The sequence below is a fragment of the Phodopus roborovskii genome, unplaced genomic scaffold, assembly GCF_943737965.1.
Source record: "Phodopus roborovskii unplaced genomic scaffold, PHOROB, whole genome shotgun sequence".
NCBI classification, from domain to species: domain Eukaryota; kingdom Metazoa; phylum Chordata; class Mammalia; order Rodentia; family Cricetidae; genus Phodopus; species Phodopus roborovskii.
The window spans coordinates 53,204,737-53,485,473 of record NW_026126418.1 but is presented as its reverse complement, the minus strand read 5'-3'; the positions used below and the strand labels follow the sequence as shown (position 1 = coordinate 53,485,473).

The window sequence follows — 280,737 nt, the reverse complement described above, 5'->3', positions numbered from 1 at the left end:
CTGCCTCCCCTGTCACCAGTTAACTTAGGAAACCCAAAACTTATTCCTTGAGGTACTGATTTTTCTCAACAAACCCATCACCTTCATTTATTGGTGGCAATTCATATCAGTGAAAACATGTTCTTCTCCAGCAACTCTTCTTCATCAAGCAGCAGAAGGGTGGACATGTGGTTTATGGTCCTAGCAAGACTACATGGAGTGAAGAAAATCTCCAACACTTGTTTGTAGCATATGAAAGTACTAATTTCATCACATATTAGTGAACAAAACAAAACAACAAACAAAAAAAGCATTGGTTTTCTTATATTCAACAGTCAATGCCTTTTAAAGCTGCTAGTTCGGGGGCAGTGCTGCCAAGCTTTCCTTGGTGGTGAGAATGATGAAAAGCGGGGGGCTGATCAATCCAGCTGCCATCTAGGACCAGAACCAGGGCTATGAATTGGCACACCCAAATACTTACTTTATCTATGAACTGCTGGGGCACAGATTAAAAGCTGCAGGTTCTCCTTGACACAGGGCAAGAAAAGGATATCTAAGAGGAATCCCGGTGAGGACTCAGTATCAATACATCAATACGGCAACAGATGCCAGAGGCCTCGAATGAAGCCAATAACTAATCGCAATGAATACTTGTAAATAAAGATGCATAATCTAACAGGTATATTATATGACTCACTGTGTCAAAGTACACAACAAGAGTTTTTTTTTTTTTTTTTCATTTTAAATTTTATTTTGCAAGGGCAGAGGGTGGATAAAAGGGATGGGGAGATGGATGGGATTGGAATGTATGATATGAAATCCACAAAGAATCAACAAGAAGTTAATAACTAACTAAACAAATAAACCTGTTTTGATCTTGTTTTTTAAACCTCGGAGGAAGACATTTATTTCCTCTTTTTTTTTTTTTTTTTTTTTGCATTACTGTTCCACTCTTCTCTCTGTTAGATTGTTCTCTCTTTTTAGCTTAAATTTCTATCAGAATATATCTCTTTCCATTTTAGCTTGAATGCAGTGTGTATATTTGTATATATACTTGAGACCATGAATAGAAATCTTGCTGTCCCGCTTCTCTGTCAATATTTGGAATAAACATAATATTCTGACACCTCTAGCTAGTAAATCAATTAATTAATCAACCCCCTCATTTGTGCAGTCATTTCACAGATAAAGAATGAGAAGTTATCATTCTAGGCATTGAAAATACTCCCTTGTCTTAATTACTTTTCTATTGTGATAACGACCACAGCCAATAGTAATTTGAGGAGAAAGAGACTTACTTCAGCTCACAGTTCTACATCACAGTCCACCATGTTGGGAAATCAGGGCAGGAAGTCAAGGCAGGAACCTGGAGGCAGGAACTGATGAAGTCATGAAAAAACACTGCTTACTGGCTTGTTCTCATGGCTTGCTCAGCTGCTTTCTTATAGCATCCAGGGCCACAGAGCCCAGGGATGGCCCTTCCCTCAGTGGGTTGGGCTCTCTCACATCAATCATCAATCAAGAAAATACACCACAGGCCTATCTGGTGGGAGTTTTCTCAGTTGAGGGTCCCTCTTCCCAAAGACTCTAGCTTGTGTCAAGTTGACACAAAGTACCCAGCTTGCCTCCTATGTGGAACTTCCATTGTGATGGAGAAAATCCATTGTGAACAGTTAAGTAATGCTTGCTTATTTCAGACACCAACAAACACCTGAAGAAAAGCACAGCTGGGTCAAAGGATGCGCTTTTAAATGTGACATCAGTGAGGTATTTACTTATCCTGCTGGACCTATACCCCCCCCCAGTCCTCCCACATCTTCTCCATGCCTTTTAAAAAGGGGTCTCACTCACTTATTGGCCTCACTCTGTAGACCAGGCAGGCACTGAACTTGTGATCCTCCTTCTAGTCTTCTGACAGGCACCAGGCGCAGGAATGGAGGTGTTTTAAATACCAGCCATTTAGTCTTACTCTGAACATTCAGCTGCCTCCTGACATAGGAGTGTCTTGTCCTTCTGTAGCCCTTGTTTCTTTCCCTGGCCTTCATCTTTTCCTCCTACCTGATGCTGCTGTGACTGGGATAGATGAGACAGGGTCAGAGGCCAGATGAAGGGGTTCCTTTTCATTTTGTTCATGACCAAGTCCATTTCTGGTGGGTATTTTATTATCACTGTCAAGACACTATACCAACCTTGGTAAAACTGGCTTAGTCTTGAAATGAAAAACATCTTTGGGTCTCATCATTCCCTTTCTTCACTGTGCAATTTACAGAGGAGGGTGAGGGGAATAGTACATGTCCTCAGACATTTTGCATTAACTGGCTCCATCAGCAAGCCTTTCCTTGACCTGTGTGCATTGGCTTATCTCCATTTCTGAATAGATACATAATTAATTTACAAGTGCCTGACTTGGTTCAACTATGAGGCTACCGATGTTGAGAATAAAAAGACTTCTGGAATGAAACTCATGCCAGGCTCTGGTGTCCACCCCTTCTTCAGGATCAGCTTTCCTTTTGCAGCTCACTTCTAAACAAGCAGAAAACTTGCTTTCATTGGTCCTGTTTCATTTTTGTGGTGCTGGGCTTTGCATGTGCTGGCCAAAATCCCTACCCCTGAGCTACAGCTACAGCCCCTTTTGTGTTTTTGAACTCTTAGAGTAACTGGCTCATAATGGCTCTAATTTATCTTGCCTATTAAGTGAAAACCTTCCAATTCCTTATACTTAGTTTATATATTTTTATGTATTAAAATGATGTTCTCAGTGATTTCTTGACCCCTAACTTTTCCCCAGAAAATTTAAGACAGGCTTTTCTGCGGTATCTGTAGACAGTGACTGCCATTTATCATGATCCTTGAAAGCAAAAGTCCAATTCACATTATTAACATCAAATAAGTTGCTGGATGCTAACCCATTGTCTCCTTCCTTAAGACTATAAGATAATAGAACAAGATACAGTAACAAATGCAAACACCCTAGACTTCTGCCTTTGTATTGCTTTCCTAACAGCATCTTTAGTATTATAGGATTACATGTGTTCATGGCATCAGAAATAAAACAAAATTCTTTTTATGGTTTTCTTTGCTCCCATCTGGGTCAAGTACTTTTTCCAACCGCTTTTGCAGTCCTTCCTATTTACAGTTAAACGCTGACCACCAGTCACTGATATTACAGCGGCAAATAGTTTAAGAGTGTTCTAACCCAAGACAGGGTAAACCTAATTTTAAGATGGACTTTAGTGCTTTCATTTTAATATGGCCTAATGAAGGTGAATGCTGCTTTCTTCAAGTGTGGGTGTCTATTGCAACACTGCTGGAAGCCAAGCTGAACAGGGTAGCGATGTGGGAAGAGTGTGACAGCAAGGAGACAGTCAGCATGGCTGCACTCAGTTCAACACCCTTCCACCTGAGACACAGGCGACCTCGGGCAAATCGTTAAACTTGGAATGGTGACAGTACTTATGCCACGGGCCATTTAGGAAGATTAAAAGAGTAAGAATCTACTTAGCAGGTAGTTCAGTGTATGGCGCTCCCTCAATGCTGCTTATGAGGTTGCCATTACTGAGTAAGTGCCATTACTTAGGCACCAGGTTTTAGAAAGTCATAGACTAGATTTCATGCTGAAATAGTTTGAAGATAGCTGACTTCAGCTGGTATTTTAGTTACATTGTTTCACTAGTGGTCTTGTGGTGCTGGCAGCACCCTAGGGGCATAGCTTTAGGTGTTCAGACATGACATGACTCCTTATAAGGAACACTCCTTATAAGGAAGAAGTTGGCTCACTCCCTTGGGTGGTAGTCTGGAAGAACAGAGACTGCATCTTCAGGAGCAGGTAGACCACGGAAGTTACTTACCATAGTTGTGTAAGTGCTTCTCTAATAAATACCTGTTAATCATTCATCTGGGACTTGTGGACTCCTTTAAACCCACCTTCATGTTACTTACCAAGGATAAGAAATCAGGTAATTACTGAGGTATATAAAGTAAGAATTGAATGAGTACATCTCTGGATGACCAAGGCTCACCCTGAGGTCACAAGGGAATTATTGCCAGGTTCATTCAGTTTTGCAATTATTTTGGAGGTAGGAGTAAAGCACCAAAATTTCCAAGTGTGCAAACAGAATCAGAAACTCTAGGAAATGTTACTATGGATTTATGTTAGGAAGCTCATCTAAGCTCTAAAATTGAGGCAGATAGGCCTTAATTGGGCAAGCACAAGTAATGTTTTCACAACATATGTGAGAAGTGAGATAACAGCCCCGATCCAGACCAGTGATGGCCATCTTCCTTGAAAATGCCAATGAGGCTATAAGAGACTGTGAATGGAATGTTGTCATCTGACACTCTTCCTGGGGAAATATGAACAAACATTACTCACCCTAAATGGGGAACCAGCAACAGGTCAAAGTGTGGACACCACCAAAGTCCAGCATGGTAAACCGATGAGCTTCATGGTAATTACAGGAATATAGACGAGGGGGTTACACACAGGGGCAGAAATAACAAAAGGTGTTATCAAAAGCCCACCCCAGCATGGGTGTTAGTTCATGAAAGCTGGGAAGCCAGCATAAGACATAATCTTCAGACAGACCAACAGGCCATAGGGTATCTTTTCCAGGTATTTCTGATCCTTTTGCAGGCAGTTCGGCCAGTCTCCGATTCTTCCAGGCTGTTCTGCCTATCTGAGAGTCTTCTAGAAAGCTCAACCTGTCTGAGGGTGTCTTTCAGCAGTCCTTGCTGCTCATATATACTTGTGGAGGAATAAACCTAGTGAGTCTTGTCAGTTTCAGTGACTTCCTGAAGCTAGTGAGTTGTTTACTTCCGGAGAAGCCTACTTGCAGGATGGAATGTTTCACCTTTCCTTAGACCATCAGATTGATTTACCTCCATATAAACATCTTAGTGAGCTTCCCTTTGAGATTGGAGGTTTTAACTTCAGAGAAAACTGCTATAAACAGAACAGATGGGTCAATCAGGGATTGCTCCTAGTGCATAAGCACCACACTGAGACTTTAGGAAAAATAATTGGTCTGGCTCATGTCCAGAGGAAGCAACTAAGATGACTAGAAAGCCAGAACACAGATAAAAAGAAATACCAATTAAAACGACAGAACTATTGAATCTGAAAATCAAAGTTTATAGAAAATATGCAAAATTTTGATAAATTTATAAAATGTGGAAATAAAGTTGTGAGTTAAATTTGAGTCTGCTACTAGGCAGCAGTCAGTCCAGAAACTCGTGAGTGGTCAACTTTAGGGAACTAGTCAACACCAGGGAATATTTTAGAGGAGACAGAAAGAAAATAGGAGCAGGAGGTTGGGGGACAAGTGCTGTAGAATGTTGTCTTTTGGACATTGCATGGCTATTTCACTCACGAATTCACAGCAGCTGTAGTTACTGCACAAAGCAAGCCAGCCAGAAATTTAGCTGAGATGAAAAATGAGCTCCTAAGGCCCCAGCCCTTCCTGAGGAGTACCAGCAACTCATGGCTGCTGAGGGAACCAGAACTGTTCTTTGATGGTGCGGGCACTTGGGCACTGGTAGGTTACCCACACTCCAGGGTTGACCCCACACCCATGCACATCTGGACAGCACCGATTGGACTCTGGTTTCCTGGAAAAAAAAAAAAAGCCACGAAGTTGGAAGGAGTATATTGGTATTTGAGGAAAGCTGAAGGTGTGTGTGTGTGTGTGTGTGTGTGTGTGTGTGTGTGTGTGTGTGTGCGCGCGCGCGTGTGCGTACGCGTGTGTGGGTGACCTTATTTCATTGCCCTTCTTCATCCTTCTGACTTAAGACAAAAGCCTGGCAACTTAAAACAAAGGCCTTATAGGCTTCTGTCTCCCACCAGCAGGACCCCTGCTGATGGACTGGCTTAACAAGTTCAAGGCCTGCACAGGATAACACAGAATAAAACCTAAATTAGGATAGAAAAACTTCAGAGGCTTTAAACCCCAGCCCTCAGGAAGAGACTGGGGCGTTCTTGTGTTTTTTTTTTTTTTTTGCTGTGTGTGCCAGCTGCATGTGTGTTTTCTCATCCCTGCCTGACATACTTTTCTTCAACTTAAAAACAAAACAAACTAACTAACTAACAAAACCCATCAAAGAATAAAAAATAAAGCAAAGCATTTTTAAATATAGAAACAAACAGATGAATAAGTGAATGAATAAACAGACACATAAATTTGGGTCTGCTAAGATGGGCAGGACATTCTTTGCATCTTAATAGCTTTTTGATATACATATGTATATATATATATCATATAAAGAAGAACATATTTATTATAGCTATAATGAATAGACATTTATTTGTAAAGTCAAATAAAGTAATACAACTTCACAGATTTAATAATAAATTATTGGGTATGAGCTTCAGAATAAGTTATTAGAGGAAAAAAAAACCCTAAAGTTTAAAACAATGCTGAGGCTACAGCTAAGTCCAGTATATCTCTTAGTTTCATTATAAGAAATTATACTGAAGACTAGTGAGATAGCTCATTGGGTAAAGGCACCTGCTAGGAAACCTGACAACCAGAGTACAGTTCCCAGAATGCACATGCTGGGAGCAGAGAGCTGATTCCAGCAAGTTGTCCTCTGTATTCCACAGGGGCCCACAGACACACATCAGAGAATGAGAGCATTTATGCATTCACATACCCACAAAGAAAATATATGTAATGCATACATGTGATACATATAATATATATTATATATGTGAAATTAGAGGAAATGATCCATTAGTTCATTCCAATATAGCCATTTCTCCCTCCCCTCCCTTTTTGGTATTAATTCACTTGAGGAGCAGTCTGCATTTTGTCTGGTTTTGTACAATGATCAGTCAGGTTGGCCACAAGAAAAAAACACAAGATCAGTGCAGGAAAATTGTTATGCTCACAAATCCTACAGGTGTAGCTTTCATTTAAATGGAATTAGTTATAAATGGTTAATGACCACAACCAATCTTTTTAAAGGTAAAAAGGGGATTATGGTAAAGATATGAATACTTTGTTTTGGAATGGATTTTCATTTATTGATACAATTTAAGGTCAATTTTTGATATGTATATTTCTCCTCTTGTTTAGGTATTGTGTTTATAAATCACATTTTTAGAAATATAGTGTATAATTTAGTACAGATTATAGGTAACTACCTATGATAGTCAAAACTTAGAGTTAAGTTAGTTAGGTTTTCAAGATGTATTTGAGATGGAGTGGCATTCTTCAAACCTTTCAAAGACCTACAGAATATGGCATTTAAATGGTTTAGGGTTTTCCTTGACAGTGAGACATAAATGCTCCTGGCAACACCACCTGCACCAGAAAGGAAGATGGAAGATTGACATCAAAGAAACGCATTATGAAGTTACTTCCAATATTGCAAGACTAGCCATTTGGACAAGATACTGCTCTTGTCTGGACTGTTTGACTTAGTGCTATATAAACTGGACAGGCAGGACCTACAGAAAAGTGACTGCTGATACAAGATGGACATTGCTACAGGGTTCCTGCTTCATGGTAGAGTCTGCCAGACATTCTGCAGGACACAGAGAAAAGTGACTTACAAACTGCCAATACAGGTAGACAGTTTAAAGTTTCCTGCTTTGCTGAGGAGTCTGCCAGACACACTATGGCCTATAGGCTGAAGATGGAACATTACAGAAGAACTTTGGGTGACTGACCAGATGAGTTGTCTCTGTCATTTCTAGAGTTTATATATTATCCTTCTGTGGTCTTTGAGGGAATTGAAGACAGATAGTTATGGTTATAGTTTTCCTTAGTTAGGATTAAAGATAAGTTACATAGACTTTAGACACACAAGATAGGATAGATGATGGAATATTTTCTTCAAATCTTGCTAAATGTTAATGGACTAAATATTGTTAACTGTTATTTTTTCTTGATAAGTGTTGTATTATATATTTTGTCTTGTTAAGGTTAAAACCCCTTTTATTTAGACAGAAAAGAGAAGATGATGGGATATGTCATTCTGTAAATATGTTTCTCATACTGGTTAATGAATAAAACTCTGTTGGCCAATAGGAAAGCAAGATAGATGGGACTAGGAGACAAGGAGGATTCCAGGAAGTAGTAGGGAAGAGTCAGCATGTAGAGATGCCAGCCCCACTCTCTGGTAAGATGAGACCACATGGAAATACTTAGATTAATAGAAATGGGTTAATACTTAAGACAGAGTTAGCCAATAAGAAACAAATAACTGGCCAACAGAGTTATATCAAATACAGAGTCTCTGTGTGTTATTTGGGGCTGGCGTGGCGGTGGGACCAGACCAGCTATAGGGAAAAACCTATTCCTAATATACATGTGATACATATAATATATATTATATATGTGAAATTAGAGGAGATGATTCATTAGTTCACTCCAACATAGGTAATTTCTCCTTCCCCTCCCTTTTTGGTATTAATTCACTTGAGGAGCAGTCTAAATTTTGTCTTTCTTTGTGCAATGATCAGTCAGGTTGGCCACAAGAAAAAACACAAGACCAATGCAGGAATATTGTTATGTTCACACATCCTACAGGTATAGCTTTCAAGCAGGGACAGTTGAGGAGAGCACTGGACACTCAGAAGCATGAGATGGTGCCCAGGGAAAGGGGACATAATCTCTCTCTCCTCTCCTCTCCTCTTCTCTCCTCTCCTCTCCTCTCCTCTCCTCTCTTCTCTCTCTTTATCTCTCTCTCTCTCTCCCTCTCTCTCTCTGAGTGCATGTGTGCATGTGGAATGTTATGGTATCAGGAAACTCTATGTTTGCCAGGCTTCTGGCTTGAGGAGGATTACCAGGAACTCAATCCTGTAGGATGTACATGCCAGGGGAGGAGGCATGGCTCTTGGTTGCCTTAGTATATGTGAAAGTCTCACTAGGCTGGGCCCTTCACTCTCTTTAAGAATGGGCCACCTCCAGGAGAGATGGTTTCTCTCCATCCAGAAAAACATTTTAAGATGTCACAGAAAACTTAAGACATAAGTAATACAGTGAAAATTAATTTTGGTAAAAAAATGTTAGCCACAGTATAATATGATTATAGGAAAATGAAGAAATCAAACTGACCATCTTATGAAGCAGATTTAAGCCAACACATGTATATTTTACCTATTCATGGAGAAGTAAAATATTCCCAGGATGTCAGAGCTGGCTGACACTAACTTGGGACCTGTTCCCTCATCCCCAGTAAGGGTGAATCATCTCACAACTTTCAATACCACAGACTAGGTTGGTACAGTTTTTAGACTTCCATAAAGGCAGCTGTAGAGTATATTTTCTTGTGTAGACACAAGTTAGGGGGAAAAAGTGGTTTTGGATAAGCCTCTTTCCCTATATCAGTGCCAGCATGTTTTTGTTTTGCTTTTACCTGCAGGTAGTTGTCCTGTATGTCAACCAAAGCAGAGATCTAGAGGCTGTACCTGTGTCAGCAATGAGAAGATGCACTTGGGTCTGATGCCTGTGGGTCATGGTGTGTTGAGTAGTGAATTTGGAGTCTCCTGCTGCTTTTACATCATTTGCCTTCTTCTGACTACTGAGCTTGCTTTCACATGTGGCTAAGCTTGCTTCTTATTAACAACCTTGAAAATGTTTGCCATTCCTCAGGAATCGGTAATATCTAGAGTGGACTTTGGGTTTTTTCCTTTGTCAATAGATGGATAACTAATGAAAGATGAATTTTCCCTTGACAGTTTCTGAGCCAGGCTATCAGGGATGGTGTTTTAATGCTGAGTGATCAGACTCTGGTAGCCAGCCATCCTTTCTTCTGCAGTGGGGGGGCAGCATGGGTTCTTAGCTGGAGGTAATGATGTCAATACTTTCACATTCTTTGAATGGAACCTAAGCAGTGCTTTTATAGAACACTTCACATCTTGTAGAGGGTATCAGCTGGCAGTTCATTATGTGAGCTTGTCCATCTAGTCTCAGAAGATTGGTAAGCAATGAACAGTTTGTAAAGACCTCATTGAATATCTCTACGTTGTGTATGGTTAAGAAGTAGAAACATAATACTAAACTTCATTTTCTATGTGCTTTTCTTTATCTTGCCTTGCCTCCCTTCTCATCCCTCCCTTCTTCATTTACCTCCTTCCCTCCACTCTCCTCTACCTACTTTTCTATCCCTTGCTTGTTTTCTCCTTTGTTCTCCAGACAGGATCTCATATAGCCCAGACAAGTCTCAAGCTTGTGATCCTCCTGCCTCTGCCCCTTGTGTTAGAACCATAATTTTGAGCACTTGGTATTTTATTTGTATGACCATATGTTTTAGTTTTCTTTCTATTGCTGTGACAAAATGCTCTGACCAAAATCAACTTGGGGAGGCAGGTGTTTCGGTCAGCATACACTTGCAGTCACTGTCCATCAGTGAAGGAAGTCAGGCCAGAAACTCCAGTGAGAATGAAGCAGGGCCCATGAGGAATGTTGCTTACTGGTTTGCTCCCTGACTCATCTTTAGCCTGCTTCTTAGGAGCACTAACCCAGGGGTAGCACTGCCAACAGTGATCTGAACCCTCCCATATCATCAATAAGCAAGATAATTCTTCACAGACATGGCCACAAGCCAATCAGATCTGCACAGTCCCTCAACTGAGACCCCTTTATGTAAACCTGGGTTGTGTCAGATTGACAATGGAAGCTACCTAGGAAACCTCATATAGTTTTTGCAAGCATCTATGAGTTATTTGATTTAGATATTAGGATTTGGATATGTAATGCCCAACCCATTCCCCAGACTCATATTAGTGAGTCTTGATCCTTACCCAGCTGTTGAGGATTTGGGGGGAGGTTCTGGAAGCTTTAGAAATAGAACCTAGTAAAATAAATTAGGTCACTTGGGAAGGGTCCTTAGGAGTTATCTTGTTCCTTGTCCTGTGTTGTTGTTTTGCTCTCTGATATCTATCTAGCCTGAAGTGAGAACACTCTACCACCTGCTTCTGCTGCTATGATATTTTCCCCAAGTGCATGGGGCTGAGTGATCAGGGACCTAGCCCTAGGAAACCATGAGTGAAGTCAGTCTTTCCTCCTTCAAGCTGTTTTTGCCAAGTCCTAGGTGTGCCAAAGGAAAGCTGATGCAGATAGAAGATTGATAGAAGAGGCATGTTCTACCCAACAGTAAGTCAATGGCAGCAGTTAGTGGCAGAGTCAAGAACTCAAATGTAAGCTTTTCTGGACTCTCCTGCTGAATACATGTGCCATTTACAGGCTGGCTCTCCATTCTCTTTTCAGCTGTAACAAATTTTTGGCCCCTTCACTTGTGACAAATATACCTTTGCTTCTTGGTTAAAAACTTGGCAGCTGGTAGGTTTCTCTCTTATAGGACCATCATTCACCATTTTCATCACCATCTTCCTTATTTATTAGTTCCCAATCCTCTCAGCCAAGGAGGTTAATGCTGCCTGGGTTCCCAGCTCCATCAGAGAATACCTGGTACTTTTGGATAAGGATATGTCTAGCATATGAGTTCTCCTCTAAGCTTTGCATGCTGTTCAAAAATGGTGTAAACTATACCACGTTGATGCATTGCAGTAGCATGGCTATTTTACATGGCATGTTGATGCTTGAGGATGCTGTATGATGGGAGACAGATAGGGAGGAAAACAAGGAGGTAGGCAGCAGCTAATTACAATATGGAGAGATGTGCTTGCCCATCAATAAAGATGGAAAGATAAGTGCTTGCACAAGGTTGCTCTTAATTGTTCTTGTGTTGTTCATTGTGTACTAAATTGCTTGAGTTGACAGAATGAATACATAACAGATTGACTTGGAAAAAACAACATAAAAATAATTTCAGGAGGACACAAACCAAGGATTCTAAGTGGAACTTACATTAGCATAGTTTTGGGATCACATTTACAGCCCATCTGCATATATGTTCAGGTAGAGCTCTGTAAAAGGCATTACAAAGTAGATGAACAGCCATCGTCTACCTCATTTTTACAGACTAGAATGTTTCTGATTTGCAAAAGGTCACAAATTCTATGACCAGATTTCCCAACTTAAAAATCAGTCATTTATTGAAAAACAGGCAGGGAGAGGCGGGGGGGGGGAGCTCATGCAGAGGCATATGCATGCCACAGAGAATGTGTTGAATGGAGGTCAGAGAACAACTTGCAGAGTCAAGTCTCTCTCCTGCCTTGTGTGTCTAGGGTTGAACTCAGGTCAGTAGACCTAGGCACCCTGGGTACAAGTGCCTCTACCAACTGAGTCACCTGGCCCCCAAATTCAAATTTGCTGTTCTTTTTATCACATCAAATTGCTTTTCATTTTATTTTTAAATCATTTCTTTATTTATCTTATTTATTATTGTTATTTTATGCATATGGGTGTTTTGCCTGCATGTATATCTTGCACATATTTGTGTGTGTGGTGCTCAGACAGGCCAGAAGAACATGCTGTAGCCCCTGGAACTAGAGTTAGAGACCATTGTGAGCTGGCATGTGGGTGTTGGGAACTGAACCTGGATCCTCTAGAAGAGTCGCAAATGCTCTTAATTGCTGAGCCATCTCTCCAGCCCTTATTTTATTTTTTTAACCAGAGGGTAGAGCTACTTGCTTTGTCTTCACAAAAATAAGACCATGTGATGGGAGATGTCATTTTGTATATGTTTCTCATACTGGTTAATGAATAAAGCACTGTTGGCCAATAGGAAAGCAAGATAGGTGGGACTAGGGGACAAGGAGGAAAGAGAAAGTGGTAAGGAGGAGTCAAGATGGAGAGACTGGGGAGACGAGATGCTGGTCCCTTTCCCCGGTAAGAAGACCACGTTAGACCATGTGGAAATACATAGAAATGGGTTAATAATTAAGACAGAGCTAGCCGATAAGAAACTAGTACCTGGCCAATAGCATTATATCTAATACAGAATCTCTGCATGTTAATTGGGGCTGGCACGGCGGCAGGACAAGAGCGGTGGTGGGAGGAAAACCCTTACTCCTTACAACCATGTACCATGTATAATGTCTATTGACTGAAACCAAGGTCAGTTCACTACTTCCAACCATGTCTTTAAAAGCATCACCATCTAAGAAATTCTGGCACAACCAAACTGCCATTGAGTGATTTAATTCAGCTGTGAAAATGAAAGTATATTATGTGACTGCAATCCAGTTGTCCTTAATTCATTATTTGGGGCTATTACATATATTTTCAAGTATACATACATATTAATATATATTAAATTTATTTCTTTTACATCCCAACAAAGTTTTCCCCTCCCCTCCTCCAATTTCCTCTCCCTGCCCCACTCCAATCCACTCCTCCTCTGTTTCTGCCTCCCATGAGGGTCAACAAAGCATGATATATCAAGTTGAGGTAGGAATAAGATCCTCCCCTGTTATTAAGGCTGGACAAGGAAGGCAACCCAGTATGAGGAATAGGTTCCTGAAAGCCAGCAAAGCATTAGGGACAGGCCCTGTTTCTACCACTAAGAGCACAAAAATAGATCAAGCTATACAATTGTCACACATATGAATAGGGCCTAGGTCAGCCCCCAGATGTTGATTCAGACTCTGTGAGTTCCTATGAACCCAGGTTACTTGTTTCTGTGGGTTCCCTTGTGATAACCTTGACCTCTTCTGGCTTGTACAATCCTTCTTCCCTCTCTTCAACAGGATTCCCTGAGATTGTCCAAGTACTTGGCTGTGAATCTCTACATCTGTTTCCATCAGTTACTGGATGAAGGCTCTCTGATGATAATTCAGGTAGTCACCAGTCTGATCATGAGGAGTTGGTTAGTTCAAGCTACCTATCCACCATTGCTAGGAGACTTAGCTGGGTGTCATCCTTGTAGATTTGTGGGAGTTTCCCTTGCACCAGGTTTCTACCTGACCCCAAAATGTTTCCCCACCAAGATGTCTTTTTCATTACTCTCCCCTCCCTCCACCCTCCCCCAATCCAATCCCTCAGGTTCCCATCCCTGCTGGCCCCCAGTCTACCCAAGAGATCTCTTCTATTTCCCATTCCCATGGAAATCTATGTGTCTCTGAACCAAGAAGAGGAGGTCCAGCTGACAAGGTGCATGAGGGACAGCTGTACTGTGCACCATCCACCCCTTCCTGCCAGACCTGGAGGATCTTGGTGCACTTTCCTAATCGTGACAGCACCTTCATAGGTAGACTGACTGAACTTTATGGCATGGAGTGCTTTTACTGGAGGAGCTTTGACTGTTCTCCTCAGGTTTAACTGAGGCTCTGAAAATTTGGGACTATGGGACAATATGGTAGATACAGCACAGAAGACCAGGGTGGGTGAGCAGCCCCGTGGCTGGCCTCCTGACCTTGGCTAGACGGTGTAATCAGAAAATCTACAGAAAGAAGTCTGGCTTGCTGATTTGGGAATGCTGAGAATGGGATGCTGCCTTTGATGATGCAAGGGGCAATTTGCGATGAGACAAGGGCTTATTTTTCACGTGCCTCCTTTATGTTTTGTATCTGTTTCTTTACATGTGGCTCAACCAAGAAACCACAGTGACTCACACAAGATACTTCAAACACAAAGACACTGTAGTGATAAGAGAAGGTGATAAGAGGAGAAATAGGAGAGAAAGGAAAAAAGAGAAGGAGGAACAAAGAAAGGAGAGAACAGCATAGAAGTTTTGTTTTGTTTTGTTTTGTTTTTTAATAAAGGAAAAGAACATGTGGGACCAGGGAGATTGAGTCAGGGGAGGAATAGATGAGAGCAAGAAAAGAGATACCATAATAGAGGGAGCCATTATAGGTTTGAAGAGAAAACGGACTCTGGAGAAATGTCCAGAGACCTACAAAGATGACTCCAACTAACAATCTGAGCAACAGTGGAAAGGCTACCTTAAATGTTCTTCCCTGATAATGAGATTGATAACTAACTTACATGCCATCATAGAGCCCTCATCTAGCAGCTTATGGAAACAGAAGCAGACACCTACAGCTAAACACTGAGCGGAACTCCTGGAATCCAGTTGCAGAGAGGGAGGAGTGATAAGCAAAGGGGTCAAGACCAGGCTACAGAAACCTGCAGAGGCAACAGATCTGAACAAGGCAGAGCTCATGAATCCCCAGTCTGATATCTGGGAAACCAGCATTGGACTAACCCAGACCCCCTGAACATGGGTCTCAATTAGAAGGCCTGGGCAGTCTAAGGGATCTCTGATAGCGGAACCAAGATGTATTCTTGGTGCACAAAAGGACTTTGGGAGCACATTCCCCATGGAGGGACACTCCCTTAGCCTAGACAAATGACTTGACAGATTTTGATGATCCTTCCTGGAAGGCATCACCCTCCCCGTGGGGGGGGGGGATGGGATGGGAGGAGTGTAAGGGGCATGGGAGGATGGGAGGGAGAGGGGACTGGGATCGATATGTAAAATAAGAAAAACAAAAACAAACAAACAAACAAACAAAAAAGAGGAAGAGCTAACAGGAAAGTCAAACATAATAAAATAAAAATTAATACAGAAAACTCTGAAAGATTCAAGATGGGGAGAAAGGGTGCTAAAGAGGTGCTAATTAAAATATAATTACATAATCCATCCCTCCCTCCAATCCCTCCCATGCTTCCCCTTCCTTTAAAATGTATGGGCTCTGAATTTGAAGGATAGTGGGAGGGTCTGGAGGGGGGAAAGGGAATGGAGAAATGTTGTGTTATAATCCCCAAAATATAAAAGCAATTAATGATCTCTTATTCTTTAATTACTATTGTTATATACATCTACATATATACATAAATATATAAATGTAACCTGCTGCATTTGTTGTTTAGGATTGCTTGTATGCATACATTTTAGGGCTGACATCTTAGGATCAGATTACCATTTAGGGCCCTCATCCCTGGGGAGAACAAATTCATTCTCATATTCTCTCTCTCCCCCCTCTCTCTGCAGTCTAGAAATGGAGTTCCATCTGATTTCATCCATCCACCGTGGTAAATCAAATGGTGTTGTCATTGTTCAGGTCTTGTTCAAGAAGTCACATTGTTTACATTTTATGGGTGTAAATTTTCTGTTACATCTAGAGGATTCAATCTTTCCGAAGACCTCCTCCTGGTCCTATGGCTCTAAAGTCCTGGCCTTTTTTATGTTTTGTTCCCCAAGCCTTAGGTGTATGGGCTGTATGGTAGATGCATCAAATGGGGATGGATACCCACAGTCAGATGTTCTTTGCATTTCACCAGCTGTGTTCTGTGGTAGTCTCATCTACTATGAAAAAAAGATGCTGGGTAGGGGGCGAGGGTATAAGGGTGTTTTGAAAGCAGTTAGGATGCTTGGAAAAGTGGAAGTAGAAGGCTCTTCCCTGGGGTCTATGACCTCACTAGTCACAGGCGGCTGGTTAGGTTTCAAATAACAGCTATGATTTTCCTCCCGTTCTTCCAGAGTTAGAAGCTTTCAAGTGGCTACTTGAGGTTAGCCATCAGGTACAGTGGTCTCCCATACAATTAGTATGAAATCTGTACTTTTCACAACTCTTGTTCTGTTCTGCAATCTGTGAGTCACCTATTTTGTACATTCATCCAGAATTAACCAATGCAATGAAAAAAAATTAATGTGTTGAGTTAGCCAACCCTAAGCCTCAAATTCTTCCACTCCTCCTCACTGTTTAGTATTGCCCCCTAAATAGTTATCCAACCCTAAGTGGCCAGTCCTAAAAATTATACTCACAAGCAATACTCACTCCATCACTCCTAATGATGTATCCCTCCCTCAGAAACCAGGCACCCCCTTAACTCTTGCCCCTCAACCAGCATAAAGGATCACTCCTGTGGCAGGAGTGTCTCAGTTTCCTGCTCTGGCGTCTATATTTTTTTAAATATTAAAATTTTAAATATTAAAAATAATTGTTAATCACATTGGAATACTGAGCACAGCAGAATTTTTTTTTCTGGGTGTCAGCCACACAGATTAGTGTCATTCTGTTGTACAAGAAATCAGAACAGGACACAGGCAAGTTATGAAGGCCAGGGATACCTGCCTCCTGGGTTAAGTGAAAGATAAATTGCAGTTGACAGTACCAATGTCTCCTGTGTATCAGACAAACACTGAGATTAGACTGAGATACCACCAAGCAGGTGAAGAAAGTCAACTCAGTTGAGCATAGGCTGTTTGTTGGTGGCACTGGTTCTGGAGAACAATTGTTCTCTTCTTGCCTGAGGATTTGATCTCTTTTAACCAGTCAAACTTCTGGTCAAACCTTTCAAATACATTTCTTCAGCAGAGTTGTGGACCCGAGGAAAGACTGTGTGTGAGAGGGACACGGAAAGTCTCGGGCATGTGCTTCAGAAGCCCCACTAATTTTAGGCAGCTGTGATGGTGGTGGTTTGTTAGTCGCCTTTCCCTCCTCTGCTAACTAGATGTTATAAGTAAAACTTAGCACTGATCAGTATTTGAGTGGAATTAAAACTTGCTATTTTGTTATATTCACATACCTGTAAGCACTTGGATGTTGCTTGGGGTTTTATGTTTTGGATCTTAGTCCTTATATCTTTTCACAAGAAGTTAGCACTTTTTTATTTTTATATGACTCCAAATTCACCTTACATACAACTTGAATTACGACCTTGCCAGCAAGCCCTTTTCTTTCTTTTGAAAGGACGATGGAAACCTGCTATTAGTTACCTAGTTTCTGGTGTTGGAATTTTTGGCCTCTCTTTCCTTTACTGAAGTCTCGTTCTCCTCAGGCAGTTAGCTCTGTTTCCTGACTGTTGCTGTATTGTAATAGGAGAGGAATCTTGACGCTGTGTGTCTCCAGCAGTTACAGTGCTTCATACTGGGATGTGGGCTGAAATAGCACTTTCATGCCCATGTAGAAACATAACCCGTAGGGGGGCCTCTCTGAAAGCTGGAGTCCTGTCTGAGGAATCCTGGTGGTGATCACAGTAGTTGAGGGCGTAGCAGTTCCCACCTATCGCTATGTGGGACACATGTCTACTGACATGATATGCCAGGGGCACAGGTGCGCAGCCTTTGTGTATCTTCTTGCTTAGTCCTATTGTCCAGGTAGCTGGAACATTTAACAGTCCTTCCTGCCTTCCCTTCAAGGATGAACTGCTTGAAAAGTCACAATGCTCTACTCTGCAAGGGGATTTTTGTTTGTTTGTTATTTTTGAGAACGAGATAAAGATCCTTCAACAGCAAACTGTCTGTATAGCCAAAACAGACACCTGCCAGTGGGCAAGCTTACTGGAGGGAGGAAGGGAGAGAGATAGAGAGACTGAGAGAGCCCTGAAAGCCACCAGGGCACCACTGTAGAAATGATTCTGCCTGTGTGTGCTACTGCACTGGTCAAGGGTTAGGCGGCTGGGTGCTCTCCATGAAGCCTGGACGTGCTGCAATGGAAGCCTGCTGAGAGCACTGCCCAAGCTGCCCTGCAAGACCAGAGAGAGAGCTTGTTTAGGTTCAGACTTCAAAGTACAAGCTTTTATTACATTTTAATGATTAGAGTCATATTTTATTCATATAACTCAGGCTGAGTACCCTGGAGCCAGTAAAATGTAAGGTTTCCATTTCATACTTAGGCAATCCCTGAGAAGTTTGAAACAGGAAAAAAAAAAAATCCAGATTTGTGTATCCTTATTAAAACTGAATACAGAGGGTTGGCTGAGCGAGCACTGGTATAAATATCTAGGGAACTGTGGAATACACAAGTAAGTCACATCTCATTTGGTAGAGAATTACTCCTTCATTAACCTGCATTCCTGAACCTTATGATACACCTCCAGGAGAAATACAATTTCTCCTTGAGATTCCTTTCTGACTTGGAAAGTTCTAGAACATTCTGTGTTTGTGTTTTACATTTTGGGGGAGAAAAAGAGGGTGGCATTGCTGGGTTCCACATCTACATATAATGTGGAGAAGCCTGAGAGAGGCTCTATTCATTTTCTATGAAAGAATGAAGAACAATTTAATTTCCTCCTTACCCTGTTGCTAGATACAAGTAATGCTAGAGGTTGATTAGTTTCTATGTCTCTGAAGCATTTTTTACATGAAAGTAATTTTCAAAGAAATAACAAGTAAGCCTGGGATTAGAGTTTGCTTCAAAGTGACATCTGTATTTGGAGATTAAGACAACACCAATAGGTAGATGTGTGTGTGTGTGGGGGGGGGGAGGACACTCAGATGTATAAATGATATTCAGTTGGAAAGATTTATCTTAAAATCTACTTCCTGGCAAAATGCAAAGCTGAAGTGTGTTCAGTGTTGACTTTTCTGTCTTTTGGATTTTTGCATCTCCACTGGAAGATCAAAGCATACCTCTGGGAGGAGGCCTTAGGTTAATGCCCTTCAACAACCATTCAACATCATTGGTTTTCCATGCTGTTCCTTAATTCAGGGCCATTTTCCTGTGTATTGAGCAGGTTCTCTGTAATTATGGAGCAAGTAAATGAATGTGTAGAACAGAAAGAAACAACAACAGAATACCTCCTAATTAACAGATAATCCAAAAGCCATTTTCTTGGCTGTTACAAAGCCTATATGATTTTGCTTTTTTTTTTTCTACTATAGATTTACTTCCTTAATTACATTTTGATCATTTAATATGGAATGCATATTTTTAGTACTTTCATGCTTATTTCATGAATTTATACATCTAGAGGGTATCCAGAATAAACTAAATGATAATTGTTAAGTGGATAAATACATTCACAATTGATTTTTCTAAATGACAGAAAAAGTTATTACAGTATTACACAAATTGTTGGAGCTCTAACAACTTAGACTTTCATAGAAGTGTGACTTCTCATCTATGGTTTGTATGTTGCTAGTGAAGTATTTAAAGCTACTTTTTACGGTGTCTTCATTCTTGAAATGCTGATGTTCTGTAGATCCATCAAAGGCTGGTGGCAGTTGGTTTTCTCCAGGGTATTTGTTTTTTTTTTTTTTTTTTTTTTTTTGTGAAATTGATATAAATAAGTTGTTTTAGGGCTTAAGGAAAACAATGCGGGTAGAGATGTCTGGAGAGTTGTATCTGCTAACATCCAACACTACCTGGCTCTTTGGTTATTTCTACTGTTACTTGCTGTGTAGAAACCCTGAGTGCTACCTTCCACTTTCTTCTGAAAGTGTCAATGAATGGGCTTGACACAGCCCATGTCACTGGTTCACAAACTTTCTACCACCAGAGAGCTCTCATTCTTCATAGCACATTAAATTAATTCTCCTTGTTAAGTAATTTTTAAAAAATCAGTCAAAGGTGTTTAATGACCAGTTGGAACTTTTGATTAACATGGCATACTAACTACTAAAAGAGATTAATGTAATTCCAGTTGTTTTGAAAATTGATATGAATTTTTAATTAGGCATGAGATACTGTGACTTACAATAGGCCAAAGAGCCTAATTATTTTCATTAGTGGATATAGCCCATTTCTTTTTCAAAACATATGGGTTTTGTTTGTTTGTTTTTAAGTCGAGGTCTCACACAGCCCAGACTTGATATTCTCAAGCTCAGTATGCAGTTGAGACTGGCCTGGAACTCCTCATCCTCTAGCCCTAACCTCCAAGCTCAGTGACTTGTATTTGTGTACCACCACACCAGTGAAACAGCTATGTTTGAAAGCTCACTTGTTTATTTTTTACATTTCTCTAGAGCATGATATTAGGCAGAAAGAGGTGATGTAATAGCAGTTGAACACTGAGTCCTGGGGCAGGGGTGTGAGAGGAGATAGGTGATTCCTAGTGTTAGTGGCAATACTGAGATCAGAAAAAGATCTTCTGATAACAAGTACCACACCACACTTTCTCCACCTTTTATTAGAAGAATGCCCCTAGTAATGAACTGTTATCCTCTGATGGTCTAGTCCATTTTCAAGGAGGAGTTGATGTCCTTTGTATGTAATAAAATGGGAACCCATAACTTAGTAGTTCATGTCAGTCATATAGGAAGAAACCTTTATAGATTTGAGTATTCATAGTAACTTTATTGCATAGATAATTTTATGTATTATCTATGTATTCTTGAATTAAAGTTGGGCAGGTGGAGCTCAGTACTTTTAAGAACTCAGATTGTAAGGTGTGAGCCAGGATTGCAAGTGAGGTAGTTGTTAGTCTAGAGCAGCTTGAGTCCTTATCCCTCAGTGTGTCACTGAATCACCTCAGAAAACCTATCTACCACAGACACAGGAACAGTTTTTGGGTATTTTCATTTTCAATATTTATCATTATTTTCTATGTACTAAGAACATTAGGAATATTCTTCACAGGCTGTTTTGAAATATACAATTAATTACTGTCAGCTGTACTAGACTAGTCTGAATTTTTATTGTATGTGTTCTTAATTTACATACATTCATGCATTGCTGGGCTAGGTTTCTAGCTTCCCGGCCTTTAATAAATTACAAGAATAAACTCCAAGGCTGTTAGAAAGGAGAAGGAATACATCAAAAAGGTGACTGTGGTTCACCTGACTATACAAGGTAGGAGATGGAAAGCACTAGAGAGTGCTATTAAAAATTCAGTATAAGTTATTTGGGTTACTTAATGTAGATCTAACTTTTGAGAACTTTAAAGATTTCAAAAACCCTGAGACTTCCACTAAATGGTTGATATTTATAAAGATCCAGTCTGTAAAATAAATATGTGGTTACTCAGAATCAAAGCCTGTCCCCTTGGACTGAACTGGGTCATGGTGAAAGATGGAGAAAGCCTGGACTCAATACTATTGTGCCTGCTAGAAAATGCATTAAACCTGAGTCTGAATTTATTGTGTTTTGTGAAAAAAAAAAAAGAAACACAAATTTAAATCAGCTCATGAAATAGTTGAATTAATTATTTGACAAATATAGTTTCCTTTGGAAAACTGATTGTGGAAGCATTCAAATTTGGGGTTTTCCTATAGCATGCACAATACTCCAAAAGGGTTGTTTTCACCTTGGACCCAGTAGAGACAGCTGAAATACTAGAATAAGCAACTCATCTTTGACATATCTCTAACAACTAATTCTACCTCCTTTATGACTCATCCTCTTCTTTCCTGGCATCATCATAAGGATTAAGAACAATTTCCTGCCCCAGTACAAGTTTGGAGGAATCCACTTAGCTTGTTTATTTATTTGAATGCTCTAAAGAGACCCCTGGCCCAGCACTGGGAGAACAGGGAGCTAATCTGCTCATGCAGATGAGCCCAACCATGGTCACTTGCATAGATGAAAATCAAGATTAGTTCTCATTTGTCAAAACATGTAAACCAGGGCTGGAGAGATGGCTCAGCATTTAAGAGCATCCGTTGCTCTTGCAAAGGACTTAGGTTTAGTTCACTGGTTACTTATAACCATCCATAACTCTAGATCTAGAAAATCTGATAACTTCTTCTCACTTCCACAGGGATCTGGCATGCATATGCTGTACATTCATACATGTACAGAAACCACTAATAGAAATAACATAAATAAATCTTAGAAAACTTGTGGATGTTAACTGAATACTTTGTGGAATTTTATTACTTTTAGTATTTACTTATTTATTCTTTGAGACTTTCATACATTTATACAATGAAATAAGATAACTGCATCTTTTTAGTTCTTACATCCTTCCTGCTTCCTCTTCTTCAATGTTCCCTGGGCCTTGGTGGGAGTGTGACTGGAGGGAGTGGATCAAGATATTCCATTTAGGGCTGAGCACTTATAGACACTTGTTCTCTTTTACCATTCATTAGTCTTTACACTGATTAATGTCCAAAGGAGAAAGAAGCTTCTCTGACCAAGGTTGAGATCAGCCTACCTCTACAGATTTCAGAGATAGATATGTAGGTGAAAATTTTACAAAATAATAATAGCAAGTTCTACTGTTTGACCTATGAAATCCCTGCCATGAAGTTTTAAGCAGGCTTACCAAGCATAAAATTCTCTCATGTGGAGTAGGACTCAAATCCAATCTGAAAGCAATTGGTTGCCCAAAAACACTTATACCACTATTGCCCTTGTGGACCCATCTTGCCTGGCAGGTCAGTATTGTAGCATATAAGACTAAGTGTGGGCAAGATCACTGATGTCTTTTTTTTTTTTTCCTCCCAGAAGCCAGCATAGAACCTACTGGCATTATAAAAGCTAGCCAGCAGGGTGGAAGTTTCCTGGAAGGCATAAGATCAGTTTCTCTATTCCTTGTTGCAAGTGTGTAATATCATCAGCAACTGGGTGTTACCATGTAGTTATGATGGGTAATCAAGGGCAATGACAAATAGCCTGTGTTGTTTTAGAGGTCTCTCTGTGGCTACCTTGATCAACATCTCATAGGGAAGTATACCATGCTCATCAATGAAATTTTCATTTAATAATGTCAATGCTAATGAGTATCAATGCTCATCCATGTAGAATACCTGTCTTCAAACTCATTTTTTAAAAGATTGTATTTTGAAATTAGCTTAATAACTAGTGGATTTCCAAAAGCTTTTTCAGACACATATTGACTTATCCATTACATCCTCCCATTTCCCAATATGCTTGCTTAGTCATTTAGTACCTTATCATTCCCCTTATTCTTTCAACTCACATCTATTATATCATCTCTCCAACTATATTTTTTAATTGAGATGTAAGATGGTAGGCTTCTATACAACTTTGTCATGCATACTTCCTTCAGGTGAGTCCTCCCCACCACCCCTGACTTACCCATCCTCCTGCTCCTCACTCAGCTTTGCTTTTCTACCCCCAAGATTTCATCTCTATTTTTGTCTTACCTAGAGACTGCTATTCCAACTTCTTTAATGGATCTCTCCTCTCCCATGACTCCTTTCTAGTTTCCTGGTTTCCACTTGTGTTCCAAGGCAAACACATAAAACAAAATATCTGAAGCTAGTATATATATATAAATATATATATATATATGTGTGTGTGTGTGTGTGTGTGTGTGTGTGTGTGTATGAGAAGGAAATATGAAGCATTTTGTTTCAGGGCTCAGGGAGGTCCCTCACTCATAATTCCTTCCCAATCTGATACATTTACCTATAAATTTCATGATTTATTTTTGTTACAGTGGAATAGTATTCCATTGTGTACATGTATCTTATCCATTTATTTGCTGGAAAATATCTAGATTCCATTTCCTAGCTATTGTGAATAGAATATCAATAAGCATGGACATGTATGTGTCTCTGTGATAGGGTATAAAGCACTTGGGCATATGTCTAATATGGATATAGCTGCATCACAGGACACTTTTTTCCTAGTTTTTTGAGAAACCTCTACACTGATTTCCAAAGTGGCTGCACTAGTTTACACACCTGCCAACAGTGTAAGAGAGTTCACTTTGCTACATCAACACCAACATTTCTGTCTCCAGTTCCTTCTATTTAGCTGCAAGTACAAAGATCTTCCTGATGATGGTCATTCTGACTGGAGTGAGATGGACTCTTAAGAAGCTTAAATCTGCATCTCTCTGATGACTCAGCCTATTGAGTACTTTTTCAGGTGTTTCCAAGCCGTTTTATTTATTTTCAAAATTTTTCTATTCAATTCCATAGCCCATTTTAAAATTGGTAGTCTATTTTCTTCCTCTTTAAAAAAAATTTACTTTAATTTATGTGCATTGGTGTGAAGGTGTCAGATCCCCTGGTACTGGAGTTAAAGACAGGTATAAGCTGTGATGTGGGGGCTGGGAATTGAGCCTGGGTCCTCTGGAAAAGCAGCCAGTGGTCTAGCACTGAGCCATCTCTCCAGCTCTGATTGTTTTCTTAATGTTTAGTGTTTTGAGGGTTTTTGTTTTGTCTTGTTTTTTTTTTTTTAGTTTTGTTTTTGCATATTTCAACATAACTCCTCTGTTGGATGAATAGAGGTGATTTTCTCATGTTCTGTGGCTTGCCTCATCGAAGGCTGGAAGATTCCTCTGCTGTACAGAGAAGCATTTTCGTTTCATGAGATTCCCATTTGTTGAGTGCTGGTCATATTTCTCTGGACCACTAGTATTATTTAGAGCAGTGTTTCTCAACTTCCCAATGCTGCAACCCTTTAATACAGTTCTCCATGATGTGGCAACCCCAACCATAAAATTATTTCCCTTGTGAATTTGTAACTGTAATTTTGCTACTGTCATGAATCATAATGCAAATATTTTTAAAGACAGAGGTTGCCAAAGGGATTTCGACCCACAGGTTAAGAACCACTGCTTTAGCACGTTCTGGTATCAGGTCTTATGTTAAAGTCCTTAATCTGTTTGGAGTTGAGTTTAGTGCTGGGTGAGAGATAAAGATCAAGTCTTATTTAATATTTGCTGAGCTAGAGCTTTTCCAGCAACATTTTCTGAAGATGTTGGAAGTGTTTATCAGCTTTAAGAGATTTTTAGTGCCATCTTTAGTGTCTCACATATGCGATCATGTCATCTGCACAAATTAATACTTTATTTATTTATTTGTATCTTTTTCATTTCTTTCTCTTGACTTCTTGTTCTACCCAAGTCTTCAAGAACTATATCAAATAGAAGTGGGGAGAGTGGGCACCCAGTCTTGTTCCTAATCTTAGTGAGAATGTTATAAGATTTTTTCCATGAGGTATGCTGTTGGCAATACCTTTGTTGTATGCTTGCTTTGTTATGTTGAGGTATGTTCTCTCTGTTCCTTGCCTTTCTATGACTTTTATCATGAAGGATGCCTATGAAGTTTTAGCAAAAGGAAACATAAGAATGTCCATGCTACCTTGAAGTAAGCCATATATCCAGAACCCAAGACATGGAATCCACACATAATTTCTAGTCAAATCTGTTTTACTATAGGCTTTCTAACATCACTCACAGTTTTCTCTATTTTAATCCCACATGATATGACTCATGTTAAACTATGTGCTTTTTTTTAAAGTCTGGCTTCTCTCAGTCAGGGAAATGTTTTTGATATGGTATCACTCACATTGTAGCATTGAAACAAAACAAAGAAAAAAAAACTACTATAGGTAGTAAGTAACTTCACCAAAATCTCTCAATTGTGTTCTTTAAACTACTAACAAAGTTAGATTCAGAGTGAATGAATAGTAAGTTTGGTCTCAAAATGTTAGAAAGTGTTTGCAATATATCTGATGTTATACATTGTACGGGTATTGAGCATGCAGACTGCTTTAAAGTGACATAATGAAATGACAACAACACAGTTTTGAAAGGACAAAAATTTTCATTAAAAGCATAAGAATAAATAGTAAACACTTGAAAATGAGATCAACACCATTAGTTATCAGAAAAGACATAACCACAGTACCCAGGAAACACTGCTTCATACTCAAGAGAGACTACAGTTTAAAAATCTTAGAAGAAGAGGCATGGGAAATGGTATAAACTCTCTGTTTGGCTGGTGAAATAAACTGTAGTGATTTCCTGCACTACACAGAACCATAGTTAAAGTTTACCAAGAACAAAATTTTAACATTCTTCACACACACACACACACACCAGATTAATGAGTACATTTTTTTCATTTGACATAATGCCATTGATACATGTTATGGTGGTTTGAATGAGAAACTCCCCATAGACTCAAATGTTTGAATACTCGATCCCCAGTTGGTGGCACTGTTTGGGTATGTTTAGGGGACAGGGCGTGGTCTTATTGGAGGAAATATGCCACTAGGGGTGGACTTCAAGGTTTCAAAGCCACATGCCATTTGCAGTGCTTTCTCTGCTTCTTGCTTGTGGTTTAAGATGTGAGCTTTCAACCTGCTACTCCACCCACGATGCCTCTCTACTGCCACACTTCCCAGTGGTGATAGTGATGGACTGCTATCCTTATGGAGCCTTAGTCCAAACACACCCTCTTTTCCATCAGTTAGTTGTCTTGATCCTGGTGTTTTATTAAAGCAATAGAAAAGTAATTTAAATACATATACTAACACCAACATATCATATTACAAATTATAAATTACCATGGTCAATTACAAAATAAAATAAATATCTAACCTGAGAATGTCAGTTTTGGGAAAGATGGGAAACACTTGCACAATCCTGCACAAACATTAGGATGGAAAGAAATACAGTAAGAAATTATGACAATAGTTTATCAGTTAAACATACATCTGCCCATGAACAGCAATCCCATTGGCCAATACTTACCCAAGACATACAAAAACATATTCCAAAATTGTCATATGCAAAAGTATTCATAGCAGCTTTTTTAAACAAAAAATCCATCCAAATGTGTGTCAAGAATTATAAAATATTTGTAGTATATTCATAAAAGAAAATACTATTCAGAAAAAAATGGAATAAATTATTGTCACATTTGACAATATAGATAAATATTCAATATTTTGCCTACTCAGAATTCCTAAGCCAAAAAAATGGACATACATAGCATGTTTCCATTCACATATATTTGAAAGAGAAAACTGCACTATGAGAAGCAGCTGCCTCTCCACTGAGGTCAAATTGACTGGAAATGATACGAGGGAGTTCCCTGAACTGACAGCAATATTCTCTGGTACTGGAGACATGAGCTAATTTATGTGGCAAGGATTCTCCCATGCTTCCTTTAGAATATTTAAAATTTTTACATTAAACGTGCTCTGTCTCAGATTAATGTGTATGAGACATGACTCAACATTGTAGATATTTTCCCACAAAGATCTTTCAGTAATATTTATGAAAAATTACCTTATTTCTCTCAGCACCTTTATACAAAATTAATTGTTAATATGAGGGGCTGTTTCTACATCTTTCTCCACAATTCCCAGTTCATATATACAAAAGTTCTGCTAAATATTGCCAGTTGGCATCTAACAGACATCTCTAACTCGACATGGATCTGCACTAAATTCCTTCTCTCCTGTCATATAACTCTTTCACATGTAGTCTTTGCCATGTTTTCTTTTCTTAATTCCATCCTTCTGATTGTTCCAACCAAGAATCTTGGTTTCATAAACAATCTCCCTTATACCTGGCCTCTCTGCCTGCAGCCACGCACTGCTTTCTGGTCTCATCTTGTTCCCAAGGCTATTTCAACACCTCGGGGATCAAGAAATTTTGACAGCTTAAGTCAGACCATTCTAATGCTCACATCCATTCAGGAACTTTTCCTCTAGAAAAAGGTTCAAGTCTTGAAAGAAGCCTGAGTGCCCTACAAACACTTTCTGGCTTCATTTCATACATGTCTGCTTTCCTCTGGCTCAACAAAAGTGTCCTAGTGCTGTCCCTATGTGGGAGGTAAAAGTCTACCACAGGATATCAATAGCTGTTGTCATTTTTTGCCTGACATACTTTACCCTCCAATTACATATTCTTCTCTCCTTCATTTCCTTCATGTCACTGTTATGACTTTTTCTAATTTGCACTTGAGGCCTCTCTTGAGAGAGGCCATTAGCAAGATGATCTCTTTCTAGGAGTCTGAGGTGGTGTGTGTCCACTGATGAACAATGAGGAAGTGTAAATAAAAATACATAAAACATGGGCCAGGGAGATGGTTCAGTGGGCAAGGGAATTGGCTCAGCACTGATATAAAAGCCCAACGGTCTCAGTTCAGATTCTGACAGTCCTGTAAAAAAAAGCAAGGACAGCTGGAACATTGGTCCTAGAAGGGGTTCAGAGACATGAAGATCAAGTTGCTGGGGTTGGTTGCCAGCTGAGCCAAAAATACAGTAAGTTTCAGTTTCAATGAGAGACCCTGTGTCAAGGGAATCAGGCAGATGGAGGACACCTCATGTCCTTCTCTGGCCTCACACAGGTATGAGCATTTGCACACACACATACTCATTTTCATATACCACACAAATACATACAATGGAAGAAATGTATTATTTGTAGCTCCCGAGAGATTAGGGGTACTAAGAGGAGGCTGACTGGAAGTCTAAAGGCATATGGTGGAACTCAATTCACAAGAGAAAGAGAAAGGCAAAACAACAACATAAAACCCTCAAAACAATAATAACTTTATAAAATCCAAGGGTTGTTAGCCTCTAGGCTTTCCTTTTGGAGGGTATGGATTGATTAACTTAAAGAAAACATATGTGGAAGGGAGACTTATTTGTGTGTCAGCCATTCTTGCTGACAACATGGGAGATGCTAGGCTAGACCTGTGGAATGGAGACTGAACAGGCTATACCTGAACTGACCACATGTGGAAAGGCAGTTTTAACTAGGTCCAAGGTGAGTGGATGTATGCATGTTTCAAGCACCTCAATGGTTTGTCTAAAACTGAATGATAAAGTGGTTCACTATCTTAAATCAATTTATGACAGTCAGCAAGTAGCACTTCACCCGGGAACTAGCCTGACCTATTTACAAGTACAGTTCTCTCCATTCTTATAATCTTTATTAACTTAAAAGAAACTTTTTTGGCTTACTGAGCACAAATTCCTACCAAAATGTAAGTTCCACAAGAACAGGGTTTTGTGTTTTATGTCCTGTAATTCATTCATCAGTAAAGACACATGGTAGACACTCTTTAACTAAATGGAGAGAGTAGGAGTTGGAGAGATGACTCAGTGGTTAAGAGTATTTACTTCTCTTGCAGAGGGCTTTGGTTTGGTTCCAAACACCTATAGAATAGCTCAAACCAGACTGTAATTCTAGTTCAAGGGGATTTAATGTCTTCTTCTGACCTCTGTGAGCATGAGACACACACTTGGTAATTTTAAGCAAAACACAAATAAACATAAATACCCTTCAGGAGCATCACAACATTGATAGTCAGCTTGTGACTGAATTTCTCAGGCTGACTTTTAATGTGATGTTCCTGAGGTGTGTGTGTGTGTGTGTGTGTGTGTGTGTGTGTACATGTATGTAGATATGTGTGTATGCATATATGTATGTATGGTCATAGCTCATGATCTTGTTCAGATCATTTAACCTTTTGAAGAATCAAGTCTACAACTCAGAAATGTAGAAAATTATGATGTCATATCTTGCCTCATATTATCCTGGGGACTAAGTAAGATTGCATTTGCAAAGTGCAAAATACATACAGTATGGGTGACTTCAGAGGAGCTGCAAAAACTTGAACATGTGTAGGGTTCTGTTAGGTATAGTGTTGCTTTGTAATATTTGTAATATCATGTGTTTTATAAGTGACTGAAACCCATTCTTGTGTTAGAACTTTTCATTTTATTTTTGTTAGTTGAAAATATTGTTAAAAGTGTCCCTAAATTTGTTATCTTCTTAGTTATACAACATGAGAGCTGCTCTGCTGGGTACAAAGCACAGAGGAATCTAGAGAAAAGATGTACATTCATGTATATCTCTAGAATCTAAGTTATTGTATATCCCCCAACGTTAAATCCAAAGGTGACCCAGATATGAATCTCAAAATAACAATGCCAACATTTCCACAGTTCTGTGCTCAGTTAGAATTTGGCAGTCTAAGACTGCTGAGACTATTGCTGAAATGTAGCTGTTCTCTAGAAAACTTAGCCTCAAGTTCTCACTACTAGCGGCAAATGTTGGGTTATAACAAGAGCTTCGTGGCAGTTTCTTCACACTGTCCTCTACTCCAGAATCAGTAGCAAGATCAGTTTCTTTCCATGCTCTTTCAGGTTTCCATACAACTGAGTGAAAGGATGTTGTGCTTCAGAAAGGAAAGAAGAGGAAGAAAAGGTGGTTCTAAACCAGCTAGAGGAACCATCCTTAACCTGTACCACATGTCCACATAAGCAAAGATGCTTTCCTTCAGTGTAGAAACAGTTTAGTTACATGCATTATAAGCTTGATCAAATGGGCCACTGCAACAGGAGCAGTTATTTCCTCCCTTGGTCCTCTTGCAGAACCAACTCTGGAAGTTTCTAGGTTGCAGTGTGGTAGCTGATGGGGTTGCATTCTGTCCCTTTGACCCTTGAGTGCTGTTGCCCATGGGGAAAATTAGGCTTGATTCTGAGTCTGAAAGACTGGACTCATCTAGCAGACACAGAAACCTCTGCAGGGAGCTCATCAACTTCAGATATCTCTGGTGTCTTCCCAAAGTCCCAGAAATGATCTCAGGCTTACTTCCCTGGAAGGGTAACCCTGGTTGAAGCACTTTCCATCAGTCATTCTACCTCTTCTCCATCCAGAGGACTCAGTCGCTGGGAGGAGGGATTTTAGATCTGATGAAATAGGAGAAGCTCACTAGAAATGTTGGCACAAGAGAGTGAAAAGATGAAAGCAATACCACAAAAAGATTCGTTTGGCTGTGAAAGTGTGTCAAATGAATTTGAGGCAGGGAGAATGCATTTAACAAGGTTTCCTGGCAGCAAAAGAACAAATATCCATGGATCAGGGTTATGGCAATGAACAGAAAAAGGTGGAACTGGACACTGAGATGGCCTAACAGGTAAATGTGCTTGCCACCAAGTTTAATGATTGGAGTTAAACCCCTCACTCCCACATGTATGGTGGAAGGAGAGAGCCAGTACCCACCCACCCCCCACACAGAAACACAATAGGTAAATAAAATGTAATACAAACATTTATCTATTCATTATTTATATTATTTTTTGAGACAGGGTTTCTCTGTACCTTTGGAGGCTGTCCTGGAACTCTCTCTGTAGACAAGGCTGGCCTCAAACTCACAGAAAATTGCCTGTGTCTATCTTCTGAGTACTGGGATTAAAGGCGCATGCCACTACCTCCTGGCTATACAAACATTTTAAAAAGGAAGAGGCAAACTCAAGAAATTCTTTAAAGGAACAATAAGTGACAGCAATAGGTAGACATATATGCTTAATAACTAGGAGAAAGTGCCTGGAAATACAGATTTATAGTCTATAGATTTATATTTAGATATATACTCAATTCTTCTTAATCATGAATGAACCACATATATCCATGTTTAAAACCACTTTTGCTTTCTGGTTGTTGATAGCTAGACTATGAGCACAGGCATGCCATGAATACCCAAAGCCCACACTATTCAAGAAGAAGCAAATATATCTTCCCTACATGCAGGGGCTAGAAAGCAGTGATATTAAAGTGTAGAGATGATTTGGGTAGAGATGTAAATGAGCCTTAAGAATTAAAGATACTAAATGATTTTTTAAAAATGTTTCTTCAGCATGCACACTCATGAGATGACTTGCTTGCCCTGGCTTGTCTGGGAAAAATATATGGCGGGTCATTAAAAAAAGAATGTGGATTTATTATGGCTCTGGCTTAGAGAGAGGATAGATTGGAAAGTCTTATTCTGTGTCTTAAACAAGTAGAGTTTGGTTAGAAGAAGAGCAGCGATGGAGTGTATGATAGACAAAACAGCTATTTTGAAGTCAGCTGGGTCTGGCACAAATCTCCCTGTTGCTCTTTGGCAGGTTTGTGATTTGTGCACACTAACTTTACCTGGGAGGTGGTCGACTTTTTGTTTTCAAAGTAGGTATAAGCGTACATAATTCATGAGGCTGTTTGCAATAATTAAGTGAGTTAATGTGGCATAATGACAGATATACGAGAGGTGCTTAGTAGATGCCAGCTCTACTCTGTATAAAGCCTCAAAAGACTCATTTGCTAGCCAAATATGGGAATGTTTATGTTTGAAACCTCGGGAACTAGTGCAGGATTAACTTGACTTCAAAGAAATGTGTCCATAGCCAGTGCCATCTAACTCTTATCAAGTCAGTGTAGGCCATTGGTTCCAGTAGACAAAGAGGGGTAAAGACAGGTGTCAAAAGTCACCCCCTGCTCTTCAAATGAGAAGTGATTTGTCTGAGTTACTTTCTATTGCTGTGATAATACACCATAAGGGCAACTTACAGAAGAGTTTATTAGAGCTACGAGTTTCAGAGGGCAAGTCTATGGCCATCATTGATGGGAAATGTCACTCTGTAAATATGTTTCTCTTATTGGTTAATGAATAAAGCACTGTTGGCCAATAGGAAAGCAAGACAGACAGGACTAGGAGACAAAGAGAATTTGGGAGGAAGAAGTAGGGAGGCGATTCAAGATGTAGGACTGAGAGAGAAGAATTCCAGGCCCTCTCTCCGATAAGATAAGACCACGGGGAAATACTTAGATTAATAGAAATGGGTTAATATTTAAGACAGAGCTAGCCAATAAGTAATGCTAGTAACAGGCCAACAGCATTATTTTTAATACAGTGTCTCTGTGTGTTATTTGGGGCTGGTGCAGCTGTGGGACCAGGCAGGCTGGTGGAAAACTGCTCATAACACATCATGGCTGGAAGTATGGCAATAGACAGGCAGGCAGGCAGGCAGGCATGACACTGGAGGAGTAGCTTAGAGCTTACATGCTGATCCACAAGCACTAGGAGTCAGAGGGATGGGTGGGGATGGTGGGAATACACTTCTTCAACAAGGCCCTGTCTTCTGATTGGTCCCAAACAATTACCTCAACTGGTGATTGAGACTTTGAGTATTTCAATTAGCCTATAAAGGCCATCCTCATTCATACCACTACACTAAACAAGGAAATCAACCAAAGAAATAAACTATAATTCTGAATTTTTTGGAAGATTTGTTTTCATTTTTGAAGGAAAGTTGTCATATAAGTGAATAGTTTGTAAGGGTAGATAGTATAGAGAAAAAGAAGGGGGCAAATAATAATGATGAGGCTAGAAATCTGGAGCTTCTAGAGAAGCCATCACTCAAATATCTATGGTCAACAAAATCAGTGCCTCCAGCTTAGTCTGGAGATTTGGATGCTCTTGATTGTGTGTGAATGGTCATGGCTTTTGCTGCATAAGAAATGCTGATTTAATATTCAAGAGATTTTTATTAAGAAACTTAATCTAAGTCTGGTAGAAAACAAGGACAAATGATTAATAATCAAATTCAAGGATAAAAAAAAAGGAACGGAAGTTTGAATAAAGGAAGAAAAACGAGGCAGAAATTTATTTAAGGAAGCCTGGTTAAATTATGACCTTCAAGCCCACAGGAACAGCTCTAAACAAAGACAGCAATTAGTGAGGCAATGGGCTGGTATTCAGTAAGCTAATATCTTTCTGTGTATGTTATGTGTGTATATATGTATACTGGCATAATGCTATGAAAAAATTCCTTGTCAAAACAGAATGAGTCTTACCTCAAAGGAAGGTCCAAAAACGAGTCAACTAGCTTAGGCATGTATGTGTAAATTGTATCATTTCATTTATGCATGAATCCAATTTGAGAAGAAGAAAGCAACACTAAATGACCTTGAGAAGCCTGTAGCCCATGGGAGAAGCAGAACATAAGAGAGGCAGGGAGAGTGTGAAGCTATCTAAGGAGTAATTCTTTACTTTGTAGGGATGGAGGGAGGATGTCAGATGCAGGTGTGAGTCGAGGAACTTGTACAAATGCTCTCTGAAGGTTTTGTGAATCTTAGAGCAACCATGCACTCCTTGAGGCAGGAGCTTGTTCTCTTCTTTGTGTATCTGTGTCCAGGTGTACTATACAGAGTTTTAGTTGCAGTAACTGGAACTGTAAATAGATGCTGTGGAGTGGAACAACATTCAGTTCCTTATAATTTGAGTCATGCCTGTCATGATGTGGATTATAAAATTGAGGGTGGTCTTAAGAAGTCTCCTAGCTATCCCAGATCCCTGCCCCATGCTTCTGGTATATAACTTTTTCTAATTTCTTTGTCTATTTGAAACTAAAAAATTGGTTAAGAGGACCACTTTCTAGACTCACATTCATGGCTTCATCTGCAAATATAGGGTTACATCTGTGGCAGTTTGTGGCAGTTTATTCTTATATTTTAAACATGGAATTAGTAGGTGGAAAGCACCAAGCAGTTACTCTTAGGTAAGCCCGATGAACAGGGAATGAATGGAAGTATTTGATCTATAAGTACCAACCTCTGTGCCCTTGCTGTTCATCTAACCAGACATACAATCCTTTGCTGTTCATGGGCTGACCCATGTAAGTTCTTACCTATGAATAGATGAGAACTTGTAAGCAAGTCACAGGTAGCCCTTCCTCAGGTAATAGAGATTTGACAGGGGTACTCTGTGTCAATCTGTAGACCACAACGTTTATGGATGCTAGCCTGGCCTAGAACCAAACCCTCATGGAAACTTCCCTCGAATCATTTTATGGATCTTTCTGGAGACTCCAGGCAGCCAGAGAAGAACAGGTTTCATGATAAACAATGAACCCCTCAGGGTCTGTAATATACATCCACAAAGCAGGCCAGAAAAAGACTTGGCACAAGAACCAAGCAGTGTGTCTTTCAAGAGCAGTTCTGCACAACCCTAAATTCCAGAAGATATGGCTGTTGAGTGCTGGCTTGTTCATGTGTCATGGGAGTGGTCGTGTATTTTCTTCCCCAACATTAGCCATGGATATTATACATAGAACTCAGCAAATTCTTCATAGTAGGGGAAAAGCCCCCTTGCTTTGTGGGGTAGTACATTCCCTGTCATCAGTTACTAAAACCACTCACTAAGGGGGAGGGGCTGTAGAAATTAGCGAGCCCCCCCCCCCTTTCCCAAGGCAGATAGGCCTGCAGCTTCGAGCTGACCCTCGTTGTTGCTGCTTCTGCCACAGGGCAGTAACTCTTCCCGGAAGGCAGACAGCACTCAGGTAATTTCAGAGAGGGCAAAGGAGCAGAATTATAGGTTGTCTGGGAAGGGTTGAAAGATTAGGCCCCTGGAGAGAAAAAAGTAAAATGAATCATGTCGAAGGAAAGGTCAAAGTTGAAGAGTCTGTAACCAGTGTTTTTCTTTTACTTGTTGCCTGGGTAATTCGTGCTCTTGGGTCTTAGACTAATTAATGATAAAGAATTACATACATAACAGATGAAATCATTTCAAGAAACAAAAAGATACTCATTCGAGCTTCCACCTATCAGTGACTGAAATGATCCATACACTACAAATGGCCTACCTTTCCTTTCCTGAAGTAACTTCCTTTTTATTCTTTTCATCTGCACCGATATAATGGCTTTGTTTTAGGTCAAGAATGGTGCACTGAGTCACAAAAATAAATTTACATGCATTAAAAGGAACAAGGAGAGTGGAGTAGGGCTGTGATAGGGCTGTAGTTTCTTTCCCCTCCTCTGCTGGCAACCTCATCTGTATACACTTTAATGCTTTGGGTTAAGTACTTGGGAAGAAATGAGATGCCTTTGATCCTACTGTCTGAGAAGGTGGCTGTGGACAGCACCCTGGAGGTGACTGGACAGGAACAAATGTCAGGAACTTGCCTTGTGTACACATGGGTGGCTAACTGAGTTGGATGGCAGTTAAGGTTATTTTTTCCCTCAGGAGTAAAAATATTCTAGTCGCATTTTTAACAGTCTACTTGGACAGATATTAAATCTGTCTACTCCTCTAGAAATATTATGTTTGATGCTGAGAATATAAATATTTTTGTCAGATAAAAAAGATAATTTTTTTCTTCATTCTTCCAATAATATGAGTATTTAGATCCTTGTCTCTGATCTGATTGAGTTATACTGAGACCATAGCGTTTACACTGGTACTTGGTATTGGTAAACTGAAAATACAAATCTAGTTGACATTGCACATAGACTTCTGAAAGTTTCAGTTTGATCTGTTATAAATAAAAGCATAACACAGAAGTGACGTTGAAACCCATGATACAAGAAGATGTTGGTGAGTGAATCCTTGAGCAACTTAAACACTGTTCGTTATTTTAAGGTTCTTACTGGATATCAGGGTGTCGTTAGGGTTCTACCTAGTTTTTTTTTAATTCTATTTCAAGCCTTATTTCATTTTACTATAACCGTCTTCGATGAATCTAACAGATCTCTGGCTCTGGGAGATTTGATTAACCTGCAAGTTGTGTCTGTTGGAAGCTCACAGAGTTAAGCTCTCTATGCTTATTAGAGTTGATTGCTCACATGTACCTTCTGTGTGTGCAGCAGGAAGCCTCATGCCAGGCATAGAATGGTGTTTAAAGGAATCATTTGATAACATGATTATTGAAGATTAAAAAGTAATTAAAATGAACTGCCATGGCAATCATTGCATGAACAACACAGAAGAAAGCCTGCTTTTTAAAGGTATAGAAATGTGTGGCAAGGACTTGTAGCTGCCTGGTGTTCTGAGGTTTGTGTGAATGGTTAAGCCCTCTCTCTCCCAGAGTGGGGGATAATCTCATTTGGCTGTATGTGGGTCTTTAATTATGGCGAGGCTGCTCAATACACTCAACAGTCTCACCCCCTGCTCTTTCCCATTAATTTTGAAGTTGTAAACCAAGTCTGGAGCTGTTTCAATGCAACCCTGAGGTTACTTGAGTTTTCCATTTGTATTTCAGTAAATAATTGTGATTAGTAATTTCCCTCTGGAACCCTTAGAGTATAGCAATTACATGAAGTTGCTTGGTTCTCTCATGTATACTCAAAGTTAGAAATGAGCATACATGACACTGGGAATGATAATTTCCAAGATATGGCTGTGCCCATCAATAGCTCAGTGCTCTCTTTGCCTTACCAACATTCTCATTGCCCCTTTAAACCACACAAACTTGGGTACTAGTAGACACTCCTTAAACCCGGAGAAAGCATTCTTCTAGGGTCTCCTGCTTAGATAGCAATACTTTTTCTCTGAGTATAAAAGCTAATGCTTTGGGGCTGGAGAGATGGCTCAGTGGTTAAGAGCACTGGCTGCTCTTCTAGAGGATCTGGATTCAATTTTCAGCAACCACATGGCAGCTCACAACTGCCTGTAACTCGAGGGGATCCAATACCCTCATACATATACATATACATATACATATACATATACATATACATATATATATACATACATACATACATACATATATATATATATATATATAGGCAAAATACCAATACAACACATTAAAAATAATAAAAGTTAATGCTTGGCATGATGATTTTATTGTTTCACTTTTTTGGATGAAAAAAGTGTTGATATTTCTAGGATAAACTATACAGCAATTTGCTAGGAGACATGCTACAGTCTAGAAATGAATGAGATAAAGTGTTTTGTCTGAGTACCCATTTAGAAGACTATTCACATTTGCCAAAGCTTTCGGGAAAGGCAATCATAATCGATAATGATGTACTATTTGGTTCTCCTAAAACCAAGCCCTCTGTGGGAGGAAAACACAGTTTTCTGAGAAATCAATGGACATTAATTTTACAGAACCACAAGTCAAACATTACAAGTGGAGAGAAATAAAAATCTTCACACATTATAGTCACAGAAGCAAGGTCAGAGTTTAATTATGTAGCCTAGTTTACCACTACTGAGAAATTCTAGAAGGTTCTATGTTTTGGAATACAAATAGCACTATACAGTTTTGTAATGACTAAACTATAAACTGGTGCTATAAACTCTGATAATTTAAGAAATAACAAAACATGATATAGTGGATGACAAGTAGTAAAGTAGGAAGGGTCTAAATTTGCTAATAAAATAAAAAAAAAACCTGCCAAATCTTCACTGTACAACTTACTAACCAAGAGACACTGAGCAAGCCTTTTAATATCCATGAACTTCAATTTCCTGATTTATCAAATAGAGGCCCCAATATTTTAGTCAGGTCATGGGGTTGCCGGGAGGAAGATGGGATTTCTATGGCAGTGCATATGACTCTGAGAACAAACACACCAATTCTTATTTCACATCTTCCCTCCCCATTGTCCATTTCCCATGAAGATCATATTTATTCTGATCAGCTCTCTAGGGCTAGCAAAGGGAAAATCATCCCAAACTAGGAACTGTGTTTAATTATGTAAACTTCCTATCAAAATACACACCAGCCATGGGGAGGAAAGTTAGAGGTTTGCTTTGTTTTAGAGCATCTCTTATACCCTAAAAGGTGTCCAGAATTAGTGCTCTTCAAAACTAAATAGCTTGTGCTGAGACATGACACATCTGAGAGCCACATTGCAACACTTTGTACAGTAATTGGCCTTTGTTTCCTGCTTATGATCTGTCCTCCATTTGTTTGTGCACACTGTGAGTGAGATGCCTGCTCCACTTACTACACATCCCCAGTGCTTGATTCATCACAGCTTTCAGTAACTATTGTTGGCAAGAAAAAAGAATTGTAAATACAGTACAGCTTTGAAAATTCCTGGGATAATGATACCTATTTAACATGCGAGTTCACTGTTTCTTAAGTGAATTTAGACATAGGAAACTTGCCCCTTAGGGCTGCCTCATGAAGCCCCCATCTGGAATACATCATGAGAAATGTTATATTAATCTAGAAAAGACAGAGAAGCAGAGGTTAGAATTTTATCTTGATGTAGGTTGTGACTGCACAAGCCATTTCCTTGTTAGCCTCCCCCAGGTCCTTCTCTCCTCTCCTCAACCCAGACTGCTATAGGCACCATGATGCAGAGGCATCTCCACCTTCTGGCTTCTGATTGCATTTGGAGGAGGTGAGGTAATGCAAATCAAGAAGCAGAAAGAAAGAAGGCACAGCATGCCTTTCCTATTCCCTCTGCTTTGACACCTAGAGTGCTCTAGCACAGCTGAATGCTTCCATGATGATTGATTTTCCCTCCACTTTTCCAGCTCTCTCAACAGCATGTCCTTTTCTTTCCCCCATCAGGTCTGAGGTTGAGAATGACTTCCTCTAACATGGTCCTAGAATACTCAGCATTTTCTGGATGTTTCTTGGATCACACCAAAGCATCTGTAGAGTCCTTCTAGTTCAACCTTTCCAGGACCCCATGGGAGCACACCTTATATAAGCCGCCTGATTGACTTTTCCATGATTCTCAATCCAGGATGTACACACAGCAGGAAATGGCTGTCAAAGCCTCACTTACGGGCTTTACTTTTTATTGAAGTTTTATGAACTCCCTGAATTTCAGCCAGATCTATGCCAATTCATAAACAAAGTTAGACCTCAGACTCAAAAGTAAAGCATTCTTATGAACATGTACTTTTCTGGTTCACAATGGAGAAGTGATCCATGTACTAGATAGTTTTAATCTATTCCTCAGACAAGATTAGGGGATTCAAGGAAAACATGAACTTCTTCCCCAGAGCAATCAATCCACATTTCAATGTCATTCTGGACATGGTGCAGACTCATTGCACATTAATTCAATTCATGTGTTCATTTAAGTGATGGACACAGCTGCTGAGGAGAGATGGAGTGGAGGCATCCAGCCATTAGCTTCAGGCTAAAGAATAGCATTTAGCATCTCTGAAGAAATGTAATGAAAGATACATTTGTGAAAAGAAAGAGCCAATCCCCAGGTGTAATTCTTAGCCTCTTCCTGCGCTCTCTAGATATAGCTAATATAGCTACTATTCATTTTTATAGGCCTCACAACAGTTAGGATCTTTGTAAGGGTGCAGAGTAATGTCTAATATTGCATAACAGCATGTGTCCTGTGGGGTGATTATGGTATTGTATGAGGAAATTAGTTTTTTAAAACAGTATTAGTAGTTTCTCTGCTTCAGAAACCAATTCATATACAGAAGATAATGCTGTAAAATAAAATTCCCTAAGATCTATGGATAGAAAAGTTCCCATTCTGATGCAGTTAACGATATGGATGCATTGTAGAGGTTCCTGGGGGTGCTCTCCTGAGCAAAAGGAAGGCTACAACAAGGGGAACAACCTACATAGGCTTGACCCTGCAAGCAAGTTCCCAAGCTGGTCAGGTAACAGTGGAGTAGGCTCATCTTAGGGAGACTCCAATAGCATTAACAAAAATTCTTGAGTATTGGTTAGGGCCAGTCTTTCCTATTAAAGACTTTGAGAGGCTCATTCCTTTATCCCACTTTTTCTTGGCAGCATTACCATCAGCTCGGAAAGTATCCTTCAGGATAAATTGGTTGCTTTTTAGTTGGGTGGATCTTTGATATGCATTGGGTGTTTTCTCTCTGAGGAACCTGTTCATAAGATTTTAGGCTAAACCTGTTCAGGCACCTAAACTTGTGATGCGAATAATAACAACCCATCTCTCCTGGTCCATCTTATAATTATTTCTTTTAATAATCATTTGTTTATATGATTATCTTCTCACAGTATTAGTTCCTTGAAAGCTGTTCTCTAATATTTATCTTGTCCTAGGAGCTGATGCTTTTCTGGATGCCTGAGAGTAGGCACGACCTGGGGAAAGCCTCCATCTCCCTTGTTATTTTCTAAGGAAAAGTGTTTTTTGGAATACACGTAACATTCCAAATACCCAATTGGCTCAGCTTAAACATCACCTTTAGGACATTGGTGGTCAAGGTTAAGCTTTAGCCAACCTAGTTGCTTCTTCCCAGCAAATTTAGGATAGTGGTTGACACCATACACATTTCACACTCTGTATTCCTAGCCCTGTTTTCTATTCACCATTCTGTGCTTAACCCTAGGGAGCTTTTGGAGACTTTGGACACTATAACCAAAGAATCTGAAAGCTCTTATTTGTAGCCATGAGATCTGTGCTTTGTGTGAATCAGTGGTTAATTCCAGGAATTTTCTCCTAGGAAATGATGGAAGGTAGAGGGAAGGAGCTGAAGGTAAACTTGCTTTTCATCTCTACTATGGTCTTAAAGATTCTGTGGATAACCTTTGAAGAGAGTACACACTAGGCTTCCCTTGCGCTCCCTACATAGTAACCCTTGCCATTGAAAAAATGGGGTTGATCGTGGCAGATTACAGTGGATGGCCATAATCTCACACAAGCATCAGTTTTAATCACAGCAGCTGTGCTGGATGCACTGTATTTACTAAAACATACCAACACAGCTACCTAAATACAGGCACTAGCTTATACATATGCCCTTCCAGTTGCACCCAGGAAGCAGGATCAAGAGTAGTTTCCTTTCACCTTTCCTTTCATCTACTCAAAGTCCTGCCCCAGTGCCATGTTATTGTCTGGCACAAGATAATCTGTAGAACGTTTCTTATTGTGGTCTTGCACAGAACATCATATTAATCTATAGTAGCCATGTTATTTTGTCTTCTCATTCTACCCTTTCATGTACTGCTGATCTGAGATGAAGCTAAGAGCAGCTATCCCAGCCTGTAGCTCGCTATGTGAAAATGGCACAGAGGTGCCAGAAGAGTCAGCTACTGGGCTATTACAGGGAAGACTGCTTTGGAGACACAGACACAGGTATTCTAGGGTTGGTACTTGTCCATTGAAGTGAGAAACATATGTTTGCCTGGTGATGGAGAGGATGAGAAAACACCAAACAGTACAGAGGTTATTCTAGTCTAGAAAATGGAGGAAATTAATACTTCCACATCTCCCTTGCCTTCTCTGTAAATCAGCACAAATGATAGCTTCTGAAACCAAATGCCAAATTCAGGGTTTGGATTCCCTAAGGTGGAAAGTGTGGGACCAACTGCCATGACTCCAAGCGTATGCCTTTTGTTTTCCTCGTGGATCATAATATTTACAAAGAAGACTATATTCTCTGATTCGCATTGCAGTTTATGTTCTCTTGGGGAGTCTCTTTTTTATAGCACCTGGGATTGTAGACATTCCAGATCTGGAATTTCCCAGCCCTCATCAGAGTAAGTCATCTTTAATGTTTCTTAAATATAGTGTCAGAGCATTTAATTATATTCTACAAAATTGGTAAACAGCCATTTCAAGACATGGGGTTATTAAAAGGGATCCACAAGGTGTGGTGTTTATTAGTATATTTTCAGAACCAAGTGAAACAGTGTACCAGCTCTTGCAGTTGAAGAAAGAGAAGCTCCCAGAAAATGATGACACAGATGATGGCTGGTGTTTAAGTCGCAAAGATGGTTTCTTGTAAAATTGACTGGTCCCCTGAGGGACTGGCTGAAAGATAAACATCTAAAATAAACTCTCTTCCTTTTTCTATTCCCATCTCTTATCTAGCCCCCTACATGTTCTTTATCTAGATGGTTTGTGCTTCTTCATTTATAAACATGTTAGATGTCCTGTCAGTTGGAAGAGGAGCTCTGCGGGAGGAACCCAGAGCTGTAGGAAGATTGTCTGGGGCAAGGAGATGGATTATAAAAGGATGATGACCAGAGAAGCTGAACATCAGGCACCTCCCTTGTATAATGCCATCATCATGTGTCAGAAAGAAATTGCTGGCCATTGTGTGCCTTATGTACAATGTTCAATACAAACTACTATCACAAGTTGTGTTGGGGTGTTCATAAATAGAAGCTGCCAAGTACAATGTATTCTAAAACTCTTCTTTCATCCCTGCTTCTGTCTTTGTGTTCCTCCTTATCTGTTTGTCCTTTCCTATTCTTAAAATTTTGAAAGTATTAAGTTATATACTTAATACCAGATAGCTTGTAAAATCTGCTCTGACTACAGCTATTTATCTTTAACAAGAAAGCCATTGACCCAGAGACTTCCTGGAGATTCAGTTGGACCCAGTTGGGTTCTATATCCTAAGGCCTTGGCTCTCAGAGTCATTTGTATATCTTCTTGAAATTGTAGATGCGCTTGTGCATGCGTGCGTAAGGATAAACTCTCTCTTCTTCTTCTCTATTATTTTATTTCATTTTTATTTTAACAAATTCATACATATGGATAGTGCATTCTGATTTGGTACACTCACTTCCTTCCTACAAGTACCTTCTTTCCTTTGTATCTCTGTGTGTGTATGACTTACTGAGTTTGACTAGGGCTGTTTATGTGACTGTGGGTAGGAAACTGTCTATTGGAGGTTGGTGGGTTCATCAACTGAAAGAATGTCTGACTGTCCCCTAGAATGCATCAGTAGCCCATAGTTCATCAGGGAAGGGTAGTAATGATGGCCCCTCCCTGATCTGTGATTGACTACTGGCAGGTCCAGTCCTGTTCAGACCTAATGTACATAGCCACTACTACTTTGAGATAATGCTTGCATTGGCTGTGTCATATGGAAATGATGGTATTTCATAATCCTTCTCCTTATTTTCCAGCTCTTACATTTTTTTCTACCTTCTCTTTTGCATTGTTACTTAGCGTTAGATGGGGTGGTACTAATGTTTTCTTTAGGACTGGCTGAGCACTGGACCATCTCTTATTCTCAGCACCTAGAAGAATATATCTCTGCATTCACCACTATTCCTTGCAAAGAGAAATTTCTCTGATTAAGACTGAGTGTAGTATCTCTTTGCCTATGGGTATTAAGTATTTAGAAGGCAGCTTGGCCTTGTGTTAATTTAGCTAACCAGTAACAATAAGTTTCCTCTTTTTCATATAATCCCTTCAGCCAGGGTTTTTTGTTTGTTTGTTTGTTTTTTATTTTTTTCTTTTATTTGTTTTATATAACCAAGTCCATTTAAATGAAAACAAACATTTATAGACAATATTTGGGAATTTGGGCTGCTTACCAGCTTCCTGCTGGTAAGGGGCACTGTCATGGGGGATTCGAAGAAGATTCAGAAATCCTCAGCCAGGGGTTTTTAACCAGGTTTAATTTGTACCAGACATGAATTCCCTCTTATGGAATGGACCTTGAAACCAATTAGAGAGCTCTTGATTATCCCCCATAACAGTCATGCCAGTATTACATGAGTGGGCACATATTGTCTCACAGGTTAGTTTTGCAGTTCATGGAGGTCTCAGCTGAGTTAGAGAGATGCCCTTAACCTCAGTAGACTGCACTGTACTTCCCAGCACTCTGAAAACTGACCAGCAGGAAGGAAGCTTACAGCTCAGTTTCAGTTTGCTTTTTTCTGTGTTTTGTACCATGGTATGCCGTGTCTTCAGCAAGAGGGGTTTATCATCTAATTCTGGTGGACAACCAAGACTAATGTTGAGAGATTATGTGTTAGTTGGAGCCTCTGGGGCTTTCCTGAGTTATCTCACATCTGGTAGAGAGACAGTGTTAATAAGAGTGGCTATTGGGTGTAGCATTATTTAACCATTCAGGTTATTTTATAGCTGAATATTTTTTAGACAGTTCACGAAGTAGTAGGTTTCCCTATGGCTTTTTCATGTACCCTTCATATTAGTTAGCCCTTCCTTTATGCCCATCTTTTCCATCTCTCTAAACCCATTCCTGCGTAAACTCCCCCAGTATATTTTTTCTGTGCTTGCTGTCACTGCTGCTCCCCATTCCTTCAGACATCTTCTCAATTACCTTTATCTTGTTCCTAGACTTCTGTCTTTTGTATGTGTTGTTTTAGTTTTTCTCATTGGGAGTCTGCCACCCTGCTCCCAAATAAATATGCAAAGACTTACTTATGAATGACCAGCCTTAGCTTGGCTCGTTTCTATCCAGCTTTTCTTAACTTAAATCATCACATCTAGCTTTTTGCCTCTGGGCTTCTTACCTTTTTCTATTCTATATATCTTTCTTTCCTTCTTATTCAGTGGCTGGTTATATGGCTGGGTGACTGGTCCCTGATGTCTTCTTCTATTTCTCCTTTTCTCTCACCTCCCTTTTCTCGTTCTTCTATTTATTATTTCTACCTGGCATCTCTGCATATCCCTGTTCTGCCTGGTCAGGATGGTTTCTTTAAGTTCCATCCACTTGCCTGGGGATTTCAAGATTCCATTGGTTTTTTTTTTTTTTCTGCAGAGTAGTATTCCATTGTGTAAATGTACCACATTTTCTTTATCTATTCTTCAGTTGAAAGACATGTAGGTTGCTTCCAGGTTCTTGCTATTACAAATAATTCTGCTATGAACATAGTTGAACAGATGTCTTTGTTGCATAGATGTGGATCATTTGGGTATAAACCTAAGAGTGGAATTGCTGGTCCTGAGGTAGACTGATTCTCATTTTTCTGTGGAACCACCATACTGATCTCCCACCATCAGTGTAGGAGTGTTCCCCTTTCTCCACATACTCTCCAGCATAAGCTGTCATTGGTGTTTCTGATTTTAGTAATTCTGACAAGAGTACGATGGTATCTCAGAGATGTTTTGATTTGCATTTCCCTGATGGCTAAGGATATGAAAATCTATCATTGTGATCCACCATATAAACAAACTGAAAAAGAAAAAAATCATATGATCATCTCACTAGATGCTAAAAAAGTCTTTGACAAAATCCAACACCCTTTCATGTTAAAGGTCTTAGAGAGATCAGGGATAACAGGAACATTCCTAAACATAATAAAACTAATATATATTAAACCAACAGCCAACATCAAGCTAAATGGAGAGAAGCTTAAGGTGATTCCTCTAAAATCAGGAACAAGACAAAGCTGTCCACTCTCTCCATATTGTACTTGTAGTTCTAGTAATAAGACAACAAAAGGAGATCAAGGGGATACAAATTGGAAAGGAAGAAGTCAAACTTTTACTATTTACTGATGATATGATAGTTTACCTAAGTGACCCAAAAAACACCTTCAGCAAATTAGCAGGATACAAGATTAACTCAAAAAAAAAAAAAAAAAAAAAAAAAAAAAAAGAAAGAACCAAATAAAAAACCAGTAGCCCTACTATGTACAGAGGATAAAGGGGCTAAGAAAGAAATCAGAGAAACACTACCCTTTACGATAGCCACAAACAACATAAAATATCTTGGAGTAACACTAACAAAACAAGTGAAATACCTATATAGCAAGAAATTTGTGTCTTTAAAGAAAGAAATTAAATAAGATACTGGAAAATAGAAAGATCTCCCATGATTATGGATAGGTAGGATAAACACAGTAAAAATGGCCATCTTGCCAAAAGCAATCTACAGATTCAATGCAATCCCCATCAAAATCCCAGCACAATTCTTCACTGACCTAGAAAGGATAATACTCAATTCTATATGGAAAAACAAAAGACCTATGATAGCCAAAACAACCCTGTACAATAAAGGAATGTCAGGAGGCATCACCATTCCTGACTTCAAGCTCTTCTATAGAGCTATAGTCCCGAAAACAGCTTGGTATTTGCACAAAGACAGGTAGACCAATGGAATGGAATCAAAAATCCTGATATTAACCCACATACTTACAGACACCTGATTTTTGACAAAACAGATAAAATTATACAATGGAAGGAGGAAAGCATCTTTAACAGATGGTGCTGGCACAACTGGATGATGGTGTGTAGAAGACTGCAGATAGACTCATGTCTATTGCCATGCACAAAACTTAAGTCCAAATGGATCAAAGACCTCAACATAAATCCAGCCACACTGAACCTCTTAGAAGAGAAAGTGGAAGGTGCCTTTGAACAAATTGGTACAGGAGAGGGCTTCCTGAACATAACACCAGTAGCACAGACACTGAGACAGACAATTAGTAAGTGGGACCTCATGAAACTGAGAAGCTTCTGTCAACAAGACCAAATGGCAGCCCACACACTGGGAAATGATCTTCACCAACCCCACAACTGACAGAGGGCTGATCTCTAAAATATACAAAGAACTCTAGAAAGTGGTCACCAAAACACCAAGTAACCCTATTAAAAAACGGGGTACAGAACTGAATAGAGAATTCTCAATATAGGAATCCAAAATGGCTGAAAGGCACTTAAGAAAGTGCTCAACATCCTTGAGATATTTATACCCAAGCTTTTAAACTGTAAGAGCCTTTGCAAGTACGAGGAACAATGAGTTTCATCTCTTTCTGTCACAGTATCTGAAAGACCTAACACAAAATGTCAGTTAAAAGCCTCATGAATGTTACCTTAAACATGAGAGCACCCACGAACCTGAAGGGAAAACTGTGATATCATGGATATTAACAGATTACGAATGAGAGGGGTTAGATTCTGGTCATATGGGAAGTGACGAAAAGAAAGCAAAATGTCTGCAGCTACCTTCTGTCCAGCAGGGTGCTCTCTCATTACTTCTGAAAGAAGTTGCTGGCAGTCTTTGCTCGTGACCATACAGCCACATCACTCCTGTCACTTTGTCTTTGTCTCCCTAATGCCATGGCATCACCACCAAACTGCCTCATGGGCCTGGGCCAGGGTTACTTTGTGATTTATAATTTCTTCTCTGAACTGGGACACCACTGCTGATATGAAAGTATAATTTACCAATGTTTTTAGTTGCCTATACCATTAGCCTTCAAGTTCAGACCCTCACTGGTTGATAAAAAGAGCAGAGGCCAGGCCAGCCATCTCAGCTTCTTCAGGAATAGTTTTCCCTCTGAGCCTAGACCTAGGGAAGAATTGTAATTTGTACACCCCCCCATACCCAAAGAAACCTGTTCTCAAATTAGTAAACAATTTAAGTACCTTCTTCATGTGTCCAAATACTGCTCATAAGGTATATTGACTTTCTTCTGTGTCCCAACAGGGTAACTCAACATGGTAGCCAGCAGAGCATCCAGTCTTCAATAATGCCTCAAATGTGGCAAGTCCAGTCCATCCCTGTTGAATTTCTCTTACCCATGTCTCTTACCACAAGACTTGAAGGTTGCTTCTTAATACACAAGTTGCCTAGTTAACACACACTTCTGAACACTACCTAGAATTCAGTTCAAGATCAGGTTGTGCTGCTAAGGAGCTGTGTGACCCTCTAAACGGGCCCTTACCACCTACAGCCTTGTTTCTTTTTGTTTTTTGTTTTATTTGTTTGTTTCCAAATGTAAACCACTGGCAAGTATAGTATTCACCTTAGGGAGGACAAAAGAGAAACTGAGGCACTACACAAGCAGATTTTGGTCCGGTGCCTGGCTTTAAAGGTTTTTATGTTTTCTCCTGCTCTTGGCTTATGCATTCTCATGGCCTTGGTGTGGTGAGCCACTTTTCTAATAAGAAAATATATCCAGACCTTCTGAAAAACAAAGCAGTTCCAAAGTGCAATATGTAACCTGTCTGCTGAAACCTAGGTTTTCTAAGCCATAAAATGCTGGTGTTTGTTAGGACAAGTCTCTCATTAGGCTGAGTGGCTTATAGTTAGTAGAACAGTTAGCACCCAGGCTAAAAATATGTGTTTATGTTAAAGAGGGCTTCAGAGTTCACCCAAAGGAACAGTGGAAGGGACTTGCTTTCATGAGAGTAAAGGGTCCTTTTAATAACTCTTCCAAATCCAAAAAACGACCTCCTCCAAAGATTACAGCAATCTTCTACCTCCTGAGAAATGTATTCTTTCTTGCAATCTTGCTATTTTATGGTGTTTTTCCTATTTCTGTCCATCCCAGTTTCAAGTTCTTGCTAAGTGTTTATAGTTAGTTCATCATACTCAAATCATTGTTAGTGTGAAAGAAACAGCCGTTTCGTTGGTGGCAGAGTGGAGAGAGTTTTATGGATGAACACATTTATCATTCGCTGACTTGGTAGTTCTCAGTGAGGTGCTAAGCTTGCAGTTCACAGGAGTAAAGTAGAGGCTGCCTCTGCACTCCTGAGGGTTCCAGTCTAGCAGGTAGGCAAGTGCTAAGTAAGTATGTGAACAGGAGGCACAGGAAAACAAAAGCAGATGCTGGGGGCAGAGTGTTCAATTGTAACAGTTAAAGGTTCCCTGAGGAGGACACATTTCAGTCAGTCCCTCCAACATTAGAATGAGCCAGGAAGATACAGTATGTTTCCAGGTGTAAAAGAGACTCAGTGTTTTCGTGCAATATGAAGAGAAGTCCGGTATAGAAACAGGAAGGGCGAGTGGGAGGCAGGGAAAGGGAGAGGCCAGGGTAGAATCACCTGCTTGTAGATAATGCCATTTTATTCTAAGTGCAGTTGGTCATTGTCCAGTTTCCCACAGTTCTGATAAGTCATCAGAATACTCTCAACTGGCTGCTGTAGATTCTGTGTGGAGAGACAGCGGTAGGCAGGGGGGAAATCTGTCAAGATGGAAGGATGGTGAGGAACACTTTGTGAAGCTTCAAGCTAAGAGGCAGCAGCTCTGCTGGTGTGATGAGATGGTGTGATCTGTTGGGGAGACAGGAGAAACAGTTCACACTGGAGGGACCGGGGGAGTTGTTAGGAATGACTCCTAAGTCCACCAAGCTGGAAAAGACTTGGGGAGGCTCTGGGAAAAGTTGTAAAAACCAGATTTCAGTTTTAAACATGACTTTGAGACCCATCCAAGATTTTTACATACAAATATCCCCTAAAAAGATGAATGCGTCAGAAAGGAATTCGGGGCCTGGAGATATATCTGGGAAACCCCAGCATAAGTGTGAGTGGTATTTAAAGCTCTGCGATAGTATGAGACCATGTAGAGACAAGATGGGGAAGAAATTTAGGATTAAACTATGGAAATCCAATAATTAATGATGAAGTACTACGAGAAGTAAATGACACTGTGGATGAAAAATACAAATGTCCATAAAGACCTTATACCAAAGCGAGAGAACCAGATGTAAGGGACCTAAAAGAAAATCAGAAAGGCAAAGTAAGCCTTGGATTTTGTTGCAGAGAAGAAAATGTTGCAATTCATTTTCTCACTACTAAGCTAACACCTGAGATTCCCATTAGGAAAGCAAACAAACAAACCAACAACAACAACAACAACAACAACAAAAAACTTAGAGGAGCATGTTATGGCTTGACTAGTGTCTACCACAGACGCATGTTCAGTGTGCTGATTTCCTCCAAGTCCTGGCATGATGTTGAGGCAGAGGATCTTTAGGAGTTGGAACCTGGATGGTAGTAGTAGGTCACTAGAGACGGGCCTTTTAAGGTTACAGCTCCTGGGTCTGGCCTGGCTTTCCACATCTTTCCCACCACGTTGTGATGTGAGGTGCCCCTGCCATCCGTCCGAATTCTGTGAACTCTGCTCTCCCCACTCACTTGCCACAAGGGGCTGAAACTCGGTGACAAGGTAAACCTTTCTCCCTGAAGCTGTTCTGCAAGAAACTGTGGTCGCAAAGGTGGAAAAAAACGATACAGATACCATGCACATGGAAGTTTGCATAACACAAGTGCCTTAAGAAATAAAGAGACAAAGGAAAAAGGGTAGCCATTTTTTAAGCTAGACCTAAGGAAGAGTGGGCAGTCATGAAGAAAGAAGACCGACCTGGGGCCAAGCGTGTCTGATGCAGTGGTGGTACACTGGAGGGAAATTGGAAAGATGGGTCTGTTCTGACTCTTCTTTGTATTCCTGTGTCATCAGAGGGAATGGAGGTTTTATACCTTACCTAGGGGAGAAGGGACTGAGAATGTCAAGTGACCTTCTTGCTTCTATGGGACTCTCAATATCCTTCAGCAGAAAATATCCTGGATGTGAAGATACCAGATGTTGGAGGAGGTTGTTGTTCTGAAGCTTGTAATCACCTACATGGAGATAGTGAACGTTTTTGATTGGATTATGAGTGACTAGGAAAGAAGAAAGGGATGCGTACCTGGAAGATTCTCCCAAACTTATAAGAAATAGGGAAGTACTCACTGACAGACATACAAGCCTTGGAGCGTTTGGGTTTTCCAAGAGAGTACAGACAATATTCACTAACTGATAAGACTTAAATGTTTTATCAGTGGGGAAAAAAGATGATTTAAGTGAAATGAGGAGGCATGTAATGCTTACACACACACACACACACACACACACACACACACACACACACACACACACTCATTCAGACGCACACAGTACTCAGTGGTATAGAATTTGCCCAGAATTCCTGTATTTGGCCTCCAGCATTACAACATAAAAAAAACAAAACAAATGAATAAATAAATACAAAACACATGTGATCTTCACTCTCTACCACTGCAAGGAGCTTATGACCAGACACATTCCAATTCTGTGCTGATCAGATGGTCTCTGTGAGTCTCCATTTCTAGTATTTTTCCAGGTGCTGCTGGTCCACAGAGCATATTGAATAGGGGGAGCTTGAATGGCTATGCCTTTGTCTAAAGCAATAATTGTTTCCCAGTTTTCAGAGAATAGAAGACAGGGAATGGGCACCTGCTGAGGAAGCCACAATAACTCAAGTACACTATGAGGGTAAAGCAAGATGGGGTTAAGTGGGGGGATTTGAGAAGTATGTGTTATGGAGTGGGTTAAAGAAAATTCGATTTGGGGCAGAGAAGAGGAGTCATTGGAGGTCTGTAACTATTCCTTAGTAGGAAACCTGTCTGTAGTGAGGAGCAGGGAGGAGGGAAGGGCTTGCTTCTCTGTTGCTGAGGTTTCACCAGAAACAGTGGGGCTTAAAGGGGTGAAGGGTTTGTTTGACCTGCCATGATGACCACAACCTGTAAGCTAAACAAGAATGGAGGTGGACTTACTACTCCTGCCACATGTGTGTCAGTTGGGACAGGAACAGTAGTTTCTGTGCAGAGACATCTGAAGGTCATTCTGAAAAAAAAAATACAGCTTATTATATGAGACATGCTATTATCTTCAAAAAACCTGCGATTCTAATCGAGCAAATGAGAAGGGTGGAATGACTGTGGTTATTGTGTGACCCAGGTGTGTGAAGTAAGAATGCATTTTGCTAGAAGAGCAGATTATTGAATAAATATTATTTTAAATAGCAGCTAATGTAACCAGAACCTTGGAGATAAAAAAAAAAAAACATTGCTATCATTCCTTTAACTGCTTATTGATGCCATCTTGGACACAATCTTGTCCATCCCTTTTGTCCTAATAGTTATAGCCTTCTCCTTAGAAGACGTTGCTGCTCCAGCTGGCTTCTCTCTGTTCAAGTCAGGATGAAAGAAATGAGGGTGATGTTAAGCGTGGTTCCTCCCTCTCCCTCTCTAAAGTCAGAAAAATCAAAAGCTCTCTTAGAAACCACTGGAAGAGCTCTGCTTACATGTCACTGGAAGAAAATTCATCAGATGTCCACTCTGTAAGGGAGTGAAATGGTTCTTTCACAGCTTCAATGATCTGGATTGACAAGAGAAACCAGGACTGGGTAGGGGTATGGCTCAATCCACCACCAACATATCTTATCCAGTACTCCCTGGGCAGTTAAAGTGTATCTTTAAAGCCATGAGACTGTGAGCAATGTCTTCTTAGAATAAGTGTACAATAATCTGTATTAAGGCCAGCCTTCTCTGCCTCATGGGTTTTCTCTCCGGCAATGTAAAGGTCTGAGTGTGAAGTGGTGTATGGGGTAGATTGGGACTCAAACAATTCTTTTCTTGGTTTGTGCTCCCAGACAAAGTTAGTGGTTATTTGCTGGAAAGAGAAAGTGAGAAGTAATGCCCATATTTTATTCAGGGAGAGCAGTCAGTTCTGGGCCATCTGTCCTTAGACAGTTTGGCCAAGGAGTGCCCACAGAGTACACACGCTGAGAGGCGGAAACCTCTTTTTCTAGCTAAGTATTGTGCTTTCTCTCCTAAGAATATTTCATGGGATTCTCAGCAAAACATGGAGGAAAATCTGTAACCACACAACTAAGCAATGCATACCCTGTGTTCTACAATTCAGAGGCAGGGAGCACCTTTACTCAAGGCCACCAATTCTGAAGAAATCACTAGAAAAGCCCCTAACATAAACCCCAGGGGGCATTAACAGAGTCTTTAGGATAAAGCATAATGCCTCTGACACATAAGCCATGAGATTCCATGAGACCAGACCTTTGAGCCCTCTCGGCTGCAGCTCCCTGCTCTGATTCTTGAGCTCTGTCCCTTTACATCTCTTTTGCATACACTGATATGCCTGGGGTGCTGTGTCATGCAGGGTCTCAATGGGGGAACAGATGGAGCACCCAGAAAAGTGATAGGACATGATTAAGTGAGGGGACTCCTTCAGAGGTTTGGGTAGGAATAATGAAGCCAGGAAAACAGGGCATCTCTCTCTCTCTCTCTCTCTCTCTCTCTCTCTCTCTCTCCCTCTCTCTCTCTCTCTCTCTCTCTCTCTCTCTGTGTGTGTTTTCTGACCTTCTGCTGGTATCTCTGACTAATACAAAAATGGAAGGCAGAAAACAAAGGAGGACTTGGTCCACATAAATCCAGCAGTCAAGATGCACAGATGAGAGGAGACAAAAAGCCTGGAGATGCTGGTGGGTGTTTCCATGTGGCTCTGCAGATCAGATCCATCATGTAGGGCTGCCCAGATGCCTATGCAAACTTGCTATCACCTACTAAGACCTATGTAGCTTGTTTAACTAAGAAACCATCTTCAGTGCCCATCAGTCCTTTCCTCTGCATCTACCTTCGCATAGCCATCTTATCACCTGCACACTTATCACTCAGCATCACACTGCTGTTTGCTGAGGTCAGAGCCTCCAGGAAGCTGTGAGAGTGCGGAGACTAACTACCTCAGGTTTGTTTTTGTGCACGCAGTTTTGTGTTTTTCACCTTGACTTAGTGCTTCCAACAAATGCTCACAGAACTTGCAAAGATGAAAGTGGGAAAACAAAAGGAAAAGGTCCAGAGACATCTCTTTCAAGCATCACTCTATGAGTTCTCTTCTAAATAATAGAAAGTTTACATTCATCAGCTCAAATGTTATATAAGTATCTTTTTTTTTTTCCAAGACAGGATTTCTCTGTTAACCCTGGCTGTCCTGGAACTTGTTCTGTAGACCAGGCTGGCCATGAACTCTCAGAGATCCACCTGCTTCTGCCTCCCCTCCTGAGTACCGAGATTAAAGGCCTGCCCCACCACATTGTATAAAGGTTCAGGTTGCTTAATACAAATCACTAGGGTTCCTCAAGTAAAGTTTATTGGACATCTTGTTTATATGTATTTGAGAACTCTGGGGTTATTAAGGAGTGGGCAGAATGTCTACAATAGGATGCTTTCTGCTTAGAAAATCCACAAGAGTAGCTGGGAAGATGCCTGAGTCTATAAAGCACTTGCTTCACACACATGAAGAACTGAGTTTGGTCTCTAGAATACTTGTAATTTTTTTTTTAAAGTCAGGCTTAATGGTGAGTACTTGTAATCTCAGTACTGGGGAGGCATAGACAACTCTCAGGGCCTGCTTGGTAAGTTCCACCAGTGAGCAATCCTGGTTACAATAAACAAGAGATAGCATCTCTGAGGAATGATGTTCACTCTGGAGACCATGTGCAACACGCATACACACACACACACACACACACACACACACACACACAGAGAGAGAGAGAGAGAGAGAGAGAGAGAGAGAGAAAGGAAGAGAGACAGACAGAGAAACAGAGACACACAGAAAGAAAGAGAATTCAAAGACTTTGAGAAAGTGGTGTGTTTTAACTTCACAGTCTACTGAGCCCTCTCACTCAGCCCAGACAGGATACTCAGTGACACCTGGCAGCATTATAACTTCTGAAGTCTACAATGTAATAGTAAGGATTTTATCTGTCAGCACAGCAGGCTGTAGCCAGGCCAGCCACAGATCCAGTGATACATAAGTGGGGCTGGCGCTGCAAGCAATTCTCTATATGGTAAAGGGACAGCACCTGCACATGCAAAGGTCCTTCCTGGCACATGTGTCTATAAGCCCGTGGATATGAAGGCTCCAACATGGCAGAGCCCTTGCTCCTCACTTTGCACTCCAATCACATATGTGTTATTTGCTATCTAGGTAGGAAATGGAAATGCAAACCGTCTTAAATAGAGACAGACCTGTATTGAGGTTTAATAAGGATCAGGAGAAACAAATAGGCCAAATAGATGTTTATTCAGGGAGAAATAACTTACAACATAGACAGATGAACACCAGCAGGTTCCTGGACCCAAGGATGCCTCAGGATATTCTCCTGTCCCTTGCTGCAAGCAAGAGAGCTCCCGGAGCCCCTTTCTCAGACTTAGTTCCCCTAGGTAACATCTGTGAGTCCCCACCCCACAATGGGCGTGGTCTGTGCCACAGGTGTGGACAAAGTGAATATCTCACTACAAACCTGCCATTCTTGCCTATCTTCCAAACTATCTTCACAGTCCTTGTCCCACCTTCCCATGTCCCATGGGAAGCTCTGTGGGGCATGTTGATGAGTGAAGGAGATGTAAATGTTTGGGTATTTCCAAGTGGGCAAGAGCTCTGGGTTCAGCATGAAGCAGGCAAAACCACAGGACTCAGAGTGGCTGAGCCCCCAGAACTCGCCTTGCACTGTTTTTATGACCCATGAACTAGGGAGGAAGCATCTGTCCCTTTTCCACATTTTAGGCTTTAGATGACAGAGGGTTTGGAAGGGAAAAGCAATGTTTTGGAAAATGGGGATATAGCAGAAGACATGGAGTCACAAGCAGGGTAAGAGAACAAAGTGCAAGAAAGGGGTGTGTGGTATTAGTAATGCTAATTAGAGACATTAACGAGCAAATTTGGTCAACTCAAAATCTTAGTCAAGATCGACATTCCTGGGAAATATTAAGGATATGGCCTTGACATTGAGATTGGTGTGGGTCAGAATGCATGAGGAAAGGAGAAAGGGCTGGCTCAGTGGTGAAGAGCACTGAAGACCTGGGTTTGCTTCCAAGCACCCGTTGGCAGCTCACAACTGTCTGTAACTGCAGTTTCAGAGTACTCAGTACTACCTTCTGGCCTCTGTGGGCCTCAGGTACACACACAATACGCAAGCATACGTAAAGGCAAAATACTCAGTATAGAAAATAATAAAAAAGAATCTGTCACAGACCCTTATTCACTGACGTAAATCAATGAGTTTCTTAAATCTTCAGCTTTTTCAAGGATGAAAAAATGTTTACCCTAGAAAACTTGTGTTTAGTTGAGGATAGTGATAGCATACTATACTTGACAAAGAGCAGGAGGTAATTGGTGAACAATTTGAGAAGGAAAGGCACAGCTAGCTGCATTTGTCATGAAGCCCTTTATGATGTTCAGAGATGATGCAGAACTTAAAAGGTCCTCAAGCAGACACTTCTCTTTGGTATTATAAATGAAGAAAGAAGAATACAGGTAGATCCCAAGCAAATGCAGGCAGAATGCTAGTTAGGGAGCTGTGCTATTCACATCCAAAGCTCAGCTCTGCTGCTTGCTGGATATAGAACTGTGCAAACTACTTGACATCTCTGATCCTGTTTCTTCGTTTGCAAATGATAATTGATGGTCATATCTATCTTTCCTAGAGTGCAATTTACATGAATGAATGATAAAACAGGTGTAAAGTGATTTGAGCAGCATCTGGCTCTTAGTAAATCATGCTATTGCTACAATTATCACATATACATTTAAAATTAAATTTGTTCTTTGACACCCTCCCCCACTGTGTGTGTTTGTGTGTGTGTGTGTGTGTGTGTGTGTGTGTTTCAATTCCAGGTAGTATCTTGGATGTAAGAACTAGTCAATACACATCTTTTGAGCTATCCTTTGAAGGAAGATGAAAAAAAATCTATATGGGAGATCCTAAAACTGATGGCATTTGTTATAAATAATAGTTTTTCCAGGAAACTAGAGAAAATGAGGAGACTGCACGTGCATATATCAGAGGGAAGTCACAACTATTTGTGTCCAGAGAAATGAAACTTGTGTGTAGCACATGCCAGCTCACAGCACTCCAGAGCAGTGCCATGCCACCTCCAAGTTGACAGCTCCCTGGGGGCCCTTGTGGCCTGTTCCTGGGGGAAGAAGAGGCCCTATTGCTGAGGTTCCTACTTCAGCTGGTGCAGCACCACTTTCAGCAGCTGTCTGCATAGTGGTGATGTTGCTTTAACAAGGTTGTTAAAAAAAAAAAAAAAACCACTGTGCTACACACAACAGAGAAAATAGCAGCATGCCTTTTAGGAGTCTAGTTCAACTGACCCAGACTCATCATGTCCTGCCATTTGCTGAGAGCTCTGGGTACAGTGATGTGTGAAATGCCCACTGATGGGAAAACCAAGCCAACAACAGCCTTGTCTGCAAAGCGTTCTTCCATTGCTCTCCCTGCTTTGTGTTTCTTACCATCCTTTTGTGCACCACTTATACTGTGCATTTTCTTCTTATGCTTTTATGGTGGCTGAGGTTACTTTCTCAGGGATCCTATAAGACAGCAGAGAAATTAATGCACCGAGGGACCTCAAGCAGAAAAATCCATCTGGCCTGGTGACAGCCAGGAAGCATTAGAGACAATCTCATTTACTTGAGAACCATAACTTTGGCAATTTCATTTCGGCTTACTTCGATGCCCTTCTCAAAGCCGCAGTTCACAGACAGGAAGAAAAAGTAACTTCACTGAATTTGGCCAAAGAGAGGACTTCAAAGTGGCTATAAGGCTGTCTGGAGAACAATCTCATTGTTGTTGGTCCAAAGCTGACTTACTGACACTCTTTTCCAGTTTAGTGAAAACTTCAAGCCATGTCCCAGATTTCCCTCTACAACTGATGAAAGGAAGCTCTGCTTTGTGGGAAGGTACTCATGCCTTTGCTGCCTTCTCTTTTGGTTATCTTTAGGGTGCATTATCTCCACCACTTATTACTCTTTATCATGAATGCTGTCTTCCCACTCATCCTGATGTGGGATGTGCTCATCCTAATGCGCAGGCTGAGAAAGAATGTCTGAAGAGAAAAATGGTGGAATTTCAGTGATGCCAACTAGACAGGAAGGGGAGGCTCCACATTCACAAAGGGATAGTCAACTGATGAAAGGTTAGCTCAATGGCTTCACTCAGCAGCTGGGGCCATCAACCAGCAATTCTGTGATCTTGTCTTTAATCTCAAGGCAGAGTGACCCACAGGCTGCTCTGGGTTTTGCAATGTCATATGCTTTGAAGATTGTGATGGACAGGCCTTAGGGTTTTATCAGTAGCCATGGAGACTCTAACTTGGAAGACCTTTGACCTGGGTCTTGTTCTTTATATTTTTAGTCTTCTACCTGCCCCAAATTGACCTCTTCCAAATAGGCCCAAGTCTAGCCTTCCAAATAGGCATGGGTCTAGCCTTCTTAATGTAAGTAATTTAGTTTAGGACTCCAGTTAAAATGAAGTCAACTACATTGCAGAGAGAAAAATCTACATGTGCTTCAAAGTCTTCTATATCATCAATTTTTGGGGGTATTGCGGGTTTTAAGTAGCTCACAGTTTTGGAAGTTCAAGGGCTCATATGTGGTGATGGTCTTCTGCTAGCAGAGACTCAAAATGTACTGAGCCTCACATAGTTATTAGTGTGTTGGTTCATTTTGTGTTATTATATTGAAATAATTGAGCAGCCAACTTTTTAGGAGAAGAGGTTTATATTTATTCACAGTTCTGTAGGCTAAAAGTTCAAGTAGATACAGAATATGTCTCTGGCAGGGATCTCATGATGGATGGTGGAGCCTGTACCTAGGAAATACCATATGATGGAGAGACAGGAGACAGGAAGGAAAGGGACAACATTGCTCATTTTATAATAATACACTCTCTATTGTGACTCTAAGGCGGTCACAACAGAGCAACCTTCTGAGAGTATGCCTCCAATGAACTACAGATATCCATTAGACTTTACCTCATAGCTTCTTCCTACCAGTGAACTCTTAGAGACATGTGGATCACATTAAAACTTAGCACATAGAAAAGCACAGAGAACACACATATGTGATTCCTGTTTGGTCTCTCTTTCTCATAAAACCACTAGTATGCAAACATAAGGTCTCAATTGCAATGGCTTTACTTAATCCTGATGTACTCTCCAAAGCCACATCACACCTCTATACACCATTGTTGGATCAAGTTTTCATCCCCCAGTACCTTACAATGAGGATTACATTATAACACCCAAACCACATTAGCTTAAATGCCTTAGAAGAAAAAAAAAACTACTTTATAATAAATAATACTTTTAGTACCTCTAAGGCAATATCTAATTTGTGCATGGCGGGAACCAGGCATAATAGAGTTTTGCTTTATCTTTGATGTGAGGCTTATACCAAAGAGTCAATTAACTGTTGGTTACATAGCTGTATAGTTATTAGGTATTTAGGCTTATTTTAGTGGTTATGGTATGCCAAAGCTTTTCCATACTCTTTGTTCACCAGAAGTATAAAACTGTGTTGGGGAAACAAAATAATCTCAAACAGCAATTAGTGACAAGACAATGTGATAATTAAGTATATTTTATAGTGACAAAAACGTGCTAAAGAGTCAAGTGCAGGGAAGGGAATGTGGTAGAGGGAGGTGTTAATTGCATGAGATACAGTAGACAGCAAGAAATCCTTACTGAGACTCCTGTGATATTGCTGTGTGGGGAAACCTCTCAAAGACAGCTTTAGAACAGCTTTAAAAACCCTGCTTTAGGCTGTATTACATCCCACTGACTGTGGTTTATGATTCTTTATATTATAGTCTATGAGTTATCTTAGTATCCGAGGAAAGAGGAACAAAGCAAGAAAGCTAGTAATGTGTGCTGCATTGAGGAGATGAATTTAGTTAAATTGTTGTAGGACTAATATAGGGTTCAAAGAATTAGGTTTCAGAGCAATTAAAGACCTTCTTGACCCGTAGGAAATTATAAGGGGTTAAGGAGCCCTGTGTCAGGAATCATTATCAAAGACTAAATATTAATACAAAGGGTACTCTTAGCATACCTTATCACTTAGGAAACTGAGGGTTTTAGAAACCTTGTGTCAGAAACCAGGAGCATATTTTTTTCATCCTGTCATTTGGTCTGACACCAAGGTGTCATTGGCTTTCTTGAAACTATTGAAAAGGGAGCTCCGCTGGCTGCGACTCAGAGACTTTCCACACTACACTGGGAACCAATGACTTCTGCAATGCTGCCCCAATGGGAACTGGCTTTTTGCCTGCTTGCTTCCCTGGGCTTCCACTTCTACTCTTTCTATGAAGTTTACAAAGTCTCCAGGGAGCATGAAGATGAACTGGACCAAGAATTTGAGCTGGAGAGGGACACTCTATTTGGAGGATTGAAGAAGGACTCGACTGACTTTGAGTGGAACTTCTGGCTGGAATGGGGGAGGGGGAGCCTGGTGTGGCTCTTACTTGGCCATGCAGCTGTGTCTCAATTGGCCATACTGCTGGCGAAGAAGCACAGAGCCTGGATCATCATGGTCTATGGAATGTGGGCCTGCTGGTGTGTGCTGGGGCTTCCAGGCATGGCCATGGTCTTTCTCCACACCACCATCACCTTCTGCGTGGCCCAGTTTCGGTCAGTGCTCTTGTCCTGGCTGTGTTCTCTCCTCCTGCTCTTCACCCTGAGGGTGCAAAGTGTGGAGGAAGTTAAGAGGCGGTGGTACAAGGCAGAAAATGAATACTACCTGCTACAGTTCACACTGACTGTTCGCTGCCTGTACTACACCAGCTTTAGCCTGGAGCTGTGCTGACAGCCCCTGCCTGCCCAGCGCATCTCCTGTGGTTACTGGCTTATGTCTTCTATTATCCTGTCTTCCACAATGGGCCCATCATCAACTTCCCAGAGTTCTTCAAACAGATGCAGCAGCCAGAGCTCAGCTCTTCAAAGCACAGTCTTGGCATTCTGGCCAAGGGCTTGGGCCGCCTGCTGTGCTGGTGGTGGCTGGCTGAACTGATAGTCCACCTCATGTACATGCATGCCCTCTACAACAGCATATCCCTCCTGGAGAGTGTTTCCTGCTGGACCCTAGGAGGACTGGCCCTGGCCCACATACTCTTCTTCTATGTGAAATACTTGGTGTTCTTTGGTGCTTCATCTCTCCTCATGCTCCTGGATGGACTCATACCACCACCTCTCCCCCGCTGTGTGAGCACCAGCTTTACAGGGATGTGGAGGTATTTTGATGTTGGACTACACAATTTCTTAATCAGGTATGTGTACATTCCACTGGGTGGGTCCCAGCATGGCCTGCTGGGGACACTGCTCTCTACTGCAATGACGTTTGCATTTGTGAGCTGCTGGCATGGCATCTATGAGGACCTCTGGTGCTGGGCAGCGCTCAACTGGCTAGGAGTCACCGTGGAGCGTGGAGCCCAGAGGCTGCTGGAGAGGCCCTGTGTCCGGGAGACCTTGACCCAGTATCTCTCCCCACAAGCTCGCGGTCAGCTGCATGCTCTGCTCGCCTCCTGCTCCACCTTTATGCTGATCCTGTTCAACCTGGTGTTCCTCGGGGGAATTCAAGTTGGAAAAACCTACTGGTACAGGATCTTCCTATAAGGCTGTCTGTCCTGGGATTCCTGTACTGCTATTCAATTGTGGGTATCGCCTGGGCTCAGACATACACAATTCCCTAATGTGCTAGTCCAGGTCGACCTAGCTGTCAGGCTTCAAGGGACATTTCACCCTGAACCTCTCATTCTGAGACCTTCCCGGAAGGACCGACCACTCCAGGACAATTCCTGAAGGGACAATTTCCACTCCAGGACCATCCCTGAGGCACCACTTTCCAATCTGAAACCATCCCTGAGGGATCACCTTCCACTCGTCTTCTCCTGAAGATGCTTCATTCTGACTGACAGCTTAATCTAGCACAGAAAATATACAACCTGAAAATCTTCTAATCTTGGAGCCTAAGAGAGTATCTACTACCCCCACAGACTTCCTGGTGCATAAACTAGAGTCTGGAGCAGACTCAGATCTTTCCCAACTATACATGGTGACATTTGCTCTAGAACCTACTATAGACCCATTGAGTTCTTTACCAAAGATTCAATGTGGTAGACACTTACTGTGTGGGCATGCAAGTCCTGGTCAGGGATGAGTCTGTCTCTCCGAGACATTCTGTCATGTTTTAGTGACCCCTTTCTACTGGGAACTCTGGGCTGCCCTGCACATGGACGGTTCTTTGCAGGGAGGCAGCAAAGCCACAGTCATGTTTCAAGTGACCTGGCTAAGGTGGGTGATGTACAGGTGGGGCATTGCAAGGAGTTCTGCAGTTTGAACTTTAGTATGGCATCCATGTGGAGCTGCTGTTCTCTGAGACCTGTAGCCACGGAGTAACACGGTCATTCCTTTCACGGCTGTTTTGCATGGCATGGGAGTTTAAAAGCCCAAGAATGAGTGTGTCTACAAACAGGTGATTTGGAGCAAGTCCTCAGGGAAAAGTGGTATCCCAAGGTCCCACACGCTTTGTTTGCTGGATTTTATTGCCTTATTCTGATTCAAATAAAGCAGAGCCCTTTTGTTACATAGATAATTCACACTGTTTTTTTTTTTTCTAGACTTATTTTGGATATTTTTAAATAAAAATTTTGAGATCTAAAAAAAAAAGAAGAAAGAAACTATTGAAAAGGGAGAGAGGGGACTTGCTTACGCTTTCACAGGCAGTTTTTAATCCCACAGGTTCAGCTCATTCTTTCCTCTTAAAAAATATCCCTTGTTTTTTTTTTTTAAATGTCTAGTAATGCTCACAAAGACTAATGACCATGTGCCTTTAAAAAGAGTACATTCACTAGGTGGTGGTGGCTCTTGTCTTTAAATCTCAGCACTCGGGAGGCAGAGTAGGTGGATCTCTGAGTTTGAAGCCAGGCAGGTCTACAGAGCAAGTTCCAGGACAGTCAAGGCTACACAGAGACACCCTGTCAAACAAACAAACAAATAAAAAAACCAAAAAAAAAAAAAAAAAAACACCCAAATCCATATCAAAACAAACAAACACAAAAGAGTAGACTCTACAACACAATTTCACTTCCCATGACCCATGTTCCTACACTAAATGGTGTGAAGCTGGGCACATTCTCTCAGAGACCTACAGTATGTTTTTGTTCCATGCCTTGTGAGTAATAAGCTGTCTGCAGCTGTACTTACTGGGAAAGCTAGAGAAGGCAGAGATAGCAATATGAGTGGCATTGTATGAGGATGTCTTTTCAGATTTCTCCTTAGTCAATGCCCAGTACCACCTACAGAGCCACTAAGAACCTCTTGTTTAGTCTGGTCTCTCTTCATCTACTTGGACATCTGCATATATCTAGGCTTAGTGCTAAGTGAAGGTTTATGGCGGTAAATAAGGATCAGGATAAACAAATAGACCGAATAGATGTTTATTCAGGGAGAAATAACTTACAACCTAGACAGATGAACACCAGGAAATTCAACCCGATCCTCTCCTGTCCGAGTCACGCCAGAAAGAGAGCGCCTTTTCTGGCCCCCTCCGATCTCCTTCCACAGGTCACTTCCGCCCATGGCTCCACCCCCAATGGGCGTGGTCAGTGCCACAGAAGGACTATCTCACTACAAAGGTTTATTATAAAGGCTCCAGTAGGAAGTCTGTAAAAATCGTAGTTAATCTTACACTTTTACTTTATGAATGCAATGGAAACAAAAGTGCTTTATATGCTTTGATTCATCAGACACTGTTAAATACTGTGGTTATCTGATGGGCTGCCAGGTTCCACAGAAACACTCTGAACCACACATTTAGTGTTTTAGTTAGGGTCTATGTTGCTCTGAAGAGACACCATGACCATGGCAACTCTTGAGGTTGTCTTATGGGTTTGGAGATTTAGTTCATTATCATCATGGTGGGAGCATGGTGGTATGGTATATTTGGATTAGCAGGTATCAGGAAGAGAGAATAAGCCACTGGGCCAAGTTTCAGCTTCTGAAACTCCCAACCCCACCCTCAGTGGCTCACTTCCTCCAACAAGGCCACACCTCCAATGATGCCTACTCCCAATGAGTCTATGGGGGCCATTTTCATCCAAACTATCATTGTGAGAAACATTAATTCTGATTCTTTGAGGGAACGGTTAGCTACATTGTCTAAACAGAGGCAAGATGAGACTTGATCCTGTGTAGGCAGAAGAAGTCTGAATAGGGAAGACAGACTAATTTTCCTTACTCTTATGATAGTTAACACAGCAAATATACATTGAGGGGGAGCAGGGATGTCCCACACCAACCAATTCTGGAAGAACCTTTCAATCAACAATTACGTTCTGTACTTCAGTTATGAAACAAACTAACTATAGTAAGTTCAGGCCCCAGGGATTAAAACTTCAGAAAACTTCTGCCATTTCAGATGTCAGTTGCAAATAATGAGTTCCCAAGATACCCACATTTCTGTCTAACTTGGCTACAAAACTGAAGGCTCTTATCACCCATGCTCAAATTTGATAATTTGCTATAATGATTCAAAAATGCAGGAAAGGATTTGCTTATGTTTCCAGGTTGTTATAAAGGCTATACAACAAGGGAATCAAATGAACAGCCAGATGGAGAGGTATATGGGAGTGAGATCAGAATGGTGGAGAGCATAGGAATTTTCTCTTTAAGGAGTTGGAATGCATTACCTTCCCAAAACACAGGAATGTTCATGAAGCTGGAAGTTCTTTGAGCTCTCTGTGTTAAAGATATTTCTCAAGTCTTTATCATGTAGACATGCCAGATATGAATTCAAAAGTCAAGTCTTTCTCCCCCTTTTTTTTTGGAGGAGCTGGGTAAGCTTTCAATCATGGTCTTGTCTTTATAGTAACCAGACACCATCCTTAAACTATCTGAAAGCCTACCCAGTATTGTCTCAAAGCAACAGAAGTTTGACCCCAAGGATATTACAAGGAGCACTATGCCAGGAACCATCATCAAAGACTAAATTATCAATACAAGGGATGCTCTTAACATCCTTATCACTTAGGAAACTGAGGGTTTTTAGAAGCCTTGCATCAAGAACCAAGAGCAGACATTTTTTCATTACATCATTAGGTCTGACACTGAGGTGTCATTGGTTTTCTTGAACCTATGTAAAAGGAGAGGTGATGTCAAGTTTTAAGGTAGAATGTCAGATGAAGATGATTATAGAAAAAGGAGTCAAGTAGTATAAACTCAAATGTCCTAGCAGAAATCCCCTTGGTCAGTGGATACAGAAGATAGTTTGAAGGACAACCAGTTGTAACAGGTCTTTTGTATCCCTGAAATAAGGGAAAACATCATCCCAACTGGGGTATCCTCTACTTTTTTTGTTTTTATATCAGTGCAAGGATCTTGTAAGATCCAAGAGTAATGATAGGGTTCCAGTAACCAAACTCACCATCATTCTGATGAAAGTGTGTTGCAAGAATATATATTTTATCTTCTTAGAAAATTTGAAGAGCACAAGTGTCATAACATTACAGTAAATAGGCATCTCTGATTTGTTTAAAGTCTTCTATAGAAGATGACATAGTGACAGACCTGCTGCTATCAGAATGGCCATTTCTCTGGTCTGATTGAACAGACCATGACAATTTGGAAAGCAAAAGTATAAAACAGCCAAGAATTCCAGAAATTATAGTAGGGGAAATAAAGAAAATTTATAACCAGATACCTGTTTATTGGAGTCCATCACTGTTCTTAAGCAAAGGGCACTTAGACCACTCAAGTTTCAGGAACAACATGGAACACTTAGAGACCACAGTGTCCCTGTGCAATTGTGCCTATGAACTTGCCTATCACATTGTGTCAGCTATATGAAATGAACTGACAACCCACACTTCAGTAATCAAATAAACAAATAAACAAAAAAAGTAAGAGCTAAGTTACAGGTTTCCACATTACACTTTAAGAAAGAAAAACATTATGGCTGAGAATAGTAGCATGTGCCTGGGATCCCGGGACTCAGAAAAGTGAGGAAGGGGATCACAAGTTCAAGGTCAGCCTGAGCAACACATGCAATTCCAGACTGGTTTGTGCTATGTAATAATATGCTGCTTCAAAACATTTTATTTTTATTTTTTATGTTTGGATACAAATAAATTTTTGTTGTTTTTGTTTTTTCACATTTCCAAACATTTTTGTAAATGCTTGGGAATCCTGAAGTCCTCAGCCAGCTGTATTCATGGTACTCAATGAATCTGAACATGTCCAATAGAACACTTTCTCTCTCTCTCCCCTCCCCATATATGTATGACATTTTTTATTCATTTCACATACCAACCACAGTTCCCCCTCTCTCCTCTCCCCCTCTACCTCCCACTGTAGTGAGAGTTCCACCCAGCCACACATGTGGCACTGACCATGCTTATTTGGCCTTGGTCACAGGTGTTTAGGTAAGCCTGTGGTATTTGGTATGGGGTCCAGGACAGGCTTGCTCTCTCTTTGGTTCAGGTCGAGTCATGGAGAGATGCCTGGATGTGGATCCTTGGAGCAGAAACTTACGGGTCATTGGTTTCTCGTGTAAGTGTCTTCTTCCAAAATAAAATATATAACCCATATTTTACCCTCATCCCATGTATCTTAATCTGTATATCATTACCCCACCTCTTCCCAACCCACCCTATCCACTCCTCAGAAAGAGTGAGGCCTCCCATGGAGAGTCAATAAAGTCTGGCACCTTCAGATGAGGCAGAACAAACACATGCTCCCCTCTCCCATCAAGGCTGAGCAAGGCATCCCACCTCATGAATCAGGGATAGATTCTGGTCCCACTGCCAGGGATCTCATGAACAGACCAGAGTACAAAACTGTCATCCACATACAGAGGGCCTGGTTCAATTCCATGCAGGATCCCCAGCTGTCAGCCTAGCCTAGAGTTCATGAACTCCCTCAAGTAGGGTCAAATGTCTCTGTAGGTTTCCCTGTCATGATCTTGACCTCTCCCCACCCCCCACCCCCACTTGCTCATGTAATCCCTCCTCCCACTCTTTGATTGGACTCCCATATCTCAGTCTGATGTTCGGATGTGGATCTCTGCATCTGCTGCTATCAGTTACTGGATGAAGGTTCTGTGATGACAGTTAGGGTAGTCACCAATCTGATTAGAGGGGAAGACATGCTCTCTATTAATGCTAGGATTCTTAGCTGAAGTCATTCTTATGGATTCCTAGAAATTTCCCTAGCATCATGTTTCTCGCTAACCTTGTAATGGCTCCCTCTATCAAGTAATCTCTTTTCTTACTCTCCCACCCCAATCCTCCCCCAACTGACTATCCCATTCCCTCATGTTCTCATCCCCCCTCCATTCCTCTTTACTGGCCCCCTCTGCCCTAGTTTACCCAGGAGATCTCATCTGTTTTCCTTTCCCTTCCGTGTCCCTCTTAGGGTCCTCCTTGTTACCTTGCTTATCTGGAGCTATGGATTATAGTCTCCTTTACATCTAGTGTCTACTTATGAGTGAGTACATACCATGTTTATCTGTCTGGGTCTGGGTTACCTCACTCAGGTTGACTTTATTTTCTATTTCCATGCATTTGCCTATAAATTTTACGATGTCATCATTTTCTAACAGCTGAGTAATACTCCATTGTGTAAATGTAACACATTTTCTTTGTCCATTTTTTTTGTTGAGGGGCATCTATGTTGTTTATAGTTACTATTATGAATAATGCTGCTATGAACATAGTGAAATAGGGGTCCTTGTGGTATGATTGAGTATCTTTTGGGTGTATGCCCAATAGTGGTATGTCTGAGTCTTGAGGTAGATTGATTCCTAATTTTCTAAGAAACCACCTTACTAATTTCCAAAGTGGCTGTACAAGTTTCACTCCCTCCAGCAGTGGAGGAGTGTTCCTTTTTTTTTTTTTTTCACATCCTTTCCAACATAGGCTGTCATCATTGTTTTTGATCTTAGCCATTCTGACAGACGCAAGATGGTATCTCATGGTAGTTTTGATTTGCATTTCCCTGATGACTAAGGATGTTGAGCAATTCCTTAAATGTCTTTCAGTCAATTGAAATTCCTCTGTTGAGAATTCGCTTTAGATCTGTACTTCACTTTTTAATTGGATTATTTGATATTTTTGATGTCTAGTTTTTTGAGTTCTTTATATATTTTGGAGATCAGCCCTCTGTCAGATGTGGGGTTGGTGAAGTTTTATCCTATCCTGTAAGCTCTTTTTTGTCTTATTTAACTTTTCCTTTGCCTTACAGAAGCTTTCCAGTTTCAGGAGGTCCCATTTATTGATTGTTGTTCTCAGTAACTGCTGGTTTCGTATTTAGGAAGTGGTCACCTGTGCCAATGTGTTCAAGACTACCTCCTACTTGTCTTCTATCAGGTTCATTGTACCTGCATTTATGTTGAGGTCTTTGATCCACATGAACTTGAGTTTTGTGCATGTTGATAGATATAGGTCTATTTGCAATCTTCTAAATGTAACATCCAGTTATGCTAACATCATTTGTTGAAGAAATTTCTTTTTTCCATTGTATGGTTTTGGCTTCTTTGTCAAAAATCAGGTTATTCATAGGTGTATGGGTTCACATGTCTGTTTTTATGCCAATGCCAACCTGTTTTTTTTTTTTATCACTATAGCCCTATAGTTTAGCTTGAAGTCAGGGATGGGGGTGCCTCCAGAGGTTCCTTTATTGTGTAGGTCTGTTTTGGCTATCCTTGTTTTTTTTCTTTTTTTTTTTTTCCATATGAAGTTGAGAATTGTTCTCACAGGGTCTATGAAGAATTGTGTTGGGATTTTGATTGGGATTGCATTGAATTTGTTGATTGCTTTTGGTAAGATTGCTATTTTTACTATGTTGATCCTACCTATCCAAGAGCATGGAAGATCATTCCTTTATATATATATATATATATATATATATATATATATATATCTTCTTCAATTTCTTTCTTCAAAGACTTAAAGTTTTGGTCATACAGGTCTTTTACTTGTTTGGTTAGCATTACCCCAAGATATTTTATGTGGCTATTTTAAAGGGTGTTGTTACTCTGATTTCTTTCTCAGCCACTTTATCATCTGTATGTAGAAGGGCTATTGATTTTTTTTTAGTTAATATTGTATTCTGCCACATTACTGAAGGTGTTTATCATCTGTATGAGTTCCCTGGTAGAATTTTAGACTGTTTGACGGGTTACTTGACACAGGGGCGGATGTAACTATCATATATAATAAATCTTGGCCTCGAAGATGGCCCCTGCATGAGGTAAATGTTCAATTCTTAGGGATTGGAACCCTGTCTCAGGTAAAACAGAGCACGAGATGGATTGAATGTATAGGACCAGAAGGACAGAGAGGAAGGTTGGAACCATATGTGGTTGGTGTAGTGATAAATTTATGGGGTCGTGATCTATTACAGCAATGGAATACACAGAATTAACATTCCTCCAGTATTAGATAGGAACCATAAACGACCTCATGATTGTGGAAAAAAACATTATAAAGTACTATACAAGACAGATACCAAATATCCAGGCTGTACAAAAACAGAATACAAGTGCTGAACAAACAGAGGAACCAAAAGCCCTACCTTTAAAATGGCTAACAGAGGAACCTGTTTGGGTAGGACAATGGCCTATGACCTCTGAGAAGTTAGAAGCTTTAGAAAGCCTGGTTCAGGAACAGCTAAATGCTAGACATATCGAGGAATCAACCAGCCCTTGGAATTCTCCTGTATTTGTGATCAAAAAGAAATCTGGTAAATGGAGAATGCTTACAGACCCGAGAGCCATCAATAAAGTTATCCAGCCAATTGGCTCTCTACAGCCTGGAATGCCCTTGCCTTCTTTGATACCCAAAGAAGGGCCTATTATAGTTATTGATTTAAAGGATTGCTTCTTCACTATACCTTTACAAGAACAAGATAAAGAGAAATTTGCCTTCACGGTACCTAATTAAAATAATTCTCAACCAGTGAAGAGATATCAATGGAAGGTTTTGCCACAGGGAATGCTAAGTAGCCCCACCCTGTGCCAATATTTTGTACAAAAACTGCTAGAAATAATTTGTAAACAGTTTCCACAATCCATAATCTATCATTACATGGATGATATATTGTTAGCTGGCTCTAAAGGAGAAATATTAGAAAAAAAGTTTGAGAAAGTAAAGGAAGTTTTACCTCACTGGGGATTACAAATTGCACCTGAAAAAATACAAAAAGGAGAGTTTATCAACTACTTAGGATATAAAATAGGTCTACAGAAAATTAGACCACAAAAAGTACAGATCAGAAGATATTGCTACCAGACTCTTAATGATCTTCAACAATTACTAGGAGAGATTTCTCAACTGCAAACCATTATTGGAGTAGAAGGGCATGATTTGAAAAACTTGAAAATGGCTGAAGCTGAAAAGGAATTAGAATGGATAGAAAAGAGGATACTAGAAGCACATGTGGACTGTGTGGATCCAAACCTAGACTGTATTCTGGTTATATTACCATCTAGAGAATATCCTTCAGAGATTTTGATGCAGAGAGAAGATATCATATAGAATGGATATTCCTACCACATAAACAGAATAAAAAACTAAAAACATATATAGAAAAGATCTCTGACTTGATTATAAAAGGTAAATTAAGACTTTGTTAGCTAACAGAAAGGGACCCAGTAGAAATTATCGTACCTTTAACTAATGAGGAAATTTCCTCCTTATGGAAAGATAATGAATGTTGGCAGAGAGCTTGCGGTAACTTTTTGGGAATGATTAGCAACAACTATCCTACTTCTGACACCAGATATTGTGGTTAAATAAGGATCAGGATAAACAAATAGGCCTAATAGATGTTTATTCAGGGAGAAATAACTTACAACCTAGACAGATGAACACCAGGAAGTTCCACCGGATGCTCTCCTGTCCGAGTCCCGCCATCAAGAGAGCTTAACCCCCCCCCCCCCCCGCTCTTCCTCAGACCTCCTTCCACAGGTCACATCCACCCATGGCTCCAACCCCCAATGAGCGTGGTCAGTGCCACAGAAGGAGACAAAGTAAATATCTCACTACATAAACTATCATATCACCTGCAAATAGTGAGAGTTTGACTTTTTTCTTTCCAATTTGTATCCCCTTTATCTCCTTTTGTTGTCTTTATTGCTCTAGTTAGAAATTCAAGTACTATATTGAATACTTATGGTGAGAGTGGATAGCCTTATCTTGTTAATGGAATACTTTCTATGGCAACTGACTTGTCCCACTCCTCATAAATGGAGCAGAGTTTACAAAAAAGATGACCTCAGGACAGTATCAAATCCCATCACTGACATGAAACAGACCTTTTTCTTCCCAGATGAATTGCAAAGTTATTTAATTTTAGTTGAAGAAATGTAAATTTCTCCCTAAACTATCCATAGAGAAATTGAGTATTTTTATCATATAATAACTAAATTGAACCAGAGGCATTATTATTTGATTGAATATGTCTTATGAGTATGGAATCTGTTCTTTTTAATTGGTAGTTCAAATGGTAGTTTGAACATGGGTCACAGTGAAAGAAAAGATGAATTTGCTTTACTCCTTCCACTAAGCAAGTGTCTCTTGTCCTGTTGAAGACCTGGTTTCTTTCCTTGAATATTGAATGACTTAGGTAGACATTAGGCTTCAGTTAATGACCAGTGATATTTGAGAGGAAAGAAGTTTATATTTAGAAAGAATTTCCAAATGTGACATTGGAAGGAGTAACTCCAAAGAGCCTGGCAACTTCCCAAATTTGGGACAATGGGACTGGTGGTAAGGATGTCAAAGTGTTGGCTACAAAATAGCTATGTAATGAGAAAACTCAAGATCTAAAGAGGATTCTTCTCAAGTTTTTAGCTGTGTATCAGTTGATGTGAAGAAACTTGTAAGGAATCTGATTGACACTGGAGTGTGTCCTCTAAGAGGTCGTACCTTACTTACCATCTTCATCACCAAATACATATACCAAAGAAGTACATGAGGAGTCTCAGAGGTTCTTTGAGTTGGATGATGTCATATCCCTCTATTGACATTCATGGCTTTGGAGAAAGTGGAAGTGAGGTCTAGGCTCACACACGGTGCCTTGTCTTATCATGTGATGCCTCCTGCTCTGCTATAACACAGCAAGAATGACCTCATTAGAAATAAGGCAAATGCTACCACCATGTTTCTGAACTTCCCAGTCTTCAGAACTGTGAAACAAATAAATGAGTTTTGATAAATTATTTGGGTTTGGGTATTTTGTTATAGCTACAGAAAATGCCTAAAATAGTACTGAAAGTTTGAGGGGGAAAAACATCTGAAAGTATTGGAAATCTGGGAAAGGTATCTACTGTCAACAGCTTGACCTCATTATCAATGGATTACTGAGTATTCATGATGGGATTATTTTAGCAGTAGGGGAAAATTATCTCCAGACTAAATTCCCCTTTAGTCATACCTTACAAAAAGTAAGACCTAACAGGTCTAAATCATTTCCAAGAAACTTTACCTCATCTCAGATCAATGGTCAAGAATATTTATTTAAAGACTCATAATATCTGATATCACAATATCCCACCTCCTTTTCCCTGGCCCCACACCAATAATTCTGCTGGGTGTTAAGGCCCTCTACTTTCTCCTCCTCAGGCTACTCAAGACAACACCTACTTTCATCAAGACCTTATGCTGATTTCACTGTTGGTAGGGCCTCCTCCTCTCTTCCCTGTGCTGTCCCACACCCCTCCTACACTTACGAGGATCACTAGGCAGGCTTTCCAGGATATATCAGCACATCAAGTGTGACCCCCTCAAAGAGATCAGAGTGAACTTCACTCATATCTATGCCTCCTCTGTTCTGGGACCTGCTCAAGGCACCCAGCCCCTACAGACTACCCTCAAAAGAAGACTGCCATCCTCAGCTCACTTAGCTAAGATCCCCCTAACACCCTTATTGCTCCTAAGAACTACTGGCTGGGGACCCACACAGCTGGTAACAGACCAGGATCCCTCAGCTCCATCTACTTAGGACTCCCCCAAATGGCCCAGCCCAATGCTCTGCCTTGGAATACTGGCCTGATAAGCTAAAAACCCTTACCAGAAAGATGCAGCCAACAATCTAATCCAGATATCCAGTTCTTGTTTCAAGAACATAAGCAATATGAGAAACCAAGACAGCATGTCTCCTTCGAAGATTACCTAACTCCATAATAATTGTTCCCAATGAGAATGGCTTGAAACACAGAATTTAAAAGGAATAATTGCAAACATGCTCAATAGTTCGGTATATTCAAAGAGGACATGAATAAACACTTGAATGAGTTTAAAAAAAATAAAATTAAACTGAAGCCCAAAAGGACAATTCAGGTTATAAAAACTGAATGCAACAAAGAAAAATAGTTGGCAGAAGTTTCTGTCACTAGAGCCACTCCCAAGTAACACACAGAGATTTACTATTAATCACAAATGTGCAGTCAGTATCTCAGGCTTGTTACTAGAAAACTCTTTTTTTTTTTTAATTTTATTTAATTTTATATAACAGTCCAATTAAATGAAAACAAACATTTATACACAATATTTGGGAATTTGGGCATCATTCTTTCCAAACTACATCCTGCTGGTAAGGGGCACTATCTTGGGGGATTCGAAGAAGATTCAGATATCCTGGATGTAGTCTGTAGGGCTGTTTTGTCCAGCTGTTTTGAATGTAGGATCAGCTTGTACTCTGTTTCAGGCGGTCTGGTGTGATCAAACCACATTAGTCTGGAAGGAATCCACATCTTTTCTTTTTCTGTGGAAAAAAAAATAGAAATCCTTTTCCCCAGTAACTTGTCCTTCAACTTAAATTTTGGAGTCAAAGCATTTTTTTTTTTAGTTTAATATATTATTTTACATGTCGATCCCAGTTCCCTCTCCCTCCTTCCCTCCCTCCCTCTCTTCCCTCCCTCCCTCCCTCTCTCCCTCCCTCCTTCCCCCCAGCCCTCCCTCCCTCCTTCCCTCCATTTTTACCCTCTCTGCCCTCTCACATGCACTCTAAACACCCTCCCCTCCCATCCCCCACCCCAATTCCATATGTAGGGGAATGCCATCCAGTTGGGGTCATGTAGATCTGACAGGTCCTGTGAAGTAGGGACTAGGGCTTCTCTACTGTCTCTAGATTAAGGCAGTTATCCTTCCATGGGGGATATGTTCTCAAAGTTCTTTTGTGCACCAAGGATACATCCTGGCTCCACTATCTGAGGTCTCTTAGACTGCACAGTCCTTCTGGCTGAGACCCATAATCAGGGGGGCCTGAGTCAGTCCCATGCTGGCTTCCCAGCTATCAGTCTAGTGGCCGTTAGCTCCTCCTTGTTCAGGTAAGCTGTCTCTATGTGTTTCTGCCGCATGGTCTTGTCCTCTCCATCTGCATCTGGGTTCTAGTTCGACTCAGTGTTTATGTATGGGTGTTTGATCCTGTTTTCAACAGGCATTAGTTGAGGGCTCAATGGAGAAGTTAGTTGTTGATCTCACTCTCCAGGAAGGGCATTTATGATAGCCTTTCCACGGAAGCTCAACTTGTTAGTTGGGAGCAGTCTTATAGTTCTCTAAACCTTTCTTTGTGTTCAATTTTATCTTCAAACCAATATTGGCTCCCTCTTTTATGTTCTCTCTCTCGGTCTCTGTCTCTCTCTCTCTCTCTTTCCTATTTCTATTCCTAACCAGGCTCAATCTTACTGGTTGCACATGTTTTCCTTTCCTCCCCCTCATTTTCTCCTACTTCTCTCTCCATTTGCTGCCCCCCCCACTTCACCTGAGCTCTGGGGGACTTGTCCCTGCCCATTTCTGTAAGGTACTTTATGTGACTCTCTCAGAATACACCTTGTATCCTAGTTCCTCTGGTGGTGTGAATTATAGGCTGGTGATCCTTTGATCTAGGACTAAAATCCATATATGAGTGAGTACATACTGTGTTCCTCTCTTTGTGACTGGGTTACCTCATTCAGGATGGTTTTTTCAAGTGCCATCCACTTGCCTGCGGATTTCAAGATACCATTATTTTTTTCTGCAGAGTAGTATTCCATTGTATAGATGTGCCATATCTTCATTAACCATTCTTCAATTGAGGGGCATCTAGGTTGCTTCCAGGTTCTTGCTATTACAAATAGTGCTGCTATGAACATAGTTGAACAGATGTCTTTGTTGCATGGATGTGAATCCTTTGGGTAAATGCCTAAGAGGGGGATTGCCAGGTCCTGTGGTAAACTAATTCCCATTTTCCTGAGGAACCGCCATACTGATCTCCAAAATGGCTGTATGAGTTTGCACTCCCACCAGCAGTGGAGGAGTGTTCCACTTTCTCCACATCCTCTCCAACATAAGTCATCACTGGTGTTTCTAATTTTAGCCATTCTGCCAGGGGTAAGATGGTATCTCAAAGTTGTTTTGATTTGCATTTCCCTGATAGCTAAGGATGTGGAGCATTTTCTTAAGTGTCTTTCAGCCTTTTTGATTTCCTCCATTGAGAATTCTTTCTTCAGTTCTGTACCCCATTTTTTAATAGGGTTATTTGGTGTTTTGTTGACTAGTTTCTTGAGTTCTTTGTATATTTTGGAGATCAGCCCTTTGTCGGATATAGGATTGGTGAAAATCTTTTCCCAGTCCGTGGGCTGCCTTTTGGTCTTGTTGACTGTGTCCTTTGCCTTACAGAAGCTTCTAAGTTTGAAGAGGTCCCATTTATTAATTGTTTCTCTCGGTGTCTGTGCCCCTGGAGTTATGTTCAAGAAGCGGTCTCCTATACCAATTTGTTCAAGGGTACCTCCTACTTTCTCTTCTAAGAGGTTCAATGTGGCTGGATTGATGTTGAGGTCTTTGATCCATTTGGACTTGAGTTTTGTGCTTGGCGACAGACATGGGTCTACTGTAGTCTTCTACACACCCTCATCCAATTGTGCCAGCACCATTTGTTGAAGATGCTGTCCTCGCCCCATTGTATAATTTTAGCTGTTTTGTCGAAAATCATGTGTTCATAGTTGTGTGGGCTAATATCAGGATTTTCAATTCGATTCCATTGGTCTACCTGTCTATTTTTATGCCAATACCAGGCTGTTTTCAGAACTATAGCTCTGTAGTAGAGCTTAAAGTCAGGAATGGTGATGCCTCCTGAAGTTCTTTTATTGTATAGGGTTGTTTTGGCTATCCTGGGTCTTTTGTTTTTCCATATAAAGTTGATTATTTTCCTTTCAAGTTCGGTGAAGAATTGTGGTGGGATTTTAATGGGGATTGCATTGAATCTGTAGATTGCTTTTGGTAAGATTGCCATTTTTACTATGTTAATCCTACCTAACCAAGAGCATGGGAGATCTTTCCATTTTATGGTATCTTCTTTAATTTCTTTTTTAGAGTCACAAAGTTCTTATTATATAGGTCTTTTACTTGTTTGGTAAGCGTTACACCAAGATACTTTATGCTGTTTGTGGCTATTGTAAAGGGTGATGTTTCTCTGATTTCTTTCTCTGCCTCTTTGTCGTTTGAAAAAAGTAGGGCTACTGATTTTTTTGAGTTTATCTTGTATCCTGCTAGTTTGCTGAAGGTGTTTATCAGCTGTAGGAGTTCCCTGGTTGAGTTTATTGGGTCGCTTATGTAAACTATCATATCATCTGCAAATAGAGACAGTTTGACTTCTTCCTTTCCAATTTGGATCCCCTTGATCTCCTTTTGTTGTCTTATAGCATTAGCTAGAACTTCTAGTACGATATTGAAGAGATATGGAGAGAGAGGACAGCCTTGTCTTGTTCCTGATTTTAGAGGAATTGGCTTAAGTTTCTCTCCATTCAGTTTGATGTTGGCAGTTGGTTTGCTGTATATTGCCCTTATTATGTTTAGGTATGTTCCTGTTATCCCTGACCTCTCCAAGACCTTTATCATGAAAGGGTGTTGAATTTTGTCGAAGGCTTTTTCCGCATCGAGGGAGATAATCATATGGTTTTTCTTTTTCTGTTTGTTTATATGGTGGATCACATTGATAGATTTTCATATGTTAATCCATCCCTGCATTCCAGGGATGAAGCCTACTTGGTCATGGTGGATGATTTCTCTGATGTATTCTTGAATTCGGTTTGCCAGTATTTTATTGAGTATTTTTGCATCGATGTTCATCAGGGATATTGGTCTATAGTTTTCTTTCTTAGTTGTGTCTTTGTGAGGTTTGGGTACCAAAGTTATTGTGGCCTCATAAAAAGAGTTTGGCAATGAACCTTCTGTTTCTATCTTGTGGAACAGTTTGAGGAGTAGTGGTATTAGTTCTTCCCTGAATGTCTGGTAGAATTCTGCGCTGAATCCATCTGGCCCTGGACTTTTTTTTGGTTGGAAGGCTTTCGATGACTGCTTCTATTTCATTGCGGGTTATAGGTCTATTTAAGTTGTTTGTCTGTTCTTGATTTAATTTTGGTAAGTGATAGTTATCCAGAAACTTGTCCATTTCCTTTGAATTAGAAAACTCTTCTTACATTTAAGTTAATGCGTATTTCTTATCTATGTTTTGTCACTCGGCTGGGTACCTTTCCTCAGTATGGCATGTCTATCTTGCTTCTCTTTTGCATCTGCTTGTGATTCCTCACTCTGCCCTCCTTCCCAGCATTCTCAGTTTGGCTTTTCCAGCTCACCTTACCCTTTTCAGCTATTGGCCAGTCAGCTTCTTCCTTAAACCGATCACAACAACATACATTCACACAGTGTAAAGGAATACACACAGTGTATTCCACAAGAAATAATGTAGAAAATCTAAATAGAATTGAAGCCAGCAATGAAAAAATGCCAATAAATCTAATAAAAAATCTCATTTGAAAGACACGCCAGCAGAATGGATCATGTAGAAAACAAATCAGGGCCTGAAGATAAAGTAGAGGAAGTGGATCATTCAACAAAAGAAAGGGATAAATTTCAAACAACTCATTAGAAGGTATGTAGAAACTGTACTACCATAAAAAGATAAATTCATAAATTATGAGTACAGAAGAAGGAGAATTCAGGTCAAAGGCAGAGAGTACACTGATGGGAGATGCCATTATGTATATATGTTTCTCATACTTGTTAATAATAAAGCACTGTTGGCCAATAGGAAAGGAAGATAGGAGGGACTAGGAGACAAGGAGGAAATAGGAAGTAGTAAGGAGGAGTCGAGATGGAGAGTCTGGAGAGAGCTGGACGCCAGCCACCTCCCCGGTAAGAGAAGGCCATGTGAAAATACATAGATCAGCAGAAATGGGTTCATAATTAAAGGCAGAGCTAGCCGATAAGAAACAAGTAACCGGGCCAACAGTATTGTACCAAATACAGAGTCTCTGTGTATTATTTGGGGCTGGTGGCGTGGCGGCGGGACAAGACCAGCAGCGGCAGGCAGAAAAACCATACACCTTACAGTACACTTTCTATAAAAGCATGGGAGAAAACCCCCCAGTTCTAGGGAAAAGCTGCCCATCTAGGTACAAGAGGCACACAGAACACCAAAGTCATCAGAGCACAAAAGAACTCCACATGCCAGATTGCAGTTAAAATAGTAAACACACACAACAAAGAAAGAAGGGGTTTTGAGAGCTTCAAGGAAGAAGGCTCAAGTCTAGTATAAAGGCAGTTCCCTCAGCATCATGAGTATTTCTCAAGGGAAGCTTTAACAGCAGAAGAGCCTGGGGCAAAGTGACTCAAGTCCTGAAAGAACAGAGGTGCCAGAGCTACATTGCAGACAAAACCATCCGTCATAATTAAAGGAGAAAGAAAACTTTCCATGTTAAAAAAAAAACAAGCTAAAGGAATTTATGACTATGAGACTGGCCCTACATGGAAGCCTGAAAGGAATACTTGGGCATGAAGAGAAGGATGAACACAGCCATGAGGCTATGAGGGAAAAAGAAATGATGGGAGGACAGGACTTATGCAAAGTAGGACTGAAAAAGCAAACCACAAAAATCAGCAAAACAGTGGCAGTTAGTACACATCTGTCAATCATAACACTGGGTCTTAATGACTTTGTTCAGTAGTCAACAGACACAGGATGGCTGATTATGTTAGAAAACAGGATCCACAGTTTGCCTGTCTAAAAGCAACATACCTTGTCTTCAAGAATAAACATAATGTTAGGACGAGAGAATAGGGAAAAATCTTCAAGGAAAACAAGGCCAGAGAACAAGCAGACATCACTATTCTAATGACTACAAAATAGACTCTAAAGCAAATTAATCAGAAGAATAAAGAATGGCACTTTGCTCTGATCGAGGGAACAGCCCACCAGGTGGACATTGAAATTCTAAACACAATTTTCAGCACCCAACAAAGTAAAATTGGAATTTCTGATAATGGATAAAAATTACCAGACACGCAAAGAAGCAGAAAGAGAAAAATTAATCACACAAAGCTGACCCCAAACTGAACAAGTTATAGAATTTTTCAGAAAGGGACTAATACAGTTACAACTATATTTTATGTCATAAAATGGCAGGGAAAATATTGTTAGAAAAGTGAAAGATGAAAATAAAACTTCTAGACATAGAAACACAAACTTGAGGGATAAATACCCTGGGTCATGTTGATGCCATATTGGACATTACCAGGAAAACGACATGAAATAGAAATGATCTGAATTGAGCCTAGATGCAAAAGCAATTAAAACTGTGAGCACATTCATAGAGTTGTGGGAAAACTTTGTTTCCAAAGGGTCAGGAGAGGAGACAAAATTGGATTTGAAAAGACACTGACTAAAACATATCTAAATTAGGTGAAAACTATAAGGCTACAGATACAGAAGAGGAAAGATTTCAAAGCACAAGAAACAGAAATGCTACTGTAGCAAGGTACATAATAATCAAAATGATCCAAGCTAGTGATGAAAGTAAAATCTTAGACCAGCCAGGGAAGGGCAAGGGGGACAGCTTAGTCAGTGCTTGCTGGGCAAGGATGATGCTCTGAGCTTGACCTCCCCCCACCAGTGCTGTTAAGTCCATCACTGTAGAGGTGGAGACAGATTGAGCTCAAGGGCTCACTGGCCAGCCAGCCTGAAAAATGGTTCATTGAGAGTCCCTGTGTCAAAAACTAAGGTGCAGATACTCAGTTTCAATCTCTGGCCCTGTGTGTGCACATGCACACACAAATAAATAGATAAATAAAAAACAAGGGAAACACCATGTGAAGTTGACCTTTGCAGGACATACATGTATGCATATTCAAATAACACAGAGGTAATAGCTGAGGGATTATGATACATTGTAATAAGATGGTGGCAGGCTTCTCACAGGAAATAGTGAAAATGAGATGACCAGAAAAGCAAAACAAAACAAAACAAAAACAAACAAACAAACAAAAAAAAACACAGAAGCAAAAGCAAAAATACAACTCTAAAAATGCTAAAAGACCATGCACCTAAAAATCTAAATATGTGAAAAATGCTTTTTAGAAACAAGGACAACTTATAACTGACTTTTTTGAAGGTGTGAATCATTTTTCCCTGTAGACCTAGACTATAAAACAATAAACAGAGCCACGAGACAGTAAGGAATGATACCACATATAAATATGAATCTGTATAAATAAATATAAGTACATAGTATAATGTCTGGACAAAGACAAAATCGCCTACGGATGCATTCTCAAAGCATACGAGCTTAGTAATGTGAGAATGCATGCCAATCCTGAACTAGTAACAACTGCAAAGCCATGAAGCCAAAACTGATAGACCTGAGGGGAGAAACAGATGAATTCAGAGTTAGGGTTTCACCAATATTCACTTAATTATTGATAGATTGAGTATGTAGAAAATCATCAAGATTTGAAGAGTATTTTTACAAGATTTATTTTTATTTTATGTACAAGCGAGTACCTGCATGCAAGCATGCACATACAGTGACCACAGGGGCCAGAAGAGGGCAGCGTAAGATTCCATGGAACTAGAGTTACAGATAGTTGTGAGCTACCATATAGGTGCTAGGAACCAAACCTGAGCCTTTTGCAAAAGCAACCTCTTGAACAATATTTCCAATCCACTTGACACGATTGACATTTATAGAACATTCCATTTACTTAGAGAACAACATACATTTTTTTCTTATGGGCATACAGCACATTTGTAAAGATCCACTATAGTCTTTTCTACAAAGCAAATATCAATAAACTTTGAAAGATTAAGGTTGCCAGGAGGTAGTGACGCATGTCTTTAATCCCAAAAACTCGTGAGTCAGAGGCAGGTGGATCTCTGAGTTCAAGGCCAGCCTGTTCCACAGAGCAAATTCCAGGACAGCCAGGGCTGTTACATAGAGAATCTTGTCTTGAAAAGCAAGATTCAAGCCATACACCATATATATGAAGAAATTTAAGAGGAAAATGTGTAGACAATATTCAAATATTTGAAGATAGCACACTTGCATTATCACCATGGATCAAGGCAGAATTTAAAAAGAAAATTTATAAATATTGTTATTATTTATTCACTGTGTATTCTGTCTGGCTTAAATTTCCATGTGCAGCCTAGGCTAGCCCTGAATTCCTGTCTCAGCCTCCTGGGTGGGCACGAGGATCCAGGTAGGTGTCACACCAACAGGCTAGGAAATATTTTAAATAGACTGAAAACAAAACTATAGTACATCATAGTGTCAAAACTTCACTAAAGCATCAACACCTTCTGGCAAGATAGAAGAAAGAGCTCACTTTTTTTTTAAAAGAAAAGATTTTATTTACATTAAAAACAATCTTATTTACATACCAATCTCAGTTCCCCCTCCCTCCTGTCCTCCCAAACCCCTGCAACTCCTTATCCCACACCTATCTACTCCCTAGGAAAGGTGAGGCCTACCAATGGTGATCATCAAAGTCTGTCACATTATTTGGGGCAGGGCCTCAGCCCTCCCCCATGTATCTAGGCTGAGAGAATATCCCTCCATAGGCAATGAGCTCCCAAAATCCATTCATGCACTAGGGATGGATACTGGTTCCACTGGCAGAGGCCCCATAGACTTCTCAGGCCTCTCATCTAAAACCCACATTTAGGAGGCCTGGTTTGGTACTATGCTGGTTTCCCAGCTCTCAGACTGGGTCCATGAACTTCCACATGCTCAGGTCAGCTGTTTCTGTGGGTTTCTCCAGCATAGTTTTGACCTCTTTGCTCATCACTCCTCCTTCTCTACAACTGGATTCCAGGAGTTTGGTTCAGTGCTTAGCTGTGTATCTCTGCTTCTGCTTCCATTAATAAACCAGCAAAAGAAGAGAGAACTAAACCACACTGAGCAGGAGAAAGGGTCAGGACACAGATTGTGTGATTTGAGCAAGCATTGCTCTTGACTCGCCACCTAGTTGCACCTCTTAGAAGATGAGGTTGTTTGTGCACAAGAATCATGGCAGAAATGTGTTAGCAATACTTCCAAGCTCTATTCCAGGTCTAGGAATCCAAACTCCTGGATGGACCTGGAGGACCCACGCATTTCAACACAGAAGTGATGGTAATTTCTTAAGAGAAGCAGGACCAGTATCCTTCTTGATGGCATATTGTCAACTGACGTGACATCTGGGGTGATACAGGGAGGAGGTCACAGTCCTGGACTCTTGCCTGTGCTGTAATCCCTAATCCCCTGTAGCTCACACAGCTCATCATAGGAACCAGAGGGAGCTTGGATTCATCTTACAGTGCCATGTCAACTTCCCTGATTGATTATCTCTCATAAATAGGGGACAGAATCTGACTGTGACCTTAGTTGGGCTCCTACAGAGTCTAGGAATGTGGGAATGGAGGGCTGGAGGATGTGATTTAATTTGTTCATCTGCATTTCATTCTGTCTATTTCTGCCCCATAATTTATTTCTCTAATGCATAAATGGCTTCATCTATGCCTTTAAACCACCCTAACAAATTTACTCTGCTGTCATTTCATACTATTCTCTGAAATAAATTTCATTTGAAATGAATTACTATCTTAAGTCTTTTGTTCCCCACTGTCCTTTGAGAGCTCAGAATATGTTTGTTTTGAAATTTCGGTTTGCAGGCTCATTTTTAGCACAGCATCCAACTTTTCCTCACTCCAGAATTGAAAGATTTTTCTTTGCCTTGCCAGATCTTCTACCCCTAACCTAGGATGAGGCTCATAATTGACCTGGGAATACATGGCTCCTGGAAGACACAGAGAACAGTGACAGACCCACCCATCACAGACTCCTTAGGCTATCTCAGTTCCAGAAAATCGTATTTCCTTTTAATCCTTCTCCCCACTCTCATAGCTTCATCTAAAACCATAATCCTGATACAGGCAAGGCCTTGACCACCATTTACAACTAACAGAAGCCTATTCATTGGTCTTTGCTCCAGGCTCACTAATGCCTGTTAACACAGGGTCCAAGCTCTTGGTCTGCCTATTTCTAGAGTTCACACAACACACAATTCATGTTTTCCTTTTGTTTCTTGTCCACAGAAATGTTTGTCTCATCCAGAGGCTGACTTGATCTTTCTGCTCTTTAGAAAAAAAAAACATATTTCATCTATCTGTCAATGCAAAAATCATAGTTGTCATCCTAAAAAAGAAGAGAAGATCATCAGATCATTTATTTTAGAGCCATTCTGTGTGACCATGTCCTAGGATCTTGCAGATTCAGGTCACCCCAAACTTCATGTTCCAATGTGGAAGCGATTTCACAATTTTTTTTTAGTTTTACAGAACAAAGAAAGTCATAAATCAAGGGAAGTTTAAAATGCATTTGTGAGTACACCACAGAGGGGTCAAGAAAGATTGGCAAGGTGGTAGGGGGCAGATTTTCTGTAGGCCCAATATGCTATCTGATAACATTCTTAGCTTTTGGATTGGTGGAAGTTAGTGGTCTTATAAGTTAATAGATTCTAAGTGTGTTTTGCCTATTAGTTACAGAATGTTAGTTCTGACACAGAGGTGAGAAGGGGCTAGAACTACTCCAAGATAAGGCAGCTAGCTTTTTGGCCTTGCAACATTACAATTTCTCCATAGTTCTGAACTTCTATCCCTGATTAGTCTCTGCGGACACGGGTTCCTTTCAGGGGTTTTCATTCACCAATCATTTCTACATGTTCAGAGCTGTGGGGTAAACTCACTGCCATTTGATTATTCTACGAGTCTTAAAATTTGAAGCAGATAAACAAATGATGCTGCCCACGCCCAAGAGTAAGATCTGTGTGTCCGACAGTCACATGCAGACTCTTTGTGAGAGGTCCCTGCAGTAACTTTTACTCATTTATCTTCTCATTGATGCCAGGGCATGGAAAGTCTTCCATAAATACTTGTGATATATTTCACAAGTTGGTGCCTGTCCATTCATTAGAATATGTGTGCATGTTCTATTCTCTAAATGGTCTGATGACTGCTCGAAAATAGAGACCAGACCTTGTCATTAAAGTGCGATTCAAATGACATATTCTTTGGTATTAGCAAGATTCAATAAAATATCAATTGAGATAAAAATATCAGAGTTATTTATCCTGCATTTCTTTAACACCCTACCTTTCCTTAAGGATTCAAAAGCTCTGTGCTGATTACTAACAATACTTGAATGCTTAAAGGTAACAAGATATAAGATAGAGCAGCTGCACACAGTGTACAAATGTGCACACATTTGGGACTTTTAGGGGTTATTACTCCTTTCTTTGTGCTCTGAGAGCAAGTGCTGAATGGTCTGAATACATTGTACGGCTGTCTACAGTTCAGTTCTGTTGATATGTTGAGACAAAAATTCCTCCCTGAAAGAGGCCTCCAGCACTGCCCATCAGGAAGTCAGCTACCTGTGACCAGAGGGCCTGAGTAAATTCTGGCTGGAAGCAGGTGTTAGCTCACCCACAGCTGGTTAGGAGCCTATAGGGCCTCAATCTTTGGGAAATAAAGAGGCAGCCTGTGTGAGGTCCTGTCTCCTCCCCACAGAACCATTTGTTGCTGAAGATACACCCACTCCAGAAATCTTTCAATGCTTTTCAAATTGTGGGCCTACACAATACACCTGACCTTGTTCAAAGACTGGGGCTGTGCTGCCCCAGGCAAGGAGCAAAGAAATACAGGGAGAAAAAAAAAAAAAAAAAAAAAAAAAAAAAAAAAAAACCTGACATCTCCTTCCAGGCCTTTTTACTTTGTTGTATGGAAAGGTTCCAGTCTGTCAACCAAAACACTTATTAGTTCTCCTTACTTTTCTCCAGTAAATTAACTAATGCATACTATCAGTTGTTCATGATATAGCAGTAGGCATATTGCCTGTGATTGGATGGAGATGGTGGGAAAAATGCAAAACATTGCAATCCTCCATTTGAAGTCATTTGTTTACCTTTGAGAAGAAAGTTCTTTGTGCCCCTCTCTGAATAAGGAATGGACTGCTTGTGAAGTCTGCTTTATTCATAGAAAGGATAAAACCATTACAGGGTGGCACTTGTTCAAAAGGAACAGATGTCTGTAGGGTGTTCTCACCATGGTGGAGGTTGCTGGTGACAAGGTGTGACATCTGCAGAAGAAATGCAAGCAAGCATTGAGCCATGCAAGTGCTTACTTAAAACACAATAGAGGAAATGAATCTTGCTCTTGATGGAAGATATGGGACTCCCCCTACCTGATGATCCCTGAATTTTAATTGTAACATAGGAAAAGAGAAGCAAACCTGGGTGAAATCACCACATGCTTATTACACATACACATGTAATTTCTGGTTCAGAGTGGCCAAGACTATTCTCATAGGAGTATACTTGTAAAAGTCAAGTAAGAGAATTTACCAAGCATGTAGACATGGTCCTCATAACACAGGAGATGCTCAATAAGAAATTACTACAGTCTTTTTACTATATTATTCAGCTGTGTGCAGAAACCCAAGATGACACCGATACAAGGGAACATTTGCCTCTGTCAGCAGGGAGGTTGTGCTTGTGTGGTGTCCACATCACCTTTTTAGAGATTCAGGCTTTGGCAGTTGGTTGCCAAAGTTGGAGTTGAGTTGAGTTGAGTAGACTTGGTCTACTCATGGAATGTCCCCAAACCACTAAAATGACTCTCACTATATTCGTATTTGTCTATCTATCTATCTATCTATCTATCTATCTATCTATCTATCTATCTATGTATTTATCTATCATCTATCTATCTATCTATCTATCTATCTATTGGTTTTTTTCAAGATAGGGTTTCTCTGTGTAATATCCAGGGCTGCCTTAGAATACACTCTGTAGACCAGATTGGCCTCAAACTTACAGAGATTCTCCTGTCTCTGCCTTCTGAGTGCTGGGATATGGAACTAAAATGTACTTTGGGAAGTGACTGAAGGTCCTTCCTGTGCTCTGTTTCCAGGGCTCAGCTAAGGCATACAAAGACCCTCTTTATTCCGTAACCCCTATGAGATGGACTTAAGCAGACAGACTTTTAATCCCCCCTACCTGTTAGTCCTAAAAAGTAACATGCATTAATGCTTGAGCATGAGAGTGCTTGGTGTGGTTGAATGTATTTTCAGAGACATTAGATTCTAAATGGGACATTGTGAACGAACGGTAGAGGTGCTACAGCTGGTCCTGACTTCAGGGAAAGAAAGGAATTAGAAATGTTTAGTGAAGTCTCTTATCCTATGGTAGGGAGCAGACAAGAGGGGGAATATACAGATCAGGTTGAATTGTAGCTGCAAAACATAAGTTGAAGTCATAGCCTCTGATATTTCAGAATGTGATGTTACTTGAAGACAGTTTATAATTAGTTATCATGAGGTCATACTGGTTTAGGTGAAACTCTAATCAATGACTGAAGACAGAGCAGAGGAGACAAAAGACACAGTGGGAGAACGCCATGTGACAGCAAAGGGAATATCAGAATGAGGCCCCTACCAGCTGACAAACAGCCAAGATAATGGTCACAGAAGCTATAAAAGAACACAGACGGGAGTCTCCCTTGGAGCCAGCTAGAAGCACACTTGCATTTGAGACCTCCATTCTCCATAACAGGAGAGAAGAAAGCTGGGCTGTTTTAAGTTGTCTCATATGTGGCTAGCCCAAAAATCTTGTTTAGGGTAAAACTCGTATATTAAGCTTCTGATAACTAAATACAGACCTCAGCCTCAGAATACAGATTTTTTACCCGTCTAGCCACCTGTTTTAAAATCTTAATGCTTTGAAAGTCTAGATGAGGAGTATCTGGAGCAGAGGGAGGCCATCATGAGTATGTTTTTTTGTTTTGTTTTTCAAAAAGCCACATTTATTAATGTACATCAACAATCAGGGCCCTTGTGTTAGTTTAACAAGAACAGGGTCCAGGAAGTAAGGAGACAAAGAACTCTTGGTAATGAAAATTAGTCAGTAGAAAGTTCTAAATAGTTCTAAGGATTAGAAAAGAAATTGGAGAAAACGTGTGGGAAATTAGAATGTAAAGATAGAAAAGAAAAGGTGAGAAGATTAAGGAAAATGTAATTGTAAAATTTGAGCAGGCATCCATACAGAATGTAGATGGCAAGAAAAGTTGAAACCAGCCCCCCAAACTGAAACGTTTCCATTGCTATAAAACCAAATCATAACAAATGAAAAGAGTAAATAATAAACACCATTGCTGTGGTGGATTGAAGATGTATTCTTATTTTTTGAGGTCTCTATCTAAAGATGGCATGCAGTGGTTTCCCTTGAATGTTCAGGCATTGGTGACAATGGGTGATTCCTGGAACTAGATCCACAAAAGGCAGTCTGAGGTTGTCTATATTCTCCTTGTACAGGATGCCAGCCACTGTACAGAGGGGAAGTTGTCAACAGTGACAACGTTACTCACCATCCTAAAGATCACCTTTACAAAAATGTCAGGCAACAAGAGGAGAACATGACACATTTATTTAATGAAAGTGTTTTGTGTCACAGAGCCATCAGAATAATGACCCAAAAGCCTAGGGAAAACTGTCTATTTCTATACTTAGATTTAGTGAAGAACAAACAGCTGCACTGAACAAAATGGCTAGGGCCAGAGGGAGCCAGCAAGGCCTGCCTGGCCAGACAGAAGCTGCTTGGCTTCTCCTGGGTATGAAGCAGGCCCCCTTCTAGAGTGAGAGGCTTACAGTCTATTATCAAATAAGGGAAGGCATAGAATTTCTTTATGGCCAGCTCTGACACAAAGGGTCAGGCAAAGTTATAGTAGTGTTTTTAGGTTTTATGGCTTGCTTGAGGGGACAGTGCTGGAGCATGTATGACTTGTCTTCTTCCACAGGAGGAATTACTGCTTTGTAGCTTGGTTTGTGAAAGAATGAGGGATAGAGACAGGAGGAAAGGATGAGGTCAGCATAACATTAGTTCTGAGGCCTTCCAATGTCATTTAAGGCAGGCAGCCTACAGAATGGGTGTAGGTATTCTGGTTGTAGGTCATAGTAGAGAGCAGTGTCCTCTGGTGTGCAATGACAGTTCAATCTCCAGCCCTCCATTCAGATGCCTAAGCTAAAGCCAAGAGGAGCAGAGACGATCCATCACCAGTTAGCCTTGTTCAGTCACCCATTCATTTCTGTATAGATTGCCAGGGAAGTAGGAAAAAAAAAAACAAAAAAACAAAAAACAAAAAACCAAAAGCCATCCAGGGAGTGGGGATGGGAGTGGCCTTTGCCTGTTCAGGAATTCACCCTGAAGAGTCTCCAAAGAAAGATCTGCAACACCTGCTACATTGTAATTTGTCATTTGCACTGAATTTTCTTTCACTGAACAGACTTTGAAGAACTTTCAATGTGATGACCAACTTAACATTTTCTAAAAGAACTGATGGTTTAATTTCTGAGTTTTCCTAGGCTTCAATATGTTTTAAAAAGCCTCCAGGTTTTTTGTTTGTTTGCTTTTGCTCAATGTTTTACATCTCTCTGCAGAACATGCCCCTCCCCCTTTGCATTGTTTCATCTCAAGACCATTATTGGTCTGTTTCCCGGTTTTGTGAAATTTTTTTTTTTTTGTGGCTTAGGCAAACTGACAAAGTAGGCGTAGTCCTCTTGCTGTATAGCCTTCTCAGTAACTTTCAAAACATCTTCAGCCACAAGCTGTGGCTTCTTATTTGGTCCTCCAATTAGGTCACCTCATTCTAAGGTGTTGTTCAGTGAGAAAAGCTGGTTGATCCATGGTGACTTGTCCCAACCAGCTGGTGGACTTGGTGAAGTAGACTAGTGATTCTCTGGCAGGAAGGCTAGACTGTGTCAATATTCCCATTTCCTCTTAGTCAGATCTGATCCATATTCCCTTCCCTAAAAACATTGCATGAGGTCTGTAGAAGAATAGCCTCTGCTCATCACTCTGAGCCATCTATCTAGCCCTTCAACATAAATTATTTATGTCTTTGCCTGACAAAATTCTACCAAATGACACAGAGGTCTTTAAGCATTAAATGATGATTACAATATGTCAGCTTGTAGAATTTTGTCAAGTTCAGTTCCCAGCACCCACACAGTGGCTTATAACTATCTGAAACTCCAGTTCCAGGGAATTGTGATACCCTCTTCTGTTCCTTGTGGGCACAGGCAGAAACATGGAGCATATACACACAGGTAAGCAAAACGGCCACACACATAAAATAAAATAACATACATTTAAATTAAAAGGAAAAATACCCACAAATGACATATGTACACTAGAAAATGTAGTCATAAGTTTACAGTAGATGGTTTATACTTTATGAACCAATTTTATCCCCAGAAATTTATCCTAAGATGGATGTTTTTTATTATTATGTTGCAGGCACTGCTGTTACCACTATTACTATTACTACTTGGGCCACATTTAAAAAAATTATTGTTTCCTTATTAACTAAGGAGCTGAAGAAAACCTTTGGCATATATTAATTTTGTATTTGAATGAAGTCATGCTTTTTAACCTTTTGAGAATTCTACCCTCCCAAGAACATTCAGGAACAGAGTCAGTGATATTAGAAAGTCAAGATCTTCAAGATTTTTGGGTACAAATATAGAACTGAATCTTATCCTCCTAAGGAAACTCCAGGAAAAGAATGGTATTAGAGAGAGAAATTTGAATTTAAAAGTCCCATCTTAACATACCTACATATATGAGACAAGGGATAGAGTTCCTGTCATGTTTGCACTTCAAGGTAATTCTAGTGAATTTTTCTCTTTTCCTGTATTTGCACTGAGAGAGATTCAGCAAGAATATTGTTTAATGTTTTCTATCCACAAGTATTATGTCTTTTTGAAGTCTGATCTTCAATCTCTTGCAATATTGTCTGGCTTTTAGTTGTTTTAGTTCATGGTGTAAAATTTAATCCCAGCTACTCATCTTCTCTGGAAGTAGAGATATACTATTGCCCATCTAAGAAATTGCTTAATGGCTTGTTATAAGTACTTTTTCATGAGTGTATTATGTAATGAAATAAAGTGTTCAAGCATGCATTCTGGAGCTTCCATATCCCCCATGTTAACACTCTCAAGTTCCATATTTACTTGTTATGATATTTGATCAATTTTTTTGCCCTCCACTAGGCTTAAAGATATGATATCAATTATATTTTTATTTTACACATCATTTTTTCAGGTGTATAGTATATAAACTTAGTCTGATAGTAAATGAACTTGATAGTAAATGAACTTGTCATGTCACAAAAACAGAGTTTCAGGAAACTTTATTACTTCTATATTTGATTATTCTGTGTATATTCATAGGATCTATCCTATCTACTTGTTAGAGAAAATATTGGCAAAGGGATACTTTTGTGTTAGATAGACAAGATTTTGCATTATGAGCAATGACAAAAGAGGAATGTCTTAATGCTGGGATCCCAGAAGTTGAGCTCTAGCAACCTGTGACATCCAAGAACTTTCCAAAATAGGATATTTATACCCCACACAGAAGGTACCAGGAAGCAATATATTACTAGAGAGTTATAGGAACCTATTGAAACATCCCATAATCCCTCAGTGGGAAAGGGGGGGAAGAAACAGTTATGGCCAGATTCAATGTGTGGTATTAGATTATTTATTGTTGAATATCTACAGTAGATAACAGATTATCTATAATTAAATACTCTAATCACCACCAGAATAACCTATAACCAAGTAAAAGGCTATTGTTTTCTGTCACACTTAACTGGGTGGGGGGGAGAAAAGTATTGTCTTGGACTTTATCAACATAAAGGCATTGGATTGTTTGGTTTCATCTCTTGGGATTGGGATATATGTTTGGTAGAGTCAAGCTCTCTAAAGTTCATCCTTGCCCCCACCCAGAAATATCAAGTTAAGTAGAATTGCCTTCACAAGAAGCCTATGAACAAGAAAGGTATAACAGACTAGATGAACTGCATTGTGAACAACTCTTGGAAGTGATTTTAGCCTTAGCATCTTGAAAATTGAAGAAGAAATGAGCAGATGTACTTACAGTGGACAAGGATCAGCCCAACCCAGGAAACCAAGCCTCTATTGCAGGCCCAACTCAGGACCTAACAAAACAATTAAACATGCCTGCTTACTTGATAACTTTGATGTGATCCTTCTAGTTACTTCTCCTCCAGCTTCTCCATGCCAACAACTCTTTTCATCAGAGCACACCCAAAGCCTATATCACTATCCCTTAATATACTAGATAGCTTTACTTTCATTTTTGCCAACCACAAATGATCCCTGTGCTAGCAAACACTGAAAATATAACTGCTGTTCTCTTCTGGGTTCTCATCATAGATTTCTACAAAGTACTTATAAATGTTTTAGAGCCAGGATTGGGTGGTTTCAAGCAGGCCTTGCCAAATGGGAACTGAATGGAATGGATAGCTATGCTGGTTAGTTTTGTTTGTTTTTGCCCACTTGATGTAAGCAATAATGCTCCGGGAAGAGGTAACCTCAGTTGAGAAAATTCCATCCATCTGATTGGCCCTAGGACAAGTGTGTGGGGTACTTCTTGATTTATGATTACTGTGGGAGGGTCAGGCCCAACAATGGGTGGTGACACCCCTGGACAGGTCGTCCTGGGGAATGTAAGAAAGCAAACTGAACTGGAGAAGAAGCCAGCAAGAGCACTCCTCCATGGACTTTTCTTCATTCCTGTCTCCAGGTTCCTGCTAGGGTTTCTCTTCATAGTAGACTGTAAGGTGTAAACTGAAACAAACAATTTCCCCCAGTTGTTTTTGGTCAGTGTTTTATGACAGCAGTAGATGGCGGCAAACTAGAAAGGTAGCTTGTGACATTACTCTTAGATTAGAAATCACCACAAGATGAGAACCTTAAAGCTTCCTTGAAAGCAAGCAGTCTTATATCTAAGAGCCTTGTGTTTTACAGAGCAAAGAGCTGGGCACTTGGTTTCCGCCATATTTAATACAATGAAGAAAAGCACTGCTGATCCCAGAGTAGGTTAATACACGGTCGTGGAGGAATTGTGTGCGTTTCAGCCCTTGAGATTAGGGTGGATTGGTGTTATAGAGCTAGTTAAAGCCCATACCTCTAGAAATATCAAGTTTACTAAAGAAACCATATGAGGCAGATAGCACCTGGGTATAGCATATCTTGGGACTGTTAGAAAGAAAATTCCATTTTGAGTCCATTTTGATTTTCCCCTTTCTTCAGTCAACCAGATATCATAGCTAATCACTTCAAGAGTGCGGCAATTATCACAGCTTCTGTCTTTTAAAATAATTTCATGAATGAAATGTGGGTTTTAAAAAGTTCTGCACATGCATTTAAACTATTCATATTCACTCCTATTTATTTTCTCTTGTTCCTTTTCATCTCTGGTTGAACTCCTTCTATCCAACTAGCGCCCCCCCCCCATCCTATTTCACATCTTTTATTTTGTGGTCCATAGTTTAACTGGAGTTTCTAACATAAGCAGAGATGAGGTGTTTGGGCAACTTATGACTCCACCTCTTCTGGCAATACTAACTATCAATAGCACTTCAAGGAGAAGCAGGGAGTTATGAGCCTCTCTACCGCCCAATATGGAATGTTGATAAACCCGATCTTGTGTAAGTCTTTTGTATATAAACACAACTTCTGTGAGATCGTGACCCTAACAGTCATGTTATAGTCAGGAGTTGCCATTGCCCAGTACTCTATTCTATCCTCCAGTTCTTTCATTCTTTCTAACCTCCTTCATGATGGTTCTGGGATTTTGAAAGGGATGACAGAGATACCCCATTTAGGGCTGAAAAGTCAACAGTCATTATTCCTAGCACTTTGATCAGTCATAAGTCTCTGTGTTAGCTTCCAGAGGGGCTCTACTTTAGCATCATAAACTAGAATATTGAGAAGGCATTTGACAACATGTCATTTTTAACAAAACAACTGTAGTAGATTACCCCATACAGCCTATGCCTCCATAACTGTGGTCTTTTGATCAGGCTTACATACCAGGTGTGAATTCTTTCCTGTGGAGCAGGTGTCAACTTTGATCAGAAAAAAATTGGCTGCCTGCATAACAATGTTGCCACTATTGAATCAGTGAGTACATTGCACCTGATAGTCAGTATTGCAGCATGTAGGGTAAGACTTGTGACTTTCCCCATAGCATATTGTGCAGAATCTTCTGGCACTACAAGTGCTTACCTTCTATGATATTAAAAATATTTTATTTATGCGTATGTGTTTCTGTCTGTGTGAGTGAATGCTACATATATTCAAGTGCCCAAACAGTCCAGAAAGAGTTATTAGATCACCTGGAGCAAGTTAGAAGCCAACTGGGAGGTGTTTGACAGGTGCTGGGAATGGAACTTGAGTCCCATGGAAGAGAAGCAAGCACTTTTAACCCCTGAGCCATCTTTTCAACACAACCCAAAACTCATATGGGAATCAGAAGATAACTCGTGTTTGTGTGTGTGTGTGTGTGTGTGTGTGTGTGTGTGTGTGTGTGTGTATGAGTGTGTGTGTACATAGGTATCTACATTCTGGGCATCTAACTCAGGTCTTTAGGCTTGGCAGTAAGTGTCTTTATTTACTGAGTCATCTCATAGGCCCAGTTTCTGTCTTACACTAAGTCACAAAGTGCTAAGCTTGCTATTTCTAGTATTTATGTTGAAAATTACTTGCCATTTCCTGATCCTACTGTTTGTTGGTGGCAGTTATGAGAAGAAGTATACTGAGAAGGAGGGCTGAGATGAGGAACATTACTGCTTTGCAGTGTCACTATGGAAACAGAAAAGAGTGGTGAAGCTTTATATAAGTGTCAAAAAACTCAATCCTACTTGAGTTTTGAACCCACCTCACCAAGTCCATACTTGTAATCCTATCTTGATATTCTATAACAAGCAGGATGCTCCAGTTAATGGTTTCAACAGCTAAGATTAATTGCTAGTCCAAGGCACTCTCTCTATAGATGCACATATGCTGTCTTGTGCATCTATAGCAGACTCAGAGACTAAGTAGAAACAACAGATACTTATTTCTTAAGTTTTAGGTGTTGGGAAGTCCAAGAGGGAGGGGTTAGCATCTGGTGAGTGCCTTCATGCTATGTCCTCCCATGCAAACGTAGCAAGGGCAGAATGGCTTGTACAAGGAGTATGAGATGAGGCAAATTACCCCCTTTACTCACTCTATGAGGGAAGCATACACTTTCTGAAGGTTGAGCCACTTTCTGAAGAAGCCTGATTCTTAAGAATTAAGACTTTATTCTGTTAACACTAGGGAGAGCGTTTTTATTGCACACATTGTATGAGGCTACACATTCAAACCATAGTACCTCCTTTGCCATCAAATCAAGGATATTTGTTCTGGTGGAATTATGGGTATCACTGTTGGGAATGAAGGAAGAAGTTGATGGGATGACAGGACTCTAATGCCATGAAATCGCCATGATTTTACTTTCCTTGGTTTTAAGTAAGGGGGGGGCATTAATAAGGAGTAATTCAACCAGTACTTGCCTATCTCAGGTACAAAGAGAAGTTGGGAAAATAAAGGTAGTAACACTTTTAGACTTTTAGTCATTTTTTTTTGAAGAATCCTATTTAGCTTACATATTTCTGCCCATGTCCTCCTACTTTTCTCCCTTTCCTCCTAAACATTTTCATTGTTGATGCTTTCTGGGAGATGTGTATTTCTTTGAAATACATGAAAGCCCATGTAAGATGGAATCTGTGTTCCATTTTGATTTTTGTTGCTGTGATAAAATACGAACTAAAAGCAACACAGGGAGGAAAGGGTTTACTGCAGGTTACAGTAGTCTGTCCTGAAGGGAAGTGAGGGCAGGGACTTCAGGCAGGAACTGAAAGTAGAGCCCCTGGAGACATGCTGCTTACTGGCTTGCATTTCCTCGCTTGTTCAGTTTGCTTTCTAATACAATTCAGTACCATCTGTCCATGGGTGGCACTACCCACAGTGGGCTGGGTCTCCCCCCTTTCAATCAAGGCTTCCTTCCAGCCAATCTAATGGAGGATTTCCTTTTTCCAGAAAGCTGTACCTTGTATAAAGTTTACATATAACTAACCAGCACACTGTTCTTATGCAAAAAAAACAAAACAACACCCCCCCCCTTTCTGTGAGAAACAAGGTATCAAGTGAGGCCTTAAAGCAGCTGAGCCCATCTTTGACTGCAGCCAGGATCACTGTTTCCCAGTAAAAAACTGGTAGAGAAAATTGAGTTCCTCTAATAAATTCCACTGCAGCCACTTGGCTGTAAATGATTTTTTAAAAGTTACTTGACTGTGCAAACTGGCTAGAGCAGAAATATTTTAATGATGTTTCAAGAGCTTAATGTCAACCATCAGTGCCCAATAAAGGAAAATTACTTTTACTGATACATCTGGAAATAAGATGGGTTTTTGAGCCCAAATCCCCCAAGCTTTGCATAAAATCTGGAGTTTAATTCATACTCTGTGCCTGTTATATAAACTTTTTATATTTGGTAGAGACAAAGAAGATGCATTAGACATGACTTGTTAGATCGAAAATTGAGTAAAATGTTAGTGCATGTTAAATTTATTGTTCGCCTATTGAGGGAAAAAAGAAAGCAAATAATTTGTTTAAGGAAAACAGCTTTCTTTAAAGAAAGGGCAATATTTTAGTAAGTAGAAAGGGACAGGGAATGCATTTTGAGATAGAAGCTGCATCACTGTGATGAGAGATGTGGTGTGCCAAACAGCTACTTTGAAGGAGACACACTGATCTGAATATAAAATTTTGTTCCATTCCTGTAAAGTCCTAACTGAATCTTCATTTGTAACTGTTTATGCACCTAACTAATATTTATCGCATAGCTTCTCTGTGAGCCAGCATCGGAGGAAGCACTGGTAATATTTCAGCAAATAAGATAAGCTTACACCAAATGGATTTTTCAAATAATTAACTCAAGAACTCATAGATTAGGAAAAATGAAGTTTAGCTGTGTGCTGGTGGCATGAAACCCAAAATAATGGCAAGCACAATTACTCCCTGTAGCTTTAGGTTATCAGACTCAAGAGCGCCTCCATCTGCATGAGAAACCTTGGGCCCTTTATCTTGCAACTCAGCCATTCTTTGGTGTCCTTTTCTTTTCTTTTCTTTTCTTTTCTTTTCTTTTCTTTTCTTTTTCTTCTTCTTCTTTTGATTTTATTTAGTGTGTGTGTGTGTGTGTGTGTGTGTGTGTGTGTGTGTGTGTACATGTGCACAGGTACTGAAGAATAGTAGAGGTCCGATTTCCCTTGATTTGGAGTTACAATTGGTAGTGAGCCACCTGCCACGGGTGCTAGGATAGGACTCAGGTCTTCTATGAGAGCAGCAAGCACTTGTAAACACGGAGCCATCTCTCAAGCCCCAAGCCCCATGCTTTGTGCTTTCTTACTCACTGTGTATGCATGTTCTGCCCTTTGAGTCTATTGTCTTTTTGTTGGCATAGTACATCTGAGATATAAAATATTGCTTATGGCAATGATCAACTCCTTTTTCCTCTGCAGTAGTGTTCCATTTTGTGGCCACAATATAGTTTATTTTCTAGTTGAAGAAACTGAGGGTGTTTTGAGATTTTGGTGATAAAATTACCTAAAGATTTGTTCACAATTTTCTCTCTGAAAAAAAAGAATAAGCTTTTCTTTCACTTGGACAGACATCTAGAAACAGGATTGATGAGTTATATGGTTGGGTGTCTACTGGATTTCATAAAGCTGCCAAATTATTTTTTAGTGTGTCCATAGCATTTTTTTCATGTTTGGGTGAGTTTTACTTATTTTTCTTTCACAGACAATAGGTATTTTCATACGGCATATTTTGGTTATATTTCCCCCTCCCCTACTCCTCTCAGTTCTTGACAACCTCTCCTCCCATGTGGATCCACACCCTTTTTGTCTTAGAAAACAAACAGGCATCCAAGGAATAATAATAAAATAAATAAAATTCAAATAAATCAGAGTATGACAAAACAAACAAGAAAAAGAGCCAAAGAAAAGGCAAAAGAAATGCATATAGATAACATACATTTGCATAATTAGGAATCCCATAAAACTCCCAAACTGGAAGTCATGATTTATGTGCAAAAAAACCTTTAAAGTAGAAAATAAAATAATATAAAACACCTTGACTCAACATTATGCCAGTGAGTTTGTTTTGTTAGCTATCTACTCCTGGGCATGGAGACTGCCTTTAAGAGTGATTTGTTTCCCCAGTGAGATTCCCTTGGAAGAAAAAAAAATTATTTCAAGTGACTCTCAGTTGGAGATAGATTCTAGGTTAGAGATGGGGGGCATTTGTCCATTTCCTTCACTTCTGGACCCCATCTGATCAGACCCATGTAGGCTACTTATATGCTGCCACAGTCTCTGTGTATCTTGGTGCAGTGAAGCGACACCATGGCAAAGTTTCTCTGTGTAACATCCTTGGTAGACCTGGACCTCTCTTTGTTGATGATGCTGGCCTCAAACTCAAAGAGATCTGTCTCCCTCTGCCTCCCAAGTGCTCAGATTAAGGGCACATGTCACCACCAACCAGTTCACAACAACTCTTGTAAAGGAAAATATTTAATTGTGGCTGACTTACAGGTTCAGAGGGTCACTCCAATATGGTCATGGCAGAAAGCATGGTAGTGCACAGAAGACACAGTACTGGAAAAGTAGCTAAGAGTTCTACACCTGGTTCAGCAGACAGCAGGGAAGAGAGACTGACAATGGGTCTGGATTGAGCTTCCAAAACCTCAAAGCCCACCCCCAGTGACACACTTCCTCCAATAATGTCACACCTCCTAATATTACCGTTCTCTATGAACCTATGGGGACCATTTTCATTCAATCACCACACCAAGTTTGCATGTTAGCCCTGTTATGTCTCAAATGTGTTGTACACTGTATGAAAATGTATTGCTGTGATTCATGTAATGAAGCTGAATGGCCAATAGCTATGCAGAGAGTATAGGCGGGACTTCTGGGCAGAGAGAAAACTCTGGGAATAAGAAAGGTGTAATCATCAGCCAGATGCAGAGGAACCAGAGTGGGCAATACGGAGATGAGGTAATGAGCCACATGGAAGAATGCAGATTTAAAAATAGGGATTAATTTAAGTTACAAGAACCAGTTAGGAACAAGTCTAAGCTAAGGCCCAACTTTTATAATTCATAATAAGTCTCCATGTCTTTATTTGCAGGCTGGCAGTCGTGACATGAAAGCTTGCTACAAGAAGGTCTTGATTCCTTAGTGTTTTCCAACCTCTCTGGCTCTGTGCTCTTTCTGCCGCCCCCCCCCCCACCTCCCTGGCAGCATTCCCTGATCCGTAAGTGGAGGAATTTGATGAAAACTTACCCTTTAGGGCTCTGTGTTCCAAGATGTCTCACTCTCTGCATATTGTCTGGCTGTGGATCTCTGTTACACCCACAAGTTTTGTGCCATTGTTGGACCAGGAAATCTTAATAGTCAGGTCACTCTTCTATATCAAAGGCTTTGCAGCTGGGTTGGTGTTTTCCTTTCTCCTTTGGTATAATGCAGAGTACTTTCCAGTACCATGGATATTAATCTGTAGTGGTGATGGCTCCAGGTAGGCTTCTTTGTGCTCCATGAGTTCTGTCTTCAATAATGGGGCCTGACTGTCAGTTTGTGGAGAGCCAAAAGTGGCCAGAGCATTTTCCAGTCATACTGGAAGCATGTCAATGTCATTCATCAGCACCAGGCATTGTTGGGGTTTTCCATCTTTCTTACAGTTATACAAATAAGTGTGTAGAGTTTCTCACATAGTTTTAATTGGCATTTCACTATTTCTATCGAGCATCCTTTGATGTGCCACTTAGCATCTGTATATCTTTGGTTCATTCACTATCTTTGCTTGCTTGATTTCTTATTGTTGAATTTTTAGAGCTCCTTGCATATTGGTTACCAACTCAATGTCAGGGATAATTTGAAAGGATTTTTTCCCAACCTATATTTGCCATTTCATTCTTTTAATGGGGTGTTGTTTGTAAGTGGAAAAAAAATGGATTGAACAAAATCCAACTGATGTTTTGTTTTGTATTGTGCTTTTTATTTGTTCTTCAATTTTCAAATTACAAGCCTCAGATTTTTATGTTGAAAGTAAAATTTGATTTAAGAAAACTTAAGAAAAAGGAAAAGAACAAATTTCTTTAGACTTTTTATAAATAATAAATTAGCCTAAATAGGAATCAAGTATAATTATATCAGAGAGTTTATGCAGGAAATACTGAGAGTATAGAAACACAAGGCAAGGCTTTGATGATAATATTCACAACATGGAACTATGATCAATTAGGTTTTGGGCAATAATATGTTAACACATGAGGTACACTGCATCTGAGGTGTGTATTCAAAATTGTATTTATTCTCTCATTTATTTTAGTGTTTTCACTGAGTACCTACTATGAACAAGGTCCTATGATCCACATGGGTGTGTACACAAAGCATATGATGGAAGACAAAAGTGCCAATAGATGGATAAGGAAGTAGACTGTAACACAGCTTGCTAAGAACTGTGATACACACATGTTCAGAGCAAAACCTGCTTCTTTATGTAGATGTAGTGATTTCATCATACTAATCTCAGTTTGAGATTATTTGCTTGTGTGGCTATTTGATTTAAAGTCTGCCTCTCTCGTGGTGTGCTCCAGGAAAATGAACTGGATTTATGCTTCCTTCATTGTGCCTGGCACATAGCAGGATCTGGATTAATAATCATTGTCTAAATAAAGTGCTTGTGCTCGAAGCATGGTGAGGAGGGTGTGCTAATTCTTGTAGTTTTGATGAAGAAGGTGACATCTGAAATGAATCTTGAAGTAGTAGTAGGAACTTGCTGTCAGGGAGGAAGGGTACTGAGTGTGCTGTGTTGCTGTAATGTCTTACTCATAGGTGTCTGTCCACTCCCTTGGGGCAGGAGGAGATCAGCATAAGAGGCTGGCTCTCACCGGCAAAGTATGGCAGTTAGAGAAAGTCAGAAAGAGATGGTGTGGTGGCCTGCTTGAGAGAATGGTTTAAAGGCTGCCATTATAAAGTTCTGATCAGACACGAAGAGGATGTGAGTGGCAGTTGAGGGATCAGGAAGGGACCAATTCTAGAGCTGTTCTATGAATGGGATAATGGGGAAGGAAGGGTGGAACAAAAGACTTTAGCATTTTTAGCTTCTTTGATGTGTGAGGAGTGATGTGCGTTGGTAGTTGACATTAACTTTTTTCTAAAGTTAAGTTTTTTCTAAAATATGTTTACTAGAAAGTGCAATAAAATACGAAGGGTAAGACATAAATTATTCATTATCCCAATGCTTAAGGATAATGGGACATTTTATATGCATGTCCTTTATTTGTTCCTGTGGGTTCCAGTTCTCTGCTCTCTAGCCTTCTGAACTGCTGTAACTGAACAACAGTGGTAACTACTTTTCTTCCTCCTCTTCTTGTTTTATGTTTGAGACAGTGTTTCTCACGCAGCCTGGCTGGTTTAGAATTTTCCAAGTTTACCAAGTTGGCTTTGAATTCATAATGACCCTCCTGTCTCTGTTTTGTCACTGGCAGGGTTAGAAGCACGGATCACCATGTCCAGTCTGAACGTTGTTTAGAATCCAAACATTAAAGTCTTACCTAATATATACTATATACTAAACTAATAAATTGATTGATTTTTGTGGTGGTAGACATTAAATTAGGGCTTCTTGTATGCCAGGGAAGTGTTCTATTATGAATTAAAGCCCCAGCCGTGATTTTGATTTTTCAATCAGATGAACTAGACTTATAGTAGTGAACTGTCAAAACCAGTTTTTCCCCGGGGAATTGTCAACATTCTGACACTCTCATTAATAATGAATCTACCCTGATGGTATAACCTCTCCATATACTAAGGGCAAAGGGCAGAACCACTTTGATTAGTTCATAAAATGCTAATTCCAAATGCTGAGCTGTGAGAAGCCCAAGACAGCAGCATCTCCTATTTGCCAAAAGGATATATAGTGTTCTCGTTTTTTGTGGACTTGAATTCCAAGCCTGTATAAGTTTGCGAGAGTTTGTACATGAGTAGAAATTGAGAAAAATGCTGAGGCCCTGAAGTTGTTGATCAAAAACATCTTTAGGTTCTTACAAATGGTGCTGTTGAGGCTGAGATCAAGATACGTTAAAGGAAAAGCGTGTTTTTACTTTGGAAGACAGTATGATATTGGGAAGGACAGGGGCAGGGGGATTCAGAGGAGGCTTAAAATAGTGCCTGAAACAGAGCCCAAGAGGACTTACAAAGACCCAAGATGGACTGGGGCTGTCAGTGGGGCTTCTTGTTTTTAATTTTAATTTTATGTATGCATGTATTTATTTTTGGACAGGGTTTCTCTGTGTAGCATTGGAGCCTGTCCTGGAACTGGCTCTGTAGACCAGACTGGCCTCAATCTCAAAGAGACCCGCCCATCTCTACCACCCAAGTGCTGGGATTAAAGGCCCAGGAGGAAAAGAGTCTCAGGTGACAAGGAGAGAGAATTGGCAGGGTGTGTGTGTGTGTGTGTGTGTGTGTGTGTGTGTGTTTTGTTGTTGTTGTTGTTGTTGTGGTGGTGGTGGTGGTGGTTGTTACTTAAAGGGTTTGACATGATAGAATTTTGCTCGGGTTTTCCCCTCAAATCCTTCTTACTGCTTTCCATCCTCCAGCCCACTGCAAAAGTCAAGTGCCTTTGGGTTTGGAGCTCCAACTCTTAGATCAGTAGGAGTTTCCACACGGAGAAGGCTAGGAGTGAGATTGGCCTGGGCGTTGTTGCTCAGCAGTGCTTGCGAGGACACGTGGCTGCTGGCCACCATGAGCTGCGCAGCTCAGGCAGGGGTGTCGCTCACAGGAAGAGACCTGCAACCTGAACAAACAGATAGCCATGGACACTCCACGAGAACCCGCTTCCCGGACAGGTCCCTAGTTCCCCGTTTTCCACCACAGTTTTCTGTGGGAGTTTGCAGACTTGGATGCTGGGTCTGATCCCCGCTAGTTGGGCGGTGCGCGCCAGGCCAATGAACGAGTCCCGTGGAGGGCTCGGCTCCTCCTGCACGCGCTGATTGGCCTCGAGACCCTCGAGGTCGGGCGCGAGTGGGAGTGGCGCGCGCCCCCCGCCGCCCCGCGCGTCCCTCCCGCGGCGCTCGTGCACTCCTTCTGCTGCTGCGCTCCCTGCTCGGGCTGCGCGCGGGCGGCGCTCCGCATTGCACACGCGAGGGGCGCCGCAGTGTTCGTGGGATGGGGCAGCGGGCTGCCTCTGGCGGCAGGGACGCGTGCAGCCCAGGTGAGTGGAAGGAGGACAGTCGGAGGTGGGGGCACAAAAGGAGGCGCTGGGTGCAGGCGACCCGGAGTGCCACCCGGGGGCTGTCCTGCGGGGGTCGGAGTAGTGGCTGCTGAGCTCCGTGGCGGGCGAAATGCTGAGAGCAGCAAGCAGGTTGAGAGTGCGCCCCCCCCCCCACCCCTGCGCGCCCCGGAGGGATGCAAACATCCGGAGCCGCCAAGTTCAAGGCTGGGAAGCTTCTCAGGCCCGGGCCAGCCTGTATTCAGAACTCCCGCTGGAGTGAGTTCCTGGGCGGTGGAGTAGCCGCGCCCCACGTGTTGCTGCCAGGCTTTGCCCACCCGAGGCGGCTGTGGGAGACGCAGTGTGTTAGGGCACCGCCCAGCTGCTGGGCCCTGAGACCACCCACCCTGGCGACCCAAGTGGGAACTACCCACTGAGGGAGTGGGGACTTCACTTAGACTTGATTTCTGTCTGCTTCTCAGGTTACAGTCGTTGTGTTGACTCCTGTTTAACTAAGCATTTAATTTCAACAGAAAGCGCTCTATTTGTTGGTATATGACTCATTTTGGTCCTTCCATAGACTCCTATTCCTGTCTCCTGCCTGGTCCCGTTTCAAAAACTTGATGCTTGGGCAGTTTTATCCATGATGGTCACAGATATCTTTAGGATGACAATAAGTGTATTCCTTAGGAATCACAAAGACTTGTTTTAACTAGAGGGCTCTGGGGAAGGTGCAAGTATTTGTATTAGCGATTTGGTGAACAACGGTTGACCCCCCCACCCCCGCCCCTATAACACATGTTAAAAAGAATAGTATGTTTGTCCGTTTGATAAAATACCCAAGGCACGACTTTCAAAATTCAGTTTTCTTTGTGGGAGGAGAGGGACTTCAGATTCTCCAGGAGAAAGCTAAAGCTAATTTCTTGTGCACACTGCTCTGGACAGCTGTCATTGACATTGGAGCAACTTACTTAACAGCCCTAACATTTTCTTCTGAGTGACAGGAACTCTAAGTAGCTGTTTAAAAAAATCTAAATCTGTTCCTGATTTCTCTAGACAACATGGTTATATGTGCTTGTGTGAACCCAGTTTGCAAAAGGTATTTGTGCAATCGTCCATGAAACTGTTTAATGTACATGGATGTTAAATGCATTTAAATGTAAAACATCTATCCCCTTTCAGTTTTAGTTTGTACCTTATCCAAGGGCAGCAGGCTGAGGAGGACTTAAAAGAGGCTTCCTTGTTTAAACAGCGGTTTACAGCATTCAAGTCCTGAGAACACACAGTAGCTTTCCAAACTTGTGGGCACACATAGCTCACTATGAATTGTATGTTAGTTCCCTGGGTTAAAAATATGTTTCTCAACCCACCCAAAAAGGTAGATGTGGTTCATGGGGGTACGATTTGAAGCTGTTGAAAAGGTTTGTAGGGTGAATGTGTACAGTGTGAAATGCATAAATGGAACTGATTCTTGGAATGTATGATGGATAAAAATAATCATATATTGTATCATAAGGTGTTATATATGTGATACATTGAAATATCTGTGAGGAAGTAATACTGTATCACTCCCATTATCCAGATGGAACAATTGAGGCTTTCAGATTGATTTATTTCCAAGGTTGAATGATAGAGCTCAAATTAGGGTAGTTTCTGAATTCTTCCTTTACACCATCTGTATTTCTTGCCTTCCATTCTTTTGTAAAATTTCTACCTTCATGACTTACATTCTGCTGTTTGCTGATTTTTTATTTTTATACCTCTCTTGATTGTTCAACCCATAGCTTCAGGAATTTTGTATCACCATTAAAAGGCTTTGCTTACTGTCACTTCACTTCCATTGAAGTGTGGCTGATGAACGCTCAAGAAGAAGGCTAACGATGGCTTTAAAGAACCACTGTTAGCTGATAAAGTTAGTTGATAAAGATACAATTAGTCAAACCCTAAAGGATAATGTACTCATGGTGGTGTCTCGGGAAAATCGGTGGCCAGCTAGTGTCAGGGGCATCTGAAAAGCATTCCTGTTTTCTTCTTTGTAAGCAGAAACACCTCACAGGTTCTGTAGGCAATTGACAATGAAATCACGAGTGATTGTTTCTGTCCTGTTATTCATATGACTCAAATCAACCCAGAATTACTATAGGAAGAGCATATCTGGTAATAATAAGTCCCAGAGATATACAGCAGGAGATGCTGATGGGAGAGAACACTCGTCTACTTGCATAGAGAGTTGACACATTTCTGCCTATCTGGTTATTTGTTGAGGACCTAGTATTTGTAGACCTTTTCTTGGAAAATGGTGGCTCAGAATGTTTACTTGGGATACGGCACAAAGTTTATTGAGAGTCATGAGGTTAATTTTGTGTGCATTAATGTAGTGCATATTGAGTTCACAAGCACCAAGTTTAGTTAATTGTGTGGGGTTTGGGTTCAAGTCTTGGCATCATGTTCTGTGAAACTTCAGAAGGTTATCAAACATCTCTGTAATTCAACTTCTTTGCAGTGCTGAAAAATGAACCTGTTTCATGCAGTAGTTTGATTTGCTCATGAAGTATTTATTGATGCTCTAGTTGTAGCAGCCCTGCTCTGGGTGCTGCTGATGGATACCATCTAGCACCTGACTCTAATGTGATGCATATAAAGTCTCCAGCATGGGTTGTGGTACCTAGGAATGCCCCGTGACTGGTAGGTGTTGGTACCATCCCTTCATTCAGGAACTGTTCACTTCGTGACTACCGTATAAAACAGATGATAGTATGTAATATAGAGTGGTTTTAGTTCAGCATGGGAGAGGGCATGCCAAAGAAAGAGGCCAAATATATAATCATTATAAAAAAAGGAATTCAGTGCTGACATGGTGGGGAAAATTAAGGAAATATTTGAAAATCAAATAAAACATAAGAAATTGATGGGTATATAAATTGCCTTATTGGTACCCAAGTATAGTAAGAAAAGTAAAGGTCTTAGACTCAAGTGCTTTAAAACACTGAATACGTAGGGGAAAAGTAAAGAAGATTGCGCCTAAGTACATGGAATGACAGGGACTATTTGAAGGACTATCAAGTTATTATTATAACCCTCACGAAGGTTGATATATCCTATGTAAAATTGACATGAAATAATAAGAAATGAGTTTGAAAGGGGTCATTGGGATAGATGTCTGATACCGTTTTGAAACACAAACATACACTCAGAAGTCAAGAGAGATAATGCAGAGTGTAAGTGGATGCTTCTGTTTCTGCTGAGTAAGAGTCCAGCACTCGGGCTCCCTCAAGCAGTTCACACACTGGAGGTAATAGATCAAGAAGTGTTATAGAGAGTTTTCTTGGCCAGGCAGGTCCTAGGTCCCGCTGCCCTTGAGTCTTAATTATTAACCCCTTTCTATCAATCTATTTATTGCCATGAGGCTGTGGTGTACCCCATAATGCCTGGTATGCTGTTATTCCTTTGGGAGCATCGCAACTCTGGCTGGCTCACTTTGCCTATCTTTCCCAGAATTATCCTAGTCCTACCTATCTCCCTACCTCTATTGGCCACAGTGTTTTATTCATCAACCAATGAGAGAAACATATATACAGAGGACAACCCCCATCAAAGAAGTGCCATGTTCTCAGAGGACTCCAGGCCTGACCAACAGGCTAGTTACAGGTCAATCACCAAGGCCGGATGACTTTCACCCAAGTGTGTGTGAGAGACTTGGTTCCTAAGACAGCTCTTCAGAGCACAAGTGGGGGATTAGCTGGTGTCCTCCTGCAGGACTCCAGTTAGGAAACAGGCTTCAGGAAATGCCCTTGGGCCATCACATCAGACTATGTCCTGTGTGTAATTGGGACAGAAGTATTAAGAGCAAACAGATGATAACAAATAATGGCCTATTTTGGAAAATGGGGGATTAATACTAGGGGTTGAGGAGGAAAATAGGGTTGTCACAAAAATATTACAGAAAGCATGTTTTTAAAATCTTTCAGAGAACGTTATTAATTAACATGTCCTCTGGTTTCTTTCTTATTTACAGCATTTTGTTAGGAATGGGAACCAAGCAGGTAGGATCAATAGGCACTTGTGAGTGACAAATAGAATCCTCCAGGAAGTAGTTTGGATATGGTCATGTTTAACACGTTGTAGATGTGTGTAGATGATAGGCCATGGCTAATGGTAAGGGCACTATGGGACCAACTTAAAGGACAGTCTGAGTGCGAAGACAAAAGTAAGATTAAAGTCAGATAAGTATATTTGGAAAAGCAGTTCCTAGTGTGCTTATGGGGGTGTGGTTTTAAAGTCTGTCCCTAGCAGCTGACAGCATAGCTGGGTGGCATCTCTCAGCTCTTCTTTTTAGTAAAAATGTTCAAGGCAGTGTGAAGAAAAGAGAGGCTTATAAAACTGCTTTTAAACGTATATAACCCGTGAGTTTATCTAAATGTGTGTGTGTGTGTGTGTGTGTGTGTGTGTGTGTGTGTGTGTGTGTGTGTTGAGACTGTGTGCCTGTGCATGTGTACAGAGAACAGAGCTCCTCTCTTAATGTTGCCTTATTGCTTTGAGATAGGTTCTCTCAAAATGCTTGCTCTTTAAGCTAGGCAGGGTCTGCCTGCATTTACCCCACAAATGCTGGGCTTTGCAGGCATGCATTGTCATGCCTGTCCTTTTGCATGAGTGACAGGGAGCCACACTCAGGACCACATGCTTGTAGAGCAGATGTTCTTATCCACTGAGCCACGTCCTCAACCCTTGATCAAAAATTTCTACACTGCCTGTGATATATTGCTCTTATAAAGAAATTTATTGTGTGGGGGGTAAAAAAGGTCTACTGTTTTAAGTGTTGATTTGTACAATGTCTTACTATCAAGAAAGATACATTTGAGTGGCAATCATTTTTCCTGCCTTCTCAGCATCCATGGATATGTGGATGTGAGTTTGACTGCCCACCAGCTCTGGATTCTTTCACTAAAGAGCAGCATGTTGAAATGAGTGTTTTATGGATTTTGTTTGGCACCAATGCTTCTATAAATTGTCACAGCTGGCCAAAACCTGCCAGGATTCTGTTTGCTGTGACTCTTAGGATGTGAAGAACCAAGCACATAGCCTACATGAAAACAAGGGCCAAGCTACTTCTTACCTCCTAGAGGAATTTATACTTGCCTTGGTATACGGCATAGAGACATCTCCCAGGAATAAATATTGCTGAGTGTCCTGAATTGAATAAAGGGGCTGAAAGCCTTAGGGAATCAAAGAAATGTGAATAAGGAGTTCAGAGAGTTATCTATCCTCTGATATAACATGATTCGCTGGTCTTGATTTAGTCTTGTGTCTGGTTATTTTCCTGTCTTTTCTTGTATCATGAAAGTGGCTGGTGTTTGTCATTGTAGACTATCTATCATAGTATGTACATACATCCTTACACATGCTCACGCACACACATGCACACCTACATGTCCAGTTAGCCTTGACTCTTTTGGTAAAGAGTTTGCAAGAAACATTCAAACTATTAATTATTGATTTTTGATGGTTTGAATATTGTTAACCTTACCAATCCATGTGTCAGAATCTAAAAACAAATGTTGTAGTGTCAAGAATTAGGGCTGTTAGTGCCCAGCCCCCTGTATTGGTGCCTCTACAGAAGAAATTGAAGAGAACTTCTTGCCTGTCAGCCATGTGAAGATAAAGTAACAAGATGTGATCTGAGAGGCAGAGCATGACCCTTACCCAGACAGCACATCTGCTGGCTCCTTCATCTTGGATTTCCCAGCCTCTACATCTCTAAGCAATATATTCCACTTGTTTGTAAAGTGACTGTCTATGGCATTTTGTTATGGCAATATGGGTGGACTAAGATACACTAAAACCTGATCCCTTTGAGGGATTCAGAATTCCTTGTACATTTTTTTCTAGCAGCAACTTAATATTGGATTATGATCAAGATAATATTCCAGATATTTTTTAGAAAGATTTAGCAGAAGAAATGAAGATTTTCATCTTGTTCTGATATAAAATCTGCTGTGTATGTTATGGCATGCCACTCTTCCTGTCATTTAAGAAACCTGTGTGACAAAGAGTCAGATAAGAACACATGGATGTTGAGTTGGGTTGTTACCCAGGATTGTGAGTGAGGGTTCCAACTATGTAGTTATTAACTGATGATGGAATGTTAAGAATGCTGGCTAGGAGAGATAATGGCTTAAGTGACAGGATCCTACTACCTATTAGAGATTCAACTAATGAGACTTCAAGACTGCTGTAAGTCAAACCAGACAGTATGTAAACCAGAAGGCTCTAGGATAGGGTCTTCTTTTAGGGAACCCTTGAAATGGTCACACAGAGAAGCTTGGGAATAAGATTATGGCGACCATGTTGGATTGGCTTAGGGAAAGATCATTTCACTTAGAAGCCTCATCCTCCTAGATACCAAGATCTCTATAACAACTCCACAGATAAGTCTCCCAGCCTCCTACCCACAGTGGGCACACCAAGTTTAAAGACTCATGGCTGACAGAGAATGCCTAAGTGTGATGCTCCAACTGGTACCTTTGACATTTTTACCCTTTCTGGGTTGCTACAACAGAAGATCTAGACAAATACCTGAAGTCCAATTCTAATGTAGTAGACATAGTTACAAGTAGAATGAATTTGGATTGCTTCTCATGAAAATTAAAAAAATAAAACAGGCATAGCCAATGTTATTTGCAAACCAGGGGTTTAGATAGAAAGTATGAGCTCAAATATGTTGTAATTCCATGTCTCCAGCCATGCATTCCCATCTGCTTATTCTTGTTTTTTTGATAAGAGGATACAGAGAATATGGTTAATTTAGGTTAAAATGCTTTCTAATGTATTTATGAATAATTACCACAAATTGGATTGTTAGTCAAAATGAATATTGGTTATGATATCTTGATCTTTGATATGGATTTCATAAGCCTTAGACATAAGAATTCTTAAAACCAGGATTGTACACTTACCTGAACTCCACACCTCTGCATTTTGATTGGTTGTGGTTTTCTGTAGTGGTCTCCATCCATTGCAAAGAGAAATTTCCTTGATGACAGTGAAGACTACACTTATCTGTGGGTATAAGAACAAAGAGCATTTCAAGTCAATTAGATAGCTGTTGGTTACCACCAAGTTACCCATCTCACTACTGCACTCTCAGGGTTCTTGTCCCATGCTTGTTGTTCTGGTTCATAGGCATAATAGCTGGGTACGACTGTTGGTGGAGTCTTCTTTGGAAGCTTCACTGACACCTTAAAAGCCAGTTCTCAGGGAGGGGTTTTTCAGGTTAGTTCTAGCCCTAGCTCCTCTGGGCCCTGCATTTGAAGTGAACCTCAATTTTTCTAACATTTTTATGCTCTAAGAAGCAGAGGAAAAGATTGTAACTTTTTTTTTCCTTTTCCATCCCAAGTATATAATATTAGCAATGGTGCATGGTATTTAAGATTCCTTTCAGGACATCCAGAAACACCTGTTCCTGTGTGAGAGTACAGAAATTCAGATACTGCATAAACTTTTTTCATTTTGAGTTCTTACGACCCTTTTCTTTCTGTCTCTGAAGCTCCTCATCTACAGCATGGTACCGGCTTGTGAGCACTGGTGTTAATTTTCCATGGCTGCTGGACTGTGTGCATGTTTAGGGGTCAAGGTTTGCTTGTGCTCCTGTGCTGGCTCTACCAGTTACCTTCATGTGTTGCCTGCAGCAAATTCTTTTCGTTCAGTTTTCCTGGCTGGTTGACATTTAGTGAGCTGGTCACCCACTGTCTGGACTTCATTGCCTCAAATATAAAGTCAAGGGGCTCTGCAATTAAACTTTAAAGTTCCACATGAGTGGGAAACAAAGTAATGCCTTTTGACATTTAAAACTTCCTATTTCTGCTGACCTATTGAAATGATGGACTAGAAGTGAAGCATGAATTGGGCATACAGTCCAAAAGGAGATCAGTGTACAGGAGTCCCTGGCTTCTAACAGTATAGTTGTAGAATAAATAATTGAAGGTCTTGTACATCTTCCTGGAATTTATTTCTTTTTCCCTTGTAAGAATCTCACCATTCTCTGACTTGATTATCCATTTGGACTACATTGACTTTCTTAGACTGTTTCTGTCTTGGAGAGGAAAAAAAATCTACTTTCAATTATTCTCAAATATTGCCATTTAAAATACCGACTTACATAGAAGTAATATTTGGCATTTATGTACTGACTTTCTGTAGATCAAAAGACTGCATTAGAAATACATGCTTTTTCTTTTATGTAGAACTTCATAGAAACATTTTCTTTTTATCAAATTCTTTTAATGTAGAACCACAGTCACCCAACTCAGGAAATTCACAGCCACTTTTGCAGTATTTCTGGTTTGTTCTCTGAGAAGTACTGCTTGGTCAAGAGTGGTCCTCATCATTTCCCAGTTGACAAGCCTTTTTATCCTTCAAGGCCAAGTCCAGTGCACCTCTCCAAAGAAGCCTTTTGATCTGATTCCCCCATCAGTGTCAGTTTAAACTCTTCTACAGATCCCTGTGTTTTACATTAGTGTAATTTTTAAAAATTCAACCTAATTACTTATATAGTGACTTGTTTCTCTTGGATGCCAGCATTTTGTCTAGTATAGATAAAGTCCCCAATAAAGACACCAATGGGAATGTTAATTTTCATAGAGAATGGCCATAAAGATCCAGGAGGCATGGGATGGGAAGGGCAGGTTTTGTGTATTATGACAGCTGCTGCCTGCCTAAGTGTGGCTTCTGGATGTCCAGGAGAACAGAGAGATCTCACATGCTGTGGAGGGCCTCAACAGGACCATCCAGGCTTTGTGTCCTAGGAATATCTTCCAGGTATAGACGATGTAGGGAAACGGACTCAAAGCTGTGAGTCACCTGCAGTCAGGACTTTGGAAAATTGCAGCTGACATCTTCACAGATAAAAATAAAACCAGGCTGCATTGTACTTTATACCAAACCATGTTAAGCTATGTAAGCAATTTCTTTCTATTAATAGTTCAAGGAAGACAATAATGGCCCTCTTTCTCATCCAGACTGAATTATTTTCTTGTAACTTCTTTATTAATTCTCCATTTTCCCTGTATCTCTAGGTCACATGGGGGGGCTTCTGAGTTATAAATAAATACAGGCTATGTTGGGTGTTTGATCCTAGATAAAATAGAGGGTGCTGTAGCAAGGTTGCTCTGTGTAAACAAGGTGTGCACTGGCCTTCTGTGCTCTTGAACACCTGTTTGAGAACCACCTCTCATGAGGCTCCTCCCCCTGTCAGAGGGAATAATGCACATGGAAAATGTGCCTTTTAAAACAGAGACCTAGACAAGACCAGATCTATTTAATATGGCATGGCCAGCATTCTTCATGTTTACTGTCACATGCTGGAATGGGGGCCAATTGAAATGTTTTAAGGAGCATCTGGTGATGTGTGTCTCATCAGTTCTGAGGAATGGTGCAGAATTGAACTCCTCCCCTTGCCGGTGCTGTTTTTCAATGTAGGTCAGTGAGACTAGTGAAAACATCATGATGTGGGAGACAGTTCCCCCCAAGGCTATTCAGATTGAACTTTCCAGATGAGGTGAGCCCCGTCTCATAAAGTGGAATGGCATTTTCAAAGGTTGTCTGCAGTGCTACTTCTTTCTTGGTTGAGGAGCTATGCTGCAGAGACCTTTGCTAGAGGGGACAATTTTCAGCTAGGCCACGCATGTTCAAGGAATGTAGAGTGCCATGGCATGTGGAAGGCCTAGCAGGCAAAGTAGTTTTCTCTAGCTTCTGAACTGCTCTGACATTGCATGTGGGTTTTGGATCTCTCTTAGAGCGGCAGAAAACTAGGTTTGATTGGATACAAAATGGAAAGGAGATCGTGTGGAAAGGGAGCTGGTGGACAGGTGACAAGTGTCATCTACTTTATTCTGTTTAGTGAAACTTTCTATCTAATGCTATTGAGGGAAGCCAGAGAAACAAATAAGCATGAGGGGGACTACAAAACCCATATAAGCCATCTATTTTAGTGTACCATCTCTCTGGTCTTGCTGTTCAGTCAAACCACTCTCTTGACATACCACTGTCTCAACTCCCAAATCTGGATTAGCATGCACCTTAGTGGATGAATACAAGCTGGAAAACAGGAATCTAGCAGAATGTAAAGGCTGAGAGACTGTGCATCCAAGGGGGAGACTGGAGTCTATGAGCTCCCCCTTGTTCAGGTCAACAGTCTGTGGGTATCTTCAGTCTGGTCTTGACCCCTTTGCTTATCACGTCTCCCTCTCTGCAACTGGATTCCAGGAGTTCAACTCAGTGTTTAGCTGTGGCTATCTGCTTCTACTTCTATCAGGTACTAGATGAAGGCTCTAGAATGGTATATAAGGTAGTGATTAATCTCATTATTGGGGAAAAACATTTAAAGTAGCCTCTCCACTATTACTTAGAATGTTAGTTGGGGTCATCCCATCCTTGTAGATCTCTGGACATTTCCCTAGTACCAGATTCCTCTTAAAACCTATAATGGCTCCCTCTGTTATGGTATCTCTTTTCTTGTTCTCCTCTATCCTTTCCCTGTCTCAATCTTCCTGCTTTCCCTATCTCTTCCTCCTAATTCCCTCTCCCCTCCCCCCATGCTCCAAATTTGCTTGGGAGACCTTGCAGCTAGCCTCCTTGCCTGGACGAGTGTGTTATCTGTGAGCCTTTTGATTAGAAATTCACTGATAGAAAATCCCCTCCTCTACCTTAACATAAAGCTAGGTTGAGAGAACAAACCTGCAAGCTATGCATTTCCCTTATTTTTATAGTGTGGACTGCATTAAGTCACTGACAGTTGAAACATAAATAATGAATTCTTCAAGTGCACACACAAACTTAACAAAACATTTATATTAAAAGAAAGGATACAACTTTGGGAAAGAACAATGTATAAAAAACTTACGTTTTATTCTGACAGCATTTCTGAACAAAGCAGTACAATTAATCATAGAGCTGTACCATGAAGATGTAAAGATGAATACTGATGTGCACTATTCTTCCCTGTGGCATCATGACTATGGGATGTGTTTAGCACCCCCTCTACCACACTTGGATTTTGTATTGGCTTCTCTGTCAGATGTGTTGCTTTAAAAAGAGAGAGTACATTTAATGTATTCCTTGACAATTTCATGCATGTATGCAGTGTAGCTAGGTCATATTCAACACAAATTCCTCACTTGTTACCTACCAGAGGTGTTCAGTACTTCATCTATCCACCATCTTCTGCCTTCTCTTCTGCTTTGTCACCATGTCCAGTTAGTGCACATAGCTTTGGAGCATAGGCAACTTATCACCAGCTATGCTCCTGAGCAAAATGGCTGTCTCTGCCTCAGCAGCTATAAGTCATCAATAGCAATTCATATAGTGGTGAAACCTCATGAGCCCTTCTCATATCCATTGTAGAATGTTGACTGGCTTGCTTTTGTGCAAGTAGCCATAGTCCATGTGTACATTAGCCATGTGAAGTACAGTAGATAGAACTTCCCAGCAGTCTTCATTTGCCATCTCTTACGATTCTTCTGCCCCTGCATCTGCAATGATCCATGAGCCTTTTTGTGGGGGCATTGATATAAATGTCTAGATTAGGGCTGAACATTCATAGTCAGTTATTCTTAGCACCTTGACCAATTAGGAGTCTCTTCTGGCTAATACAAAATAAAGTAAGATAATGTATTTGACAAATATTGAAAGCAAGACCAATCTATGGATACAAAAAATATTTAGAAAACAGTTAAACTCATTTAGCAAAACAATAGTGCCATGTTCTTCCCTAGAGACTTGACCAGGTTTACATCACCAGGTATGAATTCTGTCCCATGGAACAGGTCTTAAGCCCTATCAGGGAGCAGTTCCTTTCTCCCCTAAGTGTCATTGCCACTGTAGTACCAATGGGCATGTCTTACCTGGCAGGCCAGTGTTGTAGGCTGCATAATTACTGCTTGGTAAGTCTATTCATGGCCATTGTTTCCCCAGCAATCTGCATAGCATCTCTTAGCACTGTGAAACTGGTTATCAGGAGGGAAGTTTCTAAGTTGGTTCTAGCTTGATTTCTTTATCAGACTTTCCTTGATGTGGTGAAGTGCTAAGAGTTTTTAGATAAAGGCAGAGAGTAGAGGCAGGTAGGAAGTCAGGATAGAGCATGGCTAGATCTGCACTAGACCTCTGCCTGTTGAACTAGTGCCTCTTGTTGGGTGTGTGTAAATGAACATAGGGTGTCATATGTGGCCTTTGAGTCAAGAAGAGAAGAGTCCATACTGCCCATTTGTCAGAGTTTGCCACTCTACTGTGTGAATTTTCTTGAATTGTAAAATGTAACTCTTTGCAGTAAATTTTAGGTGATGTACAGCAGGTACCTGAAGTTAGGTTATCCATTTTCTTTATATGATTTTAAAGAAATATTTTAATTAGTGTTAGAAAAAATTAAAATCTGCTAACAATTCCCTTTTATAATTAAGTTTACATGCTACATTGTTTTAAATATTTTGTTGTTTGTCCTCTGCCTTAATTTTTAATATTTTTTGTAGTTTCGTATTGTTTGAATCAAAGATACATGTGATGAAATGCTAGTATTCCTTTTAGATTTTCTGGTCTTGTTTAAACAGACTAAAACTATGCCTTGTGACCTAGCTATCACACTTCTGGGTATATATCCAAGGGAAGTGAAATCACTATGCCAGAGAGATACATACACATCTGTGTTTATTGTGGTACTATTCATGCTAACATATGAAACCAGCCAAGTGTCCATCAAAAGAATACACAAAAGAAGAAGTGGAAGACATTGTGTTAAGTGAAATAAACTAGACACATAATAAATACAATGTTTTTCTATGGAAGGTAAATATTTGACTTGATATTGGGATAGTATATTATAGAGATTGGGAAAGGACTGGGTGGGAGGGTGGAGAAAGGGAGGGCTGATTTGATCAGTGCACACAATACTGATGTATGGAAACTCCACATTGAATTGCATTTGTGTGCACAGTTAATATGTACTAATAAAAATAAATTCCCATGAATCAAACTAAATAAAATATTTTATAAGTAGTCTGTAAATAGAATTAGTTATATCCATTCACTTAGGTATACTTTCATTTTCCAAGGTATGTATTAAAATTTCATGAATAGTTGATAATTTTGTTTTTCCCAGTTATAAAAGATACTGTAGGGCTGCAGAGATGGTCAAATACTTGCACTTCCTTTGTAAGTCTTGACAGCTTGAGTTCAGTTCCCAGGATCCAGAGCAGGAGAAAATTGACTCCCAACAGTTGTGTGTCATGACATCTCTGTGTCTACATTTACATACACACACAGACACATACACACACGCACGCACACACACACACACACACACACACACACACACACACACACCTTTATAATATAGGCTCATGTCTGGGGTCTCCTGCACCTGCACCTGCACCTGTGGCCGGTCTGACTTGTCTTGCAGGAGTCACCTGCACCTTGTATCAGTTTTTCCATTCATCTCTACCAGCATTAGAAGCAGCCTTGCCTACCTTTGTAAACACTGGCGATTCTTTATCACTCATCACTGCGCTCATGCTCACAGATGCTGGGTAGTTATCTGATGAGGCACTCTCCCTGGGTGTTTGCTGAGTAAATGAACAGATTACTTAATGAGCGGTGCTTATTATAATTGTCCCCACTTTCATGCGGCTGTTACCTGGCATCCTGCACGATTTTACTTAACAATTAAAAGAACATTTTTTATAACTCACAAGATTGATACTAATTAGTGTTTCATGTTTATTTTCATGTTTTCTGAGATGCACAGATAAAGTTAAGAGAAGTCTACATAGAGACTTTGGCACAGAGTGCTCAGAGCTGATCCCTATATCTGTGTGATCAGTATTCAACCACAGCTGATCTTAATTGTTGGTAGAGAACAGAGTCTCCTCATGTGGGTCTCCTCATGTGGGACTAACATGCTACCATGGGACCGAACAGACATGTCATAAAGCCACTTAGTAGGGTATGTTTTGGCATGTTTCAGCATTTGCCCTCTGGAATTCTCGGCTGTTTTATGGATGATGGATTTCCATAAAGTCTTCTATGAAAAGAAATCATTGGTGTGCACTTAATCACTGAAATTTTATAGTAAGTACTCAATGTGCAGAAAACTTGAGGCTTCCCAGCTGTTTTTCAGGTTTAGTGATTTGTATGTCTCTCTCTCTAAGGACTGAGTATTGGGACATGAAACTGTGTCTTAGGGTAGATGGGTAGAACAAACTTCCATAGACTTAGTGCCTGAAATTACAGACACTTATCACTCACCATTATGGAGGCTGAGGAGTCCAAGATCACTGTGTGGGCAAAAGTCTGCTGAGGGCCTTTCCAGGTCTTTTTGTTGTATCATCATGTGGCAGGTCTAAAAAGAATGAGCAAAGAAGCAATTTCTTCATTTCTCTTCTAATTAGAGTACTGATCTGATTGGTAAGAACATTAGTCTGTGGCCTAATTGCAACCAAAACCCAACTCCAAAAACCATCACCTGGAGATTGAGAATTTGACTATATCAGTATATGCAAGAGCAATGAGTCTATAGGACAGATTCACACCATTTCCCTCCAAGACAGGGTTGGGTGGGCTAAGCACTTGTTAGTTTTTTAGTCAACCTATTGACAAAACAGTTGCAATTTCTTGTTCATGGATGTGGCATTAAAGTTTGTTTTATATACTAATAATATTCCCCCCCCCGAAAAGTTACAATATTGAGATTTCTCTTCAGATGTGTTTATGAGAAGGTATTTGTGTCATTTTGCTAGGACTTAAGACATTTCTCTCTTTCTCTTTTTGAAAAAGGTTTATTTTTTTACATATATGTTTGTTTTCCTGTATGTATATATGTGCACAATATGCTTACTTGGTACCTGAGGAGGATAGAAGACAGTGTTGGATCCCCTGGAACTAGAGTTACAGGTGATTGTGAGTTGCCATGTGGGTCCTCTGCAAGAGAAGCAAGTGCTCTTAGCCGCTGAGCTATTTCTGCAGTCCCATTACATTTCCTCATATGTGCAACTTTGGGAGTTGTTCACATGTGAATGGAGATTGCCCTTTAATTTAAAGAACTTTGAAAACTTTTTTTTCTTCATGTGTCCATACTGGCCTTGTAGCCAAGAATGACCTTGAACTTTTGATCTTCCTGCTTCTACCTCCCAAATGCTAAATTTATTGGCATGTTCCACCATGCCTGGTTTTATGTGATGCTTAGGTTGGATTCAGAGTTTCATACATGCTAGGCAAGCATTTTGCCAACTGAGCTACATCACAGCCTTTGACATCTTTCAAGAATGGTTACATCCTTTAATACTGCATCAACATTATCTACATTTAACTGGTCTAATTTTTTGAATGGCTTAATATTTTATATCTTTTAATGTAAAAATCAGTAATCAAGTAGGGAATACTTTCTGTGAGGGTGGGTTTGGAGGAAGTTCTACATAGCATATAAGGAGCACATAGAACAAAGCATCTGTCATTTTTTTAGGTATAGAGAGAAGAAAGAGTTGGTAGATGCAAAGATATAAAGACTTCCCCCAGAAAGTGTGAGTGTTAAACTGGTTCTTGCAGATAGCTAGGATCTGGAGGGTGAACATAAGGGGAAGGAATTCTATATTTAACACCAGAATTAAATACACTGTGGTCCCTTAGTGGAAAGGTAGCCAGGAAAACATGCCTAGGTCACAGTGTATGTCATGGAACTACTGCTCGGTCAGCAACCAAGGTTCTCACTCAACTCTTCAGTGTTTCCCCACAGAACTCCTGGTAACAGCTTCCCTTCTTATCCCTGCAGCTAGTGTGCCTTGCCTTGTAGTAACTTGAAACTGATGCATGGGGAATTTTAAGCACATATATTATCGGAACAGACGTTTCACAGGTTTTATAGACTTATTTGTCAGGAGGTCATCTTATCTTACAGAACATAGCCTGGAATTTGAATTTAGTTCCTCTCATCATTTCACATTCTTTAAAGTAACTGTGGGAAAACATTTTAATTTATTGGCAACTTTCTCTTTTGTTATTAGGTTTTAGAGACATGGCAATTTAACTATACCTTAAAAAAATAAAAGCTCTGCTACCTAGGGGTATTTGCTTGCCTGGTGATAAACCTAAAGCTCACAAGAATTTTAGTATTTTCTCTGGAACTTTGGAGTCATATTTCTTCTTAAAGATAAAAATATTCTGCATTCTTTTTTATTCAACATGATAATTAAAGCTAAAATGAACCTCATAAACCATTACAAAAGATTCCAGTCTCAGAACAAATGGTTAGAGGAATTTGACTTCTGTTCCCCTTTCTCTTTGACTCTTTATTAAAAGGAAAGGAAAACGAGTGGACATGGCATTCAAGTCTTGTTGAACTCTCTGTAATAGTGGCTCATAACCCTGTGAAAGCAGGGGACTTAGTGAGTGCTCCCCAGATGATGAAGGAACTAATAAGGGATTTTCTCACTCATTTTCTTAAAGAAGCTTCAAAAACAAAACAGAACCGATGTAAAACAATGAACCAGACACCCCAGGGTGGTTGACACTGTTGTGAATGACCAGGGTGTCACTGCACATCTCTGCCAGCCCTCTGGGGAAATGCAGAGTACAACATGAGCAGGACCTGTTGAAACCTGTTTGTACCTGTTGAGTCCTTTAAGGGGCTGGCTGCAGAGCATGAGGACAGATAAAGAACCCATGGACCTTCTAGCCCCGCCCAGAAGAGCTTTCCATTCTCTTCTATGCTAACAAAAGTATTCTGCCTATGTACCAGCTAGTATGGTAGGTGCTAGCTATGTGTGACTACTGAGCACTTGAAATATGGCTACTGAAGAACTGGACTTCGAATTTATTTCACTTTAATTTATTTGAGTAGTCACACATAGGTAGTATCCGTTCTCCACCAATGACAATGTGGCCTAAGTTGACGGCTCAGCTTGGGCTGGTGGGCAGATGCCCTGCACTGTTTATGCCCTGCTGAGTATCCACAGCAGAGCTTTTGGTTGCTTTCAGAGAATATTTATCTCACAGGAATTTCCCTCTGTCTGAATTACTCCTGCTCTCATCTGTATCTTCTGAGTCTTAGAGGTGTCTGCTAGAATATACCAACTAGTGAGTATCAGGAGACAGGGGAAGCAATAGGAAAAGATAGAATGACATGAAAGGAGATGAGCTCATTTTTACAGTCTTAAAGACCCCTTCCTGACTTAGAGGTAAAAAGGTAGCCTATTCTAGTGTTTTATTACTGACTGAGTAGAATAATCCCAGGAAGTAGTTCTTAGAATAACTGGAGATATTATTTTATTAGTGTTTTTAAAGTAAGACTTCTTTGAAAGACCTAGATCCATGTCATGGAGAGATTTTCAGGTTCACAAGCAACTTCTTGAGATCCTCATTAGTTTTAAAATTATAAAGGCAGATTATTGAAACCCTAATGTATGTCTTTGCATAAATACAGGAGGCATATGTGTTGCTATGAGAGAGGGTTAGTAAAGAAAGTGAAAAATAGCACATGGTATCAAAACAACTAGGATTAGGTGGGTCCCAGCAATCCAAGTCAAAATGTACATCGAACGTTGGTATTGTTAATGTAGCAATAAAATCGGTTTTCCAAGGTCACCATGGATAGCAAAGGATAGAAGCGTTTGGGTTCTGGGTCAGTTTTGATGTTGGAAGAGGCAGTCTTACTGCTGCTCACCTCCTCTGTCAGAAGCATCGCAATAGAATTTTCTGGAGAAAGTGTTTCAAGGTTTATCGATGATTATTTCTGTGGTCATTCCCCTATGATGACTCATAAAACCAAATGGAGCCTTGTGCCAGGAACTATATATGCTTCTTGTGCCTCACTTGCTACAGTATAGGTCAGCCAATTCCATCTGCCTGCTGCCATGTGTAAGTAAAGTTTTATTAGAATGCAGCCATGCCCATATTTAAATGTCACATATGGTAGCTTTTGCCCTACCATAGTTGAGATGAGTGGCTATGACAGACATTGCATCACAAAGCCTAAAATAGGTATTGTTTGGCATTTATAGAAAAAGCCCCATAAAGGATTGGGACCCATAACATAGGGAATCCTCTCAAGTTTTTTTTGAAAGGTATTCAGAGGTAAAAAAGAAAATGACAACTGTGTGGAAATGTCAGGAGAAGGCTTGATGTGGAGGTGAGCTTCCATGTCAATCGGATCTTGAAGGAAACATAGGTTCTAACTGAGGAGGCCATTCTGCAAGGATGCTTGGGCATCCTACTCTTCAAAAGGATTAAGCTACTGTGTTTGATTGAATACAATGCACTTTCCAACCCTCATTCATTCATTGTGCTTCCAGCATATTTCTATCTAGTGTATGCAGTAATATAACCCATTTCTTTGCCTGCCCTTGGTAAAGTAAGCACAGATTCTGTTTGGCATTTTGGTAATAACTTTGTAGTATGGAAATGCTCATTAAGTTGAATGTTTATAATTGGGCTTTATGGAGTTATTTTAAGTATAATCATCTCACCTAGACACAACTTGAAATTTATTCACGTGTTCAGCTTAATTGTAGGAAAGAAGAAATTATTGTCCCAGAATGGAAACCTCACTATATTTTAGGAGATGTCACTTGCTTTACTAAGGATAGGGTGCACATTACTATTCATGCCTTTTTAATTGATTAGCCTTTAAGGCTTCTAAAAGCCTTTAAAAGTTGTTTTGTCAACATTAGACCAGCTGCCATGTAATTATGGGAGCTCTTCTTGCAGTTAAATTCTTTTAATAACACGTTCAATCTGCCGGTGCCAAAGTGCTCCGAACCTGTGATATATACTAGAGAGAGCTGTTGCTTTTACTTACAGATGGTTGGTGCCATTTTCTGGGCAACTCTGTAGAATTTCCACAGAAATTTTAAAGATGAATTACTTCCAAATGAGAGGCAAATGAATTTGAACATCAGGTTACTGCCCCTACCCCCCATAAAAATTGTTCATATGTGACTTGAATTTTGAGCTTGACTCATACAATCTAACTATTCTTATTTTAATATTATCCACCTCTTGAAATCTCTTAAAGGGTCCTTTCTTCCACTCTTCAGTGTGTAAATCTAAAGCTCTGGCATTGCACAGATGGTGGTCCCAGTGGTGGGTTGGGGTTAGGATCATTGCTATGATGTAAGGACATGTGGGGTGGGCTCTACCTTCCATGATGAGGGCTAATACTTCCCTAGAAGGGCTTATTTGAATTTTCTGCTGTATTCTGTTTTGTTTTTTTTAAAGTATTTATTTTATGTATATATTTTTGGCCTGCATGTGTTCTCTCTCTCTCTCTCTCTCTCTCTCTCTGTGTGTGTGTGTGTGTGCATGTTTGGTTCTTGTGAAGTTCAGAAGGAGGCATCAGATATCCCTAGAACCACTGTGTGGGTGATGAGAACTGAACCCAGCTCTTCTGCAAGAGCAACACGTGCTCTTACCCACAGAGCCATTTCTCCAGCCCTTTTTTTTTCTTTTAAGTGAGTTCTATTTTAAAGTCAGACATAGAAAAGTATAACTGAGGGGAAAGGATACAGATGTGTTCATTTCATGAACACTGCACCAGTGGCTAAAGCAGGAAAAAGGGTATGTGTAATGATGGTGGCTGTAGGGTTTTCCCCTGATGGTTCAGACCATGTCTGTGGCTTCTTTGTCGCATTCTAAGATGCAAACCATTTGATGTTGAGGTCCAGAGTAAAGTGTGGGAAATAAGATTCACTGGACTTAGTATTGGATCAAGTGTGGTTTATTCGGGGAGAATTCACTTACACACCAAACAGATGACCATCATGGGTTCCCACTCCAAGGATGCCACCTGGATGCTTTCCGCAACCCGACCAGAAAGCAAGAGAATGAGTTGGGGGGTCCAGGACCAGGATCTAGTCTTTTTAATCAGGTCCCCATCTGTGCCCACGCCAGAATGGGCATGGTCAGTGCAACAGGGGCGGACAGGGTGGATCTTGCAAGAGCAACAACAAGAGTGCCCACGATGGTGGGATTGACTAGGTAGGACTAGAGTGGCATCCTGTGGTACAGTGATCTATTTTGCTGGAAGGAGTGCGTTTGTGTTGATTGAAACACCACAAGGTCACGATGATTCCCTCTACTACCCATGCTCACCTTTCGCATCTTGCAGCATAAGGGGTTTGGGAATGCAACTGACCTTTTGTTTTTTGACATACCATTCTACTTCAAGCTTGAAGTTCAGGAATATTATTGGCCCGCAAAGTTGGAAACACTAGCCTTGGAAGTATTGCTATATGGTAGGGCAAGCTGGAAATTGATCTTCCTGTACCCACTCATAATGTACAGGTGTGTTTGCCTTGGCAGCTCTTGAGCCTTGCAAATTGGGGCATATAGTGGGTTTGAGGATCCACACACTGTTAAGTCTATAGCACTTAGATACTCTGAAGTGCCTGTTGAGACATTTTTAGCAAGAACACTAGAATTTATTTCATTAAAACTTTCCTGTTACTGACATTTTCTTCCTATGGAACAAAATATGCTTCTGGTAAATGACTCAATCTTTTCAAAGATATATTGAATGGTAACCCAGAGTGTTTTAAATAGTCTAGGGCAGTAGAATAGTCTACTAAGATGTGACCAGGAAAGCGTCTATGGATATTCCACTGTTAGTATTGTTATACATTCTTTGGTTACATTGCTAAGATATATAGTTTACATGTGTGTGGCAGCAATTAAATGTCTTCTAGCATTAATTCCAATTGACTGCATAAGACACATTCTTCTAATTATCATATAAATCTTTGTACAAGCATTGTATATGTTTTATTAAAGTCTTACATGTATATTTAGAGAATTACTGACTATTTTTTTTTTTGGTGGCATTACACTTTCATTTCTGTTAGTATGACAAAACAGTTTGACCACAACAATTTAGTGAAGAATGAGTTTGTTGTAGCTCACAGTTGCAGGTTATAGCGAGGAAGTCACAGTTGCAGGAGCTTGAGACAGGTAGTGACATCATAGCCACAGTCAAGATCAGGGAGAGAATGAGTGAGTATGTGCTCTCTTGCTTGCTTGTACTCAACTCAATTTCTCCACTCTTACACAGTTCAGGACTCCTTGCTTAGGGCACGTCCTCCCATATCCATTAACTTTATACAACCTCCCACAGACACACCTGAGTAGGATTCTTGAAGGGAGAGACAAAGAGTGAAAATGCTGTTAAAATGGAACTATTTCAGGTCTCAACAGCAGGGACCAATATCTAAATCTGTCCATTTCATCTTTCTGCTTGCTAGTTTCATGCATTTTATTTCAGGCCATGCAAACAATGTGTGAATGATGTGATCAAATGCTCCTGTGATGCACAACTCTCATGGTTTATTCCACTTTGCAAGACTAGCTTGTAGATCTTACCAGTCCCCAATTCAGCCATCTTGGGAAATAGAATCCCTGGCCACAGTTGGTATCAGGCACCAATATGCACCAATCAGTGTGGCTGGTAGTAGGATCATGATGTATGACATAACATTAGTGGCCCCTTTACTGTGTATCACAGAAGAATCACTGTAAATGGAGGAAGTATGACCCCATGAATGTCCATCTCATACATTGACACCAACCCCCTTGCCCTTGCCCCATCCCAACTACTTGGCCTCTTCTGGTCATCTTTCTTCCTGTTACCTCTGTCCTGGGTGCCATTTCCCCTGCCATGGTTTGGTGAGACATGTTCTGTGTACAGGAAGAGGTGCTGGGTTAATGAGTTAGGGAAGCTCTTTTTGAATCTTTTTCCTCTGCCACCATTGACCTCATTTTCCTTTTATAAAGGGGAGATTGGTGGCAGAAGAAGGCAGGAGAAAAGATCACATGGTGATGTTCACCACCAGCTTCTGGTTTAGGAGATGGTGTCTTTTTCTAAAGGCTAAATGTTTTATCGAGATGAATGACCCACTCCTGAGCCAAAATCGTGTGCCTTCCTTCAGAGATGTTCATCTTTGACATAGGTATGATGTGTTCTAGTTTGTTTTGTGCTGATTTGTTTTCTTTAGCCAAGTTCATTTGCTCAGCCTGAGAAGGTCTTCCAAAGCCATTTAACTTTCAACATTTAAAAATTCAAGCAGGTTCTGTGTAAGATTACTTAAGCATGAGCCACTGTCCCCTCCATCCAAGTTATAGGTCTGAACCTACTGTATTCTGCCTCTGGTGGCCATTTAGTGTTGATGCATTCCCAAAGGATTCAAAAGAGGATTTCTAAGTCGGTGACCTCAGCTTACATGGTTACCCTGCCCTGACTGACACTTCACCATTGACTTAGAGCTTCCTGCTAAAGAGAGCTTTAGGAGGTTTAACTCAAGTGCCCCTGCCTCAGGCTGATTTGTTTGTATTGCGATTGACTATTAAAACAGTGCAGTGAGAACTTTTGTAGACAAGGCCCACTGTCCTTTAGGCTTGAGAGAGAACTGGGATGCTTACTTTTCTGATAGTTTTTTGTAGGTTTCCATTTAATTGACACACATGTCAATGACAACCTCACCAACATGTTAACATGCTTACTTTATTCTTGCCATCAGTGATGAGCATACTGCCTGGAAGCTGCATCACTGGCCTTGTTGACTGATATGGCCATTAAATAGCCCCAAAGGGTAAAACTGCACTTGCTTCAGCACAGATGGAACAAAAAGAAATATCCTGTCATTTAAGTGTTCCATGTAGAAATACCACTGCCGCCGCATGAAACTTAAGGTAGGGATAACAAGAACCTTTTCTGCACTGCAGTTTCTCAACATAATCTTTATGTCAAAGAAACACTTTGGGGTGACATGGCATGACACTTCAGTCACTTTGTGGTACTTTTTGAGATTTCTCGTCCTTGCCTAGAGGAGATAAATTTTCTTGCTGCTGTGAGCTCCCTTGCCTAGCACTTTGTCCTCTCTACAGGCCTCAAGGGACAGACTAGGATTTCTAGTCTTTTTAAATGTCTGTTTTACTTTAGAGTTTGTGAATCCTTTCTGTGTATACCCAGGGTACCATAGGCCATTTGGGCACAAGAGTACAAGGTATGATGATTAGATTTAAGGCAACAACATGTCTCCCTCCTCCTATTGCGGTAAATAAGGATCAGGATAAACAAATAGGCCGAATAGATGTTTAATCAGGGAGAAATAACTTACAACCTAGACAGATGAACACCAGGAAATTCAACCCGATCCTCTCCTGTCCGAGTCACGCCAGAAAAAGAGCACCTTCCTGGCCCCCTCCGACCTCCTTCCTCAGGTCACCTCCGCCCATCGCTCCACCCCCCAATGGGCGTGGTCAGTACTACAGAAGGACTACCTCACTACAATTCCCCTTTTAGTCTAAAGAAAAGATTTAGGCTTAATACAAAACTATATACAAAACAGTGAATAACAAGTATGCTCTAAGAAAAGGAAAATCGAGAACAAAATGGCCTACATATCTAGTCCTAGGGTGAGGGCATAATGGAGTTTACAATAGAGTTGTCCTAAGCTGGAAAACTAAGTCTAGTACCTAATATATCTAACTAGGAAGAGAGAATAATAGTTGTGATAGTTTAATCTTCAACCTCATCAAGACCTGAGAAGGAAATTAACAATACTAGAGTAGACAGGAAATGCGGATGGACAACTTCCAAAAGGTGCAGCAAGGACAGAAACAGCAAGCCACCTGAACAGTCACCCTAGGTCTCACAGCGACGTTGGTACACCCAGATTTGGCTAAGGCCAAGAGAACTTGACAGACCACAACAACAGCAGGGAAATAGAATGGCTGTCTTACCCTGACTTGGCAAGGTCAAGCAGTCTTTTATATTTGTCTCCTGCAAGCACATAGGACTGCATGTCCAAATCAGTGGTCAAGGTGGGGGCAATTCTATGCCCAACAGGCCATTAGCTGAGGCGAGATTGAACTCCAGCAGGAGCAACAACAGTGTCCAACATATTTTCGGGAAAGTGCACGGTGCTGTCAGGAGCAACAGTGTCTCATGTCAATGGAGTACTAATATTAAAACATTTAAATGCCATGTTCTGCATGTCTATGAAGTGATTGAAGATTAAGCATCTATATCTGACTAATCTCATAGGTACAGGAAATGTGAGTGAAGATAATCTGTAATACTCGGGAACTTAGCTAAAAAGACTGATTAAAACTTTCCTGAGTAAAGCAGGAACAAATACTTAAACAATATAACTATTTACATATACCTAAGAAGACATGGATGAAGAGCGCCTTCCTGGCCCCCTCCGACCTCCTTCCTCAGGTCACCTCCGCCCATCACTCCACCCCCCAATGGGCGTGGTCAGTGCTACAGAAGGACTACCTCACTACATCCTCCCATAAGCTTCTTGCTTCTGTTGCATACCCTTTGAATCCGGCAATTGTCTTCTTGGTAGATTGATCAGGATTTCCCCAAAGATGTCCATTTATCAATCTTTGGAATGTGTGAGATTTTGTTACAGAAGAAGGTTTAATGGTTATGGCAAGGATGATAATGATCCTGAGATGAGGACAGTATATGAATCAGGGTTCTCAAAAGTAACAGAACTTAGGAATTTATTTCTATATACAGAAAGGGGATTTATTAGAATCATCTACAAACTGGTCCAGCTAATCAAACAATGGCTGTACACAAGGTACAAGAATCCAGTATCTGTTCAGTCCAGAGGCTTGGTGATAGAATCCTGAAGAAGTAGGCTCTAATGCCAAGGAAGGAATGAATTTGTTAGTGAAAGTGAAAGCAAGCAGGGAGAGAGAGAGAGACAGAGACAGAGAGAGAGAGACAGAGACAGAGACAGAGAGAGAGAGTTTTCTTTGTCCAGATTAGAGGTGGGTCTTCCAACTTCAAAGATATGGATTAAAAGAAGGTCTTCCCATTTCAAATGATTTCAGTAAAACTCCTTCACAGGTGTGCTCAGTTGTTTGTTTGTTTGTTTGGGGGGTCAGTTATTTCTAGATTTGTCAAATTGACAATCAAGAATAGCCACCACAGACAGTTATCTTGTTGAACTCAGTGTTGTCACATGACTCATTGTAAGAGAATGTGATGAGGGAAACAGGAGGAGGAGAGACCTAAAGGAGCTGAAGATGGAGTGATTGACTACCAAGACAGCAAAAGGAGCCAAGAATGGAGAAGCTAGAAAATGCAGCCAGCACACTGTTAGAAACTCCAGAAGGAAGGTAGTGCTGCCAACACTTGATTTCAGCCCAGAAGACCCTTTTAGACTTTGGATCTCCAGAACAGTAAGATAATGTTTGTCATATTTCAGCCACTAGATTATGGTAATCAGTTTCAGCAACAATATGAAACTCCATATAGTGTAGACTTTTTTTCTACCCACCTTAGTCCCATGTGGCTGAGGTACTCATGACAAAAGACAGAATATCAAGAGAAAACACCAAATTTGTGGTTTTTGTTTTGTTTTAAAATATATTGTACTTGCTTAGTCACAATTTGTGTCTCTGACCTATATCTTTAGGAGACTGCCTTCCTTCTCAGGCAGGGCTCACATAAGGGTCTTCTGAGGGAAGGTCAGAGAAGTCCTTCTGAAGTGCTTGCTTCTGAAGGATTTGCTTCAGAGGAGCAGATGCAGAAGGAGATGGGAGAAAGCAAGAGAGACTACTGTTTATGTGGTATTCTCAGATTAAAGTATTTAGGATGCCAAGGTGCTACATTCACGGGCAGTATGTTCTGAGCACCCCCAACATGCACTTGGCACATAGCTAGACTCAATTTTGTTTGTTTCTCATCTTGAAAAATCAAAGACCTATTTTTGCTTCTTAATCTCTTGAGGGTTCACAGGCTTTGGGGTGGGAAATCTTAGGCCAATACTGAGCTGCTTGAGTGTTCTGACATGAGGAGATAGAGAGCTTTAACGAAGGTGGCTGGAGGTAGCCTTCTCCTCCTTGGCTCTGCCTCAGTCTGTAAACTTCTAGTTCCTTGATGTGCTTTTATTGTTAGTTGATTCTGAGAGTAGCTGAGACCACTGGGATAATGGAAAGAGGAGTACCCCCTGCCAAGTTCTGAACCCTTGGCCAAGTTCTAATTTATTTTTAAATGAATGTGCTTCGGTTGAGAACCTTCCTGACTTTTTGGAGCATCAAGTTTTGATTTATTGTTTCATTTGTTTATGGGTCAGATGTTCCACATTAGCCCAGGTCTTTAGAGTCCAAGTGTTCAAAGCAGGGCTGCTGACCTGAATGGTACAGCATCCAGACACCATGGTACAGCATCCAGACACCAAGTGAGACTGGCAAGCATCCTTCTGTATGCTTCTTTGATCCTTTTGTTGACTATTTCTCGAGGATAGAATCTTAGACATGGAATTACTTAACAAAAATCATGAACTCAAAAACTTAAACTGGAGGAAATAAAAATTTGTATTCCCATTCATAAATCACTCCCCCTAAAGGCTGTACCGTTTCATATTCTGCCCACAGAAGGTGAGAGTGCACAGCTCAAAGCAGGGGGATGGCTATTGTGTAAACATTTATGGAGTGTGCCAGGGAGTGTATATTCTGCAAATACTTGTGGGGTTTGCACAGTCTTCCATGTTTAGACCCCGAGGTGATTCTGTGTGTAGGCTTAACTGACAGGAGAATATTAGAAAGGAAAAATTTCCCTACCATGTCTCGGCATTTTCTTAAAGTAGAACCATTTTACTGGACCATTCCTCTTTTATTCTAAGCAGGACTCGCTGTTTCAGATAGCATTCTCTTTATACTGACCTGGAGGCTAGAGACCTGGGTAACACCATCATAAAGCAAATTCTCAGTAGCATCAGTTCCAGATGATGCTTGGAGATACGCTTGCCAGCCCATATAGAGCTTAGTGTTTGCAGGGTGATGTGCCTTCCCCATGACAGTGGCTTGGAGGCCCCCTCCCTCCATTTCTCCTCCTCCTGCTTCCCTTCTATTGGGAAGTGGCCTGGGCAGCTCACTCCCTCTTTCCTCCCTTTCCTCCTGCATCTCCTGCTCCATTCTTTCTCTCCCATCCTGTACTCTGGGCTTCTTCTTTCTCCTTACTTTTGAGGCAGATGGATTTCTGATCCTCCTGCCTTTGTCTCAGCCTCTGCCTCTGAACTTCTGAGATTACATATGTGCCACAGCACACCTGGTAATCTGGACAGTGTCTTCTTGCTGGCTGAGCTCCTCAATACAACTCATTAAGTATTATGGTGGCCTTGTGAACCAGACATTTTCATTCTCCTTGTACAGTAAAAGAAGGAGATTCACATAGTGATAGCTGTTTTCTGAGGTTGCACAGCTACTGGCTCTGTGCTAGGAGCTGACTTAACCCTCTCCTGACCATGTTCAGAGTTCCCAGTGCCATATCATAACTGGCCTTTGGAACCTTTGCTTCTGCTTCTCTTTTAATACATGAAAGAACCCAGGCCTTTTCTTGCAGGGTTTTAGTGTGCCCTTCTTGTGTTCGTTTTCTTCCCTGCTGAAGTACTCATTCAGTATTATGAGCATCCAGAGTAGTGTTTCTTAGCTTCTTCTTTTTCTTCTTCATTATTGCCTGTTCTTTCCCAGGAGAAAAATCAAATTACATTTAAATTCTTCCTAATGAGAGATATTAAATACTAGAGAATGAATCTTATGGGAAGAGTTTAGCTTTAGAGGACACAAAATATGGGTACATCTAAGGCTTTGCCATCCTCCTCCTTGGTCTCCCCTATTAGCTAGTGTTCTGTTACCATAACCAAATAACCTGAAACTTGTTGCAGAGGTTATTGTCCCACCAGGTCCCGCAGCCACTTCAGCCCCAAATAAACACACAGAGACTCTATATTAATTAATAACTGTTGGCTGATGGCTAGGGCTTTTTATTAGATAGCTCTGTCTTACTTATTAGCCTATTTCTATAAATCTATGTATTTCCATGTGGTCTTGTCTTACTGGAGAATGCCTGGACCTGAATCTCCTTTGGTGGCTACATGACATCTGTTTTTGGTAGGCACTCTCCACTTACCTTTCCCAGAATTCTCCTTGTCTCCTAGTCCCGGCTATCTTCCTGCCTGCCTCATTGGCCAAACAGTGTTTTATTCATCAATAAATAAGAGAAACATATATACAGAAGGACATCCCCCATCTGAGGCTGGGTAACTTTATAGAGAAAAAGGTTTAGGTAGCTCATAGTTCTGGCAGTTAAAGTATACACCATTGCTTTGGTGAAATACTTTTCTTGGGATGAGGTTTATAGTAAGAGGAAGAGATCATGTCATCAATGAACAACCAGAACTGAAGGAGTTGGGGGAGGAAGAGAAGGTAAAGGGGGAAGAGGAGAAGGGAGAAGACAAGGATAAGTCACTCCCCATGATCAATTTTGATGTACTCGTGAACTCAAAGGTACTGTTAGTGGGTAAACCAATTTAGATGATTTGGGTTCTGTTACTAGGACAAGAATGGGAACTTTTGCCCTGTAGGAGGTACAGGAATGTATATGTAGCTGATGGAGCTGCTCTTGGATATGCGAAACCAAGTTTATTCTTAGCTGAAGGCTGGTTACAAGCTACAGACTAACTACTTTCAGAGAAAGCATACTCTACCATGTGTTAGTATTCAGGCATCTGTACTGGCCTGCCCTTGGGGTTCTGACAGGGTTTGTCCTCAGATGCAGGCACTAAGATCACCTCCTGTGCACATTCACTACATCTACATTCCCTTTAAAAAGGACCCTGCCCCACTTCTCTCTGTGATGTATAGATGTATGTATGTATGTATGTATGTATGTATGTATGTATATATATATATGTGTGTGTGTGTATACATACATACATATATACATACATACATACATGTATGTATATATGTATGTATGTATATATATATATATATATATATATATATATTTCTCTGCCTGTCTCTGTCCCTCCTGCCCCCTGTCTCTGTCTCTCCTCTTCTGCTGTTCCTGTCTCCAGGGACCATTCTTCCCCCTCCCCCCTCCCCTCTCCCCTCTCCCCTTTCCCCTAAAAACAAAAACAAAACCCTCCATGTGAGGTCTGTCACACCACTTTTTTTTAAAAAAAAGTAAATTACCACACTATGAATTGTTACTGAGCTGCACAATGGGTGACTAACTCACACAGACTGTCTCATTCTTTTAATATATTCCATAGGTTGATTAGATGGTCACTGTCCCTACACCTACTTCATGAGCTTTGTGAGCTCTTATGTACCCACTGTTGAAGCTCTTGGTTGAAATCTCAGACTTAATTTTTAATGTTTCAAGTTTGTGGCATGTACATATATTTCCATCTGCAGTGTTAGGGAAATACAAGCTGACCTGTTCCAAGGCAGGAAATCAGTGTGCTGGTAGATAAAGGCTTGCTGTGCTGAGCTTGACTGGCTGCTGCGGACTCTGACAGCCCTGACCCTTGGTGAGGAGGAATGTAAATGAGTGAACATGAAGAGCCCCAGGGCAGCGTCTGTTTGCTTTCACAAGGGAGCCAGATCTGAACTGCATTAGAGGATGCCAGATCTAATAAGTTCAGCCAAAGCAGAGGAACCAGGGTGGTAGGGAGGGTGCAGGGACTGGGAGGGCCCTGTATGGGGAGTGGAGGCTGGCTTCTGAGACAGGTTTCCATTTATTGCTGTGGGTAGAATTTTAAGATTAACATGCTAATTTCTTTATTGGAGTCAAGCAGGATTTCGAGTCATTTATCAGGGCTCACAGGGTGCCCGAATATAGAAGTCAAAATAAAAGTAAATGAACCATGAATGCTAACATGCAACCAGCAAATTCAACAAGATTTAAAAGTTAAATAAAGCAGTGGAGCCTGCACATTTTCTCCAGGGCCTTTCTAAACTTTCCTTTTTCCTTCTTCTTTTAATGCTGTATCTTGTATGCGCGCGTGCACACACACACACACACACACACACACACACACACACACAGCATTAGTTTTAGAATGAGACAGCTCTGTTGTTAGAAAAGTAGTTGATGGTGAGGGCCTGTCAGTCTGTTGACAAATAGAACAGAGATTTTTATTTTCTTTTTCTCCAGTTGTTAGCCTTGCAATGGGTTTAAAGGAAACAGTATTAGTTGTTGCTGCAAAGCAGTTTGTTGTAAATAAAATAAATGCTGCTTCTCAAGTTTTTTTCAGGTGCATTGTGGCTGACTCTTCTACCTTAGGAGTCCTATGTGTGAGGCTGCAGTCAGTTGTTATTAAGGCTTGGGTCTTATCCTCAGCTCAGTCAGAGAAAGCTCTACATCAAGCTCATACAGTTGCTACCTTGTTCCCTTCCTCATTGGCCCTGGGCCTGAGGGCTTCAGTTCCTGGCTGTTTAGGAGCACACCCTCAGGGCACTGTGACATGGGCCCTGGCAACACTACAGCTGGCAAGGTATCCTGTCACCTTTACGATGTGCTGCTGGTTAGAAGGTCATCAGAACTCATTTCAAGAGAGGATTACAAGAATGTCAGTATCTGGATGGGGATTGCCTCCAATCTCCTTATAAGAGCTACAGCACTCCTTGCCATCAAGCCTTTAACAACTCAGGTTCTGTGAGGTCCCACATCTTATGTTTCTTCTGAGTCAAGATCCCTATGAAGACTTAGCTCGGTGGTAGCCATTACTTTCAATGGGGTTTGAAGCCCCAAATCAGCATTGTGCAGGGAAAGGGAATTCTGTACACAGAGACTAGAGAAGAGACTCCTTGAAAAAAAATCTCATGCAAAAGCAAGAAAGATCAAACATTCTAGCCACCAATGGCAGAAAGCATCTCAGCTTCTCATTTTCATTATGGTAGCAGAAGAGAAGTACACTGGTTTTGGGACATTTTTTAGCATTTTCTCTCACTGGTTCCCTGTAGATGGTTCGGCATGACATATCCAAAAAGCCGGTTTTTGAATGGCAGGCATTGTGAGTATAAATATAGTCATGCACGGCAGAATGACATTTCAGTCCATGACAAGCAGCATCTATAGCAGTGGTCCCATAAAATTCTGTTGCTTAGTAGCATCACAGCTGTCTTCGTTTGTGTAAATGCCCCTGTGCTGTCCTCCCACAAAATCACCTCGTGATGCATTTCTCAGAACACAGCCTTGTCACTAAACTTCATATGACTATACTAGAAAGATACCATCCTTCTCCTTAAAGCCCGTGTCATGCAGAAGAGACCCAGAAGTGGACAGTGACCAGATGCCATCAAAATCCCATAGAAGGGTTTTGTCAAAGGTGTATGGAAGCACAGAAACTTGAAGCCTAACCTAGTGGATAGCTATAGGTGGCACCTCAAGATGGCTGCCTGGAATATGGGAGGCAAAGTTAGGTGGAGTTAGCCTTTGAAGATGTGTGGGTAGACTCTTAGAGAAGGGTTTTCATGAAAGATGAAGCCAGGGCTACCTCAGGAAACAGAAAGTTGTCCAATGTGGACTGATCTCAGGGCTTCCTTAGGAAATGGTGAAAGATGTCACTGGAAAATTATGTAGGGATGAAATCAAGAGAGCATGGCTCTAGAAGCTTGAACTGCATCCAACCAGACTGGATTGAATTTTAGGAAGAGAGGATTGAAGTGTTAAGAGAGATGTAAAAGCCACAAAAGATAATGATGGGGAATCCAATGGAGTGAAGAAGGTACGTTCAAGAGGCATGGACGATGCTGAACCAAGGACACCCGGTAGAATTGCAGTTTTTGTTGCTAGGGTGGAAGAAGAAACAGTGAGATCATAGGGAAGGAAGTGCTGGGGTAATCAGGCTTCCTTGGGTTTCATGCTACAGGAGCTGTGACAGGCTGTCTCAAGAAGGCATGTACATTGTGGGAAGTTATGTGGGCAGATGACAGGACATTGAGGCACCCATGGTTCTGGAACTAGGGGCCTAAAAGTCTGTAAGGTCCTCTTGTCTTAGTGCAACTCTGTCCCTTTCCCAAGTTTCCCTCTGCTGCTCTGCCCATGGTAAATGCATAGTTCTTGGTTAAGAACAATATCCAGCTGCCTCCTCTGAGCCCCAAATCTAGTTTCTTGGGAGAGAGACACTAGTGATTTATTTTTAACCTGTGGGGTCATATGGTACAAATATGGCCATTAAAGAGCCCTCTTGGAATGGCTCCAAAGTCAGTCTTGGAGAAAGGGGGATTACAGTCATATCTACTATGAGCTGCCAAAAAGACAACACAATCTCTCTCTCTCTCTCTCTCTCTCTCTCTCTCTCTCTCTCTCTCTCTCTCTCTCTCTCTCTGTGTGTGTGTGTGTGTGTGTGTGTGTGTGTGTGTGTGTTGTGGGTACTGTTCAGCAAAGCCAGCTGAGAACTTTAAGGAGTGTCTGCCATGTTAGATGCTGCTGGTCCAACAGGAAGTTCAGGTGTGAAAAGAGGAGGACTATGGATTGATGTCTTTGAGTAGCTAGGTCTTCAGGCATAAGATGGAGATTATTGCTTTTTACCTAAATAGGAAATGCAGAAGTGTACTTCTCTGTGGTGGAAGAAAGTGGAATTCCTATAAACTGGACTTGTAGCAAATGTGATGAAAGGAGGTATAGGCTGGCCTGATGATGCTTTCCTTTAAGCACTTGGGAGGCAGAGGCAGGTAGATCTCTGAGTTTGAGGCCAGCTTGGTCTACAGAGTAAGTTCCAGGAGAGCCTAGGCTACACAGGGAAACCCTGTCTCAGGAAAAGAAAGGAAGGGAGGAAGTATAATGGATGAGATTCCTGAGGAAGTGAGATCTACAGGTGGGAAGATGCCATGACTCTCACTAAGGTGTGTGTGGGGGAAAGTACAGAGGTCTCTGATTGTGGTGGTGAGAGAATGGGAGTTGGCTAAGTCCAGATTCTGCTATAGGTAATTATTTACTTTTTATGAAACCCAAGGATCCTTAAATACACTGGACATCTGTTGAAAATAGATTGTGTAAGTTTATTAAGACAGGGATTAGATGTTGCACATGGCAGGACTGGTGTGGTGAACTTCAGGTAGGCCTCCTCCTGCGGGATCCTGAGCTCTTTGTCCATCTGGTGCTAAGGCGTCTGTATCCGTGGTGTGATGTGAATTTGTTCATCATAGACTTAATCACCTATATGATGGTAATAAGATAGTGAGGGCCAGAGCCTTGAAAAGGAGAGTAAATCAATGGGCTAATAATGGCATTGCTCTCTCAACACTGAATCCTTTGTTGCCTCATCTTAGACTTTCCAGTCACTGGAACTATAAACAGTAATTTTCTTTTGTATATAAATAACCCAACCTGTGGTGTTTCGTTATAGGTATACAAACAAGCACAGCTCCCCAGCAAGCCCAAGAGCATTCTCTGGGGGAGAAATGTGTATATTCGATAAAGTGGTGACCGCTGACACGTTCTTATTCTACCTATTTGCCATTACTTCCCTTCTCTCTGAGGCTGGCATCACTGGGATCCTGAGACAAGGGGCTTCCTCCCAATTTCTGTGGTCCCTAGTGAAGAAAGAATATAGAGAAGCTGTCTGACATGGCTGGTGGTCTAGTTTGCTTTCTGTTGATATGATAAATACCACGGCCAGAAACAATTTAGGGAAGAAAGGGTTTATTTCAGCTTGAAATTCCAGCTCACAGTCTACCATTGAGGAAAGTAAAGGCTGGTATTGAAGCAGAAACCATGGAGGAACACTGCTTATTGCCTCGCTTCCTGGCTCATGCTCACCTTGTTTTTTTTTTTAATCAGGCTCAGACCCACCTACATATGTGTGGTGCCACTCACAGTGGGCTGCCCTCCCCCCATCAGTCCTCAACAAAGTCTAATCTGGGCAGTTCCTTAGTCAAAGGGCCCTCTTCCCAGATGACTCTAGTTGTATCAGTTTGACAATAAAAACTAGCACAGCTAGACTCACCATCCCTCCCATCAGAGGAGCTGGAAGTTTCTCTTGTATCATTGGCAGGTTAAGTGAGATTTACTAGCAGGATTTCAAGAGAATTTTAGTTACAGTAAGGTAGAGAAAGCACTTAGAGGTGGTTAGATTCTGAAGGTGTATTTTTCCCCTTTGGGTCATCTGGTTCACTTCATTGATGCCCCCCCCCAAAGATTTCTTACCCTCTTCTTTTCTTACCCCACCCCTGCATTTCAGAATGAAGAACAAAACAGGCATTTTTCTCTCTTTGTGTTCAGTAAGTAAAAATGGTGATTTGTGGGATTCCTTTAAGATAACAGTGACCAATCATTTTTAGTGACATTCAGAGCCAACTACCACACCATGGGTGTGAGGGGGCCCGCACAGCTGGTGTGCTCAGCAGATGTGTACCATAGTGATGGGTATGGGGCAGGGCACTCTCTTGTTGTGTCAGAGTTGCTTTGTGAAAGTGCTTTCATCAGTTTATCAAGACTTCAGTGGAAGCATCTAGAATATTTCCAGTCAAACTGCATTTTAGGCTTAGGCTCTCTCTTTTTCTGTCCTAGAGAGGGATAGTGCCATCCACAGGGCACAAAAAAGTTCCCAGCCTTTTGCTTCCCTGCCTCATCATGGGGGTAAGGTCTCTTTGGACTTCATGTGACAGAATAAGCCCTCATGAGGTCCTGAGCCTTTCTGGGGCTTGGCTTCCTTGAAATGTTCAGTGGGACCAACTACTCCTTAGTCTAGTTAGAGGGACAGAATCATGGGTTATATCTTGAATGTAGATTTGATAGCTGTCCTCCAGTGCGACGTGATGCTGAGTCGGTGACAGGAGGCTTCAGCTGCCTTGCCACAGTCCATCCCACAGATCCCTAACACTTGCAAGAACAGTGCTCCTGTGAGGCATACCTGAAGAGGAGACCTCCTTTGCTAGGCCTTTCTGTGCACTCTGCTCATGCTGTCACATTTTATCACAAATTGAGGTCTGTTAACATCAAAGAACTCTGACTGGATTTCAATAGCTGATGGTTTGAAAGTACAGGAGAAGAATATCAGTATTGTCTTGATACTGAGTGGCCAGTCAAAGGGACAGCTGAACCTGGAGTATGGTGTGCATTTCATTTTCACTAGAATTGAGTACCTGGCTTCGGGTGATTTCAGCATTTTACCTTTTCAGGAACATGTGAAGAACTTGCTATGGCTAAAACATATTCTTCATCTTTATGAGTTAACCCATATGGTGGTCAAGGGCAGACAACACTAATTCATTTCAATAGTGGCTACAGTAGCATGGCACAGATGAAGCAGGGTCTTTCTAGAATGCCAGGAATATTTATGTATTGCTCTAGGTTGATGTTATATAGGGTGACATCACACCTTTTGTGTTATTATGACAAAATATCACTGGGTAATTTGTAATGGAGACTTTTTTACATTTATTTATCTATCCTTCATGTGTGTATGTGTGTGTGTGCGTGCGTGCGTGCACTGGCATGTGTAAGTGCATGGGTATGCTATAGGTGTGGAGGTCACAAGACAACTTGAGGGAGTCTGTTCTCTCCTTTCACTCTATTGGTTCTATATGATTGGGTCTGGCCATAGGCTTGGTGGCAAGTGCCTTTACCTTACGATCCATCTTGCTAGCTCACAAAAATTCATTGACTCTTCAGTGTTGAGAGTGAGTCTCTGAAGTTCCTCAGGAGGGTAGTGTAGATGAAAAGGCCTAGACACTTCAGCTACAGACCCATTTCAGGTGTCTGTGAGCCATTCATAAGGTGACAAGACAATAATTAAAATAGATGAATCTGGAGTCACAAAATAGGTCTGGGATTAAACTCATAAAATTGGTATTTACTGGCTGGGTATTTAAAGCCAGGAGAATGCATGAGGTCATGAGAGAGAGGGGGGAGTGGGAGAAAGAGAGGGACTCTTCTAGGAGAAAAAGTTAGGAATTGCTCTAGTTACAGGTCAGGCAGGGAAGAAAAGAGGTCAAAGGGCAAGGAGACCACAGTGCGAACTGCCCAAGGAGAGATCTGAAGGAAGTAGAGAGGTCAACAGTGAATGGTAAAAGTTGACTGAAATCTGTACTGGGTTTCATAGCCACTGGCCACCTCAGCAGAGTGGCTTCTATGGAGATGTGGCAATAGAAGCCATAGAGGGCAAGGCAATAGATTTTTATTACTTTAGCCATGATTTCAAAACACCAGTCCTTCATGTAACATCAAGTATGTGCCATTTAAATTGAAGTTTCCTTCTACAGTGCAATGTAAAGTGAACTCACTAGGCTTCTTTATTTAGCTGGTTTAGTGAGAGAAATTGAACTTAGAAAATACTGTGGGAAATTGAGCTCTTGTACTTCCTCAGTAGGATTTTAGAGGGGTATTTCATCTGCTATTCATACTCATGCAGAAACAGATTTAACAATACGCTGTTCATGAGGCTCTGGAGGCTGAATCATTGAGTGAGGAAACTTCTGAGGTTCTGGATATCTCTAGCTTGTATTGAGGCTGAGTGTCTTTCAAGACAAATGAGTAGTGTTTCTTAAATTCCTTGCAGAGTTCCTATCTTGGAATGTGGCCAGGGCAGGAATGCTCACATCATATTCCAGAAGTCACACCTACTGTTTTGGTGACGTAAAAATAAGCAAACAAACATTGATTGAGGGGAACTAAGGTCTCAAAATTATGGTCAGATGTTAAGGCTGGAAAGTGTGAGTGGCACCTGTCCATACTTACTTGGGGTCAACAAAAGTACAGGTAGACTTGTGACTCTCAATTCTGAGCTGCAGTAACATCTGACCCACATCTTTGTGTTCCATATCCTAAGAACAATGACAGTGATTTGTGTCTTACCCTAGATACAGCCTAGTGAGGGGTGTGCTTGAATGGTATTACTGGCAGAAATACCCATCGCTAGCCATTTTTTTTTTGTCTTGGGGCTTATGGGCTCTTGCACTGAGTTGGAGTTTCAGGAGCCATCTAGTAATTGGCTCAGGAGAGCCTGACTCTTCAAAAGTCTACATTGCTAATGTCCATACAAGTGCAGGGTCTGCTTGGATTCCATTGGAGGACTTTGCACATCTTAACTGGAAATGGGACTGTGTGAATACTTATTTTGGGGTGACCAAATCAGGGCTTACCCTGGTTTCTAGGGGATTTTCCATCAGAATGCAGGAATTCTCTAATATGTGCCCCTTTGTGTACCTGTGTGTGTGGCTTTGCTATTTTTGACATTCAGATGCTGTCAAGCTCTGATTTACTCCTAGAGCTTTTGGAGGTAGATAGGAAGAATGAGACCTATGTTTGTTGCTCACTCATGCACAGGAAATGCAATCCTGTTTCTATCTTCATGATGAAACAAAACACAGAAAATATGTGTTTCTTGGGCTTTGATCCCAGTGTGGTGAGTGAAGCAAGATGTAGAGAGCATCATTCCAGATAGAACAAGGCTCCTGTCACGTGCTCCCGGAAGATTTTTACTTCCTCCCCTTTCATACTGTTTCCTTATAGGCTCTTTCTTCACTGACACCAAGACATCTGGGATCCCTTTTAGAGCCATATGAAGGGACAGTGTAGCTACTGTTATTGCTATTTGTTATTTTATTCTCACTCCTATTGTTGCAGAGAGGCAAGGAAGCCAGTTTGAGAGGTAGTGTTTGGGATTGAAAGGAAGCAGGAGGACTGAGATGTGGGGCAAATACTGCAGAATATGACTTAGGAGAACAGTGTTATAAACACAAATAATTGGACATGTGGGTCCAGAAAGTGCTACCACTGCAAAATCATAGCAACAGCAGCATTTTCTCAGTTCAGAAGCCAAATGTTATTTTAGCCTCAGGAGAGGCAGCTGAACTGGAGATAGTGAGTACACCTAAACAAATGTGGCTGGGAAAGGAAGTGCAAAACACAAAAGGGCCGTGTGCCGGCATGGAAACCACCCATGAGTGGAAAAGCAGAAGCTGGCTTGAGTAATGTTGGGCTGGGATATGTGGTTTCACCTAGGTCTGGACTTTGGAGGCCTTGGGAAAACAGCCCAATCTATATAGTCTGTAGATTTGCAGAAGGCACACGGCTCTCTAACTTGGCTTTCCCACTGGTAACTCACTCTGTATATCTGTCTGTACACTGTGCAGTTTCATGTAAATACTATGAAAATAAGCTGAAGCAGTAGCCCCTCATCCATCCAAAGTTCACTTTTCCCTTTGTGACCTTCTGACCTTCTAGGCAGCCAAGTCTCTCCCAGTGTGGATAAACTACACTGGTTGGATGTTCTAGGGGAGGAACTATAAACACATGAGTCAGCTGAAGCTAAACCCTTACCTATAAGGTGTTACTAATAATAATCCCTTTACAGGGTTATTACAGTAACTGAATGTGATTAATTGTCTCATTACAGCGTAGAAATGCTTTTATTATTAGGTAGCATACATGCGTGAATGGTGTAATGCCTATATTACTGTGAGTTTACTACACTCTAACACCACTGGCCTTGTAGGCGGTATCTCATTTGGACAAGTAAGTTATTTTAAGGTCCCAAAGCTCATGAGCAGAGTGGAGATTTGAACTTGGGACTGACAACAGAGCCCATGTGTAACCATTGTTACTGTCCTGGGCCATGCTTTCTGGCATGATAGTAATAGTGATGCCTAACTTCATTATATATGGAGAGGCTCAAAGCCGGTGTGATCTTCTGTCTTGATTTTACACAAACTGTCCACATTGCATTCACTAGCCACCATTCCTTCTAATCTCCTCTTTCATACCAGCAATAGGGGATGATGCTAAATCAAATGTCTGGTACACATAGCTGTGCACAGATGAGCCACCTCACCACAGGATTCTAGGATTGACAGGCTTTTAGATGGTTGATGCTGAGAAAATTGATGGCCCCTGACTTAGTACTGTGTATAACAAGAAAGATAGTGTCCTCTCTGTTGTGAAAGAGACCAGTGGTTTTTCTGTGGTAAACTAGGTCTTTTTCTTCCTTTTCTTCCATTTTTTATGGGAATGTACTGAGTAATGTATTTTCTGTGGTCCATTGGCAGGTTTTGGTGCAGGGAGCTGATACAGGAACCTGCCTGCTTTGCTTAATGACTCCAGAAAAACACAATTGCTGATTAAATCTGGTTGAAGTGGGCACAGGAAATGCTTGTCAGCCCTGAAAAGATGCTATGGGAGACAGGGTGCTCCCAGGTGTGGGCTTTAACCGGAAGGCTCTCATAGAGCCAACACACTGTGGATAGAGCTAAGCAGAGGAAGCTGTGCCAGGCCTTCTGATCCTCAGGTCTGGGCATCATCTTTGATTGTTGGCTTGGCCATTGTTCCTTGTCTCTTTCATGCTTCCTCTCATGTACACCCAGGGCTAGCTCCTGGAGATCCCATAGTGAACACAGTTCTCAACCATGTTTTGTGCTTCTTTTAAAGTACTCCCTGAGGCTGGTATTGCCCAGTTTTGCCCATTTGCAAATGCCGATCCTAGCTATATCCAATTCATGTGAAGAACCAGGAAGCCTATGTGGTCACCTTTAACAACATCACTCATCCCACCATTTCAATTCCCTTGTTTTCACATGCTAAATTTTGCAGCACTGTTTGCCTTATTTGAATAGCCCTTAATTTACTAATATTTGTTTGCCTGTTATTCATAGGGTATGATGTATATCTTGCTTATTTTTTAATGTGTATGTGACTATGTGTGTGTGTACACATAGTGTCTGTCTGTCAGAAGCAAACTTGCAAGAGTTTTCCAGCATGTGCATCCCACCATTATATTATTTTAATACACATACACTTTGATCAGATTCATACCCCATTACTTTTCCCTTATGTACCTCCCCTTTGAGTACATTTGCTCTTCTATTACCCCCTTCTACTTTTTACTCCATCTTTATTCTTTCTTGATTTCACATATGGGAAAATAAGTAATATTTGTCTTTCTGAATCTGGTTTATTCAACTTCCATGATGATCTCCAGTTTCATCCATTTCCCTGGAAATAACATGATGTCATTTTTTTTTTCTGCCTAAGTAATACTGAACTCTGTCTGTATATCATATTTTCATTATCCATTCATTATAGGGCATTGAGGCTGCTTCTTGGACTTAGTTATTATGAATAGTACTATAATAAGCACCCAGCTAACTATTCTATGCTGACTGAGCTGGATCGTGTGGTAGACCTTTGTAGTTTGAGAGTCTGCTTTACTGATTTCCATAATGGTGTCACTAATACATGTCCTACCAGTGATGCGTATAGGTTCCTTTTTCCTCATATCCTTGCCAGCATTTATTCTTGATGACAGCTATTCTGATTGGGAGAGGAAGGGAACCCCTGGTGGATGAAGATTGTCCTAGTTTGCTTTCTTTTGCTATGATAAAACACTGATCAAAACATGGAGGAGGAAAGGGTTTATTTGGCTCACAGATTACAGTTCATTGTAGAAGGAAGCCAAGACAGGGACTCAAGGCAAGAAACTGAAGGCAGGAGTTAAAGCAGTTACCACAGAGAAAGGCTTCTTCCTGGCTTGCTGCTCTAGCTTGCTCAGCTAGGCCCACCTGACGAAGGACAGCACCACTCTATCAGGCTGGGCCCTCATGTATCAATTAGAAACTAAGGTAATGCCTCACTGACATGCTCACAGGCCAGTTTAATGGAGTCAGTTCTTCAGACAAGAGTCCCTCTTCCCAGGCTCCTCTGGGTTGCATTGGGTTAGCAGCTGAAATTAATTGTGACAAAGATATAAATTATTTATTCTTTGGTGTTAGATATTTTTCTTCTCTGTAGTGGGTTTTAAACATAGAACCTCAAGTATACTATCACTGAGCTGCATCCCCAGTCTAGCGTTAGCTTTTACAGATCTCTATAGACTCAGGACATTATCCATTGCCCAAGAACACCTGGCAAAGATCTCCTTCATTCTGTAAGCTCTCTCTTCACTCTGATGGTTGTTTCCTTCGATGTGCAGAAGCTTTTCAGTTGAGTGCAGTCCTAGGGCTGTCTGTCAGTCTGAGGAGCAGCAGTGTAGGACTCAGGCCTGGCAGTGAGAGGAAGGTGGTAATGATGTAGAGACTGCCCAAGGTTAGAGACAAGAGCTGCACCTGCTGTAGCTCTATGGATACCCAGTCAAACTACTGTTTGATGGTCAAAAATTGAGACCTGTAAAAAAATTCACCAAGGGTTACTCAAGTCTTGGATATATTGGGCCTTCATTTCATTAATTATTTGGAAAATAAAAACAAGTCTTTATTGACTTGCATTCAACCCAAATGAACAGATGAACAATTTAGACTCGTGATCACAACTGAACTTACTCCTTACGGTCTGCATCTGTGTTTCACAAGATGCCACAGGCTCTGAAGGAGACTTTGCTGAACTCTGTCCTGTTTCCCTGTTCTCTTCCGTTGTGCCATAGCCTTTGGGATCTGCTGCTTATCCCAGAAGACAGAAAAAGAAAGGAAGACAACAATAACAACAACTGTGTTCTTACCTATCACCAAGCTGCTAGATCTTTATAGTCAACAGCTCTGATCCAAGGACTTGGCTCATTTGTTCATCTAGCTCTTCGTAGACAGAATATGGAAAGTGCTGGACTTCATTGCCAGGTGTAGAGAAGTGAACAGGGTCTTGCCACTTGTGGGAAATGTTGCATCTACATTTATTGGGTTAGGAGTGAGGGAGGTCAGGTAAGGGGAGGGGCAGAGACAAAGAGCACATTAACCTGAAGAAATGATATTGCATATCAAAAGGTGCTCTGTGGAGAAATACTGTGGAGAAACTAGCGATAGTGCAGTGGGGTGGGGTGGAAGGGACTCATAATTTGAAATAAGGTCAAGGAAGGGATCACCGGAAAAGTGACTGTGAACAAAGACTGTGGAAAAATGCCAGGCAGAGAACATTCCTGTCAGAGGAAAGAGTTCTAAGGGCTATATATGTAGTGGGTTGGATTTTTGTTTTGTTTTGGTTTTTTGTTTTCAAGACAGGGTTTCTTTGTGGCTTTGGAGGCTGTCCTGGAAATAGCCCTTGTAGATCAGGCTGGTCTCAAACTCACAGAGATCCACCTGCCTCTGCCTTCCGAGTGCTGGCACTAAAGGTATATGCCACCACCACCCCACCTATGTGTATGATTTTTACAGTGAGTGAGAAAGCACCTCAGACAGTTCTCTGTAAAAGAAGGCAATTTATTGGTAGATTTTTTTTTTAAAAAGGACTACTATGCCTGACATGCTGAGAAGGCACCATGGAGAGGCAAAGGACAGAATAGGCAGCCAGGTGAGAGACAAGTGCAGTATCCCAGAGAAACATTTCTGAGGCAATGAAATGGTGGGAAGTGTTCAGATTCTGAAAACTTGATTGTGGAGAGGTGAGTAAGATAATGTATAGAGTCCAGCATCATAGTTTGATCTGAGAAATTCTGTTACTTTGTTTGCTGCTGTGACAACATCCCTGAGGAAGGCATCTTAAGGGAGGGAGGGTTTGTTTTGGCTTTTTGATTGCATGTGTGGTCCATCATGGCAGCAGAGTGGCTGTAGCTGTGGTAGCAGCAGTGGGAGCCATCCGGTCATCTTGCATGCCATCAGGAGGCAGAGACAGATGAATGCTGGTGATCAGGTTGCCTCTGCTTTCCCTTTCTATTCAGCCTGAAGCCCATTGAATGTTGTTGCCCACGCTTAGAGTGAGTCTTCATGCCTCTTATACCTCTCTGAAAATGCCCTCTTCCACAAGTGTGCCTTCTAGGAGATTCTGAATTCAGTCAAGTTGGCAATATTAACCATCACAAACTTGAGGACCAGAATTGGCACTAACTCTTGCAGGGTGCCATATTAGTACAGCAGATGTCTGGGGACAATCACCAACTACTATTCTTTGAAAGGCACTTCAGAGTCTCTATGTTCATTAGACACCCCCCCACCCATCCAAGAGGAAATGTTGGGTTGATTCTGGTTGCAGACATATGCAACTCATTGCAGAGATACGGAAGGAAAATATGCACTTTATATGAGAGTCATAAAGCTGGTACTTAGGACCGCCATCCTGGAATGAATGGGAAAGAAGTTGCATTAATCCATATTTCATTGCTATAACATAACAACCAAGGCCAGGTGCTTTATGAAGAAAGATTATTTCACTCACAGTTTGGAAGGCTGCAAATACAAACAGCATGGTGTGAGCTGTACTCAGAGCCTCACTGATGGATTTACTTTATATGGACCAAGGAAGCATTCACTTGGTGAGAAAGGAAAGTGGAGAGTGGACAGGGCCAGTTTTGTTCTCTTATAAAAACCACTCTGGTGAGAACTAACACAGGTTGCCATAAGATCCATATTAATCTCTTGTTATGACAGTATTCTTAGTGGCTTACCACTCTAAAAATCTACCACCTCTCACTTTGACACACTAGGGACCAAGTTTCCAACATATAAGCCTTAGGAAAAAACATTCAAGCCCATTCAAAGCCATAGCAGAACACAAAGGAAACAAAAAAGGTTCCAGGAATGACTTTCAGAGCACTCAGAGTTCAAGGTCTGGATGGGAGGTGAAAATTGCAAAGAAGAGTGAGAAAAAGTGACCATTGACAAAGAAGAAGATCCGGGACACAGTGGCATTCCAGAAACAGAGTGATGGGTACAAAGAAGGTAGCTGTGCATAGTTCAAGCAAGCTGTCTGCAGAGGGGGGCGGCCTTTGAGCTTAGTGTCCTGGAGTCATGAATGGCTGAGAACTTTCTGGGTGGAGTGTTGGGCAAATGTGTTGAGGAGGAAGCTTGGGACAGACTGGAAGAACAGGAATTGGATGAGTATGAAGTTTTCAAGAGTTTTGTTGCAGAAAGAAGAACAGAAACCGCCCTGGGCCTTATATGTTAGCCAGGAAGGCAGTTTCACTATCCCTTTGCTTAGTGTGGCTTTGCTGCAGGACTGATCTAATAGAGGAGACAATGATGTTGAGGGAGAAGGGTGGAGTAGTGAACAGGAATGGGGTCTGCTGGAGAGGTTTCTCTGTGCCTTCCAAATGGGCCACCTTCCAAAATGGAGCTAGAGTATGTATGGGCTAGAGTCTGACTGCAGGGTAGCATGGAAGTGAGAGGGTATGTGAGTCCTGTTGTCTGGCACTGCAAACTCATCTCTAATGACAGCCATTTTCCCTGACCTGCACACCTCAGGACTTTTCCATTCCCCAAGTGCTTTCACACATGTTAATTGCCTCAGTATCCCTATGGCTGGCAGAGAGTTAAGCATTCTAACATTGCACTCTTGAGTTTGGAGTGTGGCCCTCAAATCCTGATCCTCTGAATTGTAGCATAGAATCTATTTCCTTTCCCCCACTCCAATAATTTTTTTTTGCAAGTGAATCCTAATTTCTGATGATTTTCAAGTATGAAAGTACTCCTAGGACCTGTTTCCCTTCTGTGTTTTATTCCTCTGAATGGTCTTGAAGGGGAAAACCAAAAAGATCAGATTTAATTTTCTCTGTTAATATTAAGTGTTCAATCCCATCATTTTAAGTTGTGGTTCAGGATATAGCAAGTTTAATGGTGAGAAAATCCACTCAGAGTTTAAAAATGAAATCTGCTTAATAGGAACAACACAACCCTGTTAATGGAGGCTCTGGTTGCTTTCCAGACCATAACTACATTTTAGAGATACTTCAGTTAGCACCAGAAGTTATAATTTCCTTAAGTGCAAAGTATTATTATGAATAGGTCTGAGGTGTATAGAATTGCTCCTCTCACTTTGCAGTAATGTCTCATGCTAATTTGCCACATGCAAATTATTGGGGTAAAATAGCTCTCATTTTTCTTTTGGTGTGATTAGGATTTCTAAGGTGGGATTGATTATCTTGCTTTTGTATTAAAAGTAACTTAATCAATTCCAGTTCCCTCTCAAAATGCTAATCTTTCTACATATTCCACCCTATGCTTATCTGCTTGTTTCTGCTTAATCTCTTTTAAACTCAAGTCTGTGGCTTTAAATTATGTTGTGAAGTTCACCCTGACATCAGTCACATCAGTAACAGTCTCTGGGTGGTGTTACTGCCATACCATAAATCGTGGGACTTTCTAAATATTTCAACAGCTTGATTCGAAATTTGGTTAGACTTAGTATCTGGCTAACTTAACTATGTGAAAATTTTGTTCATAAAATACTGAAGAATTAAAATAATTTCATAATGTCTTCAGAAATATTGGATATTCAGATGAAGAGTGTTCTAATTCTGTTAACACATTGATTCACCAGTGACTTGGAAAACCCTGCAGACTGTCCTCAAGGCTTCTTTAAGATAGACTGGTTTTCTTACAGTGTCTCTATTTCACACATGATTTTGTCTGCATGTAAAGTAGGAGATGCTAACCGAAGTATTTCCTTCTTATGTAGCCTCCGAGGAGGATGGCAATAACAACTTTCAATGTCAATGCCTGCTTCACAAAGAAAATACTCAACAAGGTAGTTGTATGATAAAAATATGTAACTTAAAAACCTACCATTTAACTCTTTAATTTATAATGCTAAACCACCCATAACTACTTCCACAATGTCCTATTACCTTAAGTGCTTCTTAGGTCATGAAATTATAAAATGTTTTCTATACCAGCTGACTCACCTTCAATAATGCTTTGTGTTTTAATAGATCAGTAAATGGACCCATGCTAAAAGCTATCTGCCATGAGTATTTATTTTGTAGTATGTTCCTTTCTTGCTAGGCTATGTGCAACCACACTGAGGGACTCATGGATTATTGTTAAAGTTTTGGTTTTCAGGTGAGAAGCTTGCTTTCATGAGCTTTCTCTCAATCCCTTCATCAAAGTAGAACAAAATTGAACTCGACATCTGTTAGTTTCAGATCAAAGAGAGCTGACAATCATGTGTGCTGCCGCATGTACAGTCCAGAGATTAAAGCCAGTTCTGTTTAAAGAGACCCCCAAATAATGGAGACTAAAGGGAATATGAGGCCTGAATGAGAATGAAAGAGACTTTTATCTTGCTAAGCCATTAGGGGTCTAAGCCTTCCCTAAGAACTATAGAAAGAACCAGTTTGGAAAATCCAAATGAACTGAAACTAGTGGGAGCACACTTACAACTTTATAATGTAAAGCATTTGCTTTTAAAAGACCATGGTGATCATTGCCTAGTAACTGGTATCATCTAGCAAAATAGTAGGGTTTTCCTGAGTTGCTATAATCAGAACCCCCTTTTCTGCCATCCCTAGGGAATCTGATTTGTGTTGTTTCTTTAGACACCTTTGTCACCTTATAATACATCTTCTTTTGTGGTTCAATAATACTCTATAAAATAAACTCATATGAAAATTTCATCATTTCTCCCTACACTAGAAGCTTCTTAAGGGCAAGAGCTATGTTTTATTCCTGGATACATTTCCAACATAGTTTCTAGCACACATTGGAAATCCATAAATACTTAGTGACTTATTGAAGGATTGAATGGATAGATGAGTGTTATTTATCCAGTTTAAGCACCCATCTTGAATTTTAAATTTTTGACAGTTTTTCATATTTTATTTATTAAGGTAATCAACAAAAGCACTCAGAACCCAATTTTATGTTAAATACAAGGCACATCCTTTGTTGATACCACCTGAAGGGATCATGTACACATAAACATTTTTCAGTGACCTTAGTAAGCTCAAGGTGGTTCTAGAAGACATTCCTGAATGTCTGTGTTTTTTGTCCCAAGCACTGAGAAAACATGCTAAGAAACATGTCTGTTACAGATCTTCTATGCCGGCTTATGGAATCTTCACTGTCCACATTATTTTCATGTACAGGTTCCTTTGGTGGTCCTAAGAATGGGCATCAAGGACATTTCACTCCATGTGTCATTTACCACTGGGTCATGGTGTTGGCACTTTGGCTAGTATTGCAGCACATGTGTCACCATAATTCTGTGATCCACCAGAAGGACTTCCTCCTCAGGCTGTGATCCTGTGTTTGCCTGTCCCTCTATGCCCAAATGGCTTCACAAGACCCCCTTTTTCTGTCTCTGTCTCCCCCACCCATGATTCTATTTGATACCTCCTTCTCCATAAATGAAAGCTTATGAAGCTCTAGGTGGCAGAATGGAATTGAGGAGGATGTATTCAGAAATGTCTTTTTATACCTTCCTATCTACAGACCCTCTTTACTGCATGTAGCATGCTGCACTTGGAGCTTCCCATGGAACACACATTGCTTCTACCACAAGCACATGCTAGATTTCTTCTTTTAGCTATATTAGCAGGAGGCTAACCATAGTGTGCTGCAGAAATGGATAGTGTAGAAAATGCAGAACCCAAGTCCTAATGTTAGTTCTCCATATTTCTACTCTTTTGATTTTTGTTAAGAATTCAAGCACTTAACTGGACTTTTAGGCCAGCCTGGTCCCACAGCCGCATCAGCCCCAAATAACATGCAGTGACACTGCATATTATGAAACTGTTGGCTGGTTACTAGCGTTTCTTATTGGCTAGCTTTTTCTTAACTCATTTCTATCAATCTAAGTGTTTTCACGTGGTTTTATCTTACCGGAGAGTCTGAACCTCTTGTATCCTACATTTCAACTCTGTTCCACTGTATCTCCCAGAATCCTCCTTGTCTCCTAGTCCTGCCTATCTTGCTTTCCTATAGGCTAACAGTGCTTATTCATTGACCAATAAGAAAAAACATATTTACAGAATGACGTCTCCCATCGGGGGGGTGGGGTATTTATTTTCTTAGAGTGAAATGACCAGTGAATTCACTGAAACAATTAGACTATGTTTTCACAGGTGCTGAATTTTCCTTTCCTGTCACCCAGAATGGAACAGCTCTGGCACTGGAAAAATAATGCATATGGGGGGAATGAAAAAAAGAGAGGGAAGGAAATGGAATGGGAGTGTGTTGGCTAGTTTTATGTCAACTGGACACAAGTTAGAGTCATGTGAGAAGAGGAAACTCCTGTTGAGAGAATGCCCCTGTGCAAATGGCCTATGGGCAAGCCTGTGGTGATGATTAATGTGGGAGTGCCTAGCTCACCATTGTGGTGCTACCCCAAGACTGGTGGTCCTGGATGCTATAAGAAGGCAAGCTGAGAAAGCCAGTGAGCAGCATTCCTCCGTGATGTCCCTGCCCTTGATGTGCTAGCCATAAGAAGAAATAAATCATTTCATCCCCAAGTTGCTTTTGGTCATGGTGTTTTATCACAAGTATAGAACACCTAACTGAGACAGGGAGAGAGAAAGAACATTAGGGCACAAGAGAGAACTAAAGGACAGTAAGCACTCACCCCTCCCTGGGCATTTCTTCCTACAAACTGGTAGGATCTACTGGGCTGCCACTTCTGTCCATGTGTGGTAAATGGATCCATCCTGGGGAAAGAGAAAATTTCCCCCAAAACCTTAATCACCAATGTAAGTGCCTATGCTTTCCAAAATGAAAATTTCCTTAAAACTTAGGCCATGTATATCAACCTTGGAATACTGCCAAAAGACAACTAGCATGTGTGTCGGGGTAGGGGTTGACACCACTGCTTTAAGAAGGAAACTAACCTCCTGAACTTGGATCTAATCACAAGGAAAGAAGGATCCTCAGAAAACAATGGCAGAAGATAGCTTTTTTTTTTTTTTTTCCTGTAGCACTTAGCTGAGAATATTTTCGTTTCCATGGCAGCTGTCTGAGTGTTTCCTCTTCACAAGATGACTCCAGCTTCTTTCTCATCTACCATACACTTCACATTTTAATGCTGTTATCGACATGGAAGGTGCTGATTGTCCCCTCTGGAGGAGCTCATCTTCTTACCTACAGCTGCTGGGGACCATCCTGACTGAAAGGAGCCTGATTGCAGCCACAGCTCGCAGCAGTGAAGGCAGAAATAGGTCCTTGATTATCAGACTCAGAAGGAAGCCCATTACCTGCTTCCCAGATGGAAACTGCCAGAGCCTGGCTTATGGATGTATCATCAGCTGCTGAAAAATAAGGCAGTGAGTTGGGATGATGCTAGCTGTGAAGTGACAGGGTTTCTTCAGCAGGGCAACTCAAGAGTTGGGCATTTTAGGGCAATCTTGAAGGCTGATGGAATTTCTTAAGAGGAAGAGATCGAAATCAGGTTGCTGTAGAGGACACCCAGTGGGAGATTGTGGTGGGCCACTGCCACTATCTTCATTCTGTGTGCCAGCCTGTAGCCAGGCAGCAGACAGCTGGAGCCCATGTTCACCATCTTTTGAGTAGAAACAATAAAGCAAATTCACAACCTAGAAGCAGTGGGTTTTGAAAATTTTAAATCATGACTTAGAATGTCATTCCAAACATCTTTGTGTTTTGTGAACATGTCATAGGTACAGCCCCCTAGTATCCCACTTTCCAGTGATAATAAAGACTCCAGGAACCCTGCTTCATCCCATCCCATCCCATCTTCATGTTTAGTGTTTTCTAGTAGTTAGGGGCTGCAGCGGTAATATATAAACAGCAGGTGGCAAAAGACAAGATACAAGAGGGTGTCATGGTCCCTCCATCAACACTGAGGTATGCTTTTCTAGAAGGATGGTTCCTTCCTGAGTTGAGAGGCTCTTAGTTCTTTCATTAGCAAAGGAAGAGAATGTTTCTCTCAAATGATTAGAATCAAAGAAGGAGAGGGGAAAAGAGTAGACAATTAGGTTGGGGGAAGGAAATACTTTAATGTTTCTAGTTTCATGAATTATTCCTCTGATACTTTTCTCCAGATGAAGTCCTCTAGACTCTTGGCCTGGCTCTGGATAGAAAAAGCAAGCTAATATCTCATTCTATAGCCTTCCTTACCTTTTTCTTTTATGAAAGCAACATCAGTTAGTGTGAGTGAGCTTCATCAATTTATTCTCTGATTTCTTCACTACATGTGCACATGAAGATAAGATTCACTTCAAGGGTGGCAGACACTACAGGAGATGTGAAGATGAACAGGACAGATGCAGGCTGGGGCAGCTCCTTGTCTGGTGGAGGGCAGGAGTTGGACAGTGTTAGGATGATGTACATACTCTGAGAGCAATGTTAAAGAAGTTGGCTACTTGGTAAAAACGGACTGGGGAAGAGTTTAAATCGAGGTTAAAGGATGGTTGTTGATTGACAGTGTGCACAAGACACTTCCAGCAGGACTTCAGGTCAAGTGGTAGTGAGAAAATGAGAGAAAGCATTGGGAGCCAGAGCTAGGAGCAGTGGAACAAACTGAGCACGTAGCATCTTTCTTCATCTTTACACTTAGTGTCCTGAACCGGTTCATCTGGCATTCGCCTTTGACCTATGAGAGGTGAGATCTAGACTGCAGATGATCTTGGTTCTCTACTTCCAAGTTTCCATTTCTTCTAAGTTTTTGAAAGGAAGCATTGAAGGATTTGACTTTAGATATTTCATGCCCATATTTTCATTTGGGAAGTGTAATGTGACTATTAAAAATAAACATAAATTGTATGTAAAGACTTTTTACCCACACAGCCAGAAGGTCTGAAGGGTGTTCTTACTTCGGATAGAACGGAGTCTGGAGCTTAACAGAGGCTATGAAAATGCTATTCTCTTCCTCTTCATGTCATTCTTTCTCCATCTCAGTTTTTTCTTGTTAGTTTTATTCCTTTCTATCTGTCTTAGTAACCTCTTTCTATGAATTGACCTAATTCTTAGAAGGACATCTTCAGGCATTAAATGGAGACATTGACTTCTTCGTTCCTATATCTCACATGGAAGAAATATAGGCGGGGAGGGCCTTTTTCACCAGCTCCAGGGTACCAGTGCAGGCAGAGCTCTTTGGATGAATGGCTTTGCATACACATTTCTGATAAGTCTTGTAGTTGAGGAGGTGGGCACTCCTTCTAGGACCAGGCAAAACATCCATCATTTTACTGGTTTGGGGTATTAACCAATGTAATTGCTTGGGATAAAATTCTTCACTAGTACAGGATTCTAGAAGCTGCAGAGACAGATGGTGGAAAAACAGATTCCAGCTACCTTAGTTCACTATGATATCAAGGAGAAGAAAAATGGAAGAGAAGTTGAAATATTTTTTTTTATTTTCCTTGAATGTTCCCAAATATTTAAATTTTATTTAGATAATTAAATATGGTCTTGCAACTTTTTTTTTTTTTCACTCTGCCAACCCTGTTTTTCTTTTAACATTGGTCTTCAAATATGGGATTAAAGCTTTGAGGGAGTTTCTACAGATATCAAAGCTGGGTTTAATTGATACTCTCCAGAGGCCCCAGGTCCACTAGGGACCAGCATGCTGAATTGTGCAGAGGAATTCAGGAACATGTAGATTTTATATGAAAGTATGGACCTGTTATGAAGCAAAATGCTATCCATACATTTTTAAAAAAGAAAACAAACATGTTCTATCAAGGTTAATTCCACTTCCTGCTTTGACTTGACTCTTTAACCCCTATTGGGTAGGAATGTACCCTATTCTGCAGTTGGAGGAGTTGAGGAGAGACTGGGAAACATTAGAACCTGTAATCAAACAAAGCCACATGCTGAGGCACTTGTGAAAACCCAATTGGTCAGGAGGTCCTATCAGGGAATTAATTAATGCCCACAGGATTTTTATAGCTCAGTAGGGGTGAGGGCTTGGGGAAATGGGTATGGTGGGTGAGAAGGAGAGTCATGCAATTCTGTTTCAATGCTTGGCTTCTTTTTACAAGCTGTAAAACCTTGTTCCTTGCATATTTTGACTTCACTGAAGTTGGAATGCCTTTTCCCCTTGGCTGGGTTCATGTTTATGAACCAGTTTAAAAGAAAAAAAACACACAAAAAACTGTTTTCAGTAACATTCAAATTAATGGTAATATGACTTACTTTAAAAGAAAGATTAAAATTGTCAACAGCTTGGTGAATGTCACCCTTTCTAATATTGGCATATTATTTCACTTCTTCCCTAGAAGGCTAAGGAAAGTTCCAGAAAGTTCCTTGTACAACAGAATGCTAGTACTGTACTTCACACTTGGTTACATTTTACAGTGGGCTTTATCAGATCAGATCTAACAGTATAGGATTTAAAGGCCAATCATGCTATGGTCTCAGAAAAGGAGAATAATGGAGAGGTTTTAAAATAATACCCTAAATCTTATATTTTAAAGATTTATGAAATTATAGTCCCTTTGTGACTTTCTTAGACACACTTTTCTCAATTGTCACTTGGATAACATTCACCCTGACCTTTCCTAGGTAAGCTCTTTTGCACAGAAATACTGTTCCATTCCTCCTTTTGAGGGTCAGGGCCCATCACACAGGGAGAAAGAGTCAGAGGTTGAACACCTCCACAGCCTTTTTGCTGATAAACTCCATGCTGATACACCAGCACTTGTTAGTTTACACAAATGAAGACACCTGAAGAAATTAAAACTTTGTGACGAAATATTAAGCTCGTATCCTGCATGGGACTGTCTCCCGAGAGAATGACACATGAACCTCACTTAGAGGATAACAACCAAATTAGAGAAATATAAAAATTAGGAACAGAGAGGCCAAATTGGCCTTGTTTACTAATGAGTGGCCTGGGGGAACATGTGTGGGTCAGCTTCTTGGCTTAAAGCTGAACCCAGGGACATTTTCTTTACTATGTTTGCATTTGAAGAAGCAAATGTTCAGGATTAAGGGTTTTGACCTGTCACTAGAATGCTTAGTTCGAATGTCTTTATTTCTTTTCTTTTTTTTTTTTTTTTAATTCTGGAATCTTTATTAAGGCAGCATGATAGAAATGGGCCACCAGCCCAAACCTGTGGCCTAAGGAAAGGGCTTAACCTCTCCAGATAGGCTCCTCCATAGCATCCATCCCTGCTTAAGCCCTCTGCTGGAAGATGAGGAACAGAGCCTAGGGAGAGGAAGGCATGACCCCATCCCAGGCTGTAGCAGCTCCTGGACCACAAAGCGGTAGCAGAGGGGAGGGAAACAGCAACCACCAGGGTTACCACCGCTTGTGGGGTACAGGCCTCACTGTACCCTCTTAGGTCTGTTGTTCATGACACAGTTGATCTCCTGAGCCTGGACTGGAGTGGGGTAAATGGCTTCATGTTTCTGATTAGCCAGCTCCTTCCCAGGCTGCTTGCTGCATCTGCCCTGTTTTGGCAGGACTCTGTATCCTCCCTCTTTGAGCTGTAATACAAACCCCTCCTTGTGACTGATAATTATTTTGCATTCTGTTCTCTGCAGGCAGATAGTCCATCTGGGTGTTTCATCTGTAGTTTAGATCCTCAATAGATTTTTAAGGTGTGTTTATTGATCTTGGAAGGTGATTCAGTTGGTATTAAAACTTAGTTCCAAGTGGCTAATCCCTCACAACACATTGTCTCTCTGTCTCTGTCTGTCTGTCTGTCTGTCTCTGTCTCTCTCTCTCCCAGCTGTGGTCTTTTGCCTCTTACCCTTGTTATCTTCATGCTTCATTGCCTATCCATTTTTCTGAAAATGTATGTGTGTGGAGGACCCTTGTTACCCGGAAGATCCCCCCCACCCCCAGTACTCAAATTCTTGCTTGGTTCTCCCTGGCTTGAGAATTTAAAGTATGACTGGCCATGGTCTGTCTCCCATTAACCCAGTGCTTTGTGGTGTGTTAGCAGTGGTTTTTCTGCCTGCCTGGTCCCACAGCCGTGCCAGCCTCAAATAACACACAGAGAAACTGTATTAAAAATAATGCTGTTGGCCTGCTACTAGCATTTCTTATTGGCTAGCTTTGTCTTGAATATTAATCCATCTATTAATCTAAGTATCTTCACGGAGAGAGGGCCTGGACCTCTGCTCCTTTGGTCTTATATGTTGACTCTCCTCTGTCTATCCCCAAATCTTCCTTGTCTCCTTGTCCTGCCTATCATGCTCTCCTATTGGCCAACAGGGCTTTATTCATTAACCAATTAGAGAAACATATTTACAGAATGACATCTCCCATCAGTGGTGGGTCCATGCCATTGCAGAATTGCACATGGCACCTCCTATTCTTGTTTAATGGCCCAGCTTGAAGATAGATGACTTTCTGGAAAATTCCTTGTAACGTGACCACTTAGAATTATAGTAGTATCCACTCTTCAGTTATACAGGCCCTGTCTCTATTGTTTATCCTTTTTGTCAGGATTAGTACTTGGCTTTAAATCTTAGGATTTGAAAAACCTGTGAGAGCAAAGTCTATATTTTTCTTAATATTGGAGTTTATTGATATCCAGCACAAAATATGTAATTCATTAAGCTGTAAAATAATGTAGACAGATAATTCCATGGAAATATTGTTAGATATCATTTATAGATGGTAAATAGATTATGACTTATATGCCTTATGTAGCCCCTTCTTCAGAGAGATTTGTAAACAATAAAAACAAGCTGGGTGAAGCGGTGTATGTCTTTAACCCCAACAGAGGCAGGCACATCTCTGGGAAATCAGGGCCAGCTTGGTCTACATATCGTGTATTTCAGGACAGCCAGAGCTGTGCAGTGGGGGGAGAGGAGAGAGAGAGAGATGCAGCTGCGGTGTAGCTCACAGATAAAACAGTTGTCTAGCATGTTCCAGGTCCTGAATTTGATCCCCAGTGTGGCAATAATAGAAAACAACCTTCATTGTGTATGCTATACTGAACAATGCTCTTAGAGCTGTGTACCTACTTTTTCAGTGTTTACAACAAAGCAGCATGGTGATCTCCTACTTTATAGAGGAAGGAATTCAGACACTTCAGAGGCAGAATCACTGTCATTGCGGGGTATAAAGTCAAAGTTCTGACTTCAAAGCTAGGCTCAGCAGCTGCAAATTCTCAAAGGAGAACTTCGGAAGAGGTTATAATTAGTAACCTGCTGTCTGTGGGAGAAACCCCTCCCAAGCACTCCCTGAGATGTACATCTATTTGTTTACTGGATAATTGATTCTTGCTATGTACCAGGTGCTGTGAAGGAGTCTGCAGTTTTAAAGGTAAAACTTAGTAGCTCTTATATCTAGTATCTCAGGCATGGCAGACACTTGCTCAGTAGCGCTGGCTATTCTTCAGAGTGTCCTTGAACTTCCTCTTATTCTGTCCTCTCTTCTTCTTTTCTGACTGTGGAGAAAACATCTTGCTCTGATGAAGACAATGAACAATAATGCCAACTGTCTTCAAGTATAGAAGAAGCCATATGCAGTTTTGCAATGGCATTGGCTGGATGAATGGGTGACAGACCATGGCCAGTCAGACCGTAAATTCCCAAGCCATAGAGACCCAACAAACACTTGAGTCCAGGGTTGTTGCATGTGTATGTGTCTTCTTATGGGTGTTGTCATATATGTATTTTGTCATAATTTTCATTATTGTTGTTGTTATCGTGTTCCTGGATCTATGTACCTTTTGCACTGAGGTGAGATTTTAAAAAGGGGGCTAGGGGAGTGTAACTATCCTTTAAATATACATGGCCCTTTGCAACTTGTAAAGTGTTTTCCATGTACATTATTTGAGCCTCATAAGGGGATATATTAAACCTGGTCATAGCAGCGACTCATAGGCCATCCAAAAAGGTGTGATGAGCTAGACATGATCCTGGGTTCCCACTCACTGTGACATGCCTCCCTTCTTCTTACACAGAGAGATGTTGCTGGAAGAATGGAGCTTTCTGAAAGACATGCATCAACAAGAAGGAAATGTAGTTTAGTAGCCCAGTGAAGAACAGTCAAAAGCCCTCAGTGGGATGGGTGGTTGCTTCACCTGCTGCCGGAAAATGGATGGAGCAGTAGGGATCCATGGAAGGCAGATGTCTTAGTAAGCTCAGGCTGCCACAGACTGGCTACTCTGAACACAGGGCATTTATTGTGTTTATAGTTTCGGTGGCTGGAACAGTGTGCCAGTCAGTCTGGTCTCTATGAAGGCTTGCCCCTGGCTTGCCCCTGTACTCACATGACAGTAAGGAGACTCTCTTACTCTGGTCTCTGCAATCTTGTCCTCTTGACCACACCTATGCAGTTGCCCTCTCACAGCCCCATGTTCAAATGCTGTCTCTCTGGACCTGGGGCTTCATCTTGTGAGCTAGAGGGGGACAGCACAGTTTAATCTGTAGCATGGTCTATGGGAGACAAATAGAATGTTGTGTAGCATGAGAGCATACAAAGGGAGGTGTGGAAAGCTCCATTAATATGCCTGTGGAAAGCAATCACTTAGTGGCTCTTTGAATTTGGAGTAAGGAGGACAGAAATTTTTGAACACTTGACACAGCCTTTCCCTCAGCTCCATGAAATTCAGAGTACTCTTGAGATCCCCTGGGGGACAGAGAAGCTGTGATCGTGCTGTGGGAATTATTGTCATTCCCATAAGCAGGATGCCTCAGTACCAAGGTGCCCTGTTATTTGATGCTGTTTATTTATTGGGAGCTATACAAAGATGCTGAATATATATTCTTTTGAAGTTCTTTAGGTTTTAGTTTGACACTCTAGGATACTTCTGTGTCAAGTACCAGGGTATTGCTTTCTGCAGGACCATAGTTCAAACACAAATCCTTTGCACCTTGGCCCAGGTGCAGAATGGTGAATGTGTGTATGGTTTTGTGATCTTTCACTGTAGTCTCTTGGCAGTGGAGAAGAACCTTGTGGAAGTTTTCCTCACTCCCAAAGTTGAAATGATTCAGTGATAGCTACGAGCCCCTTTTCATGGTAATTATAATCAGTCATCTGAATACATTTATGCATCCAGAGCTTTTCTGTTTCACACATAAATAGCTGCCATCAGAAGGGCTTTTGAGGGCTGATTGGGCTGGAAAAGATGCCATTTAAAATTCATTCTTTGTTTTGAGCCTTTCCAGCAGGATGATGGGTGAAGTCAGTCTGGTCAAAACGGAGTGAACTTTCTAATTCAAAGCTCTTAACTGTGCTGAGGTAATGGTGTCATTTTTAACACACAATTATAGGAGCATACATTTTGAAAAAAATTAAAAGCCTCACAGTTGCTCTTTCAGGGTATTAGAAAATACTAAATAGCCAGTTCATCAGGCATTAAGGCTAAGGGAGTTCATGTGCATGGAGAGTGGAGGAGGGCGACAGGGCAGCCTTATCAAGAGGGCAAAGGTTTCTTGTGGTCACCTGCTGCATGCAGGGACCAGGCTGTAGAGGCCTGGCTGATCTCAGGGGCTGCCTTATTGGACTTGGTAGCACTTGAACATCAGAAGGTATTATGCACTGATCCGAAGAACAAGAGAGCTGGACAGCTGTACTGTGAGAGAAGATGAGGCTAGCCTTCTCCAGCCAACAAGGATAGGTTTTAAAAGGCATTTGAACAGAGTTTTCTATGTTTTGTCATCAATTCAGCTCCTGGGGCTTGAATAGGTGTGGCTGTGTCAGTATCCTAGTGACTTGCTCTCTCTTGTGGTGGGCTTTTACAAATAGTTTATTATTTCATGTGTATGAGTGTTTTGCATACATATCTGTATGTACACGATGTGCATGCCTGATGTTCACTGAGGTCAAGGGTGTTAGATGCCCTGTAACTGAATGCACAGATGGCTATGAGCTGCCATGCCATGTGGGTGGTTGGAACTGAACCCAGGTCTTCTCCAAGAAGCAACAAGTGCTCTTGACCACTGAGCCATCTCAGTGCAGAGTCAGAAGTAGAGGTTTCTGCTTCAGCTAGTATAGCTGCAGTGACGTCATCCTCTCAGTGCACACTGTGGAGGAAGTCAGCCTGCACTCTTTATTCCTCTGGATGAAGGGGATTTCAGAGCCCGTTGTGTGAGCTTCCCTTCCCTTTGGATCTCAGTTGTGCAGTGTCAAGGCAGTGTTGTCAACAGGTGAACTTTAACTTTGTAGAAGAAACAGAAATAATGGCCATCAGTCTGTGTCAGGTACTATGTTATGTGCTTCTCTTCCCTACTTTAAACTTCATGAGGAACAATGTGAAGGATGCTCCCCACACCAATTTAGCATTCATTCCTAAAATGTATGATTTAATCTATGATGTAGATTTCCTGTGTATAAGCTAGAAGTCATTTGAAACCCCACACTTCTACCATGACCAGTGACATTTGGACCATTTTCTCTTTATACACATACTAGCATGTAGTATGTACATATTTTTTCACTGATTAGCTCATGTTGTGTTGTTGGCAGTTTTCACTAGATATCCATTTGAGTTTTATTGGCACTGTCTTTAGTGAGCAAATGTCTATTCACCATAGGGCACTGACAATAGACCCAAGAATCAGCTCTACGCAGCTGGAGCTGAGTGACCCCATGAGATTATTAGCTATCCTCACAGGGCATGGGTAACTCACGAGTAGATGCATCCCTGAAAAGTCATCCCAGGCTTAGGGCTACTGATGGCTGCATCTCTGGAGCTCCCTGTCTGCCTTGCAGCCAGCCCAACGGGAAAACCTCTTCTCCCAGGCTAGAGTCATTTCCTCTAGAACCTTTGAGAGGGATGTGTGGATATTGTAAACTCTGGGGTCTCCTGAACCCCGTGAGTATTCCTTCATTTTTCTTGGAGTGAATGTTTCAAGTGAGAGGCCGCAGCTACACACCACCTCATTCACTGATGGATTGTAAGAATGGCACAGATTTCTATCTTGTTGCTTCTGTTTGATGCTTTGCAGGAGAGGATTGCAATTGACTTTTTTGTTTGTTTGCTTTTTTGCGGTTAGGCATTTTCATGTTTAAAGGCTCAGTCTTCTTCTTTTCTTGTGTTAAGTTTTATTTAAAATGTATCACCAGTTGCACTAAATGTCTTTTAGACCCCTTTGATATAACACACTGCTTTCACTCCACATGTGTGGCTGCTTTGATGATGTGCCTGGCCTTGTGGAAACTGCCCACTACAGCAACTCTGTCCCCAACCCCCTCACACACACTGTCTACAATATTCATTTGGGTTCTACTGATAGCACTTGTAAGTGCTCACATGAGGTGGCACGTCCACTTTCTTTTCCTATGCTGACTTTACCAGTTTTCATTCTAAGTCTCAATGGCTCCCCTAAGGTGGTGGGATGGGATGGGTTTCTCTGCAATTCTATCACTTTGAGCCATTAATTTTAATGATTTCTATTCTGTATGAGAAACATGTGACTCACTCTGAAATTATGCCTTTCTGCTCTCTTTTTTAATGATAGAAATTCAACCACATTCCCAACCTTTCCTATAGTAATTGGCCTATTCAATTTCCCACTTTTAAAGTCAGCTATATTAATTTATGTCTGTGGTAATTCATACAGAGAGCTTGGAAAATGTCCCTGTCCCCCATCCCCAATCCCTTGTGTTCACACACACACACACACACACACACACACACACACACACGCACGCACGCACGCACGCACGCACACACGCACGCACGCACGCACACACACATTTTTGGCCCTGCTGCTTCCATTCTTGACTATTATGACAACACATTTTGGGTTTATTTCTTACTTCTGGAACCTCTAACTTTTACCTGACATGTTCTTAGTCATGCTATAGTATCCTCTTAATTTAATCCTAGATTTGTAATAACAATTCTTACTGCTTTCCTTTCTCCTTCAATGGCTTGATTTGGAAGTGTGACTGGCATGCATGGAGAGGGAGAGGACACATGAATGGTAGCAACCTCTGCAGATGAACTACCACAGTGAATGACATTCATAGATAGTCTGGCATGAAAGGCTACTATTAATCCATGACTGTGAAGTTGTTATATCTCCCTCAGTATTTTTCTCTTGCTCTGCAAGTCAAGCGACACCTTGTACCGGTGTCAGGAGCACAGGGTCAGGGTACAGAAGTCCAGGTGTGAGTCCTTTTCTGTGTCCTGAGCAAGCAGAGTGGATGTTATCTGATAGTTTTCCTTTGTAGGTAACTTGTTAGTTTGTGTGTGTCTGTTGCATTTTGAGAGTGTGATGCCATGGATGTCCTGGTCCTGACTGCATAGACCAAGCTGACCTTGATCCTGTCGTGATTTCTCTACCTGTCTCTCCTGATAGCTGGGATTATAGACACGAGCCACAACACCTGATGGCTTCTTATTTTAAAATTAGAAATCACTCAAAATGTTTCACTAAAATAAAAAAAAGCTGGTTAAGCCATTTATGAACAGGCTGTTGGAGGTCATAGAAAATATGAGACCAGAAAATGAAATAGATATTTGAAAATATGAAGTCTCCTTCGGTGGCTGTTGATTGTCTTCAGATTATCACTAAAGAAGAAATTAACCTTTGAGTGCTGACTTTTTTTTTACAAAATGAAGAAACTCTTCCCCCCCCCCATTTCTTCAGTCATGGTCTCTCCTTTAATTCCCATTTTCTGTACGGTGTGCACATTTGCCCTTGTTGTCTGTGTGACCATGAGATGGCACTTCTTTGGTCTAGGACAGTTTGCTCTACTGTCATGAACTTCAGTGTTCCTTCCTGGCTTCATCCCTGAGATTACGCACTAGGGTGTGATGGGACCGGTAGAGGTTGGCTGCCCGTGTGCTGCTTCACCCTGACTCATAGCCACATAGACTAGTCAGGGCAGTGTTGTCCACCTGCCACCTTCCCCTCCCCTATACTGCTGAGAGGGCTGAGAACATGACCAAGACAAGCCTGTATTCTCTCTAGCCCTTACCGGTATCCTGGGCTATTCCCAGTGCTCCAGATGTTGGCCCTGAAACCTGAGGGTGGTAGCAAAGGTGGGGCAGTGTCAACATAGTGACCTGGTGCCTGAAGGAAAATTTAGTGACACATTGCTGTTTGGACAGCAGCCACAGTGTGTCCTCTGAGCCTTTTGTATTCCTTATTTCTCCCACAAGGGTTGCCTGGTTCCTAATCTTCCTATTGGGGATAAGAAAACAAACAGAATTTGGAAGTCTGCCATCATTTCTTGCTGACTGGGCCAAGATAACATCAGATCTTGGGATTGGAGATGGCATGTAAGATAATAAGTGGATAAATCTATGTGTACATGTGTGTGCATGATCATGTATGCATACATACACTGATGTGTTCATAGCTCAGTTTTTATTTTTGCAGGATGAAGAGCAAACGTTAAAACAAACATTTACACATTGGGATTATGCATTCGTATGAGTTGGCTTTTGGAGGAAACTATAAATTAAATGGTGCTAGCTATTGTAGTCATGTTATTTCATCCCATCTCCTCCCTGGAGTTTTACAACTTTGTGTAACTTCTTGTGTAACTTGGGCTGGCCTTGAACTAATCTACTTCTCATTTCAGCCACAAAGTTCTTGGGATTACATGTTGATGCCACCATGTCCAAGCTTATTAGCTTTAGATTAACTATCATATTTAAACTCTGATCACACAGTTGGCCAGCCTGTTTGTTCCCTGATTATGACAGCGTTTCACAAAAATGTCAACACAACCTCAATTTCATATTTTGATAAGAGTAAAGGATTTAGATAGTTTTTTTTTTTATATTAGTGTTTGCTCTAAAATTTAGGACTGTCTTCAGCACTGCCTATGTGCATGAGATAGTTTTTTGTTTGCATGCCTCCTCGTGTCAAGGCAGCAACTTAGAATTTACTTTCCTCTGCAGTTCAAACTCTGGCTGTGGACAGTGGTGGGCAGGTGTGGCAGTTCCAATAGTCTCTGACCATCTTTATGTACTTGGTGTTCCTCATAAAAACAGCCACACTTCTGGGCTTCTTGTCTGAGTTTCAAGCCCTTGGAAGGGTGAAGGATAACGTCAGGAAAGCAAGAGTTGAATAAGAGATGTCTCCAGGAGCTTGTGAGTGGCTTCTACTGATGTTGAATAGGACCTGCCATAGTTACTTCTGAAATGAATTCTGAGATGTGAATTTGGGGTCATCAGTTGCTCCTTTGGGCAGAATTTTTCAGTGTCTAGTGAAGAAGGGTGACTAACTTTTGCATGTGCAACCTTCAGTGCATGGCTCAGGCTCTCTCACCCTTCCTCTGTCTTTGTTCCCACGGACTTGCTCTTCTGAAGGGTGTCCACGAGTTCATCTCTTCCACAGAACCCCTGTGAGCCCCAGAAGTTGTTTTCACTCCTTTGGTCCAGATGATATTTGGTAGGCACAAATCCAGCAACCACTTTATTTGTATCATGTGGAAATCTTTGCTTTACTAAAGTGCTCAGTGGGATCAGCTCTTAGGGCTCAGGTGTTCATTCCTAGTTCTGATACAGCACTTGGCATATAATAGAGGCATAGCTAAATTGTATTGAACTTTGTCTTTAAAAACTCATTATCGGAACTCAAAGACCTTAGAAAATTTTAGTCTTGTAGAAATTCATTCTTTTTTTTTTAACCTTTTCTGAGGTAAATGCATATATCTGTAAATGGCTTAGTTTGTTTTTGAGGAGCTCCCCAACCCCAACCTTAGGGGCAGAGGAGTTCAAGGTCTCTCCTCAGACTCATGATTTTTTTCATCTTTAGCCTCCTAATTGCTGAGATTACAGGTTTATACCACCATGCCTGGCTATTTTTGAGTGTTTTTAATTTTATAAATCAGGCCAGTTGTGAGTATTGGAATGGTTGTGGTTTTGTCTATGGTTTGTATCTTGTGCAGCTGTTAAAAAGTCTCCTGGTTTCCTGTGGCACCAAGTGATTTTGACAGCTGTGGACAAAGTAGAATTTAGGGAGAAGTAGTCTCAGGTGTGGACTTGAGCAATGTGGCTCAGGTTCACCTTACCCAGGGAGACTAGACTATAAATGATGCAGTTTGTCTTTGAAAGGAACTCGTCTTCTTCAGAAAAAGGGTATGTGTTAATCCTTGGAGAACTTGTTCTTCCTCTCCCATGTCAACAGAAAAGAAACAAAAAGATTACAGATTCTCCAATGGAAGCGGAAGTGTGTGTGCGCGCGTGCTTTTTGCGTGTGTGTAAGTCAGAGGATAACTTTCCGAGATGGTCCTTACTGTTTAGCATGTGGACTCCAGGGGAATTAAATTCAGAAAGTCAGTCTTGGTGGCAAGGAGTTTTACCCACTAAGCTGGCCCTTGATCACTGATCCTTGATTTTGGAAAAGAATTATAATGTATTTTGGTTGCTGGCAGGAAAGCAGCTTTGTGGATAAAATGAGGCTATTGTTAATCAACCAATATTTTACAGATTGTATTATGAGCATCTGTCTAATTATTGTTGGCTCAGAAGGCTGTAATGTGTGTTAAGAAGGGTCTATCCATGGCTGTCTTCAGGTCCCTTCTATAGTTTCTGATTAGATCATAAGGAGAGCACTTGACTCCCTAGCATTGGAAATGCATTTACTGGGTTATTGTTCAGTGTTTACTTAAAATGCCAGCGTTAATAGTTTCTCTTGGTCTTCAGCAGAACTATTTGATGGACAACCGCATCTTAACATTCTTATTGCTGTGACAAACACCATGATCAAATGCAACATGGGGAAAGGGGGGTGTTGTTGTTATTATTACTTTGGGTTTTTTTTTGTTTTGTTTTGTTTTTTTTATCTTAAAATTTCTCAGTCCATGCTCCATCATGGGTACGAACTCCAGGTAAAAGCTGAAGCAGAAACCATGGAGAACTGCCACTTACTGGCTTGCTCCCCATGGCTTGCTTGGCTAGCTTTCTTATACATGCCAAGACCACCTTTTCACGACTGGCACTCACAGTGCTCGGCCTGAGCTCTCCAACGTCAATCACTAATCAAGAGAATGCCCTACACGGTTGCCTACAGGCCAGTCTGATAGAGCCATTGTTCCAATTAAGGTTCCTTCTTCACAGATTCACAGATGACCCTAGCTTGTGTCAAGTTGACCAACAAACAACCAGTGCAGAACCATTACCAGCAGATCAGAGGGATGGGTAGCCTTGGTTTCTAGGGTGTCATATAGTTCCACAGTAGCAGCATCAGCAAGCCTGGTGGAAATGCCTAGCTTCTGTCCCCAACCCCAGACCTCTGGGTCAGAATTTTTGAGAATGGGAACAGCCAACTTTTGTAATAAAGCTTTCTCCTTCAGGGTCAAATTTGAGAACTAGTGGCTAGGCTTACAGCTGTAAAAATCAAGACGTTCCCAGAGTGTCTGACAGAATGTCTGTTAGAATGCAGCACCTGGTAAAAATGCCTCCTGTGATAAACTGGCGTAAAACCTTTTTGTAGACAACAAGAATGATAGCCCCGTCATGCTTTCACCTCTCCCATTCCGGCCGGAAACTTGGAACTGTGCTCCTTCTCAATCACAGTCAGTGCCAGGACTGGGACTTTTATTTCTCCTTCCTTTCCATGCATTTTATTTGCTTGTTTTATTTAACAGCCTTACTATGAATCTTTTATTATAGGCCTTCTCAAATCCATTTTGCTAGTAAGTGGATTGGCAGTGTGGGGTGGGATCTAGTTTGAAATAAATTGGCTGGCTCACATAGTGATTGGCAGTAGAAGTATTTGACCAAGAAAATGGACTAGATAGTAGGGAAAGCTGGCCTGGAATTAAACATATCCTGCAGAAAACATTTCACATATCTTTGAATACTTGTCCATGGAGAGAAAATGAAAACGCTATATACTGATAAGAAATATGCTCATAGGCTCTGTGCTGTACTGGGAACATTTAGTATCTGATTATTTCACTGTATCCAAGGAAATGAATAAACAGAATAAACCAGCCTGCATTTTGTCTGCATAGAGAAAACAGAAAATGTGGTGCAGGAGAGGCAATAGGAAAAAAAAAGAGAATTTTTTTCTCTGTGGTGTTACAGACTTCACTCACTGGTTCCTAAGGCCCCATGTTCTCTCAGCTCTTCCTCCCTCTGCCTCTTACTTTATTCTCTTTCTCACCTCGTTTCTCTGAGATTTGCACTTTCCATTTGCTCTTGAAATCAGTTAACGGTTAATCTATTCCCTGGCATTAGCACTTCCCCTGGGGATTTACCAATTGATTGGCCTTTTAATCTAGTTGTTAAAATTCTCCCAATACTCACTGACATGAAGCAGTTTCAATTTGGGTGTTTTAAAGTGCTGGCCAGGGCCATTAGGAATGTGAAGTTCATATATCTATTTTGTAGAGCTCAGACATTGCCTGGGAATTGATTTGCCCAGTGAAGGTAGCCTCTGGGGGATTGGAACAGTTACCAAGACCAGCCCTGTCCTGATCTCAGTCTACACGCCACACTCTGAGAACACACTATATGACCTTTGCAGGTCACCGCACATGTGAATTAATTATGGGTTGGGGCCTCACACTGGCCAATCCCATCTTTATGATGGATATCTGGATCTTCAGCAGTCTCAGAATCTGTGAACAATTCCCTAGAAATTGATGGTGGTTTTTGGTGTGTGTGTGTGTGTGTTTCCACTAAAGTAACTAGAAAAGTGGCCAAATAAGTGATAGAATTTTGATCATACAGGTGCTTGGTTAAGAAGCAGGATTGTGTCTTAGATTCTCTTTTCTCTGCTTTGTATGGTAGAGCATTGTGCTGATAAGAAAGTCGGGGTGGTGGGAGAAGTTATGATTTTGAAGGTATTTTATTGATGCATTTATTGTAGTATTTATTAAATGCTTGCCACTATTTTTTAATTATTTATTCATTTTATGTTTATGAGTGATCTCTGTGCACGTATTCCTGCACACAGAAGAGGACATCAGATCTCATTGGCAAAAGTTGTGAGATACCATGCCATTGGTTGGAATTGAATTCAGGCTCTCTGGAAGAGCAGCAAGTGCTCTTAAAGCATTGAGCCATCTCTCCAGCCCCTCCTACTATTACTTTTAAATGTTCCATATACACATTTCTTAATTTTTTACCTATTTTCTATTGTGTGTGTGTATGTGTTTAGGAGCATGTGGTGATCAGAGGACAACCTCAGGTAATGTTCATCAGGTGCTGTCTACTTTTTCTTGACTGTGCCTTTCTTTCGCTGGCCTGAATCTCACCAAGTAGGCTAAGCTGACTGGCCAGCAAGCCCCAGGAATATGCTTGCCCACCTTCCCAGTGCTGTGATGACAAGCATGCTACTATGCCTGGCTCTCTATGTTGCTTCTGGGCACAAACTCATGTCTTTGTGCCAGCAAGTCAGGTGCTTTCCTGACTAAGATGGCAGCCTAGTCCTTACATTGTATAATTTTGTAATGATAAGAGTTCATCTATTAAAATCCTGAAAACTGACAAGTGATTTGAAATATTAGAGAAAGCAAGATCTACTGAAATTATATAGAATTGTACCTTTTTCATATTAGTCTTTCCTAGTAGTTATTATTTTCCTGGAAGTAAATGGATGGTTCTTATTCCAATCTAGACTTTCACTACTTTGCACGAATATGGTAGCTCTTGTTGTTGAGTAAAAAAGCCAGTGACTCAGTTGCCCTCTTAGTGAGCTGAATGCAGTGTGTGATGGAATGGGGGTGTGAAATACCCTATGAAATTAAATACACACTGTCTTCCAGTTGCCCAGCATGTAGCCTATGGTGCCCTCCAAGGGCTTCTGGTTAGGCTGTTGAAGTGTTTTAGAGCCAGCTGCCATATTGGGACAAGTAGTCCTTGAGTATATTTGGTATGTCCCCAGGTTGGGTTTCCTTTTAATTTTGAGTGTTTCTCTCTCTCTCTCTCTCTCTCTCTCTCTCTCTCTCTCTCTCTCTCTCTCTCTCTCTCTATCTATCTATCTATCTCTCATGCACATACTTCAATTTCTGATGTTTTTTTGAAACCTCAGGAGACCTCTCCTTACTAGTCCTTATGGCAGCATCCATGCCACCATGAGGCATGTTTTCCAGTTACTGTCTGGGTGAATATTTCTCTTGACTTTCCATTATCTAGAGGGAAAGAGACCTTGTGTTGATGCATACCCTTAGGATATATGGAACCCTGCAATTTGATGTAGGATGTGGAGGAATCCACATTCTGCAGGCAAGCAGATCCCTTGAAGTGACCATACATAAAAAGAATTTGGAGAGCATGCCATCCAAAGTCCACTGCTTGACTAGCTTAGAAACCTCAGTCTGAGGAGAGAAGGGTGGGCAGGTTTCTTCACAGCCACATGATAGACATTTCCCCAGTCATGGTTTCAGAAAACAGAATGTGGTGACTGTGGGCACACTGTTAACAAAAGGATAGGAAATAGAAGGTGATCCTTAGATGAGGGAAGACCATGCTGAGATGGACAGATTGGTTAGGATAAGCATCTCTGAAAGAGATTTGATAGAGCTAGGGAAGCTCTCTGACTGCAGTAAGCCTTGCCCTTGAGAGAGAGAGGGAAAAAGGCAGAGAAACAGGCTGGAAGAAAGTTAGGTTGAAGGATCTGGTATTAAACTGTAACTGTAAGAGTCCTTAAACCTGCATGTGTGTGACAGTTCTGTAGCTTGGTCTGTTTGTAAGGCCCATAACAGTGAGATCAGGACCTGTCCCTGGCTCTTAGCTGGCTTTTGGAAACCTTTTCCCCTACCTCCCCCAGCCTTGATGGGGGAGGGAGCTAGACCCTGCCTCAACTTGATGTGCCATGCTTTGTTCAAGCCCATGGGAGGCCTGTGCCTTTCTGAATAGAGATGGATGAGGAGCAAATGGGAGGTGGGGCAGGGATGGTGGTATTAATGGAAGGAAAGGAGGAAGGGTAAACTGTGGTTGGTATGTGAAATAAATGAAAATGTTAAATAAACAAACAAATAAAGAGTCCTTGAGCCAGTGCTGTCTTTCAGAGGAGACCATTTCACTCCAGATGGACCTGACATGCTTAGGCAATGAATTGGAGCAGTCTATGTATAGCTTTTGTATCCAAGTGGTGATTTTTTTTAAAGTACTATGATTGCAGCCATGGGTTTATTTATTCCCCTTGGATGGACATCCAAGATGTTCTTTGTCCCAGCTACTGAAGTTTATCCCATGAGTCTTGCAAACTTTCCTGCATTCACATTTAAGAAGCATCACCACGTCGGTCTCTGTGGACCACTGCTCTCAGCAGAGTAGGACAACCCATCCCTCCCTTTATTGCAGTTTACTTTGGGTCTCACGCTGTCAATTCTGAGCTGATACATTGTTAGTCATCACCTTTGTAGATCTTCCTGGTGGGCCTATCATACCCTTTGCCTGGGCTCTGGAGGCTTATGGTCACACCATTGCTGTGCTGGCTGTTAGCAGTTGCAATGGGTTTGTTATATATTCCCACATCATCTTGGAGTGCAATGGAGTCTCTTCTTGCTACTTTGGATCAGTGATTCTTGCTACTTTTGGGTCAGTATGGTGTTTATTCTTTTAGTCCCTGGGCATAAAGAGTTCAGGCTGCTGCTGTGGCATCTATAGCTTGTTCCCTGGAACCCTTGTCAAGGCCAGGGACAAAAATATACATATCTCTTGGGGACTTGGAGCTTCCCAGAGCAGAAATTTTATGGATGAGAAATGGAACGTCCCTTAGGGGCCAATGGGAATGCCCATAAGAGAAGTAATGCTGGCTCCCATGATCTGGTTTGGGTCCCATAGGCTCTTCCTATTCAGGGCACTATATTATTTAGAGGCCTAACTCACACCTTCTGAAGGACAGTGCCAGGTCCTGTCTGAGGTGATGAAAGCTTTGGAGCCAAGATGTATAGATGGCTGGCCCAGTGTTCTAATCTGCCAGCCACTATTTGGGATCTAGAATCAATCACATAGACTTGGTCCCAGTCCTGCATCTTTTTTCTATGAGGTGGACCTTGGGCAGATGCTGTGGAGTGCAGGATCTCATGCCTCCTGAGAAAGCAGTCTTCAAACCGTAGCTGTCACTGACTGAGCCCCACTGGGTTTGTGTGTGAGTTGTGTAAGTAGTATTGGTATCCTACGAGCAATCATTTTCTTTCACAAGACCCAAGAGCAGAGGTGTGCCAGGAGCTGACTCTCCAGTGGGGTACATTTCTTTATCACTGATGGCATGACTGCTCCGAAATCCCAGTGGCCTATTTGGTGATTCTCCAGGGGCTTGCTGTAAGCTCTCAATTTCCATTTAAGCACAGTAAAGAATTTAAATGCTATGGTGTAAGCAGTCAGACCCGAAGGGTGGTTTCCACCTGCAAAACTGCATTAGTAGGTCTGTTTAGAGGACTGTAATACTAAAAGACAGGAACGACAAGCAACCAGAGGCCGAGAGGAGCCTAGAAGCTATCACACTAAGCAAAGGTAAAGGATGGGAGCAAGTGCTGGCCACAGGAGTGATGAAGACAGGACTGTTTTGAGAGGCATTTGGAAAGTAGCACTGGTAAAATCACCTGTCTTGGGGGAATGCCTGTCTAGCACAGTCCTGGGATTTTGAGATCTGCCAGGTACACTGAAGAAATACATCTGCTGCATTTTTTTTTTTTGCTCTTGCATTTTAAAGTGTTCCCAATGATCATGCCTCTAAAAGACACTGGAGCCATGCTGAGCCAAAGATGTTAATGAGTGATACTTAATCAACTGGCTCTTGAGCTGAACCTTAATATTAATTTTATTGAGCCATTTTTTTCTTCCAAAAATTCAGAGCTTGGCTAAGCCAGATATAGACTGAAGCACAATATCAAATGCTTTTCTCATCTGCTGTATTTTCTCTGTAGCCCTAGAACTTAGAACCGGGCCCAATACTCATTATACGGAATAAGTAATGATGAAGGGAATGAGTTCTCTTTAATAATGGACCTGGAAGCTGTTTTCTATGGGCATTAGCTGCTGCTGGGAGATGCTGAGTCTACAATGTCCTAAATAGTCAAAGAGAAATGCCTTGTCCACAGTCTTACAGTAAGCAGACACCAAGTCTATGATGTATAGGCAGCTTAGGTGTTATTTGATTATACCTGGTCCTTTGACTTCATTAGAGCTTACAGTAAGAAAGGATCAAGTAATACTCTTTCTCATCTCTTGATTGCAAGCAGGGACACCGAACATCCTTGATTATACTTACTATCAATCACTGTGTTACACAATTCCAGGGAAAGTGCTAAAACTCTTAATAGTCTAGCCATACAAACCTGTGTCTGGTTATTTCCTCCCTTCATGTGTTAAAATAGCAAGGATGCTTCTCAGCATTCTTTGAGGTTATGAAAGTTTGGAACTGTCTGAAATAAGTAATGGTTAGAGGTTGACATGGAACTTAGCTCTAGAAAGTGACCTGTAGTTTCATTTATGAAGATAAGATTTTTGCACCTAAGCTATGTTAGCTTGAGATCAACTTCCCATATAGAATGAAACACTGATTCTTTCTGTATCTTTCAACATCTGTTGTGCACCTGTCCCCTTGTGCATCATCATCCTACTGATTTCAGTGACTCAAGGAAGATGTGGACACTCTGTGATGGTCTGAGGAAAACAGGCTAGTGGACTGAGACTCTAGAGCACCATGTTTCACTATGCCTTGTCTCCTTCATCCTCCTGTTGGTACCCAGTGTTCAGATGCTTTCTTTATACCACATAGAGATGAATGGCCACTTCCCTTTTGGTGTAGTTTCAGTGCCTCCTCCTTAATCATGTTAAATTGTCATTGCCACTATGCAGTATTGGGAAGTAAGACCTGGGTTACAGTTGTGTCCTGCCTAGTCTTTATATCAACTTTACACAAGCTAGTGCCATCTGAGAGGAGGGTATCTCAGCAGAGAAAATGTCTCCATACTAACGATCAGGCTGTAGGCAATCCTGTATGGCATTTCTTAATCAAGTGATTGATATAAGAGGACCTAACCCATTGTAGGTTGTACCATCCCTGGGTTAATGGTCCTGCGTTCTATAAGAAAGAAGGCTGAATAAGCCATGAAAGCAAGATGATAAACAGTACTCCTCCATGGCCTATGCATTAGCTTCTGCCTCCAGATTCCTACCCTGTTTGAGATCCTTCTCTGACTTTATTCAATAATGAACAGTGATATGGAATAGTAAGTAAAATCAACCCTTTCCTCCCTAAGTTGCCTTTGGTCATGGTGTTTCATCACAGCAAAAGAAGCTTCAACTAAGACAACCCATGCAGATGGACTGATGCTGTGCGATGAATATGGCTTGCCCTTTCTTTACATGTGCTCATTTGCCTATTCAGTCTCTCCCATTCCATAAAAGTTCACCACAGGTACTATCACCATGCCCTTGGACATCCCAGCTTCCAGAAGGGTGATCTAAATGGTTGCAAATTCCCTAGTCTTTGATATTGTGTTATATCAACAAGAAGACATGTGCTTACACCTTGGAGTGACACATTCTTATACATCCTAGAAAAGCTGGGCAGGATACTGTCCATCACCATCCTCACCAAAAGAAGACTGAAGCATGCCGTGTCTTATGATACCAGACTTTAACTCTACCATTTTGTACCTGGGTAACATCTAGACTAGCCCTGCTGTCCTTTAGTTTACTCATCTGTTTAACTTAGGGTTAAAAATTAATACCTGATTTTAAAAAAATGACAGAATCACATGTATTCATATTTTACTTAGCACAAAATTTTGATGGCAGTCCTCAAATGTTGACCCCTAGGTATCCTTACCGCTTTCACATCAGAAAAAAAAATTGGCCAAACTTTGAGAAACACCCATAGGAACAGTTGTATGGTGTTTTTGATTTAATTATTGTCTGCATGTGAGCACTTAGTTAATTAATAGCCATTCTACTTCACCTTAGCCGTAATTGATTCGAAAGTCACAATTTTAAATGACTTTCTTCATTTATTATTAATTCAAAGTTCTATTGCTGAATACTGTAACCACTGGCCACATGTGGCTTTTAATATTCGTATGTGGCCTTTTAACATAAACTACCATTAAGTAGAATTAAATTAAACTCTAGTGAGCAAATTGGTTGCTCAACAGTCATATGGCTAGTAGCTCCCATGGTGGCCATGCCTATTATTGAAGTAGACAGTGTTGATTCTGTTGTGGTTGTGAACACAGGCTCACAGCATTTGTTACCCCCACAACCAGTGCCTTGCACACTCAGGCCAGCTGGGTACTTGAGAGCTGTGTGCACACTCAGGCCAGCTGGGTAATTAAGGGCTGTAGAAGTAAACACTAGAACTTGGTGTGAGCCACATCAAATCCAAGTCCTTTCAGGACCTAGTCCCTTTGCCTCTTTGTTCCAATCCTCTCCACCACACACTCAGGTTGGGTTTCCCTCTCTACTCACAAGAGAAAGACCTTGCAGAATCTTGTGTAGCTACATAGGTTGTCTGGTGCAGGTATTAGAAGTAGGTTTTCCCAATTTTATAGAGTGAGCTCAAGATGACTACATTGTGACCCTTCCTTCATTTTGATGACCATACTGCTGTATGTTCCTTTTTACACACACTACCCCAAACTCCAGCCTGCCTTTTCCTTCTGTGAATAACATCAGAGAAAGTTGGGTAAGATGGAAAACGTGGTACTTTTTAAGTCACCACCAAGATCTAGCCCTCAGTTACCATTACTCGCAATGGTGGGGGAATAAAGGGCTCTCTGAGTCCTTTATTGAATGGTTTAATAGTCCCTTAATTGAGTGGAACTGGGAACTGGGTGTTGTTTGCCAGGGCCTGTGAAAGAACAAAGGGCCTTCTGGGCTGTTTCCTTTTGCTAATGACTTGAGAAGCACCCTAAAGTTTTCTAAACTTTACTGCAACCAGAACCACTTGAACTTTATTTCCAAGGGTGACTGCTAATTGCTAAATCTTGCACTATAATCCAGTGGTGACAGTGTTAGTTAGCATGTTGAAATCTTAGAATCACTTGACAGCTCATCTCTTCTTCAATCTCCTCACTCCCCTTTCCTCCTCTTTTCTCTATTCTCCCCTTGCCAGAGTTTCACGCACTTACCTAACTGTGGCTTCCCACCCAGTCCAGCCCTTGTTTTTCCAGGAAGTGCCACCCAAGTCTCTCTTCTGCTAAAAAAAAAAAAAAAAAAAAAAAAAAAAAAATTATAGTCAGTTAACTGTCAAAATTATGTTCAGTAGTTTCTTTTCTCCAGTAGGGGGCGCTTTATAGTTCTCCAGTTTACTGACTACCAGAAACATTATCTAGTTCCCAGCCTTCCTCCACCACCCCATTTCTGAGATACTTTATTTCCTTAAGGGCAGTGTGCCTTACCCTTGAACCAGCTTGTGTGTGTGTGTGTGTGTGTGTGTGTGTGTGTGTGTGTTTTGGTGTCCTAGTTACTCATTTGTAAAGAAGGGTTGTAATAATCTTAGACTATGATGATAGTGGGGATTAAAGAATCACTTGCCAGAGTGCTTCACAGTTAATGAGTTGAGTGAAATTACCATTTTCTAAGTAAAATAAAAATGCTGGAACAATGAATGACATTTCACCTGTCTTAGCCCACTAGTAACTAACTGCTCAATAAATATACCATCACTGTTTCCTTTGTATTTAATTATTCAGTTTTATTTGAATGTATTCTTATTTGCCAATTTTCATTTAATTTTAAAACTAGCTATGAGCTTTATGCATTAAGGTGCATGTAGGCTTTTCTGTATGTGCATAAATGGTACATTGATTAGCATTAATCAGTTAACACAGGTGGTGCCTCTGAGGACTGTCTCCTCTTAAGGAAAAGGCATTCTGAAGTTTGGAAAGTTTTCCCTTGAATTTTTCCGAATCTGCCTTATTTCAATTGCCCTGTATTTTTATCCTCAACAAAGGACACTGATTTTAGCCTAGAACAAGCTAGGAAAGCTGATAGGAATTGTTCCTGTCCGTGTTGGTTTCTTTCCGTTGAACTTGGTGCTTCTGCATACCTCTGTGAAACCTGTCACAAGTGAATTCCAGAGTGGAAAGGCAACAGTTCCCCTGCAGGGCACTGATCCCCATGGATAACCAGGTGCTTTCCTCAATACCCCAAGGCAACTTTGAGAATTCCATTATCAGGAGAGCATGTGTCAGCATTGACCCAAGTCTGTTCAGTTCCTAATCTCTGTTAGTCATATGAAAGCCATAGGAGCTTTGGGTTGAGATTTCTCCCCTCAGTAGAGTATGAGACTGAGGCCCATGGTGGGATAGGACACCTATCCAAGCTTACAGAGCTGTAGCAAAGTCTAGCCTGGACTAGGTGGCTTCAGAAGCACCCACTCTTAGACCTGCACTGCTCTGCCTTCCACACACTGTCCATTTTATCCTAGCAGTAATCCTATGGTGGAGAAAAGCCTTTGGACCACCACAAGTTATTCCTGGACACCTGGCTTCTGACTGTATTGGGAAGCTTTAGTGTCCTTCAGGACCTCCTGGCCAGCTCCAGCACAGAGGGAGATAGAGGGTATCTAGTCGGAGACCACTGGGCTAGCTAGTGTGATGGAATGGAGTGTTTACATGCACTTTCTTAGGCTGACTGACAGACACACTAGCTCGAGGTAGGCACTCTGGTCTGTTGGCTGAGGAGTCCCAGCACTGTTCCTTCAAGTAGTCCTGGGTGATTTTCCAACAAGCAGCGGACACATCTAGAGGAGAGCTTTTGTATGGTGGATGGTTTTCTGTGTCCCAGTTCCACTCCCCTGGGTTTGAGAAGGACACTGTTTGTCAGGATGCCATCTTTCCCTCTTTTAAAATTCTGTTTCATGAAAGGAGAATAACATCATCAAGCTCTGGTCATTAACCTACCTTCTCTCCTAGTAAAGCAAGTTCATTGTTACATTGTTTCTTTTGCTTTCCTCTGGGCAGGGTCCACTGTTCCAGCGTTTAGAGTGAAGCCTGCCTTAGGGACAAAAACACAAACTTACAGCCATGGAATGAGGGACAGGGCTTCAGCAGACGCTGTGTACTTAGGGCGACTGAAGTCTAAGCTTCACCAGATCCAGGATCTTTGTGTCTCCCCCCCCCCCACTTCCCACACTTCCCCCTGTTATTTATTTACCATGTATTACTATGCATTTGTTTTTGTCATATATGTTCATGATACATAATGTGTTCTTTTAAATTTATGTGTGTTGTGTAATAATTCAATCAAGCCAATGGCTTTATACCTGTTACATCATACACCTATTTGTGTATGTGTTGAGAATGTTTAAGTTCTGTTTTCTAAGCACTTTACAAGTATCAATATAATATTATCAACTTTAGTCATCCTGCTGACAATAAATTTCCCCTGTCTAACTGGGACTCTTCACTGTGTCTAGCAGCTACTGGTTCACTCTATCTACCAACAGCCTCTGGCGACTGTCATTCTGCTCTCTGCTCTTTGGGTTCACATTTTTTTAGATTATGCTTATCCTGAGATCATGCAGTATTTTGTCTTGCTGAGCCAGGCTTCTTTTTCTTGACATAAAGTCTGTTGGATTCATTCGTGTTGTAGTGGATTTTTAGCATCTTTTCTCTTCCATCTCATTTCCCATGTCCTGACACTAGTAGATTTACTTAGTAATTGGAAGGATAACAGAAATGTATCCAAGTCTTTATAAAAATGTAAAGGATCCTGTTATTGCAGTACATCAGCAAAGATAACCACCTGGCCCAGCGGGTGAAGGAGATAAAATGCTAGTTTATAGGCAGCTGGAAGAGCACATGGACCGACTGGCTATGCCAGGCTCCTATCCTTTTCTTCCATCTGTTATCATCACTGATGCATCTCTGATGGAACAGGACATGGATGTCAAGGAACTGAATTAAGCTGATGCTTTATTTAAAGAGAGTCATCTCCTGGGATACAGTGCTATTCCTTCAACCCCAAATATGCAATCCAAGATGCACAGGGGTACCTGAGATTGAAGATAGCAGAGAACACCATAGTTGACACCTTTTCCATCTTCAACTAAGAACTTTCTCTGCTTTGACATAGCATTATAGTCAGATGTGACAGCAAAACTCACAGTTTTCCTTCTTCACGGTCTCATTGATAGAAGATTCATTTTCCTGTGGCTCTTGTGAACTTTTGGTATGTTTTTCTTTGATTCCTGAAACCTTTGACCAACTTTCTTTAAACAAATGTCTTGTGACTTCTCTATGTCATATCTAAATTGCCAAAATTACTAGCTTGTACTTTATGGTTCTTATTAAGAAAAAGAAGGGTTATTCTAGCCCTTTGATGCCAACATTGCATATGTTCCCAAGATGGCTGCTTACAATGTTAGTCCTGCTCCTTAGTTTGATTGGATTGAGAGATTCCTAGAAGATTATTTTCTGTTGTTTTTGCTACTCTGTGCAGATGCATATGTATGTACATGAATGTGGAAGCCAGAGAGGACAGCATCAGATGTCTATCATGCCTTGGGTACCATTCTCCTTGTTTATTTGACAGGGTTGCTCATTGGATTGGTGTTTTTCATATAGGCTAAGTTTGTCCACCAAGCTCCAGGTCGCCTTTCTCTACCTCCCCAGTATTGGAATTGTAATCAGCATATGGACCATACCCAGAAGTTTTGGATTTTTAGTACACAGGTTCTACTTGTTGAACCCAGATCCTTATGCTTGCAAGGCAAGCATTTTATTTATTGTGCTGTCATTTTAGCGTCATACTGCCCCTAAAATATGTCACCTTTTCCAGGTAGCTTTGTCTATCCCCCTCCCAAGAACCTTCAAATTCATTCTTCTTCAGAATTCATAACATGTCATTCATATGTGTATGACATGAATAAGAATGCATACAGGTTGTCCTAATCTTACAGAAGGCAGTTACTGTATTGTGATTATGATCTAAACAGATTCAGTTCATTCAACAAACCTGCTTTCAGATGGTCCCGCTTACTTGGTTCTGGGAAGGTAAAGAGAAGTCAAATGCTGCATAAAAATTGATGCCTTTAAAGAGATCATAATCAAGCAGGAAAGGCAATCACCATAATAATCACCATGTGAGTAGCTAATAACAGTAATTAAAGGAAGCTATCCATAATAACGTAATCCACACTCACATCAGGGTTGGTGATACCTCATTTTAAAGATGAAGGGAAAAATTGCATGTCCAATGTGATAGTCCTGACCAGTGGTGAACTAAAATATGAACCCACATCTGTTAAAAATAAAAGAAATCCAGTTTCTTTCACTGTGAAACAAGCCTCTAACCACTGTGAATAGAGAGAAGCCATACAAGGAAGGTGCTCATCTTGTTTCTGCCAAAAGACAGGGCTTTCTAGAGGTGACATGTGACTTCAGCCTTAAGCAAAGAACAGAGATTTACTAAGGTAGACGTCTAAAGCCGAGGCATTAAGTAAGAAGCAGTGTGATGCCTTGGAAATCTTAGGAACTTCTGTCACCTGGACATGGGATGTCAAGGGAGAAGTAGCAGGCAGGAAGCAGGGTACGGGGAGCCTTGTAGATGTCCTCTTTGGCCAGCCCTAGCACCTCCCCTTGCCACTGGAACAGTCTCCTACAGTCTCCTCCACCAAGATCATACTCAAAGACAGTGTTGGAGTCTAGAGGTTTTCCAGAAGCCAGAATTTGAACTCAGTTGGTAGTCTGGCCAGAGCTTGTAATGCTTTAATGGAATCACCGTGAATCAGAGTCCTGGGACATTCCATAGCCCACACCTGTTTCTCTAATGGTTTGGCTTCCTTATGTCTCTCTATCCTTCCTCTGTTTTTTTTTTTTTTTTTTTTTTTTAGAGAAGATTTAGGAATATGAGTGTTGGTTGAATTTCTGTTGACAGTGCCTGTGGTCTGCATCTCAGAGGGTCTGGGAAGGATTGGTGTAGTCCTATCACATGTTTCCTCTACCTGGTATCTCATATCTACTTGACCTTGGTCTTGGTTGTAAGGACAGTAATCAAACCATGTCATCATCATTTTGTCATCATTTGTCCTGATTCCTTCTCCTCTCCTTCCTCTTCCTAGTCCTCCTTCTCCTCCTCCTTCTCTTCATCTTCCTTTCTTCTTCCTCCTCCTTCCTCTCTCTTACACACACACACACACACACACACACACACACACACACACACACACAAAGAGAGAGAGAGAGAGAGAACACATTTTGTTATTTTGGGGCAGGGTCTTAGAAGATATCCCGGGGTCCCTTTAACTGACCACCCTTTTGCTTCAGCCTACCTAGTAAGTGGGGATTACAGGCATGTGTCCTCACACTCAGCCTTCATATTCATTCTTGACTAAATAATTCACAGACTCCCTTAATTCCTTCTTGAATATTATTGAATACCCAGTTGAGGTCTGGGTAGAAATACAGCACTAAGGAAAAGATATTGGGACTAGCTCGTGGTTCCTTCCATGCAGGAGTCAATTTGGATGCCTGGATTTCCTTATATACCCGAGGCTACTCAGTGGTTTTACCCTAAGAAATGAATTGGTTTATCTGTAAAAAAACAAAACAAAGATGTTCTATAATCAAAGACAGCCTTCTTTTATTAATAATCCCTACAGCATTTCCTGCTTGAATGGATACTATGCGAAATCTTACTGTGTTCTTCTTTGCTACAAAATAAACTTCTGTAATAGCCATTATTTACAAAGACTTCCAAATAAAGATGGTATATTTTCAAGGAAGGATTACGGCCTCAGGGATAGGGATGTGGAGTTCATTGTCTTAAGTTTATTTGTCTTTATGCTCAGGGTGATGAAATCCTTCCTTCCTTTATGAAAGTGTGTTAAGTAGATAAATGTACTTTAAAAAATTGTGTTATAGGTTAGGGAACCCAACTGCCTCCAAAACAATGAAACTAACATTGAGCTGCCACAATGATATGTACCTAAAGGTATCAGAGACTTGGGAGTGGGTACTAGCATAGTCTGATTCTTAAACCTGTCCATTATCAAATGAGAGACATGATTAAGATTTCCAAGTTAGCTGCTAGGGAATCCAGATCCAGTTATTTGAAAATAGTGGTTTAGCAATAGAGTTATGAGGTAAGCCATTAAAAAAAAAAGGAAAAAATCCCTTGGTGGATTGTTGTCACTGTGACACATACCTGTGAAATTACCTGACAGGAATCCTGATTTCCTTTGCCTTGTGGTTTTAGCTGTTTCATGGTCACTGGTACCATTGTGTCTGGGCTGGTGGTGAGGCAGAACATCATTGGGGAAGTCTGTGGTGGAGGAGAGCTGCTCACTTCCTGGGGACTAGGGAGCACAAAGAGGCAGGTAGAGGTGGGAATGAAGTCTCTCTTCACAGCATGCCTCAGTGATGTATTTCCTTCAATGGAGCCCCACCTACACAAAATCCATGAATGAGGCCAGAGCTTTCTGTCTCCGGTCACTCCCCTAAGGCCCATCTGGTTCTCTCCCCCCATAAGAAATTCCAGAAGGTATCCCCATATCTATCAAACATGAAACTTCAGTCCCTTCTTGAACTTGAACTATGTCAGAGACAAATGGAAGCAATACTTTCAACCAGAGCTTGGTCAGGATTCCTGGAACTATAGCAAAACTGTGCTTCATGCAAGGTGAGAGTGAAGATCGGCTGCTTTTCAATCCTGGCCAAGAACCAAGGTTACAAGATTGTAATGGGTAGAGATGAGGTAGATTCTTCATGCTTCTCACTCTACTGTGACAGCTTTTAGGACAAAAGGTATAGCTTTTGAGGAAAGGAAGAGAGTTTATGTGAAGAGGTCATGTTTTGTAAGGCATTTAAGGAAGAGAATGACATCTGGGTCACTGGGTCCTAGGGCTTTCAAAGAAGAGCACACTACATTGTAGTTAGCCCAAAAGAAAGCTTCATTTTCATTGGCAGATGGGTTTTAGCTAACACAAAGGACAGAAGGACTGCATATATGAACTTGAAGTTTGGATAGTCAGCACTGGTGAGTGGTGGTTCACAAGGGGCCATAGGGAAGAAATAACACACCTCAATCCTCCAACAATGCCTTACCAGCCTCAAATACCATGAAAATACTCCTTAATAATTATCAACACACACACATACACACACACACACGTGTGTGTGTGTATGTGTGTGTGTAAATTGTGTAACTAATTCCATGAAGTCAGAAAAGGCTGTTTCTTCTTTGGAACTCATGACTAATAGTGCTCTGCATGTTGGTGAAGATTGAGAACACTCAAAATTAGTGGATGAAGATGACTATGTCACTCCAAATGCATTTGAAGATTACCTTGATAGAGTGCCAGGCTGACTGTTCTATGATCACTCTATGATCAGAAGATGGAAATATATGTCTCATAATGTTTGGTTTGGAGGGCTGGAGATATGACTCAGCAATTTAAGAGCTTGAGTTATACTTTGAGAGGACTGGGGTTTGATTCCCAGTATCTACATGGTGGCTTACAACCAGCTGTAATTCCAGTTCAAGGGGTTCTGATACCCTCTTCTGAACTCATGCACACAAGAACCACAACTGTTACACAGGCATACATGCAGGTAAAACACACATTCTCCTAACATAAAATAAAATTTCAAATGTTGGGTTTGTAACTGGGTTATTTTGAACATAGGAGTATATTGTGTCCTGATTTAATTCACTGATAACTTCATACTGATTCTTGGTGCCATCTGATATGTCTATGCATTTCAAAGGTCTCTAGGATAAAATTTTCCATGAAAATTAAATTAAACCATGACATTTTTAAACACATAGAAAAGATACCCAAACAAATTTCCCAAGTAGCTGTAAAATAAATAAATAAATAAAACATAGCAGGCTGAAGTTTATCCAGTGCTTCATTCCTGTGTGGAGAACTCTTTGATTCATTCCTACCCAATGTTTATAGCTGAAAATGCCTTATCATCACTTCTCAAAGTTTTCAACAAGGAGCAAGTGAAACAGCACCTAGAACAAATTCAGTATCTTCTAATGTGAGATCACATTGTTAGCTGTACTTCCCAGGCATCATCTATCTTTCAGGAACTGAAGCTTTTTTGATGCAATTGATCATTAAAGAAATTTGGGACAAAGCAGAAGGGCAGCTTTTCCCTATAACTTTAGCCTTGCCAGTGACTCCAGAAAAAGAAATGCACATTTAAATAAAGCGTTGATCTCTTTCTTTCTTTCTTTCTTTCTTTCTTCCTTCTTTCTTTCCTTCCTTCCTTCCTTTCTTTCTTTTAATTTGTGCAAATGAATCTTCAGCTCAGCTCAGGAATGTGAGAATTTTTCTCCCCATAAGTTGAAAATGAAACATTAATGTCTATGTAATCCAAAAGAAGCCACCTCTAGCTAGTTCTCCATAGTGAGCATTTGAAAAGCCTTCTGTGCTCTGGAATTTAGCTGCTTAAACTTGAAGCTGTACTACATTAAACAACAACAACAAAAAAGCAAACAAACATTAATTACATAAGAAATTTTAAGTTGGTAGATGGACCCTGTAGGAAGACTCTTGAATTATAGCTCTTGGTGGCAAGGGACAGGAAATAAAATTCATTCTCAAACTAACCTGGGCAATAGGAGCATCTGTTGGCTGAAAAGTTAGGGTACTCCCATTATAAGGGGAGAGTTAAGGACATAGTTGGCTGTCTCCCATTTTCTCCTCATCTCAGCCAGCAAGCTTCATTGTCCTCTTTCAAGTGGAGAGGAGTGTAGCATTCACTTATTCCCAGAGAGGGCGATTGTCTGTTCTAAAGGAAAACTATCCAAGGACACTAATTTGCCTGGTTGGCTCACATGTCCAGTGCTGAACCCAGCAACAGTTGCCAATAGCGTAAGTCATGTGTTTAACAGTGATCCCTAGTGATGGCATTCGGTTGAAATTAGTGTAAACCCATTCCAGTAAGAAGGGGGATTTCATAGAAGAACTGGCTCCGGATGCCCCCTCAAATTGTCACCATCACTTTAGCTATCTTTTTCTGTGGAGAGCATCACACAGAAAGGCAGTGTTTCTGCTTTCTTGGCCTTTGCAGAAATATTCATTCCAAAATGAAGCATTATTCAAATGCTGCATTGTACATCAGAGTGGACATGTGCAGGAATTTGCTGTCCCAGCTTCCAGGCATTTTTCTTCCGATCGCAGAACCTTGGTTCCCTTTGGGAAACCACTTCCTCCCTACTCTGATATTGATGGATTTCACACTATGCTCTTGTTTCAGGGATAAAGGTCCTCTCTGATTGGAGTGGCAATTTACATTTACCCTACTCAGTTAGAGAATCCCAGGATGTACCTGCCTCCCTGCTTTGACAAGGGTTTGAGACAGTTGGGCTAGAGGCTTCCTGAGAATACTGTCGCAGTGGCCACACTTGAGAAGAACCAGAGTAAGAACAAAGGCAAAAGGTGGCTCAAAGCAGAGGAGAGGGATTGAAATTCTCAAAAGCAGAATTAGCAGACTGGTTCAACAGTTAAGTCCACAGACTGCCTACCATACTTTCTTTGTATCATGCCACCATCATCATGAAGACCAATTACAGATATCACAGGGCTCTAACACGATGATCCCAGCACCTGTGTATAAGTGGCATTGCCTTCTGTAACCTACCTCAGAAATGATGTCATTTCCATACCCTCTGGTGAACTGATTACGGTTGGCTCAGACTCAAGAGCAGAAGATGTAGGATCTACCTCACAAGAGACATGTCAAAGAAGTCTTAAGCACTTTTTAAAAGTCGCCGTATAATCTGAGCAATTCCCAAACACAAGACCAATGTTACCTTTGGTCTGAATTTATATTTAAGTTACTCAGGTCTTGTAAGTAGATGCTTCTAGTTTATACATTCAGCAGTGGAAATAACTCTTCTGGGCAATTACATCATCATCAAACCTGTATTTATTAAAAATTAAATCAATACCTATTATTTTTTTTCAGGCCCTAGATTTTTTTTCAGGCCCTAGAACTCCATTTTGTATTCATATTGGGCATCTCAAATTTAAGTGACTAGCTTCCAGATGCTTTTCAATTTGCTTCTGTTCTGTACTGCACAGTTGCCTGTGTTCTGACTTAGCACTGTAGTGCGTGGGATTTTGGTCAGGGTAACTTATAGAAGTACTCAATTTTCTTCTGCTTCCAGGTTTAAAGAGTAGGAGGATCTTATTTGTGGACTCTACATAAAATAGATATTAGGGAGTATAGATTTGTGAAGGTTGACCTGGGTTAGGGCTCCATCCCTTTACATCTGTGACTAGTGTAGAAATTCTCCTTTATATTGTCTGGTACCATCCATACCGAATGCAATTCTTCTCAGTTGTGTTCTGAGTAGAGAAAGCCTGATAGATCTCAAAGCACGTGTTCCCCCCCCCCCATTCCATAATGTAACAAGTAATCTATTGGAATAAAATCAGCAGTTGAGTAACTCATGCAAAGGTAATTTAGAGCACAAATTAAATCTGTCAGAGAGGTATTAGATTTACAAACATTCATAAATAACAAATGAAAGGTCACAGAGCTGTGAAAATGAATGCATGCTTCTTCATAAAGTGCTGCATTCGGGGAGGGATGGGACCCACAGTGCAAATTTGAATGGAAACATCATAAAATGGAGACACACTGCCTTTTCTAAATGTCTAGAATAGTCTGAAGGCACAGTGAACTCAGAAGTGACCAGAGTCCTGTATAAGACTCTTCATATTAATATCTGAGCATTTGTACCATGTAAGGAGTATGGGTTTTTCCGCCCGCCGCTGCTGGTCTTGTCCTGCTGCCGCGCCAGCCCCAAATAATGCACAGAGACTCTGTATTTGATATTATACTGTTGGCCAGGTACTAGTTTCTTATTGGCTAGCTCTGTGTTAAGTAGTAACCCATTTCTGCTGATCTATGTATTTTCACATGGCCTTCTCTTACCGGGGAGGCGGCTGGCATCCAGCTCTCTCCAGACTCTCCATCTTGACTCCTCCTTACTACTTCCTATTTCCTCCTTGTCTCCTAGTCCCTCCTATCTTCCTCTCCTATTGGCCAACAGTGCTTTATTTATTAACCAGTATGAGAAACATATACAGAATGGCATCTCCCATCAGTACCATTGGGAGACTTAAAGTCCCACCTGGTTCTGGGAATCTGCAGGCACTGCTCCCCTCATCATAGCCTGCATTTTCATCACGTTAGACGAATGGTGAGTGCTTGTCAATGGCTTTCATTTTCCGTTCCTAGAAAATAGTAATAGTCTTTATGGTTGATGGAGGATTGTCTACATTAGGGCTGTTAATACCTGGTCCCAGCCCATCCTGTTTTACTCCCTGAAATAAAAGGGGAAAACAGAGCTTTGACCACTACAAAGTAGACAAATTCTTTTACTGTGCATTGAATGTAGGTCTTTCTAGTTCTGAACTGTACTTGACGTTTACAAGGGAAGAACGTCTGTGTTTGTAAAAAGCAATGTAACAATAATTAATTTTTTTCATAGTAGACTATTTTATCAAGAGAGTGAAAACATGCTGAGTGTGGCAGCCTTTAGCATTTGAACAGGATCTGGTGAATCTCTGTGAAAGGTCAGCCTGGTCTACTGCAAGAGTTCCAGGCCAGCCAAGACTACATAATAAAACCATGTTTGTTTGTTTGTTGTTTTTTAAAGAAAATAGGAAAATATTCAGAGAATGTGAGAAAATAATTGATAATCATATGTTTTCCTTATAAATGTCTATAATCCAGATATAAGAACTGTCACGGTTTGGCAATGGAGAATCAACAATCCAGTTAAAAATTGGGTAAATAATTTGCATAGACATTAACTTCCAAGAAGATATGCAAATGAAAGATATACACACGAAAACATGTTCAAACTCACTGCTTACTTGAAGATATGGAAAAATGCAAGAAAATTCCAGTAGATAATAAAATGCAGAGAGACATACTGCATCTGTACTAGGTAGACTATAGTTTGTTTTAAGAAAGGGCTGATGAGCATGTGGATAGAGTGGAAATTAGAGTTGTAAGATGGCACAGCTATAATGAGACATTGTCAGTTCACCTCAAAATTAAATCTTTGGTACCCATGAGACCAAGTCCTGGGCAAACACTTAATAAACATGAAAATATATGTTTGTCCCAGACTTGTAATGGATGTTAATAATAACATTATTTGTAATAATCAAGAGTGCAAACAATCCAACTAGATATAATCTGATGAATAAACATATGTACAATATTTATACAATGAAACATTCAGCTATGAAAGGAAATATTATCAATACTATAATGGGGATAAACTTTAAAATCATTGTGACAGCCTGAGGGAATAGGACACAAAAGGCCACATACTATACCATTTGCCTCACATGAAATCCATAGAGATGTGAATTAAATTAGTTGTTGTCAAAATATGGGGGAAGAAAGAATTGGAAGTGACTGCTAATGAGTGTAGGACTTTTAAATGGAATGAAAGAAATGTACTAAATAACTAATGATCACTTTTCAATAGTGTTAAGAATTATACCAAATATTACTGACTTATAAAGTGGTAAACTTTATGATATATTAATTTAATTTCAGTAAAAACCTTAAAAATCATAATTGTACATAAAAGTGAAATTTTCCTTGTCAGGTTTTTATGAGTATTTTCAAGTTGTGAATGATGCATGCTTATTATATTTTTTTTGAGCAAGCACAGTGATATTAAGCTTTGGTGTCTCTCTTTAGCCTTCTTTCTAATCATCCCTAAGCCTAGGGGAGGCCTCATTTTCCTAAGAAGGGATCAGTGTCATGAACTGTTGGAAGAATTAAAGTTCAAGTACTTAAGAGCTTAGGAGTTTTACATTTAATATCTAAAAATTCATGGCTAAAACAGGATTGGAATTCTACAAATTTTGAGGCTTTTCATGAACAAATTGGGTCAGGGGAATGCAGCTTCCCCTTTCCTGGGTAAAATGATAGGTACTGTTACATTTAGGGCAAGCATATCCCAAAGACCATATACTGAAGGCTTGATTGACAGCCTGTGGCAATACTGGAGGCAATAGAAACTTTGGAATTTGGGTCTAGTGGAAGGAAGTTAAGTCTCTATGTCTTGATAAAGGTGTGTGGCCCTCCTCCACCACCTTTGCTGGCAACATTGGAGTAAATCAACTTCCCTCCCCACTCTTTCCACCACAAAGTTTTGTCTTCCTATGGGCCCTCAAATAGCTGTCAGCTGCCCATGGCTTGAGACCTCTGAAATCACAAATAAGCTTTGTCCTTGTAAACTGCTTATCTCATGTATGCTGTTACAGTAAGGACACATGATTAACAGATCTCTGTGGTAAGCAGAATAGTTGCTGTTATTAACTTCTTCTTTGATAATCTACCATGAGGAGTATGGCTTCATACCTAGGATAGGTGTGAAGGAAAGATAATTTACTCATTGCTTTCACTGATACCTTGTGTATAAGCCAAGTCTGGTTAAAGCAGTGTGCAAACATCATGATGTCTAGCATAGACTAGTGTAGGGATAATTTATAAGAGCAGCACCCAGATGTTTGCTACATTGATGAGGGCTGCTTGAGCTCCAGCCATACCTCCTCTTCCCTACTGGCTTTGTGCCAGCCTTGGTCACCAGGGGACAGGTTAGAAGGAGGAAGAAACATATGACAGTTTGTCTTAGGCATTTTGAGATGCTACAATTTTTTTTTCTGATTTAGGGAATGTGATCTGAATGTTGAACAAATTAAATCTCAGTGTATTATTTACTTTTCATTTACAAAACACACTGACTCTGAATAAAACATACAATAAGAAAAACACTAGGAAATAGCACATTACAAAACTTACTGTATAATGTTTGTTATCTTCATAAATAGTTGAGGTAGGAAGAAAGTCCCTTTTGCAAGTGAGAAAATGGAGGCATAGCATGGTTAAGTAACCAGGCTCAAGACTTGTTTTCAAACCAAGACTTGGACATTTTCAACACAGTCTGGGAACTGAAGACTCGGGCGGGGAGGGTGTTCTGACAAAGCTGCAGTGGGGTCACATTTAAATGCCATTGTTGCATAATGCAATGCTTGCTGCAATGGCTGCAGTGAGACTTTTAGGGCAATAACTGGGAGGAGAATCATGGGAAAGACATGCCACTGGCAGTGCTTGACACATGAGAAGCACTGACATTGACCTTGACTTCAACATTGAAGAATTCAGGTTGTAAACTAGCTAATATTTCATGTGAAACCAAAACCAGTCAATCAGATAGCTTTTCTTGTTGTCCCTTCTAAATGCAAAACCAGTGTAGGAAGTTTTCATCTGGGTATTTTAGGCGTATGGGCTGAAAGACAAAGCTTCAGATCCCACATAAAGCATTTGTGTAATCTTGAGCAAGTTGTCCTTTGAGCTTGGCTTTCTCATTTACAGGACAAGAAAAGCAATGCACTGTGTGTGGCTCTCTCTCTCTCTCTCTCTCTCTGTGTGTGTGTGTGTGTGTGTGTCTGTCTGTCTGTCTGTCTGTCTATGTCTGTAGTAAACACACGCACCACGAAGGGCTGGGCAGATAGCTCAGTCACTAAAGAGCTTGCCTTACATGCATGAGGATCTGGGTTCAACTTGTAATCTAAGCTCTGGGGAGGTGAGTCATGGGGCTCACCTGTTAGACACATTAGTCTACTTAGCAAGTTCAAGGCCAGTGAGTGACTCTGTCTCAAAATAAACAAGGTGAACTGTTCTTGATAAATGATACCCAAGGTTCTCTTATGGCTTTCTTGTGTTCCTGAACTCACATGCATACACCTGAACATATGCATATATGTGCATGCACAAAACAAAATTCCATACAATTATGTCACTCAATGTCCAACAAATAGCAGATGGTATTAGTCACGGATGATTCACAGTGAGCTCTGAGAAGATCCTGAGCTTGTTAAATAGGACATGAGAGAGCTGTAGCCCTTCTGAGGTGTTACCAGGGCTTGGGGAAGAGCAGGACTCAGCAGGTGTGTGCACGCTGGAGCCAAGCAAATGCTTGAAGGCTATAGATGATATTGGTGTTCAAGGAGACTTGTGTAGACAAAATGGATAAGAAGGACACAGAACTAACTATGCATAACTTTTTTCACATAATGTTAGATGTCCTGTTCCAGTGGCCATTTGACTTTTTAATTTTTTTGTGTTACAGTGTATCCCATCAGTTAACTTAAGTTATATGAAGTTGTTACAATGTGACCACGTTTTTAATTCTAAAAATGGCAGTCTTATATGGTTCACCATGATATTTCTCTGATAGTCATTCAAAAATCAAGAAAGAAAATTCAAAAGAAGTTTTTGACAATCACAAATGTAGTTTTGTGCTTTTTAAAACCTGCCTATTTCTATGGGGTGTGGAATTGTTTTTAAAGTAGTTGTCTTTATGTTCCCATAGCTGCTGTAATTGCTATAAATTTAGTGGCTTAAAACAACTGATTTTTGTAAGCCTTTCTGTTCTGGAAGTCACTAGTCCAGCATCAGTCACTGTGCTAAAGTTAAGATGTTGGGGTGACTGCCTCTTTCTTGGGACTTTGGGAGAGGTTACAGAATATCTGCGTCCTTTGCACCCTCTAGAATTTGGAGTGTTTCTTAGCCTGTGACCTCTGCTCACACCCCGTCAACCTCTCGGACTTACTATCTTCTCACCTCTTCCTGCCTCTCCTCCCTTCCTCTGGCAGGAACTCAGGAGATGCTATGGGCTCACCTAGATATAATACTTGGGTCTTCCCACCTCAGGAATTTTAAGTTGACCACATTCAAGTTTCTTTTACCCTCAGATTTTTGGGGTTTGTGGTGTGGACATCTGGGGAGAGGGTACAGCATTCAGCCTGGCCCACAAGTTACCTGTTTGTCATTTATGCTTTCAAAGCTCACAGTTAGGGTTAGGGTTAAGGTTAGGGTTAGAGATAGAGGAATTTCAAAGGGATTCTTGCTTTCAGGGATCTCTAGGATGTTCAGTGGGTGGCCGGAGCTATGAAGAGAAACTGTAGAGTAAGATCACCTTCAATTCTATCACTGAGCTATTTATCACTACTTGTTTTGAAATTCATATTTAAAACCTGGATTGTTTGTCCCATAGCAGGGAGGTGCTGTTGAGTTCTGCACTTAAACAGCTGCAGACACCAATGAGATGGGAAGTACATGACTCCATTCAGGGAGAAGAGACATAGGAGACAAACCTGAAACCGAAGCTGTTGCATAAGGTTGTGTGGAAGAACAAGTTAGGAATTAAAGTGATCCCACACAGTATTGTAAGCATTAGTAACCCACATTCTTTTAACTTTATATTTTACATTGAGTTTTCTATTTCATCTATTTTGCTATGAAGATTAGTTTCTTGATAGTGTAAAATTTTAAACATTAACTCAAGATATTTCTCTCACACCTATCAGATTACATGTGGGTTTACATGGTAGAAGTGGCCATGGCTTCTGTGACTTCATGTTTTATCCTGCAGTGTGATTTTAGTTTTCTTTTTAGTAGACATGGTTTTGTTGTCATTCATCTTTTAATAGCAAAGCACAGGACAAACCAGGAAAAGCAACAATCAGAGGACAGTAGACCATCCCTGAGGCATTAAAATGGTCTGGGGCAAATATCTCAACTCTCCACAGTAAATGGCCAAGACTCCTCTTTGGCCAGGTAACCAAAGGAAGTAATGACAGCCACAGAAAGCCCCTGGCTGGAAGATCTCATGTCCCCCACAATGGAGGAAGGCATTTGCATCTCTATGTGACACCCTATATCACCATTTAGAATTTTAAACAGCTCTGTGTCATGTCATGGGATAGGTAATGAAATATGAAAGATACCCTGTGCTGTGGGGTAAAATGTGAGTCCCCCAAATTTCAAGTTAAAGTCTTACCCTCAGGGGCCTGAGAGTGTGGTTCTCTTTGGAGGTACAGCCTTTAAGGAGGTAATGAGGATTAAAGTGAAGTCATAAATGTGGGAGCCCTAATTCAAACAGATTGGTATTTTCATAAGATCAGGAGTAAGAAGGTCATGAGAGGACAAAGCGAGAGTGGCCATCTTCAGCCGAGGAGAAAGGCCATAGGAAGCACCAAAGTTGCTATCACCTTGACCCCATACCTGAGGGAAAGTCAAGCTGGCTAGCCTCTAGTAGCTCCAGCAAACTGAAGGCCTGGCCTCTGTTGTTTACCTATCCATGTTTTCTTTCTGGCCTTCTTCATTCATCTCTGAGTTCATAATTGTGGTTCCAAACATAATGTTCCTGTCATTCATCTCTGACTGTCAAGGAAACAGGTCAGGGGGTATGGGCTGTGGTGTAGAATTTTCCAGCATCCTCCTTGCCTCACTTGATTGTCTAGAAAGAGAGCACTGTCACCTCCACTAGGGAGAAACTGGGTTGCTTAATTAATTTCTGGTCCCAGTTTTCAGCTAAGTGCCCCCTCCAGTGTTCGCCTGTCACATTTATCAGATGGCCTAGCAGCCTGTTCTTATCCTGAATGCAAGTCTGCTTCAGGGAGCAAAGTGTGAGCAGCTAGTGAGCTCGGCCCGACTTGGCAAGGTTGCATCATCAGTCATTAGAGGGAACTTTAGTTTCCAAACAACTTGCCAGCTTAAAAAAGTGACCCTAGCTGGGTGTGGTGGTGCACACCTTTAACCCCAGCACTCAGGAAGCAGAGGCAGGCAGATCTCTGAGTTTCATCCCAGCCTGATCTACAGAGCTCATTCCAGGCCTGCCAGGGACACACAGAGAAACCTTGTCTCCAAAAAACAAACAAAAGAACATAAACACATATGTAAATGAGTTTAGCATATTGAGCTCCATCAATATTTTCCACTATAGTTCACTATATTGTAGTGCTATAGTTCACTATAGTATAGTGCTGCTCACCAAGAGTGTCCTGTTTGCCATTTTGAAAATCTCCTTATATCCTATGAAGAGTTGGGCATTGGGCTGGTGATGTGCTTTTTGTAATCCAGTTTGGTTTAATATCACTTTATAGTATATGCTAATATCTATATAGGCCATGTTGCTTTTTTTCTATTCTGCTTCAAAGTATTTTTGTCATTATTTAGGGGCTTTTTTCCTTTCAAAGGGGAATGTAAAATTTAAGCTGTTTAAAAATCTTGTTGAGTATTTATATTGAATCTATAAACAGTGTCCAAATTGCAGGTTTTTAATTAGGTTGAAATAAGTAAATACCTAATTTTGACCCCCTTTAATGAACAAGAGAGACTATGGAATTTGGAAAAGCCAAATGTGATACCCGGACACTTTGGAAAACTAAGGAGAGAGAGAGTCGTTTGTAGAAGAAAATGTCCCTGCATTTTGAGTGAGCTAAATAGTCTACACAGGGCTTTACTGTTCTCCATTTCCAGTGAACAAGAACCAGAAGAAAGGACAGTAGAGACTGCTTAATTCGAAGTAGCAACTCAATCCCGTAATCATCCAATTTTAGGTAGAATACAGCATATTTTAGTGTTTGAAATGCGGAGTTGAAAGCTGCACTGTGGGTAGAAGCCAGTCCTGTCCTTAAGTGTTTGACCTGTCCCCTCCAAATGGAGTAATTGGAGTGGCAACCTCATAGGATTATTAGAATAAACCAGGTTTTTGGTTTTTGTTTGTTTTGTTTTGCTTTGCTTTTGCTTTTGCAAACACCTTCAACAGTATTTATCAATAAGTATAGGTTTTGTTTGGGAGAGTTTTGTTGAATTGAGGTGGTTTTAAGTTTGGAAGATGTCAGTTTACCTATATTCCTTTTCCAAACCTGAGTCTACTTCCTACAGTTCAGTATGGTGGCTAGACTCAGAAATGATACTGTTTGGTCCCTGATCCACACCTTTATTGAGGAAAAGTTTCTGAGCTTTGCACCTGCCTTATTTTTTTTTTTCTCTCTCTCTCTGGCACATGTCCTCTGGCCTTCTGGCAGAAATAGCTGGAATTAATTAAAATTCAATCTCTCTTGATACCATCTCTGCTGGATATTAGGAAGGATTGCTACCAGTAGGAGCAGCTTGATTAAGAATAGATTTAGGCTGGAATGTTCTAAGTGCTCTAAAATTACAATTTATAAGGTTCACCCCCTGCACCTGTTTCCTTGGGCCCAGAGTGCCATCCCTGACCAGCTCAGCTCATCTGACAGACACCAGCCAGGCTGCCTGCTCTGTCTCCTGTTGGATACTAAGATGGATCTGTGTTCCTCTTTCAGGTACAGGTCATCTACCATTGACTCAAGTGCCCACTTTGGGGCCCTCTGTATGAGTGACACACCAGTCTGCCATGGAACCTAGCCCTGCCCTGGCCTGGCTCCTGCTGCTGAGCCTGCTGGCGGATTGTCTGAAAGCTGCTCAATCCAGAGACTTCACAGTGAAAGACATAATCTACCTCCACCCTTCAAGTAAGACCGTTTTCTATTTGTTCTCTTGTCTAAAAAAAAAAATAGCATTGTTTCTGGCTGGAAAAGAATGAAGCATATCCAGGGAAAGCAACCTTAATGCAGGGGAAACTGGGTGATTTAGGTGCAGAAGTTAATAAAAGTTGCCTTGCTTTTTACCCCCTCCTTTCCACAGGATGTTTGTTTTGTATCTTGGGCTAAATGATGAGGCTTGTTTTCTCTGTTCCCTACACATCCCCCTTATTCTGTATGCCCTTTCATTTTGCTCTGTTGGTTCCCAGCCAGATATGGAAGGGAACTGGCCTATTCCACGAGGCAGGTTGTTTGCAAAGAGATTAGACCTTTATAGCTTGGATAATGGCTGGTCTTTCTCTCTGGCACCTTGCCTCAGTTAAAACACAACTGCTTCCCACAACTTCTTATTCCCTGGGCTTCTGGATTCCCCAGGGCTAAGAATTCTCCAGGGAGTCCACAGTAGGGCAGGCCCCTGGCACCAGACCCCTGCCCTCCAGTTTCTGTTGCATACATCAGGATTCTTCCTTGAGCTTCATATTTTCAGCAAAAATTCTGGGTCCTTCTGCTACAGATGCCCTGGGACTACATCTTGGAAAACAGCATTGCTACTCCCTCCTTTGGTCCCCATTGCTGAACCTCTGTTCTCCTTTGGTTTTGTCCCACTTCTCTTTGGCACTGCCCTTGATGGTGGTGAGAGCTGAATATTAGTGTGTATACTGCACTTCACCTTTTGCCCCAAAGTATATTGTTGTCTTTAAGCATCTGCTGCATGACAAGCACTGTCATGGGGTGGAAGGTGCATAGGCAATTAAAATGAGGCCCTTTCTTTTGAAGATCATACATCGTGCAAAGAGGAGGCAGCTACTGGGATTTCCTCAGCCCACACTCCTGGAATGTTTAATTCCTGTAGCTTGGGAGATGGTGTGTGTGTGGGGGACACCCAGGCTCTCTACAACTATGTCTGCTGTTCCTGGGCCTCCTGACTTGAAATAAATCCCTGACTTTGTGACCAGTATTTAGTTAGCATAATGCATAGGGAATTTAGCACTGAGCATGAGCTGTGGTGAGTTCTCAGGCAATGCAGAGGACATTTGTTAGTTTATTTTTACCCTGGTAAAATTGTACACACACCATAGTATCACTTTATAGATAGAAAAAAAAATCTGTGTAGCAGAGAACTGTACCCAATAGACAGGGGAGTAGTTTTTCTTTTGTTGTCTTTTAGTCAGCCAATTGTGGATTTTGCACCTTGTCCTCACTGACAGAATCTGCCTATTGTACCCATGCCCTCACTGGCAGAGTCTGCATACTGCACCTGTGCCCTCACTGGCAGAGTCTGCATACTGCACCTGTGCCCTCACTGGCAGAGTCTGCATACTGCACCTGTGCCCTCACTGGCAGAGTCTACTGCACCTGTGCCCTCACTGGCAGAGTCTGCATACTGCACCTGTGCCCTCTCACTGGCAGAGTCTGCTGCACCTGTGCCCTCACTGGCAGAGTCTGCTGCACCTGTGCCCTCACTGGCAGAGTCTGCTGCACCTGTGCCCTCACTGGCAGAGTCTGCATACTGCACCTGTGCCCTCACTGGCAGAGTCTGCATACTGCACCTGTGCCCTCACTGGCAGAGTCTGCATACTGCACCTGTGCCCTCTCACTGGCAGAGTCTGCTGCACCTGTGCCCTCACTGGCAGAGTCTGCTGCACCTGTGCCCTCTCACTGGCAGAGTCTGCTGCACCTGTGCCCTCACTGGCAGAGTCTGCTGCACCTGTGCCCTCACTGGCAGAGTCTGCTGCACCTGTGCCCTCACTGGCAGAGTCTGCATACTGCACCTGTGCCCTCACTGGCAGAGTCTGCATACTGCACCTGTGCCCTCACTGGCAGAGTCTACTGCACCTGTGCCCTCACTGGCAGAGTCTGCTGCACCTGTGCCCTCACTGGCAGAGTCTGCATACTGCACCTGTGCCCTCTCACTGGCAGAGTCTGCATACTGCACCTGTGCCCTCACTGACAGAGTCTGCATACTGCACCTGTGCCCTCACTGGCAGAGTCTGCTGCACCTGTGCCCTCACTGGCAGAGTCTGCTGCACCTGTGTCCTCACTGGCAGAGTCTGTGTACTGATTACTTGTGTAGGAAATTTATCTGGCTGCTTAATTAAGGACAAGATTGCATTTTGTCCTTTGCCCCAAACAGCCAGACTTAGCAAGTCAAAGACCCAGGTGTTTCAGTCCCTCGGGAGCGAGTGCCAAAGTGCTGGCTTCTATGGCTTTCTCTGTCAGCTTTAATGAGAGACTCAGACTACAAAATAGTCCATCCATGGCCTCTTCTGAAAGCTACAAAGAAGGTAGGAATTGAAAATTGAAGTCAGTGAGTTTATGGAAACCAGGAAAAAATACAGTACGTTTTCCTGTGTGGGGTAGCTAATGAATGGATGGAGTGAGAGGCCCCTGTTTAGTGTTGTCTTCGAAAGATGAACTTTGACAGGCTACAGGGGAAATCTGCTCTTTGGGGAAGCTAGATAGGGTGACACAGAACAGTAATCCCTGCACTCAGGAGGTTGAGGTGGGAGAATTTGAGTGCTACCTGAGCTGCACAGGGAAGTTCCAGGCCAGTAGGGACTACAAAGCAATACCTTGTCTCAAATCAAATACAGTAATGTAATAGGCAAGTTTCAGTCATGTGACCTGTGTTAACTAAATAGGAATCATGGAAAGACATGATTCTAAAGGGTGAAAACGGATGGAGAAGTTGTATCTACCTAGATTGTGAGTCGCAGCTCTAGAACCCTCACCAGCAGGTCTCCCCGCATCTCACAGGCACTGAGAATTCTTGTTGGGTAGAACTTGAAACTGTTCTGCCCATGTTGCATCAGAGTTAACTCCACATTTCCCCAAACTACTTCAGAGACTTGTGAGTGTGTTTGTTTGCACTTTGGATTTTTAAACAGCTATGGTTCTCTGCCCTTGAGCCCTTGCTCATGCTTAGATGGAGTGATCACTCTACCAACAAGAAAGTTGCTGTCGAGCATTTACCATAAAAAATACATGAAGGGCACGTGGGATGAGTTTGACTTTGAATTATTTATACAATTGCCTCACTTTGTAGGTGGATGTACAGGCAGCTTTCTCTGGGTCAGTGAGAGAGCCAGTTCTATTAATGTTATATGACAAAGCACAGCATCTGTCCATGGAAGAACACGGAGGGGCAGGAAGCTTGAGAACATACAAATTTTCTGTGCCAAACAAATTCGCTCTTCTTAGGGCCAAACGGCAGTCATTGATGGCAACTGGGCTGAGAAAATTCAGCCTCCCCTCGCTAATCTCCTTTGCTCTCAGCTTTCCAAATCTTTGAAGTTTCCAAGTATTATAAGCTACAAACTTTATGGATTTCAAACTCATCCTCTAGAACAGTCTGCCCAATAATTTGTACATGCCTTTCGTTGTCTTTTTTTTTTTTTTTTTCAATGTGAGAAGTGCTGGTTTTTCTCTCCATTCTCAGGTTAAATATCATAAATTTAATTACAATCTTCTGAAGAAGAGTTAATAAGAAGAGAAATAGAGCTATTTACTTGGTCAAATATCACACAAGAGATTTTAATAAAATGACTGTGCCCTGTTCTTAGCCTCTGTTTCTTTCTGTAGAATAGAAAACACTCTTGGAAAACAATCTAATTTTCCTTTGCATGAGTGTTCTGAGCCCTTCTTAATCTTCTGCATCAAAGAGCTATGTCCTTGCAGGGGCTTGCTTATGACCCAACGTAGGTAATTTATGCACAGTCCTGCTTTGTTACATCTTACAGAGAAAGAGGACTTCTAGACAGGTAACAGGAAGTGTCTTCTATTAGAAATATGTTCATGTCACAATTATAGCACCAAGAATTTAGTGGACCAGGACACATAATATTAGATTTTATATATTTCTATCCATTTTCTAAAACTAGTGAAAACCAATTTGACTAGAGCAGACACATTGCTCATCAGCATATATTTTGAAGCGTCTGCTTTCACCACAATTCCAGTAACTGAAGGTCTTTGTCCAGGCAAAAGTTCCAAGGGGGGGCAGGGAGGCTAAATCTTTCCGGATGCCTTACAAATGAATTATGGAAACTTGAACTATGGCTGACCATGAGAGTCAATGGGCAGATTATCTTACAGGAAGTAACTGGGCACTCCAGTGTTTCTTTTTTCTTTACAATCACCCTCTCTTGAGGGACCAGGGCCTTATGCCCTGAAATGCAGTGTACTAAGCTTATTAGCTCTGTGATCAAGAGCCAAATTACATTCATTCACAGCTGGGGCCACCAGGATCTGAAGTCCGCTGGCTCTGGAAGGCTTTGAAGTAATAAAGAAGAAAATAGAACTTCTTAGGAACCTCTTTCCCTGTCTCTTAAAAGAGAAATAAACTCTTTATCAGATGTAGTATCAATTAACAAGTTATTGGAGATAGTTGCTCATCTGCTGACCTCATTCAGGTTAAATATTGCCAGAAGGAATAATTTAACCATTTACTTAGTACCATATAAATAAGTCGAATAGGCTTGCAAAAGTTTGTCAGGAATCAGTGTTATTCATTGATTTCCCCGGGTGAAATATCAACAAACAGTCCTGTAAATAAATATTAAACTATAGTGCTTGAGAATACAAACAGACATGGATTTATAGATTTTAAAATAAGACCAAACAGGGGCTGGAGAGATGGCTCAGTGGTTCATAACACAGGACCCACGTTCAGTTCCTAGCACCTACATAGCATGTCAGAACCATCTGTAACTCCAATTCCAGGAGATGCGATGCCCTTTGCTGGCCTAGATCCTAGTCTTTCAAGCAGTACACAGCCATATGTGCAGGCAAAACACCCATACAAATACAATTTTGTAAATAGAATAAATAATTAAAAAAAAAAAAAGACTGACAAAAATGGAGAGCACGTGGTCAATTGCCAGTAACAGGCTGTTAAGAGCGTTTGGGTATAAATGGTTTGAAGCAAAGCTTCATTTTACTACATAGTGTTCTAGCTCATACTTCTCTTCAAATTCCAGTGTCCTTGGGTTAATTTCAGAGGAGGCATTTAGTTATGTAAGAAGTGACAGTATTTAATTTAATATGTCATCAGTGGCGTTAAAGAGCATTTTGAAATGTTGATTAAATAATCTGAGTTTAGGAACACCACAACTTATTAGTGTTTGGTTCTCAGTAACTTTATTCTTGGAGCAGTTGGGTGGTCATTACTCAATGTTTTTTTTTTTTTTTTTTTTTTAACTTATCTCTTTGATGGGAAAGTTTCCAGGAATAACTAATCCAACAAGCCAGCCGAAAATTATTTTGGCTACAGTGACAGACGAATAGATTTGGATATTCTAGGTAATTAATCCTGTGGTCTGAAGTGGTACAGCCAGCTTGCAGTCACAAACCTTGGTGACTATGAAGAACATTGTTTGAAAAATGCTGGTTCGGGAATAACTGTTATATTTATTTCTTTTTCAAAGCTCTGCTACCATTATTTTATTTCAAATTTTACAAGATATTTTAAATTTTTACCTCTTAAAGTGATTTGTATGTTTAAATAGTCTAAAGCAGAGAGTGGGACTGTTTTTAATGTAGCAAGCTAGTATAATTTTCTAGAATGATTATATGATTTTTCTCATAATGCTATTTGTAAAGTACAAACCTATTAAAATGTCCATGTGACATTGAGTGGCTTTGGACTTTGAGACTCTTGTTTTAATCCCAACACAGATTCATTCAATTAAAATATGAAAGACTTTTCTTGGTGCTAAAAGGGGGACTGTACTAATTACCTGTGTATGCATCACAAGAATATTTTCTTCACTTCTGTGACAAGAGAGGAGAACATTTTCCTGTGGTGCAGTTCCCTCCTGGGACTGAAGTGGTTTTTGTTTTGTTTTGTTTTCCATCATTTTAAGAGATGACTCATACCTTTATTTTTAAACTGTTTGTAAATTTGAGTTACTAGCTAGTAGGAGGAACATGGGACTCTGACATGGGCCCATGGAAAGGTCTACTTACTCATCCTTTGTAGACAGTCCACAGCTTCCAATCATGTCCAGGTACCATCATCACAATCCATTCTCTGGACTATTTCAGGCAAGTATGTGAATGAGCAGCTATTCTTGGCAAGGAGAAAAATGAAAGCTGTATCTGGACCATAATTCTGGCCTTAAGCTGCTGCCTCCTCCTTCATTTATTTTTGATAACATACCTAATTGGTTCCATGTGGGCCATGCAATTTACCCTGAGATGATTATTTCCATCAGTGAGATCCTCTGGCTCAGCCATCTGCGAGAGAGAGCTGTTGGCTCCACCAGATGAACTGTTTGTCTGCAGCTTTCAACTAGGCCAGGTAGTATTACAAAAATTTTAAAAATGCTTGGGATTTGTTTAGAAAAGGCAGAGATCTAAGTCACAAGGAGAGTGGAGGATTCCAGGTAAGAGGCAGCTGAGAGCACAAGAGCCAGAGGACAGGGACCTGGAAGGCCCCCTCTCTCTGCTGAAGAGGGAGGGGCTGGCATTGCTTGTTGACCCTCTCTCTGCCTTGTGCTGACAGAATACCTGGGACAGTGAGTACCACCAGAGCTTGGTTCTCAGGTGACACCCCGACCTCAGCTTACAAGCAGGACAGAGAACAAGTGGTACATGGAGGACAATCTCTTCAGAAGGTGGGAAGCACAACCCAGCCATGGAGAGAGGATGGGAGAGAACAGAGAGTGTTGCTGGCATAGTGCAAACCATGCCTTCTCTCCAAACAGTACCGGTACACTGGCACCTATAACACCTGGTAACCACTCAGTCTGTTCCCAATTCTGTCATGTCAGAAGTGGCTTATAAGTGAACCCAAGTAGCCTGTGGGTGGACAAAGTGGATCTGCCACCAAGCCTTACCACATGTGTCTGATCCTCAGAAAGCCATTTTGGTGGGAGGAGAACACCAAATTCTGCAAATTGTCCTCTGTCTCCTTATGAATACTGGGGCACCTAGGCACGCTTCTATGTGCCCACACATATGTGTGCACACACACACAATCTGTAAACATAATATATAAATGCATACATAAATACATAAACAAATAATATGGTAGTAATATAAATATAACCATATAGCATGTAGCCTTTATGACTGACTTTTTTTTCCACCAAGAGGAATCTCAAGGGAATTCATTAAAGTTGTTAACAATCTGTTCCTTTTTATTGGTGCATAGTATTCCATAGTGTAGATGTCCCATAGTTTGTTTAACCCATTCACTTATTGATAGACATTTGAGTTCCTTACAACTTGGAGTCATTGCAGGTTAAAGTGCATGGGACTAGAGGCATTTCAGGTGTAGATGGGCTTTTGGATTTTGGAATATCTGTATGTATATAGTGAAATATCTTGGGATGAGCCTGAAGTCTAAAGGTCACATTTGTTAGTTTCATGCTTTGTAAATAGCCTGGATGAATTTTATACCATTCTTTCAATACTATGACTGGTCACATGAGGTCAGAGGTAGGCTTTGGGCAATATAATGTTAGGGCTTAAAAGTATCAAATTTGGGAGCATTTTAAATTTCATATTTTCGGATTAGGAGTGGGCAGCCTGTTCAAATGAAACCAACTGGATATCTGTATGCAGATTTTTGCACTTGAATACAAGTGTTCATGTCTCAGGATTAAATTTCCTGCTGTAAAATGCTGAGTCATCAGATACTTCACTTTAATTTTCCTTTCACCTCTAAGATACCTTGAGAACTATTTTAAAATTAATATACTTCTTTTGCAGGATTCTTTGCTCAGTCTGATATCACTTTTTCTTTTTCTTTTCTTTCTTTTTTTTTTCCAGCCACCCCATATCCTGGTGGATTTAAATGTTTTACCTGTGAAAAGGCAGCAGACAATTACGAATGCAACCGATGGGCTCCTGACATCTACTGTCCTCGAGGTAAAGTCTCTGTAGACAGATTGGGTCCCCAGAGCTGTCTGAGAGTGAGCAGCCCTGAAACCCAGTACATGCTTGCAGTCCCAACAGCTCTTCTTATCTAAGGCTATTGGCAGAACTTTTAGGCATATGCATAACTCATTCTGAAAGACTGTCAGATATAAAGGGACCCATATGACTGCTCCCTGTCTCATGAAGAGCTATCTTTGGAGCTCAAGAGGAGGTAACTGAGACTTCTCCACCCTGGGGCCAGCCAAGTGTGGAACAGCAGAGAATAGGCAGCCTGTTTGCCAGCCTTTGAAACCTCCATCCATAGTAACTTCTTTTATGTGTAGGATGAATGGATGCTCATGTACAGATGTCATTTATTGCCTGTCATGCCACAGTCTTACATTTTGAGACTGTGAAAGCTGGCTTTCTAAATGTCATTGAAGCATCAGTAAAAACCTCCAGCCTTTTAAACTGCTAAGTTCTTTTTCAGGGATGAGAGGGACTGCAATTGAAGCTTGAAATTTTGACCAAAATGCTCATTTGAAAAAGAAGACACATCCTATTTATATCGCTTTTCCTAGCAAGAGACAATGATGTTTCTATCTGGCTGTGAGGCCCTGGTTAATTGGCTGTTTCATTTTGGAAGGAAGTTGACTAGCTGATTGGGGGGTGGCTGGTGTGGGCACTATGGGGCACTCCATTGGTAGTTGTCTTAGCAGTGCTTGCTTTTCACTGTTGATTTAATTCAGGTACGTTAGAATGATGGACACAATAAATGCATTATTTTTCAACATAATACAAGACTTCCTGTGCCCAGCCCAGAGGATGCCCTTTGCTTGTCATGGTAGACTGGTATTGGGAAATCTAGGATGGCACTCCTAGACAGAGAAGAAAGTTCAAACTTTTTATCCTTGGACTCTCTTCTGGGGCTTTCTGGAAGTACATAAGAGAACTCACTGAATATCTGTGCTCAGCCTGTGCCAGTGGCTCTCAACCTACAGCATGATCACTGCCCACAATGTAGTTTATCACAGCACAGGCATGCACTGCTCCCCTGTCCCCTGACCCACCTGTGTATCAGATCAATCAGGCCTGAAGTGAGCCCAAGAACTTGCCTTAGCAAGGAGTGCCCATGTGAGCAGGCACAGCCACATCAAGAACCACAGCGCTGCACAAAGTGAACCAGCCTCAGAGTTTAGGGCCTTGTGTTTCTAAATATGCTTGGTGATTCTGCTGAACAGTCAAGGATGAGAGCTGTTGGAGGCTCCTTCACTTCCTAGGAGGGAAACATCTCATGTCTAGAATCTTGTTGAGTTTTAGGTAGTGATGTCAGGAGACCTTAAAAGATCACGGGAGAAAGAAAAAGATGTTGATGGTAAAGCCCAACTTAATCATAAGGTAGCTATCTAGTCTCCTTGGTAACCTACATCCTGCCCATATCCTTCTACAGGCATTGTTTCATTCAAAATGAGGCAGGGTTTTCATGTTCTGACATTTGCACTGCAGGCTGAAGGTTTGGATCTGTTGTAAAGGGCCTGCTGAACTGCTACTTGTCACTGCAACCAGCCAGTAAATGCTTGGAAGCACTGGTACCCAGCTGGGGGTCCCACATGTTGTTGTTTTGCTGGCATGGGTGGATCTAAGGACAGTGATTTTTTTAAAAGGTCCCTGAGTGGCTCCAATTTGCATCAAAAATTGGCAGTTGTCAACAGTGACTCTGGACAAATCCAGAAAGATTTGCTTTGGGGCTGGCTGCTACTAGAACAGATCTGGTCAGCTGGCTTCTAACGTTGTTGCCATTTGTTAGAACATGATATATGAATCCCAGGAATTTGAGAAAAACCAACCCAGATATTCATTTCCTACTGCTCTGAAGGCCATGAAGTCTAACAGCAAGGCTCCAGAAAATCCAGTGTCACGAAACAGTGTGATACCCAGCTTCCAGTGTGGCACCTTCCCATTGCAGCCTCCCAGGGAGAACAGTGTTATGAATTCACAGTGTAAGGCCAGGTGGAATGGAGCAGACTCACCTCGTACAGGCCTGGAAGGTGTCCCTACCCCACCCATGAAGATGACTTTACCTTTCTGACTTTGCTCTCCAAGGTTCCACCTCATAAGGCTGATGACTGATTCAGTTACAACATAGGAATTTTGGAGGCTATGTTCAGCCTTTAGCAGTATAGGCTTGACTTAGGCTTGGCTTAGCTCTTAGATACCTCGGCAGAGCATATAGGGGAAAGAAAGCAATGTGAACTAGTATTCACAGCCTTTGGCAGACAAATCTCTCCCTGTCACAGAGGACAGAACACAGGTGACCAGGAGCACTCTGCCGGAATACCTTTCCAAGAAGGAGAGAAAGCCCTATCTTGGTGCTTTCTTTTCCATCAGAATCTCCCCTTTCAAGGTACAGGTAAGTGAAAGGAGCAGAGAGGTCTTTACACAAGGTCTTTACAAAAGTAATCCTTCCCCCACTTTCCGCTCCTCTTTTATCTTCCTGTTCTTAACTTTATAGGGACAAATGCAGTTGTGCTCTGAGTGGATGGCATAAAGCAGCCAGGCCAGGCCCCTGGGACAATTATGCAGTGGAGGATAGGAATCTAGTTTCTTCTTTCTATTAGCAGACAGTTTACCCTGGGAGATAAGATCTGACCGTATCAGGTGTTGGAAACAGCAGGTGAAAGTTAAGTGCCCAGGGAGACTGACCCTTAAGTGTGTGGGAGCTGAGGAGAAGAAGACCATCCAGGGGCTGAGGGGCAGTGGCTCTTCAAGCTGAAAGGCTGTGGGACTCTCCAACTAGGGAATGACCTGAGAATATTTAAAAAAACAACTCTTCCAGAAGTCACTCAGGGCAGTGGTTGGACACTGAACTTTGCGTATGTGCCCTACAGACAGGAGAGACCTGACCTAAGAGTACTATCAAAGACTAATTATAGACACCAGAAGATACTGCAGAGCTCACTATTTTGAGTACCTTTGATCCTTGGGTGAGGGGTGGGAATGCTGAGTCTGAGAAGAGGTGACAGTACAGGACTCTTCTGTTTATAAGTCTAGGTTACATGGATTTCTCTCACTAAAACAAATAACCATGTTAGTGAAATGCAGTTCACTCAGTCTTCCTGCATTTATGTTTTCTGCTCACTGAGGGCTGCTAAGAAGCTGCTGGGAAAGGCACAGTACTTCCTATGGCATCTCTGGGCCATTGTGTGCTTCTTTTTTGATGCACCTAACTAGGTTTTAGTCATCACAAGGTGTGAAAATTACTTGATGAAGGTGACCAACCCAGTTTTTTGGGGGATGACATAATCTCAAAGTTTCAGAAGCTGGAGTCTTGTGGAGTGGTGGATCTAGCATGTCAGTAGCATCTATTTGAGATAGGTGGAGTTGGCATGCTTGGCTGTGACTCCACACTGGTCCAGTGTGCCTCAAAGTAGCCCAGCGCTGACTAGATTCTTCCCAGAGCAATGGCAGATCAGCTAGCTGCACACTGAGCTGCTGCAGGTTCACGGTAGCTTCCTTCCAGAATGAGAGAGTAAGGATTGCCTCCTCCATCACATCATTTTGCCTCTGACAAACTCCTGGTGATTTCTGCACCAGAAAGGAGAATCTAAGATGCCCTCCATAACTGACTCCTGTTGCCAAATGTATTGCCACACCTGTAATTTCATCACATTCCTTTCATACCTGGTCACTTTTTCTTGCTTTTTGTAACCAAAAAGGATATTGGGATCATATTATAGGAGAGGCCAATTAAAGGAACAGATGAAAATAGGAGCTGAGATTCACATGGTGTCACTTTGCCCATGATGTCTCTTTGTTGAGAGAGGACTGTATAAATGTTTATTAAGAGTCTGTGGGTTAAATGTTAGTTCAAAAGAACTAACATGGAATGTTTTAACCCTTCATGAGGAAGTATTGCTGCCTCCCTTTAAGACAGAATGTGATAGAACAGCAAAAGAAAATGCCAAGATAAGAAATTCTGCTTCCAGCTTCTCAGCTGATCACTGTATTCTTGTGAAAGTGAATCAGTGGAGATGACCCTGGGTGGCTCTTTCTGGATGCTGGTCTGGTGGGGACACTGGTACAGCAGGAAATAGAAGTGAGATCCTAGTCTAACTGAAGAGAAGCCCATGGTGCTATTCTTGTAGGAAAGCCTTCTTTATTCTATCATTTCTTATGGCAGGCCAATCCCTGGGGCACCCTTTTTCTGATTTACTTAAAATAAGAGTGAGACTTCTTTTTCATTTTAGGCAACCTTACATATAGGATGTAGCCCTCCAAGGCTTCTATCCTTTATAATAAGAGATCTGTAAACCACATGTTAATTCAAGGTTTTGAAACTTGCCAGGGTAGGAAAATCAGGATGTTACTCAGTGTGTGCCCTGGGATCCTGCCCTTTCTGGAGAGTTCATTTGTGCATCTACAAAGGTGTCTTTGGCTGTTAATGCACCTGTTGTTGCTAAGGAGTGAGATGATTTTTAGATGCTCCCTTTTCTCATTACACTGCCATGCTAAATGGCTACCTTTTTTAAAGAGATTTTGAATGTTAAACTACAGACCTAAGAAAAATTGTAATTAAACCCCTCATTATCTGTGCCAAGTTGAGGTTCTAAATGTCAACTACCTATGTGAAGCCATGAGTCCCTACAAGTCCCTCAGTCGTTACATCCCACCCCTGTAAAAGCCATTGAGTTCTGCATCAATGCAGCTCTATGGGATGTAGTCCTTGCTTTCAAACAATAGTAAGTGCAAAGTTGTGTGTTCTGTGAGCTGCAGTGTTAGTCTTTCTCACAGATGTTTAGAAGATCATTATATGAATACATGAAGAATTGATTTATTCTACTACAATGGGCATTTGGACTATGGCCAGTTTTGAGATGCATAAATATTCTTCTCTGTGTCTTTTGGTATATGCACATATGTATTCTTGACAGGTCTAATCAGGAAGTATGGTTGCCAGGCATGAACATGCAAACATTGGCTTTATCAAATACTGCCTAATGCTTTTTTTGTTATTTGAAAGTTCTTTTGCTCTCACCATCTTTGCATGCAAACACTGGCTACACAATGCTGCCCAACCTTACTGTTGACAGAAACAACAGAAGCTAGAAGCCCATAGTATTTTTAAATACTAAATATGAACCACTGCCAATCTTTGACTCCCACTCTGAACCTGTCAGCCTTACTTCTTCTCCCTTGTTGCCCAACTAGCTCTGAATGGGGCTTGTGCATCCACGCCTTCTCTACCCGTTGGCAGTGCTTTTTGCTTGGCTTCCCAGTCTCTGCATCTGTGGGTTTATGGATTAGCAGATGCCCCAAGGGGAGACCAGGTCAGGCCCAAATGAATGAATTTCTCTCTTCTCTGGATCCTTACTCCTATAATGGAAGCTTTCCTGTACATTTATCAGGTGTTTGTAGTTTTAACTTTATTATGTTAAGTTTATTCTTTGTATTGGTAAGAAGATACAAGGGTGACCATCTCAACAAGTAAAATTCTTAAAAATTTTCTTTCATTTTATATATGTGTGTATACATTATATGTGATATATTTAGACATTATAGATAGTGTTAGATATTAGCTTGTTCATCCAGATATTTTGACCCAAAAGTTCTGTCTCTTAAGTAAGATCATTATTATTAGCAGCAGCAGTATGTTGAGAGTATCAAGCCTACTCTAATTCATAATGCTTTTGTCCAGATATTTCCCATTATTTTGGTAGCTTCAGGTTGTCTAATGGTTACAACATGTTTTGGTAAGTTCTGAAATATTTAGGAAGTGAAGTAGCTGTTGGTGCTTGAAAGTGGACCCTGGTTATGGTCTGGACTCTTGACAATGCTGATTTGCTGAGATGTGAGTTGTCTTAGCCACATACTCCCACTACCATGTACTCTTCCTTACCTTCCCTGCATGGTAGAGCAACATCTTCCAAACTGTGAACCAAAATAAAGTCTTTCAAATTTCTTACCCTGAGTATTTTGTCACCACAGTGAGAATGGTGTCAGGCTCAGATGGATGGCATCCATTTCATGCTTTTGCCATCTTGCCTTTAGTTTAACCACTGTCTACTACAAAGTCTTGTTAACCCTCACTACTGTGTATGTATCTTCCCAGACACCCTGGGGCCCTTTCCTACTAAAGAGCACTTGCTTGCTGAACTTCAGTGATTGAAGGGAGAGCTTCCTCATGTGTATGTGTCATAAAAGTCTGGATCATAGAGCTAGGCTTGGTGATGCATGCCTGTAACCCAGCACTTTAGAAGCACAGGAAGGAAATGGGCTTCAAGGGCAGCCTGGTCTACATAGTAAAACTGCCTCAAATAAAATATAGCCGTAAAAAACCTTGGTTGAGGCTTTCAAAAACATAGGGAAGTGATGGTCTGACAGTTTTCCCAGGAGGTACAAGAGAACAGAGAGTAGTGTCTGCTCGAGTTGATGAGCACCTGTTTACTGTTCATTTCTGTCTGGGGGGGGAAACCCATAGTTTCAGTTAATCTGTGGAGGGCCACTGATAGGCAGGGCAGCCATGAACATAGCCTAATGCTTGGATGCCAGATGCCCATCCCTTCATGGGTCACTTTTCTTTCTTTGTGAGAGCCCCTTATTGCCGAGCTTTGAATTATAGTGTGATGTGCACATGGTATAGCAAAACAGTGTAACCTTCCTCTCAAAAAGAGCATGCAACAGAAGCAGTACCCACACTGAGAAATGACCATTTCCAAAAGCTCAGCATCTCTTATGCTTGTTTCCATCTTTCCCTCACAACCAAGGGTCACTGGGTATGTTCTACATACCCCTATGTAGAAACTTTCACCCCTCAGCCCTAGTCTTTAAAACAGTGATTAAGATTAAAGGTGGTAGTCTCTGGTGAATGCTGATTCCATGTGCCTGCTGTCCTCGTGAGATGACATTGGAATCCAGACAGGCACTTAGCAGAGATGGTGCAAAGAAGTGAGGGGAAGAAGCCATCTGTGAACCAAGGAGCACAGCCTCTGAATAAAGCTTGACTCCAAACTTCTAGCCTCCAAAACTTAAGACAAACTCTGGTAGAAGTCCATTTCTTTGGTAGCTTTCATTGTAGTCCTGAAAAGTATATATTATAGCACCATCCTGATTTCCAGCCATATAGATCAGTTTTACTGCGTGTTGGCTTATTTTTTCCAATTTCTTTTGCTCAGTATACATGAGATATTCTTATCTAATTAAAATATATTCCATTCATTATTACTATTGTATGAATAGATGCCATAATTTATTTATTCTGACACCAATAGGCATTTTTGTAGTCTTCAAGTTTCATTTGTACAATAGTGCTTTATAAATTTGCTAAAACTTTCATTTCCTTATAGCATTTGTGTGTGTGTGTGTGTGTGTACGCATAATTTAACTTGATAGTGTTTCTATGGATATATTCTTAGTAGATCATAGAAAATAGTTTCCCCAGGTACATGGTACCTGTAGTTTTGTACCAAGTTCTCATATAAATGCTGAATAAACCAGATGAGATCATTCAAATACAGACATGGTAGAGTTATAATAACTGTCACAGATCTAAATTTAAATGTTTTAGTTTGATTAAGCTTTATGAAGAAGAGCTTGGCTGGACATGGCCTTCCCATAGTCTGTCTTCGTAATAAATTAAGCAGGTGGTTAGTTGTGCAAGGCTATGTCACAAGCTGTAGGAGTGTAGATACCAACAAGAATAGACCTTATTCTTTATACTATAAGACAGTAGATTACCACCAGGATCCTATTCACCACAGGAGTAGTTACGGAGATATTCCTAGGCATCTGGTCTGAAGAGGCCATATGGATGGCCAAACATCATACCATGCATGAAGGACAGCATTTCCCTATATATCCCCTATCTAGCCCATGATACCAGAAGTGCTGAGGCTTCCATTCTGGAGAGATAACACTAATGCCCTTTTCTTTTTCCCTTATGAAATACAAATCAAAAAGAAAAAGAAAAGTTTGAAAGGTGGAGAAAGGGAAAATTGTAAAGTAGCTATGGCCTTCATGACCTGAAGGACAGCAGTGCTGTGGTGACTTCCAAGTACACTTTCTAGACTTGGAGCTGAAAAATACAGCCAAAGCATCACTAACACCAGCACAATAAACCCCAACAAAGGTGTCCTTTCTCCAGCCAAAAGTCTGACTTCTTGTCAGAAAGACAGGAAACTTTTATGTAAGAGCCATTGCTCTTGGCAAATACCACAGACAAAACCAAATGCACCTATTTGGCAGAAGGGAACAGAGAGCTCAGCCTTCAGTTCATGGCAGGCTGTATATTGCTCTTCCACCCTACCTCTTAGGGTGGTTTCAGAAAAGGACAAATAGTGGGCAGTTATGAGGTATCCCCATATTGCTACCAGAAACCATGGCAGTGGACATTGGATTTCTGAGTCCACTGGCAAGGAACTACCTCCACCCCATTGAAGCACTTTATAAACCAGCTGGGCAGAGTCAGAACTTTGCCTACCATCCATTGGCAACAAGCCCCACCCCATAGTCTGCACAGCATCTGTAAAGGGGAGCACTGATTAGCTCTACCACCCTCAATCCAGGATGTTTCATGAGATATAGTATGTTACAGCTTCATTTGGAATTGTCAAGATTTCAGTTTAAAAATCATTTGTCATCCCAGAAAGAGCTCAGATTTAGCAGAAAGCGTAACAGACATTGCCACAATTCACTTTTAAAAAGGAAAGGTTTACCATGGCTCACAGTGTTGGAGGTTTGAATGTTAGTTGGTTAATTAGTTGGTTAGTTGGCCCTGTTGATTTCAGGCCTTCAGCTAAGCAGCACGTTGCCCTGGGAGACATGATAGAACTAGCTGCTCATCTTACAATGGTGGAGGTAGGAAGGGGACAGTTGGAGAAACAGATATGCTTTAATGCCCGGACTTTTTCCCATACTTCACTTAAATCTTCCACTCCTAGTCATGCCAGAGGCTGACGATTAAATCTTCAACACATGGACTTTTGAGAGACACTACAGTCTCAACTATTATAAATAAATACCAGACTAAGGTAGAGATGGAGAATTACCCAAGAAGAGTTTAAGTCAATGATAATAAAGAAAAGCTTCAATAATTATAATTACACTGAAAATATCAAAGAAATGGGAAATATGAGAGGAGCCAAATGGAACATTCCTGAATGTGAAAAATCCATGACTGTACTTGAATTAAAAATGTTCAGTGGGTACTCCAACAGAGTTGAGGCAACAAAAGAGAGAGCCAGTGATTTGAGAGCAGAACTATATAAAGTACTCAGTCTTAAAGAGCAGGAACAAAAGGAATGGAAGGGGAAAGGAGAATTAGGGATCCACAGAGCTTACCAGGAAGGAAACAGTGGTTCTGGAGCTGTGGATCATGACCCTTTTGGGGGAATTGGAAAAACCCTCTCTTGGGGTTCACCTAAAACCATCACAAAACATAGGCATTTATATTAAGATTTATAACAGTAGCAAAATTACAGTTACAAAGTAGCAATTTTATGGTTGGGGTTGCCATAGGAGAAACTGTATTGAAGGATCAGCATTAGGAAGATTGAGAAACACTAGCCCATACATTTGCAGTCTGCCAGCTTTCCAGCCCCCTCCAGCTCCTGTTCTTGCTTTCCTGTGTAGAGACATCCATACATCCAGCATTTCACACCATTTAACATGGAAACACTTTCACATTGAATGGCGTTAGATATGTAAGGGAGGCCTTATTTTATAAGATTTTTGTCAAATTTTAATAAGATTATTTTCAGTGATGGCTGGAGTATCAGGCATGTAGGTAGATGTATGGAAGTTCATCTGTACATTCATAACAATCACGGCAATGTCTCCAGGCTCTTAAGTGAACATAAATATTCATTACTTAAAAGGGAGTTCAAATTGTACACACTTGTCAGTTTTCTAGAATGCCATTCAGACCCAGACAAGGAAGTGATGAAGTCTTGCAATAGGAAGTGTATAATGGAGGCATTTTAGAGAATTTAGAGGCTCATATTTGGAGAGAAATCTGAACTGTTTCTAAATTTCTGGCTTACATTTTCTGGGAAGATAAAGGTGCCATGTTCCAGGTAGTGCCTTCCTGAGGTTGACACATAGAAGGATAAAGGTGGGAGACTTTGTTGCTGCTGCTGCTGTTGTTGTTGTTGTTATGGTCATATGAGGTATGATGTGACACTGGCAGTGTCCAGGAGACAGATGGAAGAAGGAGACTAAAGATGTGGTGTCAGAAGTTTGATGAGGTCCCCTGAGTAAAAAGAGGTTCAAGGACTAAACATGAGAGAATGTCTGCACTCTGGTTAAAACAGCATTGGAAGAGAAAAGACCGGAGAGACCACCTGGAAGATGTGTCTCTGAAGTTGAGGTGGGAAATCCCACAGAGGTGATTAAACAATAGAGTGGGAACTGCAAAGAGATCCTGCACCTCAGGCCCTTGGGGGAGCAGTTGCTGCCCAGCCAGCTGTGTAGATGTGTGGAACTGGGTAGATGTGTGGAACTGGGTGCAGAGTAACAACTAAGCAGTGGTGTGCAGGCAGGGGCCACTAGCCCTTTGATTTCTAGTATAATCTGTAATGCTCTTGTTACAACTCTTTGCTTCCCATTCATTTTCTTGCACCCGAGGAGTTGTTTCCTAGTATTGCTTTAAAAATTATACCTCTTTGTGTATACCCCAACAAGCAGAACCACAGACAGTGACAGAGCAGTGAGGAAGTGTTTTCCTCTGACACAGGCATATGTGATGTCTTAATTCAAATCATCCCATGTATAGTTTGTAGAAGCAGTTTCTTTTATTGGAAACTATATTGGTTAGTGGAAATGCATTTTAGCTGTGAACTGGTTTTAAATTCCAAAACATGGCTAAGGAGAGAGAGGGACATATAGAGACAGATACAGAGAAGAGTTGTGAAAATTATAGTTTGTGTTTTTCAGTTATTGATTGAGCTGTCTTTCCCATTTGTAACTTTACTGTGAGTCAACGAGTTTGGCTTCTCAACCTCTGGGAATTCTATGCAGTTGCAGAATATAAGATTTTAGAGCTGAAACTAACCTGGTAGAAATTCAAATCCATCTTTTATCTTTTAGATAAAAGCCTTTGAAATCCTTTTAGTGTGAAGTTATCAGCAGGCTTGATTCTCATATAACCTCATTACCAACCCCAGGATTCTTCAGAATGCAGAGAGAGTCGTGCTCTGTGACTAAAACACACTTTTGCTCACTGCTCCAGCCAGTGGTAGCCACATGTGGTTCACCTGGTTCTGCTCAGGAAATTCCATCTTCAAGCTCCAACACACCCTTGGAGAACTCAGATCCCAGTACATATTGGAGGCGCTCATAAAATGTGCACCAGTGAAACCCCTTCAACTTTATTTCAACCCATTTCAAAACCATTTCAAAGCATTTCAAAACCATATTTAACTGCAGAACCTTTTTCTGCATTAACATTTCATGACTCACCCAGGGCTTCACAATTTAAGTGGAATGAATGGCTTTGAGAAACTGCTGTTTCAGAATGAAGACAGTCTCTACTATGGGAGTTGATGGTGGTGCTCTCAACATAACTGTTTCATGGATTACACTTGATGGTGTTTAGAAAAATATTCTTTCCCTACATTCTCAATGAACTCCATCTCCCCTCACCACAGGAAGACAAAAATTAGTTTATTAGATGTTAGGGTTTTACACGTTTTCCTGAAAAAAAAAATGAATCTGTTACTGGAACCAGAACCACTTGCATATGAAGGAATAAACAACCCTCCTATTGATAAATTAATGAGAAAAAGCATGAAAAAGGTAGTTGTATCCAGTTTACCAATTGTTATCTTAAGGCTTATTTCAAATATGATTGTTCATTGCTTGGGGTACAAATCTAGTTTCCCAACTAAAGCTTGTAGTGATTTACTCATTCCATCTGGGTGTGATGTTAACTGTGCACATTTACATTTCTAGCTGCTCTACAGTCTCAGGCAGCTGCTCAAGTTCCTTGCACGAAGCAGAGCCAGGAGATAAGAACATTCCTGCTTTTATTGCTTTCTGCAACATTTGAAGTCGGGGTGGGAGTGGGAAAGGTGTACCTGTCATGGCCATAAATGTCCATCCTCTGATGCCAAAGTGGTAAAGCAGTCCTCTATGGGAGATGGGGTAAATCTCTTGGGCATGCCAAACAGGCAGATGAGAAAACTGCCCCCCTCTTCATCCAATATCCAATCACCTCCACCTTTAATTAGAAGCCAGGGCTTGGGAGGATTTGCCAGGTGTAGTGCTATCAACTGTTCACCCCCAGATGACCTCATTTACCCTAATCCCCAAGAACTCTACAGGATCCTGAGCTGGCTGGAGACCACTGTAGTCTCTAGGAAACAGAATTCCAGGCAGGGTGCATTGTGGGGACAGCAACCCTGACAGGGAATAAACATCCACAACTATGTCACCCTGGAAAGGAGCAGCCATTGGTCATTCAGAGGTGATTCTGGGTTGTATGAGGGGAGCATGTCTAGAAAGACATTTAAAACCCCCGAGTTATCGTGTTTCCAAGACATGTCAGTGTGGACTTTATTAGCTCATTTCTGGGACCTAATGACTTAAGCTTTCTCCTTCGAATATTAGCTCTTTGGTAAAAAGCTGCCAAAATCATGACAGAATCTGATGGGGGGATTTTTATTGCCTAATAAATAATTCCATAGATCATAATTCTATATTAGCAACTAAATGCCCCAAATGTATAAAGCATGTAGAGTTAGAGCCAAGATACGGATGAAAAACAGCTAAGTGACACTTCTTAAGAATTATTCATTCACTTGGAATATGACGGAACGACTGGAGCATTCTCCTACACCCAGGCTTTTGGAACTGCGTGTCCTATGCTGCCTGCAGGCCATAAATAATGACTTTGGTAGTATCATTTTTCTTTAGTCCTCAAATTCTCTGTGAAGACTCTGGAAGAAATCTCAAGCTTTCTTCTCAAGATGAAGAGGGACTATACACTGCCATAGTGGTTGTCATCTCCCAGAGGGTCATAGACATCAAAGGAAGAGAAATGAAGTTCCCCAGGTTTGGAGACCTATAGTGTTGGTCAGTTTCTGAACATTCTAGCATTCTAGATCTGGCTTTTCCAAGATTTTTTTTCTTGTGTGTGTGTGTGTGTGTGTGTGTGTGTGTGTGTGTAGAGTCATTTTTGCCCATTTCTAATTCTTCTGATACCATGTTGGGATACTTTACTGCTGGGGTCCAGTCTTGACTCAGGTTCAGGTTCTGAGATGGGGAAGGGGATGCAAGGAAAAATTCTGACCACCAGGTAGATTGTACACAAGTGGCCCCAACTAGCTCGAGCTGTCTTTATTTATATTGAAAAAGAGTTTTTTTCTTACCTCGTTTACATGAACAGCTTTATTGTTGGCCCTTATTTTTGACTTTTAAGAAATACATATAATCATTATAAAAGCCCCCATTGTTTCCTTTATGCTTCACCAAATATATTTTCCCATCTCCTACAAAATTGTATTCCAGAAACGAAGTTCAACATTTTTGCAGGCTTAACTAAGTATTGAGCCAGGACACATCCTACTCTTGCAGCACTTAGTCTGCTGGTAACTACTTGTGGTTACAAAGTTAAAAAGTAATAGACATGGGTATAATGCTTTAAGGACAGCAATATTAAAAAACCAAATGATTCTTTCATGTTCACAAGGTATGCTTTTAAACAGTTTCCATTTCTACAAGAGGGTCCCATGTGTCAATCTCTCTATAAAAGGCAGACCTTGATAAGGACTCTTTTCCCATCGCACTCCACCATACTTCTCCCACCAATATAAGCTCCTGTGTAGGTAAAGATGGATCTCTCCATCCCAAATTTTATGTTGCATTTTCCCCATTGGATTATATGAGATCCTATCATTGATTCTATATGCTTTGTGTCTAGGTCACTTACTCTCAACGATAGGCACTATGTGTATTCCCAAGGTGTTTCCCCTATTCTGTATATGCTTGCCCTATTCTCCTTTCCAGAACTGTGAGACATGGTTACTGTTTCAGGTGTTGTTTTCTCATATATACATAACTGTGTCTATTGAGTCAGAACTTGCCAGGATTAGGAACTATAGTTAGTAATTCCAGATAAGAGATTTGAGAAGCCTTGGCCTCCCTGTTGAATCCTAGAGGAAAATATTTGAGAAAGAACAGAATTTCCAGGGAAAATTATACCTGTTACATGTGTGATTGACAAAGTAAAACTAAAAACCACCCAAAGGGTCAACAATATAATGAGAGAGAAAAGAGCCTGCAAGCTCCATGAATTTTGCAAATTCCTATGCTGCCCCATGTACTACTGGTCCTTGCCAAGTGAGACTCTCTTTCCACAGATGTCTATCCCAGAGGAAATCCATTGGACAGGTGGTCATATGCTGATTAGAGACTAGGCTGCACTGCTCCTGACACTTTACATGCATGCATGTACACTTATGTGCACGTGTGTGTTTACACACACACACAACCCTAATCTTCCATCTGAAGACCTGTCATTCCTCCTAATATTTTCTTTCTCAATCACTATAAGCAGCCATACTCTGAACCAGTCATCTCCTAAAAATAAAAATAAGAGCAAAGATTAAACGGTTGAAAAGGCAGAGTTATGCTATGTGTCTTGCTTTGGGGGATTGTGATGGACAGAGAGATCAGGGTTCTGCAGAGTGCATACCTGTGCCACGGTGAAGTGGATATTAGCATGGAGGTTGTGTTCATCCTGTGCGTTTCTATACCTTCCTAGGAATCACCTTAGTAGAGCATGGCAAACACTGAGTCATCAACTAAGGAAGCAGGATACAGTTTGTGTTGGTAACTTTCTGTGAAGTGAAGGTTCATCTCATTATTGGGGTCCCCATTTAAGAAAATACTTCATTGGCATCTGAGTCATTTGACAGGTGGTGAGAGAGCTACTTCCTTTGGGATTTGGTTCTCTCAGCCATCATCTGCTGCCTATATTTAGAGCATTTCATGTAAAATGAATTTCAGGGGCATCCAGGAAGACAGCCTGCTGTGTTCTTTTCAACCAGACAGGGCTTGCATTTCCCATCTCAATTAAGGGTTATTTTCTCCTGACAGACACCAGATACTGCTACACTCAGCACATCATGGAAGTCACAGGAAACAGCATCTCTGTCACCAAGCGCTGTGTCCCACTGGAGGAGTGCTTATCCACCGGCTGTCGAGACTCGGAGCAAGGCCACAAGGTCTGGAAAACATTAATTCCCACTCCCTTTACTGGATTCTCCAGGGCTCATTAGCAGGTCTCCCGCCACCCATTCCCTACATAGGCTGCTTCACTGTCTTTATGTGGCTGGGAAAATGTGCTTGTTTTCCTGTTTGCTTTAGAAGAATACCAATGTGTAGCAGGGCAGAGGACAAGCAGATGGAGTGTATAAGCATATGTAAAGAGGATGCTGAAGCTTATCATGGGCCTTTTCTTCACTTAGAAGAGTCCTGAAAGGAGATAATCAGAGACCACTCATGCCCATGTTGATATAGTCTAACACATACTCCAGTTCTTCTATCAGAGGCAGCAGGAAGCAATATATTTTCATAACTTTCTGTAAAGCGAGGGTGTATGCCATTATTAAGGTCTCAGTTTAGGAAAGTGCTCCATTGGCCCCTGAGTCATTCCTTAGATGGTAAGAAAGCCACTCTTGTGGATTTATTCCCTTGAACATTAGCTGATGCCTGTATACAGAGCATTCTGTGTAAAATGAGCTTTGGGATGTCTAGGAAGGAGAGTATAAAGAAGCCAGCATTGTTTATCGCTGGAGTCCTGCTTTTCCTGTGGTGGGTCATTGCTGACTGTGTGGTCTTAACTTGTCACACTTTGGCAGGCCTTTGTTTGACATCTGCTCCCATGTCAAACTATCTCCCTGGATTTCAGGGAAACACCCTTTCTCGGTACCCTGGAACAGCATTGTCACCAAGGGCTACTTTCATTCACAAAAAGCAGTAACAATTTTTAAGCTACTTCTCAAATTCACTAAGAATTTAAATTTAAAATGCCATTTGCCTACTTATTACTAGTTTGAAGAAAGGTCAAATCAAGGTTAGTACCCAACCCCTCCAACAAGATGGGCTTGGCTCTCAGACATTATTGTGATTTCTTTTTTCCCCAAAGGAGCACCGGGAGTCCAAAGATGTGCCAATTGCTTGTTACATAACCAGTAAGAGAAAGACAGGAATGGAATTCAAACTCACTCCTAACCTCTAGTCTCTCTTCTCAGCATTATGCTGTTTTTGGAACTCATGTTGGTTGTGGCCAAAACGTTTACATGTTTCCTAACAATTAACTATTGGATAATAACTACCTTAATCTGATTTATCTGGGATCTTGTTAAAATTCAGATCCTAGACCTCCAAATGCTGGGAGTGGTGTGAGAGTCTGCATTTCTAACAAGACCCCAATTGGTGTTGAGACTGCTCATCAACACAGTGGGTAGGCATGGCCCCAAATAACTTCTGCCAATAATCACATGGGTTTGCTTCTTTCATATGATTCAAGGATAAAGCAATATAAAGCAAGAGCAATTGAATAAATTAGAACCCTTCAAATGTCTCCCACTCAAGAGAATGGAATTAACTATACCCATAGTACTAATGAGGGGAAACATTCAGGTTCCCCTGACCCAAGCTGTTGCCACTTTATCCTCATTGTGAAAATCTCATGGAGGAAGTTTTATCCTCTTAGCATTTACTTCCTGTTGTCAGGACAAGCCTCTTTGAGGAAGAAAGGCCATTTTCATATTTCTTATTTTAGAGTCAGAATAACTGTTGTCTTGGAGGACTTGAAGCCTAGCAGCTAGCACAGATGAGATGCCCAAAACAGAACTAAGGTTCCCTGAAATTTAGGCTGGAATTTTTCATTTGGAGCATGCTGCTTCTACACGGGATATTATTCTTGTGCTTGATGGATGTTAGGCAATGTCCCTTTTGTAGAACACACCATTCTTAATTGCCAGGAGGTTGAAACAGGCTGGCATCTCCTCACCCTTTGTTTTCTTCCCTCCTTTCTTTCAGATCTGCACCTCCTGCTGCGAAGGAAATATCTGTAATCTACCACTCCCTCGAAATGAAACTGATGCCACATTTGCCACAACATCTCCTATAAATCAGACAAACTGGCACCCACACTGTATGTCAGTGATTGTGTCCTGCTTATGGTTGTGGCTAGGACTCACCTTATAGCAGCCCTCTCCACCAAATGTAGTTGAGCTTTGCAAGGGTTCTCTGTTGCCATCACAGTCATGCATGAGTTGTTGGCCTGGCAGTCGTGACATGATGCAGCCTCAGCACCCTGGACATCCTCACAACCACACATTGCCATTACCACGAAGAACAAGCATTGTTTCAATGCTCTCATTTCCAGCCTGAACCAGACCCCATCTAAGTCACCCTGTCCTCAATACAGACCCTGATTTCTATACCGCAAGCCTGTGATTTTGCTTCAAGAAAGAGTTCTACATTTATTGATGTCTGGGGATTCTTGATTTGGAATCTTTCAAGTATGAGCTGCAGGAGGTCCTGGATCCTCTGTGATGTGAGAAATAAGCTATGGATGTTCAGGTTTTTTGTTTGTTTGTTTTTGTTTTTGTTTTTCAGGAAAAGAGTAAAGAACCACTGGCTGAGTTCAAATCACAATTTCGCCTATGACTTTAGAATTTTAAAACTTTAAATCCAAAATAAATGGAATAATTTCTTTGAGAGTTTAAAGGAGTCCCTGAAAGAGTAGCAAGTACTTTGCTCAATTTAATTTTCCTGGCTTTCTTATCTTAACACACGGAGCATGTTTTTCTGCTCTTTGTAAAAGACAAAAAAGCAATTATAAAATTTTGTTGTATTTGTAGAAGTGATTAAAGACTTCATGATGAAATTAGCACCCACACAAGGAAGTTTATCTCTTCTTATACCTGGAGAGCTTAGCCTTGACATGAGAACTAATTATGCTTCCTGAGGTCTTGAATTCCAGCTGGACCAATAGCATCTAAAAGTTCATAAAGTGGAGTGGGATTATTTTCTCCAGGTGTTGCATTCCTTTCAGATGTAGCTAATCTCACCAGAGAGAGAGAGAGAGAGAAAGAGAGAGAGAGAGAGAGAGAGAGAGAGGGAGGACTCCAGAATAAAAGGGAGCTTTGTGGAGGTTAGTCCTAGTTCATTTTGAAGTCCCAGAAATGGCTAATTCATTCTCTCTCTCTCTCTCTCTCTCTCTCTCTCTCTCTCTCTCTCTCTCTCTCTCTCTCTCTCTCTCTCTCCATAGTATTTACTGTCAAAGAGCCCTCTCCTTCCACAAACCAAGTGATTTTAGGGAGACAGTTCTAAATTAAATTATCGGTAGATCAATAAGGTAAGAACACATATGTGCCAGGATAAGAAAAAGATGGACTATAAGTGGTATGGTGGCCTAAAGGATAGTATTTGTTGCACTCAGATATTACATTTGAAGTAGAAAAGATTTTCATCATTAGTCATGTTTTTTTTTTTAACTTAAAAAATCACAATGTTTTCTTCTTCCTTGTAAATTCTTTAAATTACACTTATTTTTGTATGACATAAACTAGAACAAAATATGAAATTAGAATGCTTGTTTCCAAAAGTTGTAGAGCTTACCACTCACTCACGGAGAGTTATTGATGATCTTTGGGCTTATGCTGAAAAAATTAATTTGCTGTGAGCCTGAGTTGTGTGTTTGCCTCAAGTGTTTTGCTCATGGTTTCTTCAGAAACACGGTTCTGGAAATACTTGCGTGGAGACTATCATTGTTCCAAGTGTCTATGCGGGACTGTGGGGGTATGTTAGCATGGAACTTGGAGGAGCAATGTCCTAACAAAGAGGACAGTGTTGTTAAGATACATCTGCCCTGCACAGGGAACTCCAGCTGGTAAAATGAGACACTCCCCACCCAGGGACCAAATATGACCTGACAGCAGAAACTCTGATACAAATTATCAATTTCTTGTTTATAACTGAGGATGGGAGAGTCCAGAGAGAAAGGCATGGAATAAGCCCGTGCCAGGCACTTTGCTAAGCACTTTACATAGTTAGGCCATATAATCCCATAGCAGTTAGCAGTTCTGTAAGGAGCGGTACATATATATGCTTTGCAAATGAAGGTCCCAAGGCTCAGAGATGTTGCAGAAATGAAGCATTTTCCTTCAGATTCATTTATGTGGGGTGTGACAGGTTTGAAAAGAACAGGATGTGGAGTTTTTCTGCTAGGAAAGCTCACAGGACTGACTTCATGGGAGTTTGCCCATCTTATTGTATAGAATACATCCTGCTTCTCAGGGTGACATTTGCATGTGTCCCCAGCTGATGCTTCGTTCTTTGGGGAGTAAAGTTATAGCTTCCTTATTTATCCCTCTTGGGGAAAGAGGAGACAGTTGACTTTGCATCTAAAGATGCTTTTAGACAATGGGAATTGGTGTTGTACATATCTATAAGTACCATTTTTTGTGCATGGTCACACTCCATTGATATTTTCCAAGTGCTGCATGCAATCTGAACAAGAGACAAGGGATTGACCACATTAGAGCCCCCCTGGCTGGTTTACAGGGATAAGGCTCTCAAGGATGCAGATTGCCCACCACCTGGTGAGGAATTGTAGCCACTGTACATGTGTGCTGTATGCATCCCTAATGCCTTTCAAAGTGGCTTTTGTTTAATTCTCTTGAAAGAATGTGATTTGCTCACTGCCCTTAGCCTCACAAGCCAAGAAGGGGCTATTCATGTTGAAGGTCCAGGACAAATTAGCCATCTGACAATTCTGTAACTTTAAACTTTCCATTAATCCTCACCATTGGTGATGGCTTGACATGCAAAGAGCCATGATGTGTATATTAACCTATGTGCCACATATTTATTTTTAGACTCCTTTCAACATCCATGTCAATATGGGATTGATGCCTAAATGTAAATATTGTACACTTTGTAAATCAATGAATAAAGATTTTAAATGTGTTTCATCAGGCTCCTTCTTGCTTGTGTGGATATCAATCAATGATTAACACATCAGGTTGTATATAAGCCACAGACTTAATACCACAGTGGGCTTCTTTCATGGGCTCATTTCCCAGAGATGTCACAGTCAAGAAATATTTACATGAATGATACTCTCTCATGCCAGATGATTCATACAGAGGTAAGTGCTTGGAAAGTCAAAAGAAAGATCATTGTAACGAGTACTGTTTTTCCTCCCGCCACCGGTCTTGTCCCGCCGCCGTGCCAGCCCCAAATAACACACAGAGACTCTGTATTTGATACAATGCTGTTAGCCAGGTACTAGTTTCTTATCGGCTAGCTCTATCTTAATTATTAACCCATTTCTATGTATTTCCATGTGGTCTTACTGAGAGTGGAGGAATGGCGGTTCTGTTCTCTCCAGACTCTCCATCTTGACCCCTCCTTACTACTTCCTCTTTCCTCCTTAACTCCTAGCCCATCCTGTCTTCCTTTCCTATTGGCCAACAGTGCTTTATTCATTAACCAGCATGAGAAACATATATACATAATGGCATCTCCCATCATCTCCTCTTTTCTGTCTAAATAAAAAGAAGGGTTTTAAACTTAACATAGCAAAATATATTATACAACAGTTATCAAGTAAGAATCACAGTTAACAATATTTAGTCCATTAACATTTAGCAAGATTTGAAGAAAATATTCCATCATCTATCCTATCTTTGTGTGTCTAAAGTCTAAGTAACTTATCTTTAATACTAAGAAAACTATAACCATAACTATCTGTCTTCAACTCCCTCAAAGACCACAGAAGGATAGTATACAAACTCTAGAAATGACAGAGACAACTCACTGCCTGGTCACCCGAAGTTCTTTTGTAATCTTCCATCTTCAGCCCATAGGCCATAGTGTGTCTGGCAGACTCTTCAGCAAAGCAGGAAACTTTAAACTGTCTTCTTGTATTGGCAGTTTGTCAGTGACTTTTCTCTGTGTCCTTCAGACTGTCTGGCAGACTCTTCCATGAAGCAGGACCGTTGTAGCAATGTCATTTTTCTGTGGGTCCTGCATGTCCAGTTTATACAGGATAAAGTCAAACAGTCCAGACAAGAGCAGTATCTTGTCCAAATGGCTAGTCTTGCCATATTGGAAGCAAACTCTATAACGAGTTTCTTCAATTTCCATCTTCCTTTCTGATGCAGGTCATATTTCCAGGAACAATTATGTCTCCTTGTCAAGAAAAACCCTAAACCATTTTAAATGCCATATTCTGTAGGTCTTTGAAAGGTTTGAAGAATGCCTATCTATCTCAAATACATCTCTGTGTATCTTGAAACCTAGCTAACTTAACTCTAAGCTTTGACTATCATAAGTAATTATCTATAATCTGTACTACATTATACAATACATTTCTGAATGAACTATATAAAGACAATACCTAAACAAAAGGAGAAATATACACATCACAAAATTGACCTTAAATTGTATCAATAAATGAAAATCCATTCCAAAACAAAGTATTCATATCTATACCATAATTCCCTTTTTACTTTTAAAAAGAAATTGGTTGTGGTCATTAACCATTTATAACCAAGCCCAGTTAAATGAAAACAAACATTTATAAACACTATTTGGGAATTTGGGCTTCATTCTTCCCAAACTACTTCCTGCTGATAGGGGGTGCTGTCATGGGGGATCCTAAGAAGATGCAGAAATCCTGGCTGTAGTCTGCAAGGCTGGCTTGTTTAAGCTGTTTTGAATGTTGGATCACCAGGAATGCTGTTTCAGGGGGTCTGGCTTGCTCAAACTACATTAGTCTAGAAGGAATCCACAGCTTTTCATTTTCTGTGGAAACAAAAATAGAAATCCTTTTCCCCAGTAACTTGTCCTTGAACTTAAATGTTGGAGTCAAAGCATTTTTAGAATATATAAATTGAATTAATTTAGTAGCATTTTTAACAGTTATTGTTTCCTCAGCAGTCAAGCAATACAAAGACAATATAATACCATACAGTGTCCAGATTTTTTTTATTTGTGGCTTTTTTATTATTTTGTTTCTTTTCTATTTTTTGAGACAGGCTTTGTCTGTGTAACTCTTATCTGTCCTGGAATTTATTCTGCATACCAGGTTAACTTTGAAATCACAAGAGATCTGTTTGCCTCTGCCTCCCAAGTGCTGGAATTAAAGGCGTGTGTAGCCACATCTAGCTGTTCTCTGTCTTTTAAAAACCATTTTATTTTATTTTTCCCATGTCTACATATATTTTAAAACACATTGTAAACCTCTGGAAGTTTTCTCCTCTTGTTTAGGTATTGTATATATATAGCTCATTTAAAAATGTAATGTATAATTCAATACAGATTATAGATAGTACCTATGATAGTCAAATCTTATAGCTAAGTTAGTTAAGATTTCTAGATATACAGACATGTATTTGAGGTGGATAGACATTCTTCAAAACTTTCAAAGACCTACAGAATATGGCATTTAAAATGGTTTAGGGTTTTTCTTGACAGTGAGACATAATTGTTCTTGGCAACATGACCTGCGTCAGAAAGGAAGATGGACATTGAAGAAACTCGTTATAGAGTTTGCTTCCAATATGGCAAGACTAGCCATTTGGACAAGATACTGCTCTTGTCTGGACTGTTTGACTTTATGCTGTATAAACTGGACATTCAGGACCCACCGAAAAGTGACTGCTGATTCAAGATGGACATTGCTACAGAGATCCTGCTTCATGGAAGAGTCTGCCAGACAGTATTAGGACACAGAGAAAAGTCACTGACAAACTGCCAATACAAGAAGACAGTTTAAAGTTTCCTGCTTTGCTGAAGAGTCTGCCAGACACACTATGGCCTATGGGCTGAAGATGGAAGATTACAAAAGAACTTCGGGTGACCAGGCAGTGAGTTGTCTCTGTCATTTCTAGAGATTATAGACTATCCTTCTGTGGCCTTTGAAGGAGTTGAAGACAGATAGTTATGGTTATAGTTTTCCTTAGTATTAAAGATAAGTTACATAGGTTTTAGACACACAAAGATAGGATAGATGATGGAATATTTTCTTCAAATCTTGCTAAATGTTAATGGACTAAATATTGTTAACTGTGATTCTTATTTGATAATTGTTGTGTTATATATTTTGCTATGTTAAGTTTAAAACCCTTCTTTTTATTTAGACAGAAAAGAGGAGATGATGGGAGATGCCATTATGTATATATGTTTCTCATGCTGGTTAATGAATAAAGCACTGTTGGCCAATAGGAAAGGAAGACAGGATGGGCTAGGAGTTAAGGAGGAAAGAGGAAGTAGTAAGGAGGGGTCAAGATGGAGAGTCTGGAGAGAACAGAACCGCCATTCCTCCACTCTCAGTAAGACCACATGGAAATACATAGAAATGGGTTAATAATTAAGATAGAGCTAGCCGATAAGAAACTAGTAACAGGCCAACAGGGTTATATGGATCAAAAAATATAGCTGTCTGTGTGGCATGTGCATAGTGAGAGGGTGACTTTGGGGAGTTGGTTCTTTCCTTCCATTGGAAGTCAGAGGATGCATTCAGTTCTTTCCATCCACCTCTGCTTCAGATTCAGTTGGTAGACTTGTGAAGTGTGAACTTTTATACACTGAGCCATTTACTCAGCTCCCCAAATGTGCTTCAACTCAAGCCTTCATTCCACTTTGTTACTCTAGTTAGTAATATACTAAAAATTGTGGCTTCTGTCAACAAACTCTAATCTTACTTTCTGCAAGTTGTAGTTGCTGTAATTAGCTGAGTGTACATTTTTTTGTAGTGATATTTCAAACAAATTTAAAATTTGGAGTCTGAGATACAGCTTCTCTAGAGTCCTTTTTGTTCTAATGGCAATACTGACTTTTGTGTATGATTTATCTTTGAAGGACTTTAAAATGCTCTGTGTCTTGCTTCCATTGATCGACATGAACACAATTGCTACTTGATAGCTACAGCTTTGCTGTGTCCAAGGAAGGTCATACTAGCAGTTTATCTTAAGGATGACATGCATGATGCCTCCTCCTTCCTTTGGAAGTTTTACTAGAAAGTTGTTTTTCAGGTTGCTGAATTGAAAGTGAAAGAAATATTAGTGAACATCTGGTCTACCCCCTTTGTTTTATATGGGTGAGAAAAGAACCCCAGAGAACCCAGATCATTTGTAACTGCAGACACTGCACAACTGTGTTAAGGATCAAATTCTGTCAAGTGTCCCTTCTGTGATGCTTGGAATAATTAAGCACTGGCAACAGGAAAGTGTTTAGTGGTGCCTGTTTTCTTTACTCTGGCTGTACAGTGGGAGGTACCATGGGTGTCATCAAGGCAGGGAATAGAAGCTGAAAAGGGAAAACTTCCTATAAGAAAGCAAGGAAGCCTGATGAAAGAGTGTTCTTCTTAATTTGAGAAGAGAAACACTCAAAGAAATAACCACTTTCAGACTCATGAACTAAAGAATAATTTGGGAAAAATTACACAGTATCATTTAGTTGGATATATTTTTTTCAGGGGGTTACTGTATATCTGGAATTATGAACTAGCCTTCCTAACTGTGTGTCCTAATGTTCAAGCCTCCACTGACATCCCCACTTAAAGAGATGCTAGAAACTGTGTTGTCAGATTAGGGAGAGCTCATCCATAAAAAAAAAAAAAAGCATATTGAGTGTGGACATAAGCAAAAAGCACCCCCAGAATCAGCCAGGAGGCAAATAGAAAAGCTAAAAGTAAATCACAACTTCAATAAATCCAGTCATCTATGAGGAGAATTCAGAATCAATGTAATGTCTGGTTCCTACTCAGAGATGCCTGACTGTTGGGATAGAGTCTGCAACAGAGTCTGAGCACATCTGGCTTCTTGGCTGTGTTTCCCAGGTAACAAACTCACAGCTGACTAGGCTTGGCACCCACCCAACATCTCCCAACAGTAGGGCAGGACTGAACAATTTGGAGCCTACATCAAATGACCTAAGAAGATGAATTGCTTGAAGAGCTCACACTTGGATGCTTTGTGCTGGGCTTCTTTGGTGAAGGGTGTTGAGTGATCCACTATGGAAGTGAGCACATTTTGGGCTTCCTCCTGACTCAGCCTAACTTGATTCAGCTTGGCTCTCTGGTGTGTGCACCATTGGGCTTAGCCCTAGTGTTAAAGCTTTTTAAATACTTGAAGGGTTGGGCCACTAAATACCAAGTGTTCTGTGTTACATGAAAATTTCTGGCACAGCAGGTCCCTCAGCCCTTGAGCCCCAAAGTAAACACACAGACCCTATATTATGAAACTGTTGACCAGTGACTAGCTTACTTATTGGCTAGCTCTGCTTTAATTACTAACCCATTTCTATCAATCTATGTATTGCCACAAGGCTGTGGCTTACCTGGCAATGCCCAGCATAGTATTACTCCTCTGGGATCCAACATCATGATGTCTCAGGGTTTCCATAGAAAAGAAAGCAATTTCCTGTTTGTCCCTGTTATATACTGTTACTACCCAGCTATGTAACTTCCTGCCTGTCTGTGCAGACCTTCAGACCTCTATGGTTGGCTAATGGCAGATTCTGTCCAGCTACATCACTTCCCGCCTGTCTTACAGACCTCCAAACCTCTATGGGTTATTGGTGGTCAGCTCCATTCTCTGATCCCCAGACAGGCTTTATTTGTAAAAGAAAGCTATCACCCAGTCCTGTGTAGAAATACATCTCCTTGATATGGGACTAGCCAAGACCACCCCCTGAAATTTGCAGTCAGACCTTCCACAAACCCCTTTTTAAAATCAGGTGATTAAACAAAAAACAACAACAACAAACCTGTAAGTCTTACTTGGAATGCATTATTTAGTAGAGCAGTGGGATGTGTTCAGTCTAGGCTATAGTTGGAGTTGCAAACTATAGCCAGAACTGAGACACCAGCTTCATTTCGGAGGTTTGAGAAGATACTCCTGGCAAAATGATAACAAATACAAAAGAAAGAGCTCAGCTAAGTACAAGAGCTAACTTGAAATATCATAGATGTTGTACTTTAGCACAGATACGAGGACAGTCTTGAGGCAAGATGTTAACTGAATATAAATAATTATAATTTGAAAATGGAACTGTCCAAATTCTACATTTTGACCTATTCTTCACTGAGGCTGTTCTATGGTTATGACCAATCATCTCAGATTATTATTTATCCCTTCATGCATAATGGCTAAAATCTACCCATTAGCATCCATTAGGGCCCATTGCTGTATGATGTTTAAAGCTCCCTAGAGCAAGTCACCTAGCACACTCAGAGACACCACAGTGTACTTTGTAGCATCATTTGTAACTCAGGAAAGTCGAACACTGAGGGCACTCACCTCAACAACACTACTAGTGTACTGAGACAGATGATAGGAATCTGTTTTTACCAGTCTCCAGGTCTCCTGTTCAGTAGCCATATTGTAGGATGAGAAAGGCCAGTGAAAGGAAACCCTGCAACCAGAGCCAAAGAAACACACCATACCCCTAACCAATTCAAGAATTGAAATCCAACCAGTCCCAGAGCATGAAACTATAAGTATGAATTTTCTGGCCCGGCAGGGTCCCACTGCCCCGGAGCCCCAAATAAATACACAGATGATATATTAATTATAAAGCTGTTGGCCTATGACTTATTGGCTAGTTTAATCTTAATGGCTAGCTCTGTCTTAATTATTAACCCATTTCTATTAATCCAAGTATTTTCACGTGGTCTTATCTTACTGGAGAAGACTCCAAACCTCTTACTCCTTTCTCTGCTACATGGCAACTGCTTTCTGCCTACCCTTCCCAGAATTCTCCTCATCTGGTAGCCCCACCTATCTACCTGCCTCATTGGCCACAGTGTTTTATTCATCAACCGATAAGAAAAACATGACACAGAAGGACATTCCCCTATCACAAAACCAACCAATTCCTGAGCATGAAATCCAACCAATCTCTGAGCATCTCCCAAGCTCAGGATTGAAATCCTACTAATCCCCACCATGAAAATCTCTACCTTGGAAAGTGCTGCTCCTAAGATACCCTATATAAGCCCTGTACCTGTTCAGTTTGGAGCTGCCATTTTCCACTCTGGTAGAGGCAGCCTTGCTCCTGGATTCTTTCTTCCTGGTAACTCTCTTGAGTGACATTTGTTGTCATAACTTTCTTTCACCAGAGCAGAACACAGCAGAGAGGGACATTGGTGCTCTATAGTATGGTCTCCATTTATCACATCTCATGCTCTAGAATGAAGATGTGGGATTAAAGGAACATTTCTTCCTTCTATTCCACCCTCTTGAAGAAAGTACCACCAGGCACTCTTGCTTTGCTATGTCTGTCTGAGAATTAATTCTTAAATGTACGACAATTAGATGGGCCCTTACCTTTTCTTTTGAGAACTTTCCATTAACCCGGCTTTGGTCTTGAATCCTACCTCTATTTTCAGGCTTTCCCTCCCTGCAGAGACCCCGTGTAAGTTATGCTCCAGCAGGGTCAGCACCTTTTTGAAGTTACTGAGTGAGGATGCTGTTCTAACAGTGTCTAACTTGGACTTCAACTGTTTTTCACTATGACCTATAATCTTTCATGTAGCCTGCTCTCTCAGCTTGTCCTGTTCTTTCAACTTTCCCATTTGCTTATGTAAGCACCATGAATAAAGTACCCTGGCTATCAGGAAGAAGAATCTTAAAGAGAACACACACAGAGTCATGTTCCAAAGCAGCTTTCCATAGCAGAGTAGATTGCAAAACCAGGTCCTGACTGAATTAGTCTGGGGTGCCTTAAATCATCAGGAACTTTTAAGGCTCCCTTACTCCTGGCAATTCTGGTGTGCCATCATTAGCCAACAAACACAGCCATTGGAATAAAGGATCATGATTGCAGAAATAGCCTTAGTGAAGACATGTCTAGAAAAATTAGCCATGAACTGCTTCTTTAGTGCCCAAGTTTCTAGTTACTTACATGTCCACTGAAACTGTACTTGGAACATGTTAGGTCCATGGAACCATGTATCAGTCATCCACAAAACAATGAAAAAGATGGTGCTTTCTCTGAGTATCATAGCTGGTCAGTAACAGAACAAGAGTTAAAACCAAGATTGCCCTTCTATTACTTCTGGCCTACTTGGACACATTTTCCACATGTTAAATTTTTATTCCCCCCAAAAATTGTAGTGCCAAAGGCTGTGATGCTAGCATCTCTTACTTGGTACAGCATAAATGGTTACAGCTTTTATGTGAAGCAACTTGGCAGAATGAATGAGGGTTTTGTGAATAGACATATCCCAACCTAATAATCTTACTTCTGTCAGCTGCCTGAAATATAGAAACACTGCTGTGATCAAATATGTACCTTGCATCACCATTTGTAACTCAAGAAAACAATCAGGACAGGCTAAATGCTGAGGAGTTGGGGTGGTTAAGTCAGTCATTGTGCATCCATTTGGTGCAACATTGTAAAATGTGGTTGCCCTGAAAAAGTTTTCAGTGTCAAATCAATACCTCAGTGCTATTGTGCTCTGTTCAATGTGTCATACTTTCAAGAAACAAAGACACAGGGGAAAAAAAAAACTCAAGGAAAATGAACCAAAGTACTCTCAAACACTTGTCATGATAATAACTTCCTGTTTTCCTTTATATTTTATGTAATGTGGTTATATTACTTTCATACTAAAAAGCACAGATGTAATAAATAGTGAAGCCTGTGTATGATAGGTTAATAGTTGTGTGGTAACTTGGAACTAAACTTCGTCTTTAATGCAGCTGATAACCCAGTGTAGGCCTCTAACTCCTGCTTATACCATGTGCTCAGTCCTGGCAGCTCACCTTAGGCCCTTGGGAGCCTTAAAAGCTACCAATGCCAGATCCACTCCTGACAGTCACGTTATATTAATCTTGGATGCAAAGATCTAAAGAGCAAAACCAGAATGCACTGTAACAGTCTTTCTTTTGGGCCACCACCCAACTCCCAAATCATGACTTACTAATTATGAATGCTCAGCCTTAGCTTAGGCCTGTGCTACTAGCTCTTATAACTTATTTTAACCTGTTTTTCTTCATCTACATTTTGCCTCAGGACTTTTGATGTACTTCATGTCTGGCTGGCTGCCAGTTGCTTGCCTGGCTGGCCCCAGGTGTCTTCCTTTCTTTCTCCCTTGTTCTCTCTCTCTTTCTTCAATACTCTACAAACAACACACAATTTCAAACTCACAGCAAAGCCTATAAAGACTCATTGGTCCTTAAAATAGTGCCACAAGGCATCATTCTGTATCCCTAATAGTATAATTTTGGGTGAACTTAAAACTGTTTCTTTTTTTATATTTTGAAGGTAGCAAGCCCCATACCTTGATAGTAGTGGTTCACAACCTTCTTAATTCTGTGACATTTTAATGTGTAGTGTAACCTTTTACTCTTTTACTTTTTGAGGATCCCACCACCCAACTCCCAAATAACACACATGGAGGCTTTTTCTTTGTTATGAATGTCTACCCTTGCGTGGCTTGTTTCTAGTCAGTTTTGCTTATCTTAAATTAACTGTCTACCTTTTCCATCTGGGCTTCTGTATATCTTACTTTCCTTTCTAATCCATGGCCGACTGGGTGGCTGGGTCGCAGGGTGGCTGGATGGCTGGATGGCAGAGTGGCTGGGTGGCAGGGTGGCTGGGTGGCAGGGTGGCTGGGTGGCAGGGTGGCTGGATGGCTGGGTGGCAGAGTGGCTGGGTGGCAGGGTGGCTGGGTGGCAGGGTGGCTAGCCCCTATGCTCCTCCTCTTCCTCATTTCTCCTTCTATTTATACTCTTTGCCTGGCAGCCCCACCTATCCTTGCTCCTGACTTATTATTGGCCATTCAGCTCTTTATTAAACCATCAGGAGTTTTAGACAAAGAATCACAGCTTCACATAGTTAAACCAATGCAGCGTAACATATTTACATGCCTTAAAACAATATTCTACCATATTCATGTTGTAATCATGTTAATTTTTGTTGCTACGTCATAACAGTAATTTTGCTACTGTTATGAATCACATTGTAAATATTCTTGGAGATGAGTTTGTCAATGAGGTCATAATCCACAGGTGGAGAACCATTTCTTGATATAGTGCGTATATGGACTGTGTCCTCAAAGGTTCATAATTAATAAGCTTTATTCCCATGTAGTAGTAGTGAGGTGGATATAAACTGTAAAGGGGTCAGTGGAAGATAATAAAGCCATTCAGGGATGTCTCTTTTGGGGTGGATTTATGCAGTTCTAATGGGAACACAGTACGATCCCAAGAGCAAGCCCGGCCCTTGAAAACCTTATGGGTCCCTTCCTGTCATCACCCAGGACTCTGCTGGCTCAGAGGGCTTGGGCCACCTCTACTCCACACTTGGGTCCTCTGTGGGCTTCTTTAGGCCTTTATGGGCTGGTCCTCCTCTCCTTTTTAGGACATAAGATGTTCCACGATATAGACACCAGTAGAAGACCAGTGAAATTCCTGTCCACAGTTCTCATCTGATCTGGACTTGGGGAAAGCCATTGTCACCTATGCCTTTGAAGGAGCTACTGGAAGTCTGCAAGTCTGCCTCTCCCAGCAGCTGAAAAAGCCATGGTCAGAGGCTTCCTACAAATGTAGGGCTTTAAAAGCTTCAGTTTCTAGGTGTCTCGGAGTCCAGGAGAGGTTTTCAGGCCTAGATCTGCCATGAACTCCCTTCAGGGCTTAATGAAGAAAGTAGTCTCTGGGTCAAACAGACCCCATGGCTCCTGGACAGACCATCGGAGCTGCTTTGTGTGGCATTCTGCACTTGAACTTTTAGGTGCAGTGTTCATGTAACCTTGTGATAAGGGAGGGCAGACAGGGGACTTCTGTCTTAGCACGTCTACTCAGGTAAAGGCTGATGGTTTCATCAGAGGAAGAAATGCATTTCATGCCTTTCTGTTTCACCCGTGCTGGTTGACTGTGAGAATGATGAACTAAAAAGAAAGGAAGGTGTAGCACTTCCACTGAGTATTAGATTGCTCTTTTCCTGCTTCCTTCTCTTAAGTTTTGGTATCAGGCCTAAAAAGGGTTCAAATGGATCATTCAATAAGAAGATAGCTAGACCCAAATTTCATGAATAGAATATAGTTGAGGGGATAACTATTTGTTATTAGTAGCAGGTTAAAACAAAGTGCATTGTGGGTAGGCATGGTGGCATAGACCTGTGATCCTAGCCACTTAGGGTCTTGAAGCAGGAGGATCCCAGATTCATTGTCTGCCTGGTTAATTTAGCAAGATCTTGTTTCAAAATAGAAAGTGGAAAACAAACCCCCAACAGATGGGATGTAGTTCAGTGGTAGATCACTCACCTTTCCTAGCATGTAAGGCCCTAGGTCCAACTCCCAGTCATGAAAAACAAGAGACTACGAATTGTCTCACCACAACAAAGTAATAAATATATGTTGGTATACTAATAATCCCACATTGTAAGCATTTATCAAAACATAAATTTTTGTTCCATAAATATATGCATTTTTTTTGCTTGAAGACAGGTTTTCTCTGTATTGCTTTGGAGCCTCTCCTGGAACTAGCTCTGTAGACCTTGAACCCACAAATACCCACCTGCCTCTGACCCCGGAGTGCTGGGATTAAAGGCATATGTCACACACACCACGCTAAATAACATATACATTTCTTTATTTTTTATTTTATTTTACATGTTGATCCCAGTTCCCTTCCCCTCCCTCCCTTCCTCACTCCTTCCATTCCTCCCTTCCTCTTACCCTCTCTGCTCCCTCACATGTACCCTGACAACCCTCCCCTCCCACCCCCCACCCCAATTCCACATGTAGGGCAATGCCATCCAGGTGGTGTCATGTAAATCTGTCAAGTCATTTGAAGTAGGAACTAGGACTTCTCTCCTGTCTCTAGGTTAAGGCAGTTATCCCTCTATGGGGGATGTGTTCACAAGGTCCTATTGTGCACAAGGAATACATCCTGGCTCCAATGTCTGAGGTTCCTTAGACTGCTCAGTCCTTCTGGCTGAGACCCATATTCAGGGGGACCTGAGTCAGTCCCATACTGGATTCCTAGCTATCAGTCTGGGGGCCCATTAGCTCCTCCTTGTTCAAGTAAGCTGTCTCTATGTGTTTCTGCAACCTGGTCTTGTCCTCTCCCTCTGTATCTGGGTTCTAGTTCGACTCAGTGTTTGCTACTGTTTCCAACAGGTACTAGATGAGGGCTCAATGATTGTGGGTAAGTTAGTTTTTTATCTCACTATCCTGGAAGGGCATTTATGGTAACCTTTCACAGTTGCTCAAATTGTTAGTTTACAGCAGTCTTGTAGGTCTCTAGACATTTCTTTAGGTTCAGTTTTCTCTTCAAACCAATAATAGGTCCCTCTTTTATGTTATCTCTCTCTCTCTCTCTCTCTCTCTCTCTTTCTCTCTCTCTCTCTCTCTCTCTCTCTCTCTCTCCTGTCTTCTATTCCTACCCTGACTCAATCTTCCTAGTCTCATGTGCTTTCCTCTCCTCCCCTTCTCTTTCTCCTACTTTTCTCTCCATTCACTGACCCCCCCCCCCACTTGCCATGTACTCTGATGGACTGGTCCCTTTCCCCTTCTGTGAAGGACTTTATATGAATCTCTTAGAATATACCTTGTATCCTAGTTCCTCTGGTGATGTGAATTATAGGCTGCTGATCCTTTGCTCTATGTCTAAAATCCATATACGATCTAGTACATACCATGTTCCTCTTTTTGTGACTGGGTTACCTCATTCAGGATGGTTTCTTCAAGTGCCATCCACTTGCCTACAATTTCAAGATTCCATTATTTTTTTCTGTGGATGTGGAGTAGTATTCCATTGTGTAGATATATCATATCTTCTTTATCCATTCTTCAGTTGAGGGTCATCTAGGTTGCTTCCAGATTCTTGCTATTACAAATAGTGCTGTTATGAACATAGTTGAGCACATGCCTTTGTTGCATGGATGTGGATCATTTGGGTATATGCCTAAGAGGGGGATTGCTGGGTCTTGTGGTAAACTAATGCCCATTTTCCTGAGGAACCGCTATACTGAGCTCCAAAATGGCTGTACTCCCACCAGCAGTGGAGGAGTGTTCCCCCTTTCTCCACATCCTCTCCAGCATGAGTCATCATTGATGTTTCTAATTTTAGCCATTCTGGCAGGAGTAAGATGGTATCTCAAAGTTGTTTTGATTTGCATTTCCCTGATAGCTAAGGATGTGGAGCACTTTCTTAAGTGTCTTTCACCTTTTTGATTTCCTCTATTGAGAATTCTTTCTTCAGTTCTGTACCCCATTTATAATAGGATTATTTGTTCTTTTGTTGACTCTTGAGTTCCTTGTATATTTTGGAGAGCAGCCATTTCTCGGATGAAGGATTGGTGAAAAATCTTTTCCCAGTCTGTGGGCTGCTGTTTGGTCTTGTCCACTGTGTCCTTTGCCTTACAGAAGCTTCTAAGTTTGAAGAGGTTCCATTTATTAATTGTTGCTCTCAGTGTCTGTGCTCCTGGTGTTATGTTCAGGAAGCAGTCTCCTATACCAATTTGTTCAAGGGTACCTCCTACTTTCTCTTCTAAGCGGTTCAGTGTGGCTGGATTGATGTTGAGGTCTTTGATCCATTTGGACTTGAGTTTTGTGCATGGCCACAGACTTGGGTCTATCTGCAGTCTTCTACACTCCATAATCCAATTGTGCCAGCACCATTTGTTGAAGATGCTTTCCTCCCTCCATTGTATTCTTTTAGCTGTTTTGTCGAAAATCAGGTGTTCATAGGTGTGTGGGTTTATATCAGGATTTTCAATTCGATTCCATTGGCCTACCTGTCTATTTTTGTGCCAATACCAGGCTGTTTTCAGGATTCTGTAGTTCAGCATAAAGTCAGAGATGGTGATGCCTCCTGAAGTTGTGTTATTGTACAGGGCTGTTTTGGCTATCCTGGGTCTTTTCTTTTTCCATATAAAGTTGATTATTATCTTTTCAAGGTCAGTGAAGAATTGTGCTGGGATTTTAATGGGGATTTCACTGAAGCTGTAGATTGCTTTTGGCAATATTGCCATTTTTACTATATTTATCCTACCTATCCGAGATCATGGGAGATCTTTCCATTTTCTGGTATCTTCTTTAATTTCTTCCTTTAGAGCCACAAAGTTCTTATGATATAGGTCTATTACTTGTTTGGTAAGTGTTACACCAAGATATTTTATGTTGTTTGTGGCTATTGTAAAGGGTGATGTTTCTCTCATTTGTTTCTCAGCCTCTTTGTCACCTGAATAAAGTAGGGCTACTGATTTTTTTTTTTTGAGATTATCTTGTATCCTAATAGTTTGCTGAAGGTGTTTATCAGCTGTATGAGTTCCCTGGTAGAGTTTTTTAGGTCGCTTATGTAAACTATCATATCATCTGCAAATAGAGACAGTTTGACTTCTTCCTTTCCAATTTGGATCCCCTTGATCTCCTTTTGTTGTCTTATAGCTTTAGCTAGAACTTCAAGTACAATATCGAAGAGATTGAGAGAGAGGTCAGTCTTCTCTTGTTTCTGATTTTAGAGGAATTGCCTTAAGCTTCTCTCCATTCAGTTTGATGTAGGCTGTTGGTTTGCTGTATATTGCTCTTATTATGTTTAGGTATGTTCCTGTTATCCCTGATCTCTCCAATACCTTTATCATGAAAGGGTGTTGAATTTTGTCAAAGGCTTTTTCAGCATCTAGGGAGATGATCATATGGGTTTTCTTTTTCAGTTTTTTTATATGGTGGATCACGTTGATAGATTTTCATATGTTAAACCATCCCTGCAATCCAGGGATGAAGCCTACTTGGTCATGGTGGATGATTTTTCTGATGTATTCTTGGATTCGGTTTGCCAGTATTTTGAGTATTTTTGCATCAATGTTCATCAGGGATATTGGTCTGTAGTTTTATTTCTTAATTGTGTCTTTGTGAGGCTTTGGTACCAAGGTTATTATGGCCTCATGAAAAGAGTTTGGCAATGAACCTTCTGTTTCTATCTTGTGGAACAATTTGAGGAGTATTGGTATTAGTTTCTTCCTTGAATTTCTGGTACAATTCTGCATTGAAGCCATCTGGCCCTTGACTTTTTTTTGGTTGGAAGGCTTTCGATGACTGCTTCTATTTCGTTGCGGGTTATACATCTATTTAAGTTGTTTGTCTGTTCTTGATTTAATTTTGGTAAGTGATAGTTATCCAGAAACTTGTCCATTTCCTTTGAATTTTCAATTTTTGTGGCATACAGATTTTCAAAGTATGACCTGAAAATTGTCTGGATTTTCTCTGTGTCTGTTGTTATGTTCTCCTTTTCATTTCTGATTTTGTTAATTTGCATGTTCTCTCTCTGCTTTTTCGTTAGTTGGGATAAAGGTTTGTCTATCTTTTTGATATTCTCAAAATACCAACTCTTTGTTGTATGGATTTTTTGTATTGTTTTCCTGGTTTCTATTATGTTGATTTCAGCCCTCAAATTGATTATTTCCTGGCATCTACTCCTACGGGGTGAATTTGCTTCTCTCTGTTCTAAGGCTTTCAGTTGTGCTGTCAATTCTCTTATGTGACTATCCTCTTTTTTCTTCAAATAGTCACTTAGTGCAATGAACTTCCCTTATAACACTGCTTCTGAGGTGTCCCATAAGTTCGGGTATGTTGTGTCCTCATTCTCCTTGAATTTTAGAAAGTCCTTAATTTCTTTCTTTATTTCTTCTTTGACCCAGGTGTGGTGCGACTGCACATTGCTCAGTTTCTATGAGTTTGTAGGTTTTCTGTGATTTGTGTTGTTGTTGAATTCCAAGTTTAAAGCATGGTGGTTCGATAAGATACAGGGGACTGTTCCAATTCTCTTGTATCTTTTGAGGTTTGCAATGCCACCTAATATGTGGTCGATTTTAGAGAAGGTATCATGTGGAGCCAAGAAGAAATTATATTCTTTTATGTTTGGATGGAATGTTCTATAGATGTCTGTTAAACCCAGTTGTGACATAACTTCTGTTAGTTCTTTTGTTTCTTTGTTGAGTTTCTGATTGGTGGTCCTGTCTAATGTTGAGAATGGTGTGTTGAAGTCTCCCACTATGAGTGTGTGAGGTTTAAGTTTTAGTAGTGTTTCCTTTATGAATGTGGCTGCCTTTGTATTTGGGGCATATTTGTTCAGAACTGAGACTGTGTTTATGGATTTCTCCTGCGATGAATACAAAATGACCATCTTCATCTCTTTTGATTAATTTTGGTTTGAAGTCTAACTTGTTAGGTATTAGGATAGCCATACCTGCTTACTTCTTGGTTCCATTTGATTGGAAAATCTTTTCCCAACACTTTACTCTGAGGTAATGTCCATCTTTGAAGATTAGATGCAGCAGGATGGATTCTGTCTTCGTATCCATTCTGTTAGTATGTGTCTTTTTATAGGTGAGTTAAGACCATTAATGTTGAGGGTGAGTAAGGACCATTGATTGTTGATGCTTGTTTGTTTTAGATTTGTTGTTGGCAGTGGTATTGTAAATATATTTGTCCTGCTTTACCCTTAGTTTCTGGTGTAGTTAGAATATCTATTGCCTACATCTTTGTGGGTGTAGTTAAATTCCTTGGGTTGGAGTTTTCCTTCCAATACTTTCTGTAGGGCTGGATTTGTAGATGTGTATTGGGAAAATCTGGCTTTTTCATTAAATATCTTGTTTTCTCCATTTATAGTGATTGAGAGTTTTGCTGGGTATAGAAGCCTGGGCTGGCATCCGTGGACTCTTAGTACTTGTACAACATCTATCCAGGACCTTTTGGCCTTGAGGGTTTCCATGGAGAAGTCAGCTATAATTTTGAGAGGTCTGCCAATCTTTTTTTTCCTTCCCTGTTCTTAATATTCTTTCTTTATTCTGTATGTTAGGTATTTTGATTATTATATGTCGAGGGGTCTTTTTTCTTTGGTCCAGCCTATTTGGGGTTCAGTATGCTTCTTGTACTTTCATGGGCATGTCCTTCTTCAGATTGGGAAAGTTTTCCTCGATGATTTTGTTGAATATGTTTTCTGCACCTTTGAGCTGGGCTTCCTCACCTTTGTCTATGCCTATTATTCTTAGGTTTGGCCTTTTCACGGTGTCCCCCATTTCCTGGATGTTTTGTGTTAAGGATTTGTTGGATTTATGATTTTCTTTGGTTGATGAATCCATTTCCTCTAGTTTATGTTCCGCGTCTGAGATACTCTCTTCGATCTCTTGAATTCTGTTAGTTATGCTTGCGTCTGTAGTCCCCGATTTTTTCCCCCAGTTTTTCTATTCCCAGAATTCCTTCAGTTTGTGTTGCTTTTATTTTCTCTATTTCAGTTTTCAAGTCTTGAACCTTTTTTTTTTTTTTTTTTTTTTTTTTTTTTTTTGGCTTTCTGTACTTTCTTTACCTTCCTTAAGAAATTTTTTTATTTGTTTTTTCTTCCATTTCTTTAAGGAATTTTCTCTCATCTTCTTTGAGGGCCTCTATCATTTTTATGACAATAATTTTTAAGTTGTTCCCTTCTGCTTCCTCTGCTTTGTGTTGGTGTAGATTCCCTAGATTCTGGTGGTGTCATGCTTGTCTTGCTGTTGTTAGGTGTTTTCTTCCAGTAGGTGTTGGTGGGGTCTCTCCCTCTCACTATGATACTTCTCTGGTGGGTTTACGTGGGTCAGAGGTTCGATGATTGTAGCTCTGAATGGTTCAAGCTCTCTAGGAGGTCTCTCCACAGGCAGGTTCCCAGCAATGGAGGTTAGCGATCAGGCTCCAGCAGAAGACTGGCAATGGGGGTCAAAGATCCCAAAGGCTGGGGCTCAGGATGTTACTTGTATCTATAGGCAGATCTAGCCTGGGCCTGGCACTCTACAGCTAAGGCCTCTTTAGCAGAGGCCCTGAGATAGGGGTCAAGGATCCTGCAGGCACGAACTCAGAGTGGTCCCACAGAGATAGGCAGACCTCTGGGAGGGGTCTGGAACTCCAGTAGAGGACTGGCGGTGGGGGTCAGATACTAGGCAGGTGGAAACTACGTGGTCCTGCATGGATAGGCAGGTCTGGTGTGTTCAGAGACGCTCCCAGAGGTTCCCTGAAGGTGTCTAACATATGCATTTCTTATTTGTCAAGTAAAATAATTTTTAAAAGTTTTGAGAATGCGTTTCCCTCTGAATGTTATTAAACCAATGGTACATTTTAGAAGCATCCCTGTAAGTCTAGAAAGAGCCAAGCATGTTACAGTGAAGCCATTAGAGTAAGATTAGATTTGGATCACCAGTCTCAACTCAGTGCAGCTCAGCCACCTTTAAAATAATTAAGTGACTCCAAATACCTTCAGGTAGTACTGAGGCTCTTAAGAGACTATGAGGAGAGCTTGGAATTAACCTAGAACACAGTGAGCTCATCACACATGCTGTTAGCACTCTAACATGTTAGCGAGGTCAGGGCATCCTCTACACCTTGTGCATCTCTAACACGTCATCCAGGACAGGGCATCTGCTACACCTTTATCTAACATGTCGGTGAGGAGAATCCTCTCTACACCTTGTGTATCTCTAACATGTCAGTGAGGACAGGGCATCTCTATCCCTGACATTTATCTTGCAGACTTTAACTGCTCATTGCATTTTCATTGTCCTGAACTGTATTAACCTGCCATGGTATGTGATTTAGGTTTGAAGTTCATGAGACGGACTTGAAATAACAGAAAATGGACTAGAATAGATGAGGACCCATTGTAACCCTTAGTGTGGCCCAATCATCCACATACATAACGTACTACAAAGTAAGTGATCTGTAGTCAATGTTGACCTTACCTGATGGTCCCTTAGGAACTGGAAACATTCTAATATTGTCCACATAAGTGGACATGGGCTCCTAACTCTGCATGAATGAAGCTTACTCTTTTTATGTGACTCTGAGGCAATAGCTTTGGACTCTGCAAGTTCAGAAGCTCATTGACAATGTGCAAAGATCTAATATTTCTGTTTGTTTTATCTTATCAAAGCATTCCAAGAAAATTTCATTCTCCTACTAGACCATTCAGAAAGGTGAGCACAGCATTGTTAGCTCCATTTGAAAGATGAGAATAATAAAATACAAAAAAAATGTTAAGTGAATACAACAGTAGTTTCTGAATGCAAAGGTGGGTTTTTTGTTTGTTTGTTTACACAGGTTCTCACTATGTTGCCCTGACTATCTTGGAACTCCCTGTGTAGACCAGGGTACCTTTAAACTTACAGAAACTCACCTGCCTCTTCCTTTGCCTAGGATTAAGGTGTGTGCTAGCACACATAACAGCATTAGAGTTTTAAAGGACTTTAATGGTCCTCACCTGATGATAGAGATAGAATCGGTGTTTTTAAAATATTTCTGGAGGTCATTTTATACTAACATTTTTCAGGGTGACGCAAATATATATATATATATATATATATGTATATATATATATATTTTAGTTAGCTGTTATGTTACTTATCTCCACCTCCTCTTGTGTTTACCTTCCTTCTCCTCTCTAAGCAGCCCCCTCTATTCCATTCCCCCATAAGATCACTTGTATCCTGCTAGTCCCCTCTATTGCTCCCCCCTGTTTTGGCAATGGTTAAATTTTACTTTCATGGTCTGAGGGGACATTGTGGAAGAGGGGGCAGAGAGACTATGAGAGTCTGAGAATCAGGAAGTTTGCTGTGATGTGTCTTCCTGCTTCTGAGATCCTGCTGGGCTCCCTCCCTCATACCCCTGCTTCCAGGAGGTTTTGCCAGCTCTCTCCCTCACACTCCCACTCTATTTTGTAAACTGCTTTTTTAATTTAACAATACATCAGCAACATCTGTATGTCAGCAAATAGGGTCATAGGAGATAATTTTTAACGGTCGGACGGTATTATGTTTTATGCATGCACTACAATTTGTTTCACGATTTCCTACTGCTTTAAAATGTTTATTGTTTTGTACTTTGCTAGGCAAGTGCCCAGCACTAAGTTAAAGCCAACCCCCCTTTGGGGTTATATAGAAAAACAATGCATGTACACTGAAGTGTGAGGTAATTAAGTAGAAAAGGATAAAATCTTTTCACTACTACCTCTCACAATTCTGCAGCAGCCACCATTATTAATAATATATTGAATTGCTTTATATGTTCTTAATGCACACAAAACTAATGAATATATGAATATAGCTATGGGTATATATGAGTTCATATATACATGCAGAGAAGTTTTGGAATGTTCCTTTTAAAAACTCATGTCTGGCACTCCCATACCTAAGGCTCAGAGAACATTGTGGAAGATAAAGGCAGAAAGAGCTTAAAAGCCATCAAGGAATTCTCTGTCAGACATTCTATCTTTCAGTAGCATCAGGAGCTAGACCTATAATGTCTTACCAACATGACTGTCCAGACATGAAATGAACAAGGGTGACACCAATGTATGTACCAAAGAGGATGGGGGAAAGCCCATGAAGCCTCACCTCTACATAAAGAACTATAGGCAACTGAGGAAAGCTAGGAACAGGGCCTTCCCTAGAGAAGAGCACACCAACTGGTTGTCCAGTGCCAAATGGCCAGCCCTGAAACCATACATGCAAGTAACATTATACAAACTTAACAGGTTGTATTTAGGAATACACACACACACACACACACACACACACACACACACACACACACACACTTATGCATGGAACAACAATGAACACAGAGGTCATTAAAAAAAAAAAAAAGGAAAAGTAGAGGCCGTGAATTTGAATGAAAGTGGGAGCAGTATATGGGAGATTTTGGAGGGAAGGAAGAGGAGGGGAAAATGTTATAATTAGCTTATAATATTTAAAAATAAATTAATAAGTTAAAGCATCATGTATGGGGCCTTTTATTGTCCACCACTAGTAGATGACTCAATTCTCAAAGCAGATCTGTTAGTTCCATCATAAGGATACACTGCTTATTTAGTTTACCACTCTCCTGATCCAAATGCAGCATAATCTAACAGTGGTATCTAGACTGGTCTATCAAAATCTGTCCTAAACACCTATTGTACTGTCTGGTTTTGTGTGTCTACACACAAACTAGAGTCATCAGAGAGGAAGGAGTCTCAGGTGAGGAAATGCCTTGTTGAGATCCAGCTGTAAGGCATTTTCTCATTTGGTGATCGATGGGGGAGGGCCCAGCCCATGATGAATGGTGGCATCCCTGGGCTGCTGGTCCTGGGTTCTATGAGATGATGTGTTGAGCAAGCCATGGGAAGCAAGCCAGTATGAGCACCCTCCATGATTTCTGCATCAGCTCTAGCCTCCAGGTTCCCGCTCTATTTGAGTTCCTGCCCTGACTTCATTCAGTGAGGAACAGCAATGCTGAAGTATAAGTCAAATAAACCCTTTCCTCCCCAACTTGACTTTTGGTTACTAAGACACCTGTGTACCCTTAAGAGCTAATGCTTGGATAACTCAAAGGGCAGTGATTTCATGCATTTTAGGTTTCCTGCTTTGTTGCCAAGTTTCCCTCTGGAACAGTTGTTAATTTAGGTTTTTCACAAGAGTACATGAAACCATATCTGGACCTTCTCTGTAAACATGGCCTTTCATCAATGTTTTATCCTCACAATCTCTCATTTTTTCATTTAGAAATATTAACAAGAACATTTACATCAATCCTGTGGAGGGAAGGAGGTATGTGTATGATAGATACTCCTTCTTTGTTCATCTTGGACTTTCTTGGAGAGAAGCAGCTCACAGACAAGTCATGGTTACTTCTTGGGGAGATTTACTGCTCTTGGGTGTTCCTGCAGGACTTATTTGTTCTAAAGGTTTGTGATGCCTACTGTGTGTCAGATCATAAATCAAATGGGATATGAAAGACCATTTCTAAGCTCTGCCAATGGTCTGTGTACATTGTGATATGACTGATGTCTGGTCTTCCCTCTCTTACACCAACTGGAAACATTACTGCTTTTGTTGTCTAGGACCTTGGGTGTGCAGTGGAAATCAATGCTTCTTCTGTGTACAGAGCTGATGAGGGACCCTTGTTGTTATCATAGGCAACTGTTATCATCTTCAAATAGAATAAAAGTGCCTTCCTCACTCACTTTTTTATTCTGCAGGCACAAATCTCCATATTCTGAAGTTTTGAAAAATTGACAAAAAAAAATTGACCTTAGTTCAACTAATATCATGTGTAAATTTAGTAGAGTAACTGACAAGTAAAAGAAAATGCCTAATTTCAAAAGCCCAGATATCAGTAATAAATATGAAACTGTCTCAAGACAACTATAGCATATTCATACAACCAGCTTATATGTGCAGAAGGGGGAATATCCACACCATTATGAAGCTGCAGTGGCCTTAGAAGTAATTACAGCAAGCATTGTCTGTTTTCTATATGAGGTCATGAGAGCACAGAAATGTCATGTAACTTATCACAGATCACACAGTAGATTGGCAGAATTCTTACCAACAACAGTTATAGCAAATAAGAATGACATGTTCAATCCTCACTAGCATATTTTATATTAAAGAGGAATTCTTTGATTTACAAAGCGTTTTTGTTGTGCAGAATGGAATGGAGAGCTAAATTAACTGAGTTAAATAGATGAGGGTCCATTTGGTCATCCTCCAGTCTGCTGCCTGTTTGCCCCTAACACTACTCCTGCTGGGCACAGTGTTCCATGATGCTCTTGGTTTTCCATTTTAAAAATTATTTCTTTGTAACTATGGAACACTTATCTTGTTCATGGTAAATAAGATGAGCAGAATTAAGCTCTGGGCTCTACCCAGATTCAAGGAACATTAGATGGAAGTCCTTGTAACTTCATGGACCAGCTGCTATTTTCACTAATGGTAAAATCAATAGAAAATAACCTTAATTCAAGTAATTCTAGTACTTTTGTCACAATAGTTGAGGGTGCTTTCGACTCAAATGGAAATTGCAAAAGGCAAAGAGAGGCTCCTCTCGCTTAATGGCATAGCCATGAGCCTTGGCTGTGAGAGGCTTCAGGGTAACCCTTTCAAAGCTAGAGCCTCACAGTTTTAATCCTTGAGAGCAGAGGCAAGGCTCAAGCTTCCAAAATCTGAGGCTTCCTGTGGAGCCTTGAGTTCTAGTGACCTGGTGCTGACTGCCTGGTATTACAGCTCCAACCTTTAGGTGGCAGGACATCCATCATCTTTGCTTCAGCTTCCATTCTCAGTTCTCTCCAGTGACTCATTTCAGCGTCTCTCAGAAAGTTCCCTGCTGGCCTCTAACTGCTCTAAGTGTCCAAGGCACAGTTTGTAAAACCAGGTTCTCCCATTCAGCCCACAGTAAAAACCGATAAGTAGGTGAAAAGCCCCTTGAAGGAGGCTTTATTGGGGCCTGTGCTGCAGCAAGGAGACAGAATACAGGAGGCATGTCTTTACTCATGCTGGGAGAGGGTGGGAAGGGACTGATTACACAGGCAGCCACATGTGGGCATTAACTATCACAGGCTGGGAGAGAGTGTGTCTCCCACTTGATGGAGACATGCAGTGATGCTGTCAAGAGCCCCCAGGAGTGGGGATTCTATGAGTGATTGATGGAGGGTCATTTAAGGGTATCTGAAGCTGCCATGGCCTATACAGAGCCTATGTAAAGACAAGGCAGACACTGGAGCAACAGTGGTGGTAGCTGAAAGGATGTCTCTTTGGTAGCTGTGATTGAAGCCTTCTTCAGTTGTTGTGAAGCCTTCTTCAGTTGTTGGTGGCCGGACAGGAGCCTTGAGGTTTTAAAACAGACATGGTTGTCCCACAACTACCAAGAGATCAGCTGCTTGATTGATATGTACCCCAAAATGGTGGGTGTGGGGCTCCCCCCAGTGCAACTCAGAAGCATAAGTGGTGATTGGCAGGAACAGGGAATCCCAGAGACAGTGATAGGGCTTGGATCTGGCTTCCATTCCCACTTTGTCTGGTGTTGTCAGCTGGTTTTGCTTTGAGGCATCTACAATGGGAATCAAGTGGTGGGTGGGAGGTGACATGCAGGTGACGGGAGTGTTTGGTAGCTTGTTTCTGACAACTTTGTTTATTTCATAACTAAAACAGTAAAGAGTACATACAGCAATGATTTCATGAAGTTAACATGCTCAACATTATCAAACTGGGCTAGTGCCCAGTACCTAGCCAAACACCACTGGACATTAGTGGCCACTCTACTTGTCCCCATTTTTGGGCAATGATATGGAGGAGGGTTAACAATTCATCTTAGGGGGCAAAGGCTGTATATAAACAGGTGGGAAATTGGTAAGTTTCTCCTTGAGAACCTTGGTGGAACACTGGAACTCATCATGAACACAAAGATTTGAGGATGTTGAGATGGGGGAAAGTTGATGCAAGTGGCTTCTTGAATATTCTTGCTAAAGAAATTGAACAAATGGTAAAGCTCCTTTTTAATCTTCTAAAGAGTCCCTGCTGGTGGATATAGAGATACAAGAGAGTACTGTGTAGCCTTAACATCAGGAAGCATATTTTAAAGTGATTTTTATTTAAAAATTTACTCTCTGTCATGACCAGAGGACCATGCCATCATAGCCAACAACTTTTCAATATATAGAGAATAAGAGACTTCAGAATGTTCAACCCTAAACAGGGTGTTTATATCACACATAGCTCCTTTGGGCTCAGAGATCTGTATAGTCAAGGACTTGAAAGATTTTGACAGCCCAAAGTGGTAGATGATCTCAAGAAAATAGTCCTTTCCAGACACCAAGTGCAGATGCATATATGCACTCACAGAGAATGTGGTAGCATACACAAGACTTGCATGAGGTCCAGCAAGACAGAATCTCAGCATGAAGGAGCAGTGGGCACACAGTCCCACCCCCTAACCAAGGAGCTATCAGCAACTTACAGCTCTTGGGAGAGGGAAATTCAAATTTCTTCAGTAGAATGACACTGGGACATCAACTACACTCCAGGGTTGTCCAAGCTCAGAATTAGTCAGCCAACACAAATTGGACCCTATGTTTTTGTTTTTTATTTTTAAGAGACACAGAGAGAAACATGAAGTTTCATGGATAGGAAGGTAGAGAAGGATTTAGGAGGAGCTAGGGGAAGGGAATGAGCATGTCAAAATATATTGTATGAAATTATCAAAGAATGAATGAAAGCATTGCTTAAGAAATAAGCTCCATATGGCTAAGGTCAAATTTAATGAAGGTATGGCTTTTTTCTGGGAAACACCTTATTCATTCTCTCTATTACAACAACAGAGGTTTAATATGGTTCCTTTGTTTTCAAAAACTGGAATCAGTTTCCTTATACTCAGAAAGATGTTGAATGGCATAGGCTGTAAAAGGGAATCCAACTTGGAATTATTTCTAAGATAACTTGCCCTATTTATGAGTTTGGATAAAACGGAGAGTAAAGTCAAGTCTGTAACTGCTCTTTAAAAATTATGCAATTGCCCTTTTTTTTGTTGGTTATGAACATCAGCTTCAGACAATAATGTTTCCAGCTCCAAGGAAAAGCTTTCAAGACATGATTTGTTTTGACTGTTTCCTCCTGGTATCTTCAGGCATGATACTCTATTCTGCCCTCTGCTAGAGCAGATCCCTGCTGTGATACACTGGCCCAGAAACTACTGAATTCAGCAAAAATGCGGGAGTTACACCACAATATAGACACAAAGTAGACAAGGAGTTACACCACAATGCTCCCTGCTGCAAGGCTGAGGAACACACATGCTTTTCAAGCACAAAGGAGGGGGTAGAATTGGCTTTTCCAAAATAGGAAAGCCATGCCAGAGAGAGTGACATCCACAGGGCTCAGTTTGTAGACTACAATTCTAGTGTCCAGACCGGGTTATAATGGTATATTCCATTCCATAGATTTTGAAGACTCATTGCATCTCTAGATTTTTCTTTTCAAAATATTTGTAAACTGTTACCATTTATTTTTTCTTATCTCCCAAAAGTCACCTAGGTATCCCAAAGTAGAACAAGATTACTACACACTTATCTATCACCTGGAATGAACAAATATTGACAATGTGGCATATTTTTGTCAGCCTTTTAACTAATGAACTACTATGTAGTTATTCAAAGTTCCTGGCAACTTTTTCCTGGTCACATTTTTCATCATTCTTCTCTCCTCAAAGTTGATTGTTGACATGGATTCTTGTGGTGTTAGAGCCTTGTTTTTATATTTATGCCAAGTGTCTATTAATAAGCAACATTGTGATATATGCAGATTATATGTAAGTTATTGTACATTAAACTTTGTGAACAGAATGTTTCTCAATGCTATGCTGTTAATACCATAGTTTTACTAATATGACCCATCCTAGCAATCTGAAAAATTAATTAGGCTGCCCCATGACTCTTTACTATATACCTTGGTATGGAATATTTGTGCCTACTGGGGCTGGAGTGAAAGTCTTTACATGAGGTCGTTTCTCTATGCACTTAGGCCTACACATCAACTAGGCCATTATTACTTGGAAATGGAGTTGCTAGTTTTGCTAAGTATTACTATCTCATAAATGTTATTAGCTTCTATTTTATTTGCTTCTTGTCAGTGATTACCCAAGGGCCCATGTTAATCATTTTAACATGCCATTTCTCATGTGTGGGAAGAGCCATGTGACACATCATCCATTGTTAAACTCAACATAAGAACATATAATAGTGTTCTTCTCATCACTCATATCCACCCCTCGTTCTCTTGATGCTATTGAAGTCATTTCTCCTATATCCAGATCTGAAACTCTGAAACTCTCTTCCCTTCACAGTGTCAGTGGATGTCTTCACTTTTTTAATCTTATAGATAATCAAAAACAAAAACAAAAACAAAAACAAAAACAAAAACAAAAACAAATGACCAGGTAAGCTTCCTACACCAATGCATTCTACTTGCCTCTGTGCTGGTCACAGATGAGTACTTTAGGGTCAGGGCTCCTACATGTACAACCAAACCCCTCACTTTTCATGTCTGCAAGCCCACCATTACCTCACTTTCAACTCTTTACAGGCGATAGCCCGAAGGTTCTGATAAAGGGCCAAATTGTAAGTATTGTAGGCTTTGGGAGTATTGCTATATCTGTAACTATGTTCCAATAAAACAAAAATTGTTTTAGTAGGATTTGACCCCTTCCTCTAGTTTGGTAATTTCTCTGGCTTTACTAATTGCACTAAGGCCACCCCCGGGCTGCCACTCATTTCAGTAAAGTGGAAAGGGCACTGGGGTAGCAGCCAGGGGACTTGATTCTCTGCTGCTGACTGAGAAAGAAAAGAAATACAGACCAGTACTGGCAGCCCTTGGCGTCTTGTTGCCCCATCACTCTCCTCCCTCTGTGATGTGTGAAGGCGTTGTCTGCTTTCCCCTCTGCTTCTCTTCCTATTCTGCCTTGAATCCATTCCCATCTGCTCTTTCTCCACCTACATGAAACTGCCTTTGCCAAGGTCTGTGGCTTACATTATGCCAACTCCAACAGCCAGTTCCCAGTGTCTGTTTTAACTTCTCAGGACCATCTGGAAGTTCCTCCCCACTGCTTTCTGCTCATCCCCTGTGATCTTTTCTGGTTTGTCTCTGAACTAAGTGCTTGCTGACTTTTCTCCAACATTCCCCTTTATTTTGATTATTTATTATTATCATATTATTCTGTTATATTGTTATTACAATATATCATATTAGAATATGTTATATTATAATGTGTTATACTGATATAATTTGTTATATTGTAAAATACTATGTTATTATTTGTTCTATTAAACAGATTAATTCAGTTTAAATTCTAGGTCTACACTGATGGTCCCCAAGTTCAAATTACCTATGCAAATTACTCCGTTAAGCACACACTCACACACACACACACACACACACACACACACACACACACACACACACACACCATAGGCTGGAAGACTAGATGGTAGCTCTAAACACACACATCCCAAACAATGTAGCTTTTTACTTTCTAGTCTGTTTGGATCCAGGATCTTTTCGTCTCAATAACTGGAAGCACTATTCAGCTGGGTGCTCTGACCCAGAGACAAGAGGTCATATGTAATAATAGCCTTTCTCTCACAACCACACGCTATACATTTTATGTCCCATGCCTTTAGACCTTTAGACGCTCTGCTGGATGTGACCCCTAACATCCACGCAGATGAAACTATATCCACAGCAGCTCAGTCTACAATGGGTTCTTAGCAGCCCTTTCCTCCACTGTATGTGGTAGCCACATGGACCCTTTAATCACACAGTCCTGTCCCTTCTCCTGAATCTTCCATATTAGAATTAGAATGAAGTCTAACTTGTCCCCTGGCAATGTCTCATCTCCTCTCTGCCCTGCCCCTAGTTAGTCTACTCGACTTTTGGAGGCTCTGAGTAAGTCTCTGCCTTCAGATTTTTTTATATTGCTGGTTCTCTTCAGTGTTCCCCCTCATACTGCATTTCTTTTGAGTCATTCCTCGGATGTCACCTTTCTGCGCCTATCTTTGCATCCTCATTCAGATTTAGTTTTCTAGAACATATTGAATGTTAAATAACATCACATTGGAATCCTCCCTCTTCTGAGAGGCATGTCAGGCACACACAGTAGGTACTTAATAATCATTGGCAGAATGGGTATTTCCATCCAAAACCAGCTCATTGTGTCTCCCTCCCCATACCTCATGCTATCATTCTGGGGCTCTACTGGATCTTGGAAAGGCACTTTAACATTCAAAATTTCTGGATCCAAGCAGCATAATCACTTCCAAAGTAAACTGTTCATGGGGCTTCTCCTGCTGATATTCCCTGCCATCATCGCCTGTCACAATTTTTCTGATTGGCTCAAGCCTTACCTCATGGGCTATGACAGCTGTGTGAGTGGTCAAGGGCTGCCACACCTGTTTCTAGAGATGAAGAATTAGAGCTACAAAATGTGCTTCTTCAGCCATTCCTGATGTCCTTGGAGTTCCTGGAAATTCTTCCTAGGTTTGGGCAGTAGTCTGACTATTGGCACCAGTTCTCACCAATGTTAAACAGTCATGCTTCCAGGATTTCCGAAATTGTAGTGGAAACTAGAAAAGAAAGCCTTGAATCTTAGAGCTACATTCTACTGCCAACCATGGCTTCCTTTCTCCCTCTGTTTTAGAATATGTGATCTCAACCATGAGTGGGTTACCTTGCTTTCCTCTTCAGTCCCCTCATTTCCAGAAATGGAAGGCTGAAGGGACCAAGGAATGAGGAGGAGAAGTTCACTTTTTAAAAAATAGTTTTGGCCACTCATTGTCTGGGTGTTATTTTCAGTTATGTGAAAAGGGCATTAATTCTGAAGGTCATTTCCTCATGACTATCCACTTCGACCAAAGACACTCACATGGTGGGATGGAGCAGGAAGGAGGCACCTTTGGGGAGAGGGGCCATGTTTCCACTGTGTGTCCCTCTTCACCCTCACTTCAACCATGACCACAGCAATTCTCTTCTGTGCATGTATGTGACAAGCAGAGGTATGGCCTCTTCCAGGGCTTGACCCTGCATCTGGAGGACTCAGCTAAGGGTTGGGTAGCTCAGTGAAGAGGAACAGCAAATTCTCCTGCTGTAATGGGTGTGGAGTGTCGACATGGGAACTGTCAGTGAGTTTCCCTGTCCTCTGTACTGACAGCTTGAGCTTGCTCCCTGACGTTTGTGCTGTAGAAACAAGACCTGGAACTGATGTGTTCTGACAGAAACAAGCTGGGAGATTTCAAGCTCTCTTTCTCTTTCTTCCTTTTCTCTCTTCCCTGATGCCACAGAACTTTTGAGTGGAGAGAAAAGCTTGTAGCTGTCAGAAGATAGCTGAAGTCCCACCTCAGAGCCAGTCTAAAAGCCTTGTTCTGTGACCCACTGAGCCCCCGTGGAGGGTGCTCCTGTGGTCTTCAGAGATGCTGTTCTTGTCTGGTTTTGGATGTTTCATATGTGGAATAAACAAAATCATCCTTTTAGAGCACATGTAACTAAGATACAAAAGTAACATAAGAAAATTGATCCAGTTTATTCAGTCAAGTATACACAACTGTCTTTGGTCATAGAAAATAAATATTCTAGTAAGATTAAGCTTGAATGCATATGTTAATGAGGTTGGACTCTCTGTGTAGCTTTAAGTTTTCTTTTGGTGAGAGAAGAAAAACAAAATTTTGTTTTAAAAAAAAAATCTATCTAAATGATGAAGACATTATATTAATCAAATAATTCATCAAATGGGTAAAGACTATTTACAGACCTGGGGGTACAGTCCTGTAGAGGGGAGTATTCCCCTGAGATTGGTCTCTATCAGCGATTGGTTGATAAAAAAAAATGTCAGTATACAGATAGAATAATCAAGAACCTTGATAAAGTGATGGAGCACACAAATGAAGAACCTAGCAAGAGAATATGAACGAAGGTTAGAAGGAGTCCCTGGACAATATCTAAGAGTAGATTCGAAGAAAGAAAAAGGGATGCTAATGTGGGAATGCCAAAGGAGTCCTTATGACATCTCTCTTAAGGATACAAGCAGGTGTTAACTGGGACTGTGATCTTGTTTGGCTCCTCCACTGTAGGAGGATTCCCTTCTAAGCTTTGTCTAGTGGCTGTGGGTAGGATTTAGAACAAGGTCTTCAGTTCTTTGCTAGGGCTTCAATTTGTCTCAAGAATATAAACGTTAAGTCGCTCTCATTTTGTAGTTCTCTCAAAAGAATGGCTTGAAACATGCTAGCTGGCACATAGCAAGTGACCAAACAAACAGTAAGTGGTAGGACCCAAGATAAAAGCCAAAATCATTGTAATTCTGCTACCTCCTCCTCCTTCTTCTGACTTCAATGCCACATGGGACAATCATAATCTCTACCTCTGTTTGTGCAAATGTGCATCATGTTTAATATTACACCACCCCCACACTAAGACATCTCTCTACATCTTTTCCCACCTCAGTCTAGTGTGGGTTTGGATCCTCCAGGTTCAGTTCCTCATGGGCAATTCTCTACCACTCTCATATGTGTGGTAGCAAGAAAATCATTAGTGCCTTTGAATAACATGGATAGATTGAATGGAACGGTCTGGGAAGAAGTCCAACTACGGTGGATGAAATGGTCAAAGGGACCACAGACAGAACAGGCTGTGAGATGATTTTCTGTGAGAGGTCTTTGCATAGATTGTGCTGCATTTTGGGGCCAAGGTTGAGTCATTTTTGACTATGTGAGAGCAGTGACTTCAGAGAAAGACACTGGTGGGGCAAAGAAATGCTTGAAGGTAATGGTGCTGTGTCGCAGGACCAGTGGAGAGCTGTGCTTTCAGTCACTTTGAAGCTGAAGGCACTGATAAAGGGAAAATATTATGGACCAACAGATGTATTTTTAGGGAAGTAAATCAGGCATTCAGAAAACACCCTGTTTTGTTTTTTGTTTTTCTTTTTTCTTTTCTTTTCTGTCATCAGGATTTTTCTGGTTGATCTACTACTATACAGCTAACTAACAATTATCATTGCCCTATAGAAGAAATGGAGGATAGTGCCTTAGCTAAAACACAAATAGTGAGGAGAAGAAAGTGACACAGAAGGAGTTTGTGTAAGGCAGGCATGGGAAGTATGTAAAAGAGAGAAAGCCAAGAAGAGAGGAAATTCCAAGGGGGAAAAATCAGCCATGGGAATCCTTGGGAGGTCTAACCTGTCAGGCTGTTGTACTGGCATGTTCCCAACAGATCTGTAATAACATACTCTAGATGGATAACACTGTGTTTCCTGAGGGATATCCTGTGGTATCTGAAATCCCCCTAAATTAGCCTGATATTTAACTTGGCATTACACCCAAGAAAGAAGGAAACCAGAGAGAAACTCTAGCTGAGAAGCCCAAGGACTGTCTCATGGAGTGTATCCTCCAACACCACTCTACTCTCAGGGGTGCTATACCTGCAGGATGGAAGTCCTGGAAGAAACAGAGGCCTGGGATAAGCTTGAGGTTAGTGAGACCTATGTGATGTGACAAGAGACCATGGCATTGTAGAGCAGTCAGGAGGTGACCAGAACAAATCACAATCTTCAAGGAGCTGAAAGGTTAACAAGTAGACCAGATAGCTGTTCTTCACTGCTTCTTTTGTGACTGGAAGCCACGCAAACAGAAGAGGAATCACCTGGGGTGGTTGAACTCTTAAACCAAAGAAAGTACTTGCCAACAGCTTTTTTAAAAGTAGAAATGAAAGCTAAAGGCGTTTGTAGTCTTCCTGTGGAAATAGACACACCAAAGAAAGAGGATTAGCAAAAATTATTAAAAATCACCATTTTCCAAACATTGAAAATCAAATACCATCTTGTCCTTCACAACATATGATGAATTTGAGTTCCAGATGACAGATGGCTTAAGGAAGAGTGAACATCTGAGATACAAAGAGAATGATTTTTATGTCAGGGGGTTAAAATACACATCAGTATCTTAAACTCTCAGAGAAGTCCTGCATTATGTCAAATTTATAAACAGGCTGGACTGAATCAGGCTGGGTGGATACCAAGGTTTGTACAATTTAAAGCCCTTCTCTAAGAAAAGGAATAAAACATGAATGTAAAAGCCAGAACAGATCATAGGAAGGGACCTGTGGTAACTCTTGAACCTTTGAACCTTTAGCTTCACTAGCTCAATGCTATACTTCAATCTCCACACAAGATGATTTTATTTGTTCATGGAAAGACTTTTTCTTTCCCACACCCACTAACCCCTCCTTGACTGATATAAAGCTGGGATGTGCTGCCATAGGTTGAAGCAGTGACTTCTAACTTGTCTTCATTCTTTAACACTCACTTCATCATGACCACATATTTGATGGCTGCTCATTGCTTTCCATGAATACCAGTCATATCCCCACACTACGTCTCTTTCTCATTCTCTCCTCCCCCCCTCTGAGCGTCTAACCTGTCTGAGAGATGATTTCCAAACTTACACCACAATAAAAGTCTTTATGCTCATAACTTAATTTTAGATGCATAGTAAAAACTTTAGGTTCTAATATGTTATTTGTGTACATTATTTCAAAGATTTCACAAAGTGAATGATTTTTCTGTACAATGTGTTCCAATATTTTCTATGCAATATGTTTTATATATTAGAGTAATCCTAATCAACCACACAAAAATTATTTTTCCAACAAGCCACAGATCAAGAAGCACTTTCTAGCCAATATGCACCCCTGACATATTTTACATTTGGGCAGTTTTTGCTTGGGGCTCTTCCATCATTCTATCACCCTCTGCCATTATTCTAGCAATTCTTTTCATCTCTCCCTTCACAGCTATAACTCTACCCTTACTGTAAAACCATTGATTGGATCCTCTTATTTCTCATATGTTTTACATTCATATCACTATGGGAAATATTTTATTCTGATTTTGATTATAGCTTATTATTTAAAATTCAATTTATTATACTTCATTGTAAAGCCCTTGAGCATAGAGTCAATTTTGATTTTGATAGGGTCATTTCTAGGAAGCTTTCACCTCACAGGTGGCAAACTTGTAAGAAAGGAGGAAATAACAGTGGCTCCTAAGGCTCTCCTTGGGAGCCAATGAGGTCATACCTTAAATAAGAAGACTCTAAGTAATGTTTATTATACTTTGTTTTGAAAGTCGGCACAAAAGGTAGCTGGAGGAGGAGGCAAGCCCCACTGCAGTAGCAACTATGTTATTTTATCATAGTCCAGTGTGCAGCTCTAAGGAAACAGTCAATAACTGGTTATTATCATCATCACTTAACAAAAGGGTGTAGAATCAAAGCTGGATGAATGGATTTGGCAGAGATGTAGCTTATCTGCAACAGCCTTTGGGCCTAGGGAGAATTCCATTCATCATTGTGCTATTAGTTTTATATTTAATCTGCTGCTTTATTTTTATGTGTGAGTGGCTGTGACTCTATGATTAAAAATCACCAGATCAGGAAAATGAATTTAGAGTCTTCAGTAGTCTTAACAGCCACATCAGATTAACTGCAAGACTGATTCAACTATGCACAAATTAGATATTAAGATAGATGAAAAGAATCCAATTGGACAAAAAAATGATTTTGAGGCTGCATAGATCAAACTAATTTTCTTTCTTTGTGCAATCCAGTTCAATTCAACCCTTCAAATATATGGAGCAGGCCCTGCAAGGGATAGTAAGAAAAATGTCCTTGTTGCTAAGGAGTTTATATTCATGTGAAAATCTTAGGGTGGGGCAAAAGGAATATGTCATCTGTACAAAACCCTAATATAAATCAATATAATCTATTTCATTAGGTTTCAATGAATCCCGCAGTTCTGTAGAAGAATGGATTTTGTACCTAGGGAATGATAGAATGGAGAAGGGTGAAGACTGATGGTTGACCTGTGTGATTCTAAGTCTCAAATGATGACAGTGATGTGTTCTCTCTGAAGAGCAGTGAGAAGTTTATAGATTCCAAGAAACTCTAGGGTGATTATTAACAGGATGGTGTAGACACTTCATAAAAGAAGTAATCTGTCATCAGTAAATGCATGGAAGTGTGTGGCACCATGGAAGGTTTTGTTATGCAGACACTAAATGCCCAGTGGAGCTGTGGCTCTCAGGAGTGACTGAGATCCATATTTAAGAATAGGACTAAGCCTTCATAAAAGGATGTGGTGGAGAGAGTTCTCTCCCCTTTCCCTTCTGCCAACTTAAGACAAGGAGTTCCTCCTGTCCAGAGGGCTCTGTGTTCAAAAAACCATCTTGGATACAGACCTCATCCCTGATCAGGTGCTGTCACCTTGATCATGAGTGTCATTGTCATTAGAATTATGAGACATAAACTTTTTGTATACAGTATTCCTTCACTAATTGTTTCAGAACCACAAAATGTACTAAGACAAAATCATATCAAACTAATCTTTTCTGGAGGGGCTGTGATTATTAAGTTGGTACAAATGAGAAATGAAATATATGTAAAGCAGCCACATTTCAGGAGAGCCTTAGGGACAAACTAGAAGAAAAATGAGGAAAATTAAAATTGATGAATTGAATGATTGTATCCAAAGGGTACTGATTAATAGATAAATGTTACCCTGAAGGACACTGTTTAGTATGTTTTCATGAAGATTTAACTTTAAGACTACTTGATTTATATTTAAGCAGAAACCTCTGTAAAGATATAGAAGATAGGCTCATCAATCGTCAAATAAATTAAGAGCTGGGAAGAAGGCAGCAAACAAATACAGACAAAATCAAACCATCCAATGATCTTCACAATGTTGATATTATGGTTCAAATACACCAAGTCTAGTCACTCTAACCTTGCTCCTAAAGCCAACTGTGGGCTGAAGAGGTGGCTCAGTAGTAAGAGCCCTCATTGCTCTTGCAGAGGACCCAGGATTGGGTCTTGATCTTAACTCCAGTTCTAAGGGATTTAATGCCCTCTTCTGACTCCATCGCCGGTAGGTCTGCACAGGCAGTCATGCTTTCAGGCATGCATAGACACACAATCTGGTAAAGTTCTATGGGATAAGATGCACAGAATATAAAAATACATCTAAAATCATTTTAAAATACAAACAACAGTAAGCCAACTGTAAGTGGTAGGGATGGTAGAGATGTGACCAAGTAACCGTAAAACAAACTTCTGATTTAAATTATTCTCTGGTGATGAGCAAAAAACATTACATAATCCATGAACCTATCAGCACCAACACCTCCACCTCCACTAGAACTTAATGAGCTCTTGGCCATGTTTCTAGAAAGACTGCCTCTGGAGGAGGCAGGAGTCGCTCCACCAATCACAACACATCTATAGCACAGTGCACAGTTCTGTGTGTGACACACAAAACCCACAAAGTATGCATGAGGAATACAATTATGTGTGGGAAGCAGCCACCAATGTAATCCATTCAGAACATATAAGGCCCTGAAGGTCACGGATCTGGATTAGAGAAGCCCTAGCAGAAACATGTGAAAATGTCTCAAGTGACCCAAGAGCTGTCATAGGAGGAAAGTAATTTAATTTCTTTCATGCAGCTTCAAAAGGCAGAACTACACCAGCAATCCTAATGAAAAGAATATGGAATTTGGCTTATTAAGGAGTTTTATCAAAGTGAGAGTTGTTTGACAGTGTGAAGCACAGCTCCTGCTGTAAGTTTCCTACCAACTGGGACAGACTTGGGGAGGAGTGAGTTTAGATTTGTTGTTTCATTTTCTCTTTTTAACCATTCCCCTTGATTTCATGATTTGGCTTCACCTTTATCTGAGCAATGACAGGAGAAAATGGAAATTGTAGATTTGTGTATCTGTGTGTGTTTGTGTGTGTATGTGTCTGGGGGGCTTGAGAATCAAACCCAGGACATCAGTGCCTGCTAGGCAAACACTCTACTCACAAGTTTACACCCCCAGCTCCTGAGTTTACATTACATTCTCTTTTAGAAATGATGAGGACTTCTGGGCTCAGAAAAGAGGCTGGTGTGAGGGTGCTTGAGTTAGACAGTAGAATCCAAAGAGGGATAGTTCCCCCAACTAAAGAGGGAAAGAAATGGGACAATAAGATGGGAATGGCTCTAAGCAATTTTCATTTGATCACCCCTGCCTAGTGGGCTTGGTGATGGGTATTGGGATAGGAGAAACAGACAGAGGGATTCTGCTAATGAAATTGGTCACAGTTGGGGAGGATAAAGACAAAGAAAGATTTTAGTGAAAGGTGTTATAAAGAACAGTGTGATAAGCCAGGGAGTTGAAGACACTCTGGCCAGCTCAAGCACGGCAAGTATGGTTCTGCCAGCCCTTGCTCTTCTCTCCCATTTGTTCCCTTTATAAAAACCATTAGGTTGCATTCCTGAAGCTAGATCCCAAAGTCAATTTCCTTACTTGGCCAATCTCTCCTCCTGGGGCTGATTACCAAGATCCAGCTATCAAAGTATTGAAGTCCAGCAATCAAAAACCCCTTTTGGCTCATCTAATTAATATGCCCAATTAAAATTAAATACCTCATCCTAACACAGGGTTTTCCCTGGCACCTTTATAAACTGCCATTTTTCTATATGTCACATCTGTCTCCTGTCTGTTCAGAGGCAGAGCTTTGTCACTCTGGGACAAATATCCCTAACCATTCCCTTGTTCCCTTCCTTTTCTCATCCTCTGACTTATGCATTTGTCTCTTATCCCCTGACCTTTATCTCTCTGGGCAAATAAATCTTCTTTGTGCTGAGAACTTGGTCTTGGGGTCCTGAGCCAATACTTTTCCTTCCAGTGGATATTTGCAATGGATTGAAGATCCAAAGAAGCTTTTGAAGAGGGTGAGGTATAGGAGGAGGGTGTATAAGGTGGCAGAGGTTCTTGGAACTGTGGTAGCCATTACACATAAGGAGAATTAAGAAGGCCAGTAAGAGTAATATGAATCCAAGAGAAGAAGGGGTGTTGAGAAGAAGAATGTAGTTGATCAAGGTGCCTCTTGGACTCACCCCTTTCTCCCCATCTCTCACTCTGTTTCCATCATAGTACACAGGGGTGGCCTACAGTCCACTCTGAACCAGTTGTAGCTTACTCTGAGATCTTGGGCTAAATAATAGTGGAACAGAAACCTGCTCTTATAATCCTCCTCTTTTCTCTTTTATGATTCATATTGTGTTATGATCAGTTTTCCCTCCAGCCTGGTCCCACAACCATGTCATCCCCAAATAACACACAGAGATGCTGTATTAGATATAAAGCTATTGGCTTGTTACTAGTGTTTCTTATTGGCTAGCTTTGTCTTAAATATTAACCCATTTCTACCAATCTAAGTATTTTCACATGAGGTCTTATCTTACTAGAGAGAGGGTCTGAAGGAGTTCTTCTCAAGTCCCTACATCTTGAATCCTACTACCCCTCCCTGAATCATCCTTGTCTCCTAGTCCCATCTATCTTTCTCTCCTATTTGCCACAGTGTTTTATTCATTAACCAATAAAAGAAACATATTTACAGAATGACATCTCCCATCAATACTGCCTTTCTAATACCTTTTAAGGGGAAACTAAATCTTGAAACAATCCCAAATATCTGTCTTTCTGTCAACTGATTAGAATAGACCATAGACCCTGGGACACAAAGTAAGAGCCAGAAAGTGCCCCTGTCACAGCAGCAGACAGGTAAAGCACATGCTTTCAGAGCTGTGCAGCATTTCTAATAAAGAACATTGGAACCCTCTGAGACTGGAGCTTTGTGGCTCCAAGATGAGATCCATTGTCATTCTTGATCAATGTTGCTTGGGTCATAAGGGCTGGATCAACAAGTCCACATTCCACTGTTGGTTGTTGATGACTATGATGCTAATATCTTAAATGGCTCTAGGGTCCCCTAGGAAATAACCCTTTCAGCACACCTGTGAGGAATTCTCTTGATTAGGCTGATGAGGGAATATCCATTATAAACATGCAACACCTTTCCATGGGCTTGGGTTCCAAGTACAAAAGAAGAAAACTACCTGGGTACAAGAAGTCATTGTCCTCTGCTCCCTGACTCCAATGCAGTGTGACAAACTGGGCTCCTGCTTCTGCTGCCATGCCTTCCCCTCCAGTATCCTCTTGGAACTGAATGCCAAGTCAAACCCTTCTTTCTTTGCATTGCTTTTGTCAGGGTATTTTATCATAGCAGTGTGTAAATTAATGGGGACAATGCCCAAAGCAGATCAGTGTCAGGACATCACCATCTTTTCCCTTTCCTGCTCTTTTTCCAGCAGACTCTACAATTTCAGTGCTGAACCTAAAACCACTTTCAATTTCTGAAGTGTGGATTTTGAAATGATAACTCACAAGTAAATAGGATTTGTTTTTCTTTTCTATTCATGAGAACTTCTGTCCTGGAGATGGCTGTATTTAGTGACAAGTGGAAAGTATTTATAAGGACATCTCTCTTAGAAGTGTTTCTAAGCAATTTAACATATAAGTGATCTTCAGAAAGTCCTTGTGCAGTGTGACTTTGTAAAATAGCTGGAGGCATGCTAACAACCATCTGTAGATGGCATTTAAAAGGAAGTTTAATTTCCTCTCACATTTCATTTGGACTTCAATCTTCTTAGCCATAGGGTAGAATTTGCCTTCCCAGTTAAATAGCCATATTTTGCTTGTTATAGAATCTGGAAGAAGACCCTGTGTATAACTGTGTGAGGCAGTTGTCTTAGATTTCACATATTTTTCTTTATGACACCATTTGTCCAGATTGTTACCATCCTTCCTATTGCCCCGTAAAAGGTTTTAAAAATAGTGAGAAAGATTTTTATGAATACCTTAGACACTCAACTTTGTCTCCAGAAGCAGATTAAGAACCAACAAGATGGTTCAGTGGGTAAAGGCTTGACGACCTGAGTCCAATACTCAGAACCCCTATGGTGAAAGGAGAACAGATTCCCTCTAGTCTGCTGACCTACACGTGCGCGCATGTGTGTGTGTGTGTGTGTGTGTGTGTGTGTGTGTGCGCGCGCGCACACACACACACACACACACACAGAGGCACAGAGGGACAGTGGCACGCACACATATACACATATGAACAAAGAAGATATAAACTGTCATCATTTTTTAAAGTAGTTCACTTGAATACTCCATTCTACAGACTGGACAGGCATTAATCACCAGACTTCCTTGGCCCTTATTTTGTGTGTGTGTGTGGGGGGGGGGGTTGTGCAATTCTTCATGTTGCCATATAGAATGATGAAATTACAAAAGCTTACTTTACTTCCTGTCTCTCTTCCCCTGGGCATTCTTCAATGAAGGAATATAATTTTATTTTCTGTGTTGAAGCCATGACTATGACAGAAACATTCTCTAAGTGTCTCATCACAGCTCTCCCACCATACCCTCCAGCACTTTATGCTGACTGACTGGGCCTGTGGTTGACATGTAGTAGATATGGATGATGTTTATCTATGTGGAAGGAATCCTACCAGATCAGCTTCTATTCAGGAGAGCTTTCTTGATTAACCAAGAACTACTTTCCATAATAGAATGTATTAAAACTAGGCTTCTCATTAGAATTAAATGCATGAGAAAGCACAGCTATTTTCAAAGATCTTCTGACTTAGAAGAAATCTAGTAAATCCTGTTCCAAAGAAAGTGGCTTTGTTGGCAGTTGCTTTGAATCATCTTATGGCCACGAGGAAACCCTAAGCTGCACATGTAGAAGGATCTTAATAAGATGGATTGCAAAGGGGCAGAAAATCTGATTACACAGGTGACCCATCCTAATCAGAAGCTAACAGCACCAGCTGAACACAGCCCTGCTGCTCCCAGATGACTGCTCTGGAAACCCTTCCCCAGGAGCCTTTTCTTCCCCACTTAAGCTGGATGCATTCCTCCAACCTCCTAGCTCTCTTAATATCCTGGTTTTAAATTTCTAACAAGCTAGGTCTGTGATAATTGTGATTTTGTTACAAGATGTAAAAGCAATCCTGGCTGTGTGGCAGCGCTCAAAAAAAAAAAAAAAAAAAAAAAAAAAAGGTATCTGTGTAAATACCATTGTATTTGTAATCTCATCCCCACACTGGCCCACAGCCTTTGATAGGATTAACTGAAGTCTAGGGCCCAGGTAAATTGGCACTGACTGAAACCCATCTCTGTTTCTGAGGTTGGGTGTGTGTGGGGTGTTAATCAGACTATTGTAGTCAGGTTCTCAGGCATGAGAGATGTGTCTGTTGGCAGGCATAGTTGGGTGGGCATTCTTTTTGTGGAGCCAGGTAGTAGCAACCACATGAGAACTTCATGTCTCTCATAACTGCATCATTTTCTGAAATGAACCACATGCAAGATAATATAACAAGGCTGGGAACCAAGCTAACCCATGGCTAAACCATATCTAGGAATGGGGAAGTATTTAGCTTCCAGGTCAATGCAGGAAGCTCTAGCCTAGGCAAGCTGTTAACAAGTCTTCTTCCAGAAGTAGGAGGGACAGGTTGTCAACATAGCCCCGTGTGTGCACATGGAGTACATGCTTTATCTACTGCGATGATCAAATAACTGGACGTTGCATTTCCTGAAGATTGAGAAAATTTGGGTTACAAGTGTATTATAATGAAGTATTAGGCCTTTGCCAACATCCAGCAAGTGAAAATGAAAAGCAATAGCAACATCTGAATGTCTGTTCACTATAATATTCACTGAACTAGGAGTTAGGCAGGAGGGATGGGAGTGTGAGTTACTTGGCAACTCTTCTCCAAGGATGTAAAGGTATGCTGGCTACAGTTGTACACTCTGTACTGTCTGCCCAGTTATGACCTGTCATTCTCAGGGGATTCCTTCTATATCTCTTTCTATTGTAATGACAAAATATATGGCCATGAGAATTTATGAAAAGAATTTAATTGGGGGTGGGGTTCATGGTTCCAGAGGGTTAGAGTCCATGACCCTAATGGTGGGGAGCATGACAGCAGGCAGGCAGGCAGGCAGGAAGGCAGGAAGACAGACAGGTAGGCAGGCAGTAAAGCAGGCAGGCAGGCAGGCATTCAAGGATATTTCCCACTTTCTCTTCTATTATGTTCAGTATATCTGGTCTTTGATCTGCTTATACTTGAGTTTTATGCAATATGATAGCTATGAATTTTTTTGCATTATTCTACATGCTGACCAGAACCATTTGTTAAAGATACTTTCTATTTTCCATTTAATATTTCTGGCTTCTTTGGCCATAGGTGTGTGTATTTACATCTGGGTCTTCAATTAGATCCCATTGACCAACTTGTTTGTTTTTATGCCAATATCTTGTGGTTTTTATTATTACAGTTCTATAGTACAGCTTGAAATCAGGGATGAGGATGCCTCTAGAAGTTATTTTATTGTACAAAACTGTTTATTCTGGTGTTTTTGCTTTTCCATATGAAGCTGAGTATTGTTCTTTCAAGGACTATAAAGAATTGTGTTAGAATTTTTATGGGGATTTTGTGGAATCTGTAAATTTGCTTTTGCAGGATGGGTATTTTTTACTATATTAATCCTACAGACCTATGAGCATGGTAGATCTTTCCATTTATTGATATCTTCTTCAATTTCCTTCTTCAAAGACTTGAAGTTTTTATCATACAGGTCTTTCACTTCCTTGGTTAGATTACCCAAGGATAGTTTATATTATTTGTGTGGCTATTGTGAAGAGTGTTATTTCTCTGATTTCCTTTTCAGCCTATTTGTCATTTTTATATAGGAGAGATACTGATTTTTTTTTGAGTTAATGTTTGTATCCAGACACTTACCTGAATGTGTGTATCAGTTGTAGGAGTTCCTTGGTAGATTGTTTGGAGGTCACTTATGTATACTATTGTATCATCTGCAAATAGCAATATTTTTATTTCCTTTCCAATTTGTATCCCCTTGATCTACTTTTGTTGTCTTATTGCTCTAGCTAGAACTTTGAGTACTATATTGAATAGATAGAGAGTGTACAATATTGTCTTGTTCCTGATTTTAGTGGAATTGTTTTGGGTTTCCCTCCATTTAATTTGATATTGGATATAGGGCTTGCTGTAAATTGCCTTTATTATGTCATTTGTATTCCTAGTCCCTCCAAGACTTTGGTCATGAAGATGTGTTAGATTTTGTCAAAGGGCTCAGCATCTAATAAGATGATAATATATATATTAATATATATATTAATATATATATATATATATATATATATATATTGTCTTTCATATGTTGAACCATCCCTGCATCTCCAGATGAAGCCTACTGGATCATGGTGAATGATCGTTTTGATGTGTTCTTAGATTTAGAGTATTTTTGCATCAATGTTCATGAGGGGAAATGGTTTGTAATTCTCTTTCTTTGTTGAGTCTTTGCGTGGTTTGGGTATCATAAAATGAATGTTCCTTCTGTTTCTATCTTGTAGAATAATTTGAAGAGTATTGATATTAGGTCTTCTTTGAAAGTCTGGTAGAATTATGTGCTAAAACTTTCTGGTTCTGAGTTTGTGTGTAGGAGGGTACTTTTTAATGACTGTTTCTATTTCCTTAGGGGTTATAGGTATATTTACATTGCTTGCCTGATCTTGATTTATCTTTGGTAAGTGGTATCTATAGAGAAAATTGTTCATTTCTTTTAGATTTTCCAATTTTATGGAGAATAGGTTTTTGAAGTGTGACCTAATGATTCATTAGATTTCCTATGTGTCTGTTATGTCCCCCTTTCATGTATGATTTTGTTAATTTGGATATTTTCTCTCTGCCTTTTAGTTTGTTTTGATAAGACTTTGTCCATCCTGCTGATTTTTCTCAAAGAGCCAAGTCTTTGTTTTATTAATTATTTGTAATTTTCTTGTTTTTATTTTATTGATTTCATCTCTGAGTGTCATTGTTTTTTGCCTTCTCCTCTTGGATGTGTTTGCTTCTTTTTGTTCTAGAGTTTTCAGGTATGCTGTTAAGTTGCTAGTATGAAATCTCTCCAATTACCTTTTTAAGGCAGTTATTGTTATGAACTTTTCTGTTAGCACTGCTTTCATTGTGTTCCATAAGTTTGGGTATATTGTGCATTCATTTTCATTGAATTCTAGGAGTTTCTTATTTCTGCTTTGACCTGGTAGTTATTCACTAGAGAGTTGTGTAAACAGAGGAGGAGCTTACATTTCCCAATCACAGGTAACAAATAATAATATAGTAACTTATATTAATTACAAACTGTTTGATCTATAGTTCAGGCTTATTAATAACTAGCTCTTACATTTAAATTAACCTATTTCTATTAATCTATGTATTGCCACGTGGCTTTTACCTGTCTGCTAGTTGTTCTTTCTTGACAGCTGCTCATGTCACTCTCGACTTTGCTCCTCCTCATACAAGTCCTCAGTTTGATGGTTCTTCCTAGCCCTGTCCTGCCTGGCTATTTGTCAAGCAGCTTTTATTATTAACCAGTGAGAACAACATTTGCTGACAGCATACAGAAGGGTTTTCCTACAGCAAAGGTGTTCAGTTTCCATGAGTTTGTAGGATTTCTATTGTTGAAATCCAGCTTTAATCCCTGGTCTGATAGCATATAAGATGTTACTTCAATTTTCTTTTATCTATTGAGACATATCTTGTGAGAGAATATATGGTCAATTTTGAAGAATGTTCTGTGAGGCACTGAGAAGAAGGTATATTCTTTTGTGTTTGGGTGCAATGCTCTGCAAATATCCATAAGGTCCATTTGATTTATCATGTATGTTAGCTCCACTATTTCTCTGACTAGTTTTTGTCTGGATGACCTGGCCATTGGTGAGAGTGGGGTATTAAATTGCCCCACTATTAATGTGTAATTTAAGATTTGGTAATGTTTCTTTCACAATGTCAGAATTCCACAAATGTCAGTACCCTTGAGTTTGGGGCATTATTAGTTGAAATGTCATCTCGGTTGACTTTTCCTTTGATGGGTATGAAATGTTCTTTTCTATCTGTTTTGATTAATTTTGATTTGAAACATATTTTGTGAGATATTAGAATGGCTACAGCAGTTTTCTTCTTGGATTTATTTCCTTGGTAATTTTTTTTCCAACCCTTTACTCTAAGGTGATGTATATCTTTGATGTTGAGGTAAGTTTCTTATATGCATCAAAAGGATTGATTCTGCTTTTTATCCATTCTCATTCTGTTAGTTTTTGTCTTTTTTATTGGTGAATTGAGTCCACTGACATTTAGAAATATTAATGATCCGTGATTATTAATTCTTATTATTTTGTTGTTGGTGGTGTTGGTGTTGGTATATATGTGTGTGTGTTTCCCTTCTTTGGGTTTTCTGAAATGAGCTTGTTTATTGTCTTATTTTCATGGGTATGATTAACCTCCTTGGGTTGGAATTTTTCTTCTAATACCTTCTGTTTGGCTGGATTTGTGGACGGCTATTGTTTAAATTAGATTTTATCACGAAATATCTTGTTTTGTCCATTTATGGTGATTGAAAGTCATGCTGGGTATAGTAGTATGGGATAGCATCTATGGTTTCAGTATCTTAAAGACATCTGTCCAGGCCCTTCTGGCTTTTAGAGTTTCCATGGAGAAGTTGCATGCAATTCTAATGTCTGTCTTTATATGTTACTTGGTCTGTTTTCCTTGTAGGTTTAATATTCTTACTTTGTTCTGTATGTTTAGTGTTTTGATTATTATGTACCAAGGGACTTTCTTTTCTTGTCCAATTTATTTTTTGGTGTTCTGTAAGCTTGTTGTACCTTTATAGGCATGTCTTTATTTAGGGTATGGGAATTTTCTTCTATGATTTTACTAAATATATTTTCTGGGTCTTTGAGCTGTGATTCTTCTTTATCTATTCCTATTATTCTCAGATTTGGTCTTTTTTGGTGTTTGGTTTTTCAAGACAAAATATACAAAACTGTGTGGTTTTGGAGCCTGTCCTGGAACTTGCTTTGTATACCAAGCTGGCCTTGGACTCACAGAGATCCACCTGCTTCTTTCTCCAAAGTACTGGGATTAAAGGAGTATTCCACCACTGCCTGGCTGAGACTTGGTCTTTTTATGGTGTCCCAGATTTCCTGGATATTTTGTGTTAGAGGTTTCTTCTAATTTAACATCTTTGACAGATGAATCAATTTCTTCTATTGTATCTTCAATGCCTGAGTTTCTCTCTTATATGTCTTGTAGTCTGTTGGTGATGCTTACATCTATAGTCCTTGATTACTTACCCAGAACTTTGTGTTGCTGAATTTCAACTCTGCTTTATCTTCCTTCACTACTCTCCAGATCTTCACTTTTGGAATGTGAATGTTTATTTGCTACCATTGTGTATTGGCATTTGTTACTCTTATAATTGATAAGGGCTGGTAGTGAAGCGCTTTCTTTAAACCTCAGAATAATGTTGGGAGACTAAAATTACAGGGACGTTTAAAGACTTACTATATGCATTCTGAGTCCATGCATGAGATGTTCATGAAGGGCTAGGAGGAATTTGAGTTTTAGATATGAAATCTCTCCCACAATCTCATGTGTTTAATACTTTGTCCTCAACTGTTGGCACGATTTCTTGAAGGGTCTAGGACCTTATGGACACAGAGTCTATCTTGAAGATGTGGAGACAGAAGAGTGAGACTTGAAGATTATAATTTGGTTCTAATTTTGGCTCAAACGCTCTCTGCTTCCAGATGACCACTATGATGTAACCAGCCTCCATTGTTATCTCTACCTACTCATGCCACAATGACTTCATGCCACTATGGGCAGTTTACTCTGATCTTTAACAATAAATCCCCTCTCTGCTAAGTTGTTTCTGTAGTGTATTTTGTCTCAGTGACAAGAAAAGTAACTAATATACTTCTGGCTTTCAAAACACAAATATTCATTACAGGTAAAAGCAAGAAAGAAGTCCACAATTACATAGTGCAATACTACTCAGCAGCAAACAAGACAGTACTGATACATGTTATAATAGCATGAATGATCTTATTTATATTCATCAAAAGAAACTCTATAGGTGTTTCCATTACTTGATGGTCTACAAACAGCAAAATTAAAATCTCATATTATTTACTAAAATAAAAAAAATCAGAACTTTAATAAGAATAGAAAATTAAACAATAACTTTTAAAAATAGATTTATTTTATGCTTTTGAGTGTTTTGTCTGATGCCCTTGGAAGTCAGAATAGGGTCAGATCCCCTGGAACTGGAATTATAAATCATTGTAATCTACCATGTAGGTGCTGGGAAGCGAACCTAGGCCTTCTGCAGGAACAATGAGTTCTCTTAGCCATTGAGCCATCTCTCTAGTCTCTGGTCCAAGGACATTACATTTTTCTTCTAAAGTTAAACATATATCTCACTAATCCTATTTTTGTTACTTGGCTAACAAGTGAAATAAGACCATTTTACATGAAAATGTATATGTGAATGTTTAGAGTATGTTTATTCATAAACTAAATCTAATAATAATGCTGTCCTCCTCCCTGTGGAGTGGAAAACCATGCTATGGAATACTAATACCAATATAGTAATATAATAGCAATATAATAATATAAGACAAGGTAGCAGTTAAAAGGTACAGAATGCTCACACACACACAAGTATAAATTAAATACTATGTTAATGAAACTATGCTCCAAAGACTGTGTGAAAAAATGATTTCACTTACATGACATTCCTCAAAAAGATTGGTAGCTGCAACTAGTTAGCCACAAAGGGCATGGGGAAAACACTGACAGTGACAAAAATGTTTTATGTCTTTATTGTGATTTCTATGAGCCTGTTAACTTGTGAAAGCCCAAGAAACTATGGCTTTATGTCTGGAGGTTTATCTTTCTACAGATGTTAAGGAAAAGAGCCTGGGGAGACGAATCAATGAATTAGACAGGGAATTCCCACTAGTAGGCACCCATATGAAACTCTTAATATCATAGCCCCACAGGCCATAAGATTAAGGAGGATCTTTTTGTCTGGAGGCATTTTGCCTCAGGCCTTAGCCTGGACACCTGTTTATTAGATTATAGAAATCATTTCTCTTGGTATAGAGAGCCCCAGTTATAAGAGACAGAAGACTTTAACTAGCCTAGTGACACCAAACAAGGTAAGAAATTAACAGATTGAATGGCTCAATGTGGTGGGTACTAGCTAAGGCTCAGCCACATACCCTCCATCACACAGCCACATATCCTCCATTACACATCCAGAAGGGAGGCTAAAAAACAAAGTCTTGTTTATGCCATGAAGAATGGAAAAACCTTCAGGGAGCGAGTAACTCTCCTGTGCTCTGAAGTCTGTTAAAATGAAAAGTGAACTTCTTTGCTTACCTAAGCTTTGGCTTACACCTGTGGGACTGCTCATGTCTCTACTATTAGACTCTTTATCATTTACAAACTCTTCTCCTAGATTAAAAAGGGGAGGCGGTGAAGAAGGTGAAAATGCATCTGCCAGAGGAAGTTAAGTTAGAAGAGACCTTGAGTTCTGAATGAGGCTTAGGAATTATTTGTGGTTTAGTACCACAGCCATTCTTATTTACTGTGATCATAGATAATTGATAGAAGTTGAACAGTCATTGATTCAGCATGACTGTTATTTGACATAATACAAAATAGGCAAATCATCAACTATTTTGTGTAGGTACTTATGAGCTGACTTGAATGTAGGAGGCAAGATAGGATGAAGTCTTTGAATAATAAGATGCTGAACAATAAGACCATTCTAGATGTTGGTGAAGGAGTTTGAAAATGTGAAAGCAATGGCCCTGTAGAGAAGTTCCTCCATAGAGTATTGGTAACTGCTGAGAAAGCATTGTGGAGAGGGATGGTTGCCGCAACACAAAGCAGTTCATTATTAGGAGTAAAGGGAACTACAGAGAGTGTCATCCTACCATTGCATCAAGATTACTGGGTACAGTGGGACACTCAAGCTGAGCTCCTTGTGAACAGCATGGATTGTGGGATATCTATGCAGGTACTCTATATGCCACACAGGTTAAGTATCTCTTAAATACACCAAAACTACTCAAGATCCTATTCAATGAAGTACACAGATTTGGTCACCAATGCTGAAAGTTAGAATTAAAATGATAAATGTAGCACACTTACAAAAAAGTAGAATTACTTTACAGCAATAGGGTAAGCCTAAATAACATGCTTCCTTAAAGAAATTAGTGGGATTAAGGTGTATATCAACAAACTTATAGACAACATTTCACAAGTTGTCTCTTAAGGAATGTTTGGGGATTATTTTACGAGATTGTTGTTAACATGCTCTGTAACTTAAGAAAAGTGTCTCTAAAAATTAATCCCTCGACATCAGAAAGAGAGCAACGAGGGAAACACTGTGGGCTGTGTGCTGTACATGTTTATTCTTTTATAAGATCAAGCTTTTCCAGCAAAGAACACAGGCATCTGCCTCTCTCAGCATTGTTGGCTGAGCGGCTACTCAGGGATGCTGGGAGTACTCTGCTGGGTGGCATGTTTCTAAATCCACATGCTTAATGACAGAGTAGTGGACTATTTGTGTCATGGACACAGACCCAGGAATAACTGAGATGGAGTTTCTTCAGCTTGAATTGATGAGGATGGCTATTAATGCCCAGTTAGACTGAAAAAAAAAATCAGCTATTTGTTGCTTCTATGTCTGTTTGGAATAGAGGGCTGAGTGGGCAAAGAATCAAGAGGTAGACAAAAAAAAAAAAAAAAAAAATGACAAAGGCCCTGTGAGTCACCCTTCAGATACTAAGTTTCTATGCTAGATAACAAGGCACTCATCCCTCCCCAGTTTCCTGCAAGCAGAAAAGAGCCCTCAGCCCACAGCAGTACCCACACCCATACTTTGGCTGATCCTACCCCGAGGGAGTCTGAACACCATCCTGGAAAAGCCAGGGTGAGAATATGACAAGAAAGGAATTATCCAGGACTATATGTGCAGCTCTGGTGACATCCTTTGAAATCTGGTTTCCGATCTGAGATGTTTTTTCTTTGATCTCCCAGTTGAAAAGTCTGGCCCCTGCGAAACGCAAATCCCTTGTGCTGGGATATCTTGCCTTGATCCAGTTCCTGTACTCAACAGCTTATTTCAGAACAAAGGAGTCAGAGCGACTATCATCCAGCTGACTGCTGGCCTTCCTGGCATAGCCATGCTCTTTCCTTTTGGTCATAGCATTTCTTCTCCCTACTCTGTGTTGTTTTGATTTCTGCCCTTTTCTGTCAGTATCCGTCTCTCTCTCCTTCTCTTTATGCCCCTCTCTATTTCTCTCCTACCCAGCATATTTTTCAAGCAACAAAATATGACAACACATTTTTATCTTCTCTGGATAACTCCACAGACAATCAAGAAAATACAATCCAGTGTGATTTTCAGACAGAACCAAGGTATAGCAAAATAAATTACAAACTAAGAGAAACATTTCACCAATGCAGAGTCAAGGAATATTTGAACATAACAATGTACTTATATTAACAATTATTTGAGAAAAGAAAAAAACTTCCATGAGTCAGAACATGCTGTTTATAAGTCTTAGGCTAGTGGTGGGAGACTTTTCAGTCAGATTGTTAAAATAGTGAACAGGGTGCCATTGCTGTTGGCTTGCTCATCCTTTATGACAGGGTTCTTTATAACTGTGTTATAAAGTCAGCTAGGCTCACTGGATTCCTGTTATACAGATACACAGTTTGGGTTCACATTTAGCACAGTTTTGGGGGACTGTCATTTCATATGCATGCACCACTCACTTCTTGAAGGTAAGGATTTGAGTGCTTAAATGCTGAATCCTGAGAACTTGACATTGGGTTCTCACCATGGCGGATAACTCATACATGAGTGATGAATGAATGAGTAACCCTAAGACTTTGACTGATGTCTGCAAGAGCTACAAAACCAGCGTGTGGCTCCATATCTTCTTATGGTCTGCAAATTATGAGCAAATTGGTTGTCTGCTAGATCAACTACTTCCATTGAATATGTTGCCTTTGGATAACCTCTAGTGCAGCCTCCCATAGTAGGGGAATCCATGACAACTTCTCATGTGTTCATGTTGCTATTATCAAGTCATTGGGTTACCTGCTTTTCCCTCTCTTCAGTAGGGCCTTTTCTAACTACATATTTATAATTTTATTTGTATCACCCTCTACCAGGATTCCTGATTTTTCTAACTATGGCCTTCACTTTCTTCTGTAGCTTATATCACCTTCTAATGCATCATAATCTTTTCTTTATGTTCATTAGTTTCTGTTTACCTGTCCATTTAGAATCTAAACTTCCCTATTTCTTATCACACACTAGGTGCTTAATAGATGTGTATGGAGTGACTGTCTGCTACTTTGAATGAAATTACCTGTATTATCTTGAAACACTAACTAGGATGAATAAACTGCAGCCTAATTGATTGTTTTATAATAGGGTATCTGTAATAATTATTAAGTCTACAGCACAACCCATACATGTAAGTCTCAGGGAACATCACGGAAGAGAGGGAGAGAAGATTGTAAGAGCCAGAGGACCAGGATATTTACTGTATTAGAAGATTTTGTCTTCCATATACAATAGGGAGACTGAACACCTGACAACTCAAGCTCAACAATATGGCAATCCAAACAGGACCTGAACAATGACAATACCAGCTCACATGTCAACATGTCATGGGGAAAATGTTCTAAGGCCCTACCCCCACATGAAGAGCAACAGGCAATTAATGACTGCTGTAAGATGGAAAAAATCAGTATTTCCCAGGGATGAGCTTCCTAATTAGTTATAATACCAAGTGGTCAGCTCTAAAAATGCATCCATACAAGTAACATTAAAAGGGCTATAATTACATATTTATATGTGTGTATACATGTAAAAATACTAACTAAAGAAAGAAAAACATGAAATTGGGTAGATAGGGAGGTAGAAGAAGATCTAGGAGGAATCTGGGGAGAGATACAAATATGATCAAAATACACTGTATGAAATGTTCAAAGAATTAATGAAAACTTTCTTTTTTAAGTCTGTGGGGTTTTTTTTTTTTTTTTTTGTTTTTTGTTTGTTTGTTTGAAAACAGCCCCTAAGAGATATTGTCTATGATGGGAAGCTAGGGGGTGGTGCCAATTGTGATCCACTTTACTCACTTCATATACTAACACGGTATAAAGTATTTCTCCTGAAAAGCATTCTACTACTTTAATAAAGCATGCTTCAAGTGTGCTGATGTGCAGCAGAGCCCATTGTACTCTGTACTGGAGTGAAAGGCATTCTGGAGGATTGTCATGTGTTACTTGTGTTTGTAATCTTTGAAAATGTTTTAAAGAGGTGTTTTATTTTTACTTGTGTATAGGTTTGTATTTCTCTGTGTGCATGTGCCATGTGTATGTTGGGGACTGAAGAGGCAAGACAAAGGTATTGGATTCCCTGGAGATGCAGTTCTAGGCCTTCTGGAAGACTTTTTTAATAGCTGAGCATCTCTGTAGCTCCCATACTCCTGATCTTATATAAAAACAGAATAGGCTTGGCTCTACTGGGCCCATTGCTTGGGGTGAATGTTTGGCTAGAGGTCAAGTCCAACACCCTCCTCCTCTCCTTGGAACTTCCTGGGTCAGCTCTATGGATACTGGGCCCGCCCCTCCACGCTGGACCAACTGGAGCCTGCCCTCTCCTGACCCTTGGGCCCCTTTGCCTTCTGCATGAGACCCTCGGGAGCCTACCTTCCCTACACCCTTGGCCCTGCTGTGGCCTCTGCTTGAGAGACATCCAAGAGAGCTCTGGATCATCCAGAGTTACTGACATCGATGTCCTGAACCTCCTACACCCACCAGGAGAGGAGGGTAGAGAGAGAGGGACCCTACCTGCACCCACTGGAAGAAGTGATGGGAAGATGGCAGTATAAGAAAACACACAACAATGGAAAGACCAGTATGACACCACCAGAATCTGGAGACTACACAAACTAGACCTGAACACCCCAAAGCAGATGAAGCCGAGAAGAACAATCTAAAAAATAACTTCATGGAAATGATAGAGGTCCTCTGAGATGACATGAGAAAATCCTTTCAAGACATAGAAAAAAACAACAAAAAAATTTGGAAGAAATGAACAAATCTTGCTTAAAGAAAGCAAGGAAAGCCAAGAAAAAACAATCGAACAGATGAAGGAAACAATTCAAGCAGTTCAAGACCCGAAAACTGAACCGAAAACTGAAATAGAGACAATAAAGAAAACACAATGCTGGAAATAGAAAAGCTGGGTAAATGATCAGGAACTACAGATGCAAGCATAACCAACAGAATACAAGAAATCAAAGAGAGACTCTCAGGAGCTGAAGATAAATGAGAGGAAATAGATTCATCAACCAAAGAAAATCTTAAATCCAAAAAAATCCTTAACACAATACATCCAGGAAATGTAGGCCATCATGAAAATACCAAATCTAAAAATAATAAGCATAGAAGAAGGTGAAGAAGCCCAGCTCAAAGGTACAGAAAACATATTCAACAAAATCATTGAAGAAAATGTTCCCAACCTAAAGAAGGACATGCCTATGAAAGTACAAGAAGCACACCGAACACCAAATAGACTGGACCAAGAAAAAAAAAAAGTCCCCCTGCCACAAAAAATAAAGTAAAGTGAAATAAAATCAAGACACATAACATACAGAATAAAGAAAAAATATTAAGAGCAGCTAAGGAAAAAGGCCAGGTAACATATAAAGGCAGACCTAACAAAATTACACTTGACTTCTCCATGGAAACTCTGAAAGCCAGAAGATCGATCCTGATTAGAAGTTCTACAAACACTAAGAGTTCACAGATGTCAGCCCAGACTACTGTACCCAACAAAACTCTCAATCTCTATAGATGGAGAAAACAAGATATTCTATGACAAAACACCAGATTTTCACAATACATATCCCAAAATCCAGCCTTACAGAAAGTTCTGGAAGGAAAACTCCAACCCAAGGAAGTTAACTACACTCACAAAGACATAGGCAATAAATAAACCCACTTTACCAGAACCCAAAAGAAAAAGTGGGGTAAATATATTCACAATACCACTGCCAACAACAAATCCAAAACAAACAAGAATTAACAATCAATGGTCTGTAACTTTCCCTCAGTATTAATGATCTTAACTCGCCTATAAAAAGACATGGGTTAACAGAAAGGACACAAAGACAGAACCCATCCTTCTGCTGGATACAAGAAACACATCTAAGCTTCAAAGACATACATTACTTCAGGGTAAAGGGTTGGGAAAAGATTTTCCAATCAAATGAACCCAAGAAACAAACAGGTGTAGCTATCCTAAAATCTAATGAGTTAGACTTCAAACCAAAATCAATCAAAAGAGATGAAGAAGGTCATTTTATATTCATTACAAGAAGAATCCATCACTACAAAGTCTCAGTTCTGAACATCTATGTCCCAAATACAAAGGCACCAAAATTCCTACAAGAAACATTACTAAGACTCAAATCTCATCTAAAGCCTCACACACTCATAGTGGGAGACTTCAACATCCACTCTCACCACTAGACAGGACCATCAGACAGGAACTTAACAAAGAAACATAAGAACTAACAGAAGTTATGTCCCAATTGGGTTTAACAGACACCTATAGAACTTTCCATTCAAATACAAAAGAATATACCTTCTTCTTGGCTCCACATGGAACCGTCTCTAAAATCAATCACATACTTGGCAACATAGCAAACCTGAACACATACAAAAAAATTGGAATAGGCCTCTGCATCTTATCAGACCACCATGCTTTAAAGTTAGAATTCAACAACAACATAATTGCAGAAACCCTACAAACTCATGGGAACTGAACAATGTGCAATTGCACCATTCCTGAGTCAAGGAAAGAAGAAAGAAATTAAAGACTTCCTAGAATTCAACTATAATGAAGACACAACAAGCCAAAACTTAAAGGACACATTGAGAGCAGTGAGGAAATTTCATTGCACTAAGTGCCCATATGAAGAAAACCGAGGCTAGTCACATAGAGAATTAACAGCTCAGCTGACAGCCAGAGAACAGAAAGAAGCAAACTCACCCCAGAGGAGTAGAAGCCAGGAAGGGCTGAAATCAGTACTAGGAAAACAATACAAAGAATCAATGTATCAAAGACTTGGTTCTTGGAGAAAAATCAACAAGATAGACAAACCTTTATCCAAACTAACCAAAAAAGCAGAGAGAGAACAAGCAAATCAGCAAAATCAGAAATGAAAAGGGAGACATAACAAATGACACTGAGGAAATTCAGAGACTCTTCAAGTCATACTTTGAACTCCTGTACTCCATACAATTTGAAAATTCAAATTCTCTGGATAGGTATCACTTACCAAAATTAAAGAAAATGTGGTACATTGACACAATGGAGTGCTAATCAACAGAAAAAACAATGGAATCTTGAAATCCAAAGGCAAATGGATGGAACTAGAAGAAACTATCCTGAGTGAGGTAACCCAGTCATAAAAAGATGAACATGGTATGGACTCACTCATATATGGATTTTAGACATAGATTACCAGCCTACAATTCACACCTCCAGAGAAGCTGGGATACAAAGAGGACACTGAGAGACATACAAGGTGGGGGAAAGGGACATTTCTCCTGAGCATATTGGGAGCTGGATTGTGGGCAGTGAGTGGAGGGGGAATTAGGAGAAAGATAAGGGGAGAAGAGGAGGGAAGAGGAGAACATGAGGGACCAGGAAGATTGAGTTTGGGGAAGAATAGAGGAGAGCAAGAAAAGAGATACCATAATATAGGGAGCCATTATAGGCTTGAAGAGAAAACTGGCACTAGAGAAATGTCCAGAGACCTACAAGGATGCCCCCAACTAACATTCTGAGCAACAGTGCAGAGGCTACCTTAAATGTGCTTCCCTGATAATGAGAATAATAACTAACTTATATGCCATCCTAGAGTCCTCATCTAGTAGCTGATGGAAGCAGAAGCAGACACCCACAGCTAAACACTGAGCCAAATTCCTGGAATCCAGTTGCAGAGAGGGGGGAGTGATGAGCAAAGGGGTCAAGACCAGGGTACAGAAACCCACAGAGACAGCTGACCTGAAAAAGGGGGAACTCATGGACTCATGGATTGATAGGTGGAAAACCAGAATTGGACTGACCCACACCCCCTGAAGGTAGGTCTCAGTCAGAAGGCCTGGGCAGTAAATTGGACCTCTCACAGTGGAACCAGGATGTATCCCTGGTGCACAAAAGGACTTTGGGAGCACATTTCCCCATGGATGGATACTCCCTTGGCCTTGAGACAGGAGGGAGGGCCTAGGCCCTACCCCAAATGATTTGACAGATTTTGATGATCCTCCTGGAAGGCCTCATACTCCCTGGGGTGTGGGTGCAGAAAGGGTTGGAAGAGGACCTGGGCGGGGCATGGAAGGTTGGGAGTGAGAGGGAACTGGAATTGATATGTAAAATAAGAAATAATAATAATAATTATAGTTAGAAATAATTTAGTGACAGATCATACAGGTGGTCTTTGAGTGGTCTGTCTAAACATTGTCCATTGTGGTAATAAAAGTTTATACCGACAAAAACAAGCAAACAGAAATGGAATGGGCATTGATCTAATGTACAGGTGGGTCAAGTTTTCTCAAGTTTGTTCTACTCCATGCCCCCACCATCCTGCTGGGATGTAGTATCATTGCATGCGATCTTGTAGACTCATAGGCTATCATTTGCCACCTCAGGCCCATTGAATCAGAACCTACCAATAAAGATGCACTCTGTTTGTTGTGAAGCCGCCTTTGAGAACAGTGACTTTGCCATTGTAAGGTCTGAGTTTTTCTAACATGCTGCAAACCCGTGGAGAAGCCAGATTTCATCTCCACTGCCTGTCCTTGGTACTGCATTCAGCTGGTGACAGGGTGGACAGAACAGCTTGTGTGGACTGCCCCACCCTCCCCCCATTGAGATGATTACATTTGAACAGCTGACTGGAGGAGCAGCAGTGGGTTATGAGGCTAAAGAACAGAGATAGAGCACAAGTTCAAGGAAAGATATGGTTTCCTTGAATTTCATTTCAGCCAACACTTTCAATGTCTTCCTGTAATAACATTTTGCCATAGCTTCTAGCAAGAGGTGAAATCAATGAATGAAGTTTTTGCTCAAAAATGTGCAGAGGAATAGCAAGGGGAGGAGGCTGCGAAGGAGGAAGAGTTAAAAGTGTTGCTAGCAAGCTATGGCCTCTGAAATTAGCACTTACTAATGGCCCATGAAGTGGAAAGGGCACACACTGTGAGAGACAAGCTTTGCTAGTTGACTTTGGGAAGAGAAGTTTCACGAGGCAGCCTAGGTTTTCCCCACAGTAAAGTTTTAAGATATGTTAAACCAGAGAGATGCTAGAATTTTTTTTAAGAAATTGCAAAATAAATTATTTTGAGCTCCATTTTTCCTTTGTGGTAACTTTGTGTTGTACTTCTCTATGAATGCTTCATCTTCCTATAAGACTGATCATTACATTTAGCAGAGCTGTAAGAGGATACTGATGTGGTTTAGCTCTGGAACTATCCATTAAGATATGAATAAAAAGTCAACAACATCATACACATCATTAGTTTGTGTAGTAAAATGTGATTAAGTACAGCTAGCTTTCAAATGCATGTAAAATAGACTTAGTTGAAAGTATACATTTTCATAATGTTTATATTCTGAATGGATTGAATTTCCTTAAATAACAAAAATAAGTTGTCTTACCTCACTGATAACCATCAACATTGAAGCCCTTATTGGATTTTGGCAATTTTGCAAAACTGGTTGGCTGCTGCAGCAATTTATATGGGTACAACTGTTATGCTTCTCATTTATACCCCCAATTATGTCTTCAGCGCATAGGAATGATATCTATACCCTTGGAATACTTGTCAAAATGTGTAGCTGTAGCTGTATGGTCTTATCTCCTCTATTCTGGCTCTCTGTATCTGTTTATGTGCAAACACCATGCTATTTTATTACTACGACTTTATAGTGTAACTAAAATCAGGTATGATGATAATGCCTACAACGGTGTGTGTGTGTGTGTGTGTGTGTGTGTGTGTGAAAGAGAGAGAGAGAAAGAGAGAGAGAGAGAGAGAGAGAGAGAGAGAGAGAGAGAGAGAGAGAGAGACTACTTGCCCTGGAATTTTGATTTGGACCACATTGAATCTCTAGATTGCTTCTAATTCTTCTGTTCCATGGTCACAGGAGGTATTTCTGTCCTCCAATGGCTTTCTTAATTTCTCCCTTCAGTGTTTTTATTATGGAGGTCATTCATCTCCTTGTTTAGGTTTCTTACTAAGTCATGTTTGTGTGTGTGGAAGGGTGAGAATGAGAGTCAGACAGACAGACAGACACACAGAGAGAGAGACAGAGAGACAGAGAGACAGGTAGTTTGTTGTGGATGGAAATGATCCCCAATTTTTTCATTATGCTATTTGTTAGTACATAGAAATATTAATTTTGTATTCTGCTACTGTACTGAAAGTGTTTAGTGCTACAGATTTTATTATTGGAACTGCCTTCATTAGAGTTCATATTGTTTTGGTGTATATGTTTTGTCTTTCAATTCTAGGATTTTTTTCCATTCATAATTTCTTCAGTGACTCATTGCTTGTTAGTATATTGCTTAATCTTCAAGAGTTTGTGTGCTTCCTGTAGTTTCCCTTGTTAATACTAGCTTTATTTCAATGTGTTCAGATGAGATACAAGATGCTATTTCAGTTTTCCTACATTTGTTGAGATTTGCATTTTGGTGTAATATTTTAATTTGGAGAGAGTTCTGTGGTTTCTGAGTAGAATGTATATTCTAGTGTTTGGGTAAAATACTGTGTAGAAATCTGTGATTTAAGTATCATTTAACTCCAGTGTTTCTCTATTTGCTTTTCATCCAAATGTCATGTCAACTAGAGAGAATGGAGTATTAAAATCACCTATTACTGTGTGGCTTTTCAGCTAGTGGTATTTGTTTTATGTAATAGGGTGTGCCCATGATCAGTGCAGATATGTTTAGAATTGTAACATCTTCTTTATGGGTTGTTCCTTAATGAGCATGGAGGTATCTCTTTTGACTTTGTTGGTTTGTTTGAAGTCTGTTTTGTTAAGATAATAGCTACACCTGCTTGTTTTCTAGTTTCATGTGCTTAGAATAACTTTTCCCTTTCTTTTAGCCTGAGATGGTGCCTATCCTTGATGATGAGGTGTGTTTCTTGGGAGGCTCAAAGAAATGGAACCCATTTTCTCACCCAGTCCATATCTTTTATTGGATAATTGAAATCATTTGGAGTTATTTTTAAAGATATGTACTAATCCCTGTTATTTCATTGATTTTGTGGTGTTTCCTCAGACTTCTTTTAATGAACTTTCCTAGTATTATTTCCCCTTTGTGATTTCTTGGGTGTGTTTATCCCTCTTTTTAATATGAATTATTTCTTCCTTTTAGTGTCCTCATATATTCCTTTAGTCTGTGTTTATCACAGAAAGTTTTCCTTTTGTCTTCAATTATTACAGTTTTGATGGACAAAGTAGTCTGGGAGGCATCTGTGTTCTTTCAGGACTTAATCACATTGCTCCAAGATCTTCTGGCTTTTAAAGTTTTCATTGATATGTCAACTGTTTTTTGTTTGTTTGTTTTTGTTGTTTTTTGTTTTTTACTGGTTTTGGCTTTTTGAGACAGGGTTTCTCTGTATTGCTTTGGAGCCTTGGAGCCTGTCCTGGAACTAGCTCTG

The 280,737-nt window shown here is 40.7% G+C and overlaps 2 protein-coding genes across 2 annotated transcripts; both read left to right on the top strand.

Annotated features, from left to right (window-relative positions):
- The first annotated feature begins 60,018 nt into the window (after positions 1 to 60,018).
- Positions 60,019 to 61,436, top strand: LOC127222532 (protein-cysteine N-palmitoyltransferase HHAT-like). Its single transcript, XM_051184716.1, is given in 2 exon segments — positions 60,019 to 60,655; positions 60,658 to 61,436. Coding segments are annotated over 2 exon segments (1,383 nt in total). The 5' UTR covers positions 60,019 to 60,051.
- Positions 61,437 to 102,190: 40,754 nt separating this feature from the next.
- On the top strand, positions 102,191 to 219,311 carry Lypd6 (LY6/PLAUR domain containing 6). The gene is made up of 5 exons (XM_051184722.1): positions 102,191 to 102,342; positions 193,693 to 193,881; positions 201,727 to 201,825; positions 216,907 to 217,034; positions 218,857 to 219,311. The coding sequence occupies exons 2-5, from the start codon at positions 193,764 to 193,766 to the stop codon at positions 219,022 to 219,024; spliced, it is 513 nt and encodes a 170-aa protein (XP_051040679.1). The 5' UTR covers positions 102,191 to 102,342; positions 193,693 to 193,763; the 3' UTR covers positions 219,025 to 219,311.
- The last annotated feature ends 61,426 nt before the right edge of the window (positions 219,312 to 280,737 follow it).

Excerpts from the sequence above, each read along its gene's own strand:
- Lypd6 (XM_051184722.1), top strand. The coding sequence starts at position 193,764 with ATGGAACCTAGCCCTGCCCTGGCCTGGCTCCTGCTGCTGAGCCTGCTG. Across the intron at positions 193,882-201,726 it reads AATCTACCTCCACCCTTCAA|CCACCCCATATCCTGGTGGA; the intron begins GTAAGACCGTTT and ends TTTTTTTTCCAG. Across the intron at positions 217,035-218,856 it reads ACTCGGAGCAAGGCCACAAG|ATCTGCACCTCCTGCTGCGA; the intron begins GTCTGGAAAACA and ends CCTTTCTTTCAG.